The sequence below is a fragment of the Aquarana catesbeiana genome, linkage group LG01 (assembly GCF_042186555.1).
Source record: "Aquarana catesbeiana isolate 2022-GZ linkage group LG01, ASM4218655v1, whole genome shotgun sequence".
In the NCBI taxonomy this organism is placed as follows: Eukaryota; Metazoa; Chordata; class Amphibia; order Anura; family Ranidae; genus Aquarana; species Aquarana catesbeiana.
The window spans coordinates 334,821,225-335,109,582 of record NC_133324.1 but is presented as its reverse complement, the minus strand read 5'-3'; the positions used below and the strand labels follow the sequence as shown (position 1 = coordinate 335,109,582).

Genomic DNA, 288,358 nt, shown 5'->3' with positions numbered 1-288,358 from the left:
GCAGAGCTCCAAGGACTGGGTCTCTGTCACCTCATGGATTCTAGAAGCTCCTGGAGAGTTCTAGAACTTAAAGGGCAGAAGGGCAGAGAAGAGGCCTGAATATTTATGGAGTATCCTCCAATCCCTGGGTGAGGATGGCCCAGAAGGTGGATAGATAGACCATAAGTCATCTGGAGCCTGGCTACGTGATAGCAGAGTCCATAGCCCAGTGACCTGGGAGGGGACCCCTGTGCTGGGGAGCTCTGCCTCCAGGCAAAAGGAGCCAGAAGAAGGAGTCAAAGAGGAAGAGAGCGAACAGCAGAGGAAGCCTCACCCTTTCAGCCTCAGCTAGGCTTAGCTGAGTCAACCTGGAAGCCATTGGGACTTGTCCAGGAGGCCTGTTCAGCAGTCATCAAATGAGCTACAGGATCTTTTAAAGGGACTGGGTGAGTACCTTAACCAACTACACCCCAGAGCCTATAGAGGAGAAGCAGCCAGGTGCAATACCCAGCCAGCCATCTACAGAGGGACAGCTTCGAGCCAGCACAGCTACCCTACACCTCTTGCTTGGGGATTCTAAAGAGAAAACAGGTGCCTTGGCATTTTTCTACAAAGGAAAAGCACCTGCATTCAGTGTTTGAAATCCTTTCTTTACCAGCCAAGCTGATCCCTACGGGAGGACAGTCGTGTGATTTTTGGATAGCAGAAACCATTTTTAGTCCTCAGGTTACATTTAACTACAGTTATGGGCATCCCATACATACCAACCCTATCCAAATGTATTCCCAATAAATTAAAAACAAAACAAAGCACCCTGGACTGTTTTTTGACTACTCAGTGAATTTTAAAAATTCCTGTTGCCTGGATGTGGTTACAAAGGGGACCCAAAAATTCAGCGGCCCTTAAGGGGGTAGCGCTACACTTGTGACATCTGTACAGTGAACATTTTATATATTGACCCCTATATGTGTAAAAAAAATGATAAAAAAAGAGACAGCTTGCCCCCCCAACTTTCCTAAATCAAGGCCTCTTTAGACGTATCATAGATCTTGTCGTTTTTAGAACTGTTTGGTACTGGTATAGATACTTTCTTGTAAGTTTATGGTATATATTGTATAACATCTGGAAGTCTATGTAAATTACAAACTGTAAAGCAAAAAACAATTTACTGAAATGAACTGACTGGTTCTGTTCAATGTAATGGTTTATTTTCCAGAGCAACCTCCCACACCATCGCTCTTTGTGACACCCCAGAAACATGTCTTTATAAAAGATCAATCAGCAGTCCTTCAATGTCAACTACCCAAAGGACAGTCTTCAGCAGTAACTGGAATCACACTTTATCAAAATGGAAGGGCAACATATGAATCTGATAACTTTGGAGTTCTGAGATATACTGAACTACAGATAAAGAACACTGGAAATTACTCCTGTGAGTATACAGTTAATATATCAGGAAGAATCATCCAATCTCAACTCGCCAAAGAAGAAGTTTTGCTTGTGATAGGTAAGATGACCACAAGGCCAACAACAAGAAACAAAATAAGTTAGTTCTGGTAGTGAGTCATTTGCACATATGTGAGCGGGTCTTGTGGAGCTTCCAGTATGAAGGATGCATTTACAGTACATGTCTCACAGACCTTCCCCATAAGTTGTACAGTAGGGCACTGGGAGTGAATTTTTGGTATATAGTGGTAAGTGGATAAGACCTCCAAATAGGTACTCAAGAATGATATAAGCTGAAAACCGTATGTCTTCCAGGACCCAGCCCACAATATGTTGGAGCTGGAAAGTGAGAAAATATAAGCTGGGATTGGGTACTGATAGACCATCTAAATCTTTTGGATATGGGTATTTTGGGGTATTTGGTAGGTTTCCAAACGGATATCTTTGGGTGTTTTTTTTCCCTCTATATCAGGTCATGGAATAGGGTGTTCATTTTTTGAAAGGTTTTATGCAGGATACAGATTGGAAAACTATGCAATATGTAAAGTATCTGAGGCACCCACTGCACAGATGTTAACAAGGCAAGTGTTATGTGCTACACATGTGCAATTTGTTTCAGTGTGAATGTAAATTCGGGCAAATTTTGGGTTATTTGGATGTATAGGAATCTCCGAATAACATAGTAATAAATTTAGTTGAAATTCATTTAATTTCATTTCATATATTAGTTTTCTAACGATTTCCAAATTTTCAAAACAATTCATATTCGGATCGGCTGAAAAATGATCGACCGTTTTTAATTCTGTGTGAAGAATAGCTTGTTGTTAAGGAGCAAGCCGGGAAGCCGGCCACCATGTCCTTAACAACCAATGATTCATTAGCTGCCAGTGGGCTTTCCCGCTAAGATGCTGAAATGTAAACAAAAGAATGCCGGTAATGAAAAATTCAGAAAATTAAACAGTGTGCCCCCCCCCCCAACAATCCATACCAGGCCCTTTGGGTCTGCTATGGATTTTAAGGGGAATCTCTTGCCAAAATGTAAAAAAAAAAAAACGGCGTAGGGTCCCCCCCAAAATTCATACTAGACCCTTAATATAGTATGCAGCCTGGCAGGCCAGGAAAGGGGGGCACGAGCGAACGCCCCCCCCCCGAACCATACCAGGCCACATGCTGTCAACATGGGGGGGTGCTTTGGGGCTCTGCCTCCCCACTTCATGGGATACCCCTACCTATTCATCTAAAAAGTAAAGAAAGACCCAACACAAGTTTTTGACAATTCAAATAATTTAAATAAAATAAAAATGTCCCCCAGTATAGATCGATCGTCAATCATGCCATCCGCCGCCACCGCTGGAGGGGAAAAAAGTATCGTCAAAGGCTTCCGCCATTTGCCTACTCCACCGTCTGACATTTCTTAAATAGCTAAGGGGAGGAGTCACCCAATGACATCAGCAGGGGAGCCTGCCTCTTGTGACATCACAAGGGGGCGAGGTCATCCTCTGGCATCATCTGGTGATTCGGCCCCTTAGCTATTTAACAAATGTCAGACGGCGGAGCAGGTAGCCGGCGGGAGCTTTCAGTGAGAACAGGGGGGTTTTTCCTTATTTTTTTTTTTTCGGGTCCAGCAGCACGGCAGACGTCATGATTGACAATGGATCTACAGTGGGGAACTTTTTTATTTTTTGATAAAGGATTTGTCAAAAACTCGTGTTGTGTCTTTATCCACTTTTTTGGTCAATGGGTATGGGTACTATGTACCCCATACTCATTCACATGGGGGGGCAGGATCTGGGGACAATGGCGTCTCCAGATATCATATTTGGGGGGGGCACATGGGGGAGGACAGGGACAAAAGTAGAGGAGCCAACCATAAAACGCAATTATATATATTACAAGAATAGAATGCACTCCAGAGGTCATCAATGCAGCCTCACCAGTACCCATCAATGCAGCCTCACCAGTGCCCATCTTTGCAGCCTCACCGGTGCCCATCAATGCAGCCTGATCAGTGCCCATTTTTGCAGCCTCACCAGTGCCCATCAAAGCAGCCTCCCCAGTGCCCATCAATACAACCTCACCAGTGCATGGTGATTAGAGAGAGGAGAGGATAAGGGGGGGCAGTGCCGCTGGATTACACAGAGCAGGTATCTCCCACTTACCCGGCGGCCGCTGTCATACGAAGTCCCACCTCCCGGACGGGTTCCTATGATAGACTACACACAGCGACCGTGCCGTGTCTGTAAGTGGGAGATCTGTGTAATCCCACGGCGCTTGCCCCCCCTTCCTCTCCATGGCAGCCCAATGGGTCCAGTTGGACCCATGGTAGGGTTGCAGGGACATACTTGGTATGGGGACAGTGTCCTCAGTCCGGGGACTGTCCCTGGAAACTGGGAACATCTGGTCACCCTTGGCTAGGGGCCAGCAGGACCCACAGGTCCGCAGCCAGCTCCCAGCAGGACCCACAGGCTGGCTGCGGACCTGTGGGTCCTGCTGGGAGTGGACAATAGCCTATGGGTCCTGCTGGCCTGTTGGTCCTGCTGGCCGCTGGCCTGTAGGCCATGGCCAGCAGTCAGCAGGACCCACAGATGACTGGTCAGCAGGACCCACAGGTCTGTGACCAGCTCCCAGCAGGATTTACAGGCCGTGGGCACTGGGTTAGGGTAAATGAGGTGTATAGGGGTGGAGATAGATGGTATGATCATGTGGGGGTCAGCTGGGGGTGTCAGGGTCTCTCACCTCAGCTGCCAGCTCAGGCTCAGTGCTCAGCAGGACAGGTCCTCCTCCTTGCATGGCCTCCTCCAGTCCTAGGGGGGTGGGTGATGCTCCTGTCTCCTGGGATCAACTTCTGGCATGTGCACACTTCACAGTGTACTGCAGCCACCAGCAACATGCCCAGGCCAGCCACGTGTGTGTCCACTGTCCAGCTCCAAGAGATCCGACCACGGCGACCGGGAGTTGTAGCTATCTCAGGCTTGCTCTCTAGACTCCATCCACCAGGAGCAGAGAGCTTCGGCGCGGAGCCACCAACGCAGACTACAACTCCCATAAACAACAGTGGCGGGCGGCAGCCAGCAGCCGTCTTGTGACGTCACCTAGCCCTGACTTCCTTGAGGCAGCGGCTCCGAGACTGACAGACAAGTGATGAGTCGGACAGCCGCAGCGCCGGCCGTTTTAATGAGTATGCTTGGGGGGCACATGGGGGACACACTATAATATTGGGGGGGTCATGGCCCCCCCAGTGACGGCACTGTATGGGGACCTCCTTCCTAAAGGGAGCTTCTAGATTCTGATAAGCCCCCTACCCGCAGAACCCCACAAACACCACCCAGGGTTGTGGGGAAGAGGCCCTTGTCACCACCAACATGGAAAAAAGGTGCTTTGGGTTGGGGGTTGGGGGGGACCTCACGCTGACAAGGATGCGACGGCCGGCTTCCAGGCCTACTCCTTAACTTCCAGCTATTTTTCACACAGAAATCGAATTGGTCAAATATAATTCAACTGATCCGATTTTGAATCGTTCCGAAACTAAATTAAACAAAACAAATTTCGGGACAAATAAACAAAACTAAATTAGTAACATAACGAATCTATCTGAAACAAAAAGAAACACATTTTGCCGTTCTGCATATGTCTATTATGTGCACTGGTTCCCATGCAAGGTTTAACATGTTCTTCTTTAACCTTATCATTAGTTTTAAAAAATCATTAACATTCACTCATAGCTTTTCTAGACTTTTTTCATTCTAAGCATTCTTTCCCCCAGCTCATCTCAACTGTACTTATTCAATTTACATGTAACCAATCCCTGTCATAAAGCCTGTATTTTAATAAGGATATAAGGTTATTTGTTTTCATATGTGTAATTGTCACTATATCATGTAATAAACTGTTTTTCAGAGCAGCCTCCAATGCCAAGGTTGCGTTATGCCTACAGCCTTCAAAGCCAAACTCTGCAAGTAGAACTAGTATGTGACGTACTGAATTCTTCTTTTTCCCAAATCCATGGATATCGTTTTTATCGAAATGGAATAGAAATTGAATCAAGTAATCGGGTTAATCTTTTTACCTTTAATTACACACTGATTTTTGATGGATGCTACTCCTGTCGGACATTTGTAACACTATTAGGAGAAGAGATCCTATCTCAAAGGAGTTTTGAGCAATTCTTGTCACTAGAAGGTAGGTTTTGTTTTTAGCTAAGAGACAATTAAATGTTGAATATATCAGACAAATGCCTTGACAAAGCAAAAAAAATCATTTTTTTTAGTTAGTTTTGGATGAAGTAGAGAGGAAATAGAACATTTGCCAATTTTTTATTGCTGTCTGTGCCCCATTAGCAAGATTCATGCATTCAGTTTGTCCTGTTTGCAGTTATCACCTAGAGTGAAAGTGAAAGAATATCCCACATTTTTCGTTGTTAGCACAATAGGCATAGAGGTGAAATCTTCCAATGGGGACACTAGTTCTGGTGACCCTGATAACAACCAGGGAATCTCTCTACTTTAAAACAACCCATCCCTGACCTCTCTAACTGCTTGTACTGAGAGGTAATTCATTTTCAAATGTTGCCATAAAGACGATAACCAGTTGTCGACCATGCACTGTAGTTGTACTGCTTCAGTGCGGGCCAGCTGCGCAGAAATATGCGTATATATACTTTATTCTGCTCTTCCGGGTAGGGGGCTTCAAGTGCGCCGCTGTTAGTGCTGTGATTAGTCACAGCACTAGCCAATCAGCAGGTGCCGGCCAATGGATGACCACCGGCACCCGCTGATCGGCAAGGAGGAAGACAGGACAGAGCTCTGCCTGTGTAAACAATGCAGAGCTCTGTCCTGTCAGTGTGGATGTGCTGGATTTTGTTTCCCTGTAAAGCAGGGAATAAAAACCAGCACACCCCCAGTGAAAGCACCACATAGTAGTAGTGTATATTTTTAGCACTGATCATTATAGTGGTGTCACTGGTTCCCACAAAGTGTCAAAAGTGTAAGTTAGTGTCAGATTGTCTGCTGCAATATAGCAGTCCCACTATAAGTCGCTGATCCCTGCCATTACTAGTATAAAAAAATAAATAAATGAATAAAAATTCCTGTATATATACCATAGTTTGTAGGTGCTATAACTTTTGCGCAAACCAATCAGTATACGCTTATTGATATTTAGCAAACATATGTAGCAGAATACATATTGGCCTAAATTGATAAAGGACTTCGATTTTTTAAATTTTTTTTATTGGATATGATTTATAGCAGAAAGTAAAAAATATTTTTTTTTTCAAAGTTTCAGTGGTTTTTTGTTTATAGCGCTAAAAATAAAAAACGCAGTGGTGACCAAATACCACCAAAAGAAAGATCTATTTGTGGGGAAAAAAATACATGAATTTTATTTACACAGTACAGTGTTGCATGATTGTGCAATTGTCAGTTCAAATAAAGCAGTGCCGTATTGCAAAAAATGGCTTAGTTATGAAGGGGGTACATTTTCCAGAGTACAAGTGGTTAAAGTGGATGTAAACCCACTCTCATCATTTCTAAATTACTTCCATAGTCCTTATCTATAAGGATATACATGCCTCCTGCATGTATCCCTTCTTGTCAAATACCTCCCCTTTAGCTGTTTGGAGCCCTGCAATACTCCGAATTCTGTGGGCAGGTCTGTTGTTCAGGGCTCAGTGGGTGGAGTTGTGATGTCAGTAAACTCAACGCTCACCTCTACATTCCCTTCGCCAGGCATCGATATTTCTTACACTGAACTTCTGCTGGTCTTGTGGATTATGCCCCATGATCACTAACATCCAGTCAAAACCCAGGAAAGTCACCACATGACTTCAGCATGCCCAATCATGCTGAGGTGTGGAGCAGCCAATCCTGGGAGAACTGGAGAAGAAAGGAGGGGGGATGTGAAGTACACAGAATGCCTCTCTCACACTTGTGCATGAGATAAGGAAATCACCTGTCACTCACAGCAAGGAGGAGGAACTGACTACTATTTCTCTGTGTGTCCATTTTTATCTTACTTTTTTAAGAAAGATAAGAGGATTGCTCAGAGCTGGATTAACTCTTCGTGGCAAGACTAGGCACAGATGAAATGACATCCTCTGCTGTAACAGATATATACAGAGTCTTAATAAAAAAAAATTTGGGGGGATTTACATCCACTTTAAAGTCAAGTTTCAGTTGATTTCTAACAGCATAGAAATACCTGCTGTGTATTTATTGGCAGAGGACTGACAAGCTGCTGCAATAGAAAGTAAGCAGGAAAAAACATTTTAGTGCTTCTATTGTGAAATTTGAAGATTTAGCCTCGGTTCACACTAGATGCGGTGCAAATTTACAGCGAATTTGTTGCAGATTCTGCACTGCATCAAAATTGCAACCCGTTCATATTGTAATTGAATGTTAATAAAAATTACCTTTCCTTTTCAATCTGCAACTCTGTAATATTTTGTAAAATGCAATGCAACATGGCAACCTGGAGGTGTTCTGTACACAGAATGTCTACAGAACGCCCCCAGGTATGTTATTTCCTGCTTGTGTGATTGACTCACTGATTTTCCCAGAAGTCTGCATTAAAAATGTATGATTTCTGGCATCCCTTGCAACAAAATGTAATTTTTTGTGCGATACTCCTGATAGGAAATCAAATCTAAATGGATGCAGGCCCTGCAATTTTTCTCTTTCGAGCCCTGCGGGTGCAGCAGCTGGTTTATAATTATGAAACCACTCCCATTAGATACACTTACCACATGGACACAGACAAACACACAAGGATTTCTTCAGAATAACAAAAGATAGGAATCAAAGTTTGTTAAAAATCCTTGTAATGTACATAGATCAATAATATAATTATTATTACATCAGTATATTAAAGTGGTTGTAAATGAGACATGTGCAATTCGTTTAGTTACGAATTCGTTTTTTAACGAATTTTCACAAATTCTTTAATTCTGAAATTTCGGAATTTACGAATTTTTCAATTTCCGAAATTTTGCAATTTCGGAATTTTGAATTTCTGAATTTTCAAATTTACAAAAATTCAGAATTTCAAAATTTTGGAAATTCGAAATTTCAGAAATTCGAAATTTTGGAAATTCGACATTTTGGAAATTCGAAATTTTGGAAATGTGAAAATGTGAAATTTCGGAAATTCAAAATTTCGTAAATTCGAAATTTCGGAAATTTGAAATTCGGAAATTGGAAATTTTGGAAATGCAAACATTTCGGAAATTGGAAAATTGGAAAATTCAAAATGAGAAAATTCGGAAAATTCGGAATTTCGGAAATTTGAAAATCCGAAAACAAGAAATAAAATCTGAAAATTCAAAAGAATGAAAATCCAAAAATTCGAAAATCCAAAAATCTGAAATAACTAACTAATAATAACTATTAAATTATAGGTATTGGAATTTCCTTTCAAATTTGGTTGTTAGTGAACGTAACGAGTACGAATTTATCCGAAGTTACGAATTATCTGAAACAACGAATGCCGTATCTAAAAGAATGGAATGTAACGATCTAATAATAATAAATAACAATAATAATAATAAAACCTTTTTATTATAATTATTTATTATTCATTTGTTCCATTCCATGTGTTTATATGCGGCATTCGTTATTTTGGATAATTCATAACTTCAGATAAATTTGTATTCGTTATGTTCACAAACAGCCAAATTTGAAAGGAAATTTCAATACCTATAATTTAATAGTTATTATTAGTTTTTTATTATTTCAAATTTTACTGATTTTCTTTCTTTTTTTCAGATTTTCGAATTTCCAAATTTTCAAATTTTGAAAATTCGAAAATAGAAAATTTGAAAATTTCGGAAATTTGAAAATTAGAAAATTTCGGAAATTTGAAAATTAGAAAATTTCGGAAATTTGAAAATTAGAAAATTTCGGAAATTTGAAAATTTGAAAATTTGAAAATTTCAGAAATTAGAAAATTTGAAAATTTCGGAAATTTGAAAATTTCGGAAGTTCGAAAATCTGAATTTTCGGATTTCTGAATTTTTGATTTTCTGAATTCCGAATTTTCGAATTTCCAAATTTCCGAATTTTGAAATTTCTGAATTCTGAATTTTCGAATTTCCGAATTCCGAATTTATGAATTTTCAAATTTTCGAATTTCCGAATTTCCGAAAAAAGCAAAAAAAACCGAATGAAACGAAAACGAACTAATTTTTTGTCAGTGCACGTGTCTATTGTAAACCCCCTTCATGAAATCTGACCTAGGCACATATGTCTGTAGTGTTTACTTATTTTTCTCCAAAGCACTAAGTACAGTGTCTTTCTGCTGCTCCATTCCTCTGTTTTCAGCACGATAACTTCTAAGTTCTCCGACACAGGAGATAAAAGCAGCTGGAAATTCGTGTCAGGAAGGCAGCTTAGAGATAGCAGAGAGCTTGTCTATTCACACTTAAGCTCTGCATGTTTCTTCAATTCTCTGCATATGTGGAGTGGGTGTGCCTTTCCTCCAATCAGCACACACACAGTGTATGCACAGACCCCACACCCACTTCTGAAACAGGAAGAAAAATTTCTAACACAATCTGCACATTCTCAAGAGTGTAGAAAGCTGTAGAAAATGTATGTAGGGAGATTTGTTTCATCTCTGTGTATCATCTAAATCTATTCACTTCACTGGGTATATGTTACATAGTTACATAGTAGGTGAGGTTGAAAAAAGACACAAGTCCATCAAGTCCAACCTATGTGTGTGATTATGTGTCAGTATTACATTACATATCCCTGTATATTGCGGTCATTCAGGTGATTATCTAATAGTTTCTTGAAGCTATCAATGCTCCCCGCTGAGACCACCGCCTGTGGAAGGGAATTCCACATCCTTGCCGCTCTTACAGTAAAGAACCCTCTACGTAGTTTAAGGTTAAACCTCTTTTCTTCTAATTGTAATGAGTGGCCACGAGTCTTATTAAACTCTCTTCTGCGAAAAAGTTTTATCCCTATTGTGGGGTCACCAGTACAGTATTTGTAAATTGAAATCATATCCCCTCTCAAGCGTCTCTTCTCCAGAGAGAATAAGTTCAGTGCTCGCAACCTTTCCTCATAACTAAGATCCTCCAGACCCTTTATTAGCTTTGTTGCCCTTCTTTGTACTCGCTCCATTTCCAGTACGTCCCTCCTGAGGACTGGTGCCCAGAACTGGACAGCATACTCCAGGTGCGGCCGGACCAGAGTCTTGTAGAGCGGGAGAATTATCATTTTATCTCTGCAGTTGATCCCCCTTTTAATGCATGCCAATATTCTGTTTGCTTTATTAGCAGCAGCTTGGCATTGCATGCCATTGCTGAGCCTATCATCCACTAGGACCCCCAGGTCCTTTTCCATCCTAGATTCCCCCAGAGGTTCTCCCCCCAGTGTATAGATTGCATTCATATTTTTGCCACCCAAATGCATTATTTTACATTTTTCTACATTGAACCTCATTTGCCATGTAGTCGCCCACCCCATTAATTTGTTCAGGTCTTTTTGCAAGATTTCCACATCCTGCGGAGAAGTTATTGCCCTGCTTAGCTTAGTATCGTCTGCAAATACAGAGATGGAACTGTTTATCCCATCCTCCAGGTCGTTTATGAACAAATTAAATAGGATTGGTCCCAGCACAGAACCCTGGGGGACCCCACTACCCACCCCTGACCATTCTGAGTACTCCCCATTTATCACCACCCTCTGAACACGCCCTTGTAGCCAGTTTTCAATCCATGTACTCACCCTATGGTCCATGCCAACGCACCTTATTTTGTACAGTAAACGTTTATGGGGAACTGTGTCAAATGCTTTTGCAAAATCCAGATACACCACGTCTACGGGCCTTCCTTTATCTAGATGGCAACTCACCTCCTCATAGAAGGTTAATAGATTGGTTTGGCAAGAACGATTCTTCATGAATCCATGCTGATTACTGCTAATGAAATCATTCTTATTACTAAAATCTTGTATATAGTCCCTTATCATCCCCTCCAAGAGTTTACATACTATTGATGTTAGGCTAACTGGTCTGTAATTCCCAGGGATGTTTTTTGGGCCCTTTTTAAATATTGGTGCTACATTGGCTTTTCTCCAATCAGCTGGAACCATTCCAGTCAATAGACTGTCTGTAAAAATTAGGAACAACGGTCTGGCAATCACCTGACTGAGTTCCCTAAGTACCCTCGGATGCAAGCCATCTGGTCCCGGTGATTTATTAATGTTAAGTTATGTGAGGGTTTACAACCACTTTAAAGTACACCTATAGTGATTTTTTTTTACTTCAGCTCTCTTTTCCCCTAATTATGGCCACTCCTTTTTTTAATTATAGTACCTTATGCTGGAAATCCTCTTCATAGCCTTCATTATGTCATCTCAGGGGCTGGGCTAGATAGAAGCTCCCTGATTTCCAATGGCCTCCTCTCAAAGTGGTATGGGCAGTGCTATGCTGTCAATCACAACACCTTAGGGGGGAAGATACTGTAAGCATGGCCAAAACTCACTAGTTTTGGGAAGGATGGTTCTCAGTGGTAACTATGCTAATTAGGAACCCTTCTACTCTGCTTGTGTGACTGTGCAGGGATCATTAGATTAACAATGCTGCAGTTATTTCACTGCAGGGAATTCTGCAGGCTGCACTGTCACCCTGTTGAAGAAAATGCCTTGCACTGGCAGGGTCCCCAGGTAATTTTATACAGAAAGAAAAGGGAAATTTTCGCCTTGGTTAATATTTAAAAAGTTGACTTTAGTATTTTTCCAAGCAATCAGATAGGCACATTCTGTACACCTGAAATTTCTATCAAATGCTTAAGTATATTAAAGTGGTTGTAAACCCTAATGCCCTGTACACACGACTGGTTTTGCCGTCGGAATACTCTGAAGGTTTGTATGATGGAGTTCCGACGGAATTCCGCTCAAGCTGTCTTGCATACACACGGTCACACCAAATTCCGACCATCCAGAACGCGGTGACGTACAACACGTACGACGGGACTAGAAAACGGAAGTTCAATAGCCAGTAGCCAATAGCTTCCGTCTCGTACTTGCTTCAGAGCATGCGTCGTTTTTGGTGCGTCGGAACAGCATACAGATGAGCGTTTTTTCCGATAGTAATTTGTTCCGTCCGAAAATATTTAGAACATGTTCTCTATCTAAGTCCGTCTGAATTTTTGACAGAAAAAGTCCGATGGGGCATACACATGGTCGGAATATACAATGAAAAGCTCCCATCGGACTCTTTCTGACAGAAATTCCGCTAGTGTGTACGCGGCATTACAATCCACTTTTTACTACAGGTATGCCTATAATAAGGCTTACCTGTAGCTACCCTGGATATCCCCTGTATCAGCATGTGCCAACGTCATCGGCACATGTGCACTGAAGCAATGGCTCATTTGTGACGTTGCTTCAGCTAGTGTGCTGTTACCAGCGGCTCCGGCGCACATGCGCGGAAGTGACGTCATCGTGGTTCCGGCCAATCACGGCGCCGGAGCCCGCGATACCCAGAAGTAACTCCTGGAGCATTGTCGCTGGCCGGAGCTGTGTACTGGGACCGCTGCGGGGGCTTCGATCTCAGGTGAGTATTTCATCATGAGCTAGTATGCTATGCATACTAGCTCATTATGATTTGTCTTGCAGGTATTTTTTTTTTAAAACCACTTTAAATAGTCAAGATGGAAGTTGCAATTTTTTTATAAGTGCAGCATAGTATGGATGCAACTCTTGTGTGATCATTTTTATTTCACCTGAGTGATGGACAGTACCAGTGTCTATCACCTTGGGCAGCCAAGGCAGTTGTCATTTACGGCTTCTATGGCTTCTATGGCTGACATGAAGTCTTAACTAGCCTATTCTGCCTGTGTAAGGGTATCCTAAGGCAAGGAGCAATGTACAACCTACAGAAACTAACTAGTAATTAGCCTAGTTACATTTTGTTAGAGAAATGCATTTCAAATGACAATAACTTCTGGAACATAATTGTTTCATGCCCAAAACTAACTGGGATGGACTTGTACTTATCTGTAACAGCAAATATCCCTCAGTTTGACACTGACCAGCTGGGGAAGCGCTTGCTTTTTTAGGAATAAGTGAATGCGTTTTTTCTGTATATACTGTGTGTGTGTATATATATATATATATATATATATATATATATATATATATGTGTATATATATATATATATATATATATATATATATATATGTATATATACAAGCACAGTATCTCACAAAAGTGAGTACACCTCTGACATTTTTGTAAATATTTTATTATATCTTTTCATGTGACAATACTGAAGAAATGATACTTTGCTACAATGTAAAGTAGTGAATGTACAGCTTGTATAACAGTGTAAATTTGCTGTTGCCTCAAAATAACTCAACACTCAGCCATTAATGTCTAAACCACTTGCAACAAAAGTGAGTACACCCCTAAGTGAAAATGTCCAAATTAGGCCCAATTAGCCATTTTCCCTCCCTGTTGTCATGTGACTCGTTAGTGTTACAAGGTATCAGGTGTGAATGGGGAGCAGGTGTGTTAAATTTGGTTTATCGCTCTCACTCTCTCATATTGGTCATTGGAAGTTTAACATGGCACCTCATGGCAAAGAACTCCCTAAGGATCAGAAAAAAAGAATTGTTTTTCTACATAGTTGGCCTAGGCTATAAGAAGATTGCCAAGACCCTGAAACTGAGCTGCAGCATGGTGGCCAGGACCATACAGCGGTTTGACAGGACAGGTTCGCCATGGTCAACCAAAGAAGTTGAGTGCACGTGCTCAGAGTCATATCCAGAGGTTGTCTTTGGGAAATAGACATATGAGTGCTGCCAGCATTGCTGCATAGGTTAAAGTGGTGGGGGAGTCAGCCTGTCAGTGCTCAGACTATACGCCGCACACTGCATCAAATTGGTCTGCATGGCTGTCGTCCCAGAAGGAAGCCTCTTCTAAAGATGATACACAAGAAAGCCCGCAAACAGTTTTCAGGATTACTGAAACCATGTCCTGTTATCTGATGAGACCAAGATAAACGTTTTTGGTTCAGATGGTGTCAAGCGTGTGTCGCGACAACCAGGTGAGGAGTACAAAGACAAGTGTGTCTTGCCTACAGTCAAGCATGGTGGTGGGAGTGTCATGGTCTGGGGCTGCATGATTGCTGCCGGCACTGGGGAGCTACAGTTCATTGAGGGAACCATGAATGCCAACATGTACTGTGACATACTGAAGCAGAGCATGATCCCCTCGCTTCAGAAACTGGGCCGCAGGGTAGTATTCCAACATGATAACGACCCCAAAAACACCTCCAAGATGACCACTGCCTTGCTAAAGAAGCTGAGGGTAAAGGTGATGGTCTGGCCAAGCATGTCTCCAGACCCAAACCCTATTGAGCATCTGTGGGGAATCCTTAATTGGAAGGTGGAGGAGCGCAAGGTCTCTAACATCCACCAGCTCCGTGATGTCATCATTGAGGAGTGGAAGAGGACTCCAGTGGCAACCTGTGAAGCTCTGGTGAACTCCATGCCCAAGAAGGTTAAGGCAGTGCTGGAAAATAATGGTGGCCACACAAAATATTGACACTTTGGGCCCAATTTGGAAATTTTCACTTAGGGGTGTACTAACTTTTGCTGCCAGCAGTTTAGACATTAATTGCTGTGTGTTGAGTTATTTTGAGGGGACAGCAAATTTACACTGTTATACAAGCTGTACACTCACTACTTTACATTGTAGAAAAGTGTCATTTCTTTAGTGTTGTCACTTGAAAAGATATAATAAAACATTTACAAAAATGTGAGTGGTGTACTCACTTTTGTGAGATACTGTATATACACACACACTGTATATACAGTGCCTTGAAAAAGTATTCATACCCCTTGAAATTTTCCACATTTTGTCATGTCACAACCAAAAACGTGAATGTATTTTATTGGGATTTTATGTGATAGACCAACACAAAGTGGCACATAATTGTGAAGTGGAAGGAAAATGATAACTGGTTTTCAAATTTTTTTACAAATAAATATCTGAAAAGTGTGGCATGCATTTGTATTCAGCCCCCCTGAGTCAATACTTTGTAGAACCATTTTTCGCTGCAATTACAGCTACAAGTCTTTTTGGGTATGTCTCTACCAGCTCTGCACATCTAGAGAGTGACATTTTTGCCCATTCTTCTTTGCAAAATAGCTCAAGCTCTGTCAGATTGGATGGAGAGTGTCTGTGAAGAGCAATTTTCAAGTCTTGCCACAGATTCTCAATTGGGTTTAGGTCTGGACTTTGACTGGTCCATTCTAACACATGAATATGCTTTGATCTAAACCATTCCATTGTAGCTCTGGCTGTATGTTTAGGATCGTTGTCCTGCTGGAAGGTGAACCTCCGCTCCAGTCTCAAGTCTTTTGCAGACTCTAACAGGTTTTCTTCTAAAGCTCCATACACACTATCAGATTTTCTGCTGATTTTTTCCTTCAGATTTACCAAAACCATGTAGTGCAAGGGCCTGCCTGATTGCATACAAATTGAAACTTCTAAAGTTTGACCTCATATTATATGGTTTTGGTAAATCTGAAGGAAAAAATCAGCAGAAAATCTGATAGTGTGTATGGGGCTTAAGATTGCCCTGTATTTGGCTCCATCCATCTTCCCATCAACTCTGACCAGCTTATCTGTCCCTGCTGAAGAAAAGAATCCACACAACATGATGCTGCCACCACCATGTTTCACGGTGGAGATGGTGTGTTCAGGGTGATGTGCAGTGTTAGTTTTCGGGCCACACATATCGTTTTGTTTTTAGGCCAAAAAGTTAAATTTTGATCTCATTTGACCAGAGCACCTTCTTCCACATGTTTGCTGTGTCCCCCACATGGCTTCTTGTAAACTGCAAACGGGACTTTTTATGATTTTCTTTAAACAATGGCTTTCTTTTTGCCACTCTTCCATAAAGGACAGATTTGTGGAGTGCTCAACTAATAGTTATCCTGTGGACAGATTCTCCCACCTGAGCTGTGGATCTCTGCAGCGCCTCCAGAGTTACCGTGGGCCTCTTGGCTGCTTCTCTGATTAATGCTCTTCTTGCCCGGCCTGTCAGTTTAGGTGGACGGCCATGTCGTTGTAGGTTTGCAGTTGTGCCATACTTTTTCCATTTTCGGATGATGGATTGAACAGTGCTCCATGAGATGTTCAAAGCTTGGGATATTTTTTTATAACCTAACCCTGCCTTAAACTTCTCCACAACTTTATCCCTGACCTGTCTGGTGTGTTCCTTGGCCTTCATGATGCTGTTTGTTCACTAAGGTTCTCTAACAAACCTCTAAAGGGCTTCACAGAACAGCTGTATTTATACTAAGATTAAATTACACTAACTATCAAGATATTATAAAGGGTAAGCAAAAAGATCTAATAAATAGTCCTTCAAGCTTAAGCAGCGCTAAAACATTTAAAACATTTAAAACACAATAAATCAATGGATAGTATGTGAATCCAGGTGAGGGATAGTTCAAAATAACTGTGTGACAGTTCATATAAAAAACATCAGCTGTTTGGATGTTCGACCATCACCACACTAAGTGATTCCACTCAATTAGGAATTGCAAATTTCCAATTAACAATCGCCTTTGCATGTACTGTATATTAAGCCTTTACGATCACTGCCAAAAGAACATCAGTCCGGATCTCCAATAACGATCAACCAAAGGATATCAAACGTTCTGGTCCTATGATTCACTCAGAATAAGCAAGCCAGAAACCTTTTAAGCAGCTCGGGCACAAGGAAGGAAAAGAATCCTCATAGTGTGAAACTGTAAAACTTTTATTCAAAATAAACCCCTTCCCTTATGCCAGTGCACTTACCAACTGTGACGGGAGTCACTGTTGGGCACAGGGTGACCTAGAAAAGAATGAACCCTGAGAATATGATTGGATTACTTCAAATGGGACAGTAATATTCATTAACAATATCTCTCAAGAATATATGTAAAGACTATTCTTGGGTTGTTTGATTCTGAACTCAACATTGGCCTCTAGAACTGGGTAGGACTCGGACAGTCTACTCATACTATAGTTTGTTGCCTACTAGGCTGAGGAGGGGGGAGATCACTGTTTGTATTGTTAATTGTAATTAGCTTCTGCTATTGTGTGAAGGTGTCCTGTGTTATACTTATGATAATGTTGATTGTGTCTTCTGAACTAAAAGACGGCAAGTCTGTCCTAAAGGTCATGTCTCTGAGTCACCTAGTCTGGGTAAATGATTTTGTAAATTAGCTCATGTTAATTAGGTTTCTGGCTACAGGTGTATTTTTAGAGTAATATGAGCAGGAGGTAGGAACCTCCTCTTTAACTGTATATAAAGACTTGTAATTTTGGTTCTAATAAAGAGTCTGATTTCTGTTTGACCCTCCGTACAGAGCCTTGTCTCGTACTTGGGGGGGAAGAATTATTTGTATGGGTTTCTTGTTCGGCTGATTGGAGTGTTCCGTAACTGCCCTTGTGTTCGGAAATGGAATGTCCTAAACGGCTTTAACCCCTTTCATACTCGGGGTGTTGTTACACCAACATAATATAAAAATCGTTCAGTATAAAATATTGCACTGTGTATTCAGGTCCGATACACTCACCACCTCTCGTGGAGATATGATCGTCCGTGGTGGTTCCCGGAGGGGATCGAAGCCAGTGACAGATGCAGAAAGCCATGTGGTCACGCCTAGATGCGTTTCATCATTCCATCTTTGTCAATAGGCGTGGCCCACACGGCACGGACTTGCAACTGTATAGCCCACCAGTATTGTAAATTAACCCCTTCTGCATATTGGTGCACGATCCTCAGTGGTTCCCACCATGAAACGATCAAACTCACACTATACAACCCTATTAGTGATATCTACCAAGGGTCAAACAGCCATTTTCGTAAACTGTGGGAATGGTGGCCGCCAAAACAAGCAGATCAACATGTCAGTGCCTGTTCAAAAGAAAGCCATTGTCACCGCTCTCCCCCAAAGTTACCAAAATGAAATACGTGCCCATACATATGAAGAGCTTCACATATCAATTCCTAATTAGTTAATATAATGTATTTCGTAGACCTTAAGCAACAACAATAATAATAATAAAAACTTGGTATATTAGAGGGCAATTGCACAATCAAAAGCTCTATCCATTAACATATATCCTTTCCATCTCCGCCTCCCGGAGATGGAAAAACCTTACCCATAACAGGTAGGGGAACAAAGGAACCTAAACCAATGAGAGGTTGTAGGGTAGGGTGAAGAGTCCAAGAGCAAAAGGAGAAGGGAAACAGAATAACAGGGATTTACAATCTTACCAACATTTCTTTAACAGATAAAGAGATGAATATTCTAAACACAGGTTTGAAATGTTCCACAAAAAAATCCATAAATAAATTTAATGTCTACATTAATATTCATAAATACGAATACGAAAAATAAATATGAAAAAGTATTTTTTGAGTAACCAACCTAGTAGGCCTTTGGAAAATGTCACGGTAGGAGTGGATAGTGGCTTGAGGAATAAATCATTATTTACTCCTCCCTCTAAATTCTAACACCATATAGGTATTCAAACAACTAGCTTTGAAGGACTTGGACAAAATTGTTCCCAAACAGAACACGAATCCAAGATATATACAAGACGGGATCAGTGCCTTGGAAGAACGGAAGGACATCATTGTCCGCCCAGCAGACAAAGGGGGAGGTGTGGTTATTTTGACTAAAGAATTTTATCACTCCCAATTAACAGAGATGTTAACAGATGAGAATACATATACTCGTTTAAAGGGAGATCCTACCAGAGAGTATAGGCAGGACTTAATGAATCTTGTGTATTATGGGTTTGATAACCAGGTATTAACAAAAAAGAAAAAAGATACCTGGTACCAAGTTTTAGTCGCATACCAACAATATACACCCTCCTGAAGGTTCATAAAAATATGTCTAATCCCCCAGCCTGACCTATTGTGAACAATATAGGTTCGGTCTCGGCTAGATTGGGACAGTACCTAGATTGTTTTTTGCAGCCTAGTGTGACTAGCACCAAAGCTTATCTCAAGGACACCAAGGATTTTCTTTTGTGTCTTAGTAAAATCAAGCTCCTGGAGGAAGCTGAGATTTATATGGTAACGGCAGATGTATTGTGGTTGTATACTATCATACAGCACGACGATGCACTGCTAGCCCTCAACTGGGCGTTTAGCCAGAGGGAAGATATTCCTTATATTCCAAAGAAGTTTTTAAGGATGGTACTTGAGTACTGCCTGACACCAAACTACTTCTGGTACGGTGGTCATTTCTACACTCAGAAGAGGGGGGTTGCAATGGGCGCAAAATTTGCGCCCAGTCTAGCCAACCTCTTTATGAGTGAGTGGGAGGACAAATTTATTTATGCCCAAAGGAGGACCGAACTTCTGTTTTTTAAGAGGTACATTGATGACCTGTTCCTGGTCTGCGCAGGCACGGAACAGTCATTAAAGGCTTTAATGAGCTTTTTAAACTCTAATCCTAATAACATCCAATTAGATTACATTACAGTAGAGATCAGGTTAATTATTTGGATGTCACTGTTTTGAAACAGTCGAAACAACTAATTACTAAGATATATTTCAAATCTTCAGATCAAAATAGTTATTTGTCGATACATAGCGGTCACCACCCAACCTGGCTACGATATCAAGCAGATGTTTTGGATTCAACAATTCAACAAGTGGGAATATTTTCACAAACCCTGTGTTTGGAAGACAAAGAGAGAGTTAAAGATGAGAGACAAGAGTGGGGATTCATCAGTAACTTCCATTTTCAATTTAGAGAGGTAGAGGAGATATTAAAAAAACACTGGAAGATTCTAAGTATGGACAAAATCCTCAAGAAAGCATTACCTAAGGAACCAATGTTCATTTATAGGTAGACACCTTCTTTCGGGGATAGAGTTGTTAAAAAAAGTGTTAGATCAACCCCAAAAACCGAGAATGTTTTGGGATAGGAATGGCTTTTATGCCTGCAGAAGATGTAAGGTGTGCCAACAGACCAACACGCATATTAGAGGATTAGCGTCTTTTATTTCCATGGCGAATGGCAGGGAGTTCAATATTAATTAATTTATTTTATGCAACTCTACACGCGTGGTTTATGCGTTACAGTGCCCGTGCGGTCTTATGGATATAGGCTGCACAAAAAGAACTCTGGCCAAATGAGTCTCAGAACACATTTATAACATCCTGATTGGATTCAAGGATCATAGTCTGTCACTCCATTTCAGACGCAGACACAGTAGAAACCCTTCAGGTCTTTTGTTCTGGGGCATAGAGAAACTAAGCCCTACATGGAAAGGTTCAAATATGGTAAGAGAGATATCCAAGTGTGAGACTAAATGGATATAGCTCACTAATACTCTCCAACCTGCAGGTTTGAATATTGAACTCGATCTTAATTGCTTTATTAGTGATTATTGATCGAGTTCACGTTACATGGTATATTACCGTATAGGTGTCTGATATATAATCCCTAGTTATCATAAGCTATTTCAGTCATGTGAATAAAAGTGGGTTAACCACTAATACATTCATTCATTTTTTACTTCTTACATCTAACATAATGGACATATGCTTGTCTGTACAAGCAAAAAGAATACATGAGGAATATAGTTATTCAAATTTGTCCTGTTAGTCATGAATGTACGAACAGTACCCTTCCCCCTCCCCTCCTTCCCATTTGGGTTTCCCTTTAGGGTGGACGCCCCTCTGAGGGTTGGTTTAGAGAGGTGGTTTTGAGTGTGGGAATTAAAATACTATTAAATTTTATAGGTTTATGATCCAGTCTCTTGAATTAATTTTATTTTAGGTTTATTTTAACTTATTTACACTTAAAATGTTTCATTTATGTGAGGTTCAATATAATTTGAATATTTTAGAACCAATTTTCAATTTTAAAACTTATGTCACAATTTTAAAACAAATATACGTTTTTTTCTTATTATTATTAATATATTTTTTTCTTGTAATATTTTAGAATTTGGGTCATATTAGGTAACAATTTTTTCTGCGGTGCTGACACATTTGAAATAATAATGTTCGCAGAATGAATAATGTATTGGAGTTCATCGATTAAATAACTGTTTACATTATCGAACGGAAATATATTGCTTGCTTGCTGCATCTGTCACTGGCTTCGATCCCCTCCCGGGAACCACCACGGACGATCATATCTCCACGAGAGGTGGTGAGTGTATCGGAACTGAATACACAGTGCAATATTTTATACTGAATGCTTTTGATATTATGTTTGTAAGTGCATTGGCATAAGGGAAGGGGTTTATTTTGAATAAAAGTTTTACAGTTTCACACTATGAGGATTCTTTTCCTTCCTTGTGCCCGAGCTGCTTAAAAGGTTTCTGGCTTGCTTAATCTGAGCGAATCATAGAACCAGAACATTTGATATCCTTTGGTTGATCATTATTGGAGATCCGGGCTGATGTTCTTTTGGCAGCAATCGTAAAGACTTAATATACATGCAAAGGCGATTGTTAATTGGGAATTCGGTGAGTACAACTCCTAAGGGAGCGGAATCATTTGGTGTGGTGATGGTCAAACGTCCAAACAGCTGTTTTTTATATGAACTGTCACACAGATATTCCAATTTGTCCCTCACCTGGATTCACATACTATCAATTGATTTATTGTGTTTTAAATGTTTTAGCGCTGCTTAAACTTGAAGGACTATTTATTAGATCTTTTTGCTTACCCTTTATAATGTTTTGTATCATTATAGCATCTGCTTAGTTTAATTGGGATTAATATTATACCTAAGCGCTGGAAAAGTTATTATTATTATTATTATTATTATTATTATTATTACAACAACAGTTTACGCAGCGCTTTACAACATGAGGGCAGACAGTACACTTACAATACAAATCAATACAGGAGGAATCAGAGGGCCCTGCTCGTTAGAGCTTACAATCTAGAAGGGAGGGTCAAGTGGAAACAAAAGGTAATAACTGTGAGGGGTGAGCTGTTGGAGAAAATTAAAAAACTGTTGTTAGGTGTGGGTAGGGTAGGCATCTCTGAGGAGAAGGGTTTTCAGGGATTGTCCAAAAGCTAAGAGAGTAGGAGATAAGCAGACAGATTGGGGTAAGGCATTCCATAGGATTGGAGAGGCTTTAGAAAAGTCCTGGAGGCGAGCATGGGAGGAGGTGATGAGGGAGCTAGAGAGCAGAAGGTCTTGAGAGGAATGAAGAGAATGAGTAGGTTGGTATTTAGAGACTAGGCTAGTGATGTAGCTGGGGGCTAAAGTGTGGATGGCTTTGTACGTAGTTGTTAGTATTTTGAATTAAATTCTTTGACCGACCGGAAGCCAGTGGAGGGATTGACAGAGAGGGGTAGCAGAGACAGAGCGATTGGTAAGGTGGATGAGTCTAGCAGCAGCATTCATGATGGATTGAAGAGGTGGTAGACTATGTAGCCAATGAGAAGGGAGTTGCAGTAGTCGAGGCGAGAGATGACCAGAGAGTGAATTAAGAGCTTTGTTGTGTCATTGAATAGAAAGGGGCGTATTTTGGAGATGTTGCGGAGGTTGAGGCGGCAGGATTTGGACAGTGATTGGACATGGTGCTTGAAGGAAAGTTCAGAGTCCAGGACGACACCTAGAACCTTGACATGTGGGGATGGGCTTATAGTTGTGCCATCGATTTTGACCGAGAGATCAGGGGAAGGGGCATATGGGGGAGGAAAAATTACAAGTTCGGTTTTGGATAGATTGAGTTTGAGGAAGTGGTGTGACATCCAGACTGATATATCTGATAGTAAATTAGTGATACATGAGTAGACAGAGGGAGTGAGCTGAGGGGCAGAGAAATAGATTTGGGTGTCATCAGCGTAGAGGTAGTATTGGAAGCCATGGGATGCTATCAGCTGACCCAGGGAGGAGGTGTAGATTGAAAATAGGAGAGGTCCAAGAACAGAACCTTGGGGGACCCCAACTGAGAAAGGAAGAGGAGAAGAGGAAGTAGAGTTGTAGGAAACGCTAAAGGTGCGGTTGGATAAGTAGAAAGTGAACCAGCGAAGAGTACAGTCACGGAGACCAAAGGCGTGGAGTTTTTTGAGGAGGTGGGGGTGGTCAACCGTATCAAAGGCAGCAGAGAGGTCCAGGAGTAGGAGTACAGAATAGTGTCGATTGGTTTTGGCCATTAGTAGATCGTTTGTTATTCCGCGTACACACGGGCAAACTTTTCGACCGGACTGGTCCGACAGACTTTCCAGCGGACTTTTGACGGACTTTTGACAGACTTCCGACGGACTTTCTAACGAACGGACTTGCCTACACACGATCACACCAAAGTCCGACGGATTTGTACGTGATGACGTACACCAGACTAAAATAAGGAAGTTGATAGCCAGTAGCCAATAGCTGCCCTAGCATCAGTTTTTGACTAGCATACAGACGAGCGGATTTCTGGGTCCGGCGGAGTTACGACGTAAAGATTTGAAGCCTGTTCCAAATCTAAAGTCTGTCAGATTTTTGACTGGAAAAGTCAGCTGAAGGTCCGGTGAAGCCCACACACGATCGGATTGTCCGACGGATTTGGTCCGTCGGCATCCGTCAGACCAGTTCGGTCGAAAAGTCCGACCGTGTGTACGCCCCATTAGTTTTAGGAGAGCAGTTTCTGTGGAGTGTTGAGGACGAAATCCAGACTGAAGGGGATCAAGAAGGCTATTATAAGCAAGGTGGACGCTCAGCCGGTTGTAGACCAGACGTTCGAGGAGTTTGGATAAGAAGGGGAGCAAGGAGATGGGGCGTAGGTTGTTAAGATTGGATGGGTCCAGTGAGGTCTTTTTAAGTATGGGTCTGACAAGTGCATGTTTTAGAGAGTTGGGAAGATGCCAAAAGTGAGGGAAAGATTAAAGATGTGGGTTAGAAAGTGTAGCATAGAGCCAGAGGGTGAACGCAGCATTTGTGAGGGAACAGGATCCAGAGGGCAGGTGGTAAGGTGGACATTAGTAAGTAGTTTAGCAACCTCGTTTATAGTGTTGGGGTTGAAAGAGTGAAGTAATGATTGTGCCTGTGGGCATGAAGTGTGAAGCGTGGAGGGTATCGGAACAGTAGAGAACTCCTCACGAATTGTATCAATCTTCTGTTTGAAGTGATTTGCGATCTCCTGGGCAGTAAGTGAGTTGGCGGGTGGAGGACGAAGTAGAGAGTTGAAGGCAGAGAAGAATTGACAGGGACGGGATGATAAGTTGCTAATGAGAGTGATAAAGTAGGTCTGCTTGGCAGTGAGGAGGCTGGAATTGTATTTTTGGAGGGCAGATTTATATTGGTTGAAATCTCTCTGAGACTTATGCCGCGTACACACGAGCGGACTTTACGGCAGACTTTGCCCGGCGGACTGGATTTCGTCAGACAATTCGATCGTGTGTGGGCTCCAGTGGACTTTGTTTTCTCAGGCTGGACGGACTTAGATTTGAAACATGTTTTAAATCAATCCGTCGAAATCGAGTCCGGTCGAAAAGTCCGCTCGTCTGTATGCTAGTTCGACGGACAAAAAGCCACGCCAGGGCAGCTATTGGCTACTGGCTATGAACTTCCTTGTTTTAGTCCGGTCGTACTTCATCACGTACGAATTTGACAGACTTTGGTGGATTGTGTGTAGGCAAGTCCGTTCATTCAGAAAGTCCGTCGAAAAGTCCGCTGGGCAAAGTCTGCCTTAAAGTCCGACCGTGTGTACGCGGCATGAGTCTTACCTGAAAAGTGACCCTGTTTACTTCCGTTTTGTGAATTATCAAGATAACTGGAGACAAGTGCTTTGTTTATTAAATTGTATGTATGTGTTGTGTAAAAAAGAAAAAGGAAAAGTTTAATAAGGAGTATTTAAAGAAAAAATTATACAAAGTTTGACTCTATTTACTAATTCGGTGACTTTTGAAGGCAATTGGTTCCACTAGATTTTAGTTAGGGGTATCAGAGTAAAGGGGGCTGAATACAAATGAACGCCACACTTTTCACATATTTATTTGTAAAAAATTTTGAAAACCATTTATCATTTTCCTTCCACTTCACAAATTATGTGCCACTTTGTGTTGGTCTGTCACATAAAATCCCAATAAAATACATTTACGTTTTTGGTTGTAACATGATAAAATGTGGAAAATTTCAAGGGGTATGAATACCTTTTCAGGGCACTGTATACACCTATATTGTATATACACAAGGCCTTATCTCACATTGGGGAGGCCAGCTGTTGGCAAGGTAAACTAAACGTAAGGGCCCTTTCACAATGGGGCGGTTTGCAGGCGCTATTGCGCTAATAATAGCGCCTGCAAACCGACCCGAAAGTGCCGCTGCTGTCTCTCTAGTGTGAAACCCCCGAGGGCTTTCACACTGGAGCGGTGCGCTAGCAGGACGGTAAAAAAAGTCCTGCTAGCAGCATCTTCGGAGCGGTGAAGGAGCGGAGTTTATACCGCTCCTGCCCATTGAAATCAATGGGACAGCGCGGCTATACCGCCGGCAAAGCGCCTCTGCAGAGGCGCTTTGCGGTGGTTTTTAACCCTTTCTCGGCCGCTAGCGGGGGTAAAACTGCCCCGCTAGCAGCCAAATACCGACGGAAAAAGCGCCGCTTACAATAGCGGCGCTTTACCGCCGACGCCGCCCCCGCCCCAGTGTGAGAGGGCCCTAACAGAACTTCAGTCATTTTTTCAACTTTCCATCTATTAAATCTTCTGCTCTTGTTGTTTTAACTTTGGATAGTAAAACATTTTTTTCTGCCAGTAAATACTTTATACAGCCCACATACTGTTTCTTGTCTGGTAAAAAACCTAGGCTTATGACGTCATGCACAGCTCTCTCTCTCACTCTCGTGAGAGTTTGCCAGGAAGGGAGGGGGGTTGAGTCATAAGAGGGCCAATCAGAGCTGCAAAGCTGGAGGTGTGCCTCTGTGTGTCTGTGTAAATCCAGGAAGTGAACAGGCAGCAGCCTCAGCTGCCCACAGTTAAAATGATTGCAGCCAGACTTAGCCAGACTTAGTGGAGTGAGATTTCTGCAGAATATTTGGCAAGTACAGAATCACAGTATATATAAAATAATATGCAAAGTGGTTGGAGGGAAGCTTCAGAATGGCAAAGATGTTTTTATCACAAATTATGTGAGCAGACTGCAGTTCCTCTTTAAGCCCAAAGTATGGATTTTATCTATAATGTAGCAAATCTTTTTTTTTTTTTTTTTTTTAATCTAATTGAATAATGATGTCATTGTTTTAGGAAGAGACCAAAGACAATGCCAGGAGAATACTTCCGAAGGCAGCATCCTGTCAAAACCAGGTATAGTTTTACAGACATTTATCCCAGTAGATATGTTTAAGAGCTCTTCCATTTTATTGTCTTTTATAAAAGAAAACGTTATTAAACAAGGTATGCTTCAGTTTTCAACCACATACAAGTAAAACCAAGCAGAAATGTTAAAGAGGGGCATGTCATATTATAAATCAGACTTTTAAGAATGCTTCCTGTGATATAAATGACCATAATTGTATGTATTCACTATGCCATGGACACGCATTTATTACGTTATACAGCCCTTAATTAGCACTAATAACTTTAAAAGCAAAAAATAGTAAAAGCTTTTATTCATATACTGTAGCTGTGGGGCATGTTAAGAACTATTCCAGGTATGGATATTGTCATATATTTACAGTGGGGCAAAAAAGTATTTAGTCAGCCACCAATTGTGCAAGTTCTCCCACTTAAAAAGATGAGAGAGGCCTGTAATTGTCATCATAGGTATACCTCAACTATGAGAGACAAAATGTGGAAACAAATCCAGACAATCACATTGTCTGATTTTTGAAAGAATTTATTTGCAAAATATGGTGGAAAATAAGTATTTGGTCACCTACAAACAAGCAAGATTCCTGGCTCTCACAGACCTGTATCTTCTTCTTTAAGAGGCTCCTCTGTCCTCCACTCATTACCTGTATTAATGGCACCTGTTTGAACTTGTTATCCGTATAAAAGACACCTGTCCACAACCTCAAATAGTCACACTCCAAACTCCACTATGGTGAAGACCAAAGAGCTGTCGAAGGACACCAGAAACAAAATTGTAGACCTGCACCAGGCTGGGAAGACTGAATCTGCAATAGGCAAGCATCTTGGTGTGAAGAAATCAACTGTGGGAGCAATGATTAGAAAATGGAAGACATACAAGACCACCGATAATCTCCTTCGATCTGGGGCTCCACGCAAGATCTCACCCCGTGGGGTCAAAATGATCACAAGAACGGTGAGCAAAAATCCCAGAACCACACGGGGGGGACCTAGTGAATGACCCGCAGAGAGCTGGGACCAACGTAACAAAGGCTACCATCAGTAACACACTACGCCGCCAGGGACTCAGATCCTGCAGTGCCAGACGTGTCCCCCTGCTTAAGCCAGTACATGTCCGGGCCCGTCTGAGGTTTGCTAGAGAGAATTTGGATGATCCAGAAGAGGATTGGGAGAATGTCATATGGTCAGATGAAACCAAAATAGAACTGTTTGGTAGAAACACAACTCGTCGTGTTTGGAGGAGAGAGAATGCTGAGTTGCAACCAAAGAACACCATACCTACTGTGAAGCATGGGGGTGGCAACATCATGCTTTGGGGCTGTTTCTCTGCAAAGAGAACATGGCGACTGATCCGTGTACATGAAAGAATGAATGGGGCCATGCATAGTGAGATTTTGATCCTTTCATCTTCAAGGGCATTGAAGATGAAACGTGGCTGGGTCTTTCAGCATGACAATGATCCCAAACACACCGCCCGGGCAACGAAGGAGTGACTTCGTAAGAAGCATTTCAAGGTCCTGGATTAGCCTAGCCAGTCTCCAGATCTCAACCCCATAGAAAACCTTTGAAGGGAGTTGAAAGTCCGTGTTGCCCAGTGACAGCCCCAAAACATCACTGCTCTAGAGGAGATCTGCATGGAGGAATGGGCCAACATACCAGCAACAGTGTGTGACAACCTTGTGAAGACTTACAGAAAACGTTTGACCTCTGTCATTGCCAACAAAGGATATATAACAAAGAATTGAGATGAACTTTTGATATTCACCAAATACTTATTTTCCACCATAATTTTCAAATAAATTCTTTCAAAAATCAGACAATGTGATTGTCTGTATTTGTTTCCATATTTTGTCTCTCATAGATGAGGTATACCTATGATGACAATTACAGGCCTCTCTCATCTTTTTAAGTGGGAGAACTTGCACAATTGGTGGCTGACTAAATACTTTTTTGCCCCACTGTACATCGGTCCACATGGCAATTATGATTATGAGGCAAGATATCAAAAAATGAATACAAATATTATAAATTCTTTGTAATACACATTATTGTTTGTTTTACAGGTTTAAAGTTTTATGGAAGCCTACTTGCTGGAAAAATTATAGTCTTGATATCTGTACTTACTATCTTCGGTGTCTACTTACTTGTAATTCAACAAAGGTATAATCAGCATTTACAGCATTTAAGATGAACTCAGTTTGCAAAATAACCCAAAATGTTAGTATCAGACTATATATATATGTTTTCCTTTTTTACACTCCACAGTAGGACAACCAGTCTTAACTGTTTGATAATACCTCCCAATAGTCCCGGATTGGATGGGACATTCCTGCATTTATAACTCTGTCCCGCTATCGCTATCCCACTGTACAAGGACTTTGTCCCGCATCACTCCATCAGTTAATTATGTAGTAACTTACAGCGCAAGTGTGAATATCAAGCACAACCAGGGATTGACCAGAAAACCCGCTGGATGGGGTCTGTGCAGCTGCAGCTGTCAGATTAAAGCCTTGATGTCGGGATGGGCGGGACTGCTACTCTCACCTGTCCCTTAGTCAAGCAATCAGCGTATAGGCAAACAGCACGTTTATACATTGCTGACCGGGGTTTTTTTCGGACACGTGGAAGCCATGCACTCACAGCATGGCTTCTGCCATTAAAAGTAACAGCTGAACTCTCCCCCACGGCTCCTATAGCAGCCTCCCTGCTCTGCACTGAGAGCGGAGAGAAGAGCTGGTCTGTGAGTGCAGCATGATCGAGGGAAGTAGGGGAGGAAAGGGGTGAGCTGCATCATTATCCTTATCTCCTTCCTGCTCAGGGAGGGGAGATTGGGAGCTGGAAATGAAAAGTGTCCTACAGTTATTGCACAAAAAAGTAAACAACGCTGTGACAGATCCAGCTACAGAAAGGTACTTTTACAAAGATAACCATGTGGAAGATGGTAGTGCTTTGGGGAAGGGGAGGGCAGCTGAGAGGTGTTGTGTTTTGTTAATGTGTGTGTGGTTTGTATGTGTGTGTGTGTGTGTGTGTGTGTGTGTGGTTTGTATGTGTGTGTGTGGTTTGTATGTGTGTGTGTGGTTTGTATGTGTGTGTGTGTGTGTGGTTTGTTTGTATATGTGTGTGTGTGTGTGTGGTTTGTGTGTGTGTGTGTGTGGTTTGTGTATATGTGTGTGTGTGGTTTGTATGTGTGTGTGTGGTTTGTATGTATATGTGTATGTGTGTGTGTGTGGTTTGTGTGTGTGTGTGTGTATATGTGTTTGTGTGTGGTTTGTATGTGTGTGTTTTATATGTGTGTGTTTTGTATGGGTGGAGGTTATAGCTGAGGAGAGGTGCAATAGTGAGATGTTAATAGATGAATGGACTCTGTACCTAGTGCTCTCTTGAACCCTGTGCATAACTTACTCCAGAACCAACCTTTCTGTACGTAACGCTCTCCAGAACCCTGCACTCTGTACGTAACACACTCCAGATCCATGCACTCTGTACGTAACGCACCCCAGAACCCTGTACTCTGTGCCTAGCACTCTCCTGCACTCTACATAATGCACTACAAAACCCTGCACCCTGTGCATAACACATTCCAGAACCCACCTTCCTGTACATAACAGACTCCAGAACCCTGCACTCTGTATCTAGCACTCTCCTAAACTCTGTACCCATTAAGCCCCTCCCTATGTTAAAAGTTTGACCACACCCATTTTTGCCCTGGTGAGTGTAGCACACTGCCAGTCACTTCCTACCTTAAGTTTCCCTCATTCTGAAGTTCAAAAGTTGGGAGGTATGTTTATGACACAGTCTACAAATCCAACCAGTAAAATTGTCAGAATACTCCAGAAAATGCTAATTAATGAAGTGAATGTGGCATTGTCAGGTAAGTGAGGCAGTGTCAGGTTTCTGCAGCAAGCAGACCAGACACGTAGCTACACGAGGAAACTGAGACCAAACAAAGTATATATCCTTAACCACTTCAGCCTCGGAAAGGTTTTACCCCCTTAATGACCAGACCATTTTTTGCGATAGGGCACTGCGTCAATTTAACTGCACGGTCATGCGACGTTCCCAAACAAAATATATATACTTTTTTTCCCACAAATAGAGCTTTCTTTTGGTGATATTTGATCACCTCTGCGGTTTTTATTTTTTTGCGCTATAAACAAAAAAAGATAGACCATTTTGAAAAAAACAACATTTTTTACTTTCTGCTATAATACATATTCAAAAAAAAAAAAAAGTAGAAGAAGTGAAGAAGTATTCATCAGTTTAGCCAATATGTATTCTGCTACATATTTTTGGTAAAAAAAAAAAAATCACAATAAACGTATATTGATTGGTTTGCACAAAAGTTATATTGTCTACAAAATAGGGAATAGATTTATGGACTTTTATTTTTTTTTTTATGTTTTTACTGGTAATGGCAGCCATCTGTGATTTTTTTTTTTAGCAGGACTGGGACAAATCTGACCCCAAGTGACACTTTTTGGGGACCAGTGAAATTATTACATTGATCAGTGCTATAAAAATGCACTGTTCAGTGTATAAATGACACTGGCAGGGAAGGTGTTAACACTAGGGGGTCGATCAAAGGGTTTACTGTGTTCCCTGGGTGTGTTCTAACTGTATGGGGGATGGGCTTACTGGAACCCCACAGAGATCGCTGTTCCCGATCACTGGGAACAGCAGATCTCCATGATGTCCCCTGACAGAATGGAGATCCGCCTTATTTACATAGGCAGATCCCCGTTCTGCCTCTTGTACGGCGATTGCGGGTCGCCAGTGTACATCGACGCGCGAACCCGCACTTTAACATGCACGGACCGATGTACAGGTACGTCGGTTTGTGCAGGACAGCCGACCTGCCTAAGTATATATACTGTGCCTGGTCAGCAAGTGGTTAAAGTGAGGTTTATTAACAGTGAACAGACACCAATAAACATAAACAGCAAAAAGTGAGCAAAACTCCAAAGACAAAGTAACTGATGACCCTAACAACTGACTATATACAAAATACAATATAAGGGCTCACGACTGGGTACTCGAGCAGGAGCAAGGCAGAGGGAGGCAAAGCAGAGGGATACAGGAAGCTTGAGGACAGGTATCAGGCACAACTGGCAGCAAGGAAGCGATCAGAATAGTGATGCATCGGGGTAAGGGAGGAGCAGCCTTAAATAGCCACCCAATGGCTGAATGCAGGTGTGGCTGATTATTATGGCCTGCTGGCTTCTGGGGGACACCTGCTGGTGGACATTAGAACTGCAGCAAACAGCCCATAACAGCACAGTACGACCAGCAGGTGAACTTAATCCTAACATATCCCCCCCTTAGGGAGCAGTCTCTGGACACTAGGGCCCCACCCCTGGGGTCTTCAGGCCGACTGGGTACCCCACTGCCAAGGTCTGGAATTTGGCTGAGAACCCCGCCGCCGGAGTCCCAAAACTGTCTGGGTTTTCTGCTGGTCAGATCCCTGAGGTACAACACCGAAGGCTTACAATTCTTAAACACAGCCTATGTCCCAATGCTGGGACACTGAAATATAACTGGACACTTAATGTCAGAGTCCCTGGTCCATGCAGGTACCCTGACTCCAGGGTGTCCCATCACACCTGGACCTCTTCTCTCTCTGATGCTAAAGACTGCTCTGTGTTTTACCTGCCACTCAGGTCTACCCAGGGCATAGGTTACCCCACTGGGGTCCCCAAATGCGCTAGGGATCGCAGAGATGAATCCTGGGTCAGGAAAAAGTTCATATGGAACACTGCCCTTTCCCATAGGACCTCTACTACTGGGGCTGTAACAGCAGAGACAGTTCTCAGGTTCAGAGTGGGTATCAGGACCTCCTGGTCTTGGCATAACAGGATCAGCTGGCTGCAAAAAGAGCTTAGAGTGGACAAAAGGAGGGATCTTAACCCACTGGATAACCCATTTAAGCCATATAACACCGGAACTACAGAAGCCCCCGACACATCAGCAGGCAGGAGTTTAACCCCATCAACAGAGTCCGGCTTCACAGCAAGTAGTGGATTGGCATAGTCCAGCTGGGTGGCGGCCCGGGAATCAGCATAGTAGAGCTGGGCGGCAGTCTGGGAATCAGCATAGTCCAGCTGGGTGGCAGCCCGGGAATCAGCATAGTCCAGCTAGGCGCCAGCCTGGGAATCAGCATTGTCCAGCTGGGCAGCAGCCTGGAAATCAGTATAGTCTAGCTGGCCGGCAGGCTGCAGGTCACCTGTGGCAGGCTTGGCAACAGACGGCAGGTGGCAAAATGGAGGAGGCACAGGCACCATCGGCAGGCGGCAACATAGCGGACTGGAGCTCACCGGCAGCAGCCATTAGCATGGAGGAGGACTGGAACTCACCGGCAGCAGTCATCTGCATGGAGGAGGACTGGAACTCACCAGCAGCAGTCCTCTGCATGGAGGAGGACTGGATCTCATCGGCAGCAGTGATCTGCATGAAGGAGGACTGGATCTTATCGGCAGCAGTCATCTGCATGGAGGAGGACTGGATCTCATTGGCAGCAGTCAGCAGCACATCAGGCTGGACAGCAGGCACTGGATCAACAGGCTGGGCAGCGGGCACTGGATCAGCAGGGTGGGCAGCGGGCACCAGATGAGCAGGCTGGGCAGCAGACGCCGGATCAGTGAGCACCAGATCAGCAGGTACCAGATCAGCAGGCTGGGCAATGGGCACCGGATCAGCGGGCACCGGATCAGCAGGCACAAGATCAGCAGGCAACATGGATAGTGGCAGAGTTGTAAGAGCAGGAGAAAAGGCTTAGATACTGGAGTCCTGCATGTAGTTGCATTGTGCTGACCAGAGTGCACTGTTGATGGAAAGGTAGTAAGAGTAATGGGGTGAATAGAGGGGAGAGTAGCAGAAGTACAGGAAAAGGCCTGAGATGTTGCTATGGGTAATGGTACTGCAGGGGGAGCATTCAATGGATTGCATACAGAGGAAGTGTGATTACTGGTAGCATGATACTGATCTACAGGAAGTAAAGAACAGTAGGAGCTGTGGTTGCTAAGGGTAACAGAGGAAGAGATTCTTGATTTTTAGCAGCAGATCTGACTTTGTGTGGCTCATCTAGCACTGGGTATATGATCTCTGACCAAGCTTGTAGCAGAGGTTGAACTAAAGTCAGTTCATCTCTCCCTTGCTCACATTGCTCAATTAAACAGTGCACAGCAGCAATATAATCCAACACCTGTTGTGAATAGGCTGAATACTGCTGGAAAAAAGAACCTGCACAATGTTCCAGCAACCATCCCAAAAATCCAACCTGGTACATAGTAAATGGAGGAGTGAAAACATCCTGGTACTGAGAGATAACCAGAAAAAATAGCTCAGAACAGACCTGAATCAAGGGTTGTACTTTGCTAAGGGAGAATCTGCCCTCAACAGCTAAGGCATGTGCTGTCAGAACTTCCTCCACAGTGAGATCCTGCCACATGAAGCAACAATGATCTTTATCTACTTCTAGCGCGAGCTGCACATGACAAATAACCCTCGCTCTAAGCATCTTGACAAGGCAAAGCAAAAAGCTCAAGCAACTGACTCCCAGTTCCCAAATGTAGCAGATCTGGTTCTTGGTGGGCGCCCAGAGCAGCACAGTGCCACCAGCAGGTGAATACAATCCTAACAGGCATAGTGTATGAATAATCTGTCCCATTCTTTAACTCTGTGGGTATCAGGGATTTTCTATGTGTCTAATAGATGGTGGAAGTTGTTGGATGCACAGGCTCATGTGCTCCAGTGCCAGAAGGGCAGTGGATTGGGCTTGTCCATTGGGACAGTACAAAGAATGGCAAACATAATTGTTGAGTACAGTAATGTAATGTAGAGCAACCCACTGAATCAATTAGATCTTAGTTTACCATAGACCAACACAATAATCTTGATTGGGTGCTAATAGTTTACAGCATTGTGCACATAATCATTCACTTTTTGCTGGCTTACTGAATTAGCACATATGCTGTAGGAAAGGTGACCAGTTACATGCAAACACATGTAATTAATCTTTTAGCTGACTAAATTAATCTGTATTCTGATTATTATTGTTTGCTAAAGCTTCTCTTCAAACTGACCTTATTGTAATTAAAGGGTAATTGCATTTTTAGTGCAGTTACCCTTGGTGCTTCAGCCCTCCCTCAGAACCCCGGAAAACCACATAACTAAGTGTCCCCACTCTTCTGAGATCATTACTGTGTGACCTGCTCAGTGCTTCACAACTTCCTCAAAATCCTCCTAGATAGGGCTATGAATGCTGTGATCTCCATTCATTCCAATAGAAAGTCTATAATACTAATTCTGCTAGAGGGACAAGAGGTGTACAAACTTACCATTGAAATGAACAGTGCATTGGTGGGAAGAGTAGGGCCTAACTGGGAGGGCGTCCCTACTCAGAAGAATGAGGACACTGTGACTTGTTAGAGATGCTGTACTATTAACTATACATATCCAAAGGTGCCTAAAGATAGACCTGATTGCCAACCAATCTTCTTTTTAAAACAATCATGGACATGCTTGCCAATATCAGCAAAGCATACAAGTATTTGCAGTGACCAAACACGAGCCTTATCAGGGGAAAAATAGCCAATAGACTCTGACAATTCGATTTAAGATATATAATAAATAGAGATATGATTGAAAACATTTTTTATTTGGGAACAACATTGCCCTCTGTATTTTTAAGCCTCTTGTTTGACATTTTTTTTAAATTAATTAATTCATTTATTTGTTTTATTTCAGAATTAATACGTCTGTGGCACAGGCACAGTGATACAACTGAAAAAAGAAAAAATTCTGCTGCTTTCCTTTACAAGAACTTGCAATGCTATTCCCCATGCATGTATTTATTCCCTTACAGACCAGAAGTTATTAATCGGACTTAGTAGAATTTTGTCTGATATGAATGTATGTTATAAATGTATAAGATATAAAGTAGATGAGCGTTCACCTTTCATTAGTCCAACGTACATCTTTATGGTCTAACAACCTATCTATGTTATAGTATCAAAGCTGAGTAAAACCCAGTAGAATGATTGGAGCTTATCATGTATTTCATGTTTAAAGTGGATGTAAACCCGAAAATAAAATTTTTTATATATATATCACACTGTAGAGTATAAGATTTGCTATCATTTGAGCCCAGTCTTGCCACACAGAGTTAATCCATCTCTGAGCAATCCCCTTTTATTGTTCAGTGAGAAAAATCTTGACAAATTAAGAAAAACTTTGTCAAATCCTCCCCCTTGCTGTGAGTGACAGGTGATTTACATCTCGTGCACTAGCCTAAGAGACATGCAGTATTTTTAAATTCCCTCCCCCACTCCTTTCTTCAGCAGCTCTGCAAGGATTGGCTGTTCCACACCTCACCATGATTTGGCATGCTGAAGTCATGTGGTTACTTTCCTGTCTTTTCACTGGATGTTAGAGATCATAAGAAGAAGTTCAGTGTTAGAAATACACAGGGGAGTGTAGAGGTGGGCGGGGAGTCTACTGACATCACGACTCCACCCACTGAGCTCCAGACAACAGACCCACCCACAGAATATGCAGTTTTTCGGGTCTAATAACAGACAGAGGGGAGACATTTGACAGGTAAGGATACATGCAGGAGGCATGTATATCCTTATAGATAACCCCTATGGCATTAGTTTAGAAAGGATGACATTGGGTTTACATCCACTTTAATAATGATTTTGTCATCAATTGCCTGGTTTTGCCACGCAGACACAAAATACAGATGAAAATCTAAAAAGAGGCAAAAAATACAGATTAAAGTGGGTTTCCAAGAAAATATATAATTTCTTTTGACTTCAAAGGGTGTTAAGTTATTTAAGGCTTTGAGCTCATTAAAGCAAACCTGTCATTAAGACACGCAAACTGCATAGGAGACACCTTTGTACCTGATCTAGGGATGCAACTCCCTAAAGCCTCATTTACAATTGCAGTTGAGGATCAGTAAAAAAATCCAGTTGAGCCCAAGCCACTTGTGCAAAGACAGCGGACAGGAGTGTAAACATGCCTAAAATTGTCCCCCCGTCAAGTTCAGTGGGCCGTAGCGCCCACTGAATGTAACTAATTAAACTGCATGGGGCCGCTTAACAACTGTGTGCAGTGCATGTGGTTGCTGTGTGGTGGTGTGACTTCTTGGGGGTTTAAACAGGTGGTGAGTAGATGAGATAGAGCCTCCTCCCTGCTTATCAAACGCTTATCCATAGAGGAGCACTCTTCAGAGAGCTAATCTAAATGAGCCCTGAAGTTCATATATACTGTACAAATTTATTTTCTTTAAATTGGTACTTGCACTTAGTTTAGGACAGTCCTGTTTCCATACATGACAGTGCATGGGCCTGGTGATTAGCCTCTGAACACAGCTAGGGGGGAATTCCCTTGAAAAGTGAACATAATATTTGCCTTCAACAAATCAATCCTAAGGGATAGATGCATTTTGTTTTTGTTTTTCCTTTTTTTGAAGTATAAACCAATAAAACGTTTGTAATGGATATAGCTGTGCTGAGATGGATTAATGTTTGCAGGAAGTGCTGCCACAGACATCGACTGAGTCCTGCAAGTATTTCATAACAATCTGTCCATCTTAGCATGTCGGACTTCATATGTGGAAAAGAAATTCATGCCTTTGGCCCTACCATAAAGATAACAAAACCGAGGACTGAAAATCAATTGAAAGCACCCCTGTTAATTAAAAGTCCAACTACACCTTGCTCCTCAATGAGTAAAAGCATCCATGCTTTTCCTGAGAGAGGAATCTAAGATGTAGTTGGCGTTTGCCAGGGATCCCCTCACAGGAGTTTAGATTTGGCTGCAAACTATCCACAGGTTATGCAACAGGTACCCACAGTCATGAAGGAGGGTAGGTGTCAGGTACTGGAACATGAAAGAAGCAAGGGGCACCATGTAGCTTTAAGCAGGGGGGAGACTGGAAGTAGCGGGTACAGAAATGGCACATTGGAGGCTCAGACTGTAGTTGCAGTGAAGTGCAGTGACTACTAGGCAAGGGATTGTCAAACAAATGGCATGAGTGTTAGACACTGTCCTGGGGGACATGTGCCAAAGCAAAACATTTTTTAAAACGTCTGTTTTGTGGGGAGCAGCTATTTTAGTAATGCTTTAGGGTCAACATTAGAAATACGAAGATTCCTATAAATAAAATGCTTGGGAGATGTCCTGACCCTGCCTGTGAGGTGGCTAATCTGTACAATGTACTGTATACAACCTACTACAGTAACACTGACACTTACAAAGAAAAAAGTTTATTTAATTTGTCATCAAAATGACAGCTTTGGACGCTTCAATCTGTTCGTAAGAAAATGGCTGGGAATTCCATTCATCTATACCTGACCCTTATCCTAGATGAGGGTCTGGTATAGATGGTGATGATGGAACCCACACAAAAAAAATAATGATATGGAGTTCCCCTAAAAACACATACCAGATCCTGGATGTCAAGGGGGACCCCACCCAAAAAAAAAAAATGCTGTGGGATCCCCCAAAAATTACATACCAGACCCATCAGGGGGTGACCCCACACAAAAATCAAGAAAAAAGAAGTGTGGGGTCACCCTAAAAAATCCATACCAGACCCTTTTTTTTGATCATGCAGCCTGTCTGGCCAGAAAACTGGGGGATGAGCATTTGTCCCATCCTAAAGCATACCAGGCCACTTTCCCTCAACATGGGGGATACTATGCTGATGAGGACAAGGACCTCTTTCCCACAACCCTGGCCTAGCAGCTGTGTGGGTCTACAAGTAGGGGCTTATGGGAATCTAGAAGGACCGTTTAACATAAAGGGGGCACCCAAATATTGTCTCTCCATGTGAATAAATAAGGGGTACATACTGTAATTTACATTATATTCTTTACTTGGTGTATCAATGACATTATCATTCATGACATAAATTAGCCCTTTTGATTTCTCTGAGAAATGTATTGCTTTGTGTATAATACTTATAGCCAACCAGGGCTTTTTTTCAGGGGGAACTTGGTGGAACTCAGTTCCACCACCTCTGGCTCAGACCCTTTGGTGCCTGCTCACTACAATCACTTGTAAACACAGAAGTCTGGTTTCTGTGTTTACAAGTGACAGCTCTGCACTCTGTATGTAATGCAATCCTGGTATTTAATGCCCCTTTAAGACACTCCTACTGTTTTCGTGAAATTTGACTGAACACACCCACTATTTAATGTGATTTGGAGGGTGTGTTTAGGGGGAGGGGTTTTGGGGGGCGTGGTTAAGTTCCAGCACCTATTGTTTGAGAAAAAAAGCTCTGTAGCCAACCAATAAGACATTTTCTAGTGTTCAGTTTACAGGAGTCTATTTAAACTCAGTATAAAATACTGCACAAAAGAGGGTATCTGGCAATCCCCAGGAACATGTCTGCATTCTTGCGTTTCCTGTCTGTAATCTTATGTGGTATGTCTGTGGTTTCCTGTAGCATGTTTTTAATCTTTGGAGGTCTTCTGTGCCACATCCACAGTCTGACATTTGTTCAAATGTGCTGCCTAATGGGTGATAAAGGCTTTTACAGATGTCTTGAATCACAGAAGTATTTACCTATGTTAAAAAGCAATCCACACCTGGAAATTGTTCACTTTTGCAACATATTTGACTAGGAATACATTAGTTCTTCATTTAAACAGTGCCTACAGTTGAAGGTGAATGCCTGAACAAATGAAAAGGTTGTATTGTCCCATTTAGCAAAAATGACATTTTATATGCATTTGCATAACTGCTAATTTTGGACCAATCTATCAGTTGCAAGATGTTTGTGGGTTTCCTTGCATGTACATTTTAAATTTCCCACAATATTTCTTGCAAATCCATATTACTCCGTGGATTTGCAAGTGTGCTTCAAATCATTATCATTTTGAAATATTCTGCAGTGGGTGCCGCTCTGTCACCCCGAGGCCCTGCACCTCCTCAGGAAGAGAGAAAGCCTGTCAGCTGCTGCGTGGGATTTCTCTCCCTCCATCTCCTCGCTGACTCTGCACACTCCTGCCTGTCTTGCTCCCTCCCCTGCTTCCCAATTGGCAGGAGGAAGGGAGCCAATAACCAAAAAGACTCCAGCAGCTGCAAAGCATTGTGGGACATTTAGTTCCTATCACCAGCAGCCCCATAGCAAACACTGAGGGCAGAGACTACACTCCTCAGCCTGTACACAGGAGAGGGGAGGACTAGAGGCTGCCTGGGAGCTGAGGATCTGACCACAAGGTGAGGAGACACCAGGAGGAGAGAAGGCAAGACGGACGTGACCAGAGGGGTTGCCACTATCCATCAGGGCAACCATCCTGCCACAGCTCCAGGTGTCGTTGTGCCTTCTGCCAAAGTGTCATGGTCAGACGGTTCAGACATTCCACCCGAGGGAAGACTCTGGGTGCATCTCCAGGCGTTCCTGAGGACGAGAGGCATTTTGGTTCCAAGGTAGCCAGTCAGGCCACCTGAGGAACCTGTTTGTCAGGACATCTCCCTTGACCCCTTGGTCGCAGGATTGGTGAGCGGGCACTTGCCCACCTTAAAGACACTGCATGCAGACAACGTTTCCTTACCTGTGCCTACACCTCTAGAAGCACTAACACTATGCTGAGCAGTCATAGTATCCATCTTGTTTGCCAGGATACTGGCAACATACTTACATCACTTTGTCTGCCAGGATATATTTAAATACACTTTGCTTATCCTGCCAAACAGGACACAAAGTGCACCAACGCAGAGCTAGCTGAAGATACTGCACATTTGAGAACTTTCCTGTTTCTTCTTCATTTAGCAGTGACTCAGTGATCATAGTTATACTCACTAAGGAGGAACTCTAACGTTAACCCTAAAGTTGATAATTCATATTATTGCCTGTTGCATCACATGTTTACCGCCTGGGCCTGTGATTTCATAATTTTAGGGAAACGGACTGACCGTCATTAAGCCAGTCCTGTTTCCCTTCATCCCTGAGCACATAGGCCACTTTAGAGCCATTTCAGTTGGTTTGATTGTGCTATTTGAAATCTGCATGTGGCTTTGTGTTATACTATTATAAATCAGAGTCTTGCTATCTCCAACTACTCGGTCACCTTATTACTGTTTGTTGTTGGTGGAAAATCTCCCAGTAAACAAATTTTCTGGTTTGCCACAGTTTGCGTCTCTTTATTACTGTGCTTGCATCAACATTGTTTACTAGGTGTGCCAGAGGGGCTAGGACTGTTCTTGGAGTTGAGAGGCAGAGTACAGAACCAAACATATTCAAACGGCTCCTTCGGGGGTGGCGCTACAATTAATTTCCGGTTCAACTTCAACTTTCAGACAAATGGCCTTACATTTTCATCAAACACACTTTGACATGACAAAAAATAAATAGTTGAATCAGAAACTGCAAGCTGCTCAGGCTCTGAAACAGTAAAGCAGGGTCAGGCAATCCTGGTGGAGGGGCAGATCTACCTGAACAACACGGAGAGGGCAAAGATCACCAGGGTGTGCTTCTCTCTTTTTTTAAAGTAATAATCTAGCAGGGTTTTAAGAATTCAGGGGAGAGTAATAAGTAATGCAGAGTTCACCAGTCAGTAGTAAGTAATGCAAAAGTCAGAGGTCAGTGATATAGAATTGCAGGGTTAAGAGGTCAGTAGTAGGTAAGGCAGAGTATAGAGATCAGTGGTAAGTAACACAAAGTGCAAGGGTCAGAGTAAGTAATGCAGAATTCAGAGTATGTTTAGCATGTAACCCAGATTGCAGTGGTCATGAGATCTTAGCGCAGAGTGCAGAAGTTTAGAAATATGTAATGTTCAGTTCAAGGGTCAGGAGAAAGGGAAGCAGTGTTTAAAGGCCAGTTGTATGTAAAACAAAATGCAAGGGTCAGTAGTGGGTAATGCGGAGGTCAGCAGTATGTAACAAAGAATTCAGAGGTCAGGCGTTATAGGATGTAGTTGTAGTCCTTTCCTGAAATGCACTTACAGATCTCAAATAAAATAAAGGTGCTCGACAGGGTAAAAGAAGACCTCCCGCATCTCACCTTAGCTGTGTCATATGACATAGAGCTGAAGAGAAGCCTAGGCCTTTTCTTTGATCTGCTTTTACATTGTTGATCTGGGGGGAGTGGCTACAGCCAAGATGGCTGGACGTGTTTAGAAGGAGCTCCGCCAGCCGCCTTTAGAATCTGCCAGAATCCCGCTGCCTACTAGCTGCTCCAGCTACATCTAACAGCTCCCTAAGTTGCCTGTGTGTCCAGCTGCCACCATGAGCAAGGGAAAAGCTCCTCATCAGCCGTGGATCGGCTAAAAGACTTTGCTTGGACTGAAAAGCAAGATGGCGTCCGCAGCCCTCCACACACAAGGAGCAGCAGTGCGGTCGCTTCAGAGACTCCCAAGCACAGCTCCACAGCAGAGCAGCTGAGAAAAATCACCCTGAAGCAGGTCCATACGCAGCTACTGAGTGCTATCTCAGCCTCTGGCACCTCCCTTACAGGTAAAATGGATGAAATAAAGGTTGATATCAGCCTACTGAGAGCAGAGAATGAGGGAGAGAGTGTCTGAAACTTAAAGTAGAACCTCCTCTTTGGAGGATAATTTCTCACCAATACCTATTAAGATGTCTGCAGCAGAACAGATCTCCTTCTGGTGTCAGAAGGCAGATGACCTTGAAAACTGCCTGCGGAGGAATAATCTCAAGATTGTAGGCATCCCTGAAAAAGCTGAGGGCCAGAATCCTGGGGACTTTGTGAAAAAGTGGTTTATGCACACCTTCCCTGATGCAAACTTCTCAAATGCTTTTGCAGTGGAACGGGCACATAGAGTGCCAGCACAACCTCCCATTCCTGGTGCCGTTCCATGGCCATTACTGGCCAGAATGTTAAACTGTAAGGACCGGGATCTGGTCTTGAGAATTTCCAGTTCAACTTCAACTTTCAGACAAATGGCCTTACATTCTCGTCAAACACACTTTGACATGATAAAAAATGTATAGTTGAATCAGAAACTGCAAGCTGCTCAGGCTCTGAAACAGTAAAGCAGGGGCAGGCAACCTGGTGAATGTGGAGATCTACCTGAACAACATGGTAATAACCTAGCAGGGTTTGAAGAGTTAAGGGGACAGTAGAAAGTAATGCAGAGTTTAGAGATCAGTGATGAGTAATACAAAGTGCAAGGTAATCAGTAAGTAATGCATAGTTCGGGGCGTGACCGGATGGGCGGGTGTGTGTTGAGAGGCAGCATGGAGTGAGTGTGAGCATGGACGCTGTGTGCTCCATCCCTCCTCCGTTCTCTCTCTCTCCCCTGGCCGTATGAACGGCATACTGGATGGCTGTGGCTCCTTTGTCGCTCGGTGCCTCACTGCCCCTCCTCTCTCTCTGCTAAAGTTGTGCTGAGGAATCCTCTGGGTGAGATGTCATCCCCTGCACGCTGCCGTGAGACAAGCAGCTTTTACTTTCACTTTCCCATCTCTACACTAGTCATGGAATAGAAGTCGGCCAGAGCTGGTACAGTATGGAGTCACTAATATAGTAACCAGATGCTGTTTTAAAAATTGTTAGACAATCCTCGGACTAGAAGTAAATCCTGGTAATATGACATCTGTGTAGTAACAGAGTTATTTATGTGAGTCAGTGTGTTGACCTGCCTGCTGCTTGGGTAATACTAAGTCTGGGAGCAGTGTGTGCTAATATAGGAAGCAAAGTATATTCTCCTTTTTTTTTTTTTTTTTTTTGTGTGCTGCTGACTAGCTAAAGCCCTGGGACCCCTGGGATCCTCAACAGATGCAAGGAGAAAGGTTTAGGTAGGGGTTACTCGGCGTATATACCCCACTAACCGTATTTTGATGGCGACTGCCTTAGCGGCATTTAACCAACTGTATAAAACTACGGTGTAGGTGGGGGGCTGCACCAATTTATGTTGTAGCTGTGGAGTTTATGCGTGTATGGAGCTGCCCCACACCTGCCATCTAAGGTACTGTGGCTTCCTTCTGTGTGAGCTCTCTTTTTCTTTACAGGGGTGTATAAGAGTGTAGAGCGGAGAGACTTACCCCGCTTTATACACTTTATGGTATATGCTCTGTACAGCGGGTGGCTGAGTGCTGATGGGCGCAACGGCTTCCCTTTCCTCCCCCTCTCTCCTTAGTTCCTTTTGGATTTGTGGAGGACGTTGGTAACTGTCAGTCACTAATTTGTTGCTGTTAGAGTATATTTATATCTATAAGTGTAAATGATGCAGAATCTACGTTCCTCTAAAGAGAAAAACTCGCAGCATGCGGCAGCAGTATCAGCAGCAGCAAAACTGGAGCAATATGCCCATGCCTCTGCTCTGACCCCTCCAAAAAAGGGGTCGCAGCAGAAGGGTCAACAAGGGGGGGCATCGGATAGGAAAAGCCAGGGCCAGCCTCAATTACAGCCCTTAGGGGCTGCGCCGGCTACCCAGCCTTCCAAATCTTTATGTAATAAAGGTCCAGGGCTAAGTGATCAAAACACAAACGTAAACTCGGAGCTAATAAATGACCCGAATTTACCCTTGAACAGAGAACCAACTATAACGGATGTATTCATGGCTGTAGGGGTGTGTAACGGATCGCTTAAAGATCTTTGTGAACAGATGAAAGGTGTTAAAGCAGATCTGTTATTGGTTAGACAAGATCTGCAGAAAACGGCGGAGAGAACAACGGCCCTGGAAGAAAGAGTCAGTGGGCTAGAAGATAATGTAAAGAAATAAAATGGCTGAAGGAACAGCTATCTAAACAAGCCTCTAAGTTAGATGAGATGGAGAACAGGAGTAGAAGAGATAATGTGAGGCTGATAGGTTTACCCGAAAGGAGTGAGGGCGCCAACCCAATTGCATTCCTAGAAAAATGGCTGGGGGAGCTAATCGGGAAAGAATCATTCTCGGCTTCGTTTTCCATCATAAGAGCTCATAGGATCCCTTTCAGGGCACCATCGGAAGGGGGCCACCCGAGACCCCTCCTCCTGAGATTTCTTAACTACCAGGATAAAGTAACCTTATTACGGAAGATCAGGGAAGCAGGGGAGGTTTTTTTTAAAGGAGCAAAAATATCGTTTTATTCCGACTTCTCTCCGGATTTGCAGAGGCGTAGGGCAGAGTTTACCCAGGCAAAACGCAATCTACAAAAATTTAAGTTGCCCTATGCTCTTTTATATCCGGCAAGGTTGCAGGTTGCGGCTCTGGGGGAGACTCTGTTTTTTAACTCCCCTGCTGAAGTTGAGAAGTGGCTGAAAGATAATAGGGAAAAAATCACGAATTTTACGTAGGGAATGGGGGAAGATATATTAGGCCGGGATATCAATAGGATGGCACGACAAGGTATTGGGAGGTACAGGGGCTGTATCTTTGTTTTTTTCTTGTTCTTGCTTTTTTTTTTTTTTTTTTTTTTTTTTTTTCCACCCCTTCCTGCCATCTGTTAATGCTTTTTGTTATAAGGGGACGGGAGGGGATGGGTGCACACAGCTATTTGTGGGTAGGGTGGTGTGGGGTTGTGAGTGGAAGATTTGGTATAAAAGGTTGGTGTTAGTGTAAGAGGCAACGGTCATGGTAAACCCCCAGGGGGTACACCTAGATAGGTGGGTACGGGTGGGGGGAGGGGGATGGGGTGGGAGGGTAGGGGAGGTTAGGTGGGGAGGGAAGGGAAGGGGTGGGAAGACGGGAGGGAGGGGAAATAGGGTGGGTAAATCATTCCTTACGAACACTTATGCCACTAGAAATTATAACGGAGGTATCCAGACCTTCCTTAAGATTATTTTTGCACATACAGGCACTTTTTATAGTAAATAGGTTTTTGGTTGTTCTACACGCACATGCAAGCAATGTCTATGGCAAATTTATGCCCAAAGTAAGGCTAATATAGCCAAAATGAATACGTGGTCTAGTGGCCAAGTACGCACACACACGGAACTGTTATAATAGTCACTAGGAGGAGAAAAATTGGTTTTGGGTTAGGGTTATATATATTAAATTTCTCTTATATCTTTCTGTTATATACGTTTGTATGTGTTGGGGTAAAGGATATTCCTCAGTCTTTAGATGTTAGCTAAGACTCTGAAAATAGGATCCTGGAATGTCAGGGGCCTGGGTACACCACTTAAAAGATTAGCAGTGTTCTCTATGATGGAGAGTTGTGGGGCTGATCTGGTCTGTCTGCAGGAAACCCACCTAACCAAGGAAACTATTCATCACCTACAGATGAAAAAATTTCAAACCCAATTTCATGCGGTGCACTCCTCCTACAGTAGGGGAGTGAGTGTTTTGGTAAAGTCTGGGGTGAAGTTTTCCTGCAGCCAGGTCAGGATAGACGAGTTGGGTAGATACATCTTTTTATTATGTTCTATTGAAAACGCCAGGTATGTGGTGGCAAATATATATATCCCTCCGCCCTTTAATCTGGATGTCTTGCTTAAACTGTATGAATTTTTGCTAGATAAAAAAGAGGTGCCGATTGTAGCAATGGGGGACTTCAACGAGGTTCTAGATAAAGGGCTGGATAGATTCCCACTACGAAAAAGCTCAGAGGACTCAGTAAGGAGTCGGTTAAGCTTTTTTCTGGAAGAAGTGGGATTAATGGATTTGTGGAGGGCACGGAACCCAGGCGTGCTGCAATATACTTGCTGTTCTGCATCTTACTCCGTGCTTTCAAGGATAGACCTAGCCCTAGGAAATGATAGGGCTCTCCAGATGGTAGAAAAAATAACATACTGGCCAAGAGGCATCTCAGACCACTCACCTATGGTAGTCATTTTAAATCTTGGGGAGCCTAGGCCCCGGAAGAACTGGAGTATAAGCCCGTACTGGTTTGAAATTATTAAAAAGACGGAAGGGATACTTTCCTCCTTAAGGGAGTTTGTTGAGATCAATCAGGGAACGGTGTCCCCTTCTACGCTATGGGACGCCCTTAAGGCTTTTTTTAGGGGGGTTCTGATACAGCAGATAGCTACATTCAACAAAGAGGCTAGAAGGGAGGAGGAGAGCTTGTTGAGAGACGCTCTTAAAGCAGAAAACAACTATACTTGCAACCCAACCCCGGAGACGGAAAGTATCTGGCAAGAGAAACAACAAGCATATAAATCAGTGGTTATACAGAAAGCAGAAACCAGGCGGTTACTCCAAAGACAGGAATCTATGGTGGAGGGCGAGAGAATGGGAAGGACACTGGCTATGCTAGCAAAATCCAATGCAGCTCCATCCACGGTCCTCGTGATTAGATCCCAGAGCGGTGAGGTAGTATCAAGCACCTTAAAAATAGTACAAGCCTTCAGGGATTACTATAAAAAACTGTATTCCTCCCAGAAGAGGGGTAAGGAGGCCAAGATGGAGGACTTCCTAAGGGGGTTAGACATCCCCACCATATCACAAGAAGAAAGAGATATATTAGATGCCCCAATATCTATAGCAGAATTACACCAAGCAGTAGCAGGCATGGCAACCCATAAGTCGCCCGGACCAGATGGTCTTCCAATTGAGACCTACAAACACTATGGTGAAGTGTTGATCCCCGAACTGCTGAAAGTTTTGGGGGGGGCGCTTGAGGGGGGCCAATTACCTGCCTCAATGCTAGAAGCAACTATTATTGTATTACAGAAAGAAGGGAAAGATCCCTTGGATATGGCCGCCTATAGACCAATTTCTCTCTTATGCACGGACGTAAAAATTCTGGCCAAAGTGCTGGCAGCAAGATTGAATGGGGTTATCCATAAGCTGATCCACGAGGACCAGGCGGGCTTCATAGCCAATAGATCCACGAGCCTGAATATTAGAAGGGCGTTTTTGAATGTACAGACCCCAATGGTGAACGAGGGTTCGAGAGCGTTGATGACCCTTGATGTATCCAAGGCTTTTGATAGCGTGGAGTGGGGCTATATGTGGCGCGTGCTGGAGATCTTTGGATTTGGCCCTGCCTTTATCGGGTGGATTAGAATGCTATATACTCGACCCAAGGCAAGATTAAAAATTAACAACGAACTGTCGGACTGGTTTGAGCTGGAGAGGGGGACGAGGCAGGGGTGCCCACTCTCCCCTCTGTTGTTTGCACTAGCGATGGAACCCCTGGCCATTTCCATAAGGGGAAGTCGTGTGATAACCGGCTTCCAGAGAAAAACAGGCGAGGAAAGAATCGCATTGTATGCGGATGACATTCTGTTATTTTTGGGAGACTTGAGGAAATCGCTACCGGGAGCAATGAGGATAGTGGAGGACTTCGGCAGTTTTTCTGGCTTAGAGATAAACTGGGAGAAATCAGAGTTTCTACCGATAGACCCCATAAATGAGACAATAGCACCTGGTATGCCTCAGGTGGTAACAGTGGAAGCTCTGAAGTACCTAGGGATTGTCCTGACGAAGGATCACTCGTGACAGAACCACTCAGGACAGAGCCATGATGTCTGCGCCTTGCCCCTGTCTGCGCCACCCCATAGGATGCTTTAAATTTATAGGGAGACTAAGCAAGCATGCTTTTCTCAGTTGGTCATTATTGGGTCATTATGGTGACACTACACTACTCTTGTGCCAGTATGTAAAATAAATAAATAAATAAATAAAAATTAATTGTAAATAAATATATATATATATATATATATATATATATATATTATATATACAGTATCTCACAAAAGTGAGTACACCCCTCACATTTTTGTAAATATTTTATTATATCTTTTCATGTGACAACACTAAAGAAATTACACTTTGCTACAATGTAAAGTAGTGAGTGTACAGCTTGTATAACGGTGTAAATTTGCTGTCCCCTCAAAATAACTCAATACACAGCCATTAATGTCTAAACCGCTGGCAGCAAAAGTGAGTACACCCCTAAGTGAAAATATCCAAATTGGGCCCAAAGTGTCAATATTTTGTATGGCCACCATTATTTTCCACCATTATATATTGAACTCTGTACACTGCTCTGCATACTACTGAACTCTGTACACTGCCCTGCACACTACTAACCCCTGTACACTGCCCTACATACTACTGACCTCTATACACTGCCCTACCTACTACTGGCCTCTGTACACTGCCCTACCTACTACTAGCCTCTGTACACTGCCCTTCTTACTACCATCCCTGTACATTCAGGGCTGGCGCTAGCTTAAGGCAGCCAAGGGAGCCTGGGAAGGAGCCAGGAGCTGACTGGACCAGGGGGAGGAGCCAGGAGCTGAGATGACAAGGGGGAGGAGCCTGGATCTGAGGAGACCAGGGTGAGGTGCCAATGCCAGCAGAGGGCCCAGGAGGATTGCAAGTGGCGCTGGTACTCTCACAGATGAAGATTTCTTTCACCTATCTCTTTGGAAGGTAGGGCAAGAAAGCTGCTTCTAGCTTGATGGATTCAGATTTTAGCTGGCTGTCATTATTGTATCAGCCCTGCCCTTGTGCCATGCCCGCAGCTCCTGACCATTCTGTGCGCCATGCCTGTAGCCTCTGTCCATTCTGTGTGCCATGCCCGCAGCATCTGATCATTCTGTGCGCCATGCCCACAGCCTCTGACCATCCTGTGCATAATGCCCACAGCCTCTGACCATGCTGTGTGCCATGCCCGCAGCCTCTGACCATTCTGTGTGCCATGCCTGCAGCCTCTGACCATGCTGTGTGCCATGCCCGCAGCCTCTGACCATTCTGTGCGCCATGCCCGCAGCCTCTGACCATTCTGTGCACCATGCCCGCAGCCTCTGACCATGATGTGTGCCATGCCCGCAGTCTCTGACCATTCTGTGTGCCATGCCCGCAGTCTGACCATTCTGTGTGCCATGCCTGCAGTCTCTGACCATTCTGTGTGCCATGCCCACAGTCTCTGACCATTCTGTGCGGTCATGAGAATGGTTGGTGGGGGGAGGGGCACCAAAATTCACCTTCGCCTAAGTAGACAAAAATCCTTGCACTGGCCCAGTGTACACTGCCCTACCTACTACTGACCTCTGTACACTGACCTACCTACTACTGACACACGGAAATACAAAACACTGCGCTCTAATGAAAAAACAAAAATAAACAAAAAACAGCTGCCGCATACATTGTGACTAACAATGAAATACAAATAGATAGAAAAATGCAGCACTCAGAAGAAATGTGAGGTGTTAGTGTAACTAAAACATGAATAATGCACCTAGTGGTAAAACATGAGTTCAAAATCCGACACATAATATACAAAAAATGTGTAATAAGTCCACACTGTAAAAAGAGAAATCAATCCAAATAAAAATGTTAAGAAAAACCTGCACAGGCAGGTGTGGGTGATGTGAATCTGCAGGTGGAACAACAAAGTCAATGATGAACGATGTGTATCCGTGACTGAAGAACACCAATAGGACATCAAACCATCATCCGGAAGGATCGTCAAACCATTTTCACCAGGAGGTCCGGGAAAAGCCTGGTTTGACGATCCTTCCGGATGATGGTTTGATGTCCTATTGGTGGATGCACATCTGGTCCGCTTCAGTCTTCTGGATATTCCTTCACCACTTCAGGGGAGTCGAGGAGTGCTGCAGAAGTTCCAGCCTTCCGGAGATCCCTTCATAGCCGTGGTGGGGCTCAATGTTTCATTGACTCCATGTCATAAGACACGGGAGTCCATGTTATCTGGTAAGATTACCCACCCTCTTCTACTCACTGATGTTTTACACCTTTGATGTTGTTCTTCAGTCACGGATACACATCGTTCATCATTGACTTTGTTGTTCCACCTGCAGATTCACATCACCCACACCTGCCTGTGCAGGTTTTTCTTAACATTTTTATTTGGATTGATTTCTCTTTTTACAGTGTGGACTTATTACACATTTTTTGTATATTATGTGTTCGGATTTTGAACTCACGTTTTACCACTAGGTGCATTATTCATGTTTTGGTTACACTAACACCTCACATTTCTTCTGAGCGCTGCATTTTTCTATCTACCTACTACTGACCCCTGTCCACTGCCCTACATATTACTGCCCACCGTACACTGGCCTACATCCTAAGGCTAGGTTCACACTTGAGCGGGTTTGCTGCCTGCGTTTGCGTGGGCACGGCAGCACCTTTTTAAAAACGGAACTGCTTTTGCACCATGGGATTTCCCTTTGATTCCCACACCCGCAACCACCCTCTACAGTGTAAACCTATCCTAATGCCCATAAACTGCCCTACACTCTTGTGCAATACGAGCCACTATGAGCATTTTTATGCCACTTTTTCTGCCAGAGTGTCTGGCATTTTGTCTGCTCCTTGTCTGCACATGCCCTTCAGGTAGGCTTTGTTTATTTTTTTACATTGACATTTGTGTTATTATATTTTGCTAATTTTTCTTACTTTTTATTGGAAAGTAGAAAAAATAGCACCAGACCCATAGTGTTATCTTATTGATAATTTTAAATAAATATACAAATGGTGCAGCGCTAAATCAAACAAACAATGAATAAAATCATTTAAGTGCATGAAAGGAATCTAAAGAGTAAGTAGTAAATAAGTGGCACAAATGCAGTGCAACTGCGTGCTAACACAAATGTATGATGAATGTACTATATCAGTATCCGCAGAGCACATATGAGATAAAATCATTTAGTGCCGGTTCACACTGGTTGATGCGAGAACACTGCGAATCCACTGCGTGTTCCCGCATCGCATGTCAGTTCACACTGCCATATGCGAATCGCTGGGGAGTGTCAATACATTGTTAACGACACCCCCAGTTCAGCTTGCATATCGCACTGCGAACTGACAGTTCGGACATGAATCGGATCGCATATGTGTGAACACACATGCGATCCGATTCTGGTCCGAACAGAAAAAAGAGTCCTGTGCGTGTTTGCACCGAATGCGGTGCGATATCAGCCATACTATCTCTATGGCTGATATCGCACCACACAGACATCGCATGTAATGTGAACGGCAGTGCGCTGCGAATTACATGCAATGTCTGTGCGATGTTTGGCATCGCACCAGTGTGAACCGGCACTTAGAGTTCCAAAAGACAACATCTAAAGTCCATTAAGTCATCCAGTGAATTCAACCAATCAAGTGAGATGAAACTGCATGGCGGAAAAGGTGACTAATCGATGTGCCCTCCACCATCAATAAGAGTGGCCTCTCACCTGGCAACAGGACCCTTTGGTTATAGAGGGTCATACAGGCATTCCCAAATGGGTCATAAAAGGATGCAGCACAGCGGATCGGCATACATAACCTCCGTCAAATAGCAGGGCGCTGAAGAGTTGATCAGGATACTCTCGAGATGTGTGATATATGGAACAGAGAAGGATGACAGAATATTGCTCTCCGTATGGTGTAGTTTATTGAATAAAATAAAATAATACACTTACAAGTGTGGCACTTCTCCAGTGCAAGTAAACAAGCATGACACGATGGTGTATACACACAGCTAGTGAGGATGCGCGATGGCCGCGGGTGATGTCACGACGTATTCTCGTTCTGGACGCGTTGCGTCCCAGTGGGCGGGGACTTTTTCAGCAGATAGAGATACAACGTGGGCACCCGCGCTTTATACAAGGTGAGTAACCTTTGATTTCCAATTCCATTAAGGATCTCAATGGAGAGAACCATAATTTCAAAATGGTATTGGATTACAATGTACAATATCGCAAATTTGAGAGGATCATACAAAAAAATTGGTCTATCCTTAAGCAGGATAAGGTTCTAGGCCCTATGTTACCAGACCGACCACAATTTATTTACAAGAAAGCTCCCTCATTAAGGGACCGTTTAGCTCCTGGCGTTTTAAATCCTCCAGTCCCTACTTCTGGTTATTTTCCTTTGTGGGAGGTTTTTATGCATGTGGAAGATGTGTCCCATGCAAGCACTCCACTTGCTGACTTAATGGACTTTAGATGTTGTCTTTTGGAACTCTAAATGATTTTATCTCATATGTGCTCTGAGGATACTGATATAGTACATTCATCATATATTTGTGTTAGCGTTTCATCATAGGGACGTCAACTGGAGCGTGACGTCGCTCCAGTTGACGTCCCTATGAGGAAAAGCGTAGGGCGTGGCCTATTTTGACGCTTTTGCATCATCACCCAGAGGATCACCAACTTAAATCTGACGCTCTCCTGTTTTGATGACATTTGGTTGCCTATTATAAACTGCTTAAATGTGAGTACCATTCTGTCATCTGCGTTCAAAAAGAGTGTTTTATGGTTTTACGCTATGGAATCTCCTCTTTCTTCTCTTATGCCTAAAACGTCACCGTGACCCAGAAACAGCCTGTGGATTGCTGCACAGTGGCATACACTGTGACTGCGCATTACCTCCGCAGGGGTTAAAGAAGCTGCCTTAAACATCACCGTGACCCAGAAACAGGCTGTGGATTGCCGCACAGTGGCATACACTGTGACTGCGCATTACCCCCGCAGCGGTTAAAGAAGCTGGTGAGTGTCCGCATGATCACAAGACACGAGCACCTGGTCACCAAGATTAATACAAATACCTGCCTTGTTTTACAAAGATGTCAAGTTTTTCACTTAAGTTGCACTGAGCACTAGTCACGATTTTACCTATGTAATTATTCAGCAATGTTATGTTTGTCAAAGACTTTTAAATCAATCACTATATGGGGTTTTTATGCGGATGGAATAGTTTTGGCTAAAGTCATTTTTTTATTTCATCCCCTGTTCCCCTTCCCCCTCCCCCAATTCAAAGGGGGCCGTTAAATTTGCTATATGCGATTTTGTTTATATTTTGTTTATAATTTACATGCTACTTTACATGTGGGATTTGGCTACACGCGATTTACAAAGTATTTTTTAAACTAGGACAATGTTACACCTACACACTCCAAAGGGGGTCACTTTGCTGTTTTATGTTTGGTTTTATTTTCGTTGAATTTTTTATTTGCAATTTTGGTCTATACTTTATATGCGACTTTACATATGGGATTTGGCTACACACGATTTACCAAGTATTTCTATGAATTAGGACAGCTCCCCACACCCACACACTAACCCTTCACTTAATTTTTAAAACCACCCAGGTAATCCTTGATCTCTTCCATGTCTCCCATCTCTCCCATAGTGTTATCTTATTGATAATTTTATCTTAACATATTGATGCAAATGATCTGGTTCCCAAGCAGGCAGCTTCACAACCCAGTAGATCTCCACGGTCTCCTTGGCTTGTGGTACAATGTAACAAAAATAAAAATTGAAGTGCCACACCACTGCTAAGAGGCCCAGATATAATTTTGGCTACTTTTTGGATTGTATCCCTGACATTTATTGGAAAAAAGTTGTATCTTGGAGTGATGTGGGGCTTCATTTTCATTTTTTTACATTACTTTTTAGTTAAGCTTTGTTAGTTTATTACTATTTTTAAAACCACCCAGGTAATCCTTGATCTCTTCCATGTTGTTTAGGTAGATCTTCACCTCCCAAATATTGCCTACAGTACCATCATAGTCATATACAGTATATATAATGATGTGCAGTAACCTCTAGCAAACAGTCAGTGAGCCTAGACCAATCAATGAGTGTGGGCCAATTTTAAATGTTTGCCCAATCAATATTAAAGCTAGCCCTGCACTGACTAAATAATATACACTGTAACAATTCTGAAAATATCTGTTACACTTGCCACAATACCCAGAAGACAGAAATGTACAGAGTTTAAAATAATGTAGCCCTCATGACTTTTAAATATCATTTTAATAAAAGAAAAGAAAAATGGCATGAGAAATTTTTTATAGTGAAATATATAAAAAAAACAGCAAAAGTAAAATAAATGGGATTAAAAGTGAAGAGTACTTGCAAAGTTTGCATGATCTTTGGTTTCATGCAGAATAAGTCCAATCAGAGTTACCGACTCTTACGAATGACTCTTGCCTTCAAAGTTGAAATGGAGACATGAGCTGCTATCTTGAAATTGCTGCAGCTTTTTATGTCCCTTCAGAGGTTTTCAGTGAGTCAATTTCCACCCAAACAAAAAATCTGAGCGGTGTGATATAGAAGTACTGGGGTGTTAGAATATACTTTAGCTAACACTCCTTTAAAGTCACTTTTCAAACTGTATCATTATTTTCAGACGATGTGGTTTTACAATGTGACATTCAAGCTTTAGGGCCCCTTCACACCAGAACTTGGTGCAGGAAACCCACGTTCCTTGCATGTTTCCCACACCGAGTTCAAAATGCATTGCAGTTGTGATCTGCAGCGGGTGTCAATATTACTGTAAGTTAATGACACCTCAAACACAGGTCCCAAACACAGTAGACAGGAACATACAACTCATTCCTATGTGAAATGGCTCTTAAAGTGGAACTAAACTCTCATTTTAAAAAACTGCGAGCCAGGCTCTTTATTGCAATGTCTCTTCTGCAATAAAATAAACCTACCTGCCTGCTCACAGTCTTCTTTGTAATGTACACTGAGCAACACTAGCACAGCTCAGTGTACATTATGGTACAGATCCTTTGTGCCGTAATGACTGAACTCCTGCATTAGCCAATGATGATAGGCACAGCCCGGTACCAGAAAGAAGCCAGGTAGAAGATACAGGCAAGGATTGTCAAACCGTTTAAGGAAAGGTAAGCATCACAGACTGGTTTCACTTTAAATCTTTATGCTTTGACGCAGAATTGCTAATTTTGGAGAAATGGGAATGCCACTGTGTGCAATATGACTCCTGTTTTTTCCCACTCAGTTTGGGATCATCAGACCTCATAATTGTCACAACCTACATTCTTAATCCTCCTCTGAAAATTACTAGGTAAAAGAGATCAACACACACTGAAAATGAAAAAAAAAATGGTACTGAACCATTCTCGATTTTCCGTATTGCAAATATCAAGGATAGAAGTGAATGGATCATTTCACGTATTGGGTTAATCTCAGGGTTTGGTCAAATTACTTATAAATTAAATAATAATAATTTCACCCTGCACATAACAGTAATGTAAATCTGTCAGAATGACAATAGTATTAAACTGTTCAATTGAACGGCTCCTATAGGCTGACTGCAGGTCCTTACAGTTTTGGTTCTTAGGGTCCAAGGAGCCCAAACCCCTGGGGTCATACAGGCATACTATCTACATTTGTAATGCCTGCTTGTCTGGAGAATACAAAGCAGGTGCACTGCAAACCTACTTCTTTATCCAGCACAATCTGAATGCAGTGCACACTCTACGGGGTAGTGTAGCGCTCACCCCTCGTGTGTAACAGCAGCCAGGCACACCACAACATCCTCTCTTCTGGTTCAATTCATAGTCTAGACTCTAGGAGTTTCCTTTTTAAAATGTATTAATGATTAACTTGGATAGGGGGCTGTAGAATACTCCAGAACACTGGACAGTAATAAGAAGACACTTCTCACTCTGCAGCTACTTCTTAGAACAGTTCCTTTGACAATAGCTCAGGTAATGACAGCATGGGGACACCATAAACAATGACCCAGGCCAGACATGCCTTAATTTTAGTGCTCAGAACCAGATCCTGCACTCAGACCTGTATTCACAAGTCCTTAGGTGAGTTTTTCAGCAAATAGGCTCCCCAGCTTTAGCATAACTGGGACCCCGATGACTTCCTAGTAATTGTCAGCTGGGCTGCCTGAGAGGGAATCAACCCTCCAGGCTGGGAACTTCTCCTCCTGAACAAGAACAGGGCTGCCTCAGGCTCCAAACTATTTATGCACTCCCCCAGCCACCTCACCAGGGATTGGCTGGAACCACAAAAATATTCAGGCTGTCTATTTGACCCTCCCAACCTACTGTATTTTGGAAGCCTCCAGAAAACAGGGGGAAGCAATCAAACCTGCAGCCTGCAGAGCCCAGAACAGCCCAAAGCAATCACAAGCTGCTCAACTGATCACAGGAAAGCCACAAGTACTAAACTTACCTAACCTAGCTAACAAACTATCTAGGAGGGTTCTACAGTACTATCACAGATTTCATGATTAGCATGGGTGTGGGACCAGAGAGTGTTCTTCTCAGCACCCATCCTAAGACCTCAGATGCCCATCGTTATATTGTATTTTTGAACTCAACAAACACTGGCATCTTTATAACCTTTTCCCACAATCACATAGCCTCTTCATCATCCTCCTTCAAGCCCCAAAACCTTCTCATCACCCCTCATTTTCCTCTTAATTCTCATACACCCCACACATCCCACACCAGTTTGCACATACAAATGAGGTAATATTGTACCTATGGGGTGAGAAAACACTTCATGTAATTTAGCATGATATTTCTTGTATGTGTAAATACCCGACTGTGTCAACTATATCTTTATGTAAACAGGATAGCCTAAAGATATTGGTGTGTTCACTTCTCTACACTAATGAACTATCCTCCATCCTGAAAAAGTCAGCACAATAAAGAGCAGATTTAACAGTACTACATGTATCCAGTCAGTGCCTATCACACTTTAATGAGCCCCTAAGCTAATTGGAGCAAATCGGGAGTGGTTTTGACCCTTGTGTATACTGGAAACAGGTTTCCCCAATCTCTAAAAAGTTAGATGTTTTTGAGAGTATGGCAAGTTTGGAAAGATCTTGGAATGCCCACAAAATATTTTCTGGTAATTCCTGAATGCCAGGGACTGTGAGATATATAGTACTTTCTGTTGAGATAGAGGTTGGCACCAGTTCTTTAGACCTAACCTAACTTTAACATAAATTAATAACATTTTAGAGTCATAATGAAAGAGACACCAAGTTAACAAGACCAGTCATACATTTCCTGGACACCCCTGGGTTTCCTGTGTTATTCTATGATTTTTTTTTTTTACCTACCTAACAACAGCTAACTATGCACAGACTTTTGTCACAGTCTTCCTTTGGTTCTTCCACATTGTTTCCCTGCTCTTTGTTTTCTCATGGTGGGTTATTTTGGATCTATCGTTATCTAGGTAAAAGAGGATGATGACAAGCATAATTGTAATACAATTTGGTAAGTAATTATACATTTTTAGTTAAGCCATTTCTCCATGTTTAAAAAGGGGTTGTTTGGTGTGTTAAAGGTTTTTTGGTGAGTTAGGTGAATTGTTAATTCCATATTTTGGTTTTCTGTGGATGCTGGTAAGAGGAATCTCTAGCAGCATGGTTCCTGGCTACCCACTGCTGCAATTATGATGTTTTTTCTACTTTTTTATTCACTTTAGATAATGAAGCAAAAAGCATGGTGTGTGACACCCTGCCACTTTGCATTATCATGGGCAAGGCAGGGGTTAGGGAATTCAAGCAGTGAGATATCACCAGTGAGTTACAAAAAAACTACAAAAAGTCAGTGGGTGATTCAACCAACTGGTAGTCACCAAATAAAATATAATGTCTGCGTGGGAATGCGTATTTGGACTCATTCATGCACACAAAGCTAAAAAAGAAGGTCGCTTTTACAGGCGTTGAGCAAACTTTTTTTTTTTGCAGCTCTATGCAAGCCTATGTGTCTATGCGCACATAGGCGTTTACAGGCATATTAGAGGAGGAGCGTTGACAGGCTGAAAAAAAAATAACACTAAAGGCGTGTTCTTGAGAGTAGCTTAAGAGCAGAAAAAGCACAAAATATATCTAAATGCATCTAAACATGCATGAATTTTCATAAACACTAGATGCGTTTAGCGTTTGAGCATTAATGCATTTAAATGGCCAGAATAACATAACATTTTGGCCAATAGAATGAATTAATGCTCAAACACTAGAAACGCTTAAAAGGGGCAAAACTAGTGAGTAATACGCGGCTTTTGCCACATTTGTAGAGCAGCCTTTTCCTGCCAGCAGTTCTGTCGTTCAGAGGTGTTTTTACAGATGCCTGTGTGCATGAGGTCTATAACTGTATATTATTGTATTAAATTAGTATGTTTTATAACAGTAGCTTCTTCGGGTCTTGGTTTAAATAAAGGCGCCTCTGTTTTTGATTTTATTAACCTTACTCAGTAATAAGGAAGCGGAAAATTCTGCAGACAATAGCTTTAAGTGTATGCTCCATGTCTGTTCTATACTGGTTGTACATTTTCTCCTCCTACAGCCCTTGCTGGTTCTACTCTTGTAACGTGTATCTTCTTATTTCAGGGCTGTTTTTCTTTGTCCCATGCTCCTTGGCAACAGGTAAATATTTTATTATACCTGGCAAATTTAAAGTTATCTGTTCTATAAATTTAGTTACGTACTATGTGCATTCTACTAAATGGTGGGAAAAAGGGCCTACATACATTATATATATATATATATATATATATATATATATATATATATATATATATATATACACACCAAAATCCCAGTGCTGCAAGCACACCTATATCATCTCCAAAGTGAACAATACATTCAATACATTAAGGTTCATCAAATCACACAGTGCAAAATTTTCTTCACACACTTTAGGACAGGGTAGTGTGACCAGGATCCCAGTGCTGCAAGCAACCTACAGTATCTCCCAAAAGTGAGAAAGTGAGTACACCCCTCGCATTTTTGTAAATATTTTATTCTATCTTTTCATGTGACAACACTGAAGAAATGACACTTTGCTACAATGTAAAGTAGTGAGTGTACAGCTTGTATAACAGTGTAAATTTGCTGTCCCCCCAAAATAACTCAACATACAGTCATTAATGTCTAAATCGCTGGCAACAAAAGTGAGTACACCCCTAAGTGAAAATGTCCATATTGGGCCCAATTAGCCATTTTTCCGTCACGTGACTCGTTAGTGTTAGTAGGTCTCAGGTGTGAATGGGGAGCAGGGGTGTTCAATTTGGTGTTATCGTTCTCACTCTCTCATACTGGTCACTGGAAGTTCAACATGGCACCTCATGGCAAAGAACTCTCAGAGGATCTGAAAAAAAGAATTGTTGCTCTACATAAAGATGGCCTAGGCTATAAGATTGCCAAGACCCTGAAACTGAGCTGCAGCACGGTGGCCAAGACCATACAGTGGTTTAACAGGACAAGTTCCACTCAGAACAGGCCTCGCCATGGTCGACCAAAGAAGTTGCGTGCACGTGCTCAGCGTCATATCCAGAGGTTGTCTTTGGGAAATAGATGTATGTGTGCTGCCAGCATTGCTGCAGAAGTTGAAGAGGTGGGGGTGGGGGGAGTCAGCCTGTCAGTGTTCAGACCATACGCCGCACACTGCATCAAATTGGTCTGCATGGCTGTCATCCCAGAAGGTAACCTCTTCTAAAGATGATGCACAAGAAAGCACACAAACAGTGTTCTGAAGACAAGCAGACTAAGAACATGGATTACTGGAACCATGTCCTGTGGTCTGATGAGACCATGACAAACTTATTTGGTTCAGATGGTGTGAAGCGTGTGTGGCGGCAACCAGATGAGGAGTACAAAGACAAGTGTGTCTTGCTGCCTACAATCACACATGGTGGTGGGAGTTTAATGGTCTGGGGCTGCATGAGTGCTGCCGGCACTGGGAAGCTACAGTTCATTGAGGGAACCATGAATGCCAACATACTGGAGAAGAGCATGATCCCCTCCCTTTGAAGACTGGACTGCAGGGCAGTATTCCAACATGATAACGACCCCAAATACACCTCCAAGATGACCACTGCCTTGCTAAAGAAGCTGAGGGTAAAGGTGATGGACTGGCCAAGCATGTCTCCAGACCTAAACCCTATTGAGCATCTGTGGGGCATCCTCAAACGGAAGGTGGAGAACCTCAAGGTCTCTAACATCCACCAGCTCTGTGATGTCATCATGGAGGAGTGGGAGAGGACTCCGGTAGCAACCTGTGAAGCTCTGGTGAACTCCATGCCCAAGAGGGTTAAGGCAGTGCTGGAAACTAATGATGGCCACACAAAATATTGACACTTTGGGCCCAATTTGGACATTTTCACTTAGGGGTGTACTTGCTTTTGTTGCCAGTGGTTTAGACATTAGTGGCTGCGTGTTGAGTTATTTTGAGGGAACAGAAAATTTACACTGTTATACAAGCTGTACACTCACTACTTTACATTGTAACAAAGTGTAATTTCTTTAGTGCTGTCACATGAAAAGATATTATAAAATATTTACAAAAATAAAATGTGAGGGGTATCTCACTTTTGTGAGATACTGTGTATATACAGCATATAGATATAGATATAGATATAGATATAGATATAGATATAGATATAGATATAGATATAGATAGATATAGATAGTGACATTGGGGGATGCCTAGCTCAATGGTAGATGCCTTTTCAATAAGTTCACAGCGAACAGGAACTTTAGTTTAAGGGCATAGTAGCCAACTTTTATTAAAAGGAACAAAATAAAGGAAAGTTCATACACGCACTTTGATGCCCACACAGGGGTTCTTCTCCCAAAAACAATAACAAATGAAAAATGCCAAGCCACCTGGCTCTCTTCAGCAGTACTGCCACTTAGGCTTTATGCTTCAGCCCTCTTGGCCATATAACAGGGTTCCCATACAACTACTGTACCTCTTTTCAGCTTCCTTGCTGCCCTTCAACTTCAGGCTCTCATGTGTCTCCTTGGATGCACACAGCATCTATCTAGAAAGCAGCCCCTCACTGCTCTGATCCTCAGACTTTGGTCTCTGGCTTCCACTAGTGCACACCTGCAATCTCTGGACTCCTTGGGAGGGTGGAGCCCAGAACCCTAATCCTGACTCTGCTATAAGCCCAGGACCCACCTGCCCCCAGGGCCCAGGACCCACCTGACTCCTGGCCCCAGGATTGTAGATTCCGTCCCACCCATAACGCTATGAAATCTCCGGGCTCCAGGTCCCCAAATGGATTTTACGAACTTTGGAGGAAACTGATAAAACAGATTCCTCCACATTAAATACCCATGGGGCCCCTCAACCTGCCTATTTGAGAACCCTGGGCGACAATTACTAGGACAGGGAACTGTACTGTCACAATATATATATATATATTAGAGCTGCACGATTAATCGTTAAGAATCGTTATCGCAATTTTTTCCCTGTTGCGATCTTGAAAAAAGTATTTCTCGATTCTTTCTATGCAGAGAATTCTCTTTGCTCTGCTAAACCCGACAAAATGACCCTAAGCACACAGCTAAAATAATGAAGGAGTGTCTTCAAAACAACTCCGTGACTGTTCTTGAATGGCCCAGTCAGAGCCCTGACTTAAACCCAATTGAGCATCTCTGGAGAGACCTAAAAATGGCTGTCCACCAACGTTTACCATCCAACCTGACAGAACTGGAGAGGATATGCAAGGAGGAATGGCAGAGGATCCCCAAATCCAGGTGTGAAAAACTTGTTGCATCTTTCCCAAAAAGACTCATGGCTGTATTAGATCAAAAGGGTGCTTCTACTAAACACTGAGCAAAGGGTCTGAGTACTTAGGACCATGTGATATTTCAGTTTTTCTTTTTTAATAAATCTGCAAAAATGTCAACAATTCTGTGTTTTTCTGTCAATATGGGGTGCTGTGTGTACATTAATGAGGAAAAAAAAGAACTTAAATGATTTTATCAAATGGCTGCAATATAACAAAGAGTGAAAAATTTAAGGGGGTCTGAATACTTTCCGTCCCCACTGTGTATATATATATATATATATATATATATATATATATTTTTTTTTTTTTTTTTGGCCCAGGTTATCTCCAGCCACTTCTGCCTCCTTCTTTCAAACCCATAGAACTGTGTCTTTAAATCTTCATAAGTGATAGATAGTGCACTGCAACGCTCAAAGTCATACAAAACACCACCATCATAGTGTAGTATTATTATTATACTACAGATGTATTAAAATCTCTGAGTGAAATTTGGTGCTTTTACAAATTTTCAGACATTTCCTATCATATAAGCTTCTTGGTGATTGATGGCCGTATGGAGAGATGTAACATCTGCTGTGGTATGTTTTAATACCACGGCCTATTCGTTTTTATAGGCCCCGCTACATCTCCCTCTCCCATGACTCCAGGCTGGGTCCCTACAGTAGGTACTCTGTGCTGTGGACCCGGTCCCAATAAGTGGGAAGCCAGCAGCTAGTGAAGGGGCCAGGCACAACACTCCTTCACTACCAGACTAGTCGTCACCTTTGCCATGTCACCCGTTTCCTGGCTGGTTGGATGGTTTAGCAAGTGACATAAATGCTGTAGTCATTCGCAACAGCATTCTAGCTTCCTTTGGATAGCATTCTGCTCGTTAGACTCTGAACTGTATCTTCTGTCCCCTTGTTGTAAATCCTGGCAATTGACCAGGCAATTCAGATGAACAAATAAAGATCTTTTACTGAAGTAGTTGCAGGCAACAAGTAACAGTTCTCAAAGACATCTTCCACACACTTTCCTATACAAAGCTCTGTAATGCCCCATAAAGTGACTGTGCCCAACGCAGATGGCATAGTCCATAAGAGCAAACCTTTCAAGGCAAGGGTCCATTTAGGCAGTAAATCCACAAGAGGCATCAATAGCCTCTTGGAGTCCATGATTTGGCAGTAATCCATAAAGGCAGTAATGTCCATAACTGGCAGCTATAAGTCCATGAGGGTCTACAGGCTCAAGACCCCCTGGGAACCCCGACAGAATACTTTGATAGCCATCACCCGGGAGTGCAATAAAACTGTCAGATGTATATAATAGAGATAAGCCCAGGAGATGTCATGCACCTCCTTGGACTTAACTCATACGTTGCCTTCGTTTTTTACAAAGCAAGCATTCGTTTTCTTTTTTTAACCTTTCTTTCTTCTATTTCACCTGGTGATTTGGTGAGTAAGTTTGTGTTTTTCAAAATAACAAGCTGTCTTGCAGTTATAAGGTTGGGACAAGCCATTTAACACTGATAGGGGTGCTTACAATGATCAGCTTTAATTATTTATGTAAAACTTTTATCTGAAAAGGAAAGAAATGCTACAGTATAACTGCTTACAAAGTGTGAGCTGGCGTTTAGCTTTAATTTGTTAGTGTATCTAAATCTAGTAATACATTAAAGCAGTAGGGTATCATCCATGGGTGCAAAGTGTGCAGTGCACACGGGCCCCAGGGGCAATGGGGCCCACTGTGCTCTGGCCCACACTGCACCCTTGGAGGAAAAAAGCCTGAGGCGCTGCAGCCGCACCTATCACTGCCCGCTCTCTCTGCCTCCTGTCACAGAGAATCTGTGTGACTCAATTTTCAGTCACACACAGATCATGTTGCTGAAGCTGAGAGTGGCTGTATGGGGGTAGGTACTGCTTCTCAGGGGGGTGGGGTGCTGATGTCATACACTGGAGCCTGGGAGGGAGGAAACTTCCCATGTCTGTAAGAGATGTGCCTGAGAGAGGTGCGCTCTCTGAATTTGGGGAGGGGGGGGGGCTGTGAAGACTGAGGATGGGGGGGCTGTGAAGACTGAGGATGGGGGGCTGAGAAGACTGAGGATGGGGGGACTGTGCAGACTGAGGATGGTGGGGGACTGTGCAGACTGAGGATGGTGGGGGACTGTGCAGACTGAGGATGGTGGGGGACTGTGCTCACTGAGGATTGGGGGTACTGTGCAGACTGAGGATGGGGGGGCTGTGAAGACTAAGGAGGGGGGCTGTGAAGACTAAGGATGGGGTGGACTGTGAAGACTGATAAAAATAACAAAATTCATTATAATTTCCCATTAAACTGACCTTGCCAAGTTGCAAAATCATGTGCATTTATTATTATTTTCTTTTAGTAAAGGTGAACTTAGCCTTTAAACCCCTAATTCACCGTTGAATCAGGTCAAGGGTGGCATTAGGTGGGTGCTTGGGGGTCTTGAAATAGCCCCACATTTTCCTCCAGCACCCCCATAAATGCATCTGCCTGGACCACACACATTGCTTTGTTAAACTGCATCAATCCACCTTAGATCAATGCAAACTTGCAAAACATGTGAGTGGGCAGGGACTTGCTGTGCAGGGATACAGCAGCTCAGAGCTGCAGGCCCTGATGATCTTCTTCTCATTCTGGCTGCACAGGCTCTCTCAGGGAGGTGGAGTAATATTCTCTGAGACACAGAACCCTCCCTGCTCTGCACATCTCTAATGCAGCAGAGGAGGGAGGAGACGGGGGATATGCACAGTTGCAGTAGTCTGGCAGCAGCTTGTACACATGAGTTCTGGAGAGCGAAGAGGCTCACATTCTTCTAGAACTCCCCAATGTTTAGAGCTGAATTGAGGTAAACGGTTCCTCCTCCTGCAACTTAGAATTTTTGTTTGATCAGCAATGATTTCAATTTCATATCACAGGCAGTACTCTCCATAGTTTCCACAGTGTGGACTCAACAATCAAGGAGAATGTCAGAATATGAATTACTGCTGTTGGATGCTGACCATTACACCCCTAAAATCTGCACTTTGTGCATAACACATTCCGGAACTCTGCACTCTGTATGTAGGACACATCTAAACCCTGCATTCTGTATGTAGCACACTGCTGAACTCTACACTCTGTACGCAGCACACTCCTGAGCTCTGCATCTGTCCGCAGTGCATTTCTGACCTCTGCCCTCTGTATATTGCACACCTCTGAACTCTGCACTTTGTATGTAATGCACTCCTGAAGCTTCATTTCGGTACGTAGCTCTCTCCTGAACGCTGCACTTTGTGTGTAATGCACTGTTGCTCTCTGCACTCTGTACATAGTACACTCCTGAACTCTGCACTTTGTGTGTAATGCACTCCTGAACTCTGCACTCAGTACGCAGCGCACCCCTGAACACTGCACTCTGTATGTAATGTACTCCTGAACTCTGCACTCTGTACATAGCACACTCCTAAACCCTGCAATCTGTACATAGTGCACCCCTGAACTCTGCACTTTGTACATATCGCACCCCTGAACCCTGCACTCTGTGCGTAACTCACTCCTGAACCCTGCACTCTGTACATAATGCACTCCTGAAGCCTTCATTCTGTAAGCAGCGCACTCCTGAACTCTGCATCCTGTACATAGCGCACCCCTGAACCCTGCACTCTGTATGTAGTCATATAAAAACAGTGCAGCGCTAGGAGATGAGATGACCAATAAGTGATTAGAAACTTTAGTCATATGAGCCCATAAATGATCACCAAAATAGTTTTTTTTTAAATAAATAATAAACATCAATCACACTACCCAGACAACCAGTACAAAGCCATGCAGTTAAAATAATAAGACTGTAGAAGGATGTCCATAAAAACAAATGAGATGAAAAAAAGTCATCTGTGTTCCTATCTCCACGTTCTTTGTGATGAAACGTGTAGGGTGGAGCCTACAATGGTAATGTCACGTGATTCCTTTCTAGTCAATGTATGGGAGAGCCCTGAGGGAAGCCCGTAGGGACACCGCAACAATTGTCTGTCCGTTGGATTGTACTACATGCTGTTCTTATCCAGATTTCTTGTAAATGCAATAATTTGTTTTGCCAATAAATCGGTCATTGATATATTGCGGTTTCTTTGTTTTTATCTCTGAGTTACGCTAGAGCCCCGCTTGACCACCTGTAATTCAGTGGTCATTTACATCTGGTAAGCAGTTCGTGCAAACTCACATTGGGTGTGGAGCAAGATTCTCTCTGGTTTATATTACCACTATCTTCTCTTCACTTGACTTGTGCCTGTCACACGGAACACAGATGAGGATTCTTTTCATTTGCTTTTATAGACATTCTTCTACAGTCTACATATTTTAACTGCATGCCTTTGTACTGATTGTCTGGGTAGTGTGATTGATGTTTATTATTTATTTTTTTTTAAATGTGATCATTTTAAGGGATCATGTGACTGAAGTTTCTAATCACTTATAGGTCATCTCTTCTCCTAGCGCTGCACTGATTTTATATAATTAGTTTGGAGTCTGTATCTTGGCTTTGAGTGCTGGCAGCTATTTTTTACTCTAGCGAGGTGTTATCTTCCTATTACCTTAGTTGAATATTACTATGTACGTAGTGCACTCCTGAGCCCAGCACTCTGGGTATAGTGTACCCCTGAAACCTGCACTCAGTATGTAGCACACTCCTAAACTCTGCACTCTGTACATAGCGCACTTCTGAATGCTGCACTCTGTATGTAGCACACTCCTGAACCCTGCATTCTGTACAAAACGTACTTTTAAACCCTGCACTCTGCATGTAGCACGCTCCTCAACCCTGCACTCTGCATGTAGCACACTCCCCAATCCTTCAATCTGTGTATAGTGCACTCCTAAATGGGTCACTCTGTGCATAGCACACTCCTGAATACTGCATTCTGTACGCAGTGGACTCCTGAACTTTGCACTCTGTACATATCGCATCCCTAAACTCCGCACTGAGTAATGCACACTCCAGAACCCTGCATTCTGTGTGCAATACACTCCTGAGGCCAGCATTTTGTATGAAGCGCATGCCTGAACTATACATTCTGTGCGTAGCGCACCCTTGAACTTGGCACTTTGTGCATTACACACCCCTGAGCTCTACAATCTGTAGGCAGCGCACTCCTGAACTCTGCATTCTATACACAGTTCACCCCTAAACTCTAGCCACTGTACACAGCACACTCCTAAACTCTGCATTCTGTATGCAGCACACTCCTGAACTCTGCACTCAGTACATAATGCACGCCTGAACTCTGCACTTTGATGCGTAATGCACTCCTGAGGCCTGCATTCTGTATGCAGAGCATTCCTGAGCTCTGCATTCTGTACATAGTACACTCCTGAACTCTGCACTTTGTGTGTAACACACTTCTGAAGTCTGCACTCTGTACATAATGCACTCCTGAACTCTGAACTCTGTCCGTAGCACATTCCTAAACCCTGCAATCGGTACATAGTGCACCCCTGACCTCTGTATTTTGTACATATCGCACGCCTAAACTTTGCACTTTGTGCTTAACTCACTACTGAACCCTGCACTCTGTGCGTAGTGCACTCCTGAATTCTGCACTTTGTACAAAGCGCACTCCTGAACCCTGCATTCGCTACATAGCGCATTCTTGAACCCTGCATTCTATATGCAGCTCACTCCTGAACTTTACACCCTGTACATTGCACACTTCGGAACCTGCACTCTGTGTATAGTGTACTCCTGAAACCTGCACTCTATATGTAGAGCAGTCCTGAACTCTGCACTCTGTAAACAGCAGACTCCTGAACTCTGCCATCTGTACATTGCACACCCCTGACCTCTGCACTTTGTGTGTAATGCACTCCTGAACCCTGCATTCTGTACAAAGGGAGATTTTTCTTTAATACTGTATTCTGTTCATATCGCACTTCTGAACCTTGCACTCTGCATGTAGCATGCTCTTCAACCCTTCAATCTGTAAGTGGCGCACTCTTGAACTTTGCATTCTGTATGTAGCACACAGCACACTCCTCAACCCTTCACTCTGTATATAGTGCACTCCTGAACCAGTCACTCGGTGCATACCACACTCCTGAATTCTGCACCCTGTCTGTAATGCACACCTGGAATTTAACAATGCCCCTTTAGGACCCTCCCACTGGTGCAATTTGGCCAAAACCACCATTTGATGCAGCATGCTCTTCCCCTTGGGGGAGAGATTTGTTTGTATTGTGGAGGGGGTGTAGTGGAGTTCCTGTACCTATTCTTTGAGAAAAAAAGCCCTGACCACTGGTATACAGTACCACCAGTATACAGGGGCACACTGACCACGAGTATGCAATGCCACTGGCTATGAGGTACACAGAGTATACAGAGGGTATACTGATCACCATTGTGCACAGGGTACACTAACCACCAATGTAAGGGGGCGCGCTGAGCATTGACTACAAATATAATAGGGCACACTGAGAAAGTAGAAACTAATGTACATAGTCCTGACCCCCACATTCTATACGCTATATAGTGTTGACCTCTTCACTCTATTTGCTATGTTTTATGTTGCGCAAGGAAGGGCACACTGATTGCTGTGTTGCTGGGGGGTCTATTATTGTGCAATGTTGGGGGTTAATTGCTGTGTGTTGTTGGAGGTTACTTACTGTGCTGTGCTCAAGATTTATTATTGTGTACTTCTGGAGTTTTATTACTGTTTTATTCCAGGGGTTTATTTTTGTGTTGTGCTGGGGGTTTATTACTATGCAATGCTGGTGGCTAATTGTTGTGACATACTGATTTTTTTGTTGAGTTTATTTACTGTGCAATTCTGAGGGTTATTGTTGTGCACTGTGGGGGTTATTTGTTTTGCAATGTTGGGGGTTAATTGTTGTGCAACGTTGAGGTTTAATTACTGTGCTGTTAAGTGTTGAACCATGCCCTGGATAATTACTGTGCTGTGCTCTGAGTAAATTACTGTGTTGTGCTGAGGGTTAAGTATTAATTCATGCAGGAAATAAAATATAAATGAGACAGCACTGCATCAGTGAAACACACAAAAATATAAAAACAAATCAAAACCAATGTGCAATATAAGTGTTCAAAATGAAAGTCCAATATTAAAGTGATGATTTCTTCCGCTGAAATGTGAAGTGTTTCTTTACTTCAAACAACCTCCATATGCATAGTGCTCCCACCACCACATGCAATGCTCGCTCACCGCCTTACAAGACCCTACTAAGGGTCAAACACGCCTTTCACTCTGTGCAACTTCAGGAAATCCTCGCTGGTCCTTGGTAACCACTATTGGAGTCTCAGAACACAGGTAATGATCCATATCTGATAAGGGTTCCTTCCGCTGTGCTACTTCAGACTTGGATCCAGTATAATCCACATTAACTGCCGGTAGTTTCAACAATACATGGAAAAAACAGAAAGTGCCTAAAATAGTGCAGTATCCGAGGGATTAGTAATGAACCTTTTCCACCTCAGCTAGTATACAACTCACATTTATTGAAAACATTAAAAGCATTGGTAACACATCAGAAAGGCCTCACTCAGTTGCAACAAGATTCCACCGCCAGGCTCCACCTTTACTAGTTTCACCACCTCACACATGGCTTTATCTGGAGGAATCCATGCAAGGCTGCCAATAAGGCAGTACAACCAGTCCTCCTTTACTATCGACTTCACAGGGGGCCCGGGCAGCTTTATCATTCAACTAAATACAGTATACAATACAGCAGTTTAAAATAAATCATCAGATCAAGCCATGATCCTAGGCTTGCAAGAGGTTAAATTAAATTTTCCTAGGCCCCATCAATCTAACAGAGGGCCCAGAAGGCAGGAGCAGAGAGTGGACATACAGGGATATAAAGCCGGCGCGCTGTCTTGATTAAGGATGAGCTCAGGCGTGTTCACAACCCGCACATGCAGAGCCCGCCAGGAAGTTGGCACTGCACAGAGCTAATCACAGGCGGTGAGACATTTACCCAATCCGTGGCTGCAGACATTGAGAAATGTCTCACTGCCTGTGATTAGCGCTGTGCAGTGCCGACTTCCTGGCGGGCTCTACACATGCGGGTAGCAAACACGCCTGAGCTCATCCTTAGTCCTGATGTTAAAATGAAAGTCCCGGCCAAACGCTCACTGCCTTTGCCTGGCAGAGTGATCTACTTGCCTCCTTCAGTAGCTGAGGTCCAGAGGAAGGACTCAGAGGTTGCAAATGCCCAGCGTGAGGTGACAAAGAAGGGATGTCTCTGAGGGCTACCAAGTACTACAGGTAGCAAGTCAGTGCAGATAGCCATGGGACAGACAGTTATACAGCACTTGCTGTGCTATGATCATCATCATATAGTTAATAAGCACAGTGAGGTGCTTATTCTAGGTCTCGTTTACTCTTGTGTTTGTGAGGCAGTAAAACTGTACCTAAGCTGCATTTCCCCCTTATGCTGCAAAGGCACTGCCACCATACCTCCCAACTTTTTGATATGGAAATGAGGGACACCTATCAGCAAATGTATGCAAGCATAAGACACACTCCTTGCCACGCCCCCTTAAAGGAGAATTGTACAAAAAAAACAAGATTGGTTAAACTCACAAGTGTTTTTTTTTACCACTACTATTCCTTTATATTGGCTTTTGGAATTTACAAATGCAGCAATTTAGAAATCAGGTGAAAGGTTTAGCGCTGGAAAACACTTTTTGATAAATAAAAAGTGCATTTTATATACATCTATATAGATCAGACCAAAATGAGAGACAAATGAGGAGGAATGAGGGACAGAGGGACATTGCTCCAAATCAGGGACAGTCCCTCGAAATGAGGGACAGTTGGGAGCTATGCTGCCACCATGATAGGTAGTACACAGTTTTACTGCTCTGCAAACACAAGAGTAAACAAGACCTAAAAGTAAGTGTCTCACTGTGTGTGTGTAAATCTGGCAAGCTGTTACATGGAAACAATTCAGCAACAGTGCAGCCTCCAGAGCACATCCACTCAACCCCCTTAGTGCCCTCCCCCACACCACACGCACACACTTCTCAGCCATGTTTACTGGGCTCCACGCACCCATCGATGGACCCACTCAGGACTGCCATAGCAAGTAATGCCAAGTAGAAGGGAGGGAGATCAGTAATCACCTGTTTGCTAATCTCCCCTTTCTGTTTAAATACCCAGAAACGGTCTGCACGCCATTAGCTTCCGTGGAGGTCATTTGAGACATCAGGGGTCTTTTAGACCTCTGATATCTCATTAACCACTTAAGGACCGGATGGATTTGCCACCTTAATGACCAGAGCACTTTTTACAATTTGCCACTGCGCCGTTTTTACTGGTAATTGCATGGTCATGCAATGCTGTACCCAAACAAAATTTGCTTCCTTTTTTTTCCCATAAATAGAGCTTTCTTTTGGTGGTATTTGATCACCTCTGGGATTTTTATTTTTTTGCAATATAAATGGAAAAAAGACCGAAAATTTTGAAAAAAATTATATTTTCTACATTTTGTTATTAAAAAAATCCAATAAACTCAATTTTGGTCAAACTTTTAGGCCAAAATGTTTTCAGCCACATGTCTTGGGTAAAAAAAAATTCAATAAGCATATATTTATTGGCTTGCGCAAAAGTTATAGCGTCTACAAACTATGGTACATTTTCTGGAATTTACGCAGCTTTTAGTTTATGACTGCCTATCTCATTTCTTGAGGTGCTAACATGGCAGGGCAGTACACCCCACCCCCACCCCCCCAAATGACCCTGTTTTGGAAAATAGACACCCCAAGGAAATTGCTGAGAGGCTTGTTGAGCCCATTGAATATTTTATTTTTTTGTCACAAGTAATTGAATAATGACAAAAAAAAAATTACACAAAGTAAACTTTGTGACAAATAGCGAGATCTGCAAAATACTCAACGTGCCTCTTCTCAGCAAATACCAAAATGGGGTCACTTCGGTGACCCCATTTTGGTATTTGCTGAGAGGCACGTTGAGTATTTTGCAGATCTCGCTTTTTGTCACAAAGTTTTGAAAAAAGAAAAAAAAATGTCCTTTTACTTTCTTCATTTTAAAAAACAAATGAGAGCTGCAAAATACTCACCATGCCTCTTAGCAAATACATTGGGGTATCTACTTTCCAAAATTGGGTAATTTGTGGGGGTTTTCTGCTATCTTGACATTTCAGAGCCTCCGAAACTGTGATAGGTAGTGAGGAGTAAAATAACCATTTTACACCATTAGAAAGCCTGAAGGCTGTGATTGGTTTTCGTGGTCCTGTACGCAGCTAGGCTCCCAAAAAGTCTCACACATGTGGTATCCCCATACTCAGGAGAAGCAGCAGAATGTATCTTGGGGTGGAATTTCACATATACCCATGCCATGTTTGAGCAATATATCATCAATTTTGTGTAAAAAAAGAAAATTGTAATTTTCACGAAACTTGTGACAAACTATAAAATATTCCATGGACTCAACATGCCTATCAGCAAATAGCTTGGGGTGCTTGCACCTGAGCTATCCTGCCATAAGTGGTGAAGGTATTTCCTGCGCCACAGCCACCTCTTGTATGCATGCGGCTGTGAAATGGGGAAAGCCTCAACCGCTTATAATTGATGATGGTTGGGGGGGGCTGTCAGGGAGTCTGTATGGGGCCCCATCATTTCTAACAGCAGCCCTGCATGCCCTGGTTAATTACTGTGCTTTGCTGCGGGTTCATTTCTGTGTCCTATGATGGGTTAAATATGTGGAGTTCTGGGAGTTGATTATTTTGCTGTGCTGGGGGGTTATTGCTGAACTTGACGCAAGCTGGGGGTTACCATTTCTGGCCCCAACTTGTGGCGGGGCTTAGGCACGCGTGTGGGGACAAGTGGAACTTTACTTCCTAATGCCTGAACATCAGGTTGGGAGCTGCAGTCATGTAACAGTCAACATTAGGGCAGGTTTCCCGTGTTTAGAAGCGAGCTGCAATGACACTATTACCTCCTTGATCTCTGTGGTGACTGTTACTTGATGACACGTGTACACTGCAGACACTCTCATGTGTAGCAGACACCACTCCCAGGCGTACAGAATTTTTAGGCCGGTACCGCTGAGCCTGTACCGGGCTCCAGTAAATCCATGTCATGTCTGGGCTCCACCAATCTAGCAGTTCTTTTCTGTGACTCCAGGCTGGGTCCCTAGGCACTCTAGGCTGCAGGTCCAATCCCAGAATGCAGGGAGCCAGTCGCTAGTGAAGGGGACAAGCATGCCACCCCTTCACTACTAGAGGAACCATCACCCCTGCCAGTAGGGATGAGCCAAACACCCCCCGGTTCGGTTTGCACCAGAACCTGCGAAAGGACTGAAAGCTCACGCAAACTTTAGAACCCCATTAAAGTCTATGGGACTTGAACGTTCGAAATCAAAAGTGCTAATTTTAAAGGCTGATATGCAAGTTATTGTCCTAAAATGGGTTTGGGGACCCAGGTATCAATGCAAAAAAAAAGTTTTTAAAACGGCCGTTTTTTCGGGAGCAGTGATTTTAATGATGCTTAAAGTGAAAAAAAAGTGAAATATTCCTTTAAATATCGTACCTGGGGGGTGTCTATAGTATGCCTGTAAAGTGGCACGTGTTTCCCGTGCGTAGAACAGTCCCTGCACAAAATGACATTTGTAAAGGAATAAAAGTCATTTAAAACTGCTTGCAGCTTCAATGTATTGTCGGGTCCCGGCAATATGGATGAAAATCAGTGAGACAAATGGCATGGGTACCCCCCCCCCCCCAGTCCATTACCAGGCCCTTTGGGTCTTATATGGATATTAAGGGGAACCCTGCACCCAAATTAAAAAAAGGAAAGGCGTGGGGCCCCCAGGCCCTATATACTCTGAACAGCAGTATACAGGCGGTGCAAACAAGACAGGAACTGTAGGTTTGTTGTTAGGTAGAATCTGTTTGTAATTTTGAACTAGTACATTTTTAAAATGTAGCTCCAGCCAAAAAATCTATTTTTAAGCTTTTTGGAAAGCATAGGGAAGGGTTATCACCCCTATAACATTTGTTTTGCTGTCTGTGCACCTCTTCAGAAGATTTCACCTCACTTTCTGTCCCAATGACAAATGTTTTTTGAAAATTTGGGGTTTTTAGTGAAACAAGGATTGGTGATAAAGCATCAGTGAAGAGGAGACACGTTTTTCCCATATTAACTCTTACAGGAGAGAATTTCCCTTCCTAGGGTAGATTTCATCTCACTTCCTGTTGTCTCCTTCTGTTTGCAAGTAATAGTCATTTGTAAGTTGGATGTTTGAAAGTAGGGGCCTGCCCTATATACGCTGCAGAAATTCGGGCCTTAGGTGTTGGTGTTGCCACAACACTGTAGGCCCTCACAATTACTCTTGGTGGGCGCAGGAACGGGCCCTGCTGTGAAATATTAGATCAAGAATTGTAATTACATGCCATTGTTGAACAGTGGTAGAAAAATTGGGCCTTTGGTGGTGGTGGTGCTGGTGCCACAACACTGTAAGTCCTCAAAGTTACTCTTGGTGTGCGCTGGAACGGGCCCTGCTGTGAAATATTATATCAAGAATTGTAATTACATGCCATTGTTGAACAGTGGTAGAAAAATTGGGCCTTTGGTGGTGGTGGTGCTGGTGCCACAACACTGTAAGTCCTCACAGTTACTCTTGGTGTGCGCTGGAACGGGCCCTGCTGTGAAATATTATATCAAGAATTGTAATTACATGCCATTGTTGAACAGTGGTAGAAAAATTGGGCCTTTGGTGGTGGTGGTGCTGGTGCCACAACACTGTAAGTCCTCACAGTTACTCTTGGTGGGCGCAGGAATGGGTCCTGCTGTGAAATATTAGATCAAGAATTGTAATTGCATGTCCCTGTTGAACAGGGGCAGAAAAATTGGACCTTAGGCACTGGTGTCACAACACTGCAACCAATCACAGATGCTATAGTTGGAGTGCAGGAATGAGCCCTGCTGCAAAGTATTGCATCAAAAATTGTGATTAGATGCCCCTGTTATACAGGGGCTGAAAATTTGGGCTTTGGGCACTGGTGCAGATGAATGTAAAAACAAATGTAGGTGTGGCGCTGTTATGATGGAATGAGTATTTTATAATAGAGACGCTGTGTTACACCCTCTGTGGTCTCCCAGATTAAATGTAGAAAGTTGGAGAGTATGGAAAGTGTGTATTATAAATTAACAGCAGATGCCTTAAACCTGTGTGTGTGCACATCTAACAGGGTGTGGTGTGGTTGTCCATTAGTGGTTAAACTAAATCAAAAAAGGAAGTATGTGAATGGATATTGAAAAAAATGTGTTACAACCTCTGGCAACTGGTTAACAGTGAGTATTGAAAAAAGTGTATCTGGGTTGTGTTACAACCTCTGGCAGCTACTTAGCAGTGTGATTTCAATAGCCAGAAGGGGTGCCCCAGCATACTTTCTTTTCAATCTTTTAAGCTAATTACAAATTTGTGTCCAAATGTGTATTGCACCCTATGGATGCAGACGAGAAGATTAAATATATACTATCCCCCAATATTGTAATTGGGTTTTAATAAATTTAACCAACTTAATATTGCATACTATAAGATTAATATAAGTGAATAAAGCTTAATAAAAGTGCATTTGATAAAAGTGCTTTATGTTCAGGATATGTGTGCTGTTAGCAGCAAAATGAGCTATTTAACAAAGTGACTTGTGCTCAAGAGAAAAAAAACAGTGTTTGCTGAAAAACCAATATTATTTTTGAAAATCTTCTTATTTGACAAAGTGACTTGTGCTCAGAAAGAACCAATCCTTATTAAAAGACAATATTGTTTAAAAGATCTTCTCATTCAAGTGCCGGCTTAGTGATAGTGCTTCTTATTCGTGCTCCTAATGTGCATACACTCACTCACTCACTGGTGCTGGTGCCACAACACTGCAACCCCTCACAGATACTCTAGTTGGAGCGCAGGAATGAGCCCTGCTGCAAAGTATTGCATCAAAAATTGTAATTTGTCGCCCCTATTAAACAGGGCCTGAAAAATTGGGCCTTGGGCACTGGTGCTGGTGCCACAACACTGCAACCCCTCACAGATGCTATAGTTGGAGCGCAGGAATGAGCCCTGCTGCAAAGTATTGCAGCAAAAAATATAATTATATGCCCCTGTTAAACAGGGGCTGAAAAATTGGGCCTTGGGCACTGGTGCTGGTGCCACAACACTGCAACCCCTCACAGATACTATAGTTGGAGAGCAGGAATGAGCCCTGCTGCAAAGTATTGCATCAAAAATTGTAATTCCATGCCCCTGTTAAACAGGGGCAGAAAAATTGGGCCTTGGCCACTGGTGGCGGTGCCCAGAACCAAAAATGTTCTTACAAGCTATCAGCATGAAAATTAAGGAGGAAGAGGATTGTCACTCAGCATAACAGGATAGTCACTCAGCATCAGCAAAGGCAGTCTTGAAGGGATCTCACATTAAAAAAAATCAATCAGTTACATCAGCATCAGGTGCTTGGTAGCTGGTGATCCAAGACTAATTCATTTTTATGAAGGTCAGCCGATCGACCGATTCGGTGGACAGGCGCACCCTGTGATCGGTTACAAAGCCTCCAGCAGCACTGAATGTGCATTCTGAAAGAACGCTGGATGCAGGACAGGCCAGTAGCTCAGTTGCATACTGTGCAAGCTCTGGCCAGTGATCCATCCTCAAGACCCAGTAACCGCAGGACATCCTGTAAGCTTTGGCCAATTACGGCTCTCTGTATAGACGGTGCTGTGATTGGCCAAGCATGCAGGTCATAGTACATGCTTGGCCAATCATCTTCCAGCAATGTACTGCGATGCCGCAGTGAATTATGTGAAGCACCACTCGAATTTGGCGCGAACGGCCCATAACGTTCGCAATTCAAAGAATAGTCGAACAGGCGATGTTCGAGTCGAACATGGGTATAACTCGAACTCAAAGCTCATCCCTATCTGCCAGTCACCCATTTTCCTGGCTGATTGGCTGCGTTGAACAATAATACAAACACTGTAGTCATTAGCAATGACACATTAACTTCTCCTAGACAGTACTCTTTTTGTTAGACCCATGTATTCCATCTTCTCGTAGCTCAATCCCCTTGTTGTGTTGCAAGCCCTGTACTTAAGATTCGCTGTGCATGCACCCCTTGAGATTACAGACCAGGCAATTAGCAGTTAACATCAACTTGCCAAGTTCTCTATGTGTCCCATAAAGTGACTATACCTTAGGCAGATTAAAAGTGTCCATTAAAGCAAATAATTCAAAGGAAGTAGCAAAGAGTCCAAGATTAGCAGCTTCAAGACCATGAGGGTCTCCAGGCTCCAGACCTTTAATAAGAAGCCCCGATTGGGGGGGGGGTTGCCAATCTGGCAGAGTAACAGCTACATTTTTAGTAGCATTCTATCAGGCAACTTTAGCAGGTAGCACACAGGGCATTTCAGTGAGCCTTTTTATGTGGATCTCCAGAAAATTGGTGGGAAAATCTAGTCAATCAATTCCTCAGCACAGTTTAAGATTTTATTCCCACAGTACAATAGTCTATATAAAAGTGTCACACTGCAAGACATAGACCATGGGGATAAAGCTACGTTCTAACCACACCTATTTGTTGGCCACACCCACATGTGCACGGGAGGCGTCGCTCTTCCAGTGCCGAATCAACACCCCCATCCATACTTGCAGCACCAGCACAGCACAGCACCCCCAAAAACATTGTCTGAAACTGCCCCTGAGTCCTGTCCCATGGGGTATCTACCACATCTGGGAATTCCAAATGCTGAAGAGACAGGGAGAGACTGCAGTGCTAGAATAAGGGGAAGGAAGGAGACGCAGGATGTCAGTGAGTGTAAGAGCTTTTCTATTATAGGGACCTTTATTGCAATATTTTATAAACTGACAGGCTTGCTTAAAGAAAATTTTAGTAAAAGTAAGGTAATCATAGAATAAAATGTGTATATAAAATAAAGTGACACAAAGCAAAATCCTTATTCTCCAAAAACAATCTATACACATCCACCTCTTAATGGCCCTGTAATATATGTAGCCATGCCCCCGTAGGAGTTGCTGAATGTAGTGGTTCACCTGTTACCCTGCCCAGCCAGACATCCATCTCTCAGTCACTCAGAGACATAGACCAGTCCATAGCTTTGTTTTGTTTTTTTCATTTGAGGGGATTAAACTTGGATGTGAAATTGGGAATTATGGGATGCTCAGGATTATTCAATGCAAACTTGCTTGGGACTTCTATATACACTCCAATCTTTTCTCTCCAGCACAGACACTTGCTGCACACCGTTTCTCCTCGAGCACTTCACTTGCTGCAGAGTGTTACTCCACCAGCATTTCCCTTGATGCAGACTGTTACTCCTCCAGACTAGCTAGCACCGCATGGGTAGGTCTGACACTACTTCAGCCAGGCCTCAATGAACCACCTTTTGCGGGCAGGGACCTCTGGCCACTGTGGTGTAGAAATAGTTCAGGTGCTAGCTGTCCTCTATTCAGCTACTACTCCCAGATATCACTCTTCAGGCCCTGCCAACCAGACTGGCTGCAGAGGCCTTCTTCCACTGCCCTTCCCACAGTCCTCACTTCTGGTTCTGCACCCATCTCAAACTGCAGTCTCCCATTTCTCTCAGGTGTGCCTCCCCAGTCCTCTTGACTGTGCTCACACACCAGCCCTCCCGGATGCGACCAGTATTCCTCCGTTAGAAGTGTTCTCTCCTGCTGTCCTCTACTTGCTCTCTCATGTGCCTCTCTTTCCAGGATCTCGTCACTTCTCCTGGATGCACCCGAGCCCAAGCCAAGGGTCACCCCCCCCAGTCTGGGGAGCTCCACGTGGGGCCCTGCAGCCTCCACACTCTCTCAATCCAGCTCTTGCACCTATCAACTCCTCCCCAGCTGGGCTGACCCAAGGTATTTCAGGAGGCCTGCCAATCCAAGTTGGGGATTGGTCAAGGCTCCCCAGAATACCCCAGGGAGCACCACCTCTCCTCTCTTCCTCTCCTTCTAGGACCTTCTAGAAAGAAGAGGGAGGGGACAGTGATGCTGCCTGTGAGTCACCAGCTGCTGTCCTGAGCCACTCCAAGCCCAGAATGAAAACAAATAGGCCTAGCCACCAGCTAGGCCTGCCTAAATTTTCCTACTCTGCCAGAAAATCCTCACTCTAGCACCTGCCTAACTAGAGGGTGCTACATATATTTTTCAGGAAATCATTTCTTACTGTGTTTTTCTGCCTCCTCCTTACATCCTCCTTAAGCTCCAGCACCTTTTCTTTTCTTCCTCACTTTGTTTGCAACAAGCAATGCATGTTATTGCAGCCGCCGCTATGGGCAGGACGATGGGTCATGCTGCAGAAACACAAGTATAAGGATCAGACACCACAGCTGAGGGATAACAGCAGGCTACTCTCACCCCTGTCAATGCACAAGGCACCCTGGGAACACGTTTTCGGAGAAACTTCCCTTCGTCAGCTATGTATGCGCGATCCATCTTCCTGCCCATAGCGGCTGCTGCTCAGGCTTTATCCTGGACACATGGCAGGATTTTGATGCTGAGCTTTCTAATATGTGTGCCCTCTATAGCCACATCTGTAATTGCAATACTTACCATTTGTTTTTATGTGTACTATTTTAATAAAGGTATCACTGTACCATGTAGCTTTTTTGCACCTTTGTTTACCCTCCTAAGTTACAGAATAACTCATTATCAACTATTATAAACTAGGTGTGCCTCTGGGTGAAAAAGTATGGATCTGGAATATGATTGTTCACAAAATGCGTATGCCCTGGAAACAAATGACAAACTTTTCATTTCTTTTTTTCTTCTTTTTTTTTGCCATTTAGCACATATACGTACTGTTAATTTGTTTCAAGCTATTTACCAGTGCTTTTGAGGTTGTTAAAATGCTTGCACTTTTTTCACATTTTGCAAACTTGTCAAGTAGGTAAAATAATCTGAATTAAAGTATATCAAATAGTACGGCCTTTGCACAAAAATCCTAGTACTAATAAATAAAAAACCTGAATGAATCACACAACATCAACCTAAACATGTATTTGCTTGTTTCTTGCTTGTTGCTTGCTTAATCATGGAAAACAACTAGTATGTAGCTTTCAGATATAAAAACATACATATCATGGATGATAAAAGTGACCAAAAAATTCAAATATATGGGAACCTTGGGTCAAATTTTACTTACCTCCTAATTTAGATGCTTCCCTTCTTACTCTGTGATGGTATGAATGTGGTTGATTACTTGGGAACAGTAAATCTACAGTTGCAGATATCCCCGTTCCCCCCTTCCATTAAATTCCCCCTACCTTCTGCTTTATTTATGATAATATATTTTTGTGACAGAAATCCACATTGAAAGATGCACCAGCAAATTATTGCATGTAACAGAATTGATGGTAGCACATATAAACTGCATTGTTTGTTCTTCTACCCAGTATCCACATGGTTTAAATAATAGGCAATACTAGAGGTAGTTATGTCATAATGCTATGTCTTGCTAATTGACTAACATGAAGGTGTTATTTGTATACAGTATAATAAGTATATGCTGGCAGCCAATCTATATACGAACTGTGTGTAGATAAGTAGTTTTAATCTGTTCCTCTCTTTTTATCTTCTTAAAGCAGATATTGTTCAACTTGATGTATTACCAAACCATCACATTTATGAGCTGGGAGAAGATGTCAATTTTACTTGTTGCAGTGCTGATTCGATGAATAGCAAAGTATTTGAGTTCTACAAGGAAGGGTCAAAAATACATTCTACAGAACAGAGTACAAATTGTACCAACTTTGAGATTAAAATCAAGATAAAGCAAGATGCTGGCTCATTCCAGTGTCTATACCAGGAACTTAAAAATGGAACTAACATAGAGTCTAATATGAGCAGGTCCATTACTATTAATGTGGCAGGTAATACAACATATTAAATGACTTATTATATCTAAAACAAAAAAAAAAAAAAAATGAACAAACTATAATCCAATAATAACTACAACAAGGAAAAAAACAGAAACATTCCAGGATGTCAAACAAGGATATAAATTCAAAACATAGGTATAAAAAAATGTAAAATTGTATTAGTCATATCATACAAGTTTAAAAACATTCTATAAATTTGTGTATTATTTGAATTTATATTCCTGGGTGCCATCCTAGAAAGTCCCAGGTTTTTACCTTGTAGTCATTTTTGTTGGAAAAGAACAGCATGTAATGTAAAGTTGTTAATAAACTGACAATACTGTGTGCATTATACCTATCTATGCAGCAGGTGGCGCTGTAGTATTATAGTGTATAGTTCATGTATTCTATGATATGAGAGGAAATACCCTCTGTATCTAAGTATGCACTTGTTTGTGTTCTCTTCCTGTCTGTCTCCATGATGATAAAAGCAAGGCATAAAAGCAAGGCATAATCGATTAATCGGCCAGTAAAAAAAAGCTAAAATTAGCCCTATATAGTACAAAAAGAGCAAATAATCTCTACTGTAAATATTACTTTCACTGTTGCACAGTAAAAAAAATGAATTTTTTATTTTTTTTTTAACTCCATTATGTTACTAAATGTCTTAGCCCTGGTTCCCACCCATGTGTTTTTTGGTGCTTTTTGCAGAAACGCACTACAGTTCATTTAACGTTCACATCTATGCTTTTTAACGTTCACATCTATGCTGTGTATTTGGAAAGGGTCAAGGACCTTTTTCAATGCAAAACTGGTTCAATATACTTCAATGGAGAAGCTGCAGAAAAGCATGTAATATTACAGTCCTGTTTGAAAATCTGCAAAACAGTCTAGAATTTTTTTTTTTTTTTTAATAAAAAAAATTTATCTGAGTCCAGATTCAACCTCTAATAGTATATAGAGTATATCTCTTCTGTCTGTTATTCTCAGAGAGGATTAAAGATTTTACTCCCTAACCATATAGTTGGTTATCTATATTTAACCCTGCGTATAAAGATATTTAGGAATAAATTGCCTTTTTTTAAACTTTACATATTAACTAAATTATACACCACACTTTTTTTTAAGGTTATTAACCGATTAATCGAAACAATAATCGGCCAACTAATCGATTATGAAAATAATCGTTAGTTGCAGCCCTAGTTATTTTAGCTGACAATTGCGTGGTCCTGCGACATTGTAGCCAAATAAAATTAATGTTCTTTTTTTCCCCACAAATAGAGCTTTCTAATGGTGGTATTTGATCACCTCTGCGGTTTTTATTTTTTGTGCTATAAACAAAAAAAAGACCGTCAATTTTGAAAAAAAAACAATATTTTTTATTTTCTGCTATAAAACATACCCAATAAAAAATTTTAAAAAATCACATTTCTTCATCAATTTAGGCCAGTATGTATTATGCTACATACTTTTAGTAAAAAAACCCAATAAGCATATATTGGTTTGCACAAAAGTTATAGCGTCTACAAAATAGGGGATAGATTTATGGCATTTTTATTATTTATTTACTTTTTTAATAGTAATGGCGGTGATTAGTGATTTTTAGCGGGACTACGACATTGTGGCGGACAGAATGGACACCTAACTGAAATTTTTGACACTTTTTTGGGAACCAGAGACATTATTACAGTGATCAGTGCTAAAAATATGCACTGACAATGTACTAATGACACTGGCAGGGAAGGGCTTAACATCAGGGGCGATCAAGGGGTTAACTGTGTTCCATGAGTGTGTTTACTATCTGTATGGGGGATGGGCTGCCTGGAAAAACACAGAGATCCGTCTTCCTGCATAGAAGAAAGACAAGATCTATCAGAACAGAGATCTGCCTTGTTTACTTTGGCAGATCCCCGTTCTGTCTCTGCAGGGAATGATTGCGGGTGGCTCCCCTGCGCGTACCCACAGAAGCTAGTGCATGAACGGCCGTACCAGTACGGTGATTCGCTCAGCTGAGCCACCTTGCCGCAGTATAACTGCAGCTGGTCGGCAAGTGGTTACATTTCCGCTCTATCTTTTATCGTTTTTTGCGTTATTAATGATTTATTAAAGGTCACCAAAGGTCACTCAGCCCCCTTACAATGGCCAAGACACAAGAAACTAGTCTCGTTGGTTAGTGCTATGTTTGTGCTGGTTTGTGCTGCTAAAATTTTTATTTGTGCTGTTATGGTTTTTAAGTTATAACAGTTTTTTCTTATCAAACCCCACCCACTTTGCTCCCTACAATTAGCACAAATAAAAACTCAAATGTGTTTCTTCAGTGCTACGTTTGTGCTGTTTTGTGCTGTAAAAAATTACATTTGTGCTGCTTTTATTTTTAAGATATTAGCAATAATTTTTTTCAGACTATGACATCACTTAGCCCCCCTACAACAGCCAAATGACATGAAACTAAGCTGGTTGGTTAGTGCCGCGTTTCTGCTGGTTTGTGTCATTTAAAATTTCCATTCTATCTTTTATAATTTTTACATTATTACTGATTTATTAAAGGTCACATTTGTGCTGCTTTTATTTTTAAGATATTAGCAATTGTTTTTTCCAGACTATGACTTTACCCAGCCCCCCTACAACAGCCAAAGGCCACAAAACGAAGACAATAAAAGATAGAACGGAGATTTAAACGGCACAAACCAGCACAAACACGGCAGTAACCAACCAGCCCAGTTTTGTGTCCTTTGGCTTATGTAGAGGGGCTGGGTGATGTCATAGTTTGGAAAAAACAATTGCTAATATTGTAAAAATAAAAGCAGCACAAATATAAATTTTAACGGCACAAAACAGCACAAACGTAGAACTAAAGAAACACACCTGGGGGGTTTGATTTAAAAAAAAAAAAAAACTGTTCTAACTAAAAAACCATAACAGCACAAAAACATTTTTACCAGCACAAACGTAGCACTAACCAGCAAGACCAGTTTCATATCTTTTGGGTGTTATAGTGGGGCTGAGTGACCTTTGGTGACCTTTAACTACTTCATGCAAAACGACATACCCGTACGTCGATACTTTGATGCTAAATACCGGGGTTATGGCAGCAGCTAGCTGCCATAACCCCAGTATTTTCGGGAACGCTGTGCGTTTCTCTTTAAGATAAAAGTGGTCTCCGTGGCGGATTTGCCACAAGATCACTTTTATCAGCTGTGGGAGAGGTCCCAATCCCCCTCCCGCCGCATTCCACTCGTCTCCGCCGCTTACCGGACCCGCTGGTAGAAGCGGAGACAATCACGTCCTTTCCCATGGATGCCTGGCTGCCGACTGAGGGGAAGATGTCCCCCTCTTAGTTCCGTAGCATGGGAGGGCAGAAGCGATGTCAAATGTCACTTCCGCCCATAGCTGTTAATGGAGATTTTTTTTTTCAAGTGACATTTTTATTTATTTTGTTCATTGCATTTTAGTGTAAATATGAAATCTGAGATCTTTTTGACCCCAGATCTCATATTTAAGAGGTCCTGTCATGCTTTTTTTCTATTACAAGGGATGTGTACATTCCTTGTAATAGGAATAAAAGTGACCAAAATTTTTTTTTAAAAAAGACAGTGTCAAAATAAAAAATGAAAAGTAAAATAAATAAGAAAAAAAGATTTTTTTTTTTTTTTAAAGCGCCCCGTCCTGACGAGCCCGTGAGCAGAAGCGAACGCATACATTAGTAGCGCCCTCATATTAAAATGGTGTTCAAACCACACATGTGAGGTATCTCTGCGATCGTTAGAGCGAGAGCAATAATTCCCTGGACCTACTCTGTAACTCAAAACTGGTAACCTGTAGAAATTTTTAAACATCGCCTATGGAGGTTTTTAAGGGTAAAAGTTTGTCGCCATTCCACGAGCGGGCACAATTTTGAAGCATGACATGTTGGGTGTTCGGCGTAACATTATCTTTCACAATATAAAAAAATGTGGGCTAACTTTACTGTTGTCCTATTTTTTAATTCAAAAAAGTGTATTTTTTCCAAAAAAAGTGCGCTTGTAAGACCGATACGCAAATACAGTGAGACAGAAAGTATTGCAACGACCGCCATTTTATTCTCTAGGGTGTTCGAAAAAAAAGATATAATGTTTGGGGGTTTTAAGTAATTTTCTAGCAAAAAAAAATTGATTTTAACTTGTAAACAACATGTGTCAAAAAGAGTCTCGGTCCTTAAGTGGTTAAAAAATCATTAATAATGCAAAAACGATAAAAGATAGAACGGAAATTTAAACGACACAAACCAGCACAAATGCAGCACTAACCAACCAGCTCGGTTTCGTGTCATTTGGCTGTTGTAGGGGGCTAGATGATGTCATAGTCTGGAAAAAAACAATTTCTAATATCTTAAAAATAAAAGCAACACAAATGTACATTTTTATGGCACAATACAGCACAAACGTAGCACTAAAGAAACACATTTGAGTTTTTCTTTGTGGTGAATATAGGGGGGCCAGCTTCGCTGAGCTTCATATCTAGGGAACTAGTGCATAGATCTGCTAACAGTGCTTTTATATTTTTCTGTGATCTGCAGAGAACAGTTAGGGCTAATTCACACGTTGTGCTGTGACAAAAATTTTACTGTATTTTAAAAGGCCTGTTGCTGCAAAGACACACAGAAAACAATTGTTTCCTGTGTGTCCTATTCACACTGAAATGCAGTCAAGGTGCATTTTATTGCAGCACGCTGTACAGAATCGCATGTACAGCGCCATGAATGAGGTGTACATTTTCTAATAAAGTTTGTACAAAACAAAGTGAGCTGTGTGATGCACTGAATCACGCACCACACTGCCCCCTAGCGCAGTCAGAGTGGATAGCTGCTGGACAGGTAAAAGTGCTCCGGCAACTGTCCACTCTAGTGTGAAAACAGCCTGAGGCCGGGTTCACACTTGTACAACAAACGCTCCGACATTGGGAGCTCATGTCGCATGACGTGTGAAAATCAATGTTTCCCTATGGGAGCCATCTTAACTGGTCCGAATTTGAAAATGCTCCCTGCATTACTTTGGTCCGACTTTGATCCGACTTCAGCCCACTGAAGTCGGATTAAAGTCGGGTCGCCGTCTTAACTGACCCAACTTTGACATGCGAATTGTGCTCTGAGGATCTTGAAGGGGAACTCCACATCAAACTTTTTTTTAAAAACCTGCATGGGTTTCCATCCAAGAGCATACCAGGCCCTTCAGTCTGGTATGGATTTTCAGGGGAACCCCCACGCTAAAAAAATGGCATTGGGGTCCTCCCAAAATCCATACCAGACCCTTATCCGAGCACACAGCCCGGCAGGTCAGGAAAGGGGGTAGGGACGAGCGAGCACCGTTCCAGGCCACATGGCCTCAACATGGGGGGGTGGGTGCTTTTGGAGCCCTGCGCCCCCCACCACAAAGCACCTTGTCCCCATGTTGATGAGGACAAGGGCCTTTTCCCAACAACCCTGGCTGTTGGTTTTCTGGGTCTGCGGGCGGGGGGCTTATCGGAATCTGGAAGCCCCTTTTAACAAGGGGGCCCCCAGATTCCGACCCCCCCACCTAAAAATGTCAAAAATAAAACACATTACACAGATTTTTAAAGTAATTTATTAAGGCAGCTCCTTCGTCTCTTCCAATTTCTTCTCCCTCTTCTGCCTCTGCCAGTTCTTCTACCCTCTACGGTTCTTCTCTGCTCTCCGCTGATGTCTTCTAGCCCTCTACGGTTCTTCTCCCTCTGTCCGCTGTGTTCTCCACTGTCCGGGTCTTCTCTGCTATCTTCTCGCTCTTTTGTTGGGTCTTTGCCGCTGTCTTCTCCCTCTGTTCTTCCGATGTTGACTTGACTCTCTCTCCTGCTCTAATGCTGGGTGCGCAGTGTGCCACTACTTATATTGGCATGGGGCGGGGTCACCTTATGATGTCATCCGGTGACCCCGCCCCATGCCAATATAAGAACTGAGGGAGAAGACAGCGGAGAAGAACAGGCAAAAGAGAGAGCAAAAGAGCAAGCAAAAGAGCAGAAGACAGCGGACAGAGGGAGAAGAACCGTAGTGAGAGCGGAGAAGAGCCAGAGAGGGGAGAAGAACCGGCAGAGGCAGAAGACAGCAGTGGAGGAGGCAGAAGAGACAGAGAGGGGAGAAGAAGTCAGAAGACACGTCAGGGATGCTTAATAAATTACTTTAAAAACCTGTGTACTGTGTTTTATTTTTGACACTTTTTTTTAGGTGAATGGGTAGGGGTACAATGTACCCCATACTCATTCACATAGGGTGGGGGGCCAGGATCTGGGGGCCCCCTTGTTAAAGGGGGCTCCCAGATTCCGATAAGCCCCCTGCCCGCAGCCCCCGACAACTAACGGCCAGGGTTGTCGGGAAGAGGCCTTTGTCCTCATCAACATGGGAAAAGGTGCTTTGGGGTGAGGGGGGGCGCAGTCTGGTACAGTTCAGGAGGGGGGGCACTCGCTCGTCCCCACCCCCTTTCCTTACCTGCCGGGCTGCATGCTCGGATAAGGGTCTGGTATGGATTTTGGAGGGGGAGCCCATGCTGTTTTTTTTAAACATTTTGCGTGGAGTTCCCCCTAAAGATTCATACCAGACACAGTGCCTGGTATTGTTGGGGATCAAAGTTGGATCCCTGTTCATTGAAGTCGGACGCATGTTGGACTTCAAGTCGCAGCTCAAAGTCGGACCCAAAGTGGTACGACTGTCGTGTCATACCAGTGTGAACCCGGCCTTATGCTGCAGCCAACCTTAGGGCCCGTTCACACATGCCGCTAGGGGGGTGGTAAAACCAGTTGGTTGAGCCACAGTTTAACCTTCCTCCAATCACCTACCTGAACCAGGGCATGCAGCTGCTCATGGCTGTACACATGCCATGGCTGGGATTCTGATGTAAAAATTAAACAGCATTTCGCATTTAGTGGGCGTTACCACCAAACATGGCCAATGGGGGCCGCACCAAAAACACATGCAATGAATATAATTGCTGCATGCTGATGCAGCATTCACAGGGTTAAATCGGGGGTGAGGAGGTGATATCATCTTCTCGCAGCCTGTCAAATATCCTTTGAAAAGATTCCAAGGGATGCCTCACATGTGAGCAAGCACTAAGTGTTCCATCTTTTGTAAGTGTTCCTAGGCTTACAGAAGTCTGTACCTGAAAAGCTAACTTTTTACTTATGAATATTTTTCCGCTCAGCCAATCGCTGGGGAAGTGATAAGTATTTGGAACAGCCTTTCCAGAGTGTTCCTAGTTCCCTGGGTTCCTTGAGGTGGATTGCTAAATTTTATGTCTTCTAAGCTTAGGCCTACTATGCTGCAAGCTGAGAGACTTCTGAGAAGCAACTAAAGAACGCTGGCCTACTAAAGGAAGTGCAGTCTTGTAAATGAACTGGAACATCCACAATGTCAACTGTTTTACTCTCTGGTGGTCAATAGCTGTCCCACACAGGGTAAAAAGCTCACATTCATATCTCAGAGTGATTGGATACATGTGTCTACCTGTGACCTAGCATTGTAATACTCTCTGATTTATATGGTAGCCTTTATCTGTCTATTTAAGTTCAGTTGTCCCTCTGAGGCTTCCAGCGATATAAAAAAATAGCAGTTCTTACTGATGTCAGCAGTCACTTTTAATGTCACAAAGTTAGCAGTCAGTAAATAATGTCTGCATTTTATATCTGCAGTAGTTTTTTTTCCTCCTTTTAGTCTCTTTAAAGAACACCCATAGAAAGAACAAAACATACCGTAATTCACAACATACAGTATCCATATAGGAGTATTATTTATAATCTCATGAACAGTAATTAACGTTGCTCTGTAACACAATATTTGATACTAATTATACATTTTAAAATGATTATTATAATTATTATAAAAGCTAACAATTGTTGTTCTATGGTCTTCACAGACAAGATGTCATTGTCGAGCTTAAAAAATTATCTATATAACAGCCAAGGCTGGTGTTTTTTTTGGGGGGGGGGGGACACAAACAACCAGCACCCCCCCCCCCTCCCCCGGGCGGATAGTGGTACATAACCAGAACCCCCCCGCCCACTCACTGTCTGCTGGCACTTACCCCATCTAGGTGGCAGGTGATGTGCGGCGAGCTGCGGGTCAGGCAGCGGGTGACAGGGGCGAGCTGTGGATCTGGCAGTGGGTGACGGGCGGCGAGCTGTGGGTCAGGCAGCGGCTCCTGTGTCCTCTCCTAGATTATGGCTTCCGGCGTGTGTCTCATCTCTCCTCCTGCTAGGGGTCCAATAGGATCGCCTGTCTTTTCAGCCAATCTTGGTACGAGTCTCAGACCCACTTGCTGATTGGCCAGAAGGAGGATCAGTGTGGCGATAACGAATATTCATTCGTCATCGTCACACAACTGGGTGGGCTTTGGGGGCAGTGCTCTGCACTCGGAGCACACCCTTTTTTGAAGCCTATAATGCCCCGTACACACGGTCGGACTGTGTTCGGACATTCCGACAACAAAATCCATGGATTTTTTCAGACGGATGTTGGCTCAAACTTGTCTTGCATACACACGGTCACACAAAGTTGTTGGAAAATCCGATCGTTCTAAACGTGGTGACGTAAAACATGTACGTCGGGACTATAAACGGCAGTGGCCAATAGCTTTCATCTCTTTATTTATTCTGAGCATGCGTGGCACTTTGTCCGTCGGATTTGTGTACACACGATCGGAATTTCCGACAACGGATTTTGTTGTCGGAAAATTTTATATCCTGCTCTCAAACTTTGTGTGTCAGAAAATCAGATGGAAAATGTGTGATGGAGCCCACACATGGTCGGAATTTCCAACAAGGTCCTATCACACATTTTCCGTTGGAAAATCCAACCGTGTGTACGGGGCATTAGAGCCTCTGGCTCTAACCATGTGCTTCAAAAAAACACCCACCCCACATTGGAATCCATGCATCCGGCATCTCTGTATGTAGATCAGGGGGCCGGACGCATAAATAGGGGGGGGCGGCGCCCGTGCGCCCCTAATGCACAGGCCGCCACTGCTATATAATAATGCTTTTATCGGATCTTACACTCACTATGTAGCGCTAGGTGCTGGCGAGGACAATTGGCATGCCCAAGTGCTGTTACGGGAGACAGTAGACAGTCCAAACCAGAGCCAAGCCAGAATTTACACACTGATTATGGAAAGGCCTCCAGCAGGGGAACCTTTCGGGGAATGTAAGGGGCAGCAGAGGGGGCGAGCTTTCCAGCAAACCTTTAAGTCCAGTTTTAAAGTACTCTGTGGTATGAATGCAAAAACTATCTTACAAAATTAGTAACCTGTTACATAGTTACATAGTAGGTGAGGTTGAAAAAAGATACAAGTCCATCAAGTCCAACCTCTGTGTGTGATTATATGTCAGTATTACATTGTATATCCCTGTATGCTGTAGTCGTTCAGGTGCTTATCTAATAGTTTTTCGAAACTATCGATGCCCCCCGCTGAGACCACCACCTGTGGAAGGGAATTCCACATCCTTGTATTAATTAAATACATAAGAAATGTTCTTAAAATTAAATTGTATAAAATCTTTAACCTTCTTATTGTAGAGACCCCAGAGGCACCCTCTATTATACTGAAACCTTCATACACTGTGTATACTAAAGAGGAATCTTTTACTTTGACCTGCTCACCACCAATTGGTATATCAGCAAAAGGAATACAGATTTACCAGGAAAAGAAGAAAATTCATGAAGGGGACCCATTGCACAGAAATTATACAATATCTGCATCCTCGGAAAAGGCTTCTGGGAAATATGCATGTAAATATTGGGTGGAAATGAATGGACGGAACATCAGCTCATCACAGAGTGACTATGTGACAGTCATTGTAACAGGTGGGAAATTATTAACACAACTTGAATTAAACAAGGTTTGTTTCAAATATGGTTTCATATTTATACAGATGTGATAGAATAGGGATGTGGTACATTGGAAGTCTAATTATATGGATTTAACGTTTGTTTCTACTTCATGATTTTACTGATAGACATGGATTAAAGGAAATCTATGGTCACAGCATACACTTTTATTTTATAACATCAGCATTGTAATAGCATTACAAAGAATAGTTATATTTGACAATTCAATAGAAGCTTACTTGAAAAATCTCCTTTCATGTCGTGAGTGCTGCTGCTCTGCTGGCCGTCTCTTTTCACAACTTCCTGTATTCTAAAGCATTGCATCAGTGATAGGCAGATCGCTGGTGCCATGGAGGTCTCCTGCAGACCTGTCAGTGTATCTGTGTGTCCGTACATTGTACGGGTAAGCAGATACAATCTGACCGTAAGACTCAATAAACTACCACAGCACTCCACAGCGCCATGGTAGTTCATTGAAAACTTCAAGCAGACAACCGAAAGGATGTCGGGACTTGTAGTTTTCCTTTCATATAGAACTGTGAATGAGTGATGCGGCTGGGTGGGCGGAGCCCCACTTGGTCGCTTACTTTTAAATTGTGACAGCTAGCGGGGGGAAAAGATCCCCACTAGCTATCAGAGCGGGGGGCTGGTCTGTTCGTTGCACAGCTACACCAGATTCCGTGTGCACCAGTTTTAGTAAATCTCTCCTAATGAGTCAACACAATGAAAATACAGTACAGTTATCTCAGATACCATTTAACTACTTCTAGCCCAGGTCAATTCTGACATTTCTTAACTACACGTAAAAATCATAATTTTTTTTTGCTAGAAAATTGCTCAGAACCCCTATACACACACACATATATATATATATATATATATATATATATATATATATATATATATATGGGTAAAAAAGTATTTAGTCGGCCACCAAATGTGCAAGTTCTCCCACTTAAAAAGATGAGAGAGGCCTGTAATTGTCATCATAGGTATACCTCAACTATGAGAGACAAAATGTGGAAACAAATCCAGACAATCACATTGTCTGATTTTTGAAAGAATTTATTTGCAAATTATGGTGGAAAATAAGTATTTGGTCACCTACAAACAAGCAAGATTTCTGGCTCTCACAGACCTGTATCTTCTTCTTTAAGAGGCTCCTCTGTCCTCCACTCATTACCTGTATTAATGGCACCTGTTCGAACTTGTTATCAGTATAAAAGACACCTGTCCACAACCACAAACAGCCACACTCCAAACTCCACTATGGTGAAGACCAAAGAGCTGTTGAAGGACACCAGAAACAAAATTGTAGACCTGCACCAGGCTGGGAAGACTGAATCTGCAATAGGCAAGCAGCTTGGTGTGAAGAAATCAACTGTGGGAGCAATAATTAGAAAACGGAAGACATACAAGACCACTGATAATCTCCCTCGATCTGGGGCTCCATGCAAGATCTCACCCCGTGGGGTCAAAATGATCACAAGAACGGTCGGCTACCATCAGTAACACACTACGCCGCCAGGGACTCAGATCCTGCAGTGCCAGACATGTCCCCCTGCTTAAGCCAGTACATGTCCGGGCCCATCTGAGGTTTACTAGAGAGCATTTGGGTGATCCAGAAGAGGATTGGGAGAATGTCATATGGTCAGATGAAACCAAAGTAGAACTGTTTGGTAGAAACACAACTCGTCATGTTTGGAGGAGAGAGAATGCTGACTTGCACAATTGGTGGCTGACTAAATACTTTTTTGCCCCACTGTGTGTGTGTGTGTGTGTGTGTGTGTATATATATATATATATATATATATATATATATATATATATATATATATATATATATATATATATATATATATAAATATATGTATATATATAAATATATATATATATATATATATATATATATATATATATATATATATATATATATATATATATATATATATATATTTATATATATACATACACATACATTTTATTTATTTATTTCTTTTTTTAAGCAGAGGCTCTAGAAAAAAAATGGTGGGTGCAATTTTTTTTTTGTCACAGGGTAATTGCGCAGTGATTTTTCAAACACACTTATTTTGGAAAAAATACACATGAATGGATTTTAATGCAAAAAACACTATATATATATATATAATTATTTATAATCTCATCAACAGTTAACATTGCTCTGTAACACAATATTCTATATTAAAGCGGTTGTATAGTCTTTTTTTTTAACTTTTACCTACAGGTAAGCCTATAAAAGATACAAGTCCATCAAGTCCAACCTCTGTGTGTGATTATATGTCAGTATTACATTGTATATCCCTGTATGCTGTAGTCGTTCAGGTGCTTATCTAATAGTTTTTCGAAACTATCGATGCCCCCCGCTGAGACCACCACCTGTGGAAGGGAATTCCACATCCTTGTATTAATTAAATACATAAGAAATGTTCTTAAAATTAAATTGTATAAAATCTTTAACCTTCTTATTGTAGAGACCCCAGAGGCACCCTCTATTATACTGAAACCTTCATACACTGTGTATACTAAAGAGGAATCTTTTACTTTGACCTGCTCACCACCAATTGGTATATCAGCAAAAGGAATACAGATTTACCAGGAAAAGAAGAAAATTCATGAAGGGGACCCATTGCACAGAAATTATACAATATCTGCGTCCTCGGAAAAGGCTTCTGGGAAATATACATGTAAATATTGGGTGGAAATAAATGGACGGAACATCAGCTCATCACAGAGTGACTATGTGACAGTCATTGTAACAGGTGGGAAATTATTAACACAACTTGAATTAAACAAGGTTTGTTTCAAATATGGTTTCATATTTATACAGATGTGATAGAATAGGGATGTGGTACATTGGAAGTCTAATTATATGGATTTAACGTTTGTTTCTACTTCATGATTTTACTGATAGACATGGATTAAAGGAAATCTATGGTCACAGCATACACTTTTATTTTATAACATCAGCATTGTAATAGCATTACAAAGAATAGTTATATTTGACAATTCAATAGAAGCTTACTTGAAAAATCTCCTTTCATGTCGTGAGTGCTGCTGCTCTGCTGGCCGTCTCTTTTCACAACTTCCTGTATTCTAAAGCATTGCATCAGTGATAGGCAGATCGCTGGTGCCATGGAGGTCTCCTGCAGACCTGTCAGTGTATCTGTGTGTCCGTACATTGTACGGGTAAGCAGATACAATCTGACCGTAAGACTCAATAAACTACCACAGCACTCCACAGCGCCATGGTAGTTCATTGAAAACTTCAAGCAGACAACCGAAAGGATGTCGGGACTTGTAGTTTTCCTTTCATATAGAACTGTGAATGAGTGATGCGGCTGGGTGGGCGGAGCCCCACTTGGTCGCTTACTTTTAAATTGTGACAGCTAGCGGGGGGAAAAGATCCCCACTAGCTATCAGAGCGGGGGGCTGGTCTGTTCGTTGCACAGCTACACCAGATTCCGTGTGCACCAGTTTTAGTAAATCTCTCCTAATGAGTCAACACAATGAAAATACAGTACAGTTATCTCAGATACCATTTAACTACTTCTAGCCCAGGTCAATTCTGACATTTCTTAACTACACGTAAAAATCATAATTTTTTTTTGCTAGAAAATTGCTCAGAACCCCTATACACACACACATATATATATATATATATATATATATATATATGGGTAAAAAAGTATTTAGTCGGCCACCAAATGTGCAAGTTCTCCCACTTAAAAAGATGAGAGAGGCCTGTAATTGTCATCATAGGTATACCTCAACTATGAGAGACAAAATGTGGAAACAAATCCAGACAATCACATTGTCTGATTTTTGAAAGAATTTATTTGCAAATTATGGTGGAAAATAAGTATTTGGTCACCTACAAACAAGCAAGATTTCTGGCTCTCACAGACCTGTATCTTCTTCTTTAAGAGGCTCCTCTGTCCTCCACTCATTACCTGTATTAATGGCACCTGTTCGAACTTGTTATCAGTATAAAAGACACCTGTCCACAACCACAAACAGCCACACTCCAAACTCCACTATGGTGAAGACCAAAGAGCTGTTGAAGGACACCAGAAACAAAATTGTAGACCTGCACCAGGCTGGGAAGACTGAATCTGCAATAGGCAAGCAGCTTGGTGTGAAGAAATCAACTGTGGGAGCAATAATTAGAAAACGGAAGACATACAAGACCACTGATAATCTCCCTCGATCTGGGGCTCCATGCAAGATCTCACCCCGTGGGGTCAAAATGATCACAAGAACGGTCGGCTACCATCAGTAACACACTACGCCGCCAGGGACTCAGATCCTGCAGTGCCAGACATGTCCCCCTGCTTAAGCCAGTACATGTCCGGGCCCATCTGAGGTTTACTAGAGAGCATTTGGGTGATCCAGAAGAGGATTGGGAGAATGTCATATGGTCAGATGAAACCAAAGTAGAACTGTTTGGTAGAAACACAACTCGTCATGTTTGGAGGAGAGAGAATGCTGACTTGCACAATTGGTGGCTGACTAAATACTTTTTTGCCCCACTGTGTGTGTGTGTGTGTGTGTGTGTATATATATATATATATATATATATATATATATATATATATATATATATATATATATATAAATATATGTATATATATAAATATATATATATATATATATATATATATATATATATATATATATTTATATATATATACATACACATACATTTTATTTATTTATTTCTTTTTTTAAGCAGAGGCTCTAGAAAAAAAATGGTGGGTGCAATTTTTTTTTTGTCACAGGGTAATTGCGCAGTGATTTTTCAAACACACTTATTTTGGAAAAAATACACATGAATGGATTTTAATGCAAAAAACACTATATATATATATATAATTATTTATAATCTCATCAACAGTTAACATTGCTCTGTAACACAATATTCTATATTAAAGCGGTTGTATAGTCTTTTTTTTTAACTTTTACCTACAGGTAAGCCTATAAAAGATACAAGTCCATCAAGTCCAACCTCTGTGTGTGATTATATGTCAGTATTACATTGTATATCCCTGTATGCTGTAGTCGTTCAGGTGCTTATCTAATAGTTTTTCGAAACTATCGATGCCCCCCGCTGAGACCACCACCTGTGGAAGGGAATTCCACATCCTTGTATTAATTAAATACATAAGAAATGTTCTTAAAATTAAATTGTATAAAATCTTTAACCTTCTTATTGTAGAGACCCCAGAGGCACCCTCTATTATACTGAAACCTTCATACACTGTGTATACTAAAGAGGAATCTTTTACTTTGACCTGCTCACCACCAATTGGTATATCAGCAAAAGGAATACAGATTTACCAGGAAAAGAAGAAAATTCATGAAGGGGACCCATTGCACAGAAATTATACAATATCTGCATCCTCGGAAAAGGCTTCTGGGAAATATGCATGTAAATATTGGGTGGAAATGAATGGACGGAACATCAGCTCATCACAGAGTGACTATGTGACAGTCATTGTAACAGGTGGGAAATTATTAACACAACTTGAATTAAACAAGGTTTGTTTCAAATATGGTTTCATATTTATACAGATGTGATAGAATAGGGATGTGGTACATTGGAAGTCTAATTATATGGATTTAACGTTTGTTTCTACTTCATGATTTTACTGATAGACATGGATTAAAGGAAATCTATGGTCACAGCATACACTTTTATTTTATAACATCAGCATTGTAATAGCATTACAAAGAATAGTTATATTTGACAATTCAATAGAAGCTTACTTGAAAAATCTCCTTTCATGTCGTGAGTGCTGCTGCTCTGCTGGCCGTCTCTTTTCACAACTTCCTGTATTCTAAAGCATTGCATCAGTGATAGGCAGATCGCTGGTGCCATGGAGGTCTCCTGCAGACCTGTCAGTGTATCTGTGTGTCCGTACATTGTACGGGTAAGCAGATACAATCTGACCGTAAGACTCAATAAACTACCACAGCACTCCACAGCGCCATGGTAGTTCATTGAAAACTTCAAGCAGACAACCGAAAGGATGTCGGGACTTGTAGTTTTCCTTTCATATAGAACTGTGAATGAGTGATGCGGCTGGGTGGGCGGAGCCCCACTTGGTCGCTTACTTTTAAATTGTGACAGCTAGCGGGGGGAAAAGATCCCCACTAGCTATCAGAGCGGGGGGCTGGTCTGTTCGTTGCACAGCTACACCAGATTCCGTGTGCACCAGTTTTAGTAAATCTCTCCTAATGAGTCAACACAATGAAAATACAGTACAGTTATCTCAGATACCATTTAACTACTTCTAGCCCAGGTCAATTCTGACATTTCTTAACTACACGTAAAAATCATAATTTTTTTTTGCTAGAAAATTGCTCAGAACCCCTATACACACACACATATATATATATATATATATATATATATATATATATATATATATATATATATATGGGTAAAAAAGTATTTAGTCGGCCACCAAATGTGCAAGTTCTCCCACTTAAAAAGATGAGAGAGGCCTGTAATTGTCATCATAGGTATACCTCAACTATGAGAGACAAAATGTGGAAACAAATCCAGACAATCACATTGTCTGATTTTTGAAAGAATTTATTTGCAAATTATGGTGGAAAATAAGTATTTGGTCACCTACAAACAAGCAAGATTTCTGGCTCTCACAGACCTGTATCTTCTTCTTTAAGAGGCTCCTCTGTCCTCCACTCATTACCTGTATTAATGGCACCTGTTCGAACTTGTTATCAGTATAAAAGACACCTGTCCACAACCACAAACAGCCACACTCCAAACTCCACTATGGTGAAGACCAAAGAGCTGTTGAAGGACACCAGAAACAAAATTGTAGACCTGCACCAGGCTGGGAAGACTGAATCTGCAATAGGCAAGCAGCTTGGTGTGAAGAAATCAACTGTGGGAGCAATAATTAGAAAACGGAAGACATACAAGACCACTGATAATCTCCCTCGATCTGGGGCTCCATGCAAGATCTCACCCCGTGGGGTCAAAATGATCACAAGAACGGTCGGCTACCATCAGTAACACACTACGCCTCCAGGGACTCAGATCCTGCAGTGCCAGACATGTCCCCCTGCTTAAGCCAGTACATGTCCGGGCCCATCTGAGGTTTACTAGAGAGCATTTGGGTGATCCAGAAGAGGATTGGGAGAATGTCATATGGTCAGATGAAACCAAAGTAGAACTGTTTGGTAGAAACACAACTCGTCATGTTTGGAGGAGAGAGAATGCTGACTTGCACAATTGGTGGCTGACTAAATACTTTTTTGCCCCACTGTGTGTGTGTGTGTGTGTGTGTGTATATATATATATATATATATATATATATATATATATATATAAATATATGTATATATATAAATATATATATATATATATATATATATATATATTTATATATATACATACACATACATTTTATTTATATATTTCTTTTTTTAAGCAGAGGCTCTAGAAAAAAAATGGTGGGTGCAATTTTTTTTTTGTCACAGGGTAATTGCGCAGTGATTTTTCAAACACACTTATTTTGGAAAAAATACACATGAATGGATTTTAATGCAAAAAACACTATATATATATATATAATTATTTATAATCTCATCAACAGTTAACATTGCTCTGTAACACAATATTCTATATTAAAGCGGTTGTATAGTCTTTTTTTTTAACTTTTACCTACAGGTAAGCCTATAATAAGGCTTACCTGTAGGTAAAAAAAATATCTCCTAAACCTGTACGGTTTAGGAGATATTCCCCTTGCTATGAGCCGCTGACTGCAGCGGCGCATGCGCACAGGGGATTATCGGCTGAAGGCCCGGCAACTGCCGGACCTTGCCGGGAAAGAAATCTCCCGCGCGCATGCGCGGGAGTGATGACATCGCGGCTCCAGCCACTCACAGCGCTGGAACCGCGATACCCGGAAGACACGCCGAGGCAACATGTCAGCTACCTCTGCGTGGACCAGGTAAGATACCGATGCCTCGTTCTAAGGTAAGTATTTCATAATGAGCTAGTATGCGGTGCATACTAGCTCATTATGCCTTTTGCTTTACAGGGGTAAAAAAAAAAAAAATTTTCAGCGGGTATACACCCGCTTTAATCATACATCTTAAATTAAAGCTAACAATTGTTCTTCTATGGTCTTTACAGACAAGATGTCATTTTCGAGCAGAATAAATTGTCTTTATAATAATGCTTTTATCAGCCCTTACACTCACTATGTAGTGCTAGGTGCTGGCGAGGACAATTGGCATGCCCAAGTGCTGTTACAGGGGACATGACTGTTCTCACCCTATTACCTAACCCCAACCCTGTAATCTTATTCTTAATAATCAAGACCACACCAAAGTTGGAGTAACAAAAATGCCGTAGCAGCCTACTTTATTTAAACAAATATATAACCTTCAAATTAACATAAAACATATCAGAAAAACATCTGTTATTCAACCCATAGATCTGACTAGCGTTGGTCTGAGTAGGACTTCGTAAACCATCTGTGGCCATAACAAATAGTACACTGCAGCCCTATCAATTGTATTAAATAGGCCTTAAGCCGACAAGCTGGCTCAGAGACTGCCAATGACCGCAGTGCCCCCATTATCACTTTCCGGCCAACCTCTGTTAACCAGAAACCACCCTCAGGACCCATACCAACGATAGATCCCGAACTCTTACTTCGGCCATCTTGCTTCACCAGCACAGACCAACGCCCGCCACAGCACCCAAGAGTAACCACCTTACCCTTGGGTGCCCCTCCACACCCGAAGTGCTCTCTGAATTCCGTCCTGTAAGTCTAACACCCACATATCTATTCCCACATCTTTCAAATGCACCACATTGGTCCTCAAATATCTCCAAGTCTCAAACTCCAATTCCAAGTGCTGAATAACCAACCCCCCATTCCGCACGACAAACTTACTCACTTCCCTATTTATCTTCATCCGGGCCCCGTTAACACCCTCCACCGACCTGGCCATTCTCCATGTCGTACGAGCAACCATGTCCGACCAGATAATGACCATCTTGGGAAATTCCTCCATCAAACGCCACACATCAAATTTGATGTCTCGCGTTATGTCCACCATAGATCTAATTCCCAAATCATTGCCGCTTAGGTGCACGACTAAAACACCAGGCGGCCTGTCTCTTTGCGCATAGCGATGAACTTCCGAGACCAACCTACCCCACAGCATGCCCGGGATACCCAACCACCTAATACAAACCTTCCGCCTATCAAAACCTAACTGCCTGCCCTCATATCGAACATCCCCCCTCCGAGCCCCCCAACACGTGTAGGAATGGCCCATTATCCAAACCATTCCTGCAACCGAACCTGAAATTAGAAGAACACAAAACACCATACCATGACCACTAGTATTCTATACTATTTAGAAAAACTGAAGATTAATTACCCCCCGTCTACACTACAACCCCACAACCAAATGGGGCCGAGCGTATGATTGGAACCTGTTAGACTCCCACCGCCCAATGCGTTTCACCGCTTCTACCTCCATCCCATTCCTGGCTGCCTCTGTAGAAGCCCCTATCCGAAATGAATGAGATGAAAAATCTTTATCCTCCAACCCCAGTGCCCTAAGGCATTTCCTAAAAACTGCTATAAACTGAAAGCGAGATAAAGGGGTGCCATCTAAATGCACCAAAAAGGGGCCCTGTACTGCCGGACGAACCTCCAAAAATTCCCTCACTGCCCCTACCGGGCACAAAGGCGAACCCTGAACTGGATACACCTGTATCAACCTACCTTTCCCCACTTGGTCCGTCTTAGACCTCTTTAACAATAACGTCAACCCTTCGTCTCCACATGTCACCTCCTGACACCCCAGTCCCCCCTGCACTTTCCTTTAAGGACTGACCAATTCTCCTATCCTAAAGGCTCCAAAAAACCCCACTTTAAACAAAGTAACTTCATAAACAAAGGAACACCCCCCCCCCCCCAGCCATGCTACCATACCCAGAATAATCTCAAATGTCACTGGTCTCCTGGTATCCTTCCGGACTACCGATCGCCGATAACCTTTTATCGATTGCCGGACCCAGAAATCTTTTGTGAAATCTGGTTGCCCTTGCAATTTAAACAGGAACGCTAACCCTGCCAACCGCGCATTTACAACTGACGTCGACACCCCCTCCTCCATTTTTCTGGCTATGTAGTACAGCACAAGTAGCCACACCCCCTGTCCGGCCGACTCTTCGCCCACCCCTTGAACAAACGCAAGCCACTCACGCTATACCTTCGTGTAGGCTGACCATGTAGCCCCACTTACCGACTTCTTTATCCATCCAGTGACGAGGCCAATGCTATCTCCCACAACCACTCGGGACAAGGTACCCCCTGCTGTTCCGCATCCGGCGCCAACTCTCGGAACCTGTCCTACTGGAAGCGAGATAACGCATCAGCTATAACATTTTCTACTCCTGGTAAGTGAACAGCATGAATTAAAACATTCAGTTGTAAACATCTCAAAACCAAATGTTGCAGCAACCGGATAACCGACGGAGATGATGCTGTAATTCTATTGATTACCTGCACCACTCCCATATTGTCCCCATGGAAACGCACCTTCAGATCCCTGAATGATGCACCCCACAGCTCCACAGCCAGCACCACCAGAAACAATTCCAGCAGCACTAGATTCTTTATGAATCCCGCCGATATCCACGACTGTGGCCAAGGACCTGTGGATCTGTGAACAGTTCGAGATCAAAATTACTGATTGGTCCCGACATCCAAAGTGCACGCCCGTTAAACGATTCCAAAAAAGTATTCCATACCCTCAAATCCTCTCTGTGCATTTTTACCAAACGCACAAAGTGCCTTGGAAACTTGATGTCGCTTGTGCTTGCCGCCGACCTGCGACTAAACACACGTCCCATCGGTAAAATGCGGCATGCAAAGTTAAGCTTACCCAATACTGACTGCAAAGTTCGCAGCTGCACCTTGTGCAAGCCAATCAAACCTGCAATTTCCCGTTTTAGGTCCGCTAACTTATCTTCCGGCAACCTGCATTCCATTGAATCCGAATCCAGGACAATGCCTAAGAACGTAATGACAGTGCAAGGTCCCTCTGTCTTCTCAGCAGCCAACGGAATGCCGAACCTGTCCGCTATGTGCTCCAAAGTAGCCAGCAGCACCGCGCAGATTCTGGAAGAAGCCGGCCCTATGCAAAGGAAATCGTCCCGGTAATGAATTACTGAATTCACACCCGACACGTCCCGTACCACCCATTCAACCAAAGAGCTGAATTGCTCAAATATCGCACAAGATATTGAGCAACCCATCAGCAGGCATTGGTCGACATAAAATTCATCGTTCCAATGACACCCCAGCAAACAGAAAGTCTCCGGGTGAACTGGCAGCAGCCGGAAGGCTGATTCCACATCAGCCTTCGCCATCAAGGCTCCTTTACCATAATGCTGCACCCACCCCACTGCAGCATCAAATGACGTGTACGTCACCGAGCACGCCTCCTGATCTATGGCATCCGTAACTGACCCGCCCTTTGGGAAGGACAAGTGGTGAATGAGCCTGAATTTGTTGGGCTCCTTTTTTGGCACTACCCCCAGCAGTGATACTACCAAATCAGCAAAAGGCGCCGCTGGGAAGGGGCCCCCTATTCTCCCCAGTGCAACTTCCTTGTTTAGTTTCTCCGAAACTACCTCCGGATGTTGCAATGCCGACCTAAAATTGGGAGACACCGGGGGGGATAACCGCTAACGTACAGGGGATCCTAAAACCTACCGTGAAACCCTCCTCTAACAAACGCGCCGCTTTTCTGTCCGGATACCTACCGAGAAATGGCCGCATCCTTTCCACCATCACTGGGGTCCTCCCTCTTGTTCCTAACCTCCCCAGAACAACCTTTTCTTTGTTTGAAACATCTGGACGCTGGATGAGATCCACTGTACCCTGAACACTCATGCTTGTACGTAGCACCGAACTTGCAGGTTCCTGTATTATATTGCCAACAAACCCCTTTTTTGTTTCCGGCCAAATGTCCCTGGGCCGTAGGTCCACCGCCCCCCCCCCCCCCCCCCATGAAAAAACTGGTTAGGTGCCCGCGCAGTCGTCATCAGGCGCATCCACAGGCTTATGTCTTTGTGGTCCCAATGCAACGCCGGCCGTACTGCTCTCCGCTGACGAAACTGTTCATCATACTGTAGCCATGCCGTACCACCATAGACTCGATAAGCCTCCCCTATTGAATCTTGGTAACAAAAGAGCGCCGAGCAATATTCGGGGTTCTTTTCCCCAATCAGACTTGCCATGATTGCAAACGCCTGCAACCACTTGGCAAATGTTCTCGGGATCAACCGGTACCTCCGCTTCTCCTCATCTTATTTCTTAGAATCATCCGGTTTCACCCTATCTAGATTAAACTTTTCCAAAGGTAGCAGTGAAAAGATCTCCACATACTCACCCTTCCACAGTTTCTCCCGAACCTCCTGTTTCAGGTGAGCTCCTAATGGCCCTTCATAGCAAACATAAACTTCACACTTGGCTGCATCATCCAGCCTGATTATATCCTGCCTCACTGCAGCCTCCCCCGACACGGCCGCCTTCTCCATCCCCTGTGGCACACTACTTGCTGTGGATTCAGAGGTGGGCAACGCAACTGAGGCCGCAACCGCCGGAGCCACTGCACCTCCCCCTGCCGTACCGACTTCCCCGGTACCCCCTGCTGGCGGGACCCAAGCTGACGCTGGCCCAGCGGAAGCCCTTTCTGCATTTTCAAACTTCTGCGCGAGCTCTTTGATACCTGCTAAAAACCCAATAAATCCGCAGAACCCCTGGCTGCCTCCGCTACCCCCGCATTAGAGACAGAAACATCTGACCTGCCTCTTAGCCCCATTTCACTAAACACTCCCAAATCATTGACAATTAAAGGTGACTTACCGGGCTGCACAGGAGTTGCCCCATCAGCTGACAGTCTGTTCTCCCCCACTGCCACTCTCCTGGAAGGGGGGGGGCCACCTCCTCCTCGGACGATTCACTTGGCAAACACTGACCCGCATCTTCCTCTCCTTCTGATGAAGGCCTGCCAGGCCTGTCCTCCATGGCTGCCGCTGGAGCTGTAGACCTCTACCCCCGTCTCCGCGCAGCGAAACCGCTTGCCGACTTCCGTGCCGCCTTGCCAGGACCGGTGTGGGATACCTCAGTCCTGCCAGAACTCTCTCTCTCTGAAGCCATCCCAGGCCGCCCTCGATTGATCCTCCTCCTATCCCCTGCCGAGGCATTGGAAGGCCTGGGGACTCCTCCAGGAGCACTTAGCTCCGTTGTTCCTGTGCCCCTTGATGCCATCCTGAGGGTGGGGCTCGCGCTCTCCTAATCTCTTCTCCTAGTAGGCCGCGCCGCTGCCACCAGTCCCTCCTGCCACCCCTGATTCTGTCTCCTCCGTCCAGTGGGTGTCCTAACTGGACTCCCGCTGACCGTCGCACGTTTTGCTGGTGGGCCCACTGGGTGACCATAATTGTGACTTCCCGGCTGCCGCTGTGAACCCGCCTGGGGCTCCGGAGAGAAACGTTCTGGTGGCCGTGATCTCCACGCCCGGTATCCGCTCCTGCCGCCCCCAATTGCCTCATGCTCCGGTCGCCGAAGTGCGGACCCTAGCGTGTCCTGGAGCCATGCCGACCCCCGAATCGCCGCCTCCTCCCGGAGCTGCGCTAATAGTCTCTCCACCTCCGACATGCTCCTGCCTCTGACCTTTCCCCCACGCTTCTGGTGATCCGTCCCGAGGCGGGGCCTCAATTTAAAGCCTTCTCCAGCCCTTCCCCCTCGACTACATAATACCACCCCTCTCTCTTAATCCCCACACTGCTCCCACTGTCATGCACGCCCTACGCAAACTAATTTTGTTCTATTGCTCCGGGCTCTCTGTAGACAGTCCAACCCAGAGCCAAGCCAGAATTTACACACTGATTATGGAAAGACCTCCAGCGGGGAAACTTCCCGGGAACGTAAGGAGCAGCAGAGGGGGCAAGTTATCCAGCAAAACTTTTAGTCCAGTTTTAAAGTACTCTGTGGTACGGATGCAAAAACTATCTTCTAAAATTAAACTAGATTAATTAAATAAGAAATGTCCTTAAAATTAAACTGTATAAAATCTTTAACCCTCCTATTGTAGGGACCCCACAGGCACCCTCTATTATACTGACACCTTCATACACTGTGTATACTAAAGAGGAAGAAAATTCATGAAGGGGATCCATTTCACAGTGATTATGCAATATCTGCATCCTTGGAAAAGGCTTCTGGGAAATATGCATGTAAATATTGGGTGGAAAGAAATGGACGGAACATCAGCTCATCACAGAGTGACTATGTGACAGTCAGTGTAACAGGTGGGAGATTATTAAAGCGTTTGTTGACCCAAAAAAAAAAAAAAAAAAAATATTGATCCTGTTTCTTTAACCACTTCAGCCCCGGAAGGATTTACCCCCTTCCTGACCAAGCCCTTTTTTTCGATACGGCACTGCGTCGCTTTAATTGACAATTGCGGGGTTGTGCGACATTGTAACCTAATAAAATTGACAGTCCTTTTTTTTCCCCACAAATAGAGTTTTCTTTTGGTGGTATCTGATCACCTCTGCAGTTTTTATTTTTTGCGCTATAAACAAAAAAGAGCGAACATTTTGAAAAAAAAAAGCAATATTTTTTACTTTTTTCTATAATAAATATCCCCAATAAATATATAAAAAAACTAATTTCTTCCTCAGTTTAGGCTGATATGTATTTTTCTACATATTTTTGGTAGAAAAAAAATTGCAATAAGCCTATATTGGTTGGTTTGGGCAAACGTTATCGCATCTACAAAATAGGGGGTAGATTTATGGCATTTTTATTATTCATTTTTTTTATTATTATTAATGGCGGCGATCTGCAATATCGTGACTGCGACGTTGCGGCGGACAGATCGGACACTTTTGACACTATTTTGGGACCATTGCCATTTATACAGCGATCAGTGCTACAAAAATGCACTGATTACTGTGTAAATGTCTGGCAGGGAAGGGGTTAAACGCTAGGGGGTGATCAAAGGGCTAAGTGTGTTCCCTGGCCGTGGTCTAACTGTAGGGGGGATGGGCTCAATAGAACATGACATAGATCACTGCTCCTGATCACTGGGAGAAGTAGATCCCTGTCATGTTGCTAGGCAGGACAGGGAAATGCTTTGTTTACATAGGCATCTCCCCGTTCTGCCTCTCTGTGTCACGATTGTGGGCCACCTGCGGACATCGAGTCCGCAGGACCGCCGATGATGCAGCGTCGTATGGGTAGGCTGTTTTGCGCGCCCGTACCCCCTTGCCGACATATACCGGCGTGAGCCGGTCGGCAAGTGGTTAAAGCATGTAATACAGCACAGTACTTGTGCTGTGTGATTTGGCCCATTGTAACACCTGTAATACCTGGTTGATCCTGCCAGTTTCTGCCCTCCCCTATGTAAAATGACCACGGTGTATCATGGCTGCTGAGCCCTGACATTGTGGTCAGTTTACATGTCTCCGTCATCTGCAGCCTGCTATCTCAAGCTCTCCTCTCTGCTCCTGTGTCCTCCCCCCCCTCCCCTCTCTGCCTGTCAGCTCCATGTGTGAGCCGCCCCTCCCCTCCCCTTCTATCACCATTCCGAGCAGTTCACACATTACTGCTCCCAATCACTGCCAGCCCCTCTGGTAGGATTACATGATGTATATACTATATACCATTTTCTAAAATTCTTCTTATAAATACAGTTTTTCTTATCCTCAATCAGTGGTCATGTGACCGTCCGGCGCTGTCTTTCTCCGCTGTATGTATTACAGAGGGAGGAGCTGAGCTCTCCCTCTGACGTCTGCTTGGCGGTCACGTGACCGCCCTGTGCTGTCTTCCTCTGATGTTTTTATTACAGATGGAGGTCACTTGACCGCCGGCAGATGTCAGAGGGAAAGCTCAGCCCCTCCCTCTGGAATACATGCAGCAGAGAAAGACAGCGCCGGGCAGTCACATGACCGATGATCGGGGATAAGAAAAACTGTATTTATAAAAAGAATCTTAGAAAATGGCATATTGTGTTTACATTATGTAATCCTAGCAGAGTAGCTGGCAGTAGCTGTGTGCTCTGCCTTAACAACCCCTTTAACACAACTTGAATTAAACAAGGTTTGTTTCGAATATGGTTTCATATTTATACAGATGTGATCGAATAGGGATGTGGTACAGTGGAAGTCTAATTATATGGATTTAAGGTTTGTTTCTACTTCACAATTTTACTGATAGTCAAAGATTAACCACTTTTACCCCCTTCCTGCCCAGGTGAATTTTCAGCTTTCAGTGCTGTCGCAGTTTAAATGACAATTACGCTGTTATGCAATGCTGTACCCAAACAACATTTTTATCATTTTTTTCACACAAATAGAGCTTTCTTTTGGTGGTATTTAATCACCACTGGGTTTTTTATTTTTGGCTAAACAAACAAAAAAAGGGCAAAAATTTTGGGGAAAAAAATCATTTTTCATAGTTTGTTATAAAATTTAGCAAATAGGTAATTTTTCTTCCTGACTGTTCTGTGTTGATAAGGCTGCACTGATGGGCACTAGTAGGCACTGATGGGTACTGATAGGTGGTACTGATGAGGCGGCACTGGTGGGCACTGATGAGGAGGCAGGGCCGATCCTGGGCGGGTGCACCACACCCTGGCGCTGCAAGCTGCTGCAGAGGAGGGGCGTCGAAGCTGTGGAACTCATTTGACTTGCCGGCCGCCTCTGCTGCATGCTGCATGCTGCACTGGTTGCTAGAATCGCCTGCTGCCCAGCATCTTGCAACCAGTGACATCAGAGGTCGTGGCCGCCCCAGCATTCAGAGCACGCCACGGCCATCCCAGCCTTCAGAGCACACTGCCTCCGCTGCTAGTAAATTAGCTCCACCCACCTCTGAAATGTTCTTCAGACAGGGCTCAGAGGGAGGGGAGGGGAGCGGAGAACATCTGAAGAGAGCTGCCTGAGCCTGCCTTGCTGTAAGTGACTGAGCTCAGCTGAGCAGCTGTCCATCTGCACTGCACCAGCATAGCACCTGCCACTGCCTGACACTGTTCTGGAGGCTCGGAATTGACCCTCGGCCTTAAACTGTGCCCATCAAATGCAGCCACTGTGCCATCAAACGCAGTCACTGTGCCCATCAAACATAGCCACTGTGCCCATAAAACGCAGCCATTGTGCCCATCAAACGCCGCCACTGTGCCAAACGCAGCCACTGTGCCCATTAAACGCAGCCACTGTGTCCATCAAATGCAGCCACTGTGCCCATCAAAGGCCACCACTGTGCGATCAAAAGCCACCACTGTGCCATCAAACGCAGCCACTGTGCCATCAAATGCAGCCACTGATCCCATCAAACGCAGCCACTGTGCCCATCAAACGCCGGCATTGTGCCATCAAATGCTGCCACTGTGCCCATCAAACGCAGCCACTGTGCCCATCAAACGCAGCCACTGTGCCATCAAATGCAGCCGCTGATCCCATCAAACACAGCCACTGTGCTCATCAAATGCAGCCACTGTGCCCATCAAATGCAGCCACTGTGCCCATCAAATGCAGCCACTGTGCCCATCAAATGCAGCCACTGTGCCCATCAAACGCAGCCACTGTGCCCATCAAACGCATCCACTGTGCCCATCAAACGCCGACACTATGCCATCAAACACCACTACTGTGCCCATCAAACGCAGCCACTGTGCCCATGAAATGCAGCCACTGATCCCATCAAACACAGCCACTATGCCATCAAACGCAGCCACTGTGCCCATCAAATGCAGCCACTGTGCCCATCAAACGCCGCCACTGTGCCATCAAACGCAGCCACTGTGCCATCAAATGCAGCCACTGTGCTCATCAAATGCTTCCACTGTGCCCATCAAATAGTGCCACATCAAATGCTGTCACTGTGCCCATCAAATAGTGCCACATCAAATACTGTCACTGTACCCATCAAATAGTGCGACATCAAATGCTGCTACTGTGCCCATCAAATAGTGTGACATCAAATGTTGTCACTGTGCCCATCAAATAGTGCCACATCAAATGCTGTCACTGTGCCCTTCAAATAGTGCCACTGTGACCCCCCCACCAAAGGGGAGGAGTTAGTAAGATGACCACGCCCATGTTGGGGCTCCAGAAATTTTTCTGCACCCAGGCACTTGTGACCCTAGGATCGGCCCTGTGAGGAGGCACTGATAGGTGGAACTAATGGGCACTGATAGGTGGCACCGATAGGCAGCACTCATAGGCTGTACTGATGGGCACTTTAAGGTAGTACTGATGGACACTGAAAGGCGGCACTGATAGTCATTGATAGGCAACACTGATAGGAAGCACTGATAGGTGACACTGATGATGAGGCACTGATTGGCAGCTCTGATAGGCACTGATAGGTGGCACTGGTGGGCACTGATTAGCAGCACTGGTGGGCACTGTTGAGACTGATGTCCCTGTAACAGAAGACGGTTATCAGTTTTCTTCTTCTTTCCTCAGGAAGAGAAAAGCCAATAACCAGATTGTGTTTACATCCTGTGATCAGCTGTCATTGTCTGACAGCTGACCATGTGGTAAAGGGCCGAAAGACTCGGCGATCACAGAGCGTGCCGCACGCACGCTGCGTATGCAGCACGATCACGGGAGGACATCCATGTACACCCTCCTGACAATGTAAGCCGGTGCTGTAGCCGTGTTTCAGCTATAGCGTGGGCAGGAAGTGGTTAAAGGAAATCTATGGTCACATCATTCACTTTTATTTTATAACATCAGCATTGTAATAGCATTACAAAGAACAGTTATATTCGACAATCCAATAGAAGCTTACTTGAAAAATCTCCTTTCATGTTGTGAGTGCTGCTGCTCTGCTGGCCATCTCTTTTCACAACTTCTTGGATTCTAAATCGTAAGAAATGAAACAGAGAGGACCAAACATAAAAAACACCACATCCCAGGTATACAATTGGAAAGAAGAGGAATGCACTTTTAAGGCTGGTTAGGCCTCGGGACTTTTTTGGTGTATATGGTTAGTAAATGTTGTAGCAAATCAGTTCGAAGATAGTGTTGTATAAAAAATAGAAATTTTATTTAAACATTTTTAAAAAAAGGAAAGGGAGATATGACAATATAGAAATACAAACATTTTTGATTAAAAATTATCGACACGTCGTGATCATAATACCACTAATTTCTCAACATGTTTCACTCAATTGAGCTTCTTCAGGAGATTAGCATGTGGCGTCATTGTTGTACTGAAAATTGCAGAAAAAGAGAAATAAACAAAAGCAAAAATAAACTGACAGAATCAATTGATTATTGATTACAACACTCATTTAAGTGTACATTTTACATTGTTCGTTCGAGATATATATTTTATACTTTTAAACTGAAAGGGACTTGTGTATAAAATTGAATATAAACAATATTTGGTGTTTATCAAAACATAATGAATGAAAAGCAAAAAGCAAAAACAATGGGTCTATATTCCATATGCAAACAAACTGTTGAACTACCACATTGGAAAAGAAGGAATCTTACCTAAAAGAAATGTATTAGACTCAATGCTGGTCATCCTAGACATTTAAGGTTTCTTACTCCATGGATGGTCTACCCCAGTAGCTCAGTGCCTTGTATTAGAGTTTGCAGAGATAGTACAAAGGCGATCAGGGTTAAGGAGAGTCCTTACTAATAAAAAAAGGACCGATGAAAATACAGTTGATAACGGAATCATATGTGCATATATGTATATATACACATAGACACAGATGCACGTTGTATATTAAATTGTATTGTAGTATCTCAAATAGATAGAAAAAAAAGAAAGAATTAATTTTAGAAAAATACCTCAACGATGTTAATTAGTAGAATCAAGCAAATATGATGGTTCCATCCACAGTGCTAATTTGGACGAGGGGCACTTTAAAAGACAGATGTAAAAGAGTAAGGATGGCAACAGGGTTCAGAGGTATTGGTGAAGACCCGAAGAGGGAGGGAGCCAACACCCTTCCAATTCGGGACCCGACCCTAAAACATGATCATAGAAAAAAGGAAACATTTAATATGTAAATGATTAATAAGGTAAACAAAGGGGGTATCATATAGAGGGTCAGGTAGCTTCTTAATCACAGCACAGCATAAGCTTACCTAAGCAGAGTGATAAATGGAGGAATGGAAGAAGATCCACCAAGGAAGGAGAGCTCCTTCCATCTTGTCTGGACGTGTCCAACAGAGGAGTGAAGGAATCCCCGTATTTGTACCATGCTCCAGCGCGGCGGCGTCTGTCATCACCGCCATGCCGCGGACGTAGAGAGGGTGTTACTGCGCATGTGCCCGCACACACAAACAGGGCGTCGGGACTGCGCCTGGAGCGCGCAGTCACCGATCGCCATGTTGAAAGATCCTTTGCCCTCAGATGGAAGGAGGAGGGCAGAAGGATGATGGAGGGAGTGAGAGCGGATTGCTGACATGTCAATCACGGGATCAAACCTCCAGAGAAGGACAGGGACGGGGCAGGGGAAGAGAACAAAAAACGAAAGGGACGGGAAGGGGGAGTGTGTGTGATGGTGAAAGGATGGAAAAGAATCACATGTTCACACACTAAGGGCACTGCCGACAAAGGTGATTGATTAGAGACCCTATAACGAGAGTGCCCCGGGCGTCCGTGCAAACTAAAGAAAAAAAGAGAGGCTTGGGGTAAAGGGGAGAGCATAAAATGGAGAAAAAGTTATATGATTACAGAAATAAAGATTCTATATAAATTTGAATAATCTGAGTCAGATTACATATATATATAAATTAACAAAGTATCCATTCCAAATGTGGTCATACAGTTCAACATTACATGCATTTCGGAAAACCATAAGAAATATGAAAAAAAAAAACAAAAAAAAAACAACCAATTAAAGAAATGGCTTAAAGCTAAAAGCATCATTGAGACCAGGATATTGGAGAGCACATAAATTTGAAATCCACCTTGCTTCCCTTTGTAATAAAATTTGATCATAATTCCCTCCTCTAGCGTCAGGGGGAACATGTTCCAAAGCTGTAAAGTGCATCATAGTGTCATCGAATTGATGGAAGAGGCCCATGTGCCGACTGATGGGTGTCTCCATCTTTTTTTTGGAGACTAAGGAGACATGGTCTCTAATACGGTGAAAAAATGGGCGCTTTGTTTTTCCCACATAGAAAGCATTACAGCCACAGGTCATCAGGTAGACAATCCCAACTGATTGGCAGGTGACTGAAAATTTGGGAAAATGGGTACAGCCGTTTGGAAGAGCAACGGTCTTGGATTCTAAAGCATTGCATCAGTGATTAGCAGATCTCTGGTGCCATGCAGGTCTCCTGCAGACCTGTCAGTGTATCTGTTTGCCTGTACGTTGTACAGCGCCATGGTAGTTCATTGAAAACTACAAGCCGACAGCTGCAAAGGATGTTGGGCTCTGTAGTTTTCCTTCCACATAGGACTGTGAATGAGTGATGCAGCCAGGTGGGCAGAGCCCCGCTTAGCCACTTTCTTTTAAATTGTGACAGCTATCGGAGGGAAAAGATCTCCACTAGCTATCAGAGCGGGGGGCTGGTCTGTTCGTAACATGTTACATCCTGAATATGGGTGTAACATGTAACATATTATAAAATGTGAACTTATCCTTTAAGCTTTGGCAATAAACCCTGGAAACTGATTGGATATAATGCACAGCTGCACCAGATTCTATGTGCTCCAGTTTTAGTAAATCTCCCCCAATGATTCAACACAATGACAATACAGTGCAGTTAGCTCAGATACCTTTTAACTACCAGTATTTCCAGCCCAGGCCAATTCTGACATTTCTCTCCTACATGTAAAAATCATGATTTGTTTGCTAGAAAACTACCCAGAACCCCCAAACACACATTGTATTATTCATTCTGTGAATTGTTTCTGCTAGTACCAATGTAGGAGATTTCCATGCCTTGGCCACTGTTTGTTTTGCAGCCGTTATTAGTTGGATCATAAGTTTGAATTGAGAGAGTGTTAACCATTCCGGTTTTAGATTAAGTAAAGTTAAATATGGATCTGGTTGTATTATTTTTTTAAATATTTTAGATGCAATCACGAAGACTTCCTTCCAGAAGGTTTGGATTACTGGGCACGTCCACCATATGTGTAAATATGTGCCTATTTCTGGGCATCCTCGAAAACAAAGAGTTGAGGTATTAGGTGAATATTTTGCCACTCTAGCAGGTACAAGGTACCAGCGAGTTAGGACTTTATAATTTGTCTCCAGTGCCAAGATGTTGGGTGAAGATGACTTAGATGTGAGCCATATATTAGACCAGTCCGTGTCTTCTAAAGTTCGTCCCAGGTCCTCCTCCCACCTCTGAACGTAAGAGGGTCTATTAAGATTTGCTACTCCATATAATTGATTATAAAGTGATGAAATTGTACCTTTAGCAAATGGATCTTTTGTACAGATTGATTAAAAAATGGATAATTGGGATAATGGTGTATCCCCTTTTAGGAATGGTGTATAGAAATTTTTGATTTGGAGATATCTAAATATCTCAGAGTTTGGTAGATCATATTTTTCTCTAAGCGATGGGAATGAAAGGAATGATTTAGATGCTATGAAGTCATTTAGTGTCTGAATGCCTGATGTTGTCCAAGCTTTAAAAGAATTTGGGTAGATCCATGCTGGATAAAAGGCCGGATTTCTGATAAAAGAAAGGAGAGGATTGTGTGGAGATTGTAACTGATATTTGGTTTTTAGTTTATCCCAGAGAGATAAGAAGTGTTTAGTTATGGGATTATGAATTTTAAAGCGGTCTTTAGGATCAAGCCATAATAAATTTGATATTAATAGAGGGTCATTTTCTGAAGCCTCTATAAATACCCATAATGGGATTTCCTGTTTTGCATGGTATTTGGACAGACTGGCCAAATGTGCTGCTCTGTAGTAGTTACTAAAATTAGGGTATCCCAGGCCTCCTTTATTTTTGGGAAGATGTAGTGTGTGTATAGGTATACGTGGTTTAGAAGAGCCCCATATAAACGAAGTTGCTCTTTTTTGTACTATTCTCAAAAAATAGGAAGGAATTGGAATAGGGAGGACTCTGAATAGATAAAGCAATTTGGGTAGAATAGTCATTTTGATTGCATTAATCTTCCCTATCCAGGATAAAGGAAGTTGCGACCATTGTTTTATTAGATTTGTGATCTGTCTTAATACAGGAGGATAATTGGTTGAGAATAAGTCAGAATGAGATGCTGTTAAATGAATTCCAAGATATGGGATTGATTTTTCTGCCCATGTGAATGGGAGTGCAGCCCTAGCCAGGATCAATTCCATGTTTGTGAGTGAAATATTAAGCACTAGGCATTTCTTAGGATTAATCATAAGGCCGGATAGGGCTGCAAATCCATCAAGAGCTGATATTAAGTTAGGACCAGAGACCTGTGGTGATGATAGAAAAAGTAATATATCGTCTGCAAATATACATAATTTGTGTGTAATACCTCCTACTTCAATGCCAGTTATAGTTTGGTTTGTTCTGATGTATTGGGCCATGGGTTCGAGTATAAGGGCAAATAATAAGGGAGATAATGGGCAACCCTGTCTGGTACCTCTTTCGATATTAAAGGCTTCAGATTTGTATCCAGCATATTTTATATAGGCTTTGGGTTTATTATATAATGCTTTGATCCATGTTAAAAAGTGGGGTCCAAAACCCCATTTTTGTGATGAATATTGCATATATTGCCAGGATACTGTGTCAAATGCCCTCTTAATATCGAGAGATAGAAAACATAAAGGGATTTTCCGTTTTTTAGCAATATTTGCCAATAACACTGCCCTGCGTATATTATCGCCTGCCTGTCTATTTGGCATGAAGCCTACTTGATCTCTATGTATTAATTTCCCTATAATGCTATTGAGGCGTTTTGCTATTATTTTTGCTAATAATTTAATATCGAGGTTTAACAGAGAGATAGGCCGATAATTTACACAGGAAGTATCATCAGAAAGGGGTTTTGGGATCATACAAACAATTGCCATTAGTGTTTCTTGCCGAAAAGAATGTCCATCTAGAAGTTTGTTAAAAGTTTCAGTGAGAATGGGAGAGAGTATATCTGAGAATGTTTTATAGTATAAAGCCGAGTAGCCGTCTGGGCCTGGTCTTTTGTTAAGTTTTAGGTCTTTTATGGCGTTAGCAACTTCATCTATAGTTATAGGCTCATCCAAACTGCTTTTTTGATTCTGAGATAACTCAGGTAAGGTTATTTTTGAGAAGAAGGATTCAGCTTCTGTAGGATTAAATTCATTGTTTGTCTTGTATAAAGTTGCGAGATGTGAGTGAAATTTATGGACTATTTTAACTGGATTACAAGTGTAAACATTTTTTGATAATTTCAAACGTATTGGTTCGAAAGATTTGTTAGTTGAATTTAATGCCCGAGCCAAATATGTACCTGGTTTGTTTGTATTCATGTAGAAATTGTGTTTGGAGCGTTTGAGGGATTTATCAACTATAGATCGTATTCCAATCTAGATTTTGCCAGATGAGATTTTGTACTCTGAGATGGATTATCTTGAAATGATATGTAGGCTGCATTAAAATTGAGTTCTAGTTTTTTTGCTAGATTTTTGCGTTCCCGTTTAAATAGTGCCATTTGTCTTTGTATTGTACCACGCAAGACAGGCTTATGAGCTTCCCACAGTGTTATTGGGGAGATGTCTGTTGTATTATTAATTGATATGTATTCCTTTAAAGCTTGTTCAATGGCCATCTGATGTAGTGGGTGTTTGAGCATTATGTCCGGTAAGTACCACGTTGGGTCATGCGCTTTTGGTATGGCTGAGGCTATAGTAGTGTATACTGCATTATGGTCAGACCACGGAATCGGAATTATATCTGATGCAATAATTTCTGGTATCATTCCTATTGTTAGAAAAATATGATCTATTCTGGTGAAGGTTTGATGAGGGTGCGAGAAATAAGTGAATTTCTTTTTCATTGGGTTACTTTCTCTCCATGAATCTACCAGATTGTATTTGGAAAGAAGTTGAGAAAAAGGTAATCTAGAGGTTATTTTGGATGGTGTAAAAGGTGATTTATCTAGAAATGGGAGGAGGACCTGGTTCGAATCCCCACACATTATCACTGTTCCTATTTTGTGTGTATTAATCACTTGTAATATATGTGAGAGGAATGGTGTAGGTTGTTTGTTAGGAGCGTAGTAGGAAATCACCGTGATTGCTGTATCCATTATATAACCCATGAGTATCAGGTATCTACCTTCTGGGTCTTTAATTTCTGATGATAAGGTGAATGGTGTGGATCGGTGAAATGCAATTAGGGTTCCCCTTTGCTTGGTACAGGCAGAAGCCGTGTAAATTTGTTGATAAAAAGGAGAAATATATTTTGGAGTAGAATCTTTGGTGAAGTGTGTTTCTTGGAGGCATACTATGTGAGCCTTCTTGTTATGGAAAGTACGGAAGGCTTTGGTCCTTTTTTGAGGGACATTTATTCCCTGAACATTCAGGGAAAGTATATTCAGTGGTGCCATGGCAATAGATCAAATAGTTTTGACTTACTTTTTGTTATGCAGAGCTGACTGCGCAGATCAACCTGTGTGGACTGAAGAGATGAATAGATAGAAAAGAAACCAGTGAATTCTGGAGTAAAGAGTAAACAAAAAACATATGAGATTAGATGATACATTGTATAAATTATTTTTTGCAAGTAATCACAATTTACCCGTGAAAGAGAATAAATATCTCTCTCAGGGGAATAAGTGCCTTCGTCACACTCCCACATAATATGGTTGGGAGAATGAGGAGGGCTAATGGGGGTACACGGATCTTCCGCTTACAGGAGAGAAGTGCTATGTCAAAAGACATCAAAATGATGTTTCATTAATTGGAGTGCAGAATATAGTTTTTGTTGAAATTATTTATTCCAGGGTGGTTGTATATGGTTAGTCTTGCCCTAGGCTAAATAATTCAGTTAGAAAGGTACTGTTAATAACTTTGTTATTGATGAAGATAGTTTGAATTATTTTGGGATTTTAACCCTTTTAGAGTAAACAATTACATATTTTATTCATATGTAACTGTTTAGATATGTTAACTCATAAAATTGAGGTTGTATTGCTTCAGATTAGAATAAACAAAAACATAATTCTAGGAACTAGTTAGGTAATAATATATTTGTTTTAAGAAAAGAAAGAAAAAGCTTCCATTACTTCTGGGTTATTGAACATATTTGTCCTAAAAAGTAATAAATCTATTATTATTACCTGATAATATATAACTGAACAAGAATTTCCTTATTTCACTTATATATTCTAAGGCTATATGAATCAGAAGTAATAAGAAATATAACTGGAATGTAACATGATCCCATACAGTGTGTGACTATCAGAATGCAGTTACATTCAGTTATAAATATAGGTTTTTTATAGAGAACCATCTCTTAGTATAATAAATGAAGAGATATCAGGAATTAGGATGTCAGTCCATTGAATCTTCTTGGTCCATGGATGATGTGGCATAACGGCCTCTTTTGTGAGAATGATGATTCCCATTTTGTTCTGAAATTTTCTGGGTGCTGCCTGAAGGTGAAGATGACGCCATTCTTCTGCATGTGGGAGTGTTGCTTCTTGTGGGTTCTGTCAGATTTAATTTTAAAAGGGTTTGTTGTAGTTCATCTGCTGATCTGCTTCTGTAAATTGTACCTTGGTAGTTAAATCTGACTGAAAAGGGGAAGCCCCATTGATACATAATGTTGTGGCGTTGCAGTTCCATTAGTTGGGGTTTCATGGATCGTCTTTTAGTAATAGTAAGTTGGGATAGGTCAGCAAAAATGTGATAATTGTGTCCTTGAAAATTAAGTTCTTTTTTTTCTCTTGCAGCAATTAGTATTTGTTCTTTCGTTCTGTAATAATGAAATTTTGTGATTATATCACGTGGGGGTCCATCTTTCTTTTTGGCTGTGAGGGCTCTGTGTACTCTGTCCAGTTCTAAAGGTTCAATAGGGATATCTGGCTTTAGTTCTTGTAATAGAGCAGTAATAGTAGATTGCAGGTCTGTCACAGTTTCAGGTATTCCCCTTATGCGCAAGTTTGAACGTCTGGCTCTATTTTCGTAATCTTCGAGCTTAGTTTGAAGTATTAAATTCTCTTTTTTTAATTGTTCCAATTCTGTTATATTTTCTTGGGTTGTAATTTCAATTTCATCCATTTTTATTTCTAAGGCTGCGGTGCGGTTTCCCAGCTCTCTTATTTCTTTGGTTAGGCTTTTTGTTATTTGGTCTGAGGTTTGTTTTAAAGCCTTATGAAGCGTCTTTTCAAATTGTAATAATATTACTGGGGATACTGAGGAGGCTTGTGGAGAAGTTTGTGAGAGGATTTGTTCTGTATCTGACTCAAATGGAGAGTCTTGCTGTGACATTTTCTGTCTGTGAGAGCGCCCTGATGCTGTGTCTTGTGAGGTGACTGGAGCTGCTTCAGCTGCAGTGAGTGCCTGTGAGCTCTTTGTGAGGTGATTTTTATTTCTGCCACGGTTTCCTCCCAGTACCATATTTCCTGCCCAAACTTTCACAGTTTGTTCCCTGGGGCAAAAAGGTTCAAATGGATACCTTTTGAGCCTGCAGGCTCCGCTTTGTCCTTTTCTTCTCTCCTCAGCAGTGTGGAGCTCTAACAATGCATGTCTGCTCTGCTAGGCTCCGCCTCCTGCCCTCCCCCAATGGGTTTTTTTTAAGCACATGATTAAAGCCAGAGGCTCTTAATAGGCTTCAAAAAAGCGTTGACTTGGGGCACAGAGCACTGCGCCCTGATCCCACTAAGTTGTGTGACAATGAATATTCATTATTGTCACACTGATTCTCCTACTGGCCAATCAGGAAGCGGGTCTTGAGACCTGTTTCCTGATTGGCCGAAAGCAGAAGCGATCCTATTGGCCTAGGAGGGGAAGGGAAGAGGAGGGAGGAGACTCAGGAGAGGGCTGTCGTGATGCCCAGGAGGAGACGCAGGAGAAGCCGCCGCCCATCCCCCGTAGGGAAGCGCTGCCTGCACCATAGATGGGGTAAGCACGGGGCCGACTGACTAACCAGAGGGGGGGGGGGGGGAATGAACCCACAGCCATACCCCCCCGGTCAGTCAGTCGGCCCCGCACTTACCCTATCTATGGCGCTTCCCTCCAGCCGCCACTGATATCTATACAGATGTGGTAGAATGGGAATATGGTACAGTGGAAGTCTAATTATATGGATTTAAGGTTTGTTTCTACTTTAAAATTTTACTGATAGGCAAAGATTAACCACTTGCCTACTGGGCACTTTTACCCACTTCCTGCCCAGGCCAAATTTCAGTTCTCAGCGCTGTCGCACTTTGAATGACAATTGCCCGGTCGTGCAACATTATACCCAAATTGAATTTTTGCCATTTTTTTCACACAAACAAAGCTTTCTTTTGGTGGTATTTAATCACCACTGGGTTTTTTATTTTTTACTAAACAAACAAAAATAGGCTAAAAATTTTGAAAAAAAATTTTTTTTCATAGTTTGTTATAAAATTTTGCAAGCAGGTAATTTTTCTTCTTCACTGATGTGTGCTGATGAGGCTGCACTGATACGCACTGATAGGCTGCACTGATGGACACTGATGAGGCGGCACTGAGGGAGCATGGGTGGGCACTGATGAGGAGGCACTGATGAGGCTGTACTAATAGGTGCCACTGATGAGCACTGATAGGCAGCATTGAAGGGCACTGAGAGGTGGCACTGATAGGCAGCACTGATGGCCACTGATAAGTGGCACTGATGGGCACTGATAGGTGACACTGATGATGAGGCACTAATTGACAGCACTGATAGGTGGCTCTTGTAGGTACTGATTGCTAGCACTGGTGGGCACTGTTGGGACCGATGTCCCTGTAACAGAAGCCAGTTATGGGCTTTCTTCTTCTCTCCTCACGGAGAGAAAAGCTGATACCCGGCTTGTGTTTACATCCTGTGATCAACTGTCATTGGCTGACAACTGATCATGTGGTAAAGGGTCGCTGTGATTTGTCCCTTTACCCCGATCTGGGATCAGCCACGTCCAAAGGACTCAGTGATCAAAGAGCCTGCCGCCCACGCGGGACGCCCATGTACACCCTCCTGGCATTGTAAGCCCGTGTTGTAGCCGTCTTTTGGCTATAGCACGGGCAGGAAGTGGTTAAAGGAAATCTTTGGTTTACAGCATTCACTTTTATTTTAGAACATCAGCGTAGTTATATTTGACAATCCAATAGAAGCTTACTTGAAAAATCTCCTTTCATGTTGTGAGTGCTGCTGCTCTGCTGGCCGTCTCTTTCCACGACTTCTTGTGAGTGAGTGGAGGGGGGGGGATCCCCACTAGCTGTCAGCTAGTGAGGGGGAAGAAGATCCCCGCTAGCTGTGAGAGCGGGGGCAGCGGGGTCAGTCTGTTCGTAACATGTTACACCCTGAATATGGGTGTAACATGTTACGAAAGGTGAACTTATCCTTTAAGCTTTGGCAATAAACCCTGGAAACTGATTGGTTATAATGCACAGCTGCACCAGACTTTATGTGCTCCAGTTTTAGTAAATCACTCCCAATGAGTAAAAACTATGACAATACGGTGCAGTTAGATCAGATACCCTTTAACTACTCCCAGCCCAGGCCAATTCTGACATTTCTTTCCTACATGTAAAAATCATTATTTTTTTTGCTAGGAAATTACTCAGAACTCCCAAACATTATATATATGTTTTTTCAGCAGAGGCCCAAAAAAAATAATGGAGGCTGTTGTAATTTTTTTATGTCACAGGCTGTTTGTGCAGCGATTTTTTAAACACAATTATTTTGGAAAAAATACATTTGAATGAATTTTAATAAATTTTAATTAACGTTGCTCTGTAACACAATATTCTATATTAATTATAAGTCTTAAATTAAAGCTAATAATTGTTCTTCCATGGACTTCACAGACAAGATGTCAGTTTTGAGTGGAATAAATTGTCTTTATAATAATGCTTTTATCAGCCCTAAGGCTCGATTCACACCTATGCATGTTGCTTTTGGGCGTTTTTGGAGGGTTTTTTTTCATGCTTGCCACGTTTTTGAGCAGCGTTTTTGCCGCGTTTTTGCCGCGATTTGCGTTTTGGGTTTTTTTTTTTTTTTTTTTACAGTTTTTTTTTACAGTCTAAAAAAAAAAATTAAAAAAAAATTAAAAAAAAAAAAAAAACGGCAAAAACGCTGCAAAAACGCTGCAAAAATGGTGCACTTGCGTTTTTGATGCTTGTCCATTGAATTCTATTACATGCAAAACGCTGCATTTTGCATGAAAAAAAGTCCTGGACCCTTTCCAAAAATGCAGAGAAACAAAAAGGCATTGATGTGAACATGTTCCATAGGAACCCATGTTAAAAAATTCCCGTGCATTTCTGCAAAATGCAAAATGCATCAAAAAACGCGCTAGTGTGAATGGAGCCTAAGGCTCCATTCACACCTATGCATGTTGCTTTTGAGCGTTTTTGGAGGTTTTTTTTTCATGCTTGGCACGTTTTTGAGCCGCGTTTTTGCCGCGTTTTTGCCGCGATTTGCGTTTTTTTTTTTTTTTTCATTTTTTTTACAGTCTTAAAATTACAAAAAAAAAAAATAAAAAAAAAAAAAAAACCGGCAAAAACGCACCAAAAACGCACCAAAAACGCATCAAAAACGCTGCAAAAACGGTGCACTTGCGTTTTTGATGCTTGTCCATTGAAAACCATTACATGCAAAACGCTGCTTTTTGCATGAAAAAAAGTCCCCGACCCTTTCCAAAAACGCAGAGATACAAAAAAGCATTGATGTGAACATGTTCCATAGGAACCCATGTTAAAAAATTCCCGTGCATTTCTGCAAAATGCAAAATGCATCAAAAAACGCGCTAGTGTGAATGGGGCCTTAGGCTGGATTCACGTCTATGCATTTTTAGTGCTTTTGCATTTTGCAGATTTGTGCTACAGAACGTGTTCCATAGGAAACCATGTTAAATGGGCTGTAGGGCAAATCTGCAAAATGCAAAAAGCATTAAAAATGCATAGGTGTGAATCCAGCCTTAGGCCCCATTCACACTAGCGCGTTTTTTGATGCATTTTGCATTTTGCAGAAATGCACGGGAATTTTTTAACATGGGTTCCTATGGAACATGTTCACATCAATGCTTTTTTGTATCTCTGCGTTTTTGGAAAGGGTCGGGGACTTTTTTTCATGCAAAAAGCAGCGTTTTGCATGTAATGGTTTTCAATGGACAAGCATCAAAAACGCAAGTGCACCGTTTTTGCAGCGTTTTTGATGCGTTTTTGGTGCGTTTTTGGTGCGTTTTTGCCGTTTTTTTTTTTTTTTTTGTAATTTTTTTTAAGACTGTAAAAAAAAATGAAAAAAAAAAAAAAACGCAAATCGCGGCAAAAACGCGGCAAAAACGCGGCTCAAAAACGTGCCAAGCATGAAAAAAAAACCTCCAAAAACGCTCAAAAGCAACATGCATAGGTGCCTGGCTCGATTCACACCTATGCATGTTGCTTTTGAGCGTTTTTGGAGGTTTTTTTTTCATGCTTGGCACGTTTTTGAGCAGAGTTTTTGCCGCGTTTTTGCCGCGTTTTTGCCGCGATTTGCGTTTTGCGTTTTTTTTTTTTTTTTCATTTTTTTTACAGTCTTAAAAAAAAATTACAAAAAAAAAAATAAAATAAAAAAAAAAAAAAAAACGGCAAAAACGCACCAAAAACGCTGCAAAAACGGTGCACTTGCGTTTTTGATGCTTGTCCATTGAAATCCATTACATGCAAAACGCTGCTTTTTGCATGAAAAAAAGTCCCCGACCCTTTCCAAAAACGCAGAGATACAAAAAAGCATTGATGTGAACATGTTCCATAGGAACCCATGTTAAAAAATTCCCATGCATTTCTGCAAAATGCAAAATGCATCAAAAAACGCGCTAGTGTGAATGGAGCCTTACACTCACTATGCAGTGCTAGGTGCTGGCGAGGACAATTGGCATGCCCAAGTGCTGTTACGGGGGACAGTAGACAGTCCAACCCAGAGCCAAGCCAGAATTTACACACTGATTATGGAAAGGCCTCCAGCAGGGGAACCTTCCAGGGAATGTAAGGAGCAGCAGAGGGGGTGAGTTATCTAGCAAACCAATCCAGTTTTGAAGTACTCTGTGGTATGAATGCAAAAACCTTGTATAGAATTAGTAAACTATATTAATTAAATACATAAGAAATGTCCTTAAAATTAAACTGTATGAAATATTTAACCTTCTTATTGCAGAGACCCCAGAAGCACCCTCTATTAGACTGAAACCTTCATACACTGTGTATACTAAAGAGGAATCTTTTACTTTGACCTGCTCACCACCAAATGGTATATCAGCAAAAGGAATACAGTATTACCAGGAAAAGAAGAAAATTCATGAAGGGGATCCATTGCACAGAGATTATACAATATCTGCGTCCTCGGAAAAGGCTTCTGGGAAATATGCATGTAAATATTGGGTGGAAATAAATGGACGGAACATCAGCTCATCAGAGAGTGACTATGTGACAGTCATTGTAACAGGTGGGAAATTATTAACACAACTTGAATTAAACAAGACTTGTTTCAAATATGGTTTCATATTTATCAGAGTGGCGGCTGCTCCATTAGGGACACCCCCTATCCATGCGTCCCGCCTCCTAACCTACATGTGGGGCGCTGGACGCATAGATTCCAAAGGGGTTTTTTGATTTTTTTTTTTAAGCACGTCATTAGAGTCAGAGGCCCTAATACACTTCAAAAAAGCGTGGGCTTGGGGCGCAGAGCACTGCGCCCTGATCCCAGCCAGTGGTGTGACAATGAATATTCCCTATTTTCACACTGATTCTCCTCCTGGCCAATCAGGAAGCGAGTCTTGAGACCCATTTCCTGATTGGCCGAAAGCAGAAGCAATCCTATTGGCCTAGGAGGAGAAGGGAGGAGGAGGGAGGAAACGCATGGCTGTCATGATGCCGAGGAGGAGGCGCAGGAGAAGCCGCACCATAGATGGTGTAAGTGTAGGGCCAACCAACTGACCGGGGTGGGTGGTTGTGGGTGCATTGTTTGCTGCGCCCTCCAAAAAAAAAACAGCCGCCACTGATATTTATACAGATGTGGTAGAATGGGGATATGGTAAAGTGGAAGTCTAATTATATGGATTTAAGTTGTGTTTCTACTTTACGATTTTACTGATAGGCAAAGATTAACCACTTGCCTACTGGGCACTTTTACCCCCTTCCTGCCCAGGTCAATTTTTACTTTTCAGTGCTGTTTCACTTTGAATGACAATTGTCCGGTCATGTGTAACGTGGTCAATCCGCGCTACCCCCAGTGGATATTAATGAAAACAATATATGAAAAATATTTATATAAAAATATTACAGTGAATGTTAATACTTATGTGACAGGTGCTGCAATCTAAAAAAAAACTGAATATTCAGCTTGGAAGTGTAATGTGAAAAAATAGAAGCGCAACCCAAACAAAAAAAAACAAAGGAAAAGAAAAAATCAAGTGTGTGCAGAAAAGAAACACTAATTAATGTAATGTCCCATCAGGACAAATCAACCAACTGAGAACATGTACCAGCAAACTAATGAATTGTCTGAATGAAACCTGTGTTAGGATATAAATTTTAAATTATACATGTGTGCTAACATTAAAACACAGAAAAAAATCCATAGAGTGTTCTATAAAGTCCAATAAAGGATGCACGTAGAAAAACTCCCAAATGGTCCTTTCCAAAATGTATTCACACACTATAGCCAGCAGATGATAAATGATAAGAAATGCCGGATGGCCGCTTACCAGAACCGTGGGACTTCTATTACGGAGGTCTAATGGGCACAGACAGGAGGAAACACTCAGGCAAGGGCGGTGGATTTAAACATCCGTCCAGCTTCTCTCCTCCAGCGGTAAAAACCTGGCTCCACTGAGCTCCGTGGGACCCACACTGGCGAGCAGGAATGGGGGCTTCCAGAATGTATGTCATAGGAATAAAGAAGAGGGCTTCATAGTGCAGTCCGTTTAAATTAAAAATTAATTTATTAAAATGCCGACATGCACATAAACTGGCAGACTCTTCAAAGCGAAAGGAAAAAACACAACCATGGCTCATGCCTGCTGGCTGGTATGCAGTTACGTCAAATCCTCTAGCTCCGCCCGACGCTGCGTTTCTCCGTACAAGGCATCTACGGGGAAGGAGGCTAGCCTTCTAGGCTGTACTAATAGGTGGCACTGATGGGCACTGATAGGTGGCACTGATAGGGAGCATTGAAGGGCACCCGAGAGGTGGCACTGATAGGCAGCACTGATGGCCACTGATAAGTGTCACTGATGGCCACTGATAGGCGGCACTGGTAGGTGGCACTGATTGCTAGCACTAGTGGGCACTGATTAGCAGCACTGGTGGGCACTGTTGGGACTAATGTCCCTGTAACAGAAGCCAGTTATCTGCTTTCTTCGTCTCTCCTCACTTAGAGAAAAGCCGATAACCGGCTTGTGTTTACATTCTATGATCAGCCATCATTGGCTGACAGCTGATCATGTGGTAAAGGGCCGCTGTGAATGGCCCTTTACCCTGATCTGGGATCAGCTGAGTCAAAAGGACTCAGCGCTCAAAAAGCTTGCCACCCGCGCGGGACGCCCATGTACGCCCTCCCGGCATTGTAAGCCCATGTTGTAGTCGTCTTTTGGCTACGGGCAGAAAGTGATTAAAGGAAATCTATGGTCACAGCATTCACTTTTATTTTAGAACATCAGCGTAGTTATATTTAACAATCCAATAGAAGCCTACTTGAAAAATCTCCTTTCATGTTGTGAGTGCTGCTGCTCTCCTGGCCGTCTCTTTCCACAACTTCTTGGATTCAACTGTAGTGCGCCAGTGATCAGCAGATTGCCGGTGTCATGCAGGTCTACTGCAGACCTGGACCGTGCTTTTTAAATTTCAGGACAGTGGGGGGGGGGGATCCCCACTAGCTATCAGCTAGCGGGGGGGAGGGGTGGACGGAACATCAGCTCATCAATATTCTATATTAATTATACGTCTTAAATTAAAGCTAATAATTGTTCTTCTATGGTCTTCACAGACAAGTTTTCATTTTCGAGCGCAATAAATTGTCTTTATAATAATGCTTTTTCAGCCCTTACACTTACTATGTAGTGCTAGGTGCTGGCGAGGACAATTTGCATGCCCAAGTGCTGTTACGGGGGACAGTAGACAGTCCAAACCAGAGCCAAGCCAGAATTTACACACTGATTATGGAAAGGCCTCCAGCAGGGGAACCTTCCTGGGAACGTAAGGAGCAGCAGAGGGGGCGAGCTTTCCAGCAAAACTTTTAGTCCAGTTTCAGGCTGGATTCACACCTATGCATTTTAGTGCTTTTTGCATTTTGCAGATTTGCACTACAGAATGTGTTCCATAGGAAACCATGGTAAATGGCACAGTGATTATACAATATCTGCGTCCTCGGAAAAGGCTTCTGGGAAATATACATGTAAATATTGGGTGGAAATGAATGGACGGAACATCAGCTCATCACAGAGTGACTATGTGACAGTCATTGTAACAGGTGGGAAATTATTAACACAACTTGAATTAAACAAGGCTTGTTTCGAACATGGTTTCATATTTATACAGATGTGGTAGAATAGGGATGTGGTACAGAGGAAGTCTAATTATATGGATTCAAGGTTTGTTTCTACTTTACAATTTTACTGATAGGGAAAGATTAACCAGTTGCCTACTGGGCACTTTTACCCCCTTCCTGCACATTCCAATTTTCAGCTTTCAGCGCTATCGCACTTTGAATGACAATTGGGCGGTCATGCAACACTGTCCCCAATGAAATTGTTGTCATTTTTTTCACACAAATAGAGCTTTTTTGGTGGTATTTAATCACCACTGGGTTTTTTATTTTTTGCTAAACAAACAAAAAAAAGGATGAAAATTTTGAAAAAAAAAAAAATTCATAGTTTGTTATAAAATTTTGCAAACAGGAACTTTTATTAAATTGTATGAAATCTTTAACCTTATTGTAGAGACCCCAGAGACACCCTCTATCAGACTGACACCTTCATACACTGTGTATACTAAAGAGGAATCTTTTACTTTGACCTGCTCACCACCAATTGGTATATCAGCAAAAGGAATACAGATTTACCAGGAAAAGAAGAAAATTCATGAAGGGGATCCATTGCACAGTATTTATGCAATATCTGCATCCTCGGAAAAGGCTTCTGGGAAATATGCATGTAAATATTGGGTGGAAATAAATGGACGGAACATCAGCTCATCACAGAGTGACTATGTGACAGTCATTGTAACAGGTGGGAAATTATTAACACAACTTGAATTAACAAGGATTGTTTCTAATATGGTTTCATATTTATACAGATGTGATAGAATAGGGATGTGGTACAGTGGAAGTCTAATTATATGGATTCAAGGTTTGTTTCAACGTCATGATTTTACTGATAGGCAAAGATTAGGGGAAATCTATGGTCACAGCATACACTTTTATTTTATAACACCAGCATTGTAATAGCATTACAAAGAATAGTTATATTTGACAATCCAATAGAAGCTTACTTGAAAAATCTCCTTTCATGTTATGATTGCTGCCTGCCTGCTGGCTGTCTCTTTCCAAAGCTTCCGGGATCTCCTGCACGCTTTCAAGCCTTACCTCTGCTTTTTGCTTAATTTTTTTAAGGACTATATATCCCATGGTACCTTGCTGCTTGCAAGCAGTGATTTCTGTACTGACTCTGCCTTCTAAAACGACTCCTCTCAGCACCTCTGTAGTTCAGAAGACAAGCTCTGTGAAATGTGTGACACAGCAGTGCCTACTAACAGGGCATAGTGATTACATGTCACAGAATTCAAGGAAGTAAATGTGTTAGGATCTTCACAAAGTAAGTTTTAAACATTCAAGATCAATAGGAGTAGACTAGAAATTTCAGGGTATAAATGAATATATGATTTTACATTTTGACCATAGATACACTTTAACCACTTCCGGACGGCCCACCGTCGTTATACGTTGGTACCTTGAAGGAGGATATCATTGTTATGGCAGCAGCTAGCTGCCATAACCCCGGTATCCTCTTCTTCAGTGGGTGGGCTACTACAAGATAAAAGTGGCCTCTGTGGCAGGTTCACCGCAAGATCACTTTTATCGGCGGCGGGAGAGGGGGCCCCCCTCCCGCCGCACTCCGGTGCCCTCCACCAATTACCGGAGCCGTTGGCAGCGGCAGAGACGATCGCGTCCGTCCCTTGCCTGGGTTTGGAGACGAGTGAGGGGAAGATGGCCCCCATCCGTCCGTCCCCATATCACTGCAGGGCAGAAGCGACGTCAAAACGTCACTTCCGCCCATAGCTCTTAAAGGGCCATTTTTTTTTCACTTTTTTAAATGACAAAATTGTTTATTTTTTTATTTTTATTGCATTTTAATGTAAATATGAGATCTGAGGTCTTTTTGACCCCAGATCTCATATTTATGAGGTCCTGTCATGCTTTTTTCTATTACAAGGGAAGTGACACAATTTAAAAAAAAAAAAACAGTGTAAAAATGTAAAAAAAAAAGGTAAAATAAATAAGGGGAAAAAAATTTTTTTAAACGCGTCCCATCCCGACGAGCTCGCGTGCATATGCGAGCCCACATATGAAAATGGTGTTCAAACCACACATGTGAGGTATCGCCACAATCGGTAGAGGGAGAGTAATAATTCTAGACCTCCTCTGTAACTTAAAACATGCAACCTGTAGAATTTTTTAAATGCCGCCTATGGAGATTTTTAAGAGTAAAAGGTTGTCGCCATTCCACAAGCGGGTGCAATTTTGAAGCGTGACATGTTGGGTATCATTAAAAAAAATTGGGCTAGCTTTACCGTTGTCTTGTTTTTTAATTCAAAAAAGTGTATTTTTTCAAAAAAAAGTACGCTTGTAGGACCGCTGCGCAAATACGGTGTGACAGAAAGTATTGCAACGACTGCCATTTTATTCTCTTTTTATTCTCTAGGGTGTTAGAAAAAAAATGTATAATGTTTGGGGGTTCTAAGTAATTTTCTAGCAAAAAAAAAACTGTTTTTAACTTGCACAACAAATCTCAGAAAGAGGCTCGGTCCTTAAGTGGTTAACCGCAAAATCACGTACCTGTACGTCATTCTGCAATAAGTGGTTGTATCATTTTTTTAGAGCCGACGGTCAGCTTTCTTGTAATAACAACCAATGCAGGTAAGCAGCTGCTCGATTCTTATCACAAGCAGTGGGAGGGGAAGACCCCCCCCTTCGTCTTCCGCCGCTCTACCTAGGCTCTCCCATCCAGCCGGCACATCCGCCAGTTGGCCAGAGACCCAAACAAAGCCAAAATTGGCTTTGATCGGGTCTCAGATCTAGAAACACGTTCCGGTTTACTAGAACCTCAAAGGTGCCAGATTTAATTATGTCAGTATTCAAAACAGCTAAACTTGGCGTTTTGAAAGCTTTTAAGTGCAAAGGAGGGATTTGGAGTCTTATAGACCCCAGATCCCTCCAAACAAATACTTGACACGTGACTTTTACTGACACAAGGGATATTTAAATTCCTTGTGACAGCAATAAAAGTGATAAAAAAAAAATAAAATTAAAGGGACAGTGTAAAAAATTTTCAAAAATAAGAATTCCCGTCCCTCGAGCGCTAAAGTAAACACATATATAAGTCGCACCCGCAAATGTAAACAGTGTTACAAACCACACATGTGAGGTATCACTGCGATTATTAGAGCAAGAGCAATAATTGCTGGGAAGGTCTATTGCTGCTGGTGGGGGAGATCTAGTGTTTCTGTGGGTTCAATCAATGATGGGAGATCTACTGTTGAGGGGGGTCTATTGTTGCTGCCTGCTGGAGAGTCTATTGATGCTGAATACTGGCAGATATGTTTTTGCTGGGAGTAGTTTGCTGTGGGGGGGATCCAAAGTTGCTGTGGAGATCTATTGTTGCTGAATGGATCTATTGTTGCTGTGGGGATCTATAGTTGCTAGGAGTAATCTATAGTTGCTGGGAAGGATCTATTGATGCTGGGAGGGATCTATTGTTGCTGGGAAATCTTTAGTTGCTGGGAGGCATACATTGTTGCTGGGCAGATCTATCGTTGCTGAATATCTATTGTTGCTGGAAGGGATCTATTGTTGCTTGGGAGATATATTGTTGCTGAGGGGGTCTATTGTTGCTGGCTGCAATAGGCCTATTTTACTGGCTTTCATTAGCAAATTCCATGCAAACTACTTAGCACCAAAAATGATAGTTGCTGAGAGGCATATATTTTTGCTGAGCTGATGTATTGTTGCTGAATATCTATTGTTGTTGGAAGGGATCTATTGTAGCTTGGGAGATCTATTGTTGCTGGCTGCAATAGACCTATTTTACTGGCTTTCATTAGCAAATTCCATGCAATCTACTTAGCACCAAAAATGGTACTTGGCTCTGTATTCTCTACACAGGGGGTGGAACCAAGGGACCATGCTCAGAGGTGGGTAGGGGGCCGAGACCAAGAGGTGACTCAGAGAGGGGAAGTACCTGTACCCATTGTCTGAGAAAAAAAGCCATGCCAAAACCATATAATATGAGGTCAACTCTAAACACTTTAAATTTGTATGCAATTCGGCAGGCACTTGCACTACATAGTTGAAGGTAAATCTAAAGGAAATTAAACAAGAAAACTGTATAATGTATGGCCAGCTTTAGGTCACATATAGCTGTTGAAACATGAAGATTATAACACTCTGACCCGCTTAACCAAAAAAAAAATAAAAAATGTTTTGGCTGGAGGTCCTCTTTAAATTCAGTCTCCTCTATTTTTCTGTTACAGATACACCTCCGGCTCCTTTGCTTTCTTTAATTCCGATGCATCCAGTTTACATTAGAGGAGAATCTATCGAACTCACTTGTACTACACCTTTGGGCTCCACACCTAATAGGATTGACTTTTACAAAGACAAACAAAAAATTGAACCGCAGCAATATGGCATAATGAATATATCTACAGCTGACATCACTGATTCTGCTAAATACTCATGTCAGTACATTAAAAACATTCTCGGAAGAAATATTCATTCAATTCCCAGTGATGAAGTCACAATTAAAACAGTAGGTAAGAAACTTATGTACAGTAATGGTGTGTTAAGAAATTATAACACATGGCTTAGTGCTAAGGTTCAGTTTAAGGGGAACGTATAATAGTTTTTTAAATCAATACATTTTTGTAATTTTAGCACTGTTTTAAAGAGTCTCCTCATGCACCATCCATAAAAGTAAAGTCTTTACACCCTGTTTATGTGTAGCAAAGTCCCGAGCCCCTGAAGTCCAATCGTGACCTCCAGAGTTAAGGACAGCCGACTTCCTTCAGTGTAGAGTGGGTTGCAAGGCACAGTGATTGTAATGCAAGATGAACAGGTGGGCACCAGAAAATTTTTGAATGCAAAGAGATTTATTGCCTCTTAAACAGAACTGTGGGAGAGAGGATAAGGGCCAGGACACCCTTTAGGTAGATGCAATGTTAACTGGCAGACTCCGATACTTCAATAGGTAGACAGCTATACAGGTAAAGGCCTCCAGCCGGACACCATTTCTGTATAGGTAGGACTGCTGTCTCCTATGGCAACAATCTTGTAGCTGTTAGTAACGGTAAAGATATTCAACTATCTGCAACACGAACAGTTCTCTTTACCCCACACTCACTCACTGTGGGTCTTCACTCAACGAGCTCCCAGTCTCTCTCACTAGACTTCAGATCCACTAGCCACTGGATCCCCTGAGCTCTTTCACTGTAGCACTCGGTATCTTCCTCAAGCATCACCCCGCTTCGCTGCTGGGTCCCTGGCTTGACACTCACAGATATTCCTCAAGCTTCACCCCTGCTTACACGTTAGGTCCCTGGCTTGGCACTCCACAAGTGTCACCTCTGCAGACCCGCTGAGTCCCTGACTTGGCACTTGCTCATGCTTTCCCACTTCTTCACCGTCCCCGGTTTGCGAGAAGTCTGCTCTGGTACTGGCCTCAGCTTACTCAAAATGGTCTCCGGTAGCAAGGTGGATGGTCCCTTTGTGGCGACAGCTTCCCCTCTACCTCTGACCACGACTGGTTCCCCGGCCGGTGGAACCGTCACTTCTGGTTGGCCTACAAGCCCGCAGTCTAGAACCATGAACTAATTTTGGATAGGCTCTCAGATAACCTAGCAGCCAGATATCCCCGGGATAGGCCTTAGGTTTTTGGCCTAGCAGCAGGGGCAATACAACACACGTCCATCCAGACAGCCGTCCAGGTGGCACAGAACCCCGATCACCTGACTCCACCCAAATAAATAGGTTCTCCCAGCAGGCCAAGGGACCCAAGAAGATCCCTGCCTATTGACTGAGACACCCCATTCATTCCTAATCTGTCCTTGCAATGCCCTCGTCTTATATAATGTTACCAGATACCCAGCCATCTAGCGACAGAAGAGAGAAGTGCAGCAATTCCAGAATTAGGGTGAAATCAATTGACCTACTAACAATTGGCCAAGGCAACTATCACTTGACAAATACATTTAATAGCAACCCTGCCTAAACATCAGGGTGCTACACCCCCCCCCCCCCCCCCCCGCCTAGGAAAACGTCTCAGAGTTTGCAGAGAAATAATTAATAAGTAAAGTAAGTAAACATGTATAACATACAGTGGGGACGGAAAGTATTCAGACCCCCTTAAATTTTTCACTTTTTGTTATATTGCAGCCATTTGCTAAAATCATTTAAGTTAATTTTTTTCCTCATTAATGTACACACAGCACCCCATATTGACAGAAAAACACAGAATTGTTGACATTTTTGCAGATTTATTAAAAAAGAAAAACTGAAATATCACATGGTCCTAAGTATTCAGAACCTTTGCTGTGACACTCATATATTTAACTCAGGTGCTGTCCATTTCTTCTGATCATCCTTGAGATGGTTCTACACCTTCATTTGAGTCCAGCTGTGTTTGATTATACTGATTGGACTAGATTAGGAAAGCCACACACCTGTCTATATAAGACCTTACAGCTCACAGTGCATGTCAGAGCAAATGAGAATCATGAGGTCAAAAAGAACTGCCTGAAGAGCTCAGAGACAGAATAGTGGCAAGGCACAGATATGGCCAAGGTTACAAAAATTTCTGCTGCACTTAAGGTTCCTAAGAGCACAGTGGCCTCCATAATCCTTAAATGGAAGACGTTTGGGACGACCAGAACCCTTCCTAGAGCTGGCCGTCTGGCCAAACTGAGCTGTCGGGGGAGAAGAGTCTTGGTGAGAGAGGTAAAGAAGAACCCAAAGATCACTGTGGCTGAGCTCCAGAGATGCAGTTGGGAGATGGGAGAAAGTTGTAGAAAGTCAACCATCACTGCAGCCCTCCACCAGTTGGGGCTTTATGGCAGAGTGGCCCGATGGAAGCCTCTCCACAGTGCAAGACACATGAAAGCCTGCATGGAGTTTGCTAAAAAAACACCTGAAGGACTCCAAGATGTTGAGAAATAAGATTCTCTGGTCTGATGAGACCAAGATAGAACTTTTTGGCCTTAATTCTAAGCGATATGTGTGGAGAAAACCAGGCACTGCTCATCACCTGTCCAATACAGTCCCAACAGTGAAGCATGGTGGTGGCAGCATCATGTTGTGGGGGTGTTTTTCTGCTGCAGGGACACGACAACTGGTTGCAATCGAGGGAAAGATGAATGCGGCCAAGTACAGGGATATCCTGGACAAAAACCTTCTCCAGAGTGCTCAGGACCTCAGACTGGGCCGAAGGTTTACCTTCCAACAAGACAATGACCCTAAGCACACAGCTAAAATAACGAAGGAGAGGCTTCACAACAACTCCGTGACTGTTCTTGAATGGCCCAGCCAGAGCCCTGACTTAAATCCAATTGAGCATCTCTGGAGAGACCTAAAAATGGCTGTTCAGCAACGTTTACCATCAAACCTGACAGAACTTTCTCCAACCCACAACCAAGCACACGTGGCAGTACTTCCTTATCCTCCTCTGCAGAGTGGGGGCTCCCCCACCAATGGATTGGTGCAGATACTTTCTGGAAACTTCAGCGCCCACCTCTTCTGACTCGCGGCGCGCCAAAACTTTAATAGAGTCCGTTTTAATCCTTGCAGCACTGCCGTAAAGTGTCAAAAGACCAGGCTGGCACTCTCCCATGAGCATTGAGACATGCCGGTTCTTCCCCACATTGTTAGAATGCACAATAACACAGTCTATATGAAGTAAAGATGTTACTTGCCACTTTCCCATGGAGCCAGACGAAATCCCAATGAAGCTGTGGCCAGTTTCTAGGGGTGACTGCTGCAGGAATAACGCCTTTGCCCTACGTTGGGCACCAAATGTAGCAAAGCCTTGGGGCCCCTGAAGCCCAATGGTGACCTCCAGAGTTAAGGACAGCCGACATCCTTCAGTGTAGAGTGGGTTACAAGACATGGGGTGTAATGGGTGTAATGCAAGATGAAAAGGTGGGCGCCAGACACTTTTTACTTCAATCGATTTTTATTAAAATTTTTCATATATAACAGAAGTAAGTAGACAAGTAAACATAAAGAAAAACAAATAACAGTATCTGTCGAGTTATGTTAGATTGTATCGTTAATCTTCTATATATACCTACATATGGGGTAGTATAGCAACAGCAAGATGGATAATACGTTCGTTATTCATTTGTTAGGTTTTCGGTATAGGACGGAGGTAGGAGGGTTGAATACCATCCTGGACACCCCTGTGGGTGCAATACTGTGTCCGGGTTGGAGACAACCCTATCCCTCTCATAATGTATACCTTAATCCTGTAGATCTATATTTTCAAGGTAAGTCAAATATTAAACTTTAAACCATTGAACAAGAACAATAGAATTCCTAGATAGTGAGGTTAGGAGCAAAGAGCCCTGACAATTCCTGGGGAGCTAGTCCAGTTTATCCATGGTTGCCACAATCTATAGCTTGATCTTTGTTTTTGTTTCTTAATGTTAGTGATCATCAATGAAGTGTACGTGGGTGGTGTTCACCACATCACCCAGTGTGGGCAGGTCAGGTTTTTTCCATTTTCTGGTAATGTTGAGTCTCACTAACAATAATATATGCATTATGATATGTCTAACTGGTTTTGGGTAGAGTTCCATGTCGAGAGATAATAGTGCTAGTGTAGGCCTCAGGGGGATTATTGTTTGGGTAATTTCAGAGAGTAAGTGGGAGATTGATTTCCAATAATGTGTTAATTGGGGTATTTCCAAAATATATGGAGCATATCTCCCCTCTGTCCACACATCCTCCAGCATTTATCGTCTAGTTTTGGACAATCTATCAGGGGTAAGGTACCAGCGTTGTGTCAGTTTGATTTGTATGTGGAGTTGCAGGCTTTAGCCCATTGATCCACGGTATAGGTACATCCTAGATCCGATTCCCAGTAATGGTGTTGTTTTGGTAAAGATACTCTTTTGTTGAAGGAGATTATAAAAAAGTGAGTTTCCCTTTTGGTGTGGTGTGGGGGTTCTAAAAAAGATCCAAGCCAATTGGGGAATTTGCCAGGATCACGGAGGAAGCATGGCAATGCAATGTTGAGTGCGGATGTAAAAGAAAAGGTCTGAGTTTGGGGGGGTTGCACACTGTGACTTGCCGATCTGGGGGGGGGGGTTGCACACTGTGTTTCGCTGATCTGGGTGGGGGGTTAGATTGTTTTTGTGCACACTGTGACCATACAGTATGTCCCCTAATATAATCCCCCCCTAATCAGTCTGTCCCCTAGTGCAGTCCTCCCGTTTCCCAGGTCAGTCTGTACCACTGTATAGTCCCCCCACGTCAGTATGTACCCCAGTATGATCCATATAGGTCAGTCTGACTGACCTGGGGGGATTGTACTGAGGAACAGACTGACCTGGGGAGGAATTATACTAGGGGACAGACTGACATAGGGGGATTATAATGGTGACAGACTGACTTGGGGGCAGTGGCAGAACTACCAGGGTCAAAGGTCGCACTTGCGACCGGCCCTGGTGTTCCGGCATTGTAGGGAGCCCCAGTGGGGTTGCTGACCGGAGGGCCATGATTTCAGAGCGTTACTCTCATAGAGCCCAGAGCCTGCACTTACAGTTCCCCCTCCCTTCTCACTTGCACGGATGGGAGAGGAAAGAGCTGATCTGCTCCTTCCCCACTTGCCCCTCTCCTCCTGTGTGCACCGCGGGAAGCCCAGCAGCTGAATTTTATCATTTACACTCCCTACGGTGCACACAGGGGAGAGGGGCAGGAGGAGGGAGGGGGAACTGTGGAGCGAGGGGGAACTGTCAGTGCAGGCTCTGGGTTGTATGTGAGAGACAGAGCGTCAGAGGTGGCACTGATGGGCACTGATAGGCAGCATCAATGAGCACTGATAGGTGGCACTGATAGATGGCATTGATGAGCATTGAAAGGCAGCACTGATGGGTAATAATAGACGGAATTGCAAATAGAGGACCCCTCAGCCCTGCACTCTACACATAGCACAACCCCTAACCCTGCACTCTGCACATAGAGGACCCCTCAACCCTGCATTCTACATCTAGAGGACCCCTCAACCCTGCACTCTTCACATAGCACATCCCTTAACCCTGCAATCTGTACTTAGAGGACTCCTCAACCCTGCACTCTGCATATAGTGCACTCCTCAACCCTGCATTCTGCATATAGTGCACTCCTAAATTCTGGTATATAACAATGCCTCACTGTTTTGTGCAGTTTAGCCACACCCACAATTTGATGCAGAGATAATGATGTGCAGTAACCTCTAGCAACCAATCAGTGAACAGCAATGATCTGCTGTAATCTCTAGCAACCCATCAGTGAGCAATAATGATGTGCAGTACCCTCTAGCAACCAATCAGTGAGCGTTAAGGATCTGCAGTAACCTCTAGCAATCAATCATTGAGCAGTAATGATGTGCAGCAACCTCTAGCAACCACTCAGCAAGCATAAATGATGTGCAGTAACCTCTAGCAACCAGTTAATGAGCGGCAAAGATGTGCTGCAACCTCTGGCTACCAATCAAATCGCTACCTGATCTGCTGCAGTAAACTGATTTTGAGTCTAGCTGATATCATATTTCTTAGGTGAGAGGGGGGGGGCAAGAAAATGTTTGCCCAAGGTCCAATGAATAGTAGAGACGGCCCTGACATTATTTCTTTCGCTTTCCACATTGCATAGGATGTTGAGTGCATTAAATTATGCAATACCTCTAGAGGAATTTGGAGAGTGGATTTGAGAGGGTGTGATGAGCTACTTTTTATAAATCGGTCCCAGGTTTTGAGTGTTGCTAAAATAGTTGGATTTTTGGAGGGATTTTAGCTCCAAGTGTAATAGAGAATAGCCATGTAGATAAATTGCCACCTGGAATAGTGGAAGCTTCTATTTTCCCCATAATGTGGAGGGGGGAGATAGAAACCATTCTTTTGTTTGTGTGAGCAAAGAGGCCAAGTAATAATCATAAAAGTCTACGTAGCCAAGTTCCAACCACCTAGCGTTGTTTAATTAGTTTTACACGAGTGCACCTAGCCCTGCCATATGAATTTAGATAGTATAGTTTAAAGTAGCTAGTGGGAATTGGGTTTGGGAGGGTTCTAAATAGATAGAGGATTTGGGGAAGATTAGGCATTTTAAAAGCGAAGCGCCCCATTCATGAGAATTTAAACAACACCAGGGATGCACGACTTTAGGAGCCAGTGGTCGAGTCCATAACGTTATCTGGGACCAAATTGAAGTCTCCACAGATCAGCAGATGGCCTTGTTAGACTTTTTTCGCTGTAGATAGAGTCCTTTTGAGGAAGTGCATCTGGCATTGGTTCAAGGCGTAGATGGAGTCTAAAGTATATTGTACATTGTTAATAGTACTAAGTAGGATGATGTAACGTCCTTCCAGATCTGTAATGTATTTATGGAATTGAAAGGAAATAGTGTTCCTGATGGCTATTAAAACGCCTCTTTGTTGTTTTAGAATAGCAGGCTTGATATGTATGTGGGAACTGCCTATGTTGACACTGGGGAGATTCATCTTGAGCAAAATGTGTCTCTTGGACGCAAAGGATATCACATTTAAGCGATAGCGCTGATTTCCACATGAAGGCTCATTTTGCCGAATGATTTAGGCCCTTTGCTTTTCGGGATAGTATAGTGCTGAAGGACATTATAATGGGTGGTGGTGTGTAGCTTGGTTATAGTTGACTTACGGTTGAAGTAGATCGGTGGATGTGTCCACAGGAATGCAGTTGTTGTTGATGGAGGAAGTCTGTACTTGGATGCTCTGAGTGGGACTGCAAGAGCATTCTTTCGTCAAGGATCTAAAGAAAGGTATAACACTTAGCTTCCAGATTAAGGTTGCAAGAGGTTGCGAGAGTGCTAAAAAGACTACGACAGAAATAGAAATGAAAAATACAACTTAAAATAAACAGACAGTCACGTCAGCAGTGTGCAACTCTTGAGAGATGCTGACTGAACTTGGGGGAAAGTTCAAAAATCTGGTTGGTTGAGCATAAAGCCAGACCGGACTTATTGCTGTTGCCTAGTGATGGTAGGGCAAGGATCTTCACTTGTGTTTTGGTCTTGATGTTCCCACAGTTATGCCCAAAGTGAAAGGGGTTGGGTTTTCCGTGTGTATCCGGCAGGTTGCGTGGGGGGTTCCGGGATGATACCCCAAGAGTGGAGAAGTTTCATTCCTCCTTCAATGGTAGAAATTGTGTGGTGGGCTCCATTGTAATTGGCCAGTATAGTTGTTGGATGGCGCCACCTGTAGGCTGTCTTATGGTTAGTTAGGGCTTTTGTCACTGTTTTCAGTTGCCTTCTCATTTGCAAGGTGAATTGTGAGAGATCAGCAAACAGTTGGATATCTGAGTATGGTGCTGGAAGGGTGGATACTTCCCTTGTCTTTGATAAGATTTTCTCTTTAGCCTGATAGAAGTGGATCCTCAGGAGTACATCTCTGAGGACAGCTTCTTCTAGGTGGCGTGGTTTAGGTATTCTGTGAATACGGTTAATAGTGAGCTCTATTGGTGATAATTCTGGCAGTAGTGCAGAAAACATGGTGCTAGCATACTTGTGCAACTCTGTGGGTGGAATGGACTCAGGAATGCCGTGTATTTTAATGTTATTGTGGCAAGAGTGGTCCTTGAGATTCGCCAGCTTTGCTTTGATCCACATAGTGTCATCTTTTTGTTCTGTATATGCATGTGCTAAGTCATTCACTGTGTCAGTGCATTTCTCCATTTTGGTTTCCATATGTTACACTCTATCTCCCATATGCTTCATCTCCAGAGAAAACTTCAGGGAAGAGAGATTTGTCATGGAAGAGGATTGGAGGGACATGAACATATTCTTCATTGTGGTATCTAACACAGGCTGCCCTGATGTAGGGAATGCAGCTATGGAGGATTGCAGTGAGGAGATTGCATTATCATTGTGCAGGCCTGTACTCACTGTGTCTGTGGCCTGGTAAAAGGGGTCCATCCGCATCCTCAATTTTGCTGGGCTCTGGGAGACTGGAGATGATGGAGAGGAGTTGTGGGGAGGAGAGGATGCTGATCCACACCTCATTTCATGTGGATCATCATCAGGGAGATCCGTATATGCCGCGGATGATCATGCTGCGGCCCCGGCGGCGCCATCTTGGCTTCTTCCCTGTACCCGGCCAGGCTGAAAGAAGAAGGCAGTGAACTCTTTTGGGCCTCTCTCCTGGCTCCGCTTGTGGGACATTAGTGCAGTGAGTGCCGTGGGAACGTAGGGGCTGTCTGGGGGTTCTCGATGAGGCTGTTTTTCTGCCTGTTAGCAGTGTTTGGTCGGCCGTGAGGAGCTCTGAGCTCAGGCTGCCATCTCGAGTGTGCACAAGCCACGCCCCCGCGCCAGACACTTTTTGAATGCAGAGAGATTTATTGAGGGTGATTTACAAAAGCCGTGCGCCATCAGTAGAGGCGCACAGCGGGGCGCAATGCACATTTCAATATTTATGAAATGGTGCGCCGGTAACAGAGCTCGATTCCCCATTTACTATAGTGATCTTGGCGCACGGGAGAGTGCAATCTGTGCACCACTATGGACATGGCGCACGGCATCTCCAATTCAATATTGACAGAAGATGGCGGTGCCAATATTATGGGGTGATGTGAGGAGGTTTAGTAACAACTGCCCAAGTAACAAATATGCCCAAAATAGAATGAGAAAGTAACTTTTTCAGAGAAAGCCTGCTGTACCCACAAGTATGTTTAGAACTGTGTGAGATCAATGTAAGCAGTGCGCAAGCGCAAGTGGCTCCTGCGCTCGTCCACATGAGTTTGCGCACCTCTAATCTTGACAATTTTTTTTTTACGCTGGTTCACTTTTATGTATTTTTTTATGGAGATTTGCACACAGGTCATGTTAGCATGTTATGTTGCCAACATAGGGGGTGTGCCTATATATCAAGAATAATGTACAAGTGAATGTGAGAGGGTAGAGCTCCAAAGGGATGAAGCTAAGGGGAAAATACTGGGAGTATGCTATAGGCCCCCTAACCTGAGGGAGGAAGTGGAGACAGATCTCCTATCACAATTTGGATTAGCAGCAAGGATGGGAAGTGTTATCATAATGGGGAATTTTAATTATCCAGACATAGACTGGGCAGAGGGAACCGCGCATTCATTTAAGGCTCGCCAGTTTCTTAATGTCTTGCAGGACAATTTTATTGGTCAGATGGTAGACGCACCAACTAGAAATAAAACATTACTGGATCTACTGATTACCAACAATACAGACCTGATCACGGATGTGGAAATACGGGGCAATTTAGGTAACAGCGATCACAGGTCAATTAGTTTCAGTATAAATCACACAAATAGGAAACATAAAGGGAATACAAAGACACTGAATTTCAAAAGAGCCAACGTCCCTAAACTACAAACCTTGCTAAAAGGCATAAATTGGGATAAAATATTAGGAACAAAGAATACGGAGGAGAGATGGGTTTGCTTTAAGAACATATTAAATAAGGGCATTAGCCAATGTATCCCACTGGGTAATAAATTTAAAAGAGCCAACAAAAGTCCTGGATGGTTTAACTCCAATGTAAAAATGCATATAAAAGCAAAGGAAAGGGCCTTCAAAAAATACAAGGTTGAGGGATCATCCTTAGCATTCAGGCTTTATAAAGAATGCAACAAGAAATGTAAGGGTGCAATTAGGACGGCTAAGATAGAACATGAAAGACACATAGCAGAGGAGAGCAAAAAAAATCCCAAGAAATTCTTTAGGTATGTAAACAGTAAAAAAGGAGGACAGACCATATTGGCCCCATAAAGAATGAGGAAGGATATCTGGTTACAAAGGATGGGGAGATGGCGAAGGTATTGAATGTATTCTCCTCAGTCTTCACAAGTGAATCGGGGGGGCTTCAGTAACCAAAACTGCAGTGTTTATCCTCATGACACAACACAGGAAGCACCTCCATGGTTAACAGAGGACAGAATTAAAATTAGACATGAGAAACTTAACATTAATAAATCACCGGGACCAGATGGCTTGCATCCGAGGGTACTTAGGGAACTCAGTCAAGTGATTGCCAGACCGTTGTTCCTAATTTTTACAGACAGTCTACTGACTGGAATGGTACCAGCTGATTGGAAAAAAGCCAATGTAGCACCAATATTTAAAAAGGGCCCAAAATACATTCCTAGTAATTACAGACCAGTTAGCCTAACATCAATAGTATGTAAACTCTTGGAGGGGATGATAAGGGACTATATACAAGATTTTAGTAATAGGAACAGTATCATTAGCAGTAATCAGCATGGATTCATGAAGAATCGTTCTTGCCAAACCAATCTACTAACCTTCTATGAGGAGGTGAGTTGCCACCTAGACAAACGAAGGCCCGTAGACGTGGTGTATCTGGATTTTGCAAAAGCATTTGACACAGTTCTTTTCATGGACGTTTACTGTACAAAATAAGGTCCGTTGGCATGGACCATAGGGTGAGTACATGGATTGAAAACTGGCTACAAGGGCGAGTTCAGAGGGTGGTGATAAATGGGGAGTACTCGGAATGGTCAGGGGTGGGTAGTGGGGTTCCCCAGGGTTCTGTGCTGGGACCAATCCTATTTAATTTGTTCATAAATGACCTGGAGGATGGGATAAACAGTTCAATCTCTGTATTTGCAGACGATATTAAGCTAAGCAGGGCAATAAATTCTCTGCAGGATGTGGAAACCTTGCAAAAAGATCCGAACAAATTAATGGGGTGGGTAACTACATGGCAAATGAGGTTTAATGTAGAAAAATGTAAAATAATGCATTTGGGTGGCAAAAGTATGAATGCAATCTATACACTGGGGGGAGAACCTCTGGGGGAATCTAGGATGGAAAAGGACCTGGGGGTCCTAGTAGATGATAGGCTCAGCAGTGGCATGCAATGCCAAGCCGCTGCTAACAAAGCAAACAGAATAATGGCATGCATTAAAAAGGGGATCAGCTCCAAGGATAAAACGATAATTCTCCCACTCTACAAGACTCTGGTCCGGCCGCACCTAGAGTATGCTGTCCAGTTCTGGGCACCAGTCCTCAGGAAGGATGTACTGGAAATGGAGCGAGTACAAAGAAGGGCAACAAAACTAATAAAGGGTCTGGAGGATCTCAGTTATGAGGAACGGTTGCGAGCACTGAACTTATTCTCTCTTGAGAGGGGATATGATTTCAATATACAAATACCGTACTGGTGACCCTACAATAGAAATGAAACTTTTTCGCAGAAGAGAGTTTAACAAGACTCGTAAAATTAGAAGAAAAGAGGTTTAACCTTAAACTACGTAGAGGGTTCTTTACTGTAAGAGCGTGAGCTGTCTTCACCAATCTAAACTACATCCTTTTTCAGAACATACAACAGGGCCAGCTAGGAAAGGGGCGAGAAGAGCGATCACCCAACCCACTCCTGAACCATACAAGGCCACATGCACTCAACATAACTGGCTTCCCACTAGTTTAAAGGGGCTTTCCACATCTGCAGCCCCCCATCTGCAGCCCCCCACAACCCCAGCCTAGGGTTGTGTGGAAGAGGCCATTGTTCTCCTGAATATGGGAACAAGGTGGTTGACTTTTGGGGTGCCCGAGCCCCTCCTGCCCCCAAGCATCCACCCCCCTTTCATGGGCTGGCTTGCTGTGTGTTTGGCTAGGGGTTTGTTAGTGTGTGTTAGGGGCACAATATTTTTTTAGCTTGGGGTGGTATTTTTCACATGGGGGTTCTCATTTTAAGCCTTAACAGACCCAAATGGCCTTGTTTGTATTGAGGGGGCAGGCTATTTTTTGTTTCATGGACTGTGCATGTGTTTCAATTGCCTCATTAGCACACAAACTGACTGTATGTTATATAAAGCTTGCAGATCGCAAATTTTTATGTTATGTGTTTTGTTAATAATTTGTTTTGCAGATGCATGCTCAATCCAAGCATTTTACACTCCCCCTAAACAATTTTCATGCAACAGATTTCCCAGCTGCAGCTTAACTAGGCTGATTGGAATGGCTAAACACAAAAAGTTGTGATTTGTCTAAAAGCTACTTTCCTGGTGCTTTCATGGCAGCATATTCATGGATTGTGCGTATGCTGCCATGGATAGGCACCAGGAAAGGAAAATTACAGAGAGGTAAGTATTCAATTTTCCATTTTAGCACAGTGGTTCTCAGCCCCAGTCCTCAAGTACCCCCGACAGGATATGTTTTGGGAATTTATCTTAGCTAAAATAGTTGTCCAAAATACCAAGCCATTGACTCTGATTTAAAGTACTTGAGGACAGGTTTGAGAACCATTGATTTAGAGCACTGAGCTAAAATCAAGCTGAAGACAATCCTATTCTAATTGTGGGCATTTGAGGGAAACCAAGTGGGTGTTAGAACCCCTGCTTGTCTTTTTTAGGTTGGGCTTTGTGTCCCTTTTCTGAAAATTGGCTTCACTTCCTGTCACATAGCCAAACAGGAAGTGAGGGTAAAACCCTACCAATGTCTTTACTTGGGGACACACAGGTCAGTTTAACTAGTGTCCCCATTAGGCAAAACATCTACGCAGCTGGAAAGAAATGTAAGCGCAGGACATACATAACGGGGTGGAAGTAAGTACCAGACTGGAATAGGTAGAGGGCGGAAGTCAGGCCAGAGGCAGGCAGCTGGGTGTGGCAAGAGGGGAGGGTAGGGTTAGATGGATTGGTGTGCCTGGGATGATGGGGCACAAAGTTATACCAGAAATCCATAGTTTTTCACGTCTGGACCAGCCACCAGACATTTTGGTCCTACATGTGGGAGGCAATGATTTGGGACTACGTCCCATGCGGCAGGTCATCAAGGATATCCAGTGGGATTTCCTTTGACATGATTATTGTGTGGTTAGAAATTGTGGCCCGCACGTCATGGAGAGGGGCCCGATCGATTGAAAAACTTAATAAGGCCCATATAAAGGTGAATAAGGAGGTGGGCAGGTTCATTGCCCATAATGGTGGGGTGGTTGTCAGGCACTTAGAGCTGGAGATTGATACATGGAGTTACCTGAGAGGGGGTGGTGTGCATCTCAATGCATTCGGGATTGATCTATGGGCTTTGGGCTTGCAGGATGGTATCCAGAGGGTGTTTCTTGTGTGGCAGCGGGGACAAGTATAAGGTGTCACACTTGTGCCGCTGTGGCGGTTGGGTCCTTGACGATGGGTATACAACATGAGGTATTTGATAAAACAGTGGGACCCATCTCAGGTATGGAGTCCTCCCGGTTGGTCTAGTTCAGTCTAGACTACCGGATAGTAAGGTGGTAGGGTTCTGTGGTCAGTTAGCGAGTCCCAAAGCGGTATTTTGTGGCTGGGGACAGAACCTAACTTAGAGGTACCAGAGATTCCAAAGTTGGGAAGATGGGGTCGTCAGGGACCGGCAACAAGTTATTCGGATTGGAGCTGGAGTATTTAATAATGTTTATATTCTATTTTGGTTTTGAGTTAATAAAGGCCGAACCAGCCATTTAAATCCAATACAGTGTCAGTGTCCTTATTTAGTAATAAGTTGGAGTGGTAGGTACAATTTTGAGTTGGAGTAGTAAGTTATCTGAACTACCCTAGTCAAGACATGTACGCAGCTGGAAAGAAATGTAAGTGCAGGACATACATGACTGGGTGGAAGTAACTACCAGACTGGAATAGGTTAAGTCAGGTACTGGTCTGATAAAAATAACTTACTCTTACCGGATAGGAGGAGTCATGGGAAGATGGGGAGGAGCTGTGTGATAGTAGTGTGGGGGTGGAGCAGAGGCACATCATTCGGAGGCAGAAATCGTGGTGGAACGTCCCTCCCTCCCGCCCTAGTGGAAGTGGTTTGGCTGTGGTGAAGAAGACGGCGTCTGCGGTTGGGTCCTTGACGATGGGTATACAACATGAGGTATTTGAGAAAACGGTGGGACCCATCTCAGGTATGGAGTCCTCCCGGTTGGTCTGGTTCAGTCTAAGGTGGTAGGGGTCTGTGGTCAATTAGCGAGTCCTCGAGGCGGTATTTGTTGGCTGAGGACAGAACCTAACTTGGAGGTACCAGAGATTCCAAAGTTGGGAAGATGGGGTCGTCAGGGACCGGCAACAAGTTATTCGGATTGGAGCTAGAGTATTTAATAATGTTTATATTCTATTTTGGTTTTGAGTTAATAAAGGCCAAACCGGCCATTTAAATCCAATACAGTGTCGGTGTCCTTATTTAGTAGTAAGTGGGAGTGGTAGGTACAATTTTGAGTTAGGATATCTGAACTACCCTAGTCAAGACATGTACGCAGCTGGAAAGAAATGTAAGTGCATACTGGAATAGGTTAGGTCAGGTGCTGGTCAGATAAAAGTAACTTGCTCTTGCCGGATTTGAGGAGTCACTGGGAGATGGGGAGGAGCCGTTTGATAGTAGTGTGGGGGTGGAGCAGAGGCACATCAGTGCGTCAGTGACTCCATAGTGACTCTGATGAGGACACCTTATGTAGAGGGGGACTCTGATGAGGACACCTGATGTATGGAGGGATGCTGATGAGGACACCTGTTGTAAAGGGGCACTCTTATTGGGACATCTGATGTATAGGAGGACTCTCATGGGCACACCTGATGTAAAGGGGGACTCTGATTTGAACACCTGATGTGTAGGGGGACTCTGATGGGGACACCTAATGTATAGGGGGACCCTGATGGGGACACCTGATGTAAAGGGGCCGCTGATGGAGACACCTGTTGTAAAAGGGAACTCTGATTGGGACACCTAATGTAAAGAGGGGCACCTGCTGTAAAGAGGGACACTGATGAGGACACCTGATGTGAAGGGGGTGCTTATGGGGACACCTGTTGTAAAGGGGGACTCTGATTGGGACACCTGATGTAAAAGGGGACTCTGATGAGGACACCTTATGTTAAGTAGTTTTATTTTCTTTTACTTGAAATGTGGATGTGTTGGGCCTACTGTGATGGGCACAGTGAGGCTGCAATTGATGGGCACAGTGAGGCTGCAATTGATGGGTACAGTTTTATCTAGCAGTAATGATACATAATCACCTAATAAATGGCTTTTTACATTACTGCGTTATTAACTGTTTAATGTTTCAGTTTGTTTGAGCACCAGCCGCCACTGAATTACACATTGCTGAATTAACTGTAGTGATCTTTGGGCTCTAGAATAATTATTATCTTGTCTAACGCCTTCTGTTGTTGTTATTTCAGATGTACCTGTTGCTCCAGTTCTGACGCTGGTGCCAAACTACCAGTTGTATGTAACAGGAGAGACTCTTCAAATGTTATGCATGGCGGATTCTAGTGCTGATTACAATTTTAATATACATAAGAATGATCAACTCCTTATGAAGTCTACTGTCCCCGAGAAGGTATACCGTTATTCAATACTAAGTCTAAACCATGGTGACAGTGGAAACTACACTTGTACGTACCATAGAAACATATGGGGTCGAATGTTAGAGTCATTCACAAGCCAGCCACTTAATGTGCATGTGATTGGTAAGTTTCTCTTCATCATTTTTTTATGTTGCATAAGGCTCAGGTTTTAGTTCAAAAAATGTATTGCTTTATGCTAAAGCAAGATGCGTGTGCACTACTGATGCATGCAGAATATCGATAATATGCATTCAAGAAGTGAGAAAAAAATGTCCGTAATAACAAGTATAGGCTGTTCACAACTGAATATCAAAGTCACTGAATCATTGTTCTGATCCATGACAGTGCTATTATCTTTATGGAATTTTAATACATAGGTAGGAATAAAAAAAGAATTCCAGTTAAATTGTCAAACAAAACTAATATTTCTGTGTGTAAAATTAAATCTACAAGTGGTTCATCATGTCTGTCGGTGATTTCACTTGTGATTAAATATGGAGGTGCTCCTCTATCCACACCACACTGGATTTTTTATAGTAGATTTAAACCCTAAGCAATGACATTTAGTTTGCTATTACACCGCCGGTATTATAAAAAATCAGCTCTATCCTCCTTTTCTTTCACTTGAATTTTATTAGAAACGATAAGAAAAATGGACGCTTACATAGTGCAAATAGATTATGCGATAACAGAAACAGATTCAAAAGGAGTTTTTTTTCTCTGCAAGCCTTTCCCCTTCTTTTCTGTTTTTGAAATACTTTTTTTCATCTTTTCCATCGCTTGTTGCATCTCTGCGCTTCTGATTTCCTGTAGGCACTTCTGGTCTACATGCATGCACTACAATTATTGCTTTCATGGCATTTTTGAGATTTGTTATCTGATGGAGAACCATGCCTGCTGCCTAATGTGTTATCTGATGGAGAACCATGCCTGCTGCCTAATGCATAGTTGCCAACATTGTAAAAAAAATTTTAGGGACACTTTTTTGGCTGTAGGCAGAGTCGCATTATGATTAGGGGGCAGGGCCTGCGTTTATAGGTGTGGCACAGGGGAAAAAGTAAAAATGAGGCGCGCGCAGTGCAAAAAAATGGGTGTGGTTTATGCAAAATAGTGGGCGTGGCTTACATTGGCATGGCTTAAATGGGGTGTGGTTAGAGTCTGAGATGAATGAGGGATGGAGAAGGAAAGGGGGGGGATGGAGGGACAGCAGCCCCAGATCCTACACCACAATAGAAATATGTGTATTCCAGAGTTTAACAATCAGCAAATAAAGATACTCCAAACACCTGGTGTTAGCGCTTCAATCAACCCGGCACCATGGTTGTTATGGTGTCAGGATGATGATTAAAGCGCATTATTTCTATTATTACATTGTAATATAAAATTAAATCATTCAACTCACCATAATGCAGAATCAGTGGGACCGCTGAGCGTGTCACCTGCCACGTCGCCTGCCACCAGATGCCATCAGGTGCCCCCAGCAGAGTCCCTCCTTGCATCAGGTTCCCCCAGCAGAGTCCCTCCTTGCATCAGGTGCCCCCAGCAGAGTCCCTCCTTGCATCAGGTGCCCCCAGCAGAGTCCCTCCTTGCATCAGGTGCCCCCAGCAGAGTCCCTCCTTGCATCAGGTGCCCCCCAGCAGCAGTGGCGTAGCGTGGGTTGTCAGCGCCCGGTGCAAGGCAAGAAATTTGCTCCCCCTAACCTACAGACTTTTAGCACTCCCTGAGTACCTTCCCTTCCTACAATAGTACTTACCAGCCTGATTCCTACACTGACCTCTACACTGACCTACATGATTCCTAGACTGAGCATTACACCCACCTATCTGTCCACTACACTGACCTACCTGATTCCTATACTGACCAGTATATTGACCTACCTGTCCACTACACTACAATACCCGCTATACTACACTACACTGATTACCACTACACCACCCACTATACTACGCTAATTACTACAACACCCACTACACTGATTACTACAACACCCACTACACTACAACACCCACTACACTACACTGATTACTACAACACCCACTACACTACAACACCCACTACACTGATTACTACAACACCCACTACACTACAACACCCACTACACTACACTGATTACTACAACACCCACTACACTAAACTGATTACTACAACCCCCTACTCCACTACACTGCAACACCCACTACACTACGCTAATTATTACAACACCCACTACACTATGAGGACCCACTACACTGATCACTACAACACCCACTACACTACACCACCCACTACACTGATTACTACAACACCCACTACACTACAACATGAACACCCACTACACTACGCTGATTACTACAACACCCACTACACTACACCACCCACTACACTGATTACTACAACACCTTCTACACTACACTGATTACTACAACACCCACTACACTACACTGAATACTACAACACCCACTACACTACGCTGATTACTACAACACCCACTACACTGATTACTACAGCACCCACTACACTGATTACTACAACACCCACTACACTACACTACTTACTGCAATACCCACTACACTAACCACTGCCTGGTGGAACATGGAAGGGCACCAGCAACATGCTGGGGAGGATGGAAACCCAGTCTGGAGGTCATGTGTAGCAGCTGTGTCCAGAAGATCTTCCCGGGACAAAAGCAAAATCCCAGGAAAATAATCGGGACAAGCTTAAATCGGGACGAGGGTCCAAAAATCTGTATTGCCCCGGGAAAATCAGGATTGTTGGCAAGTATGAAAACGGTTGCGGCCAGAGTCAGTGGAGGGAGATTTTTGCAGCATATTTGGCAAGTACAGAATCACAGTATATATAAAATAATATGCAAAGTGGTTGGAGGGAAGCTTCAGAATGGCAAAGATATTTTTATTACAAATTATGTGAGCAGACTGCAGTTCCTCTTTAAGCTTTATAGCATACCTCCCAACATTTTGCAATGGGAATGAGGGACACCTACTAGCAAACGTATGTAGGCATAGGACTGATCTGTAGAACTACAAGAGCCAGCATGCCTTGTTTGCTACATAATGGCATTGCATCATCCAGCATGGTCTGGGGTCCCTGATACTAGTAACACCAGGAGACATGTTGTCTGTAGAACTACAAGAGCCAGCATTCACTGGGGTACTTGATAAATGTTGCCACATTTACAGATATCTAGTCTATAGAACTACAAGAACCAGCATGATCTAGGGTTCTTGGTATAAGAGACAGCATCCAAAGAAAACTAGTCTATACAACTACAAGAGCCAGAATGCATTAGGGTACTTGGTATAATTAGAGCATTTACAGATAACTAGGCTGAAGAACTACAAGAGCCAGCACGCCTTGTTTGCTATATAATGACATTGCATCACTCAGCATGGTCTGTGGTCCCTGATACTAGTGACACCAGGAGATTAGTGTTCTGTAGAACTACAAGATCCAGCATGCACTGGAGTACTTGGTACAAACTAGGGTGAAGAACTACAAGAGCCAGCATGCCTTGTTTGCTATATCATGACATTGCATTACCCAGCATGGTCTATGATCCCTGGTACAGGTGACAGCAGGAGATAAATGGGATAAAGAACTGCAAGAGTCAGCATGCACGGGGGGGGGGGGGGGGGGAGTGGTGGCATGTGATAAACAATCAACAGAATAAGAAGAACCAGCAATCACTGGGGTACCTAGTTACAGCATTTACAGATACATTGGCTATAGAACTACAAGAGCCAGCCCGCCCTGCTTGCTATACACTAACACTGCATCATACAACGTGGTCTAGGGTCCTTGGTATGTGACAGCAGAAGATAAGTGGTCTGTAGAACTACAAGAGGCAGCATGCTGTGGGGTACGACCATGCTGGATGATGCAATGCCATTATGTAGCAAACAAGGCATGCTGGCTCTTGTAGTTCTACAGATCACATATGCTGAATGGTGCAATGTCTTTATATAGCAAACAACCCATCCTGGCTCTTGTAGTTCTTCAGCCTTGTTATCTGTAAATGCTGCAATCATACCAACATACCAAGTACCCCGGTGAATGCTGTCTCTTGCAGTTCTATAGTCTAGATATCTGTAAATGTGGCAACGTTTACCAAGTACCCCAGTGAATGCTGGCTCTTGTATTTCTACAGACAACGTGTCTCCTGGTGTTACTAGTATCAGGGACCCCAGATCATGCTGGATGATGCAGTGTCATTATATAGCAAACAAGGCATCTTGGCTCTTGTAGTTCCTCAGCCTAGTTATCTGTAAATGCTGTAATCATACCAAGTCCCCCAGTGCTGCTCTTGTAGTTCTAGAGACCACTTATCTCCTGGTGTCACTAGTATCAGGCACCCTAGACCATGCTGGGTGATGCAATGTCATTATATAGCAAACAAGTCTTGCTGGTTCTTGTAGTTCTACAAACCACTTACTGTATCTAATGGTGTCTATGCTGGATGAAATGCCATTTTAGTATAAAAACAAGCCAGGCATGCTGGCTCTTGTAGTTCCTCAGTAAAAATCAGGGCAGGCACAAATAATAAAGCCATGTACATAAATATAACAATCTCAGGCAAACATCTCAGAGTAACCCCTTAAATAAATCACATTGGAATTACATGGCTCTTCCAGGAAAGCCACATTGGTATTAACAATATAAAAACAAGTATCTAGGCAGGTTAATCAGCATGACATGTTTTCCTCACTCACTTTGCTTTCTCACATACTGGAAGGAGGATCTGAGCCATCACTAATCTGAAGGGGAGCAGTCACATGTTGCTCCACAGGGGTTGTCGGCGGCTGATCTCTTCCTGCTGTGTTCAGTGGAGAGGGGATCCCTGCAGCACTGAAGAGAGAAGCAGATTGGCTGCCCTCTCCTCTCCACTAAACACAAGGGGAAACAATACTCCTGGCAAAGGCAGTGGTCATCCTTGTGTAGCTCGCTACCGTTTTTAGCCCAAAACATTTCCAATTTTCCTGGGACAAAAACAAAATCCCGGGAAAATAATCGGGACAAGCTGAAATCGGGATGAGGGTCCAAAAATCGGGGTTGTCCCGGGAAAATCGGGACTGTTGGCAAGTATGCTAATGTGTGTTGAAACTGAGACTTTGAGGTTGATTTACTAATACTGGAGAGTGCGAAATATGGTGCAGTTTTGCACAGAAACCAATCAGCTTCCAGGTTTTTTTTTTTGTCAAAGCGTAATTGAACAAGCTGAAGTTACAAGCTGATTGGCTACCATGCACAGCTGCACTAGATTTTGCACTCTCCAGTTTTAGGAAATTATTTTTTTCTCCATCACAAGCCAGTATGATAGGGTGATAATGTTGGAGCATAAATAACAAAGCAATGTCACATTGTAACAGAATGTGCCTAGCAAGGACTTTTATGGCAGGTTTAGCACTTATTATTTTAATACAAACTTCAGAATTTAAAATATTGAAAATTACTTTTGGAATTGCATTAACATGTTAACACATATGAAATGTTAATGATTGGGTTAACAAATACTTCCATTTATCTTATATTACTGGGAATGTGACAGAAGGAGCAGTTTTAGAGAGAGGAAAGAGCCAAGTACTTTGATGTGAAAGTCTGAAAACCACTGATGATCCCCAGAAATATAAGAAGCTAAATGGTGATTCAATCTAAAAAATTCTGCCTATAGAAGGAGATTTCTTCTATTTCTCTTGATTTCAAGAAAAGTTTATGCATGTGGTTTGCGTTACTCACTGATCAGTTTCATACTCTACTGCTTAATCGTCCTCAATTGTTTCTCATATTTATTTCTCTTTTTAGACCCACTGCCAGCTCCAAACCTCACTTTGGGGTACTCAGTAGAAAAGGTCAATGATGGCTTCCAGGTGACACTCAACTGTTCTGCACCAGATTCTGACCTAATAAAGACCTTCTACTTTATAAAGACATCTGATATATACTCTGAGAAAAATGTGACAGATTATTCAGCCTCTCTAAAGTGGGAACTGGGGCACATCAGCCATGTTACCTTCTACTGTGAATATGAAGAGGAGATCCAAGAGAGAAACATTAGGTCTAGAAGAAGTCAGACTCTTACTATACCCCTTGCAGGTAACATTCAAATCCATGTCTACAGATCAAAAATGGTTCTCCTTTGCCAGTGTCCCCAAATATTATGGCTGGTTGGCAAATAAATAAAAAGCGCAATTATGGTTAGGTCCCCTAACCTCATGGACCCAAAAGCAGTTGTCATCTCTGTTATGCCGCGTACACACAATCGGATATTCCGACAACAAATGTTTGATGGGAGATTGTTGTTGGAAATTCCGGCCGTGTGTAGGCTCCATTGGACATTTTTTGTCGGAATTTCCGACAACAAAAATTTGAGAGCTGGTTCTCAAATTTTCCGACAACAAAATCCATGCATACTCGGAATCAAGCAGAAGAGCCAGGGGGGAGTCAGGGTAGGGTGAGTTATCGAGATATAGGCTCCTACTCCTTAGATGGGTTAAAAATCCTAGAGTAAGTGAAGTTTAAACATCATTTCCTACAATGTAAGGGGCCTGAACCCCCCATAAAACGGGCCAATATATTAAGCAAATTGAAATTCCTGAAAGCTGAGGTGGCAGTGCTCCAAGAGACACATCTTTGTATTAGTAAGTGCCAAAAAATTTTTTCTAGAGATTTTCCAGTATGGTTTTACGGAGACTCCCCGACCAGGGGAGCAAAAGGAGTTGCCATAGGGTTTGCCAAGGGGGTAAGGTTCGAGCTGGAAGAGAGAATGACTGACTCTGAGGGACGATATCTCTTTTTGAGTGGTAAAATAAATGGCTCGGATTACCCACTGGCAAACATCTATGGCCCAAATAAGAATACAACTAGATATTTAATGGGAGCTTTAGCTAAGTTTGAAGAATTTAAGAAAGGGGAGGCCATTATAGCTGGGGACTTTAATTTATGCCTGGACCCAGTGAGAGATAGTATGTCCCATGCGCGGGGGACAGGTGGAGTTTGGATGAATAAACTGAAAAAGAAGTTGCACCAACTCCAACTTGTGGATGTTTGGAGGATGCAACATAATATCGTAAGAGACTATACATTTTACTCCCCCGTGCATGTGACGTACTCGAGAATAGATTTATTTCTGGTAGAACACCGGTTACTGGAGGCGGTCACTGGTGCAAGTATTGGTAACTTGACCTTCTCAGATCATGCACCGGTGAGCCTGCAAATGAAAATAGGGATGCGCCAAACACAGGGTATAAGCTGGAGATTGAACGAGGATCTTCTTCAAGATAAAGATATTGAAAAGAGGATCAAAGAAGAATTAAATCTGTACTCCAAAATAAATGTGCCTGGGGAGATCACAGAGGCCACAGTTTGAGAGGCTCACAAAGCTTATATCAGGGGCATCTTAATGATGGAGGGATCGGAAAAAAAAAAAAGAATGGTAAAAGAGAAGAGTGTCCTGTCAAATGAAATCCATGAGCTGGAACAGCAACATAAGACATCGGGAGATGGGGAGGTGTTGGCAAGACTACATAGGAGAAGAGAAGAGATGAGGGATTCAAATGAGCATGAAACGCGTTAGTCTTATAATCTAGCGAAAAAAGATAGATACATAAACGGCAATAAACAGGGTAAATTACTAGCAAGGGAATTGAAAAAAAAAGAAAAATACTAACTATATTGAGAAAATAAAGACAAAGTCAGGGGAAATCAGATATAGAACGAGCAATATCGCGAAAGCATTCCAAGAATTTTACGTAGAGTTATACGCAATTAATATAAACAACTTGCAAGAGGCCAACGGAAAAAAAAGAGAAAAAATTAAAAAGTTTCTAAAGGATGTGCGACTACCTAAAATTGCGGAAAGCGATAAGACCATCTTAGAAGCCCCCATAACAGAACAGGAGCTCAAGAAAGCCCTTCAGGAAACCCCAACCGGTAAAAGTCCAGGGCCTGACGGGCTGACAGTTCTATATTATAAAAAATATCAGGACCTATTGATCCCAAAATGTGTTCATATATGAATGGGATGGGGAGAAATGGGAGATGAGGAAAGAAGCACTAGAAGCCAGTATTACCATCATACTGAAAGAAGGAAAAGACAGTACGTTATGCTCTAGTTACAGGCCCATATCACTCCTAAACGTCGACACGAAATTATTCGCTAAAATTTTAGCCGATAGGATGAAACGGATAATCAACGAGATTATTCACCCAGACCAGGTGAGATTTGTACCAGGTAGAGAAGGGAGGGATAATGGCATCAAAACATTACTGGTAGCCCAGAAAATCAAAGATAGTGGAGTCCCAGGTCTAATCCTGTCAATCGATGCTGAAAAAGCTTTTGACAGGGTAGACTGGGGCTTCATGTGGGACACTCTAGAGGAGAATGGACTGGGGGAAAGAATGCTTAACTGGATAAAGGCCTTATATACACACCCCACAGTGAGAGTGAAGACGAATGGAACTCTCTCTGAACCATTTAAAATGTACAATGGCACAAGACAGGGGTGCCCACTTTCCCCACTGTTGTTTGTGTTGGCTTTGGAGCCCCTTCTAGCGAAGATAATTCTAAGTCCGGATATTAGTGGGGTCAAAATAGGTGAAGAAGAGTACAAATTAGCTGCCTTCATTGATGACATATTATTTTATGTCACCTGCCCAAGGACTACTCTTCCGAATCTGATAGCGACCATAAAAGACTATGGCAGGCTGTCCAACTTCCGGATCAATCCGACTAAGTCGGCAACGCTAGATATTAACAAAGGCAAAGTAGGTGACAATGCATATCAAAAGTTTTTCCCATTCAAATGGGGGATAAAAGAGCTTAACTATCTAGGAGTTAAAATAACCATATCTAAAGAGCCGTTATTCCAGGCTAACTTTATGTCACTCCTTAACGAGATCAAGACTGAATTGAATAGAATCTCACGAAACCAACTTTCATGGGGAGGAAAAATCAATTTATTCAAGATGACAATCCCAATCCCACAGATCTACTTTAATAGACTGCACACCATGTTCCTAAGGTTCATTTGAAGAGGGAAAAAACCCCGAATAAATTTTACACAACTAACTAAAGATAAGAGGAAGGGGGGCGGGGGGGCACCTGATATTAGAAAATATTATGAGGCGATCACGTATACTAGATTGGGTAAAAAAACAATAAAGAAAAACAATGGGTGAAAATAGAGAATATAATGAGTGAAGTAGAGTTGGGTAGGATAGTATGGATACCACCACAGTGTAGAAAACTGAGCACGGAAATAAAGGAGATCACAAAACATGCACTTAATATTTGGGATAACTTGCACAAAAGGGAGCACTGGGAGTTCAATTCACCGTTAATCCCACTTAAGGACACAGATTATTTTGCACCGGGGAAAGAAGACTTATTTGGGAAGTGGATTTTGAAGGATGACGCCCAATTAAAAGATGTCATGAGACAGGGCAAGATGTGTACATTTCAAAAACTAAAAGACAAAAATGAATGGTTTATCATAGATTTATGGCAGTATAAGCAATTGAAACATTTTATTGACTCACTCCCACAGCCGATTAGGTCGACAGAGAACCTACTCCCCCTGGAGAAAATATGCATGGAGAAAAGGGGGGGGGTCTCTAAGATCTACAGAGTACTGAACGAACCAGGGGGTGTGGTGATTCCGACATATATCGAGAAGTGGGAGAAGGAATTGGACACCAAGATTAGCGAAAGGGAGGCAGGGTTGATCCTGAAAAGGGCGAACGCCACCTCGGTTAGCTGTAAGTTATCTGAGATGAATTTCAAGTGTATTTTGAGAATGTATATTACCCCTGATAGAGCACATAGAATCCAGAAGGAAACATCGCAATTATGTTGGAGGGGTTGCAAACAATGGCGCATATCTGGTGGCAGGGTGCAGAAATCAAAAAATACTGGGGCGAGATAAGGAGAACCATTTGTGAGATTACTAATATCGATATCCTGGACGACCCCTGGGTGTGCTTACATCATGGGAGCAAAATTCCCACGAAGATATATCTGAAATTGTTACTACCGCAGCCAAAAGCCTAATTCCTAGATATTGGCAAGATAAAAGGAGACCTACAATGCGGGAGTGGTTCAACAAAATTAATGAAATTTATTGCCTTGAATATTTGAGGTATAGTGAAGGGGTGGAAATGGAAGTCTTCGAGAAGATATGGAGGGACTGGGTAAAATATAAGTATTCACTCCGAGGCGTGGGGAATATTGTTTGATGCTTCACAGTAAACACAGAAACTAGACGATTAATATCAGTGAAAATGGGAAGAATGAGGATCGGATTAGATAGGAGCAATGGTAATAGGGGTAGGAGCCAAGAAGGTAATAAGAGATATGAGGGTTAGGTTAGGGGGGAAGGGTGGGGGACAATGGGGTTGAGGAGGGGGGGATGGTATAGGAGGGTAGTTGGGGATAGATAATTTTAAGGGCTTGATTTGTATTTTTATATTATCACGAACAACTGGTTAATAAAGACTGATGATAATGCCACAATGATGTGAATACGTAAAGGGACGAGATTGAACTGCAAAGTTGAAACAACAACCTCGGAAAATACTTTGCTGAAGTGGCAAAGAAGAAAAAAAAGCAGAAGAGCCGCACTGGCTATTAAAGTTCATTTTTCTCGGCTTGTCGCACGTGTTGTACGTCACCACGTTCTTGACGTTCGGAATTTCCGACAACGTTTGTGTGACCGTGTGTATGCAAGACAAGTTTGAGCCAACATCCGTCAGAAATAAACCCAGGATTTTGTTGTCGGAATGTCCGATCCTGTGTACGCGGCATTACACTGTGAGTTCCTACTGCCACCAGAATGTGATCATTACACACCCTCACCTTACATGATGATCAAACTTGCAAGACAACAATCTACATACAGTGCAGCACACATACAGCTCAGTACACCATCCATACATGTCAATATACACAATGCAGAACTCATACAGCTCAGTACACTATCCATACTATCCATCCATACATTTCAGTATACACAGTGCAGCACACATACAGCTCAGTACACCATCCATACATGTCAGTAAGTGCCTGAGAACTTGTGAGCAGGAGAAAGAAGTGATCTAAATTGATTTTAAAGGCAGAAGCTGTTTTACCTTGCTATAGGGGCCTTTTATATATATATATATATATATATATATATATATATATATATATGTAAACCTTCTATCATATCAATGATAATAAATATACCCAGCAGTAGGATATACAGGGTATTTTAACTGGGAGTCAGGCATGAAGCTATATGAAGGGTGGAGGGGGAAATATAAATCTTTTATAGTAGTACTAAAACCTGAGACTTTTTTGCATGGAAATAATAATTTTTAATATAATGCATAATGCTGGTAAACTTTTGCTTTAAAAGTAATTGTAATGCCTTATATTATCTCCAGTCTATCAGCCTCCAGATCCTCTGGGTTCAGATGCTGATCTTCCCTTCACAGAGCCCTTAACCTCTTCCTGCCCGCACTATAGCGGAAAGACAGTTACAGTGCGGGCCTCAATTGCCGGGGGGGGGGGGGCATCCATGTACGTCCTTCCATTAGGGTTGCCACCTGTCCTGGATTCACCCGGACAGTTCTGGTTTGGAATACTGTGTCCGGGTTTCAGACGGCTGAAACCCGGACACATTATTCAGACTAGACTATGGCTTCCCAGCAGGGTTGCTGGCTGCAGTTGTCTAAGCTGAGAGTATCTGTTACATGCTGCCCAAAGCCAGCACTAACAATCCCCCCCCCCAAACACACATACAGATGGCAGAGGAGAGAGGGCTCGATCTGCACCTCTTCCTCCCGGCCCCCACCCCTCTGGGTCTGCCCACACTCCTTAGAAAAGGATAGTGGGGGCTGGAAATTTAAAGTTCAGCATCCTCAGATACATCTGGATGAGAGGTGCTGACTGCCAAGGGGTGAGTGAGCTCACCATCCATCCCTGTCTGTGACTGAAGTCTCCCCCTTCTCTCTCCTGCCTCTAGTGGGTACACTAAATCAGGGTTCTCAGAGCACACATTACATCAGAGTTCCCATTTACACCTGAGGCTACAGTGTTCCCCCTTCAGAGTCCTCTCCGTACATCCGAGTTCTCTGTGTTCCCCCTTAAATCAGGGTTCCCAGAGCATCCCTTATGTCAGTGTCCCCAGAGTTCTCCCTTACATCAGAGTCTGCAGAGTCCCCCTTATAGTGAAAGGGAACTCTGTAAGTTCAGATGTAAAATGGGAACTCTGTGGCCTCTGATGTAAAGGGGGACTCTTGTTATTAACTTCATATGATTCGAAATGTTATTTAATAGCAAAATATATGTATAGTTTATACCAAAAAAAAAATTGCGGTTTCCAGCTAAAGTGTTCGGATTTGACTTGAAGAAAAGGTGGCAACCCTACCTTCCGTGCATGATCTGCCTACGCACTCCCTGTGGGGCGCATGCGCAGCGCACTCTGTAATCAGCGAGTCCATGAGACTCGGCTGATCACAGATCGGAGTGAGGGGTCAATGATAGCTAATCACATGATGTAAACAGAAGATCGTAACCGCTTTTTTTTTCCCCCTCACGCTGTAAAAAAAAGCCGATTACTGGCTTCTGTCAGGGGAACATCGGTCCCGCACACGGAGAGCCACTGCAGCTAATTAGTGCCCACCAGTGCCACCTGCCACTGACCACTGGTGCCACCTACCTGTGCATATCAGTGCCCACCAGTACCACCTATCAATGCCCACAGTGCACCTATTAGTGCCCATCAGTACTGCCAATCAGTGCGCATCAGTGCTTCATCAGTGTCACCTATCAGTGCTGCCCTTCAGTGTCACCTACCAGTGCCCTTCAGTGCCACCCATCAGTGTCACCTATCAGTGCCCACCAAGGCCGCCTCATCAGTGCCACCTATCAGTGCAGCCTATCAGTGCCCATCAGTGCAGCCTCGTCAGCGCCCATCAATGAAGGAGAAAAATTATGTAAATGTTTGCAAAATTTTATAACAAACTATGAAACTGTTTTTTTTTTTTTGTTTTTTGTTTTTTAGCAAAAAATGAAAAACCCAGCAGTAATTAAAAACCACCAAAAGAAGCTCTATTTGTGGAAAAAAAATGATAAAAATGTCATTTAGGTACAGTGTTGCATGACCGTGCAATTGTCATTAAAAGTGTGACAGCGCTGAAAGCTGAAAATTGATCTGGGCAGGAAGGGGGTTTAAGTGCCCAGTAAGCAAGTGGTTAAAGTATAACTACAGGCAAAACTTCTTTTTTGTGTTGGTTAGAGTGGAAAGGGATTAGAACACCTGTCACTTTTTATTGCTGATCTTGCCCCTGTTTTGGAGATACACCCTCTTTATTTGTCCTGTTTACCATTATCATTGAAAGTGAAAGTAAAAGAAAATCCCAAATTTTGGTTCGTCCCCAGCAGTGGTGTTGCTAGCGGGTGGCTTCTGGGTCTATAGCCCAGAATCTAGGGCCCATAGCCCCAAGTCTTTGGGGTGACCAGGCAGAGGGGCGGCACACACTGGTGGGTGTCAGGCCAGCGTCGCCCTCTGTGTCAGCTTTAATTTGAATTGCTGGGCACCTGCTGTCACAAAGTCCCGCCTCTTAGTATGGCTTCTTTGACAGACAGCACACTTGCCCAATGCCGGGACATGTGCTGCCTATCATAGGCGTGAGTCGATCCAGGAGGCGGAACGTATGCGACGGCGGGTGCCTGGCGATTCAAATTGAAGCTGGCACAGCTGGAAATGCCGGGCCTGTGTGATGATCCGGCCGGCTCTCCTCTTCCTCTCCTCTCTGATCCCCGGCACAGGTGAGGGCGATGTGGGCATAGGTGAGGCTGCATTCCTGGGCACAGGTGAGGCTGCATTGCTGGGCACTGGTGAGGCTGAGATGTGGGCACAGGTGAGGCTGCATTGCTGGGCACTGGTGAGGCTGAGATGTGGGCACAGGTGAGGCTGCATTGCTGGGCACAGGTGAGGCTGTATTCCGGGGCACTGGTGAGGCTGAGATGTGGGCACAGGTGAGTCTGCATTCCTGGGCACAGTTGAGGCTGCATTCCTGGGCACTGGTGAGGCTGAGATGTGGGCACAGGTGAGGCTGTATTCCTGGGCACAGGTGAGGCTGCATGTAGCGCACTCCTGAGCCCTGCATTCTTTATGTAGCACACTCCTGAGCCCTGGGGCTCTCTGGGGACCCTGATGTAATGAGGGGGGCTCTGGGGACCCTGATGTAAGGAGGGACTCTCGGGACCCTGATGTAAGGAGGGGCTCTCTGGGGACCCTCATGTAATGAGGGGGCTCTGGGGACCCTTATGTAATGAGGATCTCTCGGGGGACCCTGATGTAATGAGGGGGGGCTCTGGGGACCCTAATGTAAGGGGGGCTCTCTGGGGACCCTGATGTAATGAGGGGGCTCTGGGGATCCTGATGTAAGTGGGGGGCTCTCTGGGGACCCTGATGTAAGAGGGGGGCTCTCTGGGGACCCTGATGTAATGAGGGGACTCTGGGGACCCTGATGTAAGTGGGGGGGCTCTCTGGGGACCCTGATGTAAGAGGGGGGCTCTCTGGGGACCCTGATGTAATGAGGGGGCTCTGGGGACCCTGATGTAAGTGGGGGGCTCTCTGGGGACCCTGATGTAAGAGGGGGGCTCTCTCGGGACCCTGATGTAATGAGGGGACTCTGGGGATCCTGATGTAAGTGGGGGGGCTCTCTGGGGACCCTGATGTAAGAGGGGGGCTCTCTGGGGACCCTAATGTAATGAGGGGGCTCTGAGGACCCTGATGTAAGTGGGGAGGCTCTCTGGGGACCCTGTCGTAAGTGGGGAGGGGGCTCTCTGAGGACACCGATGTTACATAGTAGGTGAGGTTGAAAAAAGACACAAGTCCATCAAGTCAAACCTGTGTGTGTGCTTCTATGTTAGTATTACCTTGTATATCCCTGTATGTTGTGGTCATTCAGGTGCTTATCTAATAGATGTAAGGGGGATCTGCATTCAGATATGTAACAATATTTTTTATATAATATACACACACACACACATGTATATTATATACATGTGTATGCCCGCCCAAGCGTATGACTTTCTTTACTTCGCTGCTATGGGCTCTAGCCTCAGATCTTTTGTAGACCTAGCAAAGCCCCTGGTCCCCAGAAACACAAAAAGAGGGGAAATCTTCCAATGGGGACACTAATTCTGGGGAGATGGGGGTCCCCAAGGAATTCCCTTGATTTTCTTGGATTTCCTCTCACTTCCTGTTTGGATATGGGACAGGAAGTGAAGGGAAATCTCTGCAAGGGATCACAGAGGGCGAAAAAAGATCTGACGGGGTTTATAACCCTCCCTTACTCCAGGAGAAAGAAAAAAAGATTTGCCTATAGTTCTACTTTAAATGATTGCAAAGCCTAGTACACACGGGCCGTAAGTCGGCAAGATCTGCCAGTTCGATAGAAACCGGCCGACATTTGGCCCATGTGTACTACAGCCAGTCCATCAGAAGCCGTTCGGCCGGCTTCTGTCGAAGGGCCGTGACAAAAAAAGGTATGCCGATTGACTCCTGATCAGGGCTCTCAGCCAAAAACGAATAGTGTGTACCAGGCTTAAACGTTGGAATTTTTTTTTTTGAAAACAAACATGTCAAACTAACCTGTTCTGTACAATGGTTTTGTACAGCAGCCCTAACCCTCCCCTTCTGGGGTCTCCCACTGGCGCTTTTGGCTCCTCCTGCTTTCAGAGTGCCCCTATAGCAAGCCGTAAATATATATATATATTTTTCAGAGAATATGAATGATAACACAAACTTTTCTTTAACTCGTCGTTAGTGTTTGGCTGAAGTGATTTATTATCAATCAACTGTGTTTACTCTTTTTAAATCATAATCACAACAGAAACTACCCAAATGACCCTGATTAAAACCCTATTGCATACCCTGGTCATTTTGGCCTGATAACATGCACACAAGATGAGCAAACAGATCCTCACCTGTGATCTGTTTGCTTGTAATTAGTGTGTGTGTATAAAAGGTCAATGAGTTTCTGGACTCCTGACAGACCCTTGCATCTTTCATGCAGTGCTGCACTGACGTTTCTGGATTCTGAGCCATGGGGAAAGCAAAAAAATTATCAAAGGATCCGAGGGAAAAGATAGTAGAACTGTATAATACAGGAAAGGGATATGAAAAGATATCCAAGGAATTGAGAATGCCAATCAGCAGTGTTTAAACTCTAATCAAAAAGTGGAAAATGAGGGGTTCTGTTGAAACCAAACCACAGTCAGGCAGACCAACTAAAATTTCAGCCACAACTGCCAGGAAAATGGTTCGGGATCAGTGGTGTCAGGAGGGGGGGGCTGGAGCCCTGAGTGTGCCCCCAAAAAGCCCTGGGTGTCAAAATCACTAAATTAATTATTAGCCCCGAGCTGCGGTAACGGGGAATGATCTCATGTCAGCGCGGCCAAATGACGTACACAAAGTCCCGCCTCCGGGACCCGGCTCCTATGATGGATGTCACACTCGTCCAATGCCTAGACTGCGGGACGTGTGACGTCAAATTCATGGGCGCTGCCGGTGTTCTGCCGAGAAAGTTCCGCTCGGCGGATAAGGACCCCCCCAGTAGGATCCGGCAGAAATAGCCAAAGGTGAAAAGGGGAAAATCAGCTGTACACAGCACCTGTAAGAGGGCCCCTCGCGGGCTTGCTTCGCTTGCCACGCTTCGGGCACGGCCTCGCTTCGCTCTTTTTTATTCCCCCTCTAGGTCCACTTGGATGGTGGGGAAGGAACCTGGACCTAGGGCGCAGGCGCCGTGTACAGCTGATTGAACATTTTGAGCTTCGGCTATCTCCGGCGGCTGATAGTAGTTCGTACTGCGCAGGCGCTGCGCCTGCGCAGTACAGGGGGGTCCTTATCCGCCGAGGGAACTTTCTCTGCAAGACACCGGGTCCAGGAGGCGGGAATGACACTCCGCGGCCACGCTGGGCACTGAGAGATCCACGCTGAGCCGCTTGCTCTGTGTAAATGGGCGGGCAGCTCTTCTATCCTGGCTCTGGCTGCCTGCAGGGCTGTCTGAGTGGTGGATGTGGACGGTGAATGCCGGGGCCCGGGATGAGTGTACTCGCACACTACAGGACAGGTAAGACTGAGCAGTAACAATCTGTGTATGTCAGATAGGTCAATCATGTATGTCAGGTAGGTCAGTCATGTATGTCAGGTAGGTCAGTCATGTAGGTCAGTCATGTATGTCAGGAGTCAGGTCAGTCATGTGTGTCAGTAGTCATGTATGTCAGGTAGGTCAGTCATGTATGCCAGTAGTCAGGTCAGTCATGTATGTCAGGTAGGTCAGTCATGTATGTCAGTAGTCAGGTCAGTCATGTATGTCAGGTAGGTCAGTCATGTATGTGTCCAATAGGTCAGTGTATGTCAGGTAAGTCAGTGTATGTCAGGTAGGTGAGTTTAGTGGTCAGCGCTGATGGGCACTGGTAAGCCAGGCAGCAACCAGCAAGTGAGCTTCCCCCCGCAGCACAACCCCACCGCCCAGCCAAAAAAACCTGCGCCACTACCCCCCTCCTGTGACGGCCTTGGACTTCAGGCTGAAGCCCCTGGTCTTTTTGCCACCTAGCAATGCCCCTGTTCGGGATGCAAAGAAAAACCCACCAATAACTTCAGGTGAAATACAGGACTCTCTGCCAACATGTGGTGTCAGTCATGTATGTCAGGTAGGTCAGTCATGTATGTCAGTAGTCAGGTCAGTCATGTATGTCAGGTAGGTCAGTCATGTATGTCAGTAGTCAGGTCAGTCATGTATGTCAGCCATGTATGTGTCATGTATGTCAGGTAGGTGTCACTGTATGTATGTCAGGTAGGTGAGTTTAGTGGTCAGCATTGATGGGCACTGGTAAGCCAGGCAGCAACCAGCAAGTGAGCTTACCCCCCGCCTCACAACCCCACCGCCCAGCCAAAAAAACCTGCGCCACTACTGCCACTATCCCCCCCGTGACGGCCTTGGACTTCAGGCTGAAGCCCCTGGTCTTTTTGCCACCTAGCAATGCCTCTGTTCGGGATGCAAAGAAAAACCCACCAATAACTTCAGGTGAAATACAGGACTCTCTGCCAACATGTGGTGTGGCTGTTTCAAGATGCACAATACAATAAGGATGCACTTGAAGAAAGATGGGTTGCATGGTCGAGTCACCAGAAGAAAGCCATTACTACGCAAATGCCACAAAGTATCCTGCTTACAATTCGCCAAACAACACAGAGACAAGCCTCAAACCTTTTGACACAAAGTCATTTGGAGTGATGAGACCAAAATTTAGCTTTTTGGCCACAACCATAAACGCTTCATTTGGAGAGTAGTCAACAAGCCCTATGATGAAAGGTACACCATTCCTACTGTGAAACACAGAGGTGGATCGCTGATGTTTTGGGGATGTGTGAGCTACAAAGGCACAGGAAATTTGATCAAAATTGATGGCAAGATGAATGCAGTATGTTATCAAAAAATACTGGAGGAACATTTGCATTCATCAGCCAGGAAGATGCGCATGGGACGCACTTGAACATTCCAACATGACAATGATCCAAAACACAAGGCCAAGTCGACCTGTCATTGGCTACAGCAGAATAAAGTGAAGGCTCTGGAGTGGCCATCTCAGTCTCCTGACCTCAGTATTATTGAGCCACTATGGGGAGATCTCAAACGTGCAGTTCATGCAAGACAGCCCAAGAATTTACAGGAACTGGAGGCTTTTTGCTAAGAGGAATGGGCAGCTTTACCATCTGAGAAGATAAAGACCCTCATCCACAAATACCACAAAAGACTTCAAGGTGACATTTATGTTAAAGGGAGCAATACACGGTATTAAGAACTGGGGTATGTAAACTTTTGATCAGGGTAATTTGGGTAGTTTCTGTTGTGATTATGATTTAAAAAGAGTAAACACATTTGATTGATAATAAATGGCTTCAGCCAAACACTAACTATGAGTGAAAGAAAAGTTTTTGTGTTATCATTCATATTCTCTGAAAAATGGCCAAGAAATCATAAATTCTGCCAGGGTATGTAAACTTATGAGCACAACTGTATATTACCAAATGTATTGGGATGCTTGCCTTTACATGCACATGAGCTTTCCATTCAAGTCTTAGTCCATTGGGTTCAATATTGTGTTGGCCCACCCTTTGCAGCTATAACAGCGTCAACTCTTCTGGGTAGGCTGTCCACAAGGTTTAGGAGTGTGTCTATGGGAATGTTTGACCATTTTTCCAGAAGTGCATTTGTGAGGTCAGGCACTGATGTTGGATGAGAAGGCCCGGCTCGCAGTCTCCGCTCTAATTCATCCCAAAGGTGTTCTATCAGTTTGAGGTCAGGACTCTGTGCAGGCCAGTCAAGTTCCTCCACCCCAAACTCGCTTAATCATGTCTTTATGGACCTTGTTTGTGTACATTCATTGATACTGATATAAGTATATGCACCAGAGTTTTGTGTAACACTTTTGTGACTGTTGAAAGAACTATTTACAGCATTATTAAGTCCAAGATCTAGCCTTTCAACAAACTCTCTGAATAATCAAAGTTGTACTTATCCTGTAAGAATTAAAGGTATTACCTTCAAGTCATATAAGGACAATACTTAATACTACTGAATACAACTGGGTGGTTTATTATTCTATAGAAAAATATATAAAACGCATTGCTTTGAAGGAACTGCTCATGTCTGGGAGCAGATTGAAGCTGCAACTCTGTCTTCTATTTTTCAGGGCCCTCTTTGTTGTCACCTCCAGCAGTAGCGGGGATAATTGGAGTTGTATCACTTCTTCTCTGCTTAGCTTTGGTACTCCTATTCTATATGAAATATAAGAGAAGTAAGTATGTTATCCCATACAAATGTATTTTTCTTTGTTGTATGAAGCTCTGCACATTCTACAGCAATAAATACAATGGTACAGTGGTCTGGGTATGTACAAATAGCAATAAAAGCAATACAAATATTACCCGGTTATTATATTTTTTAAAAAGGCACGGGGGTACAAATTGTTTTCCTGGCCCACCTCACATCAGCACACAATGGGTTAACACCTCCTCCGGAGCCCGACATGACCACCTGTACCTAGCTGAATAAAAAACAGCCCTTCCCCCAAATAAGAAAAAAGGGGGGGAGTGTTGGACTTTAAATGAGGCACAATATGTGCCTCCATCCCGGGTTCAAGTACATAATAAGGGAGTGTGGGACTTTAAATGAGGCAATTTACTTGTGGAGGTAGAGTATATAGTAATCATTTTTTATTTGTAACAATAGTATAAAAGTATTTTCATATATATACATGCACAATGGCATAAATATAATGGATACATAAATATTAGCTTGGCAACACATAAAAACATAAAAGATAGCAAATGTTAATAAATATACTACAAGAGGTTTCATATTGGCAGGCATTAGTAAATGATATGCACAAGAGCTGCTATACGATAGGTACACATACCCATTGATAATTACATAGTACTCAATGAATTTTGGATGTATAAAAAGTATATATGGGCCAGTAAGTAAGTAATAAGCCAGACTTGTCTAAGCACCCCATGGAAACTCGACGCGTTTCATGACTACATGCCATTCATCAGGAGTTGGGTACAGAAGTATACTGTAAATATAAATAAATATGTAATGTTAGCACCCCTTTAGAGGGAGAAAAGACCTCATGGGGAAAGAGATCTATACTCACAGGTCGGCTGGAGCACTGTGCTTGGCTGGCATCGAGGAGCATGGGGTCCCAAATGTTTGTCTGTTCCGGAGCTGAGGCCAGGAACCCCACCCCAGCCAAGAAAACCTCCACATAGCATGCCCGATTGCTGCAACACATTCCACATGTGTGGGGATGATTGTAAGTGTGGTGTTCTGAAAAAAATGTGTGAAAATGAGAAAAATATGTGTAAAAACAGTGAAAAGAAAGTGAAAAAGTGAAAAAATTAAAAGTGAAAAAACATGAGTGTGTGAGAAGAGAAAAAAAAATTTAAAAAATATAAAAAATATATTTGGCATGTGTATATCTTCATGAGTGTTGTGTATGTATGAAAATACACACATACACCAATGGGTAGGTGTGTTGCATGAGTCAAAAGAAAAATGGGGCATGCTATGTGGAGGTTTTCTTGGCTGGGGTGGGGTTCCTGGCCTCAGATCCGGAACAGACAAACATTTGGGATCCCATGCTCCTCGATGCCAGCCAAGCACAGTGCTCCAGCCGACCTGTGAGTATAGATCTCTTTCCCCATGAGGTCTTTTCTCCCTCTAAAGGGGTAGAATATATTTGCTAACATTACATATTTATTTATATTTACAGTTTACTTCTGTACCCAACTCCTGATGAATGGCATGTAACCATGAAACGCGTCGAGTTTCCATGGGGTGCTTAGACAAGTCTGGCTTATTACTTACTTACTGGCCCATATATACTTTTTATACATCCAAAATTCATTGAGTACTATGTAATTATCAATGTGTATGTGTACCTATTTTATAGCAGCTCTTTTGCATATGATTTACTAATGCCTTCCAATATGAAACCTCTTGTAGTATATTTATTAACATTTGCTATCTTTTATGTTTTTATGTGTTGCCAAGCTAATGTATATGTATCCATTATGTTTATGCCATTGTGCATGTGTATATATATGAAAATACTTTTATACTATTGTTACAAATAAAAAATGATTACTATATACTCTACCTCCACAAGTCAATTGCCTCATTTAAAGTCCCACACTCCCTTTTTATGTACTCCCCCAAATAGGATGTCCTTTTTTTTTTGGTCTGCTCCAGGCCACCTGTTTGCAGTTGGTAAGTAATTTGTTTGCTACATCCTCCACTGCCGAACTTACCCCTCCATGTTCAGCCTCTCATGAGGTTGGAAGACCCTGAATGCTGAAGGTAAATCCTTCTAAAACCTGGGTGCCTTTTTGTGCCAAGGCTGCGGGCAAAATGATGCTTAAACAACACTGATATTGTATTATAAGAGCTCTGCAAAGTCATTACCTCTCCCTTGGTTTTTTTTTTTTCCTGTCTTTATATGCAGTGTACCGCACTGCTCTCCTGCCTTTATTGTTAGTCTGAGAGCGGCTGTGAATGATGTCACAGGGGGCAGGGGGATGGGAACCCCCAGTCGCCATGCAATGGTGTAAATGGTCTTGGAGGTCTGCAGTTGGGAGGGCTTCTCTTCCTCTCTCTCTGCAGTCCTGCCAGGTAAAAAGGACTTTCCTCAGATTCTGACTGAGTCCCCTGTCCGTCTCTGGATGTGCTGTCCTGGCTCCCCTGCTATGCTGTGTACTTCTGTGGGTTTGACAGTCTGACTGTTTTTTGTCTCAGACTCTAATGCCGCGTACACACGATCGGAATTTCTGACAACAAATGTTCAACGGGAGCTTGTTGTCGGAAATTCCGACCGTGTGTAGGCTCCGTTGGACATTTTTCGTTGGAATTTCTGACAAACAAAATTTGAGATCTGGAACTCAAATTTTCCGACAACAAAATCCGTTCTTGTAAATTCTGATTGTGTGTACACAATTCCGACGCACAAAGTTCCACGCATGCTCGGAATCAAGCAGAAGAGCCGCACTGGCTATTGAACTTCATTTTTCTCGGCTTGTCGTACATGTTGTACATCACCGTGTTCTTGACGTTTGGAATTTCTGACAAGATTTGTGTGATCGTGTGTATGCAAGACAAGTTTGAGCCCACCTCCGCCAGGAAAAAAAACATGGATTTTGTTGTCGGCAAATCCGATCGCGTGTACAGGGCATAACTGTGTCTGCTGTCTGCCTTTGGAAATGCTGCCTGAAGCTCACCTGCTGATGCTTTAAAGTGAGTGGAAGAAGGCAGATGGGTCTTAAAGAGACAGTGTACCTGTTTTTTGGTGAGAGGTAATATGCTTTTCTCCATATATTTTGTGCAAATATGAGCTTGCCACACCTGTTAGTGGCACAGAAGATTAGCAAAGGTAGGAGGGAGCAACGTGGGACATGGTTCTTAAAAGAGTGCTCAAGGAAATTATGCAAATTAAGGTGTTTTGCATTATTTTAGGAGCAGAAACCCTGAACGCAAACGCTCCAAAAAACATAAGACCCGCCAATGATCATCTTATCCTGACCAGGACGATGACATCTAACAGGTTGTCACATTCATTAAGCATGTGGTCAATACACTCTAAAGGAGTTGTTTCCTCTTACCCTATGAAGGGACAGGATCCAGGAAATTGGCACATGCGTTTATGCCAGCATGATAGAAAATGCCTTGCCAAACTCAGGGTGCGATTTGGGCCTGCATGCAGTCTGCAGTGGCAGAGAAATGAAATTGCACAGGTTGCCTCACAAGGATGTAGTTGTGCAAAATTCTAAGACCTATTAAGCCGGCTATAGCAGAAAGTATACTGCAAATATCCACGCCACAAGCAACAGCCATAATGATAAAGCATAAAGTGCTCATTGATGAAGGATGGTCCTTTCCCATGATGGCAGAGCGTAAATCGCTCGTTGATGAAGGATGACCGAGACCTCGTCAGAAGACTTATTTACAGTAACAGGTTCTCTTAAGCCCCATACACACGATCAGAAATTCCGCCAGCAAAAGTCGGATGTGAGCTTTTGGTCAGAAATTCCAACCGTGTGTATGATCCATCGTACTTTTGCTGGCGGAATTCCAGCCAGCAAAAGACTGAGAGCAGGTTCTCTATTTTTCAGTCAGAAAAAGTTCCGATCTGAAAATGCGTTCGTCTGTATGCAATTCGGCCGCGCAAAAAAACAGTGCATGCTTGGAAACAATTTGACGCATGCTCGGAAGCATTGAACTTCATTTTCTCGGCTCGTCGTAGTGTTGTACGTCACCGCGTTCTTGATGGTCGAAAGTTCAGAGAACTTCCAGGGGTGGATACCGCCCTCTAGTGTCTGGGACAGCAAGTGTCTTTGCCTTTTTATAACTCGGTTGGTTGCCTTCAGAAATCCTATGGATGAGAAAGTGGACTTGTTCACATCAGATGCAGTCCAGTGCATTTTTATTCTGCATCAAGAACGCATGGACAGTGTCTAACTTTGATTCCAATTACCTACCAGTACAGCGCATTCTAGTGCAGTCAACAAAAGTAGAATGTTGCATTGTTTCTGTATGGAAAACATCTGGAAAGTGGCAAGACGCATTGAGAATGCATCAAAAACACTCATGCAGAAACACATCTGGAACACAGAAATTGTGGTGATCTGGCCATCAGGCTTGCACAGAATCTATACAGTGACATATTTTGCATGCAAATCAGCAATTGAGTTAACTTTGCTCTATAAACTTCAGAAATGGTATTACATTCAGCACTGGAAACTACAAGATTTGGCACAGTTTCTGGAAAGAGTGGAACCTAGCAACTGACTTTTAGTTGATGCTTTTGATAGACCTAGTACAAGCGCTGGCACACTCAGTCACTGCTATGAGAGCATTATGGTTACTGCCACTGAAGGGCAGGTGGAACTTCTACACAAGCCTTCAACCTTTCCTATAACGGGAAGTTATTGTTTGGCCAAACACTGAACAATGCAATTAGGCGAATGACAGGAGGAAATGTCTGGACTGTGGCCACAGACTAGTAAGAGGAAGCCGCCATCCTTCACTCAAGCCTACTGAACTTCAGAAGGTGCAGGAGGCCAAACCTTAAAGGACAGACTGCAGATTTATCAGATCACAGTGGAGGTGTCAAGTCCAGAGCAAGCTGCTAAGATGGCTGGAAAGTCTTTTTAAAGGTGCGTCCAACCAGTCTGTTTCAGTTGGGACTAGGGGTCCTGAGTGAAGTTGATGTTTTCAGCCTTCTTCTGGAGGGTTTGGATGACAATCATCAAAGACCAGTGGGTCCAGAAGACAGGTGGGAGTACGATGGAGAATTCCAAAGTTGACCACTGAATTCATTTAATTTATGTTCAACAGATCTCAGAAGAGAAAATATTTGCAAGATTTTTTTACTGCTACAAGGCCATCATGCCAGTTATGCCAGAAACATAAAATCATATGGGGGCCTTTCTCCCCAGTTTTTCTAGTACTTAAGGCAGGAGCCTTCTGGCCTGTTTCAGTTTGAAGGAATCAAATGTGTTCATACACACCAAGAGGTTTAAGATGGAGTCCATGCAGACAGTCACAGGGACAGCTCAGCAGAAGGACCAGTTGGTATTAATCGACCAGCCCATTTATACTTCCATGTACTGATCAGTGCCGAGCACCAGAGGCGTGTGAGATTTGCAGTGGCCAGATGTCACTTTCAGTTCAGGTGTCTGCCTTTTACAGAATTGGCACAGTCCCAGGAATCTTTTTGAAGATCTTGTTGGCAGTGGTGGTACCTTGGGCCAGGTGGCACATGAGAGCGTTTTCAAATTGCCTTCTTTAACCTATTAGCTGGGCTGTCTATGGAACAGAAAATCTTTGTGCCTATACAAATTCAACAAGAACTGGAATTTTGAACATCGGTACTGTGCTTTTTTCGGAGGCATGCCTCTCAGCCCAGTAGATAGGATGATTCTGGGGCTGGGGGGAGTCCACAAACTGAAGATACAAGTGCAAGGCCATTTGAACGCTGTCAAGCACAGACTCCCCAAGTATCTTGAATGGAAGGAAGTCTTTTCTAGCATTGCAAGCCTTTTAGAATCTTCAAGGGGGCTGAGTAAGGTTGACAATAAGACACTAGTAGCCTACATTGCCTGACAAGGGGAAACCAAAAGTCTTTTCTTGTTACATCTTGCAAAAAAAATTTTCGTGGGGCAGAGAAGCACTTAGTCAGTTAAGGTTGGTCTTCTTGCCAGGGAAGCAAAATCAAATTATTGGTTCGATTAGGCAGAATATTTTTTCAACAAGTGCCTCATACTAATATTGGCCCTACAGGGCATCCCGGCAGTAGTTCTCAGGGAGACTTCACCGAACATGCAGCTTCTGATATTTGCAAGAATACCAATGCAAAGACTCCGTCATACAAGATCGAGCGAGGTCAGTAACAGCACCCCAATCCAATGAGACTACTTTTAAAACCCTGGATATGGAATAGGCTACAATAGAGGTACAGGGATTCTCATCTGAGGTTGTTATGACCTTGGTGACCAGAAGATCATCCATGAACAATTCATAGGAGCGGATATGAAAGAAGGTTGTTTTGTTTGCTCAGCAAAAGCTTTCTCTCCTGCGTTCCCTGCTCTAGCCAATATCCTTGACATTTTGCAATCAACGCTAGAGGTTGGTCTGGCATACAACTCCATTTAAGGTACAGATCTCTACTTTATCTTTTCACAGGCTGCAGATGGATGCAAAAGCCAGTGACCAGATGTCAAAATAAAAAAAATAAAAAAAAAATATATATATATATATATATATATATATATATATATATATATATATATATATATATATATATAAACCTTGAGGGAAATCCTTGTTCCCTCTGTGGAACTTGGGCTTGGATCTGAGAGCACCCATTGCTCCAATAGGTTTCATTTCCATTGAAGTACCTCATGGTAAAACTAGTTCTCCTGACAGCAACTACTTCAGACAGAAGGATGTTGAAGATTGTAACACTTTCTTGCAAGGGCCCTTTGGTGTCTTTTTTTTTTTTTCTGTTTTTTAACCAGAGATAGGGATACCACGTCTGTCTCCAAAGTTCATTTTTAAAGTGGTATCCAGTTTCCAGAAAAATTGGTAAGTAGTCCCTTCGAGTTTCACACAAGAGTCACTGAGTGCACAGCAGGAAGACTTCAGTTTTCTTACACATGGTCGAGTTATTAACAGTGTACTTGGTCAAAAGAGGATAGTGTACAATCTTTTAACCACTTGCCGACCGCCTAACGTATATATACGTCGGCAGAATGGCACGGGCAGGCAGAATCACGTACCTGTACGTGATCTGCCTCCCGCGGGCGGGGGGTCCGATCGGACCCCCCCCCGGTGCCATCGGCGGTCGGCATCTGACTGGGAGCGTCGGGAGGCGAGGGGGAGACCATCCGATCGTGGCCCCCCCCTCGCGATCGCTCCCAGCCAATGGGAATCCTCCTCTGCCTGTGTGTAGTTTCACACAGGCAGAGGATGTGATGTCATCTCTCCTCGGTCTGGCAGTTTCCGTCCAGCGCCGAGGAGAGAAGACATGTAAGTCCACACAACACAAACACACACAGTAGAACATGCCAGGCATACTTTACACCCCCGATCCCCCCCCGATCGCCCCCCGATCCCCCCCCAATCACCCCCCCCCCCCCCGTCACAAACTGACATTAGCAGTATTTTTTTTTTTTTTTTCTGATTACTGCATAGTGTCAGTTTGTGACAGTTACAGTGTTAGGGCAGTGAGTATTACCCCCCTTTAGGTCTAGGATACCCCCCTAACCCCCCCTAATAAAGTTTTAACCCCTTGATCACCCCCTGTCACCAGTGTCACTAAGCGATCATTTTTCTGATCGCTGTATTAGTGTCGCTGGTGACGCTAGTTAGAGACGTAAATATTTAGGTTCGCCGTCAGCGTTTTATAGCGACAGGGACCCCCATATACTATCTAATAAAGGTTTTAACCCCTTGATTGCCCCCTAGTTAACCCTTTCACCACTGATCACCGTATAACTGTTACGAGTGACGCTGGTTAGTTTGTTTATTTTTTATAGTGTCAGGGCACCCGCCGTTTATTACCGAATAAAGGTTTAGCCCCCTGATCGCCCGGCGGTGATATGCGTCGCCCCAGGCAGCGTCAGATTAGCGCCAGTACCGCTAACACCCACGCACGCAGCATACGCCTCCCTTAGTGGTATAGTATCTGTACGGATCAATATCTGATCCAATCAGATCTATACTAGCGTCCCCAGCAGTTTAGGGTTCCCGAAAACGCAGTGTTAGCGGGATCAGCCCAGATACCCGCTAGCACCTGCGTTTTGCCCCTCTGCCCGGCCCACCCAAGTGCAGTATCGATCGATCACTGTCACTTACAAAACACTAAACGCATAACTGCAGCGTTCGCATAGTCAGGCCTGATCCCTGCGATCGCTAACAGTTTTTTTGGTAGCGTTTTGGTGAACTGGCAAGCACCAGCCCCAGGCAGCGTCAGATTAGCGCCAGTACCGCTAACACCCACGCACGCACCGTACACCTCCCTTAGTGGTATAGTATCTGATCGGATCAATATCTGATCTGATCAGATCTATACTAGCGTCCCCAGCAGTTTAGGGTTCCCACAAACGCAGTGTTAGCGGGATCAGCCCAGATACCTGCTAGCACCTGCGTTTTGCCCCTCCGCCCGGCCCAGCCCAGCCCACCCAAGTGCAGTATCGATCGATCACTGACACTTACAAAACACTAAACACATAACTGCAGCATTCGCAGAGTCAGGCCTGATCCTTGCGATCGCTAACAGTTTTTCTGGTAGCGTTTTGGTGAACTGGCAAGCACCAGCCCCAGGCAGCGTCAGGTTAGCGCCAGTACCGCTAACACCCACGCACGCAGCATACGCCTCCCTTAGTGGTATAGTATCTGATCGGATCAATATCTGATCCGATCAGATCTATACTAGCGTCCCCAGCAGTTTAGGGTTCCCACAAACGCAGTGTTAGCGGGATCAGCCCAGATACCTGCTAGCACCTGCGTTTTGCCCCTCCGCCCGGCCCAGCCCAGCCCACCCAAGTGCAGTATCGATCGATCACTGTCACTTACAAAACACTAAACGCATAACTGCAGCGTTCGCAGAGTCAGGCCTGATCCCTGCGATCGCTAACAGTTTTTTTGGTAGCGTTTTGGTGAACTGGCAAGCACCAGCGGCCTAGTACACCCCGGTCGTAGTCAAACCAGCACTGCAGTAACACTTGGTGACGTGGCGAGTCCCATAAGTGCAGTTCAAGCTGGTGAGGTGGCAAGCACAAGTAGTGTCCCGCTGCCACCAAGAAGACGAACACAGGCCCGTCGTGCCCATAGTGCCCTTCCTGCTGCATTCGCCAATCCTAATTGGGAACCCACCGCTTCTGCGGCGCCCGTACTTCCCCCATTCACATCCCCAACCAAATGCAGTCGGCTGCATGAGAGGCATTTTCTTTATGTCCTCCCGAGTACCCCTACCCAACGAACCCCCCCAAAAAAGATGTTGTGTCTGCAGCAAGCGCGGATATAGACGTGACACCCGCTATTATTGTCCCTCCTGTCCTGACAATCCTGGTCTTTGCATTGGTGAATATTTTGAACGCTACCATTCACTAGTTGAGTATTAGCGTAGGGTACAGCATTGCACAGACTAGGCACACTTTCACAGGGTCTCCCAAGATGCCATCGCATTTTGAGAGACCCGAACCTGGAACCGGTTACAGTTATAAAAGTTAGTTACAAAAAAAAGTGTAAAAAAAAAAAAAAACACATACAAAAATATAAAATAAAAAAAAAATAGTTGTCGTTTTATTGTTCTTTCTCTCTCTATTCTCTCTCTCTATTGTTCTGTTCTTTTTTACTGTATTCTATTCTGCAATGTTTTATTGTTATTATGTTTTATCATGTTTGCTTTTCAGGTATGCAATTTTTTATACTTTACCGTTTACTGTGCTTTATTGTTAACCATTTTTTTGTCTTCAGGTACGCCATTCACGACTTTGAGTGGTTATACCAGAATGATGCCTGCAGGTTTAGGTATCATCTTGGTATCATTCTTTTCAGCCAGCGGTCGGCTTTCATGTAAAAGCAATCCTAGCGGCTAATTAGCCTCTAGACTGCTTTTACAAGCAGTGGGAGGGAATGCCCCTCCCCCCCCAACGTCTTCCGTGTTTTTCTCTGGCTCTCCTGTCTCAACAGGGAACCTGAAAATGCAGCCGGTGATTCAGCCAGCTGACCATAGAGCTGATCAGAGACCAGAGTGGCTCCAAACATCTCTATGGCCTAAGAAACCGGAAGCTACGAGCATTTCATGACTTAGATTTCGCCGGATGTAAACAGCGCCATTGGGAAATTGGGAAAGCATTTTATCACACCGATCTTGGTGTGGTCAGATGCTTTGAGGGCAGAGGAGAAATCTAGGGTCTAATAGACCCCAATTTTTGCAAAAAAGAGTACCTGTCACTACCTATTGCTATGATAGGGGATATTTACATTCCCTGAGATAACAATAAAAATGATTAAAAAAAAAAAAAATGAAAGGAACAGTTTAAAAATAAGATAAAAAAATAATAATAATAAAGAAAAAAAAAAAAAAAAAAAAAAAAAGCACCCCTGTCCCCCCTGCTCTCGCGCTAAGGCGAACGCAAGCGTCGGTCTGGCGTCAAATGTAAACAGCAATTGCACCATGCATGTGAGGTATCGCCGCGAAGGTCAGATCGAGGGCAGTAAGTTTAGCAGTAGACCTCCTCTGTAAATCTAAAGTGGTAACCTGTAAAGGCTTTTAAAGGCTTTTAAAAATGTATTTAGTTTGTCGCCACTGCACGTTTGTGCGCAATTTTAAAGCATGTCATGTTTGGTATCCATGTACTCGGCCTAAGATCATCTTTTTTATTTCATCAAACATTTGGGCAATATAGTGTGTTTTAGTGCATTAAAATGTAAAAAAGTGTGTTTTTTCCCCAAAAAATGCGTTTGAAAAATCGCTGCGCAAATACTGTGTGAAAAAAAAAAATTAAACACCCACCATTTTAATCTGTAGGGCATTTGCTTTAAAAAAAATATATAATGTTTGGGGGTTCAAAGTAATTTTCTTGCAAAAAAAAATTATTTTTTTATGTAAACAATAAGTGTCAGAAAGGGCTTTGTCTTCAAGTGGTTAGAAGTGTGGGTGATGTGTGACATAAGCTTCTAGATGTTGTGCATAAAATGCCAGGACAGTTCAAAACCCCCCCAAATGACCCCATTTTGGAAAGTAGACACCCCAAGCTATTTGCTGAGAGTCATGTTGAGTCCATGGAATATTTTATATTGCGACACAAGTTGCGGGAAAGAGACAATTTTTTATTTTTTTTATTTTTTTTTGCGCAAAGTTGTCACTAAATGATATATTGCTCAAACATGCCATGGGAATATGTGAAATTACACCCCAAAATACATTCTGCTGCTTCTCCTGAGTACGGGGATACCACATGTGTGGGACTTTTTGGGAGCCTAGCCGCGTACGGGACCCCGAAAACCAAGCACCGCCTTCAGGCTTTCTAAGGCCGTAAATTTTTGATTTCACTCTTCACTGCCTATCACAGTTTCGGAGGCCATGGAATGCCCAGGTGGCAAAAAAACCCCCCAAATGACCCCATTTTGGAAAGTAGACACCCCAAGCTATTTGATGAGAGGTATAGTGAGTATTTTGCAGACCTCACTTTTTGTCACAAAGTTTTGAAAATTGAAAAAAGAAAAAAAAAAATTTTTTTTCTCGTCTTTCTTTATTTTCAAAAACAAATGAGAGCTGCAAAATACTCACCATGCCTCTCAGCAAATAGCTTGGGGTGTCTACTTTCCAAAATGGGGTCATTTGGGGGGGGTTTGTGCCACCTGGGCATTCCATGGCCTCCGAAACTGTGATAGGCAGTGAGGAGTAAAATCAAAAATGTACGCCCTTAGAAATCCTGAAGGCAGTGATTGGTTTTCGGGGTCCCGTACGCGGCTAGGCTCCCAAAAAGTCCCACACATGTGGTATCCCCGTACTCAGGAGAAGCAGCTAAATGTATTTTGGGGTGCAATTCCACATATGCCCATGGCCTGTGTGAGCAATATATCATTTAGTGACAACTTTGTGCAAAAAAAAAAAAAAAAAAAAAAAATTTGTCACTTTCCCGCAACTTGTGTCAAAATATAAAACATTCCATGGACTCAACATGCCTCAAAGCAAATAGCTTGGGGTGTCTACTTTCCAAAATGGGGTCATTTGGGGGGGTTTTATGTCATCTGGGCATTTTATGGCCTTCAAAACTGTGATAGGTAGTGAGGAGTAAAATCAAAAATGTACGCCCTTAGAAATCCTGAAGGCAGTGATTGGTTTTCGGGGCCCCGTACGCGGCTAGGCTCCCAAAAAGTCTCACACATGTGGTATCCCCATACTCAGGAGAAGCAGCTAAATGTATTTTGGGGTGCAATTCCACATATGCCCATGGCCTGTGTGAGCAATATATCATTTAGTGACAACTTTTTGTAATTTTTTTTTTTTTTTTTTTTTTTGTCATTGTTCAATCACTTGGGACAAAAAAAATGAATATTCAATGGGCTCAACATGCCTCTCAGCAAATTCCTTGGGGTGTCTACTTTCCAAAATGGGGTCATTTGTGGGGGTTTTGTACTGCCCTGCCATTTTAGCACCTCAAGAAACGACATAGGCAGTCATAAATTAAAGGCTGTGTAAATTCCAGAAAATGTACCCTAGTTTGTAGACGCTATAACTTTTGCGCAAACCAATAAATATACACTTATTGACATTTTTTTTACCAAAGACATGTGGCCGAATACATTTTGGCCTAAATGTATGACTAAAATTGAGTTTATTGGATTTTTTTTAGAACAAAAAGTAGAAAATATCATTTTTTTTCAAAATTTTCGGTCTTTTTCCGTGTATAGCGCAAAAAATAAAAACGGCAGAGGTGATCAAATACTATCAAAAGAAAGCTCTATTTGTGGGAAGAAAAGGACGCAAATTTCGTTTGGGTACAGCATTGCATGACCGCGCAATTAGCAGTTAAAGCGACGCAGTGCCGAATTGTAAAAAGTGCTCTGGTCAGGAAGGGGGTAAAACCTTCCGGGGCTGAAGTGGTTAATTAAGCCATTAGGCCCTCAAGATTCATCCACTCTTGGGTTGCCAGGGTGATTAGATTGGCATGCAGGAAGTCCGCTTTTCTGATCTGAAACAATTGCAAGCCTATTTGACTATAGGGGTGGCAGCCTTTGGGACAGGTATGCCAGGATTGCTTGGAAGATATAGGTAAGGGCTAGCTTAAAGGTCTGGTGCTGCCTTCATTCAACCTTACAAACTAAATATGTGACCAGCAAGTTTGGGACAAGAGATCAATTCTTTCTGGCTTTAGCAGCTTTTCTTTGATTGCCAGTGTCTCTTTTCATTTATTCTCTCCCGCCCTATATTAGCTTTGGTATATCCTGTTGTGTGCTGACGTGAGGTGGGCCAGGAAAACGGAAAATTTTTATCAAATACTTACCGTAATTTTCCTTTCCTGGCCCATGCTCACGTGAGCGCAGGTCTTCCTCCCTAGTGGCCTGTTGCAGGCTAAGTTATCGAACATCCTAGTTGGGGGAGGGGCTGTCTTTTATTCAGCTAGGTACAGGTGGTCATGTGGGGCTTTAGAGGAGGTGTTAACCCGTTGTGTGCTGAGGTGAGGATGGGCCAGGAAAGGAAAATTATAGTAAGTATTTGATAACAATTTTCCATTTTCTTTGTATCATGGCCTATCCGAAGATCTTCTAGTAGGTTTAATATCCATGTCAAAATCAAGATAGTCATGTTTCCACTTTAAATCATAACTTTATTTTGTTTTTCATTGTAGAATACAAGGAAAAAAGACTTCACTTCAGGTACGTGAGATGTGCTAAATTAAGAAACAGTGGGCACAATTAACTATAAAGGTTATCGCATGCGTTATGACAGTCACGTGACCACTTAGAGCATGCGATAATGAAAATGTCATTATCACTATTGCTCATATGCGGTATTTAGCTCAAACACTAAAAACGTTCATTACATATCGCCAAAAAAAAAGGCATTAGTCAATTTACAGAAAGAAAGAAATAAATGCAGTAATTAAGTACTGGCCCAAGCTTGCAATAACTATGATATGATCCTGGGTTTGAGGTAAGTGATTGGTTTAAGAAAATAGGCAGGAAAGTACAAGCTGGAGCAGGTGTCAGCTAGATTCTACTCAGGAGTTGTCTCTGGAGGCTGGCAGATGGCATCGCACAGAGGATGGAGCCCTTTGAATCCAGTCTTCTGGAATTTAAAGTAATGCAGAAGAGAAGGAGAAGATGATCTTGAGTGGTCCTTTTAAAGGAAATTGCTGGATAAATTCACAGATGCTGATACCCTAAAAAAAGTTCTGCTTATCCTTGGCAATAATTATGGAGCTGTATACCCAAATTATAGGGTACCTTAAGCCCTCAACCCAGAGCAGCCATGCCATACCAGCCATGATTAAATTGTTGGCTGCCTTACACTTTTACATTTATACAAGCGAGATGCTTGCGACAACTTACCGCACGGTTTCATACGGTATTTGAGGCATAATTCGGAAATATAACACATGCAAGATTTTGAGAGTTTCTTTGTGAATTGCCATCATATGCTGCCAGTGTGCCCATCATATGCTGCCAGCGTGCCCATTAAATGCTCCCAATGTGCCCTTGAATGCCCCCAGTGTGACCCCCGCCCGCTCCCCGTCTGCCTGGCACTTACCCTGTCTTGGTGGGGCAGCGGGTGACAGCGACGAGCGGGGTCCTCCCTGCGTCTCCTGCCCTCCTCATCTCCGTCCTCTCCTCCTGATTGGCTGAAACGACAGGCACCACTATTGGACGCCTATCAGGTGACAGGTAACAGACCCGAGCACCTGATTGGCGGAGAGGCGGCTTAGTGTTAGGAAAGCGAATATTTATTCACTTTTCTAACACAGCTGAGTGACCTGCGAACGCCATGCTAGGTCACTTTTTTTGATGCCTATCAGAGCCCCCCGCCGCTGTAATTCAGGCGCCCAATACCGGAAAAGGGGACGGCGCCTGAATAGGGAGTGGCAGCGGCGGCCATAGATATATTCAATCTATTGGTGCTAGAGGGGTTGCAGGAGAGAGGGGGTGCCCTTATGGACGCTCCGCCACTGCTCCGCTCAAATCCCCCCCCCCGCTTGGATGGATCGTGGGACACCCCGCTCACACACCCCCCCCCCGGCGCATGGCTCGCAGGACACCCCGCTCACACACCTCCTCGCACAGATGGTTTGCGGGACACCAACCCCGTGCGGATGGATCACGAGACACCCCGATCAGCCGCCCCCCCCCTGCACGGATCGATCGTGGGACACTCCGCTCACACCATACCCCCCTGGGGATGGATCGCGGGACACCGCCCTCACACACCCCCGGCGATGGATCGTGGGACACTCAGCTCACGCCCCCACCATGGATCGCGGGACACATACTCTCATGCCCCCCCATGGATTGCAGGACACTCCGCTCACACGACCCCCACCCGCGGATGGATTGCAGGACACCTCACAGCACCCCCCACCCCTATGGATGGATTCCCCTGCAGGAGGTCTGGCGCTTACCAGGTCTCCTCTCCAGTCAGCTTCCTCTGCTCTGTCCTACTTCTGCCAAAGCTCTGAGCATCCAATAGGGACACCTGGCGCTTTGGCAAATCAGGAAACAGGTCTCACTGACCTGCCTCCAGATTGGCGGGAGGCAATGCGGTGTGAAAATAGCGACTATGGTCACACAATTGGGTGGGATCAGGGCCCACCCTTTTTTTAAGCTTATTAGAGCCTCTGGCTCTAATCAGGTGCTTAAAAAAAATACACAATGAACTGCAAAGTGGAGGTAAGTATGAAATGTTTGTTATTTAAAAAAAAAATAAAACAAAGGTTTAGTGTCACTTTAACTCTTATACTTTCCTTGTTTTGCAGTTTGTACTGGAAGACACCAAAGAAGGCTTCCAAACAACAGTAAGAAATGCTAAACACAGTTGTTCATGCCATTGTTAAATAATGCTAAAAGTATTGTATGGCCACTGACTATATATATGTGTCTGTGTGTGTGTGTGTGTGTACAGTGGAACCTCGGATTATGAGCATAATCCGTTCCAGGAGAATGCTCGTAATCCAAAGTACTTGCATATCAAAGCGAGTTTCCCCATTGAAGTCAATGGAAACTAAAATAATTTGTTCCGCATTGACTTCAATAGCATGCAATACCGCATGCGGCCAGAGGCGGGGGGCGCTGGAGAGCCTCAGAAACGGCCGGAAAGGCCCGAGGACACCTCGGGGGACCTCGGCAAACCTCGGAAAGACTCCGTTCCTGAGGTTTGTCGAGGTCAGCCAAGCTGTACTCGGGTCTTTCCGTACATTTCCGAACAGCACCGATCGGCGTCGCTCGAATCCGGCGCCTCCCCACCTCAGGCCAAATGCGGTACTGCACACGCTTTGGCCTGAATCATGCTCGTTTTGTGAGACAACACTCGCAAACCGAGTTACGATTTTTAAAAATACAGTGCTCGTATTGCGAAATGCTCGTTAACCGCGTTACTCGCAATCCGAGGTTCCAGTGTATTGCATTTTATGTGCACAGCATGTGGGTCAGCTAATAAAAGTAGACACTGGATAGTAAGCTGTAGGTGTTCCAATTCAAATGCAGATTTAAGCATTGAGATACCTCCATAAACCTAGTCTGTCCAGACAGTATGGTCACCTGCTGACTTTCCAATCTTTTAAAACACGAGAAGACGACTCTCCTAATCCTTCCTCTGTGAAGAGCCAACACTGACTGAGGGAGCATGGGAGAGAGAAACAGGGGAGGGTCTATCTAGGAATGAATTAACTAGCACTAAAAAGGAGAAGACAGAGGGAGATCCCATATCACATAAGTAATTAAGCTGTAGTGGCCCTAAACTATCACTAGATGTTAAAGTGGAGATTCACATTTCCAATCAACATTGATTATTTTTAATCCTTATGCTACCAGCATTAGTAAATAAATAGGAAAGTATATAACATTTACTTGTGTTCATTATTATTTTTTTTTTTTGTTTGTTTTTACATTCTTCATTTACTTCCTAGTTTCCAGGCATAGGCAAATGATGTTATACATCCCAGGAGTCTTCAGGAGGGGAGAAGAGGAGGAGGGGTTTGATTGATGCATGCATGCATGCATTCTTGAGCTAAGGACAGGTGGATTCCAGGAAATAAATGCTACATGAATCATTTGGCTTATTCAAGATGGCCATGGTCAGAAATGCTAGGGGGTGTTTTTCCAAAGTGATTTCTCAACAAAATAGAGCATGGAGACATGGATGGATCGGGATGTTTGCTTTGAATATTCCAAATAAATTAAGTAGTGTTTTTGGTTTGTGGTGCTCAAATGCAGTGAAGATTTGCTTTAACATACAGCAGAACAAAAGCAACCTTCTATATAAAAAGAAACGGAAAGGGGGCAAGCGGGACTTTTAAGGTACCAAGGATTAAAGTAAACAGTAATTTTAGAAAAAATACATTTTATTTATACAATTCTTTAAAATCACAATAAACATTTGCAAGAATCTCGTATCAATTCTTTTAACATGTATGACCACTTCTTACTTTACATGTTTTGCTCAGATGAGCTTCCTCAGGAGTTTTTGGAAGTGTCCCATGAAGTAAAATATACTATAAGAGAAACAACAGTTGTAAATGATTATGCTTGAAAAATCGCCATAAATAAAAAAATCGCAAGGCATGTCAATAAGGCAAGCCTGTATACATCATTGCAATATAATAATCAAATATTGTACAGAATTATACTTTATATAACATAATGATAAACTGAGAATGAATGCCTAACGGATGCTTGTATTCAAGAAGCATTGATTGTAATTCATTCAGTGAAGCCAGGATTTATAAAAAGGGGAGAACCTTTTGTAACCAAAGAGAGAGGATACATTTATTTGAGGAGATTAATAATGATCAAAATGATCTTATAGAGTGTGGGATTGTATAAAAGGGAAAACATTTACCTCAATTCCAACTATTGAAAAAAATTGAACCAATTTAATCTTCCATCCCTATATTCGGGGAATGATCTGAGGAACAGATAGAAAAACCAAAGGGCTGGAAAGGAAAAATACCACCCTTTGCTTTGTGTTTAAAGCGCTCAGAGACGCACTGATGGTATGTCTACTGGATGTTCTTTGGCTATTGAAGACAAAAAAACCTGGATTCCACCTATTAAATAAAAATGAAAAACATTTCATTTATTCAGTTGCTGAAGTTCAATATATAAGAAGTTACACAAGCTTCCAAAATCTCATCCGTAGTGGGTGATTAATTTAGGAGTCAAACAATGAAGGAGGAGGAAAGAAAAGCAGAACCACCGGTGGGTCAGATTGCAAAAACCCCAGATGTCTGCAAGATGATCCATAGTTCTGACTGTGTGGCCATTTAGCCCCGGTGTCACGTTTAGCGTTTAGGGTGAGTCCATCCTGCTGCTCTACTGCCTGATAGGTGGGATTTTTTCCCACTGTTCTCTGCCGTTAGTCTGGCGGATATGGAGTACTAAAGATGGCGGATAGTGACCAGACGCGCTTAGCGCGTGAGGTCACTTCCGCCTCTTGTACTACGGACATGCGCAATGGTGCCGCATTGCGTCCACGCCCGCTGGCTACATCAGACGCCGGCGGGACAGTGATGGGTATAAATGGTGTCTCTTGTACACCACACGCTGACAGGGAAGTACCATAAGCCAGTGTGAGACCGCTTTGCTGTCTCCTTCTCCCTCTCCAGTCTACTCTATTTGAGATCTTCTCCACTACAGTAAGTATCATTGAGAACTTGCGCCCTCACTCTGCCGGTTTAATATGTGGTCTGATTGTTCTGGATGACCAGTGACCTGCTTATGCAGTGAGGAGGGGGAATTTATCTTGCAGACATCTGGGGTTTTGCCATCTGATCTGATGTATAAAAACTGGTTTCTCAGAGAAGCTTCCATGCAGATGTTTATGTACTTGATGACGCCCTGGAGGAACGGCGAAACGCGTCAACATATTTCCGTTTTCATTACCAGTGACGCAACTTCCGCTATCCGTTGGACACACGCTGTGCAGCTGCAAACCCGAAACTTACTGATGCCTGTTTTACAGAGTCGTCTTGGGAGTGGCGTCTGTTTGATTGCGCATTTGATTTAATATTAGCAGTACTTCACTATCGGCTTTTTTATCTTTGTTTCCTATTATGAATGATCTACTTCGGTCCATCCACATGAATATCTGCATGGAAGCTTCTCTGAGAGTCCAGTTTTTATACATGAGATCTTTTAGATCACAGCCCTATTGACCCCTAGACTGCAAAGCTGAGGGTTCATTAACTCTGGTGAGTGGGGTCACAAGAGGGGAGTATGGCACTTGAAAAATCCTATCCTGAACCACAAAGCACTAGAATTTGCATTTGGAGCACTTAGCACTTTATTCATTATTTATAGAACTTGTCAATATTGTCACGGTCAATAATTTACAAGCACATTATCACGTTGATGTTTTATATTCTGCTTGCGCTGTTAATTTATGTATTCACTTTTTTAAGGTTCTAGCACCTTTTGTAATAGCTGCTGTGGTTTATCATTTATTATTTGTTATTTACTATTCCATCTAGCGCGAGTTCTATTTAGTAAAACATAATTTCTGATTTTGTCTTTTTAGCATTCTAAATCATGCAAAAAGCAAGGAAGAGGTCAACCAAGATCAGGAAAATTTAAGAGAAGGTGATTAGAAGATATACCTGTGACCAGTGCTGGGACAAGGTCATCTAGAGCCCAGGGTGACCATGCCAAATTGCATCCCTCCCCCCACAAGATGCATGAGCATTATGTGTCAGCAAAAATCCCCCCCCCCCAAAAAAAATTGAGCTCTAATCTGAATGCTTACCCCCCTAAGCATAAATTCCCCCTCCCAATAAAAATCCCCTTGCTGAAATCCCCTTCCCAGCAGAAATCTTTGTCCCCACCCCTCCAGCTCAAATCCTCTCATTCCCCATATGCCCCCAGCAAGAACCCCCCCCTGAATAAAATTACCCCCTCCTAGTACAAAACCTCTACCTCTCAAATTTCCCCTCTAAACACAAATTCGCCCCATTCCCCCAAATGTCCCCTCCTAGCACAAATACCCCCAAACATCCCTGCTAGCACAACCCCCTCCCCCCAATAAATCCCCCTCCTGGCACAAATCCCCTCCCCCCTACCATTTTACCTTTTCTAACACAACCCCCCCCAGCACAAATCTTCTTCCCCCATCCCTCCCCAAAATTCCCCCTCCTAGCACAAATCTTTTTTCACCATACCCCCCCCCCCCAACACAAATCCCCTCAAATCACCACTCCTAGCACATCTCCCCAAATTTCTCCTCCTTCAGCAATTCCTATCCCCCAAATTCTCCCCCAACACAAATTCCCTCCCCCCCACCTCACATGATACCACAGTGCCCAGGGCAGCCTCCCCTCCTGCCCACCCCTTGTCCCAGCCCTGCCTGTGGCAATTACACTCTCACATTGCACCCTATGCAGAGATTTTCCAGTATGCGGACAACAATCCAAGCAGTAGCAGATTTAGAGTGATCATTACTGAAAGAGGGTAACAGAACAGTTAACACATTACATACACACACGCACACCACGTGTTTTAATGGAAACACGCACCGTTCACAGCATCTGCTGTTGCAGTTCTGACCTTTTAAAAAAAGTTATTGTATTACTCATTGCCATGCTCAAACAGTAATGCAACAGAGTTTACGGTAGCTTTCTTCAAAGGGGCAAAAAGTTATTTCATGTCTGATTTGAGCATTCAGATATTCTGTTTTAAATATAGTTTTAATGAAAGAAAAGAAAAAATGTGAGTAAATATTTACAGAAAAATATTACAAAACAGTAAAATGAACAGAATTAAAAGAGAAAATTTCACCATCTCTCCTGTACTGTACTACATGAGTGTATCTATGAGATGTAGCATATATTTCATCCCAAATGGGCTATATTGATAACTGTGTTCACCATAAATGAGTTTAAGACGTACTGACATGTAGCACAGATCCCAGACTAGTCTGGGACTTTTGACCCAGGTTCTATTCCCTATGGGGTACATGGCAGCCAGGCACACAGCAGCTCCACTCTCACAACTCAAGAAACAGGCATGTAATTTTGTATTTTTAATGCTGGGTAACTTGGTTAGGGTGCAGGGTGAACCTGGGGTAATCCAAATACATTGCAAAGTACAAAAGAGGACACTCTCTGGCTATAACTGAACTCTTCAGGGCAGTAGTGTATTTAGGTTTTGTGCTGCCCTAGGCCTGACTAAACTCGTGCACCCCCTAATTTAAATATGACCCACCCCTTCCTGTCAAGGTCACACCCCTTGCTGAAATTTCCAAGTGGGGACACTAGTTCCGAGGGCCGGGGGGGGGGGGGGGGCAATGGATTCCCTTAATTCGCATAGACTTCCTCTCACTTCCTGCTTGGCTATGGGGCAGGAAGTGAAGGAAAATCTCTGCAATGGGACAGGAATGGTAAAAAATAAACTGACAGGGGCTATAACCCTCCCTTACTCTTTCCAAAATGAAAAAAAAAAAGTGTTGCCTATAGTTCTACTTTAAAGGGGTTGTAAAGGTAAAAGTTTTTTCACCTTAATGCATTCTATGCATTAAGGTGAAAAAACATCAGACAATACCGGCCCCCCCAGCCCCCCGTTTTACTTACCTGACTCCTCGAAAGTCCCGCGCTCGCCCCCGACATCCTCTTTGCTGCTCAGCCTGGCCGTTAATTGGTTACAGTGGAAGGACTGAAAGCAGCACAGCCTTTGGCTCGCGCTGCTGTCAATCACATCCAATGACGCGCCGCGCCGGGGGCGGCGCCGAGTGATACAGTGAGGGGCTATGGCCACCGGCTGTATCACAGGAGCGTGCCCGCAAGCACTCAACACCATGCAAGGGAGCTCGCATGAAGGTGTTGAGTCCTTGCGGGGGGGAGCCGAGACAGCCGCTCAGGGACCCCAGAAGACCAGGTTTGGGGCCACGCTGTGCAAAACGAGCTGCACCGTGGAGGTAAGTATAACATGTTTGTTATTTTAAAAAAAAAAAAATTATCTTTAGTGATCCTTTAAGCACAAATGTCTGATAATTTTACGGAGAGGACTAAGAAGATATAACCATGCCAATGGTATAGCAGAAAACATATAGTACAGTGAGGAAGGTTTGTGGTCCAGGATGATAGGACAGTCAAAATTAGAAGCGGCGCCCCCCCCCCCCCCCCCACAGTTGCGGAATGCCAGCCACCCGCATACCGGAAGCAGTGCGGCCGCTTTATGGGGGCGCTAGACTAATTTGCCTCTCAGCCCAGTTTGCCCCATAAGACTGGCGCTACAATAACAGCGCAAGCCGGCGGGGACTTTTTCCGTGCTGCCCCCCTGCAAAGTGCTGCCCTAGGCCTGGGCCTTGTCGGCCTAGGCCAGGATACAGCATTGCTTCAGGGTGAACCCCCTTTGTGGCTAGTGGCAGATGAACACACAGCTCAGGAAGCTCCAATGCACAAGCAATTCTAAGCCTGCAACTTTGGAACAATCTTTCCAAGGGTTAACAAAGACAGTCACTAGGACCTCTCTTTCTTTTTCAGGCATTTACTCACTGTGTCCTGTGTACTTGGATGTCTTCCCTCATGTACCAGCTAGATTCTGTACTGTGAGCCTCCAGGCCAGGTCCTCAGTGGATTTCCTCTAAACTCTTCTAGCAACTCTAGAAATGGGTCCCTCAGCTCTCCCTGAGCTGGAGCCCTGATGGCCTCCTACAGACTTCAGCTAAGTGACCCAGAGGGCCTCAGCCCTCCAGGCTGGGTCTTTTCCATCAGGACAAGGACCCTACTGTTCCAGGCTCCAGCCTATTTATACACACATCAGCTCCCTACTGGTCATGCTTACTTCCAGGTATTGGCTGAGGCTGTATGAATATGCAAGTCCAGGGTCTACCTTTTCCAAACCACTAAATTCTAGAACTTACTAGAAACCAGGGTGGCGCAATTCAGCCTGAAACCAGCAGAACTCAGAACAGCCAAAATCAAAATTTGCCTTAATCCTACTAGCAACCTTTACTACCCTGTTTCCCCTAAAATAAGACCTAGCGTGATTGTCGGTGATGGCTGCAATATAAGCCCTACCCTCCAAATAAGCCCTACCCTGTTTCCCCAAAAATAAGCCCTACCCTGAAAATAAGACCTACAAGGACTTTAACTAGGGCTTATTTGGGGGGTAGGGCTTATATTGAAGCCATCGCAGACAGTCACGCTAGGTCTTATTTTAGGGGAAACAGGGTAGTACTGTAGGGTGCTACAGATACCGTAATTAAACCTTGTAGAGGCTTGCTATCAGGGATGATGGCTGGCCACAATATATAGACCTTCTCATTTTTAAACACTGTGTCTATGTCATTTGATGTAACTGTTTTAATGTATATAATGTTTTATGGTGTAATAATACATTTCTCAATTTTATTTAAATATGTGTTATTTATTTGGCACCATAAAAAATCCCACAGTATACTGCACTTCAAGCAATTAAAGCCAAAGTCTACGCAAAACCATTTTCTTTTGTTTTGGTAGTGGTGAGGGTTGTGACATCTGTATTCTCACTGGAGAGATTCCTTCTCACTTCCTGTACCAATGACACCCTGGGCACCATGGTATGGCGGGGTATCAATAAGAAGAAATGAAGGGAAACTCCCCTCTTGAGTCAATCTAAAACAAAAATGATTTTGGCTGAAGTAGTACATTAGGCCTCTGGGGATGCTGAGGATAATGTAAGCATTAGGGTGATAAATGAGCTATTGGTCAGGTAGATGTTTCGACCTCTGCATTGCAGTCTAGCATTAAGCAGAGCTGGGCATGGATATGAATATTGGTAACACTTGAAAGGCATAAGCCTTTTGTGTAACCCTCATGAAAAAAAATTACAAATTAAAGATGTTTTTCTTTTATTTCAGAGCTGTGTGCTGTGGGCTGGATGGGTTTTTTTAATTGTATTTTTATTTAGATCATTTATTTTAGTATGGTGAATGTGTGGGAAAATGTTAGCAAAGAATGTTTGTTACATTCAATACTTGCATGATATGCTATGTAGAAATAATATTTTACTTTTATTCCACCTGTAGTGTCCGGAAAATCAAAGCGTCTGTCAATTGCCACAGCAAAGGTAAAATATTTTGGCCACTAACAGGCTCCTTTCTTATTTTATGATAATACAATTTTAGGAATTGTACAAACTACATGTCCCTCAGGTCTGATAAGTCGGCATTAAAGGGCAAACAGGCTGGACATTTATCAACAGACCTCAGGAGATACAATAATTATTATAACTGTTATATTGATTATACAGTTGGGAACTAAAACATCTATATCAGGGGTATTGAATTTACAGAGGTCTGATCAGTAAAATTTTCTCTCCAGCAGAGGTCCTAATGACATGTTTTTACGAAGACTCGTTACATCACTGCCCCCCCCCCCCCTTATATCACAATCCCATTCTTACAGTGTACTCAGTCCCCCACACATTAATTATAGTTCCCCTTCAGAGTAGTGTTCTCAGGCCCCTGTCACATCATCCCCATCCCCTTTAAAGTAGTGTACTGAATCCCCTTTACATAACACACCCCCTTTATTCACAGAGTCCTCACCCCTCTTTCAAATCATCAACTCCCCCCACCTACAGTACTGTCCTCTGCCCCTTCACATCAACCCCCCCCCCCCAAGCACTGCCTCCCTTGCATCACTTGCTCCCCCTTCACATGAGCCCCATCCAGCACTGCCCCCCTTCACATCACCTGGCCCTCCTCACAGCACCCGCTTCCCTTTCACATCCCCCCCACAGCGCTGCCCCCCTTCATATCACCCCCACACACACAGCGCTGCCGCCCTTCACATCATACCCCCTCCATAGCACTGCCCCTTCACATCACCCCCTCCTACATACACACAGCGCTGCCCCCTTTACATCACCCCCCACCCTCACAGCACTGCCCCTATTACATCACCTCCCCCCCACAGTGCTGCCCACCCCCCTTCATCATTGCCTCCTCTCACATCACCCCCCTCTCCTCCAGTAGTGTCCTTTGCCGTTCACTCTCCTACCGTAGACTGAGTGCAGAGCAGGAGGCAGGATGGTAGTAAGCTGAGTGCGGGAGACACAGATCTGCATTGGATGGAGGGTGGAAGCTGTACGAGTTAACTTTCCAGATTAACCACCAGAACTAGTGTCCCCATTGGAAAATTTCCTCTCTATAAGACCCCTTTTACACTGGGGCTTTTTTCCAGGCGCTTTAGCTCCAGTGTTAAAGTCCTGCCCAGGATATTTTTCAGCTTTCAGTGCTGTTGCATTTTGAATGACAATTGCGCGGTCATGCAACACTGTGCACAAACTAAATTTTTATAATTTTCTTCCCACAAATAGAGCTTTCTTTTGGTGGTATTTGATCACATCTGCGTTTTTTTAATTTTTGCGCTATAAACAAAAAAAGGCCGACAATTTAAAAAAAAAAAAAATGATGGGCACTGATAGGCGTCACTGATAGGTGGCTGGATAGGCAGCACTGATGAGGAGCTACTGACAGGCATTACTGAGTGGCACTGATTGGCATTTCGATGGGGCACTGATGGGCATTACTGATGGGGCACTGGCACTTTTTTGGGCACTGATTGGCATTGTTGTGGGCACTGATTGGCACTGTTGTGGACACTGATCGGCACTGTTGTGGGCACTGACAGGCATTTATTATGGGGACAAGCTGGCAGGTGTTGGGCACTGATTGGCAGCTGATGGGCACCTTTTGATGGGGGCTGTGCTGATAATGTGCTGATTATCAGCACAGACCTCTATCCCAAAACAAAACAAAAACTTTTGCTATAACTGCTTATGAAGTGTTAGCTGGAGTTCAGTCCATCTAAAGCTGGGTATATACGCTGAATTTTTTTTGTTTTGTTTTGTTTTTTCGTTTAACCAGCGGGTTGAGCAAAAATAGATCCCCACAACAATGCAAGCGATGTTGATGCAAGGATCTCTCTTGCTGTCGGCTTCTGTTGAACAGACAGTGGTACACATATATCGAATGTCGGTCAGTTCCATGTATAGTCAGCTTAACACTAGCCCCCACCCCCAGACTGACAATGCTGCCCAAAGGTGTCTGCTTTACTACTTTATCCATAAATGTAGACAGGAAGTGTGTTACTGGCAGGATCACCAAGTAAATAAAGGGGGAAAAAAAAGAAAACTGAAACTAATGCAGCCACCTTGTCTAATGATTGGTAAGCTGCAATATATATTACATTTTTGATTTGGGATTTAATACTGCTTTAACTGAATTAGAGAAGTCTCGGTCACTAATAACCATGTTAGTCAGAAAATACAGAATTCTTAGAAAAATAAAAAAGGCTGCTTACCAGGAGTTCATTTTTTTAAAACTATTTTTAAGTCACTATATTTCCCAAAAATGTAAAGTTTTTCTTTACCTATGTGCTTTACACCTGATTCCAAATCTGCAAGCCAAAATGTACTTTTCTTTAGAGGTCAAGAGGGAGGCTTCTTGATTTCCTTAGGCCCTGAACTGCTTGCAGAATCAATTGTTAACCAATCGTGCAAGTCTTTGCCCAGTGCATAGTTGTTGGCAGAGCTAAAGGAAACTGTACAATAGAATTGTAATGTGTATGGTTAGCACTAAAACTGCATTCACGTTAAAATATTGGTACTCATGTATTTGTATGAAAAGGTATCCTGTCCTTTTTACATTGCTTACTTTGTGTGAAATATCTGGTGATCCTGCCAGTCTCCCTACTTTCCTATTTCAAACCATGCCAGATCATGGAAGCACATCCATCCCAGATTGGTCAGTTTGCTTCTTTGCATTTTACTTGCATTTTACTTGGGGAACACAGCCTGCCTACTAACAAGTTTTCTTACACAGCTCTTCACTGGAAAGATCAGTGTACTACTGTTTCTTTGCCTCCTGCTGATATGCCCCCTGAACTCTAATGCCCCGTACACACGGTCGGACTTTGTTCGGACATTCCGGCAACAAAATCCTAGGATTTTTTCCGACGGATGTTGGCTCAAACTTGTTTTGCGTACACACGGTCGCACAAAGTTGTCGAAATTTCCGATCGTCAACAACGCGGTGACGTCAACCACGTACGACGAGACTAGAAAAGGCCAGTTCAGAACCAAGCGCGGCACCCTTTGGGCTCCTTTTGCTGATCTCGTGTTAGTAAAAGTTTGCTGAGAGACGATTCACGCTTTTTCAGACTCGTGGCTTTCAGATCGTTTTCTGCGGTTCAGTTTGTGCTTGTGGGTTTGTATCTGCTCTTCAGTGCGTGCAAGCAAGTTCCGTGTGACTTTAATTAGTCATTGTATTCTTGTTCGTTCGTTACTGTTTTTTCAGGTCGCTCTTCACAGGCCTTGCTGTTCTTCAGTGCGTTCTGTTACTTCGTTCTGAGCAGCCGACCGTTTTCTAGCCATGTTGCATATATGTACTCCTCGTAGAGTTCGTGCTGTGCGGGGGCATGGTGTTGGGGTCCTGACCTTGACACAAGTCCAGTCCATGAACAGGGTGGGGAGGAGTTCATGGACCAAGAATTGGTTGCTTCAGCGTGACCAGTTCTCTCATATGCCTTTGCTCCGTGAGATCCGTGAGAATAATCCTGATGATTTCAGGAACTTTCTCAGCATGACGGACCCCGTGTTTCACCGTTTGTTGGCTTCGCTGACCCCTTATATTAGCAGGCAGGATACCTGCATGAGGCAAGCCATCACTCCGGAGCAGAGGCTCGTGGCTACCCGGCGGTACTTGGCGACAGGGAAAAGTCTGCAGGACTTGAAGTTCTCGACAGGCATCTCCCCCCAGGCTCTGGGGATCATTATCCCAGAGACCTGTTCTGCCATCATCCAGGTCCTGCAGAAGGAGTATATGAAGGTAAGATTTTTATCCTTTAATATCACATTTTATTGTATTGAATGTTTGCTAATATCTTGTATTTCTTTCCTCATTCCCTAATTACCATGATTGGAATATGCTGTGAATGTCCCCTTTGTCCTCATGCATGCTGGATTTTTATGTAATTATTTTTTAGTCCTTCATACAGATTGGCCTTCAATAACCTCCCCAGCATGTTCTCCTGCCCCTATATTTACCTCATGTAGTCACTTAACAATGTATTTTATCAGCTCCATAGTTGTGCTTTACCCCAAACACCCCCTAAAATGTTTAGAAATGTGATTTGTGCTTTAAATTCAGGCAGAGTGCCAGAGGCTTTTTTTTTGTGGTGTCCCCAAATCATTTTTATTAACCCTCCCCCAACTGCTAAGTCAGCTGATACCAATTCTCTATCTATCCTCAATCATCTATCTGCTGACTTTGCCAAACCCATACACACTATACCCATCTCTTATGTGCTCAGATTTATGGATGAATTACCCAAAGCATGTAGTGCAAGGGCCTGCCTGTATACTTTCAAATGGTACTGTTTAAAGTTTTGGTATCCTATTATTATCTTGACAGGTAATAGCAGAATGTCCAAATGTCCTCAAATGTGTACAGTGTGTATTTATATCTTTGTATTATTACACTTCTTACCTGTCCAGTGGGCTGCCAATAGTGTAACTAAGGAGGGGCTGTTCCAAGTAATACCCTGTATTTAGGCATTCATCTCTCAATGAAGTGGAGAGGGTTACCTGTCCAAGATTCCCCCCCCCCCATAATGTTAGAAATGGCCCATGAGAGGGGGGAGGGGGAATATGATAGGTGTACCTTATACTTTGGTGTTGTTAAATTCCCCTTTATAAATGCTATCTGGAGGTTGGCCAAGAATGTTTGTGTCTAATCTGCTTGCCATGTTTATGTGCAAAAATAGTAATTTATTTTTGTTTTCCTCAACAGTTTCCTTCCACGCCAAAGGAATGGCAGACTGTGGCCTCCCACTTTGCCCAGCGGTGGGACTTTCCTAACTGCGGAGGGGCAATTGATGGAAAACACGTCCACATCGTCCCACCACCTAACTCGGGGTTGTACTATTTCAACTATAAGGGGTTCAATAGTATTGTGATGTTGGCGGTGGTGTCGGCTAATTGCGACTTCTTGTATGTGGACGTGGGGAAGAATGGCCGGATGTCCGATGGTGGAGTCATCGCCCAGACGGAGTTTTACAGGCGTCTCCAGAATGGCAGCTTGGACTTGCCACCTCCAGAGGACAATGTGGAAGGACTCCCATTCGTCTTCGTTGCTGATGAAGCGTTTGCGCTGGGGGACCATCTTATGCGGCCATTCCCTATGAGGACCCTCACCCCGGAACAGAGGTTTTTTAATTACCGGCTGGCCAGAGCCAGAAGAGTAGTGGAGAACACATTTGGAATCCTGGCCAGCCGGTTCCGCCTATTTCTGACACCCATCCATATGGCGGAGTATAAACTTAATCATATAATCCTGGCGTGCTGTATTCTCCATAACTTTTTACGCAAACATTCGGCCAACTATGCTGGCTCAGTTGGGCCTGAGGCTGGAATGATACATGAAACAACACTGACGGTGCTTGAAAGTGGCCATCCTGGCTTGCCCTCCCTGAGTGCCCGTGATGTCCGGTTACGATACCTGGAGTTCTTTGCGGGTAGGGGGGCCATCAATATGCCAGCAAATTTGTGAAGCCTTTATCAAAGAAAAAAAGAAAAAAAAAGAAAATCTTTGTGGACATTTACTGCTTGTGTTTGTTTTAGCTGACCCTGACAGAAATGTGTTGAGTCCAGAAAATGGCGTGATTGTGTAACCTTATACAACACCCACTGTTGGGTGTTATTTACTAAAGGCAAAGACACTTTGCACTACAAGTGCACTTGAAACTGCACTGAAACTGCACTTGTAGTGCAAAGAGGATTTGCCCTTAGGAGATAACCCCCATTGTCACAGAAAACACCAATTACATCACCACCAAAGTGTTTTAGCGTTGACACAATAATCCACACATTCTTGCTTAACAATCTTTTTAATACCTGCACAATCACATGTGCATTTAGAAAAGGTTTTTCAAACAAACCAACATGTTTGTTGTATAACAATTTTTGGGGTAGCATTATAAAAAATAGAAATGTCCATTGAAGATTAAACAGGCATGTGTAAAACCAACAAGAAAGACACAAATCTTGAACTTACAAAGTTCACATTTGGTAGAACTTGAAGGCAATATCAGACATGAGTATTTAGGAACTGTGTTTGATATTGCGTTCAGATGGGGTGAAGTTCCCCCCAGGAAAAGCCAAATTTGGAAGATGCACACAAATTTCCCAATGTCAACATGTGCTAGCTGCCATCACGGGGGATCAAGGGATGTGTTTAGGGGGAGAAACCCCTTCCTCTCAGCTAATTTATTATTGAGGAAGGGGTTGCACCCCCAAAACGCGTCCATTGATCTCCCGTGATGGCAGATAGCACATGTTGGCACACTGTGTGCATCCTCCAAATTAGGCTTTTCTAAAAATCGCTAAAACATTTTGAACATTGTAGCACACAAAAAAACAAAGGGATTGGGAGGGGTTTTAAACTCGCCCCAAAACATCAATGATGTTTTTATGTTTTTGAATAACATCATTGATGTTTTTATTGAGGTTTTCCAATTGTAAATTACACCCCATGATCTCCCCGATCAGGATCTGGGCACTTTCTGATGTGAAAGGATCTGGATCCACAACATCACGATCACCTAAAAAGAGAGAAACCCAAAAAAAAAAAAAAAAGGTATCAAAAATATGCCGGCATCCATCTCTTACGTGAGCCTGTGGTCACAGACACTCACCTGTTGTGGTGACTAGTTCCACCACGTCTTCTTCCTCCTGCTCTTCTTGGGTTGGTGGGATTTCCCCTTCTTCCAGAGGTGGGGGGTCTGTGGTCTCCTCGGATGAGGGGTGTTCTCCGAGTCTTTTCTCCCCTATGTAAAACAAAAATGCTATACTTAGCACACAGAGATTTGATGGCAGAACTATAAATAGGAAACATTGCTTGGAAGTGGGGTACAATTGTCTATTTTGGCAGAGTTCAGAAATGTAGCATTTTCAGTGTCCTTTGTCAAGCTTCAATACTTTACCTGTTTGGTACAAGCTTCACAGATGTAGCCCCCCCCCTATAGTATACACTGGAGCACCTGTGTGGCCCCCTACTAAAAATGGTGTTCTTGTGTCCCACACTAGTGCTCCAGTGTCCAGATGTGAAAACAGCTGCTGAGTGTCCTCTCCTTACACAGAATCTAGTTTGCATTTCATTCTAGTAACAAAGCCATCTACACAACCAAAATAGTTTCAGACAAGTAGGGTGTAAAAATTGTGGCCAAATGCATATGGCCTAAACAATAGTGTTTTATAGGCCGAAAGAAAAATGTTGGATACGAACGAATAATGTGCCCATGAACATGAAAGTTGCCATTTAAAAATGTACACTTGTAAGAAAAGCACATGGAGCAGCACGAACGTAAGAAACATAAAGAATAGGAACACAGGACAACTACTTACTTTTTTGCTGCACTCTCCAGATCTTTCTGTACTGCTCATGTTCTCATAATTTCAGGTCCAACCACCGTTTCCTGGGCTGATCTTCCGATCGTCGTACCCCGAAATTCCGGTGCAGACTTTTGACCACTTTCGCCATGATCTTGGCCTTTCTGACATTGGGGTAAGGTCCATACTTTCCATCATAGTCGGCCTTCTTCAGGATGTCCAACATCTCCCCAAAGGACATATTTGATGCCTTAAATCATCTCCTTCTGGATCGTGACGTTTCAGACTCCGGGCTTTCCTCCCCCTCCTCCTCGTTGCTATAATTAGCACGCACCTGCTGTGTATCCACCATGCGCTCTTCCCCCACTGCGCAAAACGAAAAGGGGCGGGGAGTTAGGGGAGTTTGGCCTGACCTTAGGGTTTGTCTTGTGTTGTGTCTTGCAGAGAAAATGAATGGCTTCAATGACCACAACTTCCTCCCCCTGTTCATAGACAAATACAGGGAGCTGCCCTGTCTGTGGCAGGTGAGACATCCCCATTACAATAATAAACAAAAGAGGCAGGCAGCGCTGGAGAAACTGCTGGAGTTGGTGAAGCCGGTGGTCCCCACAGCAACGATCCCCTATTTAAAAACCAAAATTGGCGGCCTGGGGAGCACTTATCTTAGGGAGCGCAAGAACGTCACGGATTCCCAGAGGTCCGGAGCTGCAGCAGATGACGTTTATGTCCCCAGGCTGTGGTACTATGAGAGACTGCGATTTCTGTCAGACCACAGTGAAGTCAGGGAATCCCTCTCCACTCTTCCTTCCACTCTTCCTTCCACCCCAGCTGAGGCTTCCGATGTCCAACCTGGGCCTTCCAGCCAGGAAGAAGTGGAGGAGCCCAGCTGGAGTCAGGTATAGCATTGTTCTCCAGATTTCTGGTCAATAAATAAATGATGTTTATTAGATGTTATTATTGATCACTAATTGCTGATTGAAAAAAGTGTTTTACATATCAATAGACAGTAGTGGGCACCCAAAATTGGGACAAGAATGAAAAATGCTGAGCTCAGAATGATAGTCAGTTATATTTGTTAACATTCAATTTGCAACAGTCATGAGGTGAAAATTGTGTGTGATTGATGAATAAAAAACTAAAACTATGTCCCTTTTTCATACACAGGAAGACCTCAGCCAGGAGGAGGTTGTGGAATGTGGCAGTCAGGAGGAGGCTGGGATTAGTGGCAGACAGGAGGAGGCGGGGCTAAGTGTCAGCCAGGAGAAGCCTGGGACCAGTCACAGCCTGACTGAATCGCAGGTTCCTCCCCTCCGCCTTCCATATAAAAGAGGGAGGAAGGCGACTCCCATGCAGGATTCAGCGCTCAGGCTAATTCAGGAGACTTCGGCGTCCCTCCAAGCCTTACCCACTCCTGAAGAGGCCTTTGCCTGCATGGCTGCCACCAAACTGCAGGGCATGCAGGAGGGTCAATGCCTCCTGTGTGAGCAACTTATTTATAAAGTCTTAACTAAGGGGGTGAGTTGGACCATCCTCCTCCTCCTCCTGCTGCCACAACTCCACCACCAGAGCCACAGCATGGAAGGAAGCATGGAAGGAAGAACAGAGAGTGATGACCCTGGGTTTAGTCTGGTCTGACAAAAGCTGCAGTCTCTCGTATGACCACAGCCTGGGGACACAGATGTCATCTGCTGCTTTCAGGATCTCTGGGACTTCTGGACCAGACTGCACTCCCTTAGATAAGGACTCCTCAGGCCACCAATTTTGCTTGAAAATAATTGATGTCTGCCCTGGGGGTCCAAGGCTTCACCCATTTCTGCAGTTTCTCCAGCGTTGCCTCCCTCTTTGTTTAGTTGTGAGCCCTTAATAAAAGTTTTATTTTGGGAAATTATACTCTCCTGTGTGTTTTCAACCAAAAAGGACAGTTTGTTGGTGACGATTCAGGTACATTTCTAACATAAAATGTGAAATTAACAAGGGACAACAACACCAAACAATCTCCTACAGATTAAATAGAACAACATATCAATGGTGTTGTGGTAACTTGACTCAAAAAACACACACAAAAATTTTATGGAGTACAAATTAAAATCCCCCCCAAAAAAAATCAGCCTTGAAAAAAATACAAACCAAAAAAAAATAATCGGCCTTAAAAGCAAAAAAAAAAAAAAACAACACCAAAATAATGTTGTCAGATGTGATAAATCAAAATATATTGAGGGAATCCCGATAAATAGTAAAGAAATAAGTTTGTGAGAAGTCTGTGTGAATATGAGCAGCAAAAATACTTAATTCTTCTCACATTATAAAGAAGAAGAGAGTGCGTTGTATTAAACCATTTTTAACATTGCACCGTGACGAAAGTGCTGTATCCATTGCGAACACTAATTTTACCAGACCAAGCTGTTCCGTGTCGGAATTTCTTCTGAGCATGCGTGGCACTTTGTGCGTCGGAACAGGCCACACACGGTCGGAATTGACACGATCGGATTTTGTTGTCGGAAAATTTTATAGCCTGTTCTCAAACTTTGTGTGAAAATCCGATGGAAAATGTCCGATGGAGCCCACACACGGTCGGAATGTCCGACAACACACTCCGATCGGACATTTTCCATCGGAAAATCCGACCGTGTGTACGGAGCATAAAGCCTCATACACATGATCTGATTGTTCGCCAACAAAATCGTGTAATTTTGTCCGAAGGGTGATGGCCCTAATTTTTCTTGCATACACACGGCCACACAAATGTTGGCCAACAATTACGAACGCAGTGACGTACTATGAGCCGATAAAAAGGAAGTTCACTAGTCATGCGCCTCCCTTTTGTCTCCTTCTGCTAATCTCGTGTTGGTAGAAGCAGTGGCGTTGCTATGGGGGTGCGGGGGGTGCGGCCCGCACCGGGTGACACCCGCCATAGGGGTGACACTGGGGCCGCAGCTAAACACTACTATAGCTAGGCTCGGACCGGTGCGAGCAGGGCATCCAGCAGTGCGGGGGAAGCTGCCTATAACACTCCCCCTTCAGGTTAAGCTGTCACTCGGGGATCTCCAATATCTCCGAGGCAGCCGAAGTTGGTGGGCGGAGCTGGGGGTGTGGCCACGCCGCCTCCTCCACTCCTCCCACAGACCCCTTCACACTGGCTGATCCCGCAGCTGAAGGAGATATAGGCCAGGACACAGCAGACCCACCCAAGTCTTCATCTGCAGGAATGAGGCATGCTGTGAGTTACTGCACAGCACACTCTCACTGCATAGAGTCCTAACCTTCCCTGTGCCACCCCAACCTGCTCTATACTACCCCAACCTGACCTGTGCCACCCTAACCTGCCCTGTACCACCCCAACTTGTCCTGTGCCATTCCAACCTGCCCTGTGCCACCCCAACCTGCCCTGTACCACCCCAACCTGCCCTATACCACTCCAACCTGCCCTGTGCCACCCCAACCTGCTCTATACAACTCCAACCTGCCCTGTGCCACCCCAACCTGCCCTGTGCCACCCCATCCTGCCCTGTACCACTCCAACCTGCCCTGTACCACCCCCACCTGCCTTGTGCCACCCCAACCTGCTCTATACAATTCCAACCTGCCCTGTGCCACCCACACCTGCCCTGTACCACCTCAACCTGCCCTGTACCACCTCAACCTGCCCTGTGCCACCCCAACATGCCCTGTGTCACCCCAACCTGCCCTATACCACTCCAACCTGCCCTGTGCCACCCTAACCTGCCCTGTACCACCCCAACTTGCCCTGTGCCACCCCAACATGCCCTGTGTCACCCCGACCTGCCCTATACCACTCCAACCTGCCCTGTGCCACCCTAACCTGCCCTGTACCACCCCAAATTGTCCTGTGCCACTCCAACCTGCCCTGTGCCACCCCAACCTGCCCTATACCACTCCAACCCGACCTGTACCACCCCAACCTGCCTTGTGCCACACCAACCTGCCCTGTGCCACTCCAACCTTCCCTGTACCGCTACAACCTGCCCTGTGCCATCCCAACCTGCCCTATACCACCCCAACCTGCCATGTGCCACCCCAACCTGCCCTGTACCACCCCACCTTTTCTTTTACCACACCAACCTGCCCTATACCACCCCAATCTGCCCTGTACCACCCCAATCTGCCAATATACCACCCCAACCTGCCAATATACCACCCCAACCTGCCCTGTACCACCCCAATCTGCCAATATACCACCCTAACCTTCCAATATACCACCACAACCTGCCCTATACCACCCCAACCTGCCACTATACCACTCTATACTACCCTAACCTGCCCTGTGCCACCCTAACCTGCCCTATACCACCCCAACCTGCCACTATACCACTCCAACCTGCCACTATACCACCCTATACTACCCTAACCTGCCACTATATCACCCTACACTATAATTTACAGGGGCCGGTTTGGGGTGTGCCCCATGACTGTGTGCTACATGCAGGGTGCTGGGCAGCCTAGACAGGAGGGGGGTGACACCATGTTTTACCACACCAGGTGACACCAACCCTAGTGACACCACTGGGTAGAAGTTTGGTGAGTGTCGATTCGCACTTTTCAGCCTCGTGCTTGTCAGTTTGTTTCTGTTTTTCAGTGCGTGCTTGTCAAGTCATTTCAGTGCATTCTTTTCAGTTCGCTTCTCATTTTCAGTGCGTGCTTGTCAGGCAGTTTCTGATTTTCATTTTGTGCTTGTCAGGTCCTTTCTGATTTTCAGTGCATTCTTGTCATTTCGTTTCTGAACCGCTGTTCGTCTACTAGACATGTGGTGTTCTCCTCGCAGTGATCGTGCTATTATTGGGCTTGGAGTTTTTGCCTTGACCCAAGTCCAGTCCAGGAACAGGGGGAGGAGAGGAGTTCTTGGACCAAGAATTGGTTACTTAATTGTGACCAATTCTATCATATGCCTTTGTTGCGGGAGCTCCAGGAGACTAATCCTGATGATTTCAGGAATTATCTCCGGACGACGGACCCCTGCTTTCACCGTCTATTGGATTTGCTCACCCCCTATATTAGTAAGCAGGACACATGCATGCGACAAGTCATTACTCCCGAGCAAAGGCTTGTCGCCACATTGCAGTACTTGGCGACGGGGAGAAGTCTCCAGGGCCTGAAGTTTACAACTGGAATCTCCCCTCAGGCTCTGGGAATCATTATTCCAGAGACCTGTTCTGCCATCATCCAAGTCTTGCAGAAGGACTATATTCGGGTAGGTTTTAGCCTTTAACATCACATTCTATGTATTTAATGTTTGTTAATGTATTATATTAATTTATTAATTCCATAGTTACCATTATTGTAATATGTTGTGAATGTCCTCTTTGTCCTCATGCATGCTGTAAGCTTTTAATGCTCCTTTTTTGTCCTTCATGCATATTTGCCTTCACTAACCTCCCCAGCATGCTATCCTGGGCCCATACACACCTAGCCTAGTAACTTAACAACGTATTTTGTCAGCTTCATATTTGTGCTTACCCTAAACATCCCCTAAAATGTGTACAAATGTTATTGTTGTCCCCAAATTCAGGCAGAGTGCAAAAGGCCATTTTTTGGGGGGCCCAAACTCATTTGTAATCCTCCCTCCTTCCTCCTCCAAATGCTAAGTCATCCGATACAAATACTCTATTTGTTGACTTTGCAAAACCCATACACACTATACCTCTTTTGTGGTCATATTTCTGGATGAATTCACCAAAGCATGTAGTGCAAGGGCCTGCCTGAATCCCTTCAAATGGTACTGTTGAAAGTTTTTGTCTCCTATTATCTTAATAGGTAATTTATGTAAAAATGTGCTTGAATTTGGACAGTGTGAATCCATATTTTTGGATTATGACACTTCTTACCTGTCCAGTGGGCTGCCAATAGTGTAAGTAAGGAGGGGCTGGCCAAAGTATCACACATTATTTATGCATTCAGCTCTCATGGAAGTGGAGAGGGTTACCTTTCCAAAACATCTACCCATCCCCCCCCCACACCATAACAATTTTAGAATGGGCCACCAGAGGGGGTGAGGAATCTGATAAGTTGACCTTAAACTTTTGTCTTTAAATACTCATTTAAATAAATGTTAGACTTATGTTGGCCAAGAATGTTTGTGTCTAATCTGCTTGCAATGTTATGTGCAAAAGTAGTAATTTTTGTTTTGCTTGTTTTGACTCCACAGTTTCCTTCCAACCCACAGGAATGGCAGGCTGTTGCTTCCCAATTCCACCATCAGTGGTATTTTCCCAACTGTGGTGGGGCTATTGATGGGAAGCATGTGCGTATTGTCCCACCACCCAACTCGGGCTCTTATTATTTTAATTATATGGGCTTTTGCAGTATAGTGATGCTAGCGGTGGTGTCTGCAAATTATGAATTCCTGTACCTTGATGTTGGGAAGAACGGCCGCAACTTGGACGGAGGAGTGATTTAGTAGACAGTGTTCTACCGCTGGCTACAGAATGGCACCTTACGTGTGCCACCTCCTAAAGAGAATGTGGAGGGCCTAAATTTTGTATTTGTTGCAGATGAGGCCTTTGCTCTGGGGGAACATCTTATGAGGCCCTTTCTCATGAGGAACATGACCCCAGAGCAGAGGATCTACAACTATAGGCTGTCTCATGCCCGAAGAGTTGTAGAGAACGCTTTTGGAATACTGTCAAGTCGGTTCAAGCATCCTCCACAATTATTTAAGGAGGAATGCAAGCAGCTACCTTGCCTCACTTCCAAGTGAGCTTGACTTTTCTGTGTCCGGCCCAGCTGAATCTCCTGTGATGACGGCTCTTGAAAGTGCCCTTGCTGGGTTGCCCTCCCAAACTGCCCGAGATGTCCGGAAAAAGTATATGGAGTACTTTGTGGGTAGAGGAGCAGTGGCTTTGCAGCAAAATGTTGCTGATGTGGAATAAAACTTATATTTGATACTAAACTCCAATTTCATTAAATTTGTGTTTATCTGTCTCCTAGGTTCTCAAATGACCTTAATTTTGGCCATTTTCTTCAGTAGTGCAAACGTAACTTATTTGTTTCATGAGGTGACAATCTCTTCTTCAGCTAACTATTATGTTGTGCTGTGGGTCTGCTACACACACACAATGTTATTGTTGTTAATGTATGTAATGCATTAATGATAAAAATATTCAGCCTTTTCAACTCCTTTAGTTGTTTGGAGTCCCTAAAATTGCCTGAGTTTGCCACATTTTAGATCACATTGTCACTGTAACTACATTCACATGTGCATTCTAAAATGTTTTTGAACAAACCAACATCTTGGTGTATAACATGTATGTTTGCCATTATTTAGCCTTTTTTGGGGCTAAACAGGAATGTTTAAAAGCATAAGATACACATCCCCAACTCAGAATCTTACAAAGTTCGACTTTGCTAAAGTGAAGGCCATATGAGACATTAGTATCCTAAAACTGTGTTGATGTTGCCTTCCTCAGATGGGGTGATCTCACCCCTCTACAAGCCAAAATTTGAAGCCACGTACGCGTAGAGGCATAACTGTTAAATGTCCCTTATGATCCCATGCCTAAAATGTGTGTCTTTCCCTACATCTAGTTTGCTAAAGCCCCAAAACACATAATGTGTCAACATGTGCTATCTCCCATCATGGGATATCAATGTACGTGTTTTGGGGATGCAACCCCCTTCTTCAAAACTAAAGTAGGTGTGAGGAAAGGGTTTCACCCCCGAAACACGTCAATTGATCCCCCATGATGTGAGCTAGCACATGTTGACACACTGTGTTTTGGGGCTTTAGCAAACTAGATGTAGGGAAAGACACATTTTAGGGATGGGATCATGAGGGAATTCTGAATTTTGTGGCCCAATTTGTGTGCATCTTAAATTTTTGGCTTTGCAATGCTTAAAAACACATAAAGATTACAATTAAAACATTACTTAGGGCAGTGTTTGACAACGCTCCTTCTCCAGATGCATTTCTAGGTCATGTTTTCTATATTTTTTCTTTTTGGCACAGGTGATGGTGTCATTTTCGAGGTTAGTAATTCACACAGTCGTTTTTAACCTGCAGAAAATAAAGAACCACAGGACCTGGTGGTGCATCTAGAGAAGTGGAGTGGTTAAACACTGACCTCAGACACTATAAAGCCTAGGTTCACATTGGAGCGATTTGTCATGCGATTTGATAGTTAAAATAGCATGACAAGTCGCACCCTATTTGAGGCAATGGCACTGTTCCAATCGGTGCAACACTGATTTAGCGGCGCCACACCAATTTGCAAAAGTAGTTCCTGCACTACTTTTTCCAATTCCAGGTGCGACTTCAATAGACATCTGGGCATGAAGCCACACAAATGTAATCAATTTAAAACTGTACAAACGCATGTACAACATAACGACAAAAATAAAACCTGTTTGGTTTTTAAATTTTCACTTTTGTACATCATGGATGTTTTCTTTCATTTTCTCCAATTCCCTATTGCAAACCAAGAGCTCACTGATAAGTATTTCTGCACTTACACTGCTGAAGTGATTTTGTTCTTCCACAACATCCACATCACCAGAAAAAAAATAAATAAATAAAACACCATGTATTAGAAATATGCAGGCATCCATCTATTACTTGAAGCTGTGGTCTCAGACACTGACCTGTGGTCGACACCATTTCGAGAATTTCAAACAGTTTTTCCTGCACATCAGCATCAACATCTTCAGGGTGTGTGGTGAGTCGACTTTCTGTATCTTCAGGAGGTGCTGGGTTACTGGTGTCCACACACAGCTCAGATGTCCCTCTTCTTTTCTCCCCTATGTGAATACAAAAAAGATATACTTAGCAGACAGATATGTTAAGCTAGAAATAGTAATATGAAACATTGTTTGGAAGTGTCTTCCAATTGTCTGTTTTGGCAGAGTTCCAAGCTGAATACATGTTTTTTTTCCCTTTCAAAAGCAGGAATACTTACCTGTTTTGTGCAAGTTTCACACATGAAGATACCTCCAGTATCCACTGGAGCACCTGCGTGGGACAACATAACAAGAGTGTTGTGGTGTCCCACACTAGTGCTCCTGCGTCCAGATACATAAACAGCTGCTGAGTGTCCTCTACTGACACTGAATAAAGTTAACATTTCATCATAGTTACAAACACATCTAGACAACAATCTAATGAACTTATTTTAATCAAAAAAGGCCATAACAAATGCATTTAACCTGCATCTCCCAAAAACAAAGTATTAGTGGTCGATCGAACGATGTTTAATGTCCCGCGAACGATTCCTGTGTCCACCAAAATAAAACTTGGCATTTTAAACTGTAGAACAGTAAAGAAAAGAACATGGACCAGCATGAAAATCATAATAATAGGAACACAGGACAAATACTTACTTATTCGCAGCACTTCCTGATCTTTCTATACTGATCTTCCTCTCTCAATTTAAGGTCTGACCAGCGTTTTCTTAACTGATCCTTGGATCATCGTACCCCAAAATTCCTGTGCAGATTTCTCCCAACTTTAGCCATGATCTTGGCCTTTCTGGCATTTGGGTTTCTGTAAGGTCCATGATTCCCATCATAGTCTGTCCTCACTAAGGCCCCTTTCACACGGACGGACCGTATGTCCGTATTTCATCCATTCGTTTTCGGATGAAATACGGACATACATGCATCCCTATGGGATAGCGGGTGTCAGCGGATGAACATCCGCTGACACCCGATATCATCCGGCCCCGCTATTGTCCGATTCTGCAGATGGAGGAAAATGAACACGGACAGACGGTCCGTGTTCATCCGATCCCCCATAGGGGAGAGCGGAGATCTGACAGGGCAGTCCCTGCACAGTGTGCGGGTCCCGCCCTGTCATCCGCCGGCTCAGCGGGGATCAACGGAGAGATCCCTGCTGAGCAGCGGATGTTCACGGGACAGATCATCACAGATCCGACCCGTGTGAAAGGGGCCTTAGATGTCCACTATCTCCACCTGTTTCTTCAAACGACATATTTGTGGCCTTATATCTCCTCCTGGATCTGGAAGTGGTTTGCTCCGGTTTTCCTTATTGCTGCTCTCAGCACACACCTGCTGCCTCACCGCCATTTGCTCTCCCACTGCTCCGAAAGAGAAGAGGCGGGGAATACACTCATCGCAGTGTATATAAAGCCATAACGCGTGGTCGATATAACGGTCTTAGGAACAATCTGGGGGTGGAGGACAAACTATCGACATCGCCAAAAGGAAAGCTAAAACGAAGGTACAATTGCAAATTGGGGCATCAGAGGTTAGTGGCCTATACTGCTTATAGATTGAGGCCTATATTGGGACCAGATTATGAGTTTAGCCTGACATTAGGGTTTGTCTTGTGTTGTGTCTTGCAGAATGGTGGATAAATTCTCAGCCCCAGGTTTTTTGCCCAAATTTATCCAGCAGTACCGGGAGCTGCCGTGTCTATGGCAAGTTAAAAGTAGGGATTACTCCAATAAAATCAAGAGGAAGGCAGCGATGGAGAAACTGTTGGGATTGGTGAAGCCTCTGTATCCCACGGCAGACATCAGTTATTTGAAGGCCAAAATTGGTAGCCTGCGTAGTATATATAATAGGGAGCACAAGAAGGTCAAGGAATCCCAGAGATCGGGAGCAGCAGAAGATGACATATATGTCCCCAGGCTGTGGTACTACCACAGCCTGCGTTTTTTGTCAGACCAAAGCGAACCACACCCATCACTCTCAATGCTTCCTTCCACATCGGATGAGGCCACAGCTCCTAAAGGTCCACCCTGGTCCTTCTACACAGGAAGAAGATGTGGAGGAGCCTAGCTTGACCCAGGTATAGCATCGTTGAACATATTTGTAGACAAAAATAGAATGATGTTAACTAGACGTTATTGATCCCAAATTTCTGCCTTAACAAAGTGGTTTACATATCAATAGACCATAGTGGCCAAAAATGATTGGGACAAGAATGAAAAATGCTGGGGTCAGAATGATAGTCTTTTCTATTTGTTAACATTCAATTTGCAACAGTCATGAGCTCAAAATTGTGTGTGATGACCAAAAACCTAAAAATATGTCCCATTTTTATACACAGGAAAGTCACAGTCAGGAGGAGCCCCTGCCCAGCAGCCAGACTGAGTCCCAGGTTCCTCCCCTACGCCCTCCAACTAAAAGTACCAGGAAGAGCAGAAACTTGGATGACGCCACGTCTGCCTTGCTCAGGCATGCAACAAGTGCCATTAGCACGGCACTGCTAATGGCACCTTGAAGGATATGGAGGAGGACCAACGCAGTATGTGCGAGGAGATGATTCTGCAGCTCCTCAACAAGGGGAGGGGGGGCCAAATTATCCCGAAAACACACATCTGCAAATTAGAGCACAATCCTCCACCACCTCCACAGACATCACAGTCACCCCACCCACCACAACAGCATTGCAGCCCGTGGCAAATGCAGCCCCAACACCCCCAACAAGCCCGCTTGGCTGGGGATTTTCAAATCTACAATTTTTAATTTTCTTTTAGTTTAGTTTGAAAATTATGATTTGAGTTGTTCTTTTTTTTGCATTTTTTATTTAATTTAGTTTATTTGTGTGGAAGAAAGCTTTAAGAGCGATGGCCTGAGTTTGGTCTGGTCTGGCAAAAAACGCAGACTGTTACAAGACCACAGCCTCGGGACATATATGTCATCTGCTGCTGCTCCCGATCTCTCGGAGTCCAGGACCGTATTGTGCTCCCTATTAAATGGACTTCTCAGGGTACCAATTTTGAAATTCACATAATTAATGTCTGCCCTGGGGTACAAATGCTTCACCAATTCCAAATGTTTCTCCATCGTTGCCTTCCCCTTGATTTTTATATGACCTTGTGCTCCCTATTCAATAAAAAATATTTATTTTTAAAAATACTTGGCTAAGTGTTTTACTTAAAAAAGGACAGTTTGTTTGTGAGTAGGCAGGTACATTTCAAAAATACAATGTCAAATTAACGCCAACATAGTTGTATCTTTGAGCTTAAAAACTACGAGATAATAATGGTGTTGTGGTAACTTAAAAAAAAAAAAATAATATTCTGGAGATCACTAGAAAAAAAGAACAAATGAAACACGTTTGGCAGAACTCTGTCAATATCACCAGCAAAGCGGCTTTATTATTATCCCATTATTATTATCTTCATTATAAAGAAGAAGAGAATGTGCGCTGCATTGAGAGATTTCATAATTTGCGCATCACGAATTTGATATCTCTATTACGAACGCTAGTTTTACAAGACTGATCGCTTCCGGCTCGTCCTTGCTTTCGAGCATGCGTGTTTGTACTTTGGACTTTTGTCCGACGGACTTGTGTACACATGCTCGGAAAATCTGACAACACACATTTGTCTGCGGAAAATTTGAAAACCTGATAGCCAACATTTGTTGGCAGAAAGTCCAACAACAATTGTCTGAAAGAGCATACACATGGTCGGATTTACTGCCAACAGCCTGTCGGAAAGTCCGATCATGTGTAAGCAGCTTAAGCCTCTTATGAAGCAGAGAACAGAGGTCATGCCAGGGGCGTACCTTGAGCATTTGGCATCTGGGTGGATCCAATATTTGGCACCCCCCCCATGTTAAAATGTAAAAACACCCCACTGTGCCCCCTGCATATCCCAATATCTCTTTGTGACTACTGTGTACCCCCTCTCCACAACTGCACCTCTGGATCCCTTATCATTACACAGCACCCTTCACCTCTGGACCCCTTTCCATTACACAGCACCCTGAACCTCTGGACCCCTTTGCACAGCACCCTGCACCTCTGGACCCCTTTACACAGCACCCTGCACCTCTGGACCCCTTTACATTACACAGCACCCTGCACCTCTGGACCCCTTTACATTACACAGCACCCTGCACCTCTGGACCCCTTTACATTACACAGCACTCTGCACCTCTGGACCCCTTTACATTACACATTACCCTGCACCTCTGGACCCCTTTACATTACACAGCACCCTGCACCTCTGGACCCCTTTACATTACACAGCACCCTGCAACTCTGGATCCCTTTACACAGCACCCTGCACCTCTGGACCCCTTTACACAGCACCCTGCACCTCTGGACCCCTTTACATTACACAGCACCCTGCACCTCTGGACCCCTTTGACTCCTTTACATTACACAGCACCCTGCACCTCTGGACCCCTTTACATTACACTGCACCCTGCACATCTGGACCCCTTTACATTACACAGCACCCCGCACCTTTGGACCCCTTTACATTAAACAGCACCCTCTACCGCTGGACCCCTTTACACAGCACCCTGCACCTCTGGACCCCTTTACACAGCACCCTGCACCTCTGGACCCCTTTACATTACACAGCACCCTGCACCACTGGACCCCTTTACACAGCACCCTGCACCTCTGGACCCCTTTACACAGCACCCTGTACCTCTGGACCCCTTTACATTACACAGCACCCTGCACCTCTGGACCCCTTTACATTACACATTACCCTGCACCTCTGGACCCCTTTACATTACACAGCACCCTGCACCTCTGGACCCCTTTACATTACACAGCACCCTGCACCTCTGGATCCCTTTACACAGCACCCTGCACCTCTGGACCCCTTTACACAGCACCCTGCACCTCTGGACCCCTTTACATTACACAGCACCCTGCACCTCTGGACCCCTTTGACCCCTTTACATTACACAGCACCCTGCACCTCTGGACCCCTTTACATTACACTGCACCCTGCACCTCTGGACCCCTTTACATTACACAGCACCCCGCACCTTTGGACCTCTTTACATTAAACAGCACCCTCTACCGCTGGACCCCTTTACACAGCACCTGCACATCTGGACCCCTTTACACAGCACCCTGCACCTCTGGACCCCTTTACATTACACAGCATGCTGCACCACTGGACCCCTTTACACAGCACCCTGCACCTCTGGACCCCTTTACACAGCACCCTGTACCTCTGGACCCCTTTACATTATACAGCACCCTGCACCCCTGCATGTTACACAGACACCCCCTCCTCCACACAGCGCTGGACCCCCTGCATGTTACACAGACCCCGCCAGCCCCTTCCTACCTTAATCTTGCAGCCAGAGGAAGAGAAACAGCAGCGCTGAACAGAGGGCAGGAACTGCTGGAGTTAATTTTTCATATTAACAAGCTAATGATTGGTTGCTAGGACCTCCAAGCAACCAATCACCTACTGGTTACCTAAAGTTAACTCCAGCAGTTCCTCTGTTCAGCGCTGCTCACTGTCTCTCTCTCTCTCCTCCTGTAGTATAGGAGGAGAGAGAATGTCTTCTTTCTCCTGCACCGCTTGGCCGACTCTGGATGTCACCCAGGTAGTGGTACGTTCCACACCCAGCTCGGGCACCCCCACACCCTGTTACACCTCTCGCTGGCTGCCCTGTCACCATGCTGCTGCACTGCCTGAGTTCGCCCCGCTGTCACCGCTTCACTCGCGGTGGGGTGGCGGCCTGACACCCCCCGCAGTGTGTGGCACCTGGAGCGGACCGCATCCCCCCCCCCCCCCAGTTGGTACGCCACTGGGTCATATAATCACTTAATATCTTTAAAAAAGTATTCATATTTTTTTCATACATTATATATACACAAACGTTTTGCCTTGCACTTTTATTTTAATCTGAATGGGTTGAATAAGGCTTTACATATACTTTAAGAAACAGTTTCAAGCTTGGCTGAATAAACTACTTGGCACTTTAACCCCCTTTCTGCTGATACGCCCCCCTAAAGAGCTCTTCACTCAGAAGATCAGTGTACTGCTGTTTGTTTCTCTGCCTGCTGCTGACATGCCCCCTGCTATCTCCACCCCCTGCACTCTAAAGCCGCGTACACACGGTCGGATTTTCCGACGGGAAATGTTTGATGTGAGCTTGTCGGAAAGTCCGACCGTGTGTATGCTCCATTGAACATTTGCTGTCGGACTTTCCGCCAACAAATGTTTGAGAGCAGGTTCTCAAATTTTCCGCCAACAAATTTTGTTGTCGGATTTTCCGATCGTGTGTACACAAGTTCGTCGGACAAAAGTCCAAAGTACAAACACGCATGCTCAGAATCACACATCACTATTGAACTACCTTTTTATCAGTCGTCGTACGTCTAGTACATCACTACTTTCAGAACTTTTGGCCAACATTTGTGTGACTGTGTGTATGCAAGACAAGTTTGAGCCAACATCCTTCGAACAAAAATCCACGGTTTTGTTGTCGGAATATCCGATATTCTGTACGGGGCATACGACTCTAATGCAGGAGAGAACATAGGTCATGTGATCATTTATTTAAAAAAAAATAAAAACAGTTCATTTTTTTTATATATTACATATACACTAACGTTTTGCACTTCTATTTTAATCTGAATGGGTTGAATAAGGGGTTCATTGCTGTCGCACTTTGAATGACAATTGCACGATCATGCAACACTGTACCCAAACAAAATTTTTATAATTGTTTTTAAATAGATAGAGCTTTCTTTTGATTGTGAAGAGGTTATTACAGAGTTTGAAATATAAACTTTCTGTTTGGGTTCTGTCAAATTTAAAATAGATTGCTTTCAGCTGGTCACACACTATACAGTCAGGTTACACAAACCTTTTTATATTTTTTTACATTTACCAGCAGACATATAGTGCAAGAACCTCCATAAACAACCCATTCTTCTAATATCTAGTCAAGTAAGGCATTAGGCTCCGTTCACACATGCTGCGGCCGCAGGTCACAGCATGGGATCTGGTGTGTCCCTGTTCAGCTATTCAGGTGCGAATCCAGAATTTTTGCTGAATTTGCAGCTGAATCGGGTGGGAATCAGGTCTGAAATTTTGCACCTGAATTGGACCAGAAGACGCACAAGACCCTTTTTAAAAGCCGACTGCGGCCGCCCTGGAGCTGTTAGAACCGGCTCTATTAAGATCCAATCGCACTCTCCTGTCATGCAAATTGGATGAGGGGAAACCCAATTCGCATGTGTGTGAACCTGGCCTAACACCATATTGCTGTTGGTACATTAAGCCTGGGTTCACACTGTAGCGATGCAGGAACCAGCGCGATTCCAGTGGCGGTTCCTGCATCGCATCTCTCCCGCAGCCAGTTCACACTGCCCTCTGCGAACCGCTGCGGGTGTCAATACAATGGTAATAGAGTATAGGAAATGCTGCGCTAACCCAATAGGACAAAATAGAAAACAGCAGAAGCAGCTAGCACACAGACAAACCAAATCACATCAAGATATAAATAATTAGAGTGCAGCGCTGAGAGTAACCAGCATTAAACATTACTGTATATGTGAAAAATACACCTGTGACCAATGTGTATGTGATAGCAAACCAAATGAGGAAAGCCAGCAGTGTAACCTGCTGGGTATAGTAAAAAAAAGTGTCTATAGTGAAATATGGGGCAGCAAGGGACGAAAGTCCATAAGTGTAGGATAAGTGGAAGTCTTCTCCAAGAGGGGGGTATCATATACCCTGGAAGGTAAGTTGACACTCAAATGGACAGGACACCACAGATACCAAGGCACACAAATCTTCAATGGAAAAAGTTGGATACCCTTACCAGATCCGTAGGACGCACCTGCCATATAGCACTGCGTCTATTTAGGCATAAGGGGATGGTCTCCCGTGATGTCCAACCGAATGATGTCCTGTAGATCACGGTTACCGGTGAGGAATAGTTGTCATGGGCAGAAGTTGAACCACTGTCACGCACACTCTCCGGTTCCGGCACGGAATAATCAGGAAGAAACAATTCAAAATGGAGCCATGGAAAAAGAAAAAGGGGAACTCCACATGGTGTAGGTCAAAAATTTTTTTCAAATGAATAAAAACCATACAAGATAAAAGTGATCACAGACAGATAAAAAATGGCAATGTGGGAAGCTGAAAATGCTAGCCCTACGCGTTTCGACTAATGATGCCCCTGTGGAAGACTGTGGAGTCGAAACATGTGGGGCTAGCATTTTCAGCTTCCCACATTGCCATTTTTTATCTGTCTGTGATCACTTTTATCTTGTATGGTTTTTATTCATTAAAACCCCATTTTTGACCTACACCATGTGGAGTTCCCCTTTTTCTTTTTCCATGGCTCCATTTTGAATTGTTTATTCCTGATTATTCCGTTCCGGAACCGGAGAGTGTACGTGACAGTGGTTCAACTTCTGCCCATGACAACTATTCCTCACCGGTGACCGTGATCTACAGGACATCATTCGGTTGGACATCACGGGAGACCATCCCCTTATGCCTAAATAGACGCATTATTATATTTATATATAATTACCATTTAATTTTTTGTATTCATTCATGGGTAGTTTATCTATTATCTATATGCTAGTTGTCAGCAAGCATTGACACAAAATGCTAGTCTGCCACCTGCAGCGACCTAAGATGAACAGCCCAGAGACCAATATTCTTTAGTTCAGTTTCACTCCCATTTAGCAATTGCAGCACTGTAATTCAAAAAGCTTGACATATCCTCATTGATATTTTGTATATTATTATATACAGGATTTATATAGCGCCAACAGTTTGCGCAGCTCTTAACAAAATGAAGGCAGACAGTACAGTTACATTACAATTTGGTACAGGAGGAATCAGAGGGCCCTGCTTGTTAGAGCTTACAATCTAGGAGGGAGGGTCAAGTGATACAAAGCCATACCTCCCAACTCTTTGATATGGAAATGAGGGACGCCTATCAGCAAAAGTATGCAGGCATAGGACACACCCCTTGCCACGTCCCTTTAAAGGAGAATTGTACAAAAAAACAAGATTGGTTAAACCCACAAGTGCTTTTTTTAACACCAATATTCCTTTATATTGGCTTTTGAAATTTACAAATGCAGCAATTTAGAAATCAGATGAAAGGTTTAGGGCTGGAAAGCACTTTTTGATAGATAAGAAGTGCATTTTATATTGTTGTGGAAAAATATAGATCAGACCAAAATGAGGGACAAATGAGGAGGAATGAGGGACAGAGGGACATTGCTCCAAATCAGGGACAGTCCCTCCAAATCAAGGACAGTTGGGAGCTATGCAAAGGGTTATAGCTGTGGGGGATGAGTTGATGGAAAAAGTAATTACTATTAATATGAGATCTGTTCAGAAAACATTTATATAGAGGAAAGCTGAGCGAAGTGATGTAAACCAGAACACCCAATCAGTTTGCTGTAGCCAGACAACTGGAAGCTTTAAGCCGGATTCACACATGTGAATTGGGTGCAGGTTTCCCCACATACAATCCGCACGACAGGAGAGTGTGACCAGCTCTCAGTGGAGCCCATTTACACAGGGTGGTCACTGTCCACATTTAAAAAAGATCCTGTGTGTCTTTGGTTCCGATTCAGCTGCGAATTCAGGCAAAAATTCTGGAATCATACCTGAATCGGTGAACGGGATGCACCGGACCCCCTGCTCTGAGACGCGGCCACAGCATATGAGAACCCAGCCTAAAGCTGGCCATAGATGGACCAAAAATACACTGATTCAGCAGGGACTAAACGAACTTTGATCCATCTACAGTATGACCTTTCCGGTTCGTGAGAAGTCTCACAAACAGGCTTGTTGGAAAGTTTATATTTAATTGGCTGCATCGCTGATCAGTCTGTTCTGACAGCGTAGGAGTTCTCACTGTCAGAATACAATGGGATGATTCCCCCATGCACCTTGAATGTGTGGACAGGTGGAATACAAATTAGTTTCTTTCAATCATTCCTCGCTAATGAATTTATGGTCAGCTTTGATGAATAATCCCACCAATACTTGTTCTTTTCCCATTACAGGAGGACAATCCAGAAGACATTGCTATGAACTTCTTTACATTTCAGACTGGACAGAGTAAAAATCAGCCTGATGATGACCTCTCAACATTTCAGAGTCAGCCAGAACAGAGTGAAGATCTGTCTACTTCTGCCCTTGCTACATTTCACTGTCCGCCGAGACCTAGTGAAGATCTAGCAACCGCCAACTGTGTCTGGAATTACTCTTACCTGTAGGAAAGTCTCATTGAACAAGGCTGATGTGTTTATAGTACAGAAAAAAGGTTTCTCACTTCCAAAAGCACAAACAGAGTTGAGCACAATTTTATTATACAGGGCTGGTGAGCTGTGTTCTTTGCACAGCCCAGGGACCCATTATCACACCTCACATTCACATTTCTGTTATTATTGCATTCCATTAATATATCTTTGAACACACTTTTGCTATTGTAGCAAAAAAAAAAAAAGTATAGTTTTATCCTATTATGTATTCATAACTATAGGAAATGAGACCACAAGATGCACTGTATGGTCAATACTGCACTATTTTCATATTCAAGAGCACATTAACTCCTATAATAGAGGAACTAATTAAATATACATATAGGATCACTGGTAAATCAGCAGCTGCGCATTTTTTGTAATGTCTGAATCATTTCCATGGGCATGCATTAGGCTTGTTTCGCACAGCCGGTTACATGCAGCCATCAGTTTTCAGCGGCAAGAATCAGCAAATACTTGAGGCTGGAATGACAAGGGTATGTAAATAGCAGCCGCCACTCAGCATATTAGTTTATCATATAATATAATATATTATTTTATAATATAGTACATCAGAAGTGCTGCGCTAATCTACTGCATGAAATGACAAAAAAAAAATCCCACAAATATAAATACCAAAAAGAGTCCAGTAATCATGTGAATTTCCAATTTTCAATCTCAGTATTGTAAATCAGCCTTTAAGTGACTCTCCACCACCTCCAAGACAGGATCAAAGGCTTACCAGAAATACAACTCCGGAAGATGTCATATATGATGAAACGCATGGGGCGGAGCTACATACCATGATATTATTATTATTATTATACAGGATTTATATAGCACCAACAGTTTATGTAGCGCTTTACAACTTGAGGGTAGACAGTACAAATACAATTAATTTTAATACAGTAGGAATCAGAGGGCCCTGCTCTTTAGAGCTTACCATCTAAGAGAGAAGGTCAAGAGATACAAGAGGTAATAACTGGGGGGTGTGCTGATGAAGAAAATAAATGTATAATTGTTAGGTGGGGGCCAGATTGGCTTCTCTGAAGAGATGAGTTTTCAGGGATCATCTGAAAGTGAACAAAGTAGGAGAAAGTCAGACAGATTGAGGTAGAGCATTCCAGAGGATGGGAGAGGTTCTGGAGAAGTCCTGAAGGCGAGCTTGGGATGAGGAGACAAGGAAGTTAGAGAGCAGGAAGTCTTGCGAGGAGTGAAGAGAACGATTAGGTTGGTATTTTGAGACTAGGTTAGTGATATAGCTGGGGGCCAGGTTGTGGATGGCTTTGTAAGTTATTGTTAGTATCTTGAATTTAATTTGTTGGTTGAGTGGCAGCCAATGGAGGGATTGGCAGAAAGGTATAGCAGACGCTGAGCGGTTTGTAAGGTGGATGAGCCTGGCAGCAGCGTTCATGATGAACTGAAGTGGGGATAGCCTATTTAGAGGTAAGCCAATGAGGAGGGAGTTGCAGTAGTCATCACAATTGCGAAAGTGTCCCCGGGAGTAAGATTTGGCCAGTGCTGTTACAGTTCCCACTTATGTAAGCACAATTATTAATTCAATAAACTCTTATACTGGGTTTTTACACTATGTGGAGCATTTTGTTTCATGGCATGCTTATAGGGGGATATGGAGAGGAGGGAAAACTGCTGAATGGTATTACATGCTGTTCCTTTTTCAAAATACGGTTCCTGGGTATTAAGGGGCTGGTGTCACATCATGCAATACATGACTTCTCTAATTTGAGAGTCATGAATTTCTGGTAAGTCTTTCATCTTATCATAGTGTAAAAACCCAGTATAAACATTTATTGAAATAAAAATTGCACTAAATAAGTAAACAATAACAGCGCTGTATAACAGTATCCAAAATGGCCAAATCTCACTCCCAGGGACACTTCAGGAATGCGAGATGACGCCACCGTGTGTAGCTCAGCCCTATGCATTTCATCAAATATGATGTCTTCCAGAGTTGTATTTCTGGTAAGCCTTTCATCCTGTCTTGAAGGTGGTGGTGATTTACTTGGAGGCTGATTCTCAATATTGCGATTGAAAACACCTGCATGCAATGTTTGAGGGGCTTGGAAATTCACATGATTAGTGGACTCTTTTTGGCATTTATGTTTTTGGGATTTTTTTTTTTTTTTGTCATTTCATGCAGTAGATTAGAGCACAATGTCTGATGTACTATATTTGTGTTACTATGTCTAATTTCACATAGCGTGCTAGCAGCTTATCTTCTTTCTTTTTTTCATTTGGTTATTGCACTAGTTCAACAAGCGTGGCTTCATTTGTTGTATGATACTGAGTTTAGCCACTGATCACATGTAGCCGCATGCAGAGCAGTTAACTGGGGTTATGGATGGGCGTCCAGTCTCAGATTTCTCTCACTAACTGTAGGTAGTCTTTTCACTCTTTTTTAGATAAACATGTAAAATAAATTAGTTTGTTTTGAAAATAATCTCATCAATATGTATTAAAATTTTAGCAAACAATTTCAGTGTACAGATTGTAGTTATATATGTGCAGTGTTGCAGCCATATATGATCGTTACCTGATTAGGCCCTTTTCCCTGCTTTACAGTTCTGCACAATGGTTGTGCTTAATAGTTCTGGGTCAAGTCTATAAATCAGCTGGTTTCATCTCGGGTTTATTCACTCTTTCTCCAGAGGAAAATCAGTCAAAAAATCTGATTGGTTGCTGTGGCAATGGCCCCACTCTGGTCCCATAATTGTGAACCCCAGAACTAATTCTGAAACATTATAGCTTTACACCCATATGCACATTTTTAAAGTATAAAATTGCTAGAAACAAGGACTGAGCTAATGATGTAAAAGACTCGCTGAAGAATACATCATTAGGCGGGGCCTACATTGTATCTTTGGTCTAATGTGATCACTGTATACCTTGGGCCTAAGAGGTTGATTTACTAAAAGCAAATAGACTGTACACTTTGCAAAGTGCAGTTGCTCCAGAGCTTAATAAATGAGGTAAGGCTTCACTTTGCAAAGACTATCCAATCATGTGCAAGGAAAATTAAAAAAAACAGCATTTTAGCTTGCACATGATTGGCTAATGGAAGTCAGCAGTGCTTCTGCTCATTTACTAAGCTCTGGAGCAATTGCTCTTGCAGAGTGCAACTGCATTTTGTAAAGTGCACAGTCTATTTGCCTTTAGTAAATCAACCCCTATGTGTTATTAAAGAGAGAGGAAGACTGGATTTAAAGGGGTTGTTAAGGCAGTGCACACAAGCACTGGCAGCCCCTCTGCTAGGGTTACATATAGTATATACTGTATGCCTTTTTGTAAAATTCTTCTTCTAAATTCCTTATTCCTTCTCCTCTATCAGCGGTCACATGACCGCTCGTCACTCTGTCCCTCCAATATATACACTAGGGAGGGAGGGGCTGAGCTCTCCCTCTGACGTCTGCTGGGCAGTCACATCACCTCCCTCTGTAGTGTATACATCGGAGGAATAGAGTGACTGTCGGTCACATGACTGTTGATCAGGGAGAAGGAATAAGGTATTTAGAAGAAGAATTTTACAAAAAGGCATACAGTATATACTACAGGTTATACTAGCAGTGGGGCTGACAGTGCATGTGTGCAGTAATGTGTGCACTGCTCGGAGCAGTGCTACAAGGCGAGGGGAGGGGGCGGCTAACACAGACTAGCTGACAGGCAGGGAGGGGAGGGGGGAGGAGGACACAGGAGACAGAGGAGGGCAGAGAGCAGGGCTGCGGATGACGGTCACACATAAACTGACCACGGTGTCAGAGCTCAGCAGCCATGATACTGTATACCGTGGTTAGTTTACAGGGGGGAGGGCAGAAACTGGTAGGATCAACCAGGCATTTCAGGCATTTTTTTAGGTTAACAAACGCTTTAAGTCCACACATAATTTGTTTATTATGATAAATCAACTGGATGTTGTTAATGAAAGACATCTGGCACGTGATAATAAAATACAGATGTGGCCAAATAATTTGTCCTGAATTGGTTTACTTTGACATTTTTCCTTCCAAATACATCCACCCAGGGATCAGAGAGAATGACTGAATTTAGCAAAAAGCAAATGAATGAGCACATATTCCCAAATGGCTGGATAATGGTATAGTTGCACATACAATGGAGGATACTGTCCTCTGGGACCAGGGCCGTCTTTAATATTGACTGGACCCTGAGCAAACATTTTCTTGGGCCCCCTCTTCCATGAAATGTTGCTCTCCACATGCTTTGAGACATACAATAAATAGCAGCTAGACTCAAAATCAGTTTACTGAATCAGATCAGGCAGCGATTGCAATTGGTTGCCAGAGGTTACAGTGTATCAATACCGCTCACTGATTGATTGCTAGAGGTTACTGGAAATATTACTGCTCAATGATTGGTTGCAAGAGGTTAGTGCACAGCATTACTGCTCACTGATTGGTTGCTAAAGGTTACAGAACTTCATCTCCTCACTGCCTGCAAACCATGGACAGGGGAGGTGAGGGGACCCATCAATAGACATAAAACTCTTAGGAATACTAGGACTCCTGGGGTTAGTGACAATGCTGGGGGGTTGATGGGATCAGTGGCAGTGGTGGAGGGATGGTATTAGTTAGGAGGTAGTACACTGTGACAAATTCTGAATCATGTAGAGCAAACCAGGAAATCTTTGGTAAGTATATAGTGGGGGATTCTACCAATGTAATGGGGAATTTATTATGACCACCAATGTGAGGGGGGATTTACACTGACCACCATGTAACGGGGGATTTTACGCCACCCACCATTGGAAAAGAGGGATTTCTACACTGACACCAATGTAATAAGAGCATTTACACCAACCACCAGTGTAAGGGGGAATTTACACTGACAACCATTGTCGAGGAGATTTGTACTGACCACCAATGTTAGGGGGGATTTACACCAACCAACAATGTTAGGGGGGATTTACACCAATCACCAATGTTGGGGGAGATTTACACTGATCACCAATGTAAAGGGGGATTTACACTTACCACCAAAGTAAAGGGAAATGTACACTGATCACCAATGTTGTGAAGAATTTACACTGACAACCGATGTAATGGGGGATTTTACATCAACAGCCAATAAAGAGGGAATTCTACACTGGCCACCAATGTAAGGGCAATTTACACTCACCACCAATTTAAAGTGAGCTTCTACATGGACCACCAATGTAAAGAAGGAATCTACAAATGCAAGTTTGGATTTTTTTAACGATTACCAATATAAAGAGGAGTTTCTACACTGGCCACCAATGTAATGGGGATTTACACTGACCACCAATGTAATAGGAGCATTTACAGTAACCACCAATGTAAAGAGGGATTCACACTCTTTCACAGAAAATCTATAAAAATGACTATAGTTGTAGGCAGGACTTTCAAGCATGCTCCTTTACCTCCCCAGTGGGCAGCATTCAGCAGAAGTGATGGTAGATATGACCTCAGGGGGACATGATATACATATGAATGCCACCTTTATTTACATATCAATGCTGCGGCCCATGATTATTTACATATTAACCACTTAACAACCGCCCATAGCCGAATGACGGCTACAGGGCGGTTGCTTAACCCTGGGTGGGCGTACTATGATGTCCTCCCAGAATTCCGCTCTCGCGCGCTCATGAGAACATCTGTGACCGCCAGGTACAGAGGATCCGGCGCATCACGGATCACGGGCTGATCGCGGACGTTTACCATGTGATCGCTCCATCAAATCACGGAGCAATTCACATGTAAACACTCTGGCGTCATGTCATGACGCCGGTTCCTCTCTCCCCTCTGTGTACTGATCTGTACAGAAGGGGAGGGATTGGATGACAGTAGCGCTGCATCTGTAGTGCCCACAGCGCTGCTCTGTGACACAGAGCCACAATCCATCCATCCATGCTCGGCCATCCCTCCATGCTCAGAAATACCCTGTGCAATACCCTGTGCAATACTCTGCAATACCCTGTGCAATACTCTGCAATACCCTGTGCAATACTCTGCAATATCCTGTGCAATACTTTGCAATATCCTGTGCAATACTCTGCAATACCCTGTGCAATACTCTGCAATACCCTGTGCAATACTCTTCAATACCCTGTGCAATATTAGGCAATACCCTGTGCAATACTCAGCAATACCCTGTGCAATACTCTGCAATACCCTGTGCAATACCCTGCAATGCTCTGCAATACCCTGCAATACTACTCTGCAATACCCCGCAATACCCTGCAATAGCCTGCAATACTCTGCATATATATATTTTTTATATATATATTATTAAATACTCTGCAATAGCCTGCAATACTCTGCAATACCCTGCAATGCTCTGCAATACCCCGCAATACTCTGCAATACCCTGCAATACCCCGCAATACTATGCAATACCATACAATACTCTGCAATACCCCGCAATACTATGCAATATCATGCAATACCCCGCAATACTATGCAATACACTGCAATACTCCGCAATACTCTGCAATATTATGCAATACCCAGCCATACCCTGCAATACTCCGCAATACCCTTCCATACCCAGCCATACTCAGCCATACCCATCCATGCTCAGCCATACTCGGCCATACTCGGCTGTACTCTGCCATACTCGGCTGTACTCGGCCTCTGTATGTGGCCGGGCTGTTGAAGTCTCACACATGTGGTATTGCCGTAATCAGGAGGAGTAGGACAATCTATTTTGCGGTGTCATTTTTGGTATGTACATGCTATGTGTTAGAAATATTGTATAAATTGACAACTCTGTGTTAAAAAAAAAAAATGCGTTTTAACCACTTCCCGCCCGCCGGCCGTCATACGACGTCCTTGACTTTGTGCGGGGATATTTGAATGATACCTGCAGCTACAGGCATCATTCAGATATCAGCTTTTTCAGCCGGCGATTCCCTACACCATAAGAATGATCATAGCGGCTGTTCCACTGCTTGATCTTACGGGAGGCGAGATGGGACCCTCCCCTCCCGCCACCTTCCGGTGCTTCTACCGACTCACCGCTACGATCAAAGCCAGGATCATTTTTTTTTTATTAATATTATTTCAGGCTTCCCAGCCTAGAGGTGAGATGTGGGGTCTTATTGACCCCATATCTCACTGTAAAGAGGACCTGTCATGCCATATTCCTATTACAAGGGATGTTTACATTCCTTGTAATAGGAATAAAAGTGATCAAAAAATTATTGCACTGCTTGGCTGAATCAAGTTGCCCATTAAACTAAGGTTAGTAAAAGGATGTATAGGCAGAATGGGAAGGCGGGTAGAGGCAGTTAAGACTAATTTGTTTAAAGACGCAGAATCCTTTAAAAAAGCTGGCACCTCCCTGCATTAAAGCGTTTGTTACCTCAAAACGTCATATTTCAGATATGTGCCTGCTGTACCATGTACTTGTATGAAAAAGTATCCTGTTCTCTTTGTATTGCTTCCTTTATGTGAAATCCCTGGTGTCTCTGTCAGTCCCTCGGCTTTCCTATTTAAAAAAACTGACCACACTAAGCAGAACACACTGTGGTCAGTTCTCTAGTTGTGATGGGAACTCAGCCAGCTTTCCTCCAATGATCAGACTTGACACGTCCCCACTGCACAGCTGTTCACTGGGAAGATGTAGCAAAAATGTAGGTAGTAGGACTTTAAATACCCCTCCAGTGAACACAAAAATACAGTAATGTTATAAAAAAAAAATACAAAATTTTATTTATACCAACAAAATATATAAAAAACACATTTTGTATAGCTGCTTGTGTATTGAATACTAACAATTATCATCTACTGCAAACCTGCATGACTGGTCGAGATAGAGAAAAAAAGATTGACGCATTTCGCAGAATTTCCTGCTTCTTCAGGACCTCTTATCTCATCCATCATCTTCTTACATCAGTTTATTTGAGGGAAGCATTTCCTAACTCCAAACACTAGATAGCACTATAGTATCATGGGGAATATTTTGGGGACCCCCAGGCCATCAGAACTAGTGTCCCATTTGAAGATTTCTCCTCTATTACTTTTTTGGGGACAACCCAAAATGAAGGATTTTCTTTATTTTACTTTCAATGATAATGGTAAACAGGGCAAATAGAGAGGGTGAATCTCTCTAACAAGGGGCACAGACAGCAATAAAAACTGACAGGGGTACTGACAGGGGTACTAATCCATCTTCATGCTATCCAAAACAAAAAAAAAGTTTTGCCTTTAGGTATACTTTAACCCTCCTGGCGGTAATCCTGAATGTGGCTCGGGGTTAAATTTCAGTACCATTAGTGGTAACCCTGAGCCACACTCGGGATTGCATTGCAGAATCCTGGTCCAGGAAACTTACCTTGTCCCCAGGAAAATATAAGGGGGAAATTTTGGGAATTGTATGATTCACATATACACGTGCCTCCATCCCTGGTTCAGGTACACAAGTAGAGGGAGATTGGGACTTTAGATGAGGCAATTGACTAGTGGAGGTTAGGTTGTAAAAGCATTTAATTTGCATAAATGGATGTACAAGTACATAACAATTGTACAAGAATAAGTAAAAAATAATTACATTTATATACACATGCACCCAGTGCATGAACATCAAGATAACATGATTGCATGCATATTGGCTTCGCGGCATAGAGTATAAAATGAATTGATAAGTAAATGTTCATATATATATATATATACACAGAGACATGTCATCTGAGTGGCACATTGCAATGTTATAAAGGTATGGAAATAGTGTAAGCATCATGAGTTGTAGATAGCAGGTCTGGATTGATTCCTATTGGCAGGCATATTACTGCATCCTAGATTTCCAACGCATTTCATGTATAGCACACTTCCTCAGAGGCAGATGCTCAAAAGTATCTACAAAATATAGGATATAATGAGTCTAATATGGCATGAGTACTTCCATGAAATGAAGTATATTGATGTAAGGTAAGTATGGAACCAGGGCCAGAAAGATTTGTCTCTCCCAGGAGCTGAGGTAGTCAAAGGTCGTGCACCAGCAGGGCGCACACACGCCCCACACGCACGTGGACCACCGCCAGCGTCACATTGTCACAGCATGTGTGGGGAGGGGCCACAGATCCGGGCGGTAATCACCTTGTCCCCAGGATCCTGCGATGTTCCCCCACCGGATCATCCGCCCGATGCTCTGTGTTCTGGGCTCCATTCCCTGCGACCGCCGCGAGAAAAAAAAAGTGCAAAATACATAACACATACAGTACACTGTAATCTTACAGATTACATTACTGTATCAAATCATTTCACCTCCCTTTTGTCCAGTGCCCTGCATGCACTTTCATATTATTTATTGAAGAAATGGATTCTGGACAAGCCTTTATTGTAATGAATAGTCAACGTTCATGTGACAACATAAGCAGGGCACACATCTGACGCGTTTCACAACATCATTGTTGCTTAGTCATAGCTGGTACATATTATTTATACCGTTCTGTCTGGAAACTTGAGATTGTCCATGGCAACCAAAAAGTCTCCCTTTACGTCAAAAAGTGGTTTTAGACCAGCTAGAAAACAGCGATAGTACATTAGAACACTTGCAGAATTGAGCAATAGTGAATCGTGAGGAAATTAATTTTATTATTATTATATTATTTTTTATAATTATTTATAGTTATTTATTATATTATAATTTATGATTTTGTGTTTCAAACTTTATCATACCCGGGATGTCTACTAGACTTGTTTGAACAGATTTAAGTGAGTTATTCCTAAGAATTACAGGCCTATAATATAAACTGCCAAATTTCCATGCAAAACAATGTATCGCTTTGAGACGTAAAAATCTGACATAATCATACCGCCAGGGTGGTTAACACATTACTGCTTGTTGTGGTGTGCTTTGTTAAAAAAATTGTGCATGTACCTTTTTTGGTGCATTTTAGCGCATTAGACAGTCCATTCAAATAAATTGCCTGCCTTAACGCAATGCACGTAAGATGTAAATTGGCCATTAAGAGGAAAAAAGCCTGAATAAAAAAAATGAATGCAGCCGGCACATCCAAGGATTAGCACGCTTTATTTTGCTTTAAGACATAGTTTAAACTCCTAATATGAAGTCATATATGTAAATAATTAAAATAACTGTCATAGCCAATTGCCTCTTGCAATTGTGTTTTTTTTATGCCTTTTCTGCCTCTATCTTTTATCCATAGACATTTGACTTATATCCCTCCTCACTACAGCAAATATAGCTTACTACTATATTGGAAATAATATCTGGCAGGTAATCCAATATCTAACAATGTGTGCAAATGTCTATAATGTGTGATTCTTTAAGGCGCGTTTCAGTAGGTGTGGTTGGATAATGATTGCTATTATTCATATTTTCACTCCCACCTTTGTTTTACATTAAAGTGGTTTTAAACCCTTACATATACCCACTGAGGTGACTAGCCTCAGGTTATGCATAGAGAGGAAACAAATCATCCTACATATTAATGTACCTGTTTATCTGCAGCCTTCTGTCCTCAGCAGCCTCCTAAAGCACACCGTTTACACAGTAGTTCTGAGCTCAAGAGGGCAGTGGGTGGTGATCTGATGTCACACACTTCACAGCATAGAGCAGGGAGTGTAATCAGAGAAAGAAATGGACACATGCCCCTCTACACAGTCCCATAGGGAAACATGCACAGCTGGTTAATTACATGCCATGTGCTGGAGGGAGGGGGGGGCTGTTTCCTAGGGTCCTATGTTGTTGAGTTAGACTGTCAGAAGTCTCTCATGCAGATAGCAGAGAAAGAAGATATCAGACAGAAACCACACTTAGTGCTATAGATTGAGGCAAGTAGAAACTAGAGATGGATGTGCATTGTTCATTTTTTGCTTCAGAGTTTTACATCCACTTTAACCAACTAACCTGATCCATGATTATGTTGATCAGAGCTCCCACTTTAAAAGAATTTGTAAATGTGTGCTACTTATTGAGATCTTTGTCTGCATTCACCTTTTTTTGTCTGTCTTTCATAAGCCCCCTAAGTTTTCTATTTACTGTACTAGAGCTGAAGACATAGAAAATAGGGGCGATTGCCACACCATAGCTATTAAGAGCAAATGTAAACTGATAAGGAAGAAAAACTTTTAGATTGACCTCACATATGGAATAGCCTAAAAGTAAAAGAATACTCTGATAAACCATAACTATATGCATTGGACAAAAAAGAGCCCCAAAACTAAATGCAGCTAGATAGAGAATCTTTCTGATTCTTTCTCGTTGTTCTTTGGGAACAGAGGGAGAGTTCTTCAAGGCACGGTAGATGAAGTGGCCAAGGAAGCAAAGCAAGCTCAATGGTAAAAAGTTAAATATAAATGAGAGCATTAAGTCAAGAACAGCCCATTCTGTTGCTAATCTGAAATCCGGAAAGCATTTCCCTGTATTGGTATCGGTCAACACTTGTTCAGTAACTGAAATGGCTATCACTATGGACCACAGGGTAAAGCTGACTGATCCACATACCCAAATGGAGGAAAGTGTTTTATATTTCAGAGGTTGCTTCACGGCCATATACCGCACAAGAAACATCCAAACAAGAAATACCGCAGCAGTTCTTTGTACAATCTTGGGGATAAGACCAAGAACATGGCAGACTAAGGAGCCAACTGTAAAGATGTTCAAAAGATAACTGACTCCAAATGGTAGAACCAGACATTCTAATATTGCAGCACCCAGAAGATTGACCGCATAGAAAGGCAGACCCAGTAACCTTCTGACCTCTGGCCATATTGCCCAAAGTACCATAACACTGAGTATTAGTCCCAACAATGTATTTCCAATGTAGATACAGGAGAGAAGAATTGCATATTCTGCTGAAGTAGAGCTGCACGAAGATATATTTCCATAAGAAGCACCTTGTGTGGAGATGTTCAGGTTATAAATTACACTCATGGCCATCCTAAATAAAAGCACCTGCAAAAAAAGATGACATCAAATTAAAGGGTGCATTAGATTAGACTATAACCTGCTAAATGCTGCAGTTTAGTACATATGATTTATTGCATTTAAAGTACAACTGAAGGCAAAGGGAAGGTTATAACCCCTAACAGTTTTTGTTGCCATCTGTGTCCCATTGGGAAAATTTCCTTTCGCTTCCTGTCCCATAGCCAAAAAGAAAGTGAGAGGAATGTGAGAGAATCCCTGGTTGTCACTAGAGTCACCAGAACTAGTATCCCCACTGAAAGATTTCCCCTCTGTTCCTAGTGACAACCCAAAATTTGAGATTTTCTATCACTTTCACTCTCAGTGGTAATGGTAAACAGGACAAATAGAGGGGTGAATCTCCCTACCAGGGGCACAGTCAGCAATAAAAACGGTCAGGTGTTCTAATCTTTGTGCACTCTAAAAATGCCAATTGTGTGGCTGTCTCAGGCTTAAATTGCAAGTCACTGGCTGAGCAAGTATGCTGCAAGCATACCTCATAGGGGTTGATTTACTAAGAGCCCTTTCATTAAGTTAAGTTATCAATTCTCCAGCGAGCTAGGGATGGGGGCAGATTGGCGGTGCTTCAGCCGCTGAGAATTTATTTCATAGCCTCCCAACTTCAGCATGAAGGGGCCTCGGAGTACTCACCACTTTGGGGGAATAGGCATTATAAACAACTATGTAAATTGGAGGGATATGAATGCTGGCGTTCCAAAGGCCTCAATATATAGCTCAGCTTTATTCACATAATGTTCTACGCTCCTTTCAGGATCTGCAGGAATCTTTTCAAGTGCCTCATCGTAACTTATTTAAATACTTACAATTACGACATGCGGTACAATCTCAGTTTAAAGGGGAAAAGATAGTGGTAAAACCAATGCCACTCTTAACATTAATAGCAGTGGCGACCGTGAAAAAAGGCATTTCATCTCTATATGGCCAACTCATGAGGCCTAATGGTGTTAGCCCGGGTAGAAGAGGGTGGGAGATAGACCTAGGGGCCATTTCAGATAATACCTGGCAAACAATTTTGGAAAGGGTACCTTTAGTCTCATTGTCATCGGCACAATGTTTGACGCAACTATTCAAAATATACAGGGTATATAGAACATGGTAAAATTATTTAAGTGGGGTTGGCGCGATTCCCCAGATTGTCCACGATGCCAAAAATCCCCCGCTGATTTAATACATATGATGTGGAAATGTCCTAAATTGGCTAGATACTGGCGAGAGGTGGTGAATGCAATTAATGAAACTTTTAACACACATATCGATTTGGATCCTAAGACGTGTTTACTGGGCTATCTCGGTTTTTACCCATTGAGATCTTGATATCAGTTAGTAGATTATTGTCTATAGCACAAAAGCTAATTGCCCTAAAGTGGATATCTCCAAGTGTACCGTCATTTGAGAAATGGCGCCTTCAAGTAAATGATACCTAATAACTTAAATAAACTGTGGAAACCATGAATACCGGCCCCACGGTTGGCCCCATCTTCATTGGCTCTTGTTGTTCCTTTGTAGGGTGGTCAATTGCAGCAGAGTCAGATTAAGAGCATCATGGGCCTGGTGTTAAGGATTTTGGTGGGCCTTTTTATGTAAATAAAATTAAAAACGCAAACATTTTTTGCTAAAACAAATGAAATATTTTAAACAAACTGCTCACTCACACTGTATGTGAGCCCTTAATTTTTTGTAAGTGCTGTATATCTTTGCATTTTTTTAAATAATTTTTTAGTTTTTTATTATTTGTTCCAATTTTTTTTTTTTTTTTTTATTTCTCACAATGCTTTTGAGAAGGGGAAGGGGGGTTAGTTGACAGTTTCAGTAGAGCAGTGGACTGTGTCAGTGTTTTTTTTATTCTTATTATTATTTTTGACAATTTAATTTTTTATTATTTTTTTCACATCGTTTTGGGGGTGGAGTGGACGATGGTGTCAATAGAGCAGTTTTTATTTTTGTTTTTTTACATTTTTATTATTATTTACAATTTAATTGTTTTCATTTTTTTCACAATTGTTTTTTGGGGGGAAGTGCAGTGGCGGAAGTATAGGGGTCGCTGAGGTTGCCATGGCGACTGGGCCCAATGCTGCAGGGGGCCCTTGAGGGCCCCCCTGTTTATTTTGATAGGAGGAGCGGCTGAGATCGATCTCCTCGATTGTAAGCCGAATTGTAATCGGCACTGTGCGGGGAGCTTGTCACACTGATCTAAAGTGAAAGCACAGTGTGTGCTCTTTGTCTCCCCCTACAGTGCAGTACCCGGCAGGAAGAGGTAAGGTAAAGCACTGCCATTTTTGAAAAGGCTATCTGTATGTGTGTGTATGTGTGTGTTCTTATATGTGTGTTTATATGTATGTTCATGTATGTGTGTGCATGTGTTTATGTGTGTATTTATATATGTATATGTGTTTGTGTGTGTATATACAGTATATGTGTGTGTATATTATGTGTGTGTGTTTAGATGCAGTGGTGGCCCATGCATTAAGGGCGCATGGGGGCCGCCCCCTCTCTCCAGCCACCCCTCTATCACCAATAGATAGATTCATGCATTGCATAAATCTATCTATGGCCGCCACTGCCACCCCCTATTCAAGCGCCCAGCCCCTTTTTGGGCGCAGGGAACCTGAATTCCAGCGGCGGGGGGTGTTTTTGAAGCACCGGAATAGAGCCATAGGCTCTAATAGGCATCAAAAAAGGTGACCTCACAGGCCACTCAGCTGTGTTAGAAAAGCGAATGACTATTCGCTTTCCTAACACTAAACTGCCTCTCCGCCAATCAGGTGCTCGGATCTGTTACCCGTCACCTGATTGGCTGAAACGACAGCCGTCGCTATTGGTTGCCTATCAGGAGGAGAGGACGGGAGATGAGGACAGCAGGAGACGCATGGAGGACCCCACTCGTCGCAGTCACCCGCTGCCCCACCAAGACAGGGTAAGTGCCGGTGAGCGGTCGGGAGTCACACTAGGGCATTCAAGGGCACACTGACAGCATTTAATGGGCACATGGACAGCATTTGATGGGCACACTGGCTGCGTTTAATGAGCACACTGGCAGCATTTGATGGGCACACTGGCTGCGTTTGATGGGCACACTGGCTGCGTTTGATGGGCACAGTGGCAGCGTTTGATGGGCACAGTGGCAGCGTTTGGCACAGTGGCAGCGTTTGGCACAGTGGCTGCCTTTGAAGGAACACTGGCAGCAGTTAATGGGCACAGTGGCAGCGTTTGATGGCATTTGATGGGCACACTGGCAGCATTTAATGGGCACAGTGGCAGCGTTTGATGGGCACACTGGCAGCGTTTGATGGGCACAGTGGCTGCGTTTGATGGGCATAGTGGCAACGTTTGGCACAGTGGCTGCAATTGATGGCACAGTGGCTGCGTTTGATGGCACACTGGCAGCATTTAAGTGGCACAGTGGCAGCATTTGATGGCACAGTGGCAGCGTTTGATGGGCACAGTGGCAGCAATTGATGGCACAGTGGCTGCGTTTGATGGCACACTGGCAGCATTTAAGTGGCACAGTGGCAGCGTTTGGCACAGTGGCTGCAATTGATGGCACAGTGGCTGCATTTGATGGCACACTGGCAGCATTTAAGTGGCACAGTGGCAGCATTTAAGTGGCACAGTGGCAGCATTTGATGGCACAGTGGCAGCGTTTGATGGGCACAGTGGTAGCAATTGATGGCACAGTGGCTGCAATTGATGGCACAGTGGCAGCGTTTGATGGGCACAGTGGCAGCGTTTGATGGGCACAGTGGCTGCATTTGATGATTTTTTTTCAAAAAATGTTTGTGCCCCCCAAAAAATTTTGAGCACCAGCCGCCACTGTTTAGATGTATGTATTCACATTTTATGTATGCACGTTTAATCCTGACACCCTATATGTGTACAATCAGGACTGATTTTTTTTCTTGCTCGTTCAAAGTACCAGCAACAAAATGCTGTTCCTCTGAAAAGCGATCCATGCTCAGATCACTTTTCAGAGGCATTTGACAGCCGGTAAAGAGGCAATATGTTGCCTCCTGACCACCTGTTTTAACCCCTTAAAGTGATTGTAAAGGTTTTTTTTTTTAAATAACAAACATGTCATACCTTCATTGTGCAGTTCGTTTTGCACAGAGTGGCCCGGAACACCGACTTCTGGGGTCCCTCAGCGGCTCTCGCGGCTCCTCCTCTTATCAGACTTCCCCCTAGGAAAAGCGCTGTCCAGGGGTCAGGGGGGCCCTTCATGATTTCTTGCATCGGGGCCCTGAAGGTTTTGATTACGCCACTGGGGCAGTGGATTGTTTCAGTCGTTTGTTATTTTTATTGTATTTTTTGTTTTTGTTTTTTGCATTATTTTATTTAAGTTTATTACAATATTTTTTACCAGCCCTGTTGGAGGGCTTTGGCAAGATTTTAGGGGTGTAAACAGACCCCTGAAGTATCACTTTTGAGACAGAGAAAGGGACTGAGGACACATTCTCCAGTCCCCTCTTCTGTAGGCTCAGCTGCACTGCAGATAGATGAACAGGAGACAGAGGTTCCTGTCAATTCATAAATTGAACCATAGTAAACACAGTCAGTGATCGGTATGGTTCACTGACTGTTCATTCAGACAAGGAAGGGGACAGTAAATTACATATTTACCTGCCCCTTCCCCGCTCTCCATCCTGAGACACCCCCTGGTGAGGGGGGCTGGGGGAGCGCACTGGGAGGGCTCAGAGAGCAGGGGGATCTGATAGACAGTCGGGGGTGATTGGTGTGGCATGGGGGGGGACATTTACAAGCACCAATCTCCCTCTATGGCTCTCCATGAAGCAGCTGAAAGCTGCAGGAGGAAGAGGAGAAGTGGCTTTCAGATGCTTCATCGAGACCTATAGAGGGAAATCAGTGCTTGTAAATACTCCCCTGCCACACCGATCGAGCAATTACAATACTGTCAGATTCCCCCTGCTGCAGGAGGTACCAGGAGCCTCTCATGGATCGCCATACTGGCCCCGGGCCCTAGGTCATTCCGCACCTGCTGGCCCTAGAGTACGGTAGGGGCCTGGAGCTGCAGCTTCAATAGCCCCTACGTTAATCTGCCCCTGAATTGTAGCGTGTGATAGTAAGTACGGTATTAGAAGGAAAATGGGGATAAGGGCCATCCCAGTGGGCAGAAAAGAAAGTAATGAAATAAGAAAGTAATGAAATAAGCCACCAACAGTGGTAACTTCTCATAGATATAGACATACAGATCATTACATTAGGCAAGGATTGGATTAGTCGCGTGATTTTTTACTTTTTTATTTATGGGTGGGGTTTTTTTTTGTGTGGTGGTTAGTTTTTGTATGTTTGTGTATATGTTGTTATTATTTGTAGGTATTTATATGCTTGTTATGTTGTATAGATGATATATGCAGGGAAAAAGAAAGAAAAATTTCACAACTTGCTTTGGACTGACCTTATGTGAGGTTTTAGAAATAAGGAATTTATGTATTAGTTTAATAATGAGATAAGTACTATATTTTCCAATAAGAATGTATTCTGGTCTGTAATGATGAAAATCTATAATAAAGAAATATAATTTAAAAAAAAAAGAGCCCTTTCACACTGGGGCCCCCGTGTGTTCGCGGTAAAGCACCACTCGTTTTAGCGGTGCTTTTTGGCCGCTAGCGGGGGCGCTTTTAACCCCAAAGAATGGGGTTAAAAACTCCTGTGTTGTGGCGCTTCCAAATCGCTTTTCAGGTGGTTCGGAAGCACTGCCCATTCATTTCAATTGGCAAGGGAGTTTCGCTCCCGAACCGCCCCAAAAATGCTGCTTGCAGGACTTTCTAAAAAAAAAAAAAAAAAACAAACAAAAAAACCCAGCATTTTTGCTTGCACATGATTGGATGATGGAAGTCAGCAGAGCTTCCCCTCATTTACTAAGCTCTGGAACAACTGCTCTTGCAGAATGCAACTGCACTTTGCAAAGTGCAGTCTATTGGCCTTTTGTAAATCCACCCCATGCGGTCAGAGCTTCCGATCTCTATGCTTATGTTGAATCAGTGACTCAGAAATAATAGAAGACTGAGGATAAGAATGACAGGCAACCAGCATTTTTAATAGGAGACCTCAGTAATAGCAACCTATATATTTCTATTGGTATAGGTTCCTGTTTGGTGTGGCATTACTGTAAACAAGATATGCATACAACAACCTTAAAGAGGAAGTAAACTTCCTCTGCTGATATTTACCTATAGGAAAGCCTATAATAAAGCTTACCTATAGGTAGTAAAAAAAAAGCACAGAAATGGGACTTTAAAAAGGTGCAAAAATGATTTGGAGATAATATCAAATAAAGTATAAAAAATTCTTTTATTTTGATAAACAAAATAAGAATTCATGCATTTAAAAAAGGAGGGGAAGGGGAAAAGGAGATACAGTATTGACTAGTACAATAGTATGTAATTGCAACAATACAGCAATGATGGATTTCCCAACATGTTTCGCCCATGAGACGGGCTTCCTCAGGGGATGCTGGTCATGTGCAGCGTACAATGCCTTCAATCAAGAAATAAATAGTTTAAGTGTATTATAATAATTCATGAATACAGATTTTAGTCACAAAAATACCATTAATAATCCATATGCAGCTGCGTTTCTCATGTCAGGATGTCACCGCTTACCTATATCTCCTAAACAGAGAGGAGAAACCAATAACTGCCGGGATAACTGTTTGTTGCTGCTAAGAGGGACCCATGCGCTAAAGTGGTCGCAGATGGTAAAAAAAGACCAGCTAAAAAATGAAATAATAATAATGACCAAATGTGTTTAGAGGAACGATGAAAAATCCTTACAGACCTCAGGGGGACAAGGTGCTTAAATAAAATTTACTTACAACCATGGGTTCAGCAGCTGGCTGAATGCCAGGGGCCACACACCTTCATATCGTAGGATAGAGAGTATCTGGTGAGCATAATAGAGCTATTCAAAATATAGCCTGCTGTGAAATGTCAGCGAGCAAAGATAAAAATCTTTAATAACCTAAAGGCAAAAGATCGTAATCAGCAGTATAGAGACAAAAAATGCTATTTGCAAATATCTGCAATTACCTGAATAGGAAAGAAAACATGCATGTGTCCCCTGGTTCCCACAGCGTCTCCATGCTGCTGGGAGCAGCTTTAAATACCATCCATCCAGTGTGAAACAGCGGATGCGGACGTAATGACTGTGCAGTGCATGTGCGGGCCTTGTCGCAGAAGCCAATACCAATACCAATAGCCAATGCTGTCCTAATACAAGTCCTAAGGTCCAGATGGATGGGTGAGAGTAGCGTTCCCTCTGGTGGTAGAGGGAGAGGAATTCCTCCAGTCAAAGTGAAAGGAGAAAATTCAAGCAGACAAGGAGTCACGCATAGGGAGCGCAGTAGATCGGGTGTCCAACTGAAGTTGGGGACACCCTGGGCATCCATACAGTCACCCAGATGCGCTAGTTAGCTCAAGCAAACAATACAGCAAGGAGGCAGGATGGTCAGCTAGATAAAAAGGCTTAAAGGTACGGTGGATGGCCATAGACACGGAAACGCAGCTGCATTTACAAGACATGTATTTTATGTGTTTTTTATATATATCTGAAAAACAAAGTTTAACAATGGTGTATAATAAAATCAAAAAGAAAATGTGATAACAAACAAGGACAGTATATATAAAGAATATATCGAAAAAATATATCGAAAAAATAAATACGATCTGATAATTGTAACAATCGATGACCCATTCACAATTTAACAGATTATATGCATGGAAAAGCTACTTTTCATGTTTAAATGTCTACACATAAAAATTGAAAGGGTCTAAAGAGTCTATGGGGAAGAAAATCATAGGGAGGGGGGATTAATAATCCGAATGATGAAGACTGAGCAGAGGAAGGGAAGAAGGGAAGGAGGGGGGGGGCGGAAGAAAGGAGGAATGGGAGGAAAAAGGGAAAAAGGAAAAAGAAGAAGAAGAAAAGAGGGAGGAAAGGAAAGGGGGGGGGGGTCAAGGGAGGGAACAAAAATAAATTTAAAAAATAAAAAAAAATAAATGAAAAATTAAAAAAGAAAGAACAAGTGACAATATAGCTGAGATGAGAATATTAAAGAAACGGTTCATAACTAAGCATTTCATTTAACCCCAGGTAAACCGTAGCTTTCAACTAGGGATGAGCCGAACACCCCCGGTTCGGTTCACACCAGAACCTGCGAACGGACCGAAAATTTGCACGAACGTTAGAACCCCATTGACGTCTATGAGACTCGAACGTTCGAAATCAAAAGTGCTCATTTTAAAGGCTAATTTGCATGGTATTGTCCTAAAAAGGGTTTGGGGGCCCAGGTCCTGCCCCAGGGCACATGTATCAATGCAAAAAAAGTTTTAAAAACGCCCGTTTTTTCGGGAGCAGTGATTTTAATGATGCTTAAAGTAAAAAAAAAAGTGAAATATTCCTTTAAATATCGTACCTGGGGGGTGTCTATAATATGCCTGTAAAGTGGCGCGTGTTTCCCGTGCTTAGAACAGTCTCTGCACAAAATTTCATTTTTAAAGGAAAAAAAGTCATTTAAAACTGCTTGCGGCTTTAATGTAATGTCGGGTCCTGGCAATATGGATAAAAATCAGTGAGACAAACGGCATGGGTACCCCCCCCAGTCCATTACCAGGCCCTTTGGGTCATGTATGGATATTAAGGGGAACCCCGCACCCAAATTAAAAAAGGAAAGGTGTGGGGCCCCCAGGCCCTATATACTCTGAACAGCAAACAAGACAGGGACTGTAGGTTTGTTGTTAAGTAGAATCTGTTTGTAATTTTGAACTGGTACATTTTTAACGTGTTTAGCTCCAGCCAAAAAATCTATTTTAAGCTTTTTGGAAAACATAGGGAAGGGTTATCACCCCTGTGACATTTGTTTTGCTGTCTGTGCTTCTCTTCAGAAGAATTCACCTCACTTTTTGTCCCAATGACAAATGTTTTTTGAAAATATGGGTTTTTTTGTGAAACAAGGATTGGTGATAATGCATCAGTGGAAAGGAGAAAAGTTTTTCCCATATTAACTCTTACAGGAGAGAATTTCCCTTCCTAGGGGTAGATTTCATCTCACTTCCTGTTGTCTCCTTCCATTTGCAAGTAGGAGTCGTTTGTAAGTTGGATGTTTGAAAGTAGGGGCCTTCCCTATATACTCAGCAGAAATTTGGGCCTTAGGTGTTGTTGTGGCCACAACACTGTAAGCCCTCACAGTTGTGAAATATTAGATCAAGAATTGTAATTACATGCCCCTGTTGAACAGTGGCAGAAAAATTGGGCCTTTGGTGGTGGTGCTGGTGCCACAACACTGGAACCCCTCACAGATACTCTTGGTGGGCGCAGAAACGGGCCCTGCTGTGAAATATTAGATCAAGAATTCTAATTACATGTCCCTGTTGAACAGGGGCTGAAAAATTGAGCCTTAGGCACTGGTGCTGGTGCCACAACACTGGAACCCCTCACAGATACTCTAGTTGGAGCACAGGAACTAGCCCTGCTGCAAAGAATTGCATCAAAAATTGTTATTACAGGCCCCTGTTAAACAGGGGCTGAAAAATTGGGTCTTAGACACTGGTGCTGGTGCCACAACACTGCAACCCCTCACAGATACTCTAGTTGGAGCGCAGGAACTAGCCCTGCTGCAAAGAATTGCATCAAAAATTGTAATTACACGCCCCTGTTAAACAGGAGCTTAAAAATTGGGCCTTAGACACTGGTGCTGGTGCCACAACACTGCAACCCCTCACAGATACTCTAGTTGGAGCGCAGGAACTAGCCCTGCTGCAAAGAATTGCATCAAAAATTGTAATTACACGCCCCTGTTAAACAGGGGCTGAAAAATTGAGCCTTAGGCACTGGTGCCACAACACTGCAACCCCTCACAGATACTCTAGTTGGAGTGCAGGAACTAGCCCTGCTGCAAAGAATTGCATGAAAAATTGTAATTACATGCCCCTGTTAAACAGGGGCTGAAAAATTGGGCCTTAGGCACTGGTGGCGGGACTGGCGGCGCCCAGAACCAAAAATGTTCTTACAAGCTATCATCATGATCATTGAGGAGGAAGAGGATAATTACTCAGTATAACAGGATAGTCACTCAGCATAGGCAGTCTTTGAAGGGATCTGACATTTCAAAAAAATGTATTCGGTTACATCAGCATCAGGTGCTTGGTAGCTGGTGGTGATCCAAGACTGATTCATTTTTATGAAGGTCAGTCGATCGACCGAGTCGGTGAACAGACGCACCCTGTGATCGGTTACAAAGCCTCCAGCAGCACTGAACGTGCGTTCCGAAAGAACGCTGGATGCAGGACAGGCCAGTAGCTCAATTGCATACTGTGCAAGCTCTGGCCAGTGATCCATCCTCAAGACCCAGTAACCCAGAGGATTTTCGGTGGGAAAGGTGTCCAAGTCATATCTTGCCCCTAGGTATTCCTGCACCATGTAAAACAGACGCTGGCGATGGTTGCTGGTACTGATCATACCTCGGGGCTGCGGACTAAAAAATTGTCTGAACGCATCGGTCAGACGGCCACCTTCTCCACTGCTCCTTCTTTGACTGACCGAAGCCTCAGCAACACGTTATCCAGAAACAGGAGTTTGTAACCTCCCAGTCTCTGGGAACGCGTTGCGCAGACCTTTCTGCAAGGCCTCCCAAAAATGTTTCATCCTCTGCTCCCTCTGCGACGGCAAGATAAGGTCCGCAATCTTACCCTTGTAAAGTGGATCAAGGAGGGTTGCCAGCCAGTATTGGTCCTTCTCCTTGATACCACGAATACAAGGATCCTTCTGTAGGATCAGGGAGGCCATGCAGCGTAGGTTTGCTGAGGCATTCGGTCTGGAGTCCTCTGGGTCACTAAGGACGACATGATCCGCAGCCACCTCCTCCCAGCCACGTACAAGTCCATGGGTTTCTTGGGACTGTAAATGATCCCTTAAGACTGCTGCTGATGCTGAGTGCTAATGCTCTACCTCCATACTGACACAATCTTCCTCCTCCTTTTCCTGTGTGATCGGCGGGCACGCAGGAACACTGTCTGGATAAAGGGAGCCTTGAGAGCTAAGGAAGTCCTCCTCTTCCTGCCTCTGTTCTGCCTCAAGTGCCCTGTCCATTATTCCACGCAGCGTGTGCTCCAACAGGTGGAAAGGGGGACAGTGTCACTGATGCATGCACTGTCACTGCTCACCATCCTCGTGGCCTCCTTAAATGGTGACAGGACAGTGCATGCATCCGTGATCATGGCCCACTGGCGTGGGGAAAAAAAACAAGCTCCCCTGACCCTGTCCTGGTGCCATAGTCGCACAGGTACTCATTGATGGCTCTCTGCTGCGTGTGCAGGTTAAATTCCTTTTGGAGGTCTGCCAGGCCAGAACTGGCATTATATGACCGGCGGAAATGCACACAGATTTTCCTGGCCTGCCTCAGGACATTCTATAAGCCCGGGTACCTGCCCAAGAACCGCTGCACCACCAAGTTAAGGAAGTGAGCCAAACAGGGCACATGGGTCATTTGTCCCTGTCAGAGGGCGGAGAGGAGGTTGGTGCCATTGTCGCAAACCACCATTCCTGCCTTAAGTTGGCGTGGCGTCAACCACCTCTGAACCTGCCCCTGCAGAGCTGACAGAGCTTCTGCCCCAGTGTGGCTCCTGTCCCCCAAGCACACCAGCTCAAGCACCGCAGGGCATCTTTTGGCCTGCATACTTGCGTAGCCCCTTGAACGCCTATGGAGCACCGCTGGTTCCGAGGACAAAGCACAGGAAGAGGCCATGGAGGAAGAAGAAGAGGAGGGGGTGGAGGAGAGAGGTGTGTCAGAGTCATTAGTAGTGGCATTTTGGAGGTGTGGTGGCAGAACAACCTCCAACACTACTGCACCTTGTCCTGCATCCTTCCCAGCTGCCAGCAGAGTCACCCAATGCACCGTGAAACTTAGGTAACATCCCTGTCCATGCCTGCTGGACCATGAGTCAGCGGTAATATGCACCTTACCACTGACCGCCCTGTCCAGCGAGGCATGGACATTGCATTCCACATGCCGGTAGAGAGCCGGAATTGCCTTCCTTGAGAAAAAGTGGTGTTTGGGTACCTGCCACTGAGGAACCGCACATTCCACAAACTCAGGGGGCAGAGTCTACCAACTGAAAAGGTAGCAGTTGAAGTGCTAGCAATTTTGCCAAGCTAGCATTCAACCACTGGGCATGTGGATGGCTGGGAGCGAACTTCTTTCGGCGGTGCAGCAGCTGGGGCAGGGAAATTTGCCTGGTACAATCTGATGTCGGTGTACCGAAAGCAGGTTGCCCACAAGTACTTGGCTGTGACACACCTAATTCTACACTTTCATTCCTCTCAGTGCAGGTCTCAGAGAGGACTGAAGGTATAGTGGGGTTGGAGATCTCAGCTGATGAGGAGCAAGGAGAGGTCCTCATTGTTCTTTGGTGTGGGTCTTTTAGATACGCTTGCCAACGAACTGCATGGCAGGTCAACATATGTCTGGTCAAGCATGTGGTGCCCAAGCGGGAGATGTTTTGGCCACGTGAGATACGCTTGAGACATATGTTGCAAATAGCAGCGGTGCGATCTGATGCACTCGTCTCAAAAAAGGCCCACAGCAAAGAACTTTTGGAATAACGTGCAGAGATAGCAGTGCCCTGCACATGTGGAGCTTTGCGGTGTGATGCAGTCTTAGGCTGGCCCCTGGAGGGCATCCTGCCTCGTTGGTGATGTGCCTCCTCCTCCTCCTCCTCTTTCCTATCAGGCACCCACGTTGAGTCAGTGACCTCATCATCCCCTCCCTCCTCATCACTGGAGCAAACCTGGCAGTATGCTGCAGCAGGGGGAACATGACTGCCAGATTGCTGTCCTTCTTGGGCACCCCCTCTGTCTGTGCTCACGTTACTGCCTTCATCTAGCTCAGTATCATCATCAGAGCCTTCTAAACGCTGGGCATCCTCCTGGAGCATGTACCCAACACTGTGGTCAAACAGTTCGAGGGACTCCTCAGGAGGACATGGTGGGGCTAGGGAAGGAGTCACTGATGCCCTTGAGCCAAGGAAAGAGGCCGCGTTGGCAGCTGCTTTGCCAGACAAAGTACCCTGAGCATGGGTGAGAGCGGATGAGGAGGATGAGGACGGCTTGGTCATTCACTCGACCAAGTCTTCCGCATGTTGCGGCTCAACGCGGCCAGCTGACGAAAAAAAGGCCAAGCATGTCCCACGGCCATGTGCTGATGAGGATGCACTGTCTCCACGACCAGCAGTGTTGCCTCTAGACACAGAGCCTGCTTGCCCTCTTTTAATGGCTTGTGACTGTCTGCCTCTCCTTGTTGGCCTTCCAAACATACTAATGGCCTGCAGGGAGATATAGCTGTACTAAGCTGGGATATATATATATATATATATATATATATATATATATATATATTTATATATTGATACTGCAGCTAGCAAAATCAACTGCCTGCCTGTAGTATGAGAACACCACCAATCTTCTACAGGTAGCTTTAGATGAACACTGTGCAGAGGTCGCACTACACTAACTTGTAGCTTTAGCTGAACACTGTGCAGAGGACGCACTACACCAACGTTAAAATAATGTAGCTGCCTGCGGTAGTGATAGGATCAGGAAAACACCACCAACCTTCTACAGGTAGCTTTAGCTGAACACTGTGCAGAGGTCGCACTAGACTAACGTGTAAATAATGTAGCTGCCTGCGGTAGTGATAGAATCAGGAAAACACCACCAACCTTCTACAGACAGCTTTAGCTGAACACTGTGCAGAGGACGCACTACACTAACGTTAAAATAATGTAGCTGCCTGCGGTAGTGATAGGATCAGGAAAACACCACCAACCTTCTACAGGTAGCTTTAGCTGAACACTGTGAAGAGGACGCACTACACTAAAGTTAAAATAATGTAGCTGCCTGCGGTAGTGATAGGATCAGGAAAACACCACCAACCTTCTACAGGTAGCTTTAGCTGAACACTGTGCAGAGGTCGCACTACACTAACGTGTAAATAATGTAGTTGCCTGCGGTAGTGATAGGTTCAGGAAAACACCACCAACCTTCTACAGGTAGCTTTAACTGAACACTGTGCAGAGGTCGCACTACACTAACGTGTAAATAATGTAGCTGTCTGCGGTAGTGATAGGATCAGGAAAACACCACCAACCTTCTACAGGTAGCTTTAGCTGAACACTGTGCAGAGGTCGCACTACACTAACGTGTAAATAATGTAGTTGCCTGCAGTAGTGATAGGTTCAGGAAAACACCACCAACCTTCTACAGGTAGCTTTAACTGAACACTGTGCAGAGGTTGCACTACACTAACGTGTAAATAATGTAGCTGCCTGCGGTAGTGATAGGATCAGGAAAACACCACCAACCTTCTACAGGTAGCTTTAGCTGAACACTGTGCAGAGGTCACACTACACTAACGTGTAAGTAATGTAGCTGCCTGCGGTAGTGATAGGATCAGGAAAACACCACCAACCTTCTACAGGTAGCTTTAGATGAACACTGTGCAGAGGTCGCACTACACTAACTTGTAGCTTTAGCTGAACACTGTTCAGAGGACGCACTACACTAACTTGTAGCTTTAGCTGAGCACTGTGAGGAGGACGCACTACACTAACTTGTAGCTTTAGCTGAACACTGTGCACTACACTAACTTGTAGCTTTAGCTGAACACTGTGAGGAGGACACACTACACTAACTTGTAGCTTTAGCTGAACACTGTGAGGAGGACACACTACACTAACTTGTAGCTTTAGCTGAACACTGTGAGGAGGAGGCACTACACTAACTTGTAGCTTTAGCTGAACACTGTGTACTACACTAACTTGTAGCTTTAGCTGAACACTGTTCAGAGGACACACTACACTAACTTGTAGCTTTAGCTGAACACTGTGAGGAGGACACACTACACTAACTTGTAGCTTTAGCTGAACACTGTGAGGAGGACGCACTAAACTAACTTGTAGCTTTAGCTGAACACTGTGCAGAGGTCGCACTACACTAACGTGTAAATAATGTAGCTGCCTGCGGTAGTGATAGGATCAGGAAAACACCACCAACCTTCTACAGGTAGCTTTAGCTGAACACTGTGCAGAGGTCGCACTACACTAACTTGTAGCTTTAGCTGAACACTGTGAGGAGGGCGCACTACACCAACTTGTAGCTTTAGCTGAACACTGTGAGGAGGACACACTGCACTAACTTGTAGCTTTAGCTGAACACTGTGCAGAGGTCGCACTACACTAACTTGTAGCTTTAGCTGAACACTGTGAGGAGAACACACTACACTAACTTGTAGCTTTAGCTGAACACTGTGAGGAGGATGCACTACACTAACTTGTAGCTTTAGCTGAACACTGTGCACTACACTAACTTGTAGCTTTAGCTGAACACTGTTCAGAGGATGCACTACACTAACTTGTAACTTTAGCTGAACACTGTGCAGAGGTTGCACTACACTAACTTGTAGCTTTAGCTGAACACTGTGCAGAGGTCACACTAAACTAACTTGTAGCTTTAGCTGAACACTGTGAGGAGGACGCACTACACTAACTGTAAATAGTCTAGCTGCCTGACTGTGGTACTAATAGGATCAGAAGAACACCAGCAATTTTCTTCAGGTAGCTGTAAATACTGTAACAACACAAGCCTGCCTGTCAGTAGGAAGATAATAACAGGAAAGGATCTAGCTAAACTGAATACAGTGTATATATATATATATATATATATATATATATATATATATATATACACAACACCTGGGATGCATATATATACACAATACACTGTAAGTGCAGCTAACTGACTGACTGTCCTGCCTAATCTATCTAACTTAAATCAAATGACACTGTCTTTCTGTCTTTGTCTCTCAACGCCGGAACACACTACACAGGGCCACCGTGCAGGTGGCCTTATATAGTGTGGGGCATGTACTAAACCCCCTGAGCCATAATTGGCCAAAGCCACCCTACAGACGGCGCTGTGATTGGCCAAGCATGCGTGTCATAGTGCATGCTTGGCCATTCATCAGCCAGCAATGCACTGCGATGCCGCAGTGAATTATGGGCCGTGAAGCGCCACACGAATTTGGCACGAACGGCCCATATCCTTCGCAATTCGGCGAACGGGCGAACAGACAATGTTCAAGTCGAACATGGGTTCGACTCGAACACGAAGCTCATCCCTACTTTCAACAGAAAGATCAAACGTGCCTCCAATTGCAAAAGTTTTTGGTCATTGCTACCTCCTCTGACATCAGGAGGAATGTGGTCAAGGGCTATAAATCTAATGGTATTCAAACTGAAGCCATGGAAAAGTCCCACGTGTCAACTTATTGGCGTTTCCATTTTAAATTTCTTTATGAGGGAAATGTGGTCATTTATTCTCTTATGAAAAGGATGTTTTGTTTTACCAATATAAAAGCACTTGCATGTGCATTGCATAAGATATACAATGCCTGGAGTCTGGCATGTCACCCTATATTTAATCCTATGAACCTGTCCATTGGCAATATGTGTTCATTATGGTTCGGCATGAACCGACACTTATCACATTTATTGCAGGAAAATGTGCCAGGGAATTGGCTGGAGGGTGAGGTGGTCTTATAATGACTTTGAGTCAGACGATCTTTTAGAGACTTCGCCTGTCTGTATGTAATTTGTGGATGTCTTTCTACATATTTATTAACAATTGGATCAGCTAATAAAAGTGGCCAATATTTTTCAATGATTTGTCTCACTTGTTTATGCTGTTTAGTATAGAATGTAATTATTCTAACAGTCTGTGAGGAATCCTTAGTTTTTTTTCTTATGAATCAGGGTGTGTCTAACATGGGCCTTGGCCCTATTAAAGGCTTTCTTGAGGATGCTATGAGTGTATCCACTCTCTCGCAACCGACTATATAAAAGATTTGCTTCATGCTGAAAGTCATCATCTCTGCTGCAATTGCGTCGCAATCTTAGATATTCACTGTAATGCCGCGTACACACGATGGGACTTTACGGCATACTTGGTCCGGCGTACCGGATTTAGTCGGACAATTCGATCATGTGTGGGCGCCAGCAGACTTTGTTTTATCAAAAGTTTGATGGACTTAGATTTAAACATGTTTCAAATCTATCCGGCAGACTTGAGTCCGGTCGAAAAGTCCGCTCGTCTATATGCTAGTACAACGGACAAAAACCGAGGCTAGGACAGCTATTGGCTACTGGTTATGAACTTCCTTGTTTTAGTCCGGTCGTACGTCATCACGTACGAATCCGTCGGACTTTGGTTGATCGTGTGTAGGCAAGTCCATTAATTCGGAAAGTCCGCCGTAAAGTCTGTCGAAAAGTCCGCCGGGCAAAGTATGCCGTAAAGTCCGGTCGTGTGTACGCGGCATTTGGGATACTATTGATTAGAGGCCTGGGATGAGAACTAGATGCATGTAACAATGCATTGCTTGCTGATGGCTTCCTGTATAGGTTAGTACCCAGGGAGCCATCAGGTTCCACAAAAATTTGAATGGCAAGGAGATTGACTGTTTTTTGATCACAGGACATAGTTAACTTGAGATTGTAGGTATTGACACTAATGATGGTCATAAATTCCATTAGTTTTTCCTGGGAGCCTGACCATATCAGTAGTATGTCATCTATATAGCGATGGAAGATCACTATACAGTCAAGATATCTCTGAATGTCCACTCTAGCAAATAGATGCCTCTCCCACCCCCCCCAGGTACAGGTTGGCATACGATGGGACACATCGAGTCCCCATTGCAACCCCCTGCACCTGGAGGTAGTGGGAGGGGCCAAACATGAACACATTCCTAGTCAAAATAAATCTTAACAGTTCCAAAATGAATTAATTATACTGGTTGGCTATCTCATTATGCCTTTGCCTTAGGGGGGGTGGGGGGGTTCGGTTTATTTTTTTTGAGTTTACAACCACTTCATCTACACCAACTTTGGGGAATAGAGAATTTTTTTTTCGTTTTTACTACTGCTATCTTGTTAGGAGAGAACTTCTTTAAAAGCAAAAACCTAGTATCACTGTTTTAGCTGATGGGATTACAAATTTATTCTCCCTTTTAAAATAAATAACAGATTTTTTCTATACAAAGCTAGAGTATTTCCAAATAATTTATCAGTATAACAATAGGTCGGATACGAAACCACCTTGGTGGCCTTACCAGTAAATACTCTATTATTGAAGTCAATTATTCAATGTTATATGAAACTTATGTACAAATGTTAATATGAGTGTACCAATGTTATTTTCAAACATTAATAAAAGCTTTTTGTTTAAAAAAAAAAAAAGCAAAAACTTACATAATATACAATGACGCTCCTTTTACTGTTATGGATACAAAGCAGCCACTACATGCGCGCACGCACGCACACACACACCTGATGTGCTATTTCAATGTAGAAGAAAATCGTGTTAAATAGTCTACTGGCAGAACCAACATGTAATAAAACAATGTTACAAAGGGGGACTCAGAAGAACGAAAACTGCTGAGTTAATGCTAGGAACAGACTGCAATTGTCATATTTTATTTTGTCTTACACTTTAACCACTTGCTGCCCAGGCCAATTCTGACATTTCTCACATACTTGTAAAATTTGCATTTTATTTTTTTTCAAGAATATTACAAATAACCCCCAAACATTATAAAAGGGGGGTGCAGTACCCTGGAGAATGTGTACCAATGCAAAAAAAATAAAGTTTTTAAAAATTCCATGTGCCCGGAGCAGTGATTTTTTTTTTCTCCTCTTTTTAAGGAAAAAGAATTTTAAATTGCCGGTAAAGGACGTCTCCTTCCTGGCTACTGTTTTTTTTTTTTTTTGTAATCAACTTTTTTGTGGAAATTTTTCATACTGTATGCTGTGTAACCCATTATATTACTGATATACCTTATGATTGCTAGCTACTGTTTTTTAAATGACTGGGTGTTAGTTTGCACTGCCTGATCTGCAAATTTATATGTACTGCAACAAACTGAAAAGCCTTACTAAGTTGCCTAAAATCCTGGAGGTAATACCTTAATATGTAAGACATGCTGCTTCTGAATAGTATGATCTAATAAGCAGCGCTCACTACTATTTATGTATTGAAGGTGTGCAGTACATGTAAAACGTTAGTTTGCCTAAATGTATGTGCTCTGTTTTTTTTTTTTTAACTTAAACATATCAATGTAATTTCAAAAGCCATTTTAATATATTTCAATCTGCAGCTTACATTAAAATCATACCTGGTGATCCTGCCATGAAGGTCCTCATGCAGTCACGTCCTGTTATAGTGTAACAATGCACAGTCCCTGTCTCCAAATTGTTCTTTGCATTGTCACACAGGGCTTCCAATGGAAAGGACAAGCGACTGTTTTCACTTTGCATGCATGGTCTACTGTCACTATCAGGAAACCAGCACTGAGAATCATCATGAAACCATCACTGGAGTACATGTAGACAGCAAGTGGCTACAAAGAGGATGTGGGAGATCATATTTAAAGAAAAAATGGCAATTATATATGATACAGTGTTTTAACAAACTGTCATCGGGGTTTACATCTAATTTAATGCTATCTAGAATCCTTATGCCGCGTACACACGGCCGGACTTCCCGACAGAAAAAGAATGATGGGAGCTTTCGGTCGGACATTCCGACCGTGTGTATGTCCCATCTGACTTTTTCTGTCAGCAATTCCGACGTACTCAGATATAGAACACGTACTAAATCTTTCCATCGGAAATGCCGACGGAGTTTAGCCCGTTGGCAAGTTCGGCTGTGTGTACGCGGCATTACAGTTTACCCAACCCTTTAACCTGGCCCTTTTTGCTTAACCCCTAAGCTTACTGGTAGCCATACACGCTTCAGTTTTTATTATTCCATTAATGTGCGTTTCGATCAAAGTGATTGGATCTGTACACGATTGAATAGGCAAAACTTCCAGGTCAATCAATTTAGGCCAGATCTGGTCAAACGGAGTCCATCTCCCAGGGAGGAAAACTATTGATCGTTTTGTAATGGTTGACAGCACTGACATGCTTTGGTCATGAATTTGATTGTATTTCAGTCAGATTATGAGATTGCATCACATGTTTGCAATCGTATCTTCCAAACATCGATTGAAATCCATTCCTTTTGTTTGGCTTATCGATCAAATGGGTTGCACACTATAGATTGATTATCTCTATCAAGTGAGATTGATCAGAAAAGTAGTTGAAATAATTTATTGAATGATGTATGGACACCATAAGGGTTTCCATACACATTGCACAACCTTTGTAAGATCGACTTTAGACTTTGCAAAATTAAAGTGGAAGATCAGTCAAACACTACCTATACTTAAATGTACTCCCACCTACATTCTAAGCCTATTCTGAATACCCTGTAAAGGGAAGATGCGCATACTTACCTATGCTGAGGGCACTCTGGTCCAGTCACATGATCAGCTCCCAGTGGCGGCTTCAGTGAAGAGGAGAGATCCCTGATAACTGCTGTAGATCCTGGGCAATGATCTCACCTATAGGCTAACTATGGGGCATCTGTTGTTGGCTGTCCCTTCTCTACACTGAAGCCGGAGCTGGGACCCATTCATGTAACCCGACCGGTGTGCCCTCAGAATAGGTAAGTATAGGTAGCTTTTCTTTTACAGGGTAGATAGAATAGGCTTAGAATGGGGGGTGGGAGTGGATTTAAAGTAAAAGCTGAAGGATTTTTACTAGGGTTGTCCCAATACCAATACTAGTATCGGTATCAGGACCGATACCGAGCATTTGCGCGAATACTTGTACTCGCACAAATGCTCCTGATGCCTAATCTGATACCTGGGAGAGGCAGTGCAACTGGAAGTTAGGGGGCTGAGTCAGCAGGCAGAGCGGAGAGCGAGTCCTCAAGCATTGGAACTAGGTAAGCTGGCAGGGTGCAGCCGCATTATCCATCGGGATCGGTGACCGGAGCTGTCACATTCAGTAACGAATGTCGCTGTCAGCAGTTGATCATCCTGACCCCCATCTTGGTGCACCCTGTACTCAGCCGCAGTAAGCCAGCGGCGGACATCTTGTTACACCCAGCCCATATAGTTCGGGCAGGGTGTAGCCAGATGTCTGCTGCTGCTTTTATGCGGCCGAGTGCAAGGAGTACCAAGATGGGCGTCGCAGGCAGCATAGCATTCCTTTCCTCTCATGTCATTTATTGCTGGCTGCATTTCAGTGCCTGCCACCTGTCAGTGCCATCTATCAGTGCCAGCCATCAGTCAGTGCCCATCAGTCAGTGCCATCAGTCAGGGCCCATCCATCAGTGCTCAGCCATCAGTGCCAGCCGTCAGTGCCCATCCATTAGTGCCAGCCGTCAGTGCCCATGAGTCAGTGCCAGCCATCAGTGCTGCATATCAGTGCCCATCAGTGGCACCTAATCCTATCAGTGCTCATTAGTGCTGTTTAATCAGTGCCACCTAATCTGTATTGTGCTTTGAAAACTGTCACGCAACATTAAAAAAAGTATTGGTAATCGATATCAGTGAGTATTTGAAAAAAAAAAAGTATCGGTACTTGTACTCGGTCTTCAAAAAGTGGTATCGGGACAACCCTATTTTTTTCCCTCATGCATATGCATGAAGGCAAATAACCTTCCGTGCGTTGCTCCCCCTACAGCCCCCCTAATACTAACCTGAGCTCCCTCTCGATCCAGCGATGTGCATGGGAGCCTCAAATGTCTCAGCTCTTTCTCCTCATTGGCTGAGACAGCAGTGGAAACCATGGCTCGCAAGGCTGTCAATCACGGCCAGTGAGCCAATGAGGAGAGAGTGAGGGTCAAGCCGTGGCTCTGTGTCTTAGGCTGGGTTCACACTACTGCGAATTGGATGCAGATTTTTCCGCATCCAATTCACATAGCAGGAGATTGTGACTGGCTCTTTATGGAGTCGGTTCACACATTGGCTGCAGTGGAAATTGCACAGGAGTCCTGTGCCTCTTTTGGTCTGTTTCAGGTCTGAATTTAGCCAGAAATTTGGGCTGAAATCTCACCTATAACGGTGAAGGGAGATGCACTGGACTCCTGCTGTGAGCTGCTGCGATCCAGTGTGAACCCAGCCTTATGGACACAGAGCAGGGCTCAGGAACGAATATGCACCTGTGCCCCCAAAGCAAGCAGCTTGCTATTGGAGGCAATGGTCAGGGGGGAGGAGCTAGGAGCGCCGAGGGGGGACCCAAGAAGAAGAGGAGGATCCGGGCTGCTCTGTGCAAACCCATTTCACAGAGCAGGTAAGTATAACATGTTTGTTAATTAAAAAAAAAAAACCCTAATAGCACATTACGTATAGTTAGTGTTTGACTTGACTTCCACTTACTGTATATGGGGGACCTATCGAAGCTCAAACAATGTGTATCCAATCAGGAAGGTCCTTGCACTACATAATTGTTGATAGATCTAAAGGAGTTAGTACAATCATATTATATGGTATGGTGAGCTTAAACTAATCCCCAACAATAAATATCCCACTCTTCTCTATAGCCACCTCATCTTGTGCCTGGAACCTCTGCGTCAGATCCTCACAATTCTAGTCCTGAAAGTTTACAGCACTAATTCTAATTGCACTGAAAGCAATTTTTTACATTTGTTTATATCGATATACAACATATATTATTGATAAATTACAAGAAAATCCTTTCAGCAATAAAGCAGCATTGGGCCATGCCGTGATTGACTAATTATTTTCATTTTGCTGAACATGCCTGTGTCCAGATTAATACAACAATGCAACCAATGCATCCTGCCATTGATATGAAGGAAGATCCCCGGAAAAGTCCGAAATGCTGTCACAGCTTTTTCAGCAATATCAATGTAGAATAAAAAAGTAAAATGGTATGCAGTATCCTTGTCTGCTCTACAATACTCTGATCTAGCCTTAAATATGACAAATTCTCCTTATAATAAAACTAGCCTCAGGTTACAATATTCAATGTCCCTGCTGTCCTCACCTTCCTCCATAAGATAAGACAAGGCACAACACCTGAATCCACAGATCATGTAGCCTCATGCATACATGGAAATATGTAGTCTCTGCTCAGTCTGGTTTAGGTAGGAAACTTCTGTCTGCAGTCTCAGGATTATTTGGTTTTAATTTACATCGCCACTTCCTCCAGCAGAAGAAATAAGTGAAAAGTTATTGTCATAGCATCTTTAAGAAGACACACCCCCCCCCCCCCCCCCCCATCCTCTAAAAAAACTGACAATAATATGTAATAATAATAAAAATGTGTGTAATGTACAATATACGGTATATAGTGCAGGTGTGTGTAATGTACAATATAGTGTATATAGTGCAGGTGTGGGTAACGTACAATATAGTGTATATTTAGTGTGTAATTTACAATATAGTGTATATAGTGCAGGCGTGTGTAATGTACAATATAGTGTACATAGTGCAGGGATGTGTAATGTACAAAATAGTGTATATTTAGTGTGTAATGTACAATATAGTGTATATAGTGCAGGCGTGTGTAATATACAATATAGTGTATGAATCACTGACCCCCGAAGGAGCTGCTGATATTTTTATTGGGCCTGTACTCTGCTTTACACCCCCTATAACTTGTCTCAATCCCCTTGACACAGCTGTGGTGCAATAATGTGAAGCTGATAATAAAGGATAACCCCACAATGTACAATATAATAACAATATACCTTTGTTATTACCTCGGTATCCGATGTTTCACCTGCTAGAAAAGGAACCGTAACTTTACTTTAAAGTGGTATAAAAGCAATATTATAGTATTTGGTCTGTCACACAAACATAGTGCAACAGCCCAATAAGTACACACACTAATTAGTACACATCAATTTATATTACATGGTCTTTGGAAGTGTGTCTCCAAGTGGGACTAATGCCAGAATGGGAAATATCTTAATTCTGGGCACCTTCCCACTTCCAGTGCGCCCTTGAGACTACAAGAAGACAACGTTATTAAACACAGCACAAAATGCAATCCCTAGGGAGCTCCCCCTGCTTTAGAATGTAAACTCTCTATTAACAAAAATGGGATGCAAGGCCTTGCAATGAAAGAGGCAGTCTTTTCTTTGTCTTCTGTCTTCTGCTAGCTATTTATGAATTGTAATCCAATGCCTAAATAAACCAGGGGTTAGATAAAGCACAGTTACCAACAGTCCCGATTTTCCCGGGACAATCCCGATTTTGGGACCCTCGTCCCGGATGGAGGCTGTCCCGAATCGGGATTTTCCATAAGGAAAATCGGGAATGTTTTTTTTTTGTTTGTAGTGGAGAGAGGAAGGGGGCTCGATCCGTGCAGCCAATGAAGCGGCTGCACGGCCCCTCCCCTCTCCACTGAAGGAGAAGACAACGGCGGCGTGTCTTGCCAAAACTAAGTTCCCCTGCCCCGTACTGCGCAAGCGCTGCGCCTGCGCAGTACAGGGGGTCCATACTGTTCGGCAAACAGAACACCGGCCGGCCGCACCTGCACTGAGCGGGGGGTGAGGGGGGGCTGCATTGAGAGGGGGGTCTGCACTGAGGGGGCTGCACTAATTGAGGGGGGGCTGCACTGAGGGGGCTGCACTAATTGAGGGGGGGTCTGCATTAATAGAGGGGGGCTGCATTGAGGGGGGGATCTGCACTGATGGAGGGGGTCTGCACTGATGGAGGGGATCTGCACTGATGGAGGGGATCTGCACTGATGGAGGGGGTCTGCACTGAGGGGGTCTATACAGACTCTGCCGGGGGCACCTGATGCAAGGACAGACTCTGCCGGGGGCACCTGATGCAAGGACAGACTCTGCCGGGGGCACCTGATGCAAGGACAGACTCTGCCGGGGGCACCTGATGCAAGGACAGACTCTGGCGGGGGCACCTGATGCAAGGACAGACTCTGCCGGGGGCACCTGATGCAAGGACAGACTCTGCCGGGGGCACCTGATGCAAGGACAGACTCTGCTGGTGGCAGGCGACGTGGCTAGTGACACGCTCAGGGATCCCACTGATTCGGCATTATGGTGAGTTGAATGATTTAATTTTATATTACAATGTAATAATAGAAATAATGCGCTTCAATCATCCTAACACCATAACGACCATGGTGCCGGGATGATTGAAGCGTTAACACCAGGTGTTTGGAGTATCTTTATCTGCTGATTGTTAAACTTTCTAGAATACACATATTTCTATTGTGTAGGATCTGGGGCTGCTGTCCCGTCATTCCCCTCTCCCCCTTTCCTTCTCCCCCTTTCCCTCTCCATCCCTCTTTTATCTCAGACTCTAACCACACCCTCTTGAGCCACGCCCATTTAAGCTACGCCCACTTTTTACACGTAAGCCACGCCCATTTTTCGGCACTTTGCGCGCCACACTTGTCATTTTTTCTAGGCCACGCCTACAAATGAATGCTCCGTCTCCTAATTATTCTACGGCTCCGCCTACAGCCAAAAAAGTGTCCAACATATTTTTTTTGCAGTGTTGGCAACTATGGATAAAGTAGATGCTGAAGTTTATTCTTGGAGTGTAGTAACCTGTAACTGTCACCGATGCAATTAACTTTGTGTAACACAGTGCTATTAGTGCAGTGAAGGGTAGGCTTGAGGCCTATTTGAACTCAGACTCTAGTTCTCTCAATCCTCCTGTGTGGGACTACAGGTCCCAGCACACTGTGTCACAGTTCAGGTGTGTAAAAGTGCGTTAGGAAAACTCTGGGCAACAGCCCTCTCACCCAACCAGGTCTGTGTAGTAGGACAGCTCCGCTCCGCTGCACTCGGTCTTGCCTCCCGCCGGCCGGTGCCGTTACACCGCTCTGCAAGATGAACCGGGACCCTCTGCTGACTCCGACAGTCGTATCTGGATCCTTCTCAGCTCTGTCCCAGCGTCTTCCAGCTCACTGGTGTACAGCAGAGTCGCTGATGGTGCCGCTCCGCAGTAGGTGTAGACCGCGCTCTCTGGAACACCTCCGAACAGGTCCTCACAGGCAGGCCATGTGTCCAGAAGAGACCTAAGATGGCCGCGCGGAGTCCTTTTATAACTTACCCAGCATGCATTTCAGTACTGAGTGTTGCTGGGTAAAATCACTCGGCATTCTGGGTAGGTAGGTTAATGTGAAAAGTAATTAAACCGTCACTTCCTATCATATTTTCTCACATTCTTGAAAGAGTAAAATAAAAATAAAGTCCATTCACCAATTTGACCACTAGATGGTGCCACATACTAAATTATAATACTGTTCATAGACAAACATTGCATTATATAAGTAGGCAAAAATGCGGGTGCTACATGTATATAGTGCAGGAGTGTGTAATGTACAATATAGTGTATATTCATTGTGTAATGTACAATATAGTGCAGGCATGTGTAATGTACAATATAGTGTATATGTAGTGTGTAATATTTGATTGGGAACCTCCTAGTGTAATTTTGGGGGGTGGGGGGGGAGTAGTATGGGGGCCATAGGGGGGAGGAAGAAGGGGCTGACAGAGGAAGGAGGGGCTGACAGAGGAAGCAGGTGGCTGACAGAGAGAAAGGGTGGGCTGACAGAGGAAGGGGGGCTGTCAACAGAGGAAGGGGGGGTCGACAGAGAGGAAGGGGGTCGACAGAGAGGAGGGAGCTGCCATCATACCTTTGTGTTCCCACTGTGAGGAGGAGGTCTCGGGCTCCCCGGTCACCTCAATATCTTGTCTCCCACGGTCCCCAGCTTTGGTGGAGCAGGAAGAGGGTGAGGCTCCATGAACTGAGGAGCTCTTACACAGACAAGTGTAGGAGAGGAGCAGGAGCTACACCGACTAGAGACCTTGGTGCCGGCGGTCCGTGATATGGAGCCGCCGGCCACATAGTAAACACAGAGTTCTGGGCATAGGACGGGACAAACCGGGACACAGACAGAGGTGCTGGGTATATGTTGTGCCCAGGTTTCCAGGGGACAGAAACCCGGGCACAAGTTGCCAAACCTGTACTGTCCGGGTCAATCCCGTACGGGTGGCAACTCTAGTTGGTGTCAGCAGGTGGCAAAGAAATAGCAGTACACTGACCTTTCTAGCAAAGAGCTGGGCAGGGGGCATGTAAGCAGGAGGCCAAGGACCAGCAGTATAGCAAAGAGCTAGGAGGGGGGGTGTCAACAGGTGGCAGAGAAGCAGCAGTATACTGATCTTCCTAGTGAAGAGCTGGGCAGGTTGGCATGTCAGCAGGAGACAGAGAAACTGCTGTGCACTAATATCTTCCTAGTAAAAAGCTGGGCAGGTGGCAAGAAGCAGAGAAATACCAGTACATAGCTTTGTTTAGTGAAGAGGTGTGTGGAGGGGGGGCTTTAGCAGGAGGCAGGGAAAAAGCGGTACGCTGGTCTTCCCAGTGAGGAGCTGGGCAGGAGATGCATGTCAGCAGGGAGCAGAGAAGCAGTAGTAGACTGATCTTCCCAGTGGAAATCTATGCTGGGGGTTATGTTAGCAGGTGGCAGAGAAACAGCAGTACAGTGATCTTCCTAGCAAAGAGCTGGGCAGGGAGGCATGTAAGCATGAGGCAAAGAACCAGCAGTACACTGATTTTCTCAGTGAATAGCTGGGCATGTAAACAGGAGGCAGAGAAGCAGTAGTACACCTTTCTCCAAGCAAGAGCAGGGCATGGGGCTTTGCAAAGAAGCAAACTGACCACACGGGGTTGGATGTGTTTCCATGCCTAGCATGGTCAGTAGGGATGAGCCGAACACCCCCCGGTTCGGTTCGCAGCAGAACATGCAAACGGACCGAAAGTTCGCGCGAACATTCGAACACCAATAAAGTCTATGGGACCCGAACATGAAAAATCAAAAGTGCAAATTTTAAAGGCTAATATGCAAGTTAATGTCCTAAAAAGTGTTTGGGGACCCGGGTCCTGCCCCAGGGGACATGTATCAATGCAAAAAAAACTTTTAAAAACTGACTTTTTTTGGGAGCAGTGATTTTAATAATGCTTAAAGTGAAAAATAAAAGTGAAATATTCCTTTAAATATTGTACCTGGGGGGTGTCTATAGTATGCCTGTAAAGTGGCGCGTGTTTCCTGTGTTTAGATCAGTCCCTGCACAAAATGACATTTTTAAAGGAATAAAAGTAATTTAAAACTGTTTGCGGCTGTAATGTAATGTCGGGTCCCGCCAATATGAATGAAAATTGAGATAAACGGCACGGGTACCCCCCCCCCCCCCAAGCCCATTACCAGGCCCTTTGGGTCTTGTATGGATATTAAGGGTACCGTACCCAATTTAAAAAAAGAAAAGGCGTGGGACCCCCAGGCCCTATATACTCTGAACAGCAGTATACAGGCGGTCCCCAGGTTACAAACAAGACAGGTACTGTAAGTTTGTTCTTAAGTTGAATCTGTTTGTAATTTGGAACAGGTATATTTTGTAAGTGTAGCTCCAGCCAAAAAATCTATTTTTAAGCTTTTTGGATAACATAGGGAAGGGTTATTACCCCTGTAACATTTGTTTTGCTGTCTGTGCCCCTGTTCAGAAGATTTCACCTCACTTTCTATCCCAATGACAATTGGATTTTGAAAATTTGGGGTTACAGGAGAGAATTTCCCTTCCTAGGGGTAGATTTCCTCTCATTTGTAAGTCGGATGTTTGAAAGTAGGGGACCGCCTATATATACTATATATGGTGGGCGCTGGAACGGGCCCTGCTGTGAAATATTATATCAAGTTAAACAGGGGCAGAAAAGTTGGGCCTTAGGCACTGGTGGTGGTACCACAACACTGCAATCCCTCACAGATACTCTAGTTGAGCGCAAGAACTAGCCCTGCTGCGAAATATTACAGCAAAAATTATAATTATACACCGCTGATAAACAGAGGCAGAAAAATTGGGCCTTAGGCACTGGTGGTGGTGCTCTGAAACAAAAATGTTCTTAGAAGCTATCAACATGAACATTGAGGAGGAATAGGATAGTCACTCACCATAGGCAGTCTTCAAGGGATCTCACATTCATTGAAAAATTCATAGGTTACATCAGCATCAGGTGCTTGGTAGCTGGTGATCCAAGACTGATTCATTTTTATGAAAGTGAGCCGATCAACTGAGTCTGTGGACAAGCGCACTCTGATCGGTTACAAAGCCTCCAGCAGCACTGAATGTGCGTTCAGAAAGAACGCTGGAGGCAGGACAGGCCAGTAGCTAAATTGCATATTGTGCAAGCTCTGGCCAGTGATCCCTCCTCAAGACCCAGTAACCCAGTGTATTTTTGGTTGGAAAGGTCTCCAAGTCTGATCTTGCCCCTAGGTATTCCTGCACCATGTAAATCAGACGCTGGCGATGGTTGCTGGAACCGATCAGACCTTGGGGCTGCGCACTAAAGAATTGTCTGAACGCAACGGTCAGATGGCTACCTTCTCCACTGCTCCTTCTGTGACTGACCGAAGCCTCAGCAACACGTTGTCCAGGAGGACCAGGGAATTGTAACCTTTCAGGCTCTGGAAACACATTGCACAAACCTTTCTGCAAGGCCTCCTGAAGATGTTTCATCCTCTGCTCCCTCTGCGAAGGCTGGATAAGTTCCGCAACCTTACCCTTGTAACGTGGATCAAGAAGGGTTGCCAGCGAGTAATGATCCCTCTCCTTGATACCACGAATTCGAGGGTCCTTCTCCCAGGCTTTGCAGGATCAGGGAGGCCATGCAGCGAAGGTTTGCTGAGGCATTTGATCCGGAGTCTTCTGGGTCACTAAGGATGACATGATCCACAGCCACCTCCTCCCAGCCACATACAAGTCCATGGGTTTCTGGGGACTGAAAACGATCCCTTGAAGACTGCTGCTGATGCTGAGTGCTAGGCTCCACCTCATGTGTGATCGGCGGGCCCGCAGGAATACTGTCTGGATAAAGGGGGCCTTGAGAGGTAAGGAAGTCCTCCTCTTCCTCTCTGTTCTGCCTCAAGTGCCCTGTCCATTATTCCACGCAGCGTGTGCTCCAACAGGTGGACAAGGAGTACAGTGTCACTGATGCATGCACTGTCACTGCTCACCATCCTCGTGGCCTCCTTAAATGGTGACAGGACAGTGCATGCATCCCTGATCATGGCCCACTGGCGTGGGGAAAAAAAAACAAGCTCCCCTGACCCTGTCCTGGAGCCATACTCACACAGATACTCATTGATGGCCCTCTGCTGCATGTGCAGCCACTGCAGCATTGCCAACGTTGAGTTCCACCTGGTGGGCATGTCACAAATGAGGCAGTTCTTGGGCAGGTTTCATTCCTTTTGAAGGTCAGCCAGCCGAGCACTGGCATTATATGACCGGCAGAAATGCCCACAGACTTTCCTGGTCTGCCTCAGGAGATCCTGTAAGCCCGGGTACCTGCACAAGAACTGCTGCACCACCAAATTAAGGACGTGAGCCAAACAGGGAACATAGGTCAAGTGTTCCTGTCGGAGGGCGGAGAGGAGGTTGGTGCCATTGTCACAAACAACCATTCCTGGCTGAAGCTGGTGTGGCATCAACCACCTTGAGTCTGCCCCTGCAGAGCTGACAATCTCTGCCCCAGTGTGGCCCCTAAGCAGACCAACTCAAGCACCGCATGCCATCTTTTTGCCTGAGTGCTTGCATAGCCCCTTGAATGCCTAGGGAGAACCGCTGGTTCCGAGGACAAATCTGCAGAGGAAGAGGCCATAGAGGAAGAAGAACCTTGTCCTGCATCCTTCCCAGCTGCCAGCAGAGTTACCCAGTGCGCCGTGAAAGAAAGGTAACCTCCCTGTCCATGCCTGCTGGACCATGAGTCAGTGGTAATATGCACCTCCTGCTGACCGCCCTGTCCAACGAGGCCAAGACATTGCCTTCCACATGCGGGTAGAGAGCCAGAATGGCCTTCTGTGAAAAGAAAAAGCGTTTAGGAACCTGCCACATTCCACAAATTCACAAAAGGCCAATGTTCGAGTTGAACTCATGTTCGACCCGAACAGAAAGCTCATCCCTAATGGTCACTTTGAAATAGGAAAGGAAGGATAGCCAGATATTTCTTATAAAGGAAGCAATGCATAGAGAACAGGATCATTTTAACACAATTATATGATAGAACAGACACATGAAATATGAAGTGTTGGGGTAACATACACTTTAAATGATTTGCAAACCATAAACATCTTCAAAAATGCAAGTCTCTCTATCCATTGTCTAAGTTGTGGAGGATTCTCAATTGAACAGTTGCAAACAGTCTCTTGCCAACTTAATGGTGGGGTCGGGGATGGCAACAGGCTTGTCTTTAGTATCTACAGAAGTGACCCTATATACAATGTCCTTTTTCCAAGGTTTGCAGAACACAACCTTTTCGGCCTACTGTTGTATCTGCTGTCAGTAGCTGTATTAGCTACTATTATGTCATTATGTGAAGAAACAATGCAGCGCTTATAATGATTAATCTCAGAAAAAACTGAGAAAAAATATATAGGACAGTGTACATATACACATATACAGATAAAACACAGTGCACATATATAGTAGATCGTGAAATAAAAATGATGATAAACCAAATTTAATATTCAATATATGCTAATAATGAGACATATAAGATATAAGCAAAGTCCAAGAATAATGTCCAATAAATGAATCACTAATGATTGAAGCAAAACTGTGAAAGTGAGCCAAACAATATAAGAATAAAAATATCCAAAACTCGATTCGAAGTGGTTGAAAAGTGAACTGAGCATCAATGTGGTATATAGCAACAAAACATGCCAGAGCTTGTTGGTATGTGATCCATAGGGATGAGCTTTTCTTCGAACATCAGCTGTTCGATCGTTCATCAAATTGCGAACGATATGGGCCAAATTCGTGTGGCGCGTCACGGCCCATAATTCACTGCAGCATCGCAGTACATTGCTGGCTGATGATTGGCCAAGCATGCACTATGACCCGCATGCTTGGCCAATCACAGCGCCGTCGGTAGAGAGAGCTGTAATTGGCCAAAGCCAGGGTGGCTTTGGCCAATTATGGCTCAGGCGGTTTAGAACACGCCCCACACTATATAAGGCCGCCTGCACTGTGCTTAGATAGACAGAGAGACAGTGTCATTTCATTTGAGTTAGCTAGATTAGGCAGGACAGTCAGTCAGTTAGCTGCACTTACAGTGTATTGTGTATATATATATATGCATCCCAGATGTTGTATATATATATATATATATATATATATATATATATATATATATATATATACACTGTGTTCAGTTTAGCTAGATCCGTTCCTGTTATCTTCCTACTGACAGGCAGGCTTGTCTTGTTACAGTATTTACAGCTACCTGAAGAAAATTGCTGGTGTTCTTTTGATCCTATTAGTACCACAGTCAGGCAGCTAGATTATTTACATTTAGTGTAGTGTGTCCTCCTCACAGTCTTCAGTTAAAGCTACAAGTTAGTTTAGTGTGACCTCTGCACAGTGTTCAGCTAAAACTACAAGTTAGTGTAGTGCACAGTGTTCAGCTAAAGCTACAAGTTAGGGTAATGCGTCCTCCTCACAGTGTTCAGCTAAAGCTACAAGTTAGTTTAGTGTGACCTCTGCACAGTGTTCAGCTAAAGCTACAAGTTAGGGTAGTGCGTCCTCCTCAAAGTGTTCAGCTAAAAGTACAAGTTAGTGTAGTGCGACCTCTGCACAGTGTTCAGCTAAAGCTACAAGTTAAGGTAGTGCGTCCTCCTCACAGTGTTCAGCTAAAGCTACAAGTTAGTGTAGTGCGTCCTCCCCACAGTGTTCAGCTAAAACTACAAGTTAGTGTAGTGAGACCTCTACACAGTGTTCAGCTAAAGCTACAAGTTAGCGTAGTGCCTCCTCCTCACAGTGTTCAGCTAAAACTACAAGTTAGTGTAGTGCGACCTCTGCACAGTGTTCAGCTAAAGCTACAAGTTAGGGTAGTGCGTCCTCCTCACAGTGTTCAGCTAAAGCTACAAGTTAGTGTAGTGCATCCTCCCCACAGTGTTCAGCTAAAACTACAAGTTAGTGTAGTGAGATCTCTGCACAGTGTTCAGCTAAAGCTACAAGTTAGTGTAGTGCGTCCTCCTCACAGTGTTCAGCTAAAGCTACAAGTTAGTTTAGTGTGACCTTTGCACAGTGTTCAGCTAAAGCTACAAGTTAGGGTAGTGCGTCCTCCTCACAGTGTTCAGCTAAAGCTACAAGTTAGTGCTGTGCGTCCTCCTCACAGTGATCAGCTAAAACTACAAGTTAGTGTAGTGCGACCTCTGCACAGTGTTCAGCTAAAGCTACAAGTTAGTGTAGTGCGTCCTCCTCACAGTGTTCAGCTAAACCTACAAGTTATTTTTTTGCGAGCTCTGCACAGTGTTCAGCTAAAGCTACCTGCAGAAGGTTGGTGGTGTTTTCCTGATCCTATCACTAACGCAGGCAGCTAAATAAGCTACAAGTTATTTTTTGGCGAACTCTGCACAGTGTTCACCTAAAGCTACCTGTAGAAGGTTGGTGGTGTTTTCCTGATCCTATCACTACCGCAGGCAGCTAAATAAGCTACAAGTTAGTGTAGTGCGAGCTCTGCACAGTGTTCACCTAAAGCTACCTGTAGAAGGTTGGTGGTGTTTTCCTGATCCTATCACTACCGCAGGCAGCTAAATAAGCTACAAGTTAGTGTAGTGCGAGCTCTGCACAGTGTTCACCTAAAGCTACCTGTAGAAGGTTGGTGGTGTTTTCCTGATCTTATCACTACCGCAGGCAGCTAAATAAGCTACAAGTTATTTTTTGGCGAGCTCTGCACAGTGTTCACCTAAAGCTACCTGTAGAAGGTTGGTGCTGTTTTCCTGATCCTATCACTACCGCAGGCAGCTAAATAAGCTACAAGTTAGTGTAGTGCGAGCTCTGCACAGTGTTCAGCTAAAGCTACCTGTAGAAGGTTGGTGGTGTTTTCCTGATCCTATCACTACCGCAGGCAGCTAAATAAGCTACAAGTTATTTTTTGGCAAGCTCTGCACAGTGTTCAGCTAAAGCTACCTGTAGAAGGTTGGTGGTGTTTTCCTGATCCTATCACTACCGCAGGCAGCTAAATAAGCTAAAAGTTATTTTTTGGTGAGCTCTGCACAGTGTTCAGCTAAAGCTACCTGTAGAAGGTTGGTGGTGTTTTCCTGATCCTATCACTACCGCAGGCAGCTAAATAAGCTACAAGTTATTTTTTGGCGAGCTCTGCACAGTGTTCACCTAAAGCTACCTGTAGAAGGTTGGTGGTGTTTTCCTGATCCTATCACTACAGCAGGCAGCTAAATAAACTACAAGTTAGTGTAGTGCGAGCTCTGCACAGTGTTCACCTAAAGCTACCTGTAGAAGGTTGGTGGAGTTTTCCTGATCTTATCACTACCGCAGGCAGCTAAATAAGCTACAAGTTATTTTTTGGCGAGCTCTGCACAGTGTTCACCTAAAACTACCTGTAGAAGGTTGGTGGTGTTTTCCTGATCCTATCACTACAGCAGGCAGCTAAATAAGCTACAAGTTAGTGTAGTGCGAGCCCTGCACAGTGTTCACCTAAAGCTACCTGTAGAAGGTTGGTGGTGTTTTCCTGATCCTATCACTACCGCAGGCAGCTAAATAAGCTACAAGTTATTTTTTGGCGAGCTCTGCACAGTGTTCAGCTAAAGATACCTGTAGAAGGTTGGTGGTGTTCTCATACTACAGGCAGGCAGTTGATTTTTCTAGCTGCAGTATCAGTATATATATATATATATATATATATATATATATATATATATATATATATATATATCCCAGCTTAGTGCAGCTACAGGCCATTAGTATGTCTGGAAGGCCAACAAGGAGAGGCAGACAGTCACAAGCCAATAAAAGAGGGCAAGCAGGCTCTGTGTCTAGAGGCAACAGTGCTGGTCGTGGAGACGGTGCATACTCATCAGCCCGTGGCCGTGGGACACGCTTGGCCTTTTTTTCAGCAGCTGGCCGTGTTGAGCCGCAACATGCGGAAGACTTGGTCGAGTGGATGACCAAGCCGTCCTCATCCTCCTCATCCTCTCTCACCCATGCTCAGGGTACTTTGTCTGGCAAAGCAGCGGCCTCTTCCCTCGGCTCAATGTCATCAGTGACTCCTTCCCTAGCCCCACCATGTCCTCCTGAGGAGTCCCTCGAACTGTTTGACCACAGTGTTGGGTACATGCTTCAGGAGGATGCCCAGCGTTTGGAAGGCTCTGATGATGATACTGAGCTAGATGAAGGCAGTAACATGAGCACGGACAGAGGGGGTGCCCAAGAAGGACAGCAATCTGGCAGTCATGCTCCCCCTGCTGCAACATACTGCCAGGTTTGCTCCAGTGATGAGGAGGGAGAGGATGATGAGGTCACTGACTCAACGTGGGTGCCTGATAGGAGAGAGGAGGAGGAGGCACATCACCAACGAGGCAGGATGCCCTCCAGGGGCCAGCCTAAGGGCAGCACACTGACTGCATCACACCCCAAAGCTCCGCATGTGCAGGGCGCTGCAGTCTCTGCGCATTATTCAAAAAGTTCTTTGGTGTGGGCCTTTTTTGAGACGAGTGCATCAGATCGCACCAGTGCTATTTGCAACATATGTCTCAAGCGTATCTCACGTGGCCAAAACATCTCCCGCTTGGGCACCACATGCTTGACCAGACATATGTTGACCTGCCATGCAGTTCGTTGGCAAGCGTATCTAAAAGACCCACACCAAAGAACAAAGAGGACCTCTCCTTGCTCCTTATCAGCTGAGATCTCCAACCCCACTATACCTTCAGTCCTCTCTGAGACCTGCACTGAGAGGAATGTAGGTGTAGAATTAGGTGTGTCACAGCCAAGTACTTGTGGGCAATCTGCTTTCGGTACACCGACGTCAGATTGTACCAGGCAAATTTCCCTGCCCCAGCTGCTGCACCGCTGAAAGAAGTTCGCTCCCAGCCATCCACATGCCCAGCGGTTGAATGCTAGCTTGGCAAAATTGGTAGCACCTCAACTGCTGCCTTTTCAGTTGGTAGACTCTGCCCCCTTCCGTGAGTTTGTGGAATGTGCAGTTCCTCAGTGGCAGGTACCCAAACGCCACTTTTTCTCACGGAAGGCGATTCCGGCTCTCTACCAGCATGTGGAAGGCAATGCCCATGCCTCGCTGGACAGGGCGGTCAGCGGTAAGGTGCATATTACCGCTGACTCATGGTCCAGCAGGCATGGACAGGGACGTCACCTAAGTTTCACCGAACATTGGGTGACTGGCAGCTGGGAAGGATGCAGGACAAGGTGCAGTAGTGTTGGAGGTTGTTCTGCCATCACACCTCCAAAATGTTAATGATTGTGACACACCTCTCTCCTCCACCCCCTCCTCTTCTTCTTCCTCCATGGCCTCTTCCTGTGCTTTGTCCTTGGAACCAGCTGTGCTCCGTAGGCTTTCAAGGGGCTACGCAAGTACGCAGGCCAAAAGATGCAATGTGGTGCTTGAGCTGGTGTGCTTGGGGGACAGGAGCAACACTGGGGCAGAGGTTCTGTCAGCCCTGCAGGGGCAGGTTCAGAGGTGGTTAACGCCATGCCAACTTAAGGCAGGAATGGTGGTTTGCGACAATGGCACCAACCTCCTCTCTGCCCTCCGACAGGGACAAATGACCCATTTGCCCTGTTTGGCTCACGTCCTTAACTTGGTGGTGCAGCGGTTCTTGGGCAGGTACCCGGGCTTACAGGATGTCCTGAGGCAGGCCAGGAAAGTCTGTGTGCATTTCCGCCGGTCATATAATGCCAGTGCTCGGCTGACGGACCTCCAAAAGGAGTTTAACCTGCCCAAGAACCGCCTAATCTGTGACATGCCGACCAGGTGGAACTCAACGTTGGCCATGCTGCAGCGGCTGCACACGCAGCAGAGGGCCATCAATGAGTACCTGTGCGACTATGGCACCAGGACAGGGTCAGGGGAGCTTGTTTTTTTTTCCCCACGCCAGTGGGCCATGATCAGGGATGCATGCACTGTCCTGTCACCATTTGAGGAGGCCACGAGGATGGTGAGCAGTGACAGTGCATGCATTAGTGACACTATCCCCCTTGTCCACCTGTTGGAGCACACGCTGCGTGGAATAATGGACAGGGCACTTGAGGCAGAACAGAGGCAGGAAGAGGAGGACTTCCTTAGCTCTCAAGGCCCCCTTTATCCAGACAGTGTTCCTGCACGCCCGCCGATCACACAGGAAGAGGACGAGGTGGAGGAGGAGGATTGTGTCAGTATGGAGGTGGAGCCTGGCACTCAGCATTAGCAGCAGTCTTTAAGGGATCAGTCCCAAGAAACACATGGACTTGTACGTGGCTGGGAGGAGGTGGCTGCGGACCATGTCGTCCTTAGTGACCCAGAGGACTCCGGACCGAATGCCTCAGCAAACCTACGCTGCATGGCCTCCCTGATCCTGCAAAGCCTGCGTAAGGATCCTCGTATTCGTGGTATCAAGGAGAAGGACCAATACTGGCTGGCAACCCTCCTTGATCCATGTTACAAGGGTAAGGTTGCGGACCTTATCTTGCCGTCGCAGAGGGAGCAGAGGATGAAACATCTCCGGGAGGCCTTGCAGAAAGGTCTGTGCAATGCGTTCCCAGAGACTGGGAGGTTACAAACTCCTGTTTCTGAACAACGTGTTGTTGAGGCTTCGGTCAGTCAAAGAAGGAGCGGTGGAAAAGGTGGCCGTCTGACCGATGCGTTCAGACAATTTTTTAGTCCGCAGTCCCAAGGTATTCCAGCAACCATCGCCAGCGTCTGTTTTACATGGTGCAGGAATACCTAGGGGCAATATCTGACTTGGACACCTTTCCCACCGAAAATCCTCTGGGTTACTGGGTCTTGAGGATGGATCACTGGCCAGAGCTTGCACAGTATGCAATTGAGCTACTGGCCTGTCCTGCATCCAGCGTTCTTTCAGAATGCACATTTAGTGCTGCTGGAGGCTTTGTAACCGATCACAGGGTGCGTCTGTCCACCGACTCGGTCGATCGACTGACCTTCATAAAAAATGAATCAGTCTTGGATCACCACCAGCTACCAAGCACCTGATGCTGATGTAACCGAATAATTTTTTTTGAAATCTCAGATCCCTTCAAAGACTGCCTATGCTGATGCTGAGTGACTATCCTGAGTAATTATCCTCTTCCTCCTCAACTGATAGCTTGTAAGAACATTTTTGGCTCTGGGTGCCGCCACCAGTGCCTAAGGCCCAATTTTTCAGCCCCTGTTTAACAGGGGAGTGTAATTACAATTTTTGATGCAATACTTTGCAGCAGGGCTCGTTCCTGCGTTCCAACTAGAGTTTCTGTGAGGGGTTGCAGTGTTGTGGCACCAGCACCAGTGCCTAAGGCCCAATTTTTCAGCCCCCGTTTAACAGGGGCGTGTAATTACAATTTTTGATGCAATACTTTGCAGCAGGGCTCGTTCCTGCGTTCCAACTAGAGTTTCTGTGAGGGGTTGCAGTATTGTGGCACCAGCACCAGTGCCTAAGGCCCAATTTTTCAGCCCCTGTTTAACAGGGGCGTGTAATTACAATTTTTGATGCAATACTTTGCAGCAGGGCTCGTTCCTGCTTTCCAACTAGAGTATCTGTGAGGGGTTGCAGTGTTGTGGCACCAGCACCAGTGCCTAAGGCCCAATTTTTCAGCCCCTGTTTAACAGGGGCGTGTAATTACAATTTTTGATGCAATACTTTGCAGCAGGGCACGTTCCTGCGTTCCAACTAGAGTATCTGTGAGGGGTTGCAGTGTTGTGGCACCAGCACCAGTGCCTAACGCCCAATTTTTCAGCCCCTGTTTAACAGGGGCGTGTAATTACAATTTTTGATGCAATACTTTGCAGCAGGGCACGTTCCTGCGTTCCAACTAGAGTATCTGTGAGGGGTTGCAGTGTTGTGGCACCAGCACCAGTGCCTAAGGCCCAATTTTTCAGCCCCTGTTCAACAGGGGCATGTAATTACAATTCTTGAGCTAATATTTCACAGCAGGGCCCGTTTCTGCGCCCACCAAGAACGAGTGAGGACTTGCAGTGTTGTGGCACCAGCACCACCACCACCACCAAAGGCCCAATTTTTCAGCCCCTGTTAAACAGGGGCATGTAATTACAATTCTTGATCTAATATTTCACAGCAGGGCCCGTTTCTGCGCCCACCAAGAGCGAGTGAGGACTTACAGTGTTGTGGCACCAGCACCACCACCAAAGGCCCAATTTTTCTGCCCCTGTTCAACAGGGGCATGTAATTACAATTCTTGATCTAATATTTCACAGCAGGGCCCGTTTCTGCGCCCACCAAGAGTGAGTGAGGACTTACAGTGTTGTGGTACCAGCACCACCACCAAAGGCCCAATTTTTCTGCCCCTGTTCAACAGGGGCATGTAATTACAATTTTTGATCTAATATTTCACAGCGGGGCCCTGTGAGGGCTTACAGTGTTGTGGCCACAACAACACCTAAGGCCCAAATTTCTGCTGAGTATATAGGGCAGGCCCCTACTTTCAAACATCTAACTTACAAACGACTCCTACTTGCAAACGGAAGGAGACAACAGGAAGTGAGATGAAATCTACCCCTAGGATGGGAAATTCTCTCCTGTAAGAGTTAATATTGGAAAAACATTTCTCCTTTCCACTGATGCTTTATCACCAATCCTTGTTTCACAAAAAACCCCACATTTTCAAAAAAAAAATTGGGACAAAAAGTGAGGTGAAATCTTCTGAAGAGGAGCACAGACAGCAAAACAAATGTCACAGGGGTGATAACCCTTCCCTATGTTTTCCAAAAAGCTTAAAAAAGATTTTTTGGCTGGAGCTAAACACGTTAAAAATGTACCAGTTCAAAATTACAAACAGATTCTACTTAACAACAAACCTACAGTCCCTGTCTTGTTTGCACCGCCTGTATACTGCTGTTCAGAGTATATAGGGCCTGGTGGCCCCACACCTTTCCTTTTTTTAATTTGGGTGCGGGGTTCCCCTTAATATCAATAGAAGACCCAAAGGGCCTGGTAATGGACTGGGGGGTAACCATGCTGTTTGTCTCACTGATTTTCATCCATATTGCCAAGACCCGACATTACATTAAAGCCGCAAGCAGTTTTAAATTACTTTTTTTCCTTTAAAAAAGATATTTTGTGCAGGGACTGTTCTAAGCACAGGAAACACGCGCCACTTTACAGGCATACTATAGACACCCCCCAGGTACGATATTTAAAGGAATATTTCACTTTTTTTTTTTTTTTTTTACTTTAAGTATCATTATCCACTTCAGCCCCGGAAGAATTTACCCCCTTCCTGACCAGAGCGTTTTTTGCGATTCGGCACTGCGTGTCGCTTTAACTGATAATTGCGCGGTCGTGCGACGTGGCTCCCAAACAAAATTGACGTTCTTTTTTTCCCACAAATAGAGCTTTCTTTTGGTGGTATTTAATCACCTCTGCGATTTTTATTTTTTGTGCTATAAACAAAATAAGAGCGACAATTTTGAAAAAAACACATTATTTCTTACATTTTGCTATAATAAATATCCCCCAAAAATATATAAAAAAACATTTTTTTTCCTCAGTTTAGGCCGATAGGTATTCTTCTACATATTTTTGGTAAAAAAAAATCGCAATAAGCATTTATTGATTGGTTTGCACAAAAGTTATAGCGTTTACTAAATAGGGGATAGTTTTATGGCATTTTTATTAATATTTTTTTTTTACTAGTAATGGCGGCGATCAGCGATTTTTATTGTGACTGCGACGTTATGGTGGACATGTCGGACATTTTTGACACATTTTTGGGACCATTGTCATTTATACAGTGATCAGTGCGATTAAAAATGCACTGATTACTGTGTAAATGACACTGGCAGTGAAGGGGTTAACCACTAGGGGGCAGGGAGGGGTTAATCAGTACTAGGGGAGTGTTTTCTAACTGTAGGGGGGAGGGGCTGTATGTGTCACTAGACTGATCACTGCTCCCAATGACAGGTAGCAGTGATCAGTGACACTGGTCACTAGGCAGAACAGGGAGATGCTGTTTACATCAGCATCTCCCCGTTCGTCCTCTCCGTGAGGCGATCGCTGGTATCCCCGCGGTGATCGAGTCCACGGGACCCGCGACCCGACTCACGGAGCTTCCGGCCAGCGCGCGCGCGCCGCCGGCGGCGCGCACGCAATGGCACGGTGGGGAATTCAAATGAACGTACAGGTACGCCCATTTGCCCAGCCGTGCCATTCTGCCGACGTACATCGTCGTGCGCCGGTCGGGAACTGGTTAAAATCACTGCTCCCGAAAAAACGTCAGTTTTTACAACTTTTTGCATTGATACATGTCCCCTGGGGCAGGACCCAGGTCCCCAAACCCTTTTTAGGACAATACCATGAAAATTAGCCTTTAAAATGAGCACTTTTGATTTCGAACGTTCGAGTCCCATAGACATCAATGGGGTTCTAACGTTCGTGCGAATTTTCGGTCCATTCGCAGGTTCTGGTGCAAACCTAACCGGGGGGTTGTTCGGCTCATCCCTAGTGATCCACCACGAGAGAGTCAAAAGATTTACCGGAGAGATTGAACCCAAGTAGGTATACACCCAATGGGTCAATCAAGCTTGTGGGGCAATACACCCAGAGAAAGCTGCCATGGCAGGCACGACCTCCAGCCAGAAGACCAACTCGGACAATGAACCTCAATGGGGTGGGTATTAGACAGGAAACCGAATGGATAGATTCACCAATATAATATATTTGCAGAGAGAAATGGAAAGTAGGCACATAGCGTAATTCCGTTTTGAAATTGGAAAATATTTATTTATAAAAAAAGGAAATACACTCACATTTTAGTAGATAAAAAAGCGCTTGAAATAGAAAGCAGTGACTTCAGCAGAGCATCCCATTATTAGGTCATTAACATTATGTAGTTCAGATTATTAACATTATTGTATGTCATTACTATTATGCCATTTAGCTACTATTGTAGATTTCATTCACAAATTGGGCATCATTCGCACTGGCAGTGACATATACAGTATGTGTTTATATGTCTTTATAGGACATTCCTAAAGGCATATAAATGCATGTACTTACTTTAAATGGTGTCATTTACACTATGGGGGCTATTTACGAAAGGCAAATCCACTCTGCACTACAAGTGCAAACTACAATTACAAAGTGCACTTGAAATTGTACTGAAAGTGCACTTGGAAGTGCAGTCGCTGTAAATCTGAGGGGTAGATCTGAAATGAGGGGAAGCTCTGCTGATTTTATCATCCAGTCATGTGCAAGCTAAAATGCTGTTTTTATTTTCCTTGCATGTCCCCCTCGGATCTGCACTTCCAAGTGCACTTTCAGTGCAATTTCAAGTTCACTTTGCACTTGTAGTTTGCACTTGCAGTGCAAAGTGGATTTGCCTTTTGTAAATAACCCCCTATGTGTTTAGGTATATTTGGGTTATATGCGTTTAGAGAGAACAGAAATCTGAGTATCCAGATACAGATTAGATACTCTTAACACATGTACCCATACATAGAAATAGAGGAGAACCTTACTGTTCTGCATAAAAAAAAAAAAACAATGTTTTTAAAGTACATTTAGCCCATAATTACCCATTAGTGAACCTTAATAAATTTATATTAACTTCTTCCCTTAACTTTTTTGCTGAATTCCTGCTGGATTCATTCTTTACCATTTGTTTACCAACACAGGGCTCTGGGTTGTGATTGTATACAGCAGATCCCAGCCATTGGCTGGGATTGCTGATGGGGGGGCACGCATTTGCGAGCCCTAAACCCACAAGCAGGCATGGACATGAAGGTACATAACTTTGCTTGTGCGGGCCGCCTGTCCACAGTACATTGTGGCCCGGGAGCTCTGCAAATGGTTAAATGAGAAGAAGAAAAGGTTTACAACCACTTTAAATCACCCATCCATGCTGAACTGCATAGATGGATGAATCTGCAGTGCCAGCTATTGTATTGTGAGAGCTGGTGTTCTGCCGAGAAAGGTCCCACCGGCGGATAATGACACCCCTGTACTGCGCAGGCGCAGCGCTTGCGCAGTATAAACCACAACAGAACTGTCGAAAATAACCGAAGCTGAACAGCTGTGAGTGAGCTGTACACGGCGCCAGAGCAATGACTACGACATTGTGCCAGACGCTGCTGCACACTCCCGATGCTCGTGCTACTCTGCAAGGGGCGGGTGTATTAGTGTTATATCGTGTAAGGGGCGGATGGCTACAGAACAGGGCGAATTTTAAATTAATGGGCAGAGCTGTTTGCGGGGCGTGTGTAAAGAAATGAAGGGCGGGTTTTGCACCTATTTAAGTAACTAACACAATGAATTTATAACCACCCCTAAGTTATCAGCTTACACGATATAAGAGTAATACACCCGCCCCTTGCAGAGTAGCACGAGCATCGGGAGCCTGCGGCATCGTCTGGCACAATGTCGTGTTCATTGCACAGGCGCGCGGTGTACAGCTGACTCACAGCTATTTATGTTCGGCTATTTTTGGCGGCTCTGTAGTGAGTGTTTTGTACTGCGCAAGCTCTGCGCCTGCGCAGTACAGGGGGGCATTATCCGCTGGGGGACCTTTTTCGGCAGGACACCGGCACCCACAGGTGTGAAAATACCTGAGCAGTGCCACTGTCTGATTGGATGCACTCCACTGATCAGATACAATGCAATGCAGACACCTGTGGGGGGAAAAAATGCACATTTGCATTCCTGCAAAACCTGTGCATGTGTGTATTTTTTTTTTTTAACATGAACTTAGCCTTCAACTCTCACTCAGATTCTCTTAGTCTGTTCACATAGAGTTACCTCTATCTCTTGAGACACTTTCACTCAGCCTAGCATGCTCCCCCCAATGGAGACTACAAGTGGCTGGCTAGGCTGATGTACATTACACAAATATGTTCCACTGTAGTCACCATCAGGAAACCCACCCTGAGAAATGATACTTTACATTTACCTTATAACTGAATTTCAGTTCAAAGCCTTTTGCAACAACTGTGCAAACTTTGACTCCCACACCGCACAAAACAAGAAGTAGGGGGTTAAAGGTACGTCAACTGTTTCATGACTGAAGATTCAAAGTCTTTTTAAACCACATTAGCCTGAGAAAATAAGGCTTAAGAAACAATATGCCATTTCTGATGCAATGGTTGTGGTCTTCTTGTTCTGCTATTGTCACTTACTAACTTTATTCTAGGTAAAAAGAATTTTTGATCATGACAGCAATCAGCATTAAATCCACAGTAACTAGCCCCTATGAACATTTTATTTATTTTGTAAAGAAAGCATAAAGTGTGTTTCCACTTTTGCAGTCAATCAAACACCTACTTTATATATGTCCCCATTCACAAAGCATAACTTATAAAAAATATTTAAAATTTTCAGCTTACCTTTTTTAGGTGTTTTATTCTGGACCCTCCAGCAAGGAAAAACCTAGGTACCTCTATTTGTTTATGAGCCACCTACAATTCTACTTCCTCTTCCTTCCTCCGCCGGGATCTCCCAAGTTTCTGTCCTTGGACCTCTCCTATTTTCAATCTACACCTCCTCCTTGGGTCAGCTGTTAGCCTCCCATGGCTTCCAATATAACGTATACGCTGATGACATTCAAATCCATCTCTCCACCCCTCAGCTTACTCCATCAGTCTCCTCACGTATCACTAACTTACTAACAGACATGTCTGTATGGATGTCACACCACTTCCTCAAACTCAACTTATCCAAAACCGAGCTCATAATATTTCCTCCCCCACGTGCCTCTTCCCCTGACTTCTCTGTCAAGAGCAATGGCACAACCATCCACCCATCCCCACATGCCAGGGTGCTAAGTGTTATCCAGGATTCTGAACTCTCCTGGCCCCGCATCCAATCCCTTTCCAAAGCTTGCCGCCTCAACCTCTGCAACATCTCCAAACTATGTCCCTTTCTAACCAATGACACTACAAAGCACCTGATTCACTCCCTGGTTATCTCTCGCCTCGACTACTGCAACTCCCTCCTCATTGGCTTACCTTTAAATAGGCTATCCCCCCTTCAGTCCATCATAAATGCTGCTGCCAGACTCATCCACCTTACAAATTGCTCACTGTCTGCTACCCCTATCTGCCAATCCCTCCATTGGCTGCCACTCACCCAAGAACTAAATTCAAAATACTAACAATAACTTGCGGGGGGGGGTCCAAGATGGAGACGGGAGAGGACGCTCAGTAACAGAGCTCCTGGAGTCCGGCCACGAATCCTGCCTTTATCCCAGTGCCTGGGCTGCAATTTGTGGTGGAAACACTCCGGGGACACAGCGGGGACTCCGGGCCATGCCCAGTGGTAAATTCAGGAGGTCAAAGTCAGCAGCGGCTCCACTGGACAGGGCCAAGACCAGAGGCCAGGCCGCCATCACTGCCCACATGGCGTCCCAGATAGAGACCGCGGACTCCCCTCTTGCATCGGCGGCAGACCTCACGCCTGGCATGCAAACAATCGCCACAGGCCAGGCAGCGCTGATGGACAAGATCGATCACCTGCAGACGAATGTGGACTTCATCCGCCGGGACCTAGACTCCTTCCGCGGCCGAGGTGGAGCAACAGGTGTCGGCAACGGAAGATACGGTGCGGGAACACACCGGAGACCTGCACACATTGAAGGCCAGAGTGAAGGCCCTGGAAAGTCGGAGGACGCCGAGAACCGCAATCGGCACAATAATCTGCACATCGTCGGCATCCCAGAGGGGTCAAAAGGTACCGACCCCACTGCTTTCACTGAGCACCTTCTTAAAGAGCTGCTGCCGAGGGCGCGCTTCTCCCCCTTCTTCACCTTGTAGAGGGTTTACCGCATGCCAGCTACACGTGGGCCACAGGGTTTCCCCACCCCGCACATTTATCTTTAAGCTCCTGCACTTTATAGATAGAGACATGGTGCTGCGGGAGGCCAATACACTACAAGAGCTGAAATTTGAAAACGCGAGGCTGATGATATTACCAGACTATTCTATGGCAACCCAGCGCCAACGCAAGTCGTTTGATGTGGTGCGCACCAAACTGCGGCCTAAGGGGCTCAAATGCAGCATGCTCTTTCCAGCACGACTGCGGGTGGAAGATGGGGAGACCACCTGGTTTTTTACTTCACCTGCGGAGGCCTCATCCTGGGTTGAAACGGTAAGCAGACACTGAAATGCCTTATTTCACTCCTTTTACTGCTGCAAAGGCTACCTTATTGGGGTGACTCAACTGCCCGCCTGCAATATGGGAGAGTTTCAACCGTATGGTGTACAGTGGTACACACTTATTTGCACCCTGATGATATTCCGAGCAGCTGTGCCATTTTTCTTCTCCTGCGGGCCTCCTAACAAGGGCTCCAACATGAGATACCCCTCCCCCCCCCTTCTGGTAAAGTCCAGGTTACTTCATCACTGACATTGCAGGGGATGCAGAGAGTAAGGGATGCACTGACTGATTTATGGCCTTGCAATGTCTGACTTTGTCTCCCTGGTGGCTGTGGACTCCCCCCTTCCCCTCCTGGTTTATGTTGCCCAGCTGATCTGCAACACCCCTATGCACATGTATGCCTACCTCACAGGGCACTTTATCCGCAGATACAGCGGGAGCCAGAGGCATAACTAGAACCTTCAGGGCCCCAGTGCAAGAAACCATGATGGGCCCCCCTTCCATCTGAGCCCTGGGCTTCCAATTTTGGGAGGGTGTCCATGGATATCCTCCTAAAACCGTGCTTCCCACATGCCCCCTGGAACGTGCATCCAGCGCAATCACAGTGGCACTTTACCATGTGATGTCAGCTGATCACATGTAAACAGACTTGCCATTTATCCGCAGCCCTTTCCTCCTACGCTGTGTCTGTGTTAGGAAAGGACTGCCATTAACTGTCAAGAATGTCAGTAAATTGTTAATACTGATAATCAGTGCCCCAATTATCAGTGCCATCTATCAGTGCCCATCAATGCTGCCTATCAGTGCTCATCAATGCCGCCCATCAGTGCCCATCAATGCCGTCTATCAGTGCCCATTAATGATGCCTATTAGTACCCATCAAATCTGCCTATCAGCACCACCTATCAGTGCTCATTAATGCCGCCTAACAGCGTCCATCCGTGCCACCTATCAGTACTCTTCAATGCTGCCCATCAGTGCATATCAATACTGCCTGAGTTCTGCCTATCAGTGTTCCTCAGTGCCCAACAGTGCCACCTATAGGCGCCCATCAATGCCTCCTATCAGTGCAGCCTACCTGCCCCCCTATCAGTGCCTCCCTTCAGTACTCATCAGTAAATCCTATCAGTGCCTCTCATCGGTGCCCCCTATCAGTGACTTCTATCAGTGTCCCCTATCAGTGTCCCCTATCAGCGCCTCCTATCAGCGCCCCCCATCAGTGCCCCCTATCAGTGCCCATCGGTGTCCTCTATCAGTGCCCATCAGAGTCCTCTGTCTTCTCAGGACAGCACGACCCTGAGCGTAGAACGTTTCTTTCATGTAACAGCAGCACAGAGACACCGGCATTGACAGTTTTATTCCCACTCCGTCCGTCCTCTCTCACACGGGATGACACAAGACACACAGCCGATCTGCTCCCCATTCCCCCCCCTCCCCTCTCCTGTGTGCTCCGCGGGAAATGTGAGCTCCTTAGCTTCACACTTGACTGCCCGCGGAGCACACAGGAGAGGGGAGGGGGGAGAAGGGGGAGCAGATCAGCTGTGTGTCCTGTTTTATCCCATGCGAGAGAGGATGGACGGAGTGAGAATAAATCTGTCAATGCCGGTGTCTCTGTGCTGCTGTTACATGAGAGACACGCTCTCCACTCAGGGCCCTGTGAATAGCAACCCCGCTGGGGGCCCCCCCACAGCGACGGAATGCCAGGGCCCCATCGCAAGTGCGACTGTTGCGACCCTGGTAATTCCGACACTGGTGGGGGCGGGGAGAATTTTTCTATTCTGTTGGCAAGTTGTCCCCGGAACACTCAAGTTAAGTTTGAAACCTTAAGTTTGTTGCCCCCAGCTTAGGCTGGGAGACTGCACTGATTTTGATTGCCGGACTCCACTACCCATGTCCATGTACTGTACTCCAGAGGACGGGACTCCCGTGCCTGCTTGCACATTGTACCCCCACAGGGGCCTGTTGCCCCTCTCTGTTTTGGGAAAGAGGCCCCCTCCGGTTTGGGTGGAGGGTAGCTGGGTGGGGGGTAGCAGGGTGTGGTGGGGGGGTGTTTGGGTTTTTGTTTGGTTTGTTCAAATCACTGCTTATCTGAGTCAGTTTGCTTTATGTAGTAAATGTTTGATGCTTTGCACAGGGATCATTCTACAGGTGTTTGATTATGGTGGTGTGGTGGGCGCCCAGTATGCTCCTGAGGTGTCCCTCTCTCCTTTAGAGTGGTTTAAATGTCTGTGTGTAAAATTATGTCCTGGAACACCAGGTGTCTGAACTCTAAGATTAAAAGGTCACTGGTGTTTCAGTTTTTGCAAAGCCAATCCCCTCACATTTGTATTCTCCAGGAAACCCACCTGACTGGGGGAAAGACCATGAGCTTACAGAGGCCCTAGGTGGGCCACATATATCACTCAACCTACTCTCGCATGGGGAGTGAGTATACTTGTACGCAAATCCCTACCCTTCCGATTATTGGCACTAGAAGTAGACCCTGGTGGGAGATATGTCATTATCCATGCAAACATCATGAACTAAGTGGGGGTTATTGTAGGATTGTATGTTCCTTCTCCTTCCTCAATCTCCTTCCTATACCAAATAGTATCAAAAATTACACAATATGCCACAGACAATGTCCTGCTGCTGGGGGACTTTAACTTGGTCCCGGACCCTGGAGTGGATAGGCTGACCCAGTCGTCCGGCTCTGCCACCGAATTGAAGGCATGGGCGAAAGTGTGTAACTTCACGGATGTCTGGTGATGGAGACACCCCCAACTGAGGGCATTTACTGGTCACTCGGCCTCTTATAAAATGTTTTCCAGGATTAACCTGGTGTACTCTGGGAGGCCTGTCCTTTCTAGGGTGAGGGACATCACTATCCTGCCTAGAGGGGTCTCAGGCCATGCCCCAGTCTCCCTGCTGCTTGAATTGTCATGCCCACCACCAGAGGGCCTGTGGCGGCTCTCTAGGTTTTGGCTATCTGACTCGAGGGTGGATATCCCGGGTGAGGCTGACATGAAGGCCTTTTGGAACTCACGAGATAGATCTGTCCCTATCCCTGACATCTGGGATGCATTTAAAGTCTGCATGGGGGGTAATTTCCAGACGCACATTGGAAGTGTCCATAGGGGAGCCCACTGGGAATTACAGGAAGCTGATGCCAGGGCTGAGGCACTGGAGTCCGTCTACGTTAGGGATCGTTCCCCTCAGTCGTACTCACTGCTTAGGGAAGCCCTGAGAGATGTGTCTCTTATCCGCATTTCTACCACATTTCTACCATATTTCTACCACAACATCAGAGCCAGAGGATTTTTGAGCAGGGTGAGCGGAGTGGCCACCTGTTGGCATGGTTGTCATGGGAGCACTCCTCCCCCGTATCCACATCCCGGATTCAGTCACCCAGTAGGGAAGTCCTAATTGACTCTTCACAAATTAATGCTCGGTTTGCCGCTTATTATCAAGAACTTTATAGCCCTAGGGTTCAGTTTACAGAACAGATGATGCAGGAATATCTGGAACGGGTGGATTTATCATACCTTACAGATGCCGCCAGAGAGAATTTGGATAGCCCCCTGACCCTTAAAGAGATCCAAGTGGCGGTAAAAAATCTCTGCAAAGTGGGAAGACGCCAGGCCCGGATGGGTATCCGGCGGAGTTCTATAAACAATATGCGGACAATCCCCTGCCCACATATCGTGAGGTCCTTGTAAAAGCACTCGAGGTTGGTACCTTGCCTCCCAGAGGCGGTGATTGTTGTTCTCCCTAAGCCTGGCAAGAACCCTGAACTGTGTTCCTCCTACCGGCCAATATCACTTTTAAATGTTGACTTGAAAATACTTGCTAAAGTACCGGCGGGCCGATTGAATTCAGTAATTACAGCTCTAATACATCCGGACCAATCTGGGTTCATGCCGGGCAGAGGGACTTACATAGACTGCTGACACATATGAATAGAGCTCCGGAGGATAGCCTGGGGGTGGTGGTGTCTTTGGATGCCGAAAAAGCTTTTGATTCAGTCGAATGGGAATAACTCTGGGCTGTCCTCCGGAGATTTGGGTTTGGACCAACGTTCATTAAATGGCTGCGCATGATGTATGCCTCGCCAAAGACTCGGTTGCGTACCAACAACTCCCTCTCACAGGCTTTTCCGCTGGGTAGGGGTACCAGACAGGGGTGCCTGCTCTCACCCGGGCTGTTCGTGCTGGCAGTGGAGCCTTTGGCTTTGCGGATTCGTGATGCGTCTGTGGTCTGGGGAATTCAGGTGGAAGTGGTGGAGGAGAAAAAATCTTTATATGCAGACGATACTATCCTGTATTTAAATGATGTCTCCTCCTCACTCCCAGCAGCCTTGCAACTAGTCAATGAGTTTGGATCGTACTCGGGAGTTAGAGTAAACTGGAATAAATCACTAATTTACCCCTTGAACCCCACCATACCTAGACCACCCATGCAGAGTCCGCTTGTTTGGGTGGACAACTTCAAATATTTGGGGATGCGTATGGGTGGGCCGGTAGCCAGGTATATGGATCTTAACCTGACTCCCCTGCTGGCAAACTTCTCAAAGAGATGCACAGATTGGAGGTCACTACCCCTAACCCCGGTAGGTAGAGTAAATCTAGTAAAGATGGTCTTCCTACCAAAATTTTTCAGGCCACATTGATTTGACACATATCCCCACAGTCTCTCCTCTGATCCAGGACTCCTCATCATTGACCGTGTAATGATGAGGACTTTGCTAATGACCGTGTAAAAGCAAAGTTCCCTCACAGACTTCCTGGCACATCCAGCCCTCCACTGTGGTACACTCACCAACCTTTTTCTGCCCTGAGTCCTTGATGGAGAACTTGACTGGACCATACGTTCCGACAGCTTCACCTGCCCCTCTGCACCAGGAGTTCCTTATCGATAAGGAATGATAAGGACATTGCCAATGACCGTGTAAAGGTGAAGTTCCCTCACAGTTCTACCTGGGCCTCCTCCTGTGATCGGTGCACCCCCCCAGATGGGGGTGCCCTTCTGCTGCTTTCTAGTATTCCATTCTCCACTTCACTCAGCCGACAACTCCCCCCAGTGGCATGTTACCTCAGCTTATATAGGAGGCCCTCCCCTGCCAATTCCAGTTGGGGATTGGTCAGGGCTCCCACATGAGCTGCCTGCCACTCCAGTTCCAGGCCCTGCTCCTCTTCCAGAACATTCTCCCTGGAAGCAGGGGAGGCGCCTCAGAACCAGAGCACAGGTGGCCACACCCACAGCTACTCTAACCACTCCCAGCCCCCAGATCAAAACAGGCAGGCCTAGCTTGCAGCATAAGCCTGCCTAAATTTACCTGCTGACAGACTATTTAACAAAAATCCGTTTACTAGCACCTACCTGATGGTAGAGAGTGCTACATATATTTTGCAGTTATTTATTTGTGCTCCCATGTTTCTGATGTGGAAGATCTGTATATACATCTAGTGATATATACAGTGTGGACGGAAAGTATTCAGACCCCCTTAAATTTTTCACTCTTTGTTATATTGCAGCCATTTGCTAAAATCATTTAAGTTGATTTTTTTCCTCATTAATGTACACACAGCACCCCTTATTGACAGAAAAACACAGAATTGTTGACATTTTTGCAGATTTATTAAAAAAGAAAAACTGAAATATCACATGGTCCTAAGTATTTAGACCCTTTGCTCAGTATTTAGTAGAAGCACCCTTTTGATCTAATACAGCCATGAGTCTTTTTGGGAAAGATGCAACACGTTTTTCACACCAGGATTTGGGGATCCCCTGCCATTCCTCCTTGCAGATCCTCTCCAGTTCTGTCAGGTTGGATGGTAAACATTGGTGGACAGCCATTTCCAGGTCTCTCCAGAGATGCTCAACTCGGTTTAAGTCAGGGCTCTGGCTGGGCCATTCAAGAACAGTCACGGAGTTGTTGTGAAGCCGCTCCTTTGTTATTTTAGCTGTGTGCTTAAGGTCATTGTCTTGTTGGAAGGTAAACCTTTGGCCTAGTCTAAGGTCCTGAGCACTCTGGAGAAGGTTTTTGTCCAGAATTCCAGAATATCCCTAGACTTGGCCGCATTCATCTATCCTTCGATTGCAACCGGTTGTCCTGTGCCTGCAGCTGAAAAACACCCCCACAGCATGATGCTGCCACCACCATGCTTCACTGTTGGGACTGTATTGGACAAGTGATGAGCAGTTCCTGGTTTTCTCCACACATACCGCTTAGAATTAAGGCCAAAAAGTTCTATCTTGGTCTCATCAGACCAGGGAATCTTAATTCTCACCATCTTTGAGTTCTTCAGGTGTTTTTTAGCAAACTCCATGCGGGCTTTCATGTGTCTTGCACTGAGGAGAGGCTTCCATCGGGCCACCCTGCCATAAAGCCCCGACTGGTGGAGGGCTGCAGTGATGGTTGACTTTCTACAACTTTCTCCCATCTCCCAACTGCATCTCTAGAGCTCAGCCACAATGATCTTTGGGTTCTTCTTTACCTCTCTCACCAAGGCTCTTCTCCCCCGATAGCTCAGTTTGGCCAGACGGCCAGCTCTAGGAAGGGTTCTGGTCATCCCAAATGTCTTCCATTTAAGGATTATGGAGGCCACTGTGCTTTTAGGAACCTTAAGTGCAGCAGAATTTTTTTTGTAACCTTGGCCAGATCTGTGCCTTGCCACAATTCTGTCTCTGAGCTCTTCAGGCAGTTCCTTTGGCCTCATGATTCTCATTTGCTCTGATATGCACTGTGAGCTGTAAGGTCTTATATAGACAGGTGTGTGGCTTTCCTAATCAAGTCCAATCAGTATAATCAAACACAGCTGGACTCAAATGAAGGTGTAGAACCATCTCAAGGATGATCAGAAGAAATGGACAGCACCTGAGTTAAATATATGAGTGTCACAGCAAAGGGTCTGAATACCTAGGACCATGTGATATTTCAGTTTTTCTTTTTTAATAAATCTGAAAAAATGTCAACAATTCTGTGTTTTTCTGTCAATATGGGGTGCTGTGTGTACATTAATGAGGAAAAAAAACTTAACTTAAATGATTTTAGCAAATGGCTGCATTATAACAAAGAGTGAAACATTTAAGGAGGCCTGAATACTTTCCGTCCCCACCGTACTACATTTGCTATGATGTTTTTATATATTTTCATGTTTGTTACTAGTAGTTTGTTTGGAAAGGTATGTGACTTGATTGTTTCACTATTTAAGTGTGTAAGGTACCTGTGATAGGTAGTGTCCAAAGTGGAGCTTGTGTGCTGAGGATTCAGGCGAAAACTTAGTCAGGTAGATCAGGACGGCAACAGATCAGGCAAAGTGGTACACAATCGATATCCAGAGATTGGTCAGGCAAGCAAAGGTCATACACGAGCTGGCGGTGAAGTACAAAATCAGCAGGCTAGAGAGTAGTCAGGAATTCAGGCAAGAAGTTCAAAAACGTATTGGGGAGGTCGTTTAAACTGGTCACCGACCATGCTTCCCTAAAGAGGATGTGTGACAACAGGGAGAAAAATGCCCGTGTGACAAGGTGGTTCCTGGCTTTACAGCCCTTTTGGTTTACGGTGGAGCACAGGCCGGGAAAATTCCAAAATAACGCAGATGCCCTCTCTTGTGTGCACTGTATGCTTGGGTCAAGTGCTCAGCCACAGGGGCTTGAGCAGAGGGGGAGGATATGTGACGGTATACAAGGTGAGATACACGATAATACATTTCACCTCGCATTCGTTCCATTGTAAGGGACTGAACCAGAATCCGGCCCGGTTTTTCCAGCCTCTGTGGCAGGCTGGGTTCCGGTCCAGATGTTCGGGTCCACTGGAGTCCACAGTCAGCTGGACTTTAAATATCCAGGAAGAGAGCACAGCAGGGCTCTGGTTTTGAGACTCAGGAAGGAACCTGAGTGAGAGTAGCTCTGGGTGTTGGACAAAAAAGGTTTGCTTTACAGCATATTTTGTGGGTGACGGGGACCAGCCCTGCACTGTCTAGAGAGGAGACTATTTGTTTAGTTAGCGCCGGACGGCAAGGATTTGCTTTACTGTTTTGTTTATTTTAATTTTGCAAACCTGTAAATAAACCTGGCATCCGCCAGATTTTTAAGAAAGTGGTTCTTTGCTGACTGTCATTCAGAAAAGGTGATCCCCACGAGCTAATCTTCCACAGTATATATACCCACTGCATACAGTTTAGCTATATCTCACTGCAGTCCGTTCCTGGTGTACTGTTTCTAATATACTTCTGGCAGGCAGGTGATTCAGTGATCTGGAGTGCATAAAATATATATACAGTCTCCTACATATATATATATCCACTGCATTCCAGTCTAGCCAAGCCTATATCTGACTGCAGGCAATTCCTGGTGTACGTTTTCAAATATACTTTCAGGCAGGCAGGTGATTCAGTGAGCTGCAGTGTATAAAATATACAGTGGGGACGGAAAGTATTCAGACCCCCTTAAATTTTTTCACTCTTTGTTATATTGCAGCCATTTGCTAAAATCATTTAACTTCATTTTTTTCCTCATTAATGTACACACAGCACCCTATATTGACAGAAAAACACAGAATTGTTGACATTTTTGCAGATTTATTAAAAAAGAAAAACTGAAATGTCACATGGACCTAAGTATTCAGACCCTTTGCTCAGTATTTAGTAGAAGCACCCTTTTGATCTAACACAGCCATGAGTCTTTTTGGGAAAGATGCAACAAGTTTTTCACACCTGGATTTGGGGATCCTCTGCCATTCCTCCTTGCAGAACCTCTCCAGTTCTGTCAGGTTAGATGGTAAACGTTGGTGGACAGCCATTTTTAGGTCTCTCCAGAGATGCTCAATTGGGTTTAAGTCAGGACTCTGGCGGGGCCATTCAAGAACAGTCACGGAGTTGTTGTGAAGTCACTCCTTCGTTATTTTAGCTGTGTGCTTAGGGTCATTGTCTTGTTGGAAGGTAAACCTTTGGCCCAGTCTGAGGTCCTGAGCACTCTGGTGAAGGTTTTGGTCCAGGATATCCCTGTACTTGGCCGCATTCATCTTTCCCTCGATTGCAACCAGTCGTCCTGTCCCTGCAGCTGAAAAACACCCTCACAGTATGTTGTTGCCACCACCATGCTTCACTGTTGGGACTGTATTGGACAGGTGATGAGCAGTGCCTGTTTTTCTCCACACATACCGCTTAGAATTAAGGCCAAAAAGTTCTATCTTGGCCTCATGAGACCAGAGAATCTTATTTCTCACCATCTTGGAGTCCTTCAGGTGTTTTTTAGCAAACTCCATGTGGGCTTTCATGTGTCTTACACTGAGGAGAGGCTTCCGTTGGGCCACTCTGCCATAAAGCCCCAACTAGTGGAGGGCTGCAGTGATGGTTGACTTTCTACAACTTTCTCCCATCTCCCGACTGCATCTCTGGAGCTCAGCCACAGTGATCTTTGGGTTCTTCTTTACCTCTCTCACCAAGGCTCTTCTCCTCCGATAGCTCAGTTTGGCCAGATGGCCAGCTCTAGGAAGGGTTCTGGTCGTCCCAAACTTCTTCCATGTAAGGATTATGGAGGCCACTGTGCTCTTAGGAACCTTAAGTGCAGCAGAAATTTTTTGTAACCTTGGCCAGATCTGTGCCTTGCCACAATTCTGTCTCTGAGCTCTTCAGGCAGTTCCTTTGACCTCATGATTCTCATTTGCTCTGACATGCACTGTGAGCTGTAAGGTCTTATATGGACAGGTGTGTGGCTTTCCTAATCAAGTCCAATCAGTATAATCAAACACAGCTGGACTCAAATGAAGATGTAGAACCATCTCAAGGATGATCAGAAGAAATGAACAGCACCTGAGTTAAATATATGAGTGTCGCAGCAAAGGGTCTGAATACTTAGGACCATGTGATATTTCAGTTTTTCTTTTTTAATAAATCTGCAAAAATGTCAACAATTCTGTGTTTTTCTGTCAACATGGGGTGCTGTGTGTACATTAATGAGGAAAAAAATTAACTTAAATTATTTTAGCAAATGGCTGCAATATAACAAAGAGTGAAAAATTTAAGGGGGTCTGAATACTTTCCGTCCCCACTGTATATACAGTCTCCTACATATTTATATCCACTGCATTCTAGTCTAGCCAAGCATATATCTGACTGCAGGCTATTCCTGATGTACATTTTCAAATATACTTTCAGGCAGGCAGGTGATTCAGTGAGCTGCAGTGCATAAAATATATATAAAGTCTCCTACATATATATCCACTGCATTCTAGTCTAGCCAAGCCTATATCTGACTGCAAGCCATTCCTGGTGTACGTTTTCAAATACACTTTCAGGCAGGCAGGCAGGTGATTCAGTGATCTGCAGTGCATAAAATATATATACAGTCTACTACATATATATATATATCCACTGCCTTCTAGTCTAGCCAAGCCTATATCTGACTGCAGGCCATTCCTGGTGTAAGTTTTCAAATACACTTTCAGGCAGGCAGGTGATTCAGTGATCTGCAGTACATTAAATATATATACAGTCTCCTACATATATATATATCCACTGCATCCCAGTCTAGCCAAGCCTATATCTGACTGCACGCCATTCCTGGTGTACGTTTTCAAATATACTTGTAGGCAGGCAGGTGATTCAGTGATCTGCAGTGCATAAAATATGTATACAGGCTCCTACATATATATATCCACTGCATTCTAGTCTAGCCAAGCCATTATCTGACTGCAGGCCATTCCTGGTGTACGTTTTCAAATATACTTTCAGGCACGCAGATGATTCAGTGATCTGCAGTGCATAAAATATATATACAGTCTCCTACATATATATATCCACTGTATTCTAGTCTAGCCAAGCATATATCTGACTGCAGGCCATTCCTGGTGTACTTTTTCTAGTAAAGTTCAGGTGGTGTTTTGCTAATAAAATTTTATAACATGTGTGGAAGGAAGAAATGTCTGCCTCTGGAAGGAGAGGCAGACGCTCAAAGGCCACTAAAAGAGGGCAAGCAGGCTCTATGTCTACAGCCAACAGTGCTGGTCGTGGACACCGTGCATCCACAGCATGTAGCCGTGGGGCACACTTGTCCTTTTTTTCGGCAGCTGGCCATGTTGATCCACAAGATGCAGAAGAGTTGGTAGAGTGGATAACTAAGCCGTCCTCATCCTCCTCATCCTCTGTCACCCAGGTTCAGAGTAGTTTGCCTGCCAATGCAGCTGCCAGAGTGGCCTATTCCATCGGTTCAATGTCATCAGTCACTCCATCCCTAGCCCCACCATCATGCACGGAGGAGTCCCGTGAACTGTTCGACACAGTGTCGGGTACATGCTGCATGAGGATGCGCAGTGTTTTGAAGGCTCTGATGATGGTACCCAGGTTGAGGAAGGCAGTAACATGAGCCCTGAGAGAAGGGGTGCCCAAGAATGACAAGAAACTGGCAGTCATGTTCCCCCAGCTGCAGCATACTGCCAGGTTTGCTCCAGTGACTAAGAGGAAGGGGATGATGAGGTCACTAACTCTACGTGGGTGCCTGATAGAAGATAGGAGGAGGCACATCTCCAATGAGGCAGGATGCCCTCCAGGGGCCAGCTTAAGGGCAGCCACCCGACTGCATCACACCGCAAAGCTCCGCATGTGCAGGGTGCTGCTAACTCCCCACATATTTTGAAAAGTTCTTTGGTGTGGGCCTTTTTTGATACGTGTGCAGCAGATCGCACCATTGATGTTTGCAACATATGTCTGAAGCGTAGTAAGCATGGGCAAAACAGCAGCCACTTGGGCACCACATGCTTGACCAGACATATGTCGACCTCCCATGCAGTACGTTGGTAAGACCCACACCAAAGAACAAGGCGGACCTCTCCTTGCTCCTCATCAGCTGGGATCTCCAACCCCACTATACCTTCAGTCCTCTCAGTAACCTGCACTAAGAGGAATGAAGGTGTAGAATTAGGTGTGCCAAGTATTTGCGGGCAATCTGCTATTACTACACCAACATCTGATTGTAGCAGGCAAATTTCCCTACCCCAGTTGCTAAACCGTAGAAAGAAATTCGGTCCCAGCCATCCACATGCTCAGCGGCTGAATGCTAGCTTGGCTAAATTGCTAGTACTCCAACTGCTGCCTTTTCAGCTGGTAGACTCTGCCCCCTTTCGTGAATTTGTGGAATGTGCGGTACCTCAGTGGCAGGTTCCCAAACGCCATTTCTTTTCACGGAAGGCCATTCTGGCTCTCTATCGGCATGTGGAAGGCAATGTTTTGGCCTCGTTGGACAGGGCGGTCAGTGGTAAGGTGCATATTACCACTGACTCATGGTCCAGCAGGCATGGACAGGAAGGTTACCTTGCTTTCACGGCGCACTGGGAAACTCTGCTGGCAGCTGGGAAGGATGCAGGATAGGGTGCAGTATTGTTGGAGCTTGTTCCTCCACCACGCTACAAAATGCTAGTAGTGGTGATTCTGCCATACCTCTCTCCTCCACCCCCTCCTCTTCTTCTTCCTCTATGGCCTTTTCCTCTGCAGATTTGTCCTCGGAACCAGCGGTGCTCTGTAGGCGTTCAAGGGGCTACCCAAGCACTCAGGCAAAAAGATGCCATGCAGGGCTTGGTCTGCTTAGGGGACAGGAACCACACTGGGGCAGAGATTCTGTCAGCTCTGCAGGGGCAGACTCAGAGGTGGTTGACGCCACGCCAGCTTCAGCCAGGAATGGTGGTTTGCGACAATGGCACCAACCTCCTCTCCGCCCTCCGACAGGGACACTTGACCCATGTTCCCTGTTTGGCTCACATCCTTAATTTGGTGGTGCAGCGGTTCTTGTGCAAGTACGGGCTTACAGGATCTCCTGAGGCAGGCCAGGAAAGTCTGTGGACATTTCTGCTGGTCATATACTGCCAGTGCTCGGTTGGCTGACCTTCAAAAGGAATGCAACCTGCCCAAGAACCGCCTCATTTGTGACATGCCTACCAGGTGGAAATCAACATTGGCAATGCTGCAGTGGCTGCACATGCAGCAGAGAACCATCAATGAGTACCTGTGTGAGTATGGCACCAGGACAGGGTCAGGGGAGCTTGGCTTTTTTTCGCCATGCCAGTGGCTACTGATCAAGGATGCATGCATTGTCCTGTCACCATTTGAGGAGGCCACGAGGATGGTGAGCAGTGACAGTGCATGCATCAGTGATACTGTCCCTCTTGTCTTCCTGTTGGAGCACACACTTCTTGGAATAATGGACAGAGCACTTGAGGCAGAACAGAGGGAGGAAGAGGAGGACTTCCTTGCCTCTCAAGGCCCCCTTTATCCAGACAGTATTCCTGCAGGCCCGCCGATCACACAGGAAGAGGAGGAGGAGGTGGAGGATGAGGATTGTGTCAGCATGGAGGTGGAGCTTAGCACTCAGCATCAGCAGCAGTCTTCAAGGGATTGTTTTCAGTCCCCAGAAACCCATGGACTTGTATGTGGCTGGGAGGAGGTGGCTGTGGATCATGTCATCCTTAGTGGCCCAGAGGACTCTGGATCGATTGCCTCAGCAAACCTTCGCTGCATGGCCTCCCTGATCCTGCAAAGCCTGTGAAAGGACCCTCGGATTCGT

General features: G+C 43.9%; 3 protein-coding genes and 2 long non-coding RNA genes across 7 annotated transcripts in view; 2 read left to right on the top strand and 3 right to left on the bottom strand.

Annotated features, from left to right (window-relative positions):
* The window catches only part of LOC141145199 (Fc receptor-like protein 5), a 346,484-nt gene extending 305,620 nt beyond the window's left edge, over positions 1-40,864 (top strand). The window contains exons 7-11 of the mRNA XM_073631678.1: positions 1,196-1,486; positions 5,323-5,604; positions 26,657-26,716; positions 28,786-28,882; positions 35,465-40,864. Coding sequence (XP_073487779.1) covers positions 1,196-1,486; positions 5,323-5,604; positions 26,657-26,716; positions 28,786-28,882; positions 35,465-35,495 — 761 coding nt within the window. The 3' untranslated portion in view covers positions 35,496-40,864. The remainder of the gene's footprint in view (positions 1-1,195; positions 1,487-5,322; positions 5,605-26,656; positions 26,717-28,785; positions 28,883-35,464) is intronic.
* Positions 40,865-57,392: 16,528 nt separating this feature from the next.
* Positions 57,393-220,118, top strand: LOC141145182 (Fc receptor-like protein 5). Of its 2 annotated transcripts, none has more exons than XM_073631656.1 (17): positions 57,393-57,583; positions 58,702-58,737; positions 80,500-80,784; positions 90,329-90,616; positions 93,133-93,420; positions 95,877-96,164; positions 123,003-123,290; positions 126,784-127,071; positions 130,592-130,873; positions 146,477-146,767; positions 152,441-152,731; positions 166,389-166,493; positions 180,118-180,145; positions 182,239-182,277; positions 185,997-186,058; positions 190,479-190,519; positions 216,579-220,118. In XM_073631656.1, exons 1-17 carry the CDS (start codon positions 57,553-57,555, stop codon positions 216,789-216,791), a joined length of 3,144 nt encoding a protein of 1,047 aa, XP_073487757.1. In that variant the 5' UTR covers positions 57,393-57,552; the 3' UTR covers positions 216,792-220,118. The 2 variants fall into 2 exon arrangements, with proteins under 2 accessions (XP_073487757.1, XP_073487749.1); XM_073631648.1 differs by having other exon boundaries at positions 57,394-57,583; positions 80,497-80,784.
* LOC141133702 (uncharacterized) lies at positions 109,821-111,006 on the bottom strand. Of its 2 annotated transcripts, XR_012243118.1 has the most exons (4): positions 110,847-111,006; positions 110,547-110,726; positions 110,241-110,387; positions 109,821-109,954 (listed from the first exon to the last, which is right to left on the bottom strand). It is a non-coding gene; the product is annotated as an uncharacterized lncRNA (long non-coding RNA). The 2 variants fall into 2 exon arrangements; XR_012243115.1 differs by having other exon boundaries at positions 110,547-111,006.
* On the bottom strand, positions 196,720-273,328 carry LOC141145194 (uncharacterized). The gene is made up of 3 exons (XR_012244525.1): positions 273,055-273,328; positions 206,438-206,593; positions 196,720-197,283 (listed from the first exon to the last, which is right to left on the bottom strand). It is a non-coding gene; the product is annotated as an uncharacterized lncRNA (long non-coding RNA).
* LOC141145179 (ovarian cancer G-protein coupled receptor 1-like) lies at positions 224,499-228,725 on the bottom strand. The gene has a single exon (XM_073631634.1). It carries the CDS (start codon positions 228,714-228,716, stop codon positions 227,742-227,744), a length of 975 nt encoding a protein of 324 aa, XP_073487735.1. The 5' UTR covers positions 228,717-228,725; the 3' UTR covers positions 224,499-227,741.
* Positions 273,329-288,358: the final 15,030 nt, after the last annotated feature.

What these genes read in the sequence shown, in the direction of transcription:
- LOC141145179 (XM_073631634.1), bottom strand. Translation starts at nt 228,716, where the DNA reads ATGGCCATGAGTGTAATTTATAACCTGAACATCTCCACACAAGGTGCT.
- LOC141145182 (XM_073631648.1), top strand. Translation starts at nt 57,553, where the DNA reads ATGATGACAAGCATAATTGTAATACAATTTG. An exon ending in ACTTAATGTGCATGTGATTG is followed by an intron (nt 146,768 to 152,440) that starts GTAAGTTTCTCT and finishes TTCTCTTTTTAG; the next exon opens with ACCCACTGCCAGCTCCAAAC. An exon ending in CTATATGAAATATAAGAGAA is followed by an intron (nt 166,494 to 180,117) that starts GTAAGTATGTTA and finishes TTTTCATTGTAG; the next exon opens with AATACAAGGAAAAAAGACTT.